The following is a 279,428-nucleotide window of genomic DNA, read 5'->3' as shown; positions in this document are numbered from 1 at the left end:
TGGATTAGGGTTAGGCTTAGAGTGTGTGTACTGGGCGTGGGGGTGATGGTCACTGTGGCCATCTTAATGCTTGTCACTTAGCAGATTTCAGCTCATATAGGGCCTGTACTTGAGAAATACCCGCAAGTCAATTAGCAGAATTGGATAGAGAACAGTGCATTCAGTAGAAGGTTGCAACAACTCAGCTCTCTTTGATTGTATAGGTTCCTCTGATGTCACCATAATGACCACAGCCACTGGAACTTACACAGGGAGGGAAGATGAGTTATAAATAGGGAAGATGCTTGGGAATTACACCTGGGACAAACCATAAGCAACTCCCCTGCCAACCCTGCAAATTAAATTGAGTGCTGTAGAATTCTTGGATAGCTTCAAGTTCAATGATTTCAGTGTTTCCAGAGCATCATTTTAGTCCTGCTCGAGATTTTGCTCCAGGAATTATAAACTGACCTTTGTAAAAAGTTTTTCAGGAGTAAGATCCTGAGACATTTTAGATATTTGACGCTCGTAAAGAAATCATGCTCCAGGAGCCAGAATGTAAGGGCCTCAGTGCTCAGGGCCTGTGGCTCCTTGGAGCTCATGGACTCTGGTGCCATGCCTCTCTCTGGCACCCCATGCGGGGGCTGGAGTGAGGGCTGTAAAGTGCACTGTGGAAGCCCTCTGCAGAGGGATGTGTCCCCTCCTGCTGCCCAGTTCTTTCTGGACCTGCTGGGGTCCAGGTCTTACTAGTGGGAGGAAGGGGCCTGTTGCCAGTGATTGGAATTACTTACTTGAGTTGTTAGGTTGAATTATAAAGGAAGGTTTATTTTGGTTTATACTTATGCTTTCTCGAATGCCAGGATTTATTATTTCATTTGAAGCTATTTACTTATTGGTCAGAATCGAATTTGAAATTGAAAATGTAATTTTACTATTGAAATATGTTGAGGTTTGGAGACAGTTTCTTACTACCCTTAAGATATTTGCTGTTTGTAGTACAGAAATTGCTGCCCAATTCATTGTGCTTCAAAAAATGGAACTATACTGCTCTACAAGTTGATAGTTTATCATTAAATTTTAAGAAGTAAGACCTCTAAAAATAATAAGCGTATCTTTTCTGATCTGCCATGTTCCTCCCTACAGAACTGAATTCTCTGAAGGCCAAAGGACAACAATAATGAAATGCTTAACACATGATGAGAGAGTTAAGGTGTGAGCCTTGCTTAGGCACATCTTCAGAACTGTCTGTTAAATTAAGCAAAACTCATTGATAAAAAATAAAATGGGCTAGAAAATATATCCTTAAAAACTAATTGTGGGGTTGATTGCTTTTTTGAAGAGAACTTCTTACATTCAGGTGAACGTGGAGAGTGGAAGTTAATTGGATTATTTTGCAAATGAATCAGTATTCACTGGACTTTGCTACATGCTGTTAACGCTACATGCTGTTAACGTATTCCAGATGTTTAGCAAGAAATATGCCAACAGTAGAAAGCTGTCTGCGTTCTTCTTTGAAGCCCCTGCTAACTGTGGGTTTTATGGGGGCAGAAAGTAGTGATGCTCAGCAGGGCCTGGCCAGTGTTAGATGCGCAACAAAGAATTGAAGTCTGATCTTCATTCACACCTTGTGTGGCCCTGTCTTGGAGATACTGTGTGTGTCAGCTCATCTGGTTCTTAAAGCCATCCCACGTCTGCTCTCTCTGATCACCCTGTGTGCCTGGGAGGAAACAGATGCAGGCCGTGGCTGGGATGTGAGGAGCAGAGAAGGGTCAGCCTTTCCATTTTTATTTCAGAAAAAAACACAGTGGAGGAAAACGGAAAGGATTCTATACCCCACCCTGATCTAGCAATTTTTTATGCTTTGCCGTGTTTGCTTTATCTCTTTTTTCTAAATATTTATTGTCACTGAATCATCTGAAAGTAGCTACCTCCCAATCCCTTCAGTAATTCTGGGCCTATGGGTCATGGGATCAGGATGGAGATGTCTCCGCACAACCACAGTGTCATTCTCACACCTGAGAAATGGGCACTCGGTTCACATACTAGCTAATTTTCTGTTCATTTTCCAATCTCCTGACTTGTCTCAGGAATGTCTTCTGTGGCGTTTTCCCCAACCAGATCCAGGCAGGGTCCTGAGATGGCACAGGGTGTCCTGCGCCCTGGATGAGGCGTAGATGGGTTCCCTGGGTGGCACTGGGGGTCATAGCCCCTGTGTCTTCTCAGGTTTCCCTCTTGCCCTCCACAAGGTTGACTTTTGCAGGCTGTGTGTCACACCTGGATTTTTCCGATTCTTCACTTACGATGTCATCCACCTTTGTTGTCCTTGTGTACTCTGAACTGAAGGAATGGGGGAGAGGCCAAGTCAGGCTGCAGGTCTGGGAGATGCCTTCGCAGGGGCCAATGAGTGCTTCACGTTGCGCCATCGGGGACACCCAGTCAGGTCCTGTTACTTGGGTCAGTCCTGCCAGCCACGCTTCTGGGGCCACAGTTCCCAGTGTCCTGCCATGGGAAACTCAGCCAGGCCCTTCCTGTCCCATTTCTGATGGGGACGCAGCCTCTGGCCATTTCATCCTTCCTCACAGGCACATGGGCAAGCCCTGCTCCTCTGTGCCAATGCTTTAAGCAGACTTTGTAGAGAGTTCAGTGCATGGAAAGGGTTTGAAATTGCTAATGGAAATAGGAATTTTGCTGACAAGTAACATTTCTTTACCCTAAAGTAAGTGCCTTTCTTACTGTAGAGACAGGAATGGCTAGAGGCAGTTGGTTTCCCCCAATCTTTTGTTAAAGGCAGCCTGGCGACAAAGAATCAGAAACCACAAGGGAGGTGTCTTAGTCAGCCACCACAGCAGAACGTCATAGACGGAGTGGTTTAAGCAGCAGGCATTTATTTCTCACTGTCCTGGGGGCTGAAGCCAAAAGCCAAGGTGCCAGTCGATGTGGCTTGGGGTGCAGGCCGGCTGCCTCCTGGCGGTGGAAGCCCTCTTCTAGCACCTCTTGCACGGACGCTAATCGCATCCGGGCCCATCCTTACACATCTGACCATGTTGCCCAGATGCTCCGTCTTGGGGCATGGCTTAGGGCGCCAACACAGGAATTTGAGGTGGGCACAGTTCAGTCCAGACCAAGGGGCTGCAGCTTCTGCCACTTGTTTATTAACCTGTTCCTTGTCTCTAGAATTGGGAGAATAGTTGCCAAATGAAAATGTCCCCAGAGCTTGTGGTCACTCTGTTTTACATGCTTGGGAAACTGGCCCTTTCTTCGGCTATTTAACTCCATGTCTTTAAATACAGTTACATTAATTTTCTAACACTGCATAACAACTTGCCTCAAAATTAGTGGCTTAAAAGGACACTGGCTTACTAGTCCCAGTTCCATGGGTTGGAAGTCTAGCACAGTGTGGCTGCTCTTCTGCCCAAGGCCTCAGAGGCTGAAATCCACGTGCTGGGCTGAGGCTCTCATCTGGGACTCGGGTCATCTTCTGAGCTCACTCACCCACCTCCTGTGGTTGTTGGACTGAGGTTCTGCTTTGTTGCAGGCCATCAGTTAGGGGCTGCCCTCAGCTCCTAGAGGCCCCACAGTTCCTCTTCCAAGGACTGTGGGTAGTTGACAGCAAGTTGCTTTCTGCCGGGCCGGTAGGACTTGCCCCTCTGTCCTGCTCTTCTCCTGTGAGCTGGAGAAAACTCTGCTTTGAATGACCGTGCTATTTGGCTTACACTGTTTTAAGGTCAGCTGATTTGGAACCCTAATTACATCCTCAAAAATCCCTTTGCAGCAGTACCTAGGGTTAGTAAGGTGGGAGACTGAAGTATGCCAGGACCCAGAATCTCATGGCCATCTCAGGATTCTGTCTGCCATAGTCCTGCTGCCCCCAAATTCATATCCTCCCAAATGCCAAATACACCTGTCCCTCTTCTGAGGTTCCCCAGGGTCTTGTCCCACGGTAGCACCAGCTCAGAGTCCCAGACTTGCCTGAACCACAGAGTTCTGGAATCGCATCCTCTGGATCACCTGCTTGGTGCAGTCCACTGGCTGCTACTCCTGGACACTTGTGAACCAAGTGAGACAGATCGCCTTCCCAGCACCCCACCCTCACCCCCCAGCAAGACAGGTGTAGATTACCAGTTGAGAATGGAGGAGTGGACATAGCAGGGAGTCATAGGCCCAAAGCAGTTCTGAAATCCGGTGGGGATGCCCCATTGGGATTCTTGATTAGGTTTTGAGCTCAGGGTGAGCCCGCTTGTTCTGTGCTTCGCCCTCTGGGCTCTTGTTTCTATCCTGAGTTGGCCTTTTTCATGAAGGGGGTTGCATGTCTGCAGCAGAGCCAACTCATCAGTTGGCTGCTACTGGAAGAGTCCTGGGGTCCTGCAGCCCCTTTCCACAACATGTTTTTCATCTCCAGGGGTTGGATCTGGGAGTTAAAATGGGTATGATTATATAATGATCTGTTTTACGGTTGAGTTCTAATCTCACCTTCCCTCTTTCCTGACATTATCTGACATTACTGTCTCCTGTTCCAAATTCTCAAGGATCGTGTCTGAGCTCGTGCCCTCCTTGGCCCTCTGTCCTCGTCCCCCTGTCCCGTGTGGATGCCTCGTCCTCCAGGCCAGCCGGCCGCAAAGTGATCCTCTTGCACTTCGGGGGCCCCTTGCCCCGTCGGTGGGGTGCCTGCTGCTCTGACCCCCTCCCTCCGGGTCCAAGGTCAGATGTTCCTCCGCACCGGCTCTCCTCTGGTCACTGTCTAAAGCAGCCCCTCCACCTGTTTCCTCTGCTTCGCTGCCTTCCTCTGCTTTCTTCACGGTGCTCATCACTCTTTGCTGATGAGTTTGTCATGTCTCGTCACCAGCTGGAATGGGAGCTCCCTGAGCACAAGGCCTGTGATAACATGTGAGCACACTTGTTGTCTCCATAGGCATGCCTGGGATGAGTATTTGAGCACCTTTCCTGAGACGTCGGAAAACACCATGGCTTCCATCCATACTTGGTTGATAGTTTGGCTGGATGTAGAATTCCACATGAAAGTCTCTTTTCCTCAGAACTTGGGAAGAATTACTTCTTTTGCTGGTAGGATTCACTGTTGCTGATGAAAAGTCTGGTGCTGAGTCCCACTCCACTGTGAGCTCCTTTCCTCCCAGAACCTGTAGGACCCTTTCTTGTACCCTTGATGTCTTTCGCTTCCAGGACTTGGTTAGATGTGGGGATTTTCCCTCACTGTGTCAGGCACTCAGGCCTTTGTGATCTGATGGTTCTTCCAGCTGGGGAAATACTTGAATAATTTTTCCCAAATCATGAAATACTACCTACAAATGAGCATAGAGAAAGATACAATGAACACCTGTGTACTTATTACCCAGCTTAAGAAATAAAATATTAAAGTATATTTGAAATCTCCTTATCTCGGTTTTCTGTTTTTTCTAAAACACCTGTTGGTTGGATGTTGGATCTTTTCCATTTCTTATCTTAATCTACTCTTTGAGAAGATTTTCTCTACTTTATCATATAACCTTTTTATTGAAATTTTAATAGCTCCAGTCACATGGCTGGCATTATAGTATAGGGAGATGGGCAGTAACATAAATAGGTGTATTATAAATTCGAGGGTAATATCTTAAATTTGTGGTGTGTGCACACTGGGCATGTAATTGTCAACAAGATGGTCCCTAAAGGCGTTGCTGGATAGATGACATTTGATAAAAGGCTTGATGGAGGTAGTAGGGTAGTTCCCGTGTATCCACCTGAGAGACGATGTTCCAGCTACAGTAGGTGCAAGGGCCATGAGGTGGGAGTACATCTAGAATGTTCTAGAACTAGCAAGGAATCCACCATGGCCAGAGTGGAGTGAGAGGGGTGGCTTGGGGCCTCAGTGGCCACTGGAAGGCTCAGGCTTTCCCTGGGCCCTTGGAGAGTTTTATACCACAAAGCCACCTGCTCAGACTCGGAATTCCTGGGAGCTGCATCGGGATGAGTGTGGCTTGGTGTGCCTGAACACAGTCCAGTAGGGTAAGTGTGAGGGGTATAGTTGTCCTTACCTCTTACACATGGGTGCCAAGTAAGTGAGAAGCCGCAGATGGGATGAGCCGGTGTGGACAGGAAATCCAGACTACACACTTGGAGATGCCAGCTTTCCAAGTGGATCACAGGTGGTTAGTCTGAATTTGGGGTCAGGGAGCATTGAGTGGCCTAAACATGGAAGTGAGAGGCCAGTGGGATGTGACTGAAAGTGGGTGGGCTGGGCTCAAGGGACAGGCGCCTGGAAGCCCACCCTGGGGACTGTATCTCAGATCACTGACTTCCAAATGTATATAAACCCTTAATTTAAGAAGTGAAGATTGGGAGTAAATTCAGCAAGGGACATGGTCATCAGTCTGCCATATCAGTGAATTCCTAGTCACTCATTTAACACATTAGGCATCCTGTTGTCCTCAGAACACCCAGTGATGGGAAGAGCAGCTGTGGGTGGTGGCCTGTGGCATCCCTGAGTGGGGAAGCAAGGACAAGCCTGGGGAGGCAGTCCTCAGCTTTTTCCAGGGCTGAGACCTTGGTGACCTAGGGGTGGGGGTAGGGTGTCAGGTCCAAGTTAGGGGAGATGATGGAGCAGGGACTTCACTGTCCTTTGAGTCATGAACACTTTTCAGAGTCTGAATTCAAAGCAGTTTTTTGTTATTCATTATATTTTTAAAAAGCTTTTGTGAAGTACGTAGCCACATAGAAACACATCTAAAGTTTCACTTTCTTTCATTATCTTAACCTGACTTCAATGTCCCAGCAAGGCACATTTATGATACGGTTCTGTTCGTCTTGAGATGGCAGTGAATTCTGGGTATTTGGCCCATGTGTGGAGTGTCCATTCCTGCAGGCCTTGCCTGAGGACCTGGTGATTCTGTCCTCGAGTGCACGAGCCCCATCATGTGCCAGAGCCCTGCTGGGGAGCTGGACCATGCAGGGAATGGGTTAGCTGGGTGCCACAGGGAGACTAGTGAGGCACCGGATTCCTGGGAGGCAGGATGGTGGAGTCAGGGAGGCCATAAAGAAGAAGCTGCAGTGACCAGACACCAGAAAGTAGGGCTCTTCCTGAAGCACGTACTATGTGCCAACACAGGTGCTCTAGTTGGGGGAGAGAGGAAAAGGAAGGCCCATCAGATGGGACAGCAGGTGTGGAGACACATAAGCATCCAAAATCGGAGCAGGCTGGTTTGGGAGGAGAGGGCACTGGGCATGGGGCAGAGTTCAGCATTTGGGTGATTTTCTTGTGGAAATGGATGAAGACAGAAATCTCTCTGGTTGATTGGGCAGCTCTGGGCTGGGTGCTCTGCCAGACATCATGGCCAGCAGTGAGGGAGCAGCCTGAGCCCTGCTGTGGGGGTTCACAGTGCCACGGGGGGGCAGGCTGGGCACAGCACCCAGAAGAGGCTGACAGTGTGGGGACAGGATAGCAGCGGCGTTAGATTTGGTGCTGTGATCACCCGACCAGAGGGCTCAGGGAGCCAGCCTGATACCCTGAGGATGGAGGGCCGGGCTGGTGGGAATGGTGCGTACACAGCCAGAGGCAGGCGAGGTCAAGGGGCATGGACATGCCCTGATGTGGACACTGATCGTGGGTGGAGTCCTGATGTGGATGGGGCTTATGGGACGGGAGCATGGCAGGAGGGCATGGCTGGATCCTTTCAAGGCTTTCATGCGGGAAGGACATGTCTGATTTGCTTTTCTATGTGTTGCTCAGACTTGTCCACGAGATTGAATTTGTGGTGAGAGTGGGCATAGGGAGGCCCATCCTGGGTTCTTCTGCCATCTGTATGGGAGCCATGGTGTGTCCAGGGGATGGCCGTGGGCATGGAAGGCGGACAGAGGGCATGGCATTCAGGAAGAAACGGGCAGGACTGGGGTGAGGGAGGAGAGGAAAGTATGACCCCCGCACAGGCAGCTGGTGCTTGGATGTGGTTAGGGGTGGGAGGGGAAGCAGGTTGACAGTTTCTTAAAAAGTTGTCAAGCAGCCTCATGTGGCCCCCTGGTCGGTGTTTACTCCAGAGCATCTGTCCACACGACGCTGTGGCCATGAGTCCCTGACACCCCCACAGGAAACAGCCCAGGTCTCTGTCTGCTGCTGAGCAGGCCAACAACAGGGCAGTGGACGCTGCTCAGAATAAGAACGAGCTGTGGGTGCTGCGTGAGCGAGCCCCAGAAGAGGACAAGTGAGGGGAGCCGAGTCATATGACGCCACGGACACAGCCCCCGGAACACATGGCCTCAGTGCAGTTCCCGGGCAGATCGGGGTCTCTGGGGTGAGGGTCAGTATCTCCACTGGGCTGGTCCTTTCCCAGGCGAACGTCGAAGCTGAATCGTCTCTCTAAAATACGTGTAGTTTATGTTTTGTCAAGTATTTCTCAGTAAAGCTGTTTGGTGAAGGTTAAAGTATTATGATCAACTTTGTGTTAATGATTTTTTTTAGAAGATTGTATTTATTTATTTGACAGAGAAAGAGACAGCAAGAGAGGAAACACAGGCAGGGGGAGCGGGAGAGAGAGAAGGAGGCTTCCCGCTGAGCAGGGAGCCCAGTGCGGGACTCAGTCCCAGGACCCAGGATGATGACCTGGGCCAAAGGCAGACGCTTAGCAACAGAGCCCACCGGGCACCCCAGGTACTGATGATTCTGATTAAGTTTTCCTGGAAACAGAGCAGGAGACTTGAAGGTTCTCGTGAGACGTGGTGGGGGAAACGAAGCACACGCGCTGGCTGTGGATTTATGGGAGGAGGCAGGTATTCTGGGGACCCCAGGCAGGCGGGCCTGAGGGGGGTCTGGGCTGCCGCTGGAACAGAGGGAAGGGCAGGTGGGTCTGGCCCCGAGGAATGTGCTTCCGGGGAGGCCCACCAGTAGGGGCACTGCTGTCACGCTGCATCCCTGGGCCAGGGTGCACAGCTCATCGGTGGCTGGGGAGCCCAAGCTGTGCGTGTGTTGGCGTGGGAAGACAGCTGGGGTAGCTTTGTGGTTCTGAAAGCCCCATGGCATTGCATCATCCGTTGTCTGAGGGCGGCTTTCCATTTTCCAGTAAAAATGAGGGTGTGTATGTACATGTTCCAAGTATTAAAGGACATACCCACAGAGGGAAATACACAATTACATTAAGGACAGCAATTCGTTTGGGGGGACTGGGGTTGTAGGGATTTTCCTTAGTGTTATTCTTTACTTTCCAAATCATGTTGAGTAAAGGTGCATATTACATCCACACTGCAAAAAGCCCGGTGTATTTACCTAACAGACAGACCAGGCTGACAGAGGTGCTGGTGCACCACGGGAATGGAGGGCTGGGGAAGCATCCCCCAATGGGCGCTCACAGGAGTCAGAGGGAGGGCGTGACCCAGCCGGGCTCTTGCGGCTGAGGGGCCAGGCTAGGGGCACTGTGCACAGGAGTGCACAGGGAGCCTGGGCCTTTTTGCACAGGATGACTGCCTGCAAGACTGCGGTGGGCCTGAAATTTGTGGCGGAGAGACATGCCACCCCGCCCTTCTGGAAGGCTCCAGCACTGGTGCAGTGCATGATGGAGCCAGCCCCCCTGCCTTAACCACAGCAGGGAGCCACGTGGGAGGGGTCGGCCTGGCCACAGTCAGGGCAGTGACCGGAGATCCTGCAGATAGTTTATGTTGGTAATGTCCTCATCACCGGGATCTCACTGAGAGCAGTCTGTCGGGGTGGGGGGCCAGCAGACACAAGGGAGGTGTTCACCAGTGAGGCCCAGCTGTGGCAGACCCTCATTGGGATTTTTTTTTTAAGATTTTATTTATTTATTTGACAGCGAGAGATAACAAGCAGGCAGAGAGAGAGGAAGGGAAGCAGGCTCCCTGCCGAGCAGAGAGCCCGACGCGGGACTCAATCCCAGGACCCCGAGATCATGACCTGAGCCGAAGGCAGCAGCTTAACCCACTGAGCCACCAAGGCGCCCCCCTTATTGGGATTTTAACTTGCATTTCCAGGGTTACTAATGAAGCTGAATGTTTGAAAATACACTTATTTGGATTTTCTCTTCTGTAAAGTGCCTGTGGTTCCTTTTATTGCTTGGAGCAGGAGTTGGCAAATGTTTTTGAGCAAATAATGTAGCTTTCTGGGCCATATGGTGTCAAAACTCCTCCATCCCAAAGCAGGGACAGGCAGGACACAGGTGTGTGAGTGTGGTGGGTCCCGCTCAGTCTCTCTTCCCAGAGCAGCCTCGTGGAGCCCTGTCTGGACCATCGTCTCAGGTGTGACTATTTCCACTCTTGTGTTTTGTGATTATCTGAGGTACTTATTTTTAACGTAATTGATTTTATTAGTTGTTCCCTTTGTGGTTAGTGCTTTTTGATTCTGTAATCTTTTCCTCCCCTGAGGTCAGGAGGATTATTTGCCCTAGTATCTTCCAAAGGTTTAAATTTTGCTCTCACGTTTGGTCTTCGTCCACCTGGAACTGATTATTTAGGGATAAGGGTAGGGGAGATGCCTGGTATAAAGTAGGAGTTTGTTTTTATTTTGTTTTTCCAATTTCACCTCCAGGAATGTTTGTTGTAGTTTTTTAAAATTTTAGAATGCGCTTTTTTTAAAAAAAATTTATTTATTTATTTATTTGACAGAGATCACAAGTAGGAAGAGAGGCAGGCAGAGAGAGAGGAGGAAGCAGGCTCCCTGCTGAGCAGAGAGCCCGATGCGGCACTCGATCCCAGGACCCTGAGATCATGACCTGAGCCGAAGGCAGCGGCTTAACCCACTGAGCCACCCAGGTGCCCCTAGAATGCGCTTTTTAATGGAGGTAACAGTTTACACACACTGAAGTTCACCGCAGCTTTCATGCTGTGTGGTTGGTGTCTTTTGGTGCATCTGTGACCACACCCCACTCCTGACCCAGAACGCTGCCATCTCCTCAGACTTCCAGCCACCAGTCCCTGCCACAGGCCATCCCATGGGGTCCCAGATCTGCCTTTTCTAGAACTGTGTGTCCAGTGGGACATGCACCATGAAGTTCTTGTGCCTGGCTTCTGTCCTTTGTTCATTTTGGTTGCTGAGCAGTACCCACTTGTGGATGGACCACTTTCTGTTCCCACCACCGCTAACAAGCACTGTGGCTTTTTTCCATTGTGGGACTGCTATGAAGAAAGCTGCCTTGAACATTCAAGCGTAACCCTTTGAGTGTATATTTGTGTTTGTGTCTATTTTATTTATTTTTAGAGTGGTGAAGCTCAGGCAGAGGGAGTGAGAATTTAAGCAGGCTCCATGTCCAGTGTGGAGCCCGATGTGATGAAGCTTGATCTCACGACCCCGAGATCACGACCTGAGCCTCTATCGAGAATCAGACGCTCAACTGACAGAGCCACCGCGCAGCCCTATGTCCCTTTTAAACAGAGAACCTTTATTAGCTTCTAAATTTGCTAAGAGGTTTTTTTTTTTTAAATCATGAATGGATAATGAATCTTTTTTTTTTTTTTTAATTTTATTTATTTATTTATTTATTTGTCAGAGAGAGAGGGAGAGAGAGCGAGCACAGGCCGACAGAGAGGCAGGCAGAGGCAGAGGGAGAAGCAGGCTCCCTGCCGAGCAAGGAGCCCGATGTGGGACTCGATCCCAAGACGCTGGGATCATGACCTGAGCCGAAGGCAGCTGCTTAACCAACTGAGCCACCCAGGCGTCCCAATGGATAATGAATCTTACCAGATGATTTCTGTGCATCTTTGGAAAGATCTTATCATTTTTCTCCTTTTGTCTTTTGTCAGGTTACTTTTTTACTTCATAGTAAGCCCCGTTGTATTGTAGGGACAACCCTCATCTGTCAAGCATGCCCCTCCTGCTCAGACATTCCTGGGTCAGGTGACTCCGTGTGCTCACAGCTTTGACACTGATGGCCACCAGTGAGTTCAGTCTATGATTTTCCTTCAGTTCTGGTCTGATGTGTGTGTTGCCTTCATAAAATGAGTTGGAAAATACCGCCTTTTTGATTCTCAGAGTGGATTTGTCTGAGGAGATTGGTTTTGGCTCTTTGAATACTTGGTAGAATCCTCCAGACGGTGGGCCTGGGGTTTTCCTGATGACCATGTCCACTTCCTTAATCGTTACAGAACTTCTGGGTTTTCTGTTTCTACTTACCTCAATTCTGGTGAGTTATTTTTCTGGGAATATAAATTTTCAGCTTTATCAGCATAAAATTGTTCATAATTCATACTAATAGCTTAATTCTATTATTGCTCAATGTATCTTTCTGAAGGAGGGACTCATTGACCCAGTCCCCCCACCAGTGCCCCTACTTCCCCTACTCTGGTCTTATTGATAGCATTTATCACCTGTTAACATACGAAGTAATTTACCCGTGTATTGCGTTCATTACTTATTGTCTCTCTTCCTCCAGTAGGGTGTAGGCTCCAGGGAGCCTTTTTTGTGTGTCTTTCTCCTTCACGTAGGTCTAAGACCTTAGCTCAGGTGTCTGTTACCGTGTGTCTAGCAACAATACAACTTAAATAAAATAAAATCCACCGGAAGTTTCCTCATTCACACTCAACCAGATGTCAGGGGCTCAGCAGCCACCCTGCTGGGCGGAGGGGATTTCTCAGGAGTCCCACCAACCCAGAGCATTCTGGTCAGCCTGGTCCAGAGCCCGGCCCTGTGTTCTGTCTTTGTTCTCTTGTCAGTGCCTTAGACACACCTGTTAGTCTTCCTAACCAGCCAACTAACTCTCTTCCTCCTTCCCCTCCCTCCCTCTTTTCCTTTTTCTGTAGAAGTTAATTGAGCTTCAAAGATTAATTAATAAAAACTGCAGCATGGAAGTCTTGAAGAGTAAAAAATCACATAAACTGCATATAATGTGAACATCATTTCAGTATTACTAGGCCCACCGTTCCAAGGTTATATTTAGCCACGTTGTCAACCACCAGGGCCCAGTGCTTTCTCAGGTGCGTCCCGGCTTCAGAAGGGAGCAGGCATGGCACCTCCAGCCCTGCCTGTCCACCATCCCACCTGGAGGGTGGAGAGACCTCGGGGGAGGAGGGAGAGGCCCATGGGGGTCCCAGAGGAGTCTCAGATGGAGCCCCCACATGGCACCATGGCCAACAGCCTGACCCCCCTGGGGCCTCCAGGCTGGAGTGCAGACCTTACCCCCACAGATCTGAGAGCGACCTGTTGGCTCCCTCTCACCCAGAGTGGGAGCCCAGATCCTCCCAGAGGACTCACACAGCCCTCTCCGGGCCCCGACCTCAGCCCTTTGCTGGTTGGTGTCTGTTCCTGTCTCCACCCAGAACTCCGTGACCCCTGCTGGGGCCCAGAACCTAGCATGCAGCCTGTGTGCTCACCTTATGGGATATGAGGAGGGATATAAGGGTGCAAAACACACAGAAATCACAGACACTAAGTACAACTGTGCACTAGTCTCTGGGGCCTCCCAATGGGTCACCCCTGAGATCTCCCCCCTCCTCTGGCCTCATGTCACGTGACAGAGCCCCCTGCCTACCCCCACGCCTCCTGGGTGCTTTCCCAGCCCAACAGCCCCTGGGTCTTGGTGCCACCAGACTGCCACGGACATCTGCCCATGTCTTTGTGGCCGCTTCTGGTTCTTCACTGTCATCAATTCTTGTTTTCCATTTGGTTATTTGAAACAAGTAAATGGGCAAAGCCGAGGCTGCAGGTCCAGCAGCAGATGTGGGCTCCGTGTGGACAGTGTATGTGGGTGACGCCCCTATGTTGTGTGTCTCCACAGGCTTCAAAATGTAGCAGAGCGTCCCAGGCTGCCATGTACAGGTAAATGCAGTTTGAACGTGGATTTTTCTCTTCTTTCAGTGCATGTGAATTGCTTAAATTCACCTTGGAGTAGACTGTGTGAGTGTGCTACAGCCACAGAAAAAGTCGTCTCCTATAACTTCTCTAAAATGTAGTCTCTAACAGTTCTAGGGGCAGTTAGGGAGCAACCACTCACATATACCCAAACCGTCCCTTAATTAACCCTTCTGGTCAACTCTGTTCTGTTGTTTACTACATGGGACTCACCCAAGAATTCTGGAAAGAACATCATTACAGGACTTTGTGTGTTCTGTGTGAATGAGCTGATGTGAAATAACAGGGCTGTTTCTGTGCCAGAAAATGGACAGAGAGCAAGGGACAGAAGGGAGGCGCCGACGTGAAGACCCACAGGGCAGAGTGAAGCCGCTGGCGAGGACCTACAGCCTCAGAGCCGCAGCCTGAGCGCCCAATGCAAAGGCAGGAGGAGGGGACTGAAGACATCTAGAAGAGGTGAGGTGCGGTCTCCCCTGGCCTCCAGGCAGCCTTTCAGCAGCCTGTGTTGTGGCATGGGGAGGAACAACAGCTGTGAAAAGCCCACTGTTCACATTCACTGCTGACCTCTCCTGGGAGAGTCTCTAAGATGCACCCATCGAGGCATCTCAGGGTCTGCAGGCAGGTGTGTGTGCAAATGGTACAGGACTGACAGTCTTGTAGCACTTTCCTCCTCTGGCTCATGCCCACCTGGTGTCCAGTGTCCAGGGCTACACAGGGGCTGCCAAGCATGGGAGGCCTATGGGCAGGACGTCCGCCTGATGGCAACAGTGGACATGTCCCCTCTGAGTGCAGCTCCTCGTGGGCCTGAGGACAGGAGGGTAGTTGGCCTTGGGGCCCAGCTTGGGCAGAGCTGGTAGTTGGGCTGCCAGTTGGGAGACTCTTAGGGCTCTCTTATCTCCTAATGTGGGTGGTCAGCAGGTAGAGGGTCCCTTTTCCAGGCTGTCAGGGCTGTCCCCTTAGCCAGGCACTGTCAGGCAGCCTGCCCCTCTTGTCTTCCCTTGTCTCTTGCGACCTCCCTCCCTCAGGGGTCACCTCCTTTGGGGTTTCCTGTAGGTGAGACTCGTGTGTGCTCTTTTAGCAGGAGTCTCGTGAGGGGTGCTGTGTCCTTCATGGCTGACTCCAGGAGGCACAGCTATCTGTCTCTCATCTGATGCCCACCTGGGTATGAGCTGGTCACTCGGGAAGTGATGACTACACAGTGTTTCTACCTGGAGGCCTTGCTGTCTGTGCCTGAGAAGTGTTTGGTGGAGGCAGGGGGGAGGGGTCTTTGAGACTCTTTGAATCTTCCCTTCCTCAACAAAGCCTCCATTGGTGATTCCTGAGGAAACTGTCGCTGCGGTTTCTGTGGTGGCGGGTGACTTCTACTTCCATGTGATCAGCTCACCTTCTGGAAGGAAGAACGTCTCATGAACTTCATTTGGTGTTATTCTGTTGATAATGATCTGATTCATTCTGTTCGCCTGATGAGAGTGACTCCTTATCTTGAAGCCCCAGTTGTTCCCAGTGTGGCCGATGGTGCCCTTGGAGCCGGGGCCAGGTCCACTTGGGCCCAGTTCTGTTACATTCCCAGCCCGGCCTTATGTGAGCCATGTGCCTGTGCCCCCATGAACCTCACAGCAGACGGCGGTGTGTCCAAAATGGGACCTGGGCCACTTATGTGAGCCATGTGCCTGTGCCCCCATGAACCTCACGGCAGACGGCGGTGTGTCCAAAATGGGACCTGGGCCACTTATGTGAGCCATGTGCCTGTGCCCCCATGAACCTCACGGCAGACGGCGGTGTGTCCAAAATGGGACCTGGGCCACCAAGGAGCACTTACTCCCAGGCCCTTCCAGTGGACAGAACTGGGAGGTAGGTGTGCGAGTCCACACGCATAGGCACACACACGTCTTCATCTCCGTACCTACTGCTCACTAAGCATGAGCTCACACTGACCCCATTCCTCAAAGGGGCCAGAGGCCCCGTCTATGCCAGAGTGACCTGGGACTTTGCTTTGGCTTTACAAGTTTTCATGTTTCCCTTGAACTGGGGCCGTGCTAATCTGCTCTGTATCATTCTAACTTTAGTATATGTGCGGCCAAAGCGAGCCCTGTTTTGTCTTTTGTTTGGCAGCTCAGTTAACTTGGTGTTTGGGAAGAAATGTCATTGCTGAGCATGTTACAGTGGGATAGGAATATTTGTGTGTCCCGTGTCCTTAGTGGCTGGCATATAAACTGCTCGATAGAAGGTTGAGGACATGAGAACAGTGCTGAGCTGGGGCCAGCATGGGGCCTCACGCAAGATTTCCATGTCAACAGGCAGGCCCCTGTTTTCTGCTCTGCTTTGCTTGGGTTTCCTTCTCTCCTTTTATTTCCTACTCCACAAGGTGGTTTTGGGTTCCCCGAGGGCCAGCTACTTGACTGGGCCTCAGTGCACACACTTGCCAAGACCAGAGTACAAATCCACATCAGTTGAGAGCGAGTCCATCTTCCCCAGCTGAGGCTAGTTGGCCTGTAGAAACCCCTGTGAGAATGTTCCCCCAAGCTCCGTTTCATCTTTACTAGATTCCTCGTAACATCAGTGAGCCCCGGCCCACAGACACAGCTGGCTGCGAGGGAGGTGGGAAGGGCCCTCTCCCATGGGGACCGCGTGTCTTTTGAAGGGAGGAGAGATGTGGGTGAACAGCCAGAAGTATCTGCTTTTGTCTCATGTTCCACGCAAGTCCTGGAGCAGGACTGCGGTGTAGACACACTCCATTCTGTAGGTGATGCTAGCCTGGCAGGCCAGCCGATGGCAGTCACTTACTCTGGTAGTTTGTTGGTTCCAACAGTGCATCTCCAGAGTGCTGCTTCCTCCAGGGCCTTCACCTACTCATCCAGCCGCAAAGACCCAGCCGGGCCCCCGGCCACACTCACTGTGCAGGCACAGCCAGCACTTGCCCTTAGGCCTCACACAGAGGGAAGTGGGTCTCAAGTCCTCTGCACAGTTTGCTTGCTTTTCCCTTTTCACGAACAGCACTGAGCCATGAGTGCCCTCGCCTGGTGGCCTGGGAGCCATGTGCACAGTGTGGCCAGCCAGCCTCAGAGATGCCCTTGACTCCGATGTGTCTGTTTCTGGTCTTCATGCAGAGCTCTGTTAGTGACGCTCACTTGGAGAACATTCACTCCGTGAGTATCCACCGGAGCAGCATTCCGTGTTGGGTTCCTACTGCTGCTCTAACAAAGGACCAGCAGCACGAGTGCGTCATCTGACAGTCCCAAAGGTCAGAAGTCAAGGTGCCCACAGGCCTGACTCCTTCTGGCTCCAGGCGAGAATCGTGCTTTGTCTTTGTCAGCTTCTGGGGCACCTGCACCTTTGACTGCACCTTCAAGCCTGCACCCTAGTATCTCCCAGTCTCTCTGCCTCCGACCCTCCCACCTCCCTATTTCAGGGCTCTGTGATGACATGGGGTCTATGGGGTCATCTGGGACCATTTCCCGTATGAGGTGACATACAGGTTTGGGGGTAAGATGTGGACATCCCCAAGAGCTGCTGTAACTCCTAGCATAGCTCAGGCGATGCAGTGACAAAACCAACCCTGTGGTCTAGGGAGAGACAGGTGATCTGGGGGCAGAGCCAGGTACAGTGGTGTACCTCCCCCACCCTGAGACAGAGACATCACGTCAGCACTTTGGCACACAGATGTTTGGGCTTTGATGATGTGTGTGCAACACTGATGTCCTGTGGGACAGTGACGGGGATCGGCAGGTGGCCTTAGGAACCCCCAGTTCTGGGACTGGGTTGTGCTGGGCCAAGAGGCTACTGAGGCCCCAGGAAGGGTGAGGTCCAGGGGCTGGTTGGATTTCCCTTGAACAGGGCAGAGAGTAGGGGAGGAGGATCTGGAGCACCTGCTGGCTAAGTAAAATTTCTTTTGTAGCCAATTCTCAGTGGCAGTTTTCTGTCATTTGCCATTTTAAACAATTGCAGCAAACATCTTTTGAACTTGTCCCGTTATGAAGATAAATCTCTAGAAATGAGACGGCAGCCCTTCTGACCGTCTGCTTCCCTGGGACTGGTCAGGACTGAATGTCAACTGAATATTGGAAATACTGCCTTCTGATGCTGGAATGACATGTGGTATCACCTGCATTTGGACGTGTCCGTGGGCTGAGCACCTTTGCTTTTGCTTATTAGCTATTTCTGTGTGTCCACACTGAGGCCTCGTCAAGGGACTTTGCTTCTCACTCAGGTTGGGCCAGAGTCCTTCAGGGTCACTGACATCCCTCAGGGTCATTCTTCCCCGAGCTTGCCAGAGGAGCCAGAGGCTCTAGCAGTGACCCCGCAGCCTCCTGTCCCTGCCCCAGCACAGGTGGCCTGCTCCCCCAGCCTCTCTTCCTGCGGCTCCATGCATCTCCCGACTCACACCCCCCACATGGCTCCCTAGATGGCCTTAGCTCAGTCCCAAGCAGGAGAGGGTTGGGAGAGCCCTGGGGGGGGGCAGTGTCGCAGTGGTTAAGGGGAAGTGGTCACACATTTGCAGAGTGCTGCCTATTGGGACAGTCCCAGTTCTCTGTGAGAAGACCTACAGCACTCCCTTCTATAGACGGGAAGCCGGGCCACACAGTTTCTATGGTGAGGACCTGGCCCTCCATCACGCTGAGCCCTTCTGTGCTGGAACTTGATTTACATTGGGCCTGAAACTTTGATGGAGCACATGGGAGTATTTTGGGGGCATCTGGAGGGCGCAGTCAGTTGGGCATCCGACTCTTGGTTTTGGCTCACATTGTGATCTCAGGGTCATGAGATCAAGCCCTGCATCAGGCTCCTTGCTCAGTGGGAAGTCTGCTGAAGATTTTCTCTCTCCCTCTGCCCCTCCCCCCATTCATGCTGTCTTTCTCCCTCTCTCTCTAAAAATAAATCTGGGGGGAAAAAAAAGAAAGAAAGAAACAAACAAACAAACAAACAAATGGGACTATTTCAAATATTAGTTAATAAGTGGTTTTCTCTTGCAGAAGCCAAAGATGTTGACCAGAAAGATTAAGCTCTGGGACATAAACGCCCACATCACCTGCCGCCTATGCAGCGGATATCTCATCGACGCGACTACGGTGACCGAGTGTCTGCACACGTGTATGTGGGGAATATTCTAGAACATGGTCTTTGGCAGCCTTTGGGGGGGAATGTGACCAAGGTCTGTATACATGTATCTGGGGCATATTCTAGAACATGGTCTTTGACAGCCGTTGTGGGATGTGACTGTCTGCATACTCGTAGGCAGAATGTCTTAGAATGTGGCCTTTGACAGCTTCTAGCCTTGGGGTTTCTTGATCCTTGGGCTTGCTCTCCTTCCTTCCTTCCTTCCTTTCTTTTTTTCTTTCTTTCCTTCCTTCTCTTCTCTTCTCTTTTCCTTTTCTTTCTTTTCTTTTCTCTTCTTTCTTTCACCAAAACCTTTTAGTTCAAGCACAAAGCAAGACACAGAAGCAGGAATAAAGATTATCTTAAACCAAAAAAATTAGTTCAAATTTAAAAAAATATATTATGGGTAGTTTCAGTAGAAATATCATTTAAGAAAGCAAAAAAATAGGAAAAATTCAGTTATCTCCATGTAATAGCAAAACCAGTGTAACTGTGTTATGACAGTATTCATTTTTAGTGGACAGAAGTGCTTACTTTTAAAAATTTCCAAATGAATTCCTTAAACTTTCTGAACAGGGAAATGTGGTTTGGCTTCTCGAGGCTGATGGGCTTGTGTTGTGCTATTTAGAAGACTCTTAGCTTGTGCTGGACTTGGTTGTTTTAAGCCCCATCTTGAGTGAACATTTAGCAGGTGCAGTTTACCCAAAGCTAGCCTCCATGACGGTGGCTGAGGGGGCTAGGCAGGAACCCCCTGTGGAGACAGGGTCTTTGCTGTAAGACCAGTGCCTGGAATGCAGGTGACTTTGGATCCTGTATTTTCTGCTTTAGAAAATAAAATATTTGCCAGTTTTGATAGAACTTTTATTTTAAAGGTAATTATAGCTTTAAATTGTTATTCTCTGTTGAATTTTCTCGAATTTCATTGTACACAGAAAAATCTCGTGATTTTTCTTTAGACAAACATGAAAATTTTAAGTGTTAGCCCCTCTGGTGAGAATATTGGGATGAGACCCTGACGTGCATTCTAGTGATGTCTCCACTCTTGACCTCTGGGCACCCCCTCTCACTCAGGTTCCTTGTCCCTCCCACCCTTACCCCTCAGACCTGCTGAGTGAGCATATGAGACTTCACCGTGGTTGGTGAGACCCAAGAGGCAGGTGTCCCATCGAAGCAGCGACATGCGCGGTGGTGAGTGGGTCTGCGCATGGCCCATGTGCGAGCCGAGCCCAAGGAGGCGCCGGCATTCTGCTCTTACTTTCTGACATGCATGTGCTTTCGCAAACAGTCTGTCGGAGTTGCCTGGTCAAGTACTTGGAAGAGAACAACACCTGCCCCACGTGTAGGATCGTGATCCACCAGAGTCACCCACTGCAGTACATTGGGTAAGTGCCTCCAGGGTCCCCGGGCACAGCTTCTGGCCTCGTTCCCTGTCAGGGCCTTGCCCTGGCCTGTGTGCTTGGCCACCCTGCCAGCCAAGTCAGACCGGCGAGCACCGGGGCCGCTCCCACAAGTTTCTAGGAGTATTTGCTCAAATTGAATAATCTGAGGAACCTCAGGACCCACGTGGATTTCACTGGTTTTACACTGAACTGGCGAAGTTTGCTCTAAAGTGGGTAGCAGCCCTTGGCCTGCCTTTCTGTTACGGAACAAGTGGTTCTAGGCCACTTGCTTGTGGCCTGCATCTTGCTTCTCACAACTGGTGGCCCTCCTTGTTGGCCACGGCCACCTTCTTGGGTAAGGGGGGGCGTCTGGGTTGGCTTATGGCTCTTATGTGGAGTTTTAAATGGCTTCCAGGTTTGAGGGGCTGTCCTAAAGGAAATGAAAGCACTCCCCTACCACGGGGGAGCAGCAAAGGTAGGTCTGGAGATCTGTTCTGAACCACTCATAAGGATGTGCACAGGAGAGGTTTAAAACGTGTGAGCAGCTGGCATCGGCGCAGCAAGAGGCCACTCCCAGATCAAGAGGTAGAAATCACCAGGCCCAGAAGACCCCGCCCAACAGCCCACTGTCCCCGGACAACATACCTTAGTCCCCTTTGTCCAGCTTACTACAAGGGGGACCAGTGGTGTGTTTGTGCGCCTTGCCCTTGACCCATCCTGTTCTCCAGACCAGTTAGTTAATGTGGGACCCTGTGGCCGGGGCACATTGTGGTATCCACAGCGGGCGCTCAGTGCTGCTCTAGGGTTTGCCGTATAGGTATCTCTTCTTTGCCATCCCTCAGGACAGGGTGTTGGAATATAGAGCTCTCGTACCTTCCCATGCTCTCCTGGGCTGTTGTGGACTGCATTCTTGCCGTGTGGTATGCTCTTGGCCCTGATTATCAGTGAGCACCAGCCTGCTCTCAAATGTTACCTGGCCATTCGGGTTTCTGGGAAGTGTCTCTTCATATTTCATTTCATTTTTTCTACTGGGTTCTTTGTTTTATTTGTTCTGCTTTAAAGAAATCTTTTATATATTCTGGGCACAAATTGTTGGCAGCGTATATGTATGTGATTCCTGTCTTGGGGGGGTGTAGCTTTGTAGAGCACATGGGGGCTTTCCTGATGTGAACTGTAGAAGGCAGGTGGTGGTAGGAGCTTCATGCCAGTGGAAAGCTGTAGAGACTCTGGCCCTCCCTCCCAGAGTTCCAGGGCCCCTCTCCTATGCTCTGGGATAGGCAGGGTGTTCTGGAGAACAGAAACACTTTAGCAGTCCCGGACTGTGGTGTTCTAGGAATAGCCTAACCTGTAACACAAGGAAGGGGGCCAGTGGAGTGGAGCTAGCCGGGTGCACAGGCCAGGGCCTGCCTCCTCTCTGCGTAGTGACGATGTGGTAACCAGGGCCAGGGGGTTGAGGTGCAGAGCTAGGGGGAGATGCACAGCCCTGAGGCCTGCCGTGGGCTCTGCGCTCCAGAGTGGCTCTTTCCTGCTAATCTTGTCCCTTACTCCTTGCCCTCTGTGCTGTCTGGAACCATACTGTTTTACCCTTCCTAATGCCAGCTGTGCTGTTGGCTCAGAGCCTTCTTCCTGACACCTTTGTCCTACACACTTGGCCCAGCTTCTGCTCTGATTCTGCTACACTTTGACCGTGAGGTTGCCCCAAAGGAAGGGCCTTCACGTTTGGGCTGCTGCTGAGTGGGAAGAGGGCACTTAGGGTGGGGCAACAGGGCCTGGTGGCCCCATACTGGGCCCCAGGCAGTGGCTCAGGCCTTAGGAGGTAAGATGATGCCATGGGGTGCTGGCCGCAGACAGGTATTGAGTCTGAGCTTCTAGGGTCTGGAGAATCTATGAGGCAGCTCTGCCCTTCCAGGCTTCAACTTCAAGCCAAGGATCTTGGCCATGTGGGCCATGTCAAGAGAGAGGAGTTAAGAGGGTGTGTGGCCTGTAGGGTAGAGTGTGAACATGAACCCTGCAAAGGAATTGGCTCTGTTTCAAGGGTTTGCCACAGCAAGAGCCTGAATGTAGCCGACACCAGGAAGAAGACCTTGTGCTGTTGTGCCTCCTGGCACCCTCCCCGAGGAGAATCTGCCGAGCCCTCCACTCAGCGCTATGGGCCTCTGGCCATGCAGGCAGGGCCTAGCCCAGTCCTTTGGAGGACCCAGGGTAGAGCTCTTTGGCAGGTTCCGTCCAGCATCCTCTCCTGAGGGATCGGGTGAGCTTTCCGCGAAGCCAGTGAGGGTGGAGTCAGCGAGCAAGGGAGTCATGTGTGCTGCAGGCCAGTGGTGGTTCTGAATGCTTATCCATGTGCATGTGCCTGTCACCCATACACACACGTGAATGTGAGCGTTGGGACGTGAAATGCATTTCTTAGTGTGCAGCACGATCAGAAGGGTTGAGAAACCCTGCATCTGTCTGCCATGGGCTGAGTTGTCAGCCTGTACGACACCAGTCGTAGAACTTTAGAGTTGTTGGAAGCAGTGAGCAGTGGTCTCTGCAGGACCCAGTCCCCCAGCATTTCTGGCAGAATTGTGAGCCTGGTGAGCAGCTGCCGTGTGCCCAGTCCTGTCCTAGCTCTCTCAGCTAAATGTCTGATCTGTGGAGCAGAGCTGTTTGTCAGTTGGTTACAAGGTACCTATCTGTATTCTTAAGGTTTTCATTTTAATGGACGATATTTGAAAAACAGTTACTTCAATGTATTAATTTATGTTCAAAAATAACAAACTGGAGTAGTGTATTTCAGATACTGTGCTCATGTAACCTTTTCAGAAAACCTTCATAGGTAGATCATAAAGACCACTAGAGGGGCCTGATCTTAGCACCTTTTCTCTGCATTTTTGAGAACATTAAAGAAAACTTCCTGTCTAGTGGAGACGCCAGGAAGCACCAGTGGACAAGGCAGGTGTGCGGCTGGACAGACCACACCAGGCCACAGCTCTGTGTTGGCTCCGCATTCGGCAGGCAGAGGGCACTCATCCCCTAGAGGATCTTTGTGCCACCGCTGCTTGAAATGTTCTTAAGCTTCTAGAACCTGAATTAAATGATGCATTAATTCAGATCATATATAACTTCTGCTAGCACATTTTTAAAAGTGCAAACTAGAAGCAAAATTCAACCAAGATTTAGAATTTGCGATTGTGAATTTTGCTGTTGTAAAGGAAAAATGTGCCCAGGTGTTTTGGCTGACCTGACCTGTTGTATTCTTTTTGCCAGTCATGACAGAACCATGCAGGACATTGTTTACAAACTGGTTCCAGGCCTTCAGGAAGGTGAGTGTCAGAGTGTCTCTCTCAGACTGTGGAGTCTGTAGCACGGCCTCTGGGAGGCTTTCCTCATGGGGGTCCTGGACCTGGAGGGAGGCCCCTTCTGTGGCAGCAGCACCGCCTGTCTTGTCCCCACACTGAACTCACGAGTACCGTGGTGCTGGTTTCTTCCACTGTCCTCCTCGCCGGCTCCTGAGTTCAGAGGGGCCGAGCTGAGCATGCAGCCTCGCTGGGGCAGCCTCCCTAATCGCAGACACACCACCAGTAGCCGGGGTGTCGATAAAGTTTACCTGCATCTGAAGTCCAATCTCATTAAGAATTAAAAAGAAATACTATGTAGTATAAGTATGCTGAAAGTGGAAATAGCCGTTCTTTTTTTAAACTTTCCTGCAGTCCTGAACACAGAGAGTGTTGCTGCCCCTCTTTGTGGGAGTAATGAGGGGGCGATGGGGAGGGACATTGGCCTCAGGGTCCCACTCGGGATCCGAGGGTGCTGTGCTTGCTGATGAAACTCTGTACGCTGTCTTTCAGAGATAAAATATGGTAGGGATTCCTTTTTGCTGTTTTCTCCTTGTAATGTTTCAAAGGAGGGTTGTAATTGAATATACAGCTCACTGTGTAAGCTTAGAAGATACAGCTTTTCCAACATAACAGTGCTGTTAGTCTTTTCTTCACCATTCACAAGGTCATTTATATAAGAAGAGTTTAAGATTCCTGAGTAAAATGTAGATGGAGACAGTCATCTTTTGATACCCTGAAGTTTTTAGTCCTAAAGCAAAGAATACATCAAAATAAAATACCAGTACCTTAAAAAATTATCACAGAGTATTTTAAACACAAAAGCATGCAGAAGCACGTATCAAATCCCATGTGTTTATTACCCGGCATCCACAGTTTCCCAGCTCACAGCGAGTCCTGTTTCATCGACTGCTCCCACCCATCTTCTGCCAGAAGATAAGATTCTTCTTAATATATGTAACCACAAAACCTTTATCAATCTAAGAAAATAATTGTAACCCCTTGGTATCAAAAAGCCAGTCAGTGCCAGCATTTCTAACCGCCTTGAGAACACCACATTTTCCGAGTTTGTTTTAGCTTATTTCAGTCAGGATCCAGGTTAGGTCGCCCCCAGGCCGACTGCTCTGCGCCCTCCCGGCCTCTCCTGTCTCCAAGTCTGGACTTACCGAGGACACCCCGGTTCCTGAAACGGTGGCCTCTGCAGGCCTGACCTGATTCTGGCTCGTGTTTCTGGCAAGTCCCACTCCGGTGGTTATTCTGCCTGAACAGGTGCGTTTGGCCTATGTGTCCTGTTGCTGCAGCCACCCTGCACGCAGAGCGTCAGTCTGGGACTCGTTAGGAGCAGTCTGATCTTCCTCTTTTGATCTACCTCTTCCGGGCCCGACCAGGCCATGTACCGTGAGCAGAGCCGTGCATCACTGCAGGGTTCCTGAGGCCCATTCACATCAACAGGCAGAACTGAGTTTGTCTTTCCTTTGTATACAGCCAGCCGGGCCTTCAAGCCCCTCCAGCCACCGTCAGTGAATGGAAATGCATGCACGTGTTCACAGCATGTAGGGGTCCTTGTCCTTTCTGAAGCCCAGGTGCTCCCATCCGTGGCCTCTGACAGCACCCCAGGAGACTGGGGTGGCTCTGCTTGGCCGGCAGGCGGGTTCTGGGCTCCTCTTGGTGACTTCCTGTCCTCTCCCCACGGAGTCCGGGTGCCGTCCATGGGTGAGATGCCCGGCGACACGGTTATAACGGAGGTCTCGTTGGTGGAGACCATGTGCAAGTGCGATAATGCCGGCTGACTGAGCCAGTCGCCCTCTCTCCCCCTTGGGCCGGGGTCTCTCTTCTGGCAGACCAGATGCTCGGCTTCTCTGGCCCTCAGACTTGCAGCCCCATGTTGCTCTTCACAAGAACAGCACAGCTTTGAAACCCTCGACATTGTGGCCACCGTCACGCTGCAGGCTGTCTGCAGCCCCTTTGTTATGTCAGCTGTGCCCACAGCTGCACAACTGATTCCTCAGGTGGAGGCCCCATTCTGGAGGCTGCACATGCTGCTGCCCGGGCCTCGGAGCTGCGCCTCTTCGGGTTCCACCCCCGCTGCCGTCGTCTTGCCAGCTGTTTCTCTGTTCCCCGTAGACAAGGTCTTTGGTGGAGAATTTGTTTTTCAGTTGTCTTTTGTTTCCTTTTTTAATAATTTTTGAAAATCTGCCTTTGAAGAGGCCACATTTGCTCCTTCTGCCTGCGTGCCACAGAGGCACTCACCAGGATGTGGGGCTCTGCCCGTCTGATGATGGCTGTGGGGGTCCTTTCACTCCTGAACTACTCCTGACAGATACTTAGGACGTTCCCATGGTTGGCTTTAACTGAAGGGAGGGGGTTTGCTGATCACCCTTTTGCATACTTTTATGGCAGTGGGTGAATATATTGGGCTTTATTCTGGAAGTAGAATCACTAGGCCAAGGGTTCTGCATTTTTATTTCTTTCTCTTGCCTCTTGGCCCTGCCTGGAGTAGGTATCGGCAAGCTGCAGGCCAGATCTGGCTTGCTGCCTGTCTTCACAGCGCTCATGAGCCAAGAATGTTTTTTACTTTTGTAAGGTTGGGAAAAGTCAAAAGAATAACATTTGTGATGTGAAAGTTACATTAATTGAAATTCCATTGTCTGTTAAGTAGTGTTACTGGAGCACGGCATGCTTACTCCTCTTTGTATCATTTGTGCTAGCATCGCACCCCGAGCAGGCACTGGTGGCAGACTGGGTGCCGGGGTTGGGGGGAGGCCTCGCCGTTTCGTGCACAATGGATCCAGAAACACAGGCATAGCTCGCCAGCTTTTCGAGAGCCGTGTGCCACTCTCTTGTCCGCACCTACCCATCATGTCAGAACCCGAAGGAAGGAAAGTCTGGGCTCCAGATGCTGCCTGTTTAAGCCACAGGGATGCGTCAGTGGAGCTGTCCTCGAGAGCCAGTGGTGCCATGCTGAGCCACCGTGCTGGGGTAAAGGAGCAGAACCAGACTGAATACGCAGGAAGGAAAAAAAAAAATCTAAAATAGAGTAGCTCATCACAGCAGAATTTCTTCACAAAAATAAAAAGTGAAGATACGGCTGCAGTTGGAGTAGGTTTCTGACTGGCTGGTGTGTTAGCCAAACAGGGGAGCCATTTACCCTCAGTCCAGTCTTGTTTGACACCAGCAGCCAGAGGACAGACTGGCTTTGGAGGGAGCTTCTGGGAGCTGCGTCAGTCGTCGCAGAGGAAGCCAAGCTGGTGGTTCTGAGTGTCCAGTCTGCTCAGCCGTTTGCATGGGGAGCTTGCAGTGACCAGAGAAAACGTCTGAGTGGTGCGCACGGAGCAGCTGCCACCGGGAATCTTCAAGGGGTTGAGAAACTTCCAGTCCAGTACAACCAGAAGTGGCATTTGCTCAGATGTGTTCCAGCCAGCAGGGGCGGGAACATGTGTGGGGTGGGAAGATGCTCAGTTGGATGGACGAACTGCACCTGTGAAAATGGAAGGTGTCTAGGGGACGTCGTATTCGCCAACAGGAATACTGCTGAGATGACTCTTTCCTATGTCACTGGACCTGTGGTGTCCGCGGTAGATTTCGTTCACTTCCAGATGTCACTATCCCCTGGCGTTGGAGGTCCTGTCCAAAGCGGAGGTTGAACCTCCCGACTTTCCCTCCCACTCAGCCCTTTAAGGCTTCAGGCTGGCAAAGTGTGTGTGTGGTGGGGTTTGGAGCTGTGGGGAGAGGAAATTTTCAGAATGGAAAGAATCACCTTTAACGTTGAAGGACTTCAGAAAGTACCTTTTTCCAAAGATTCGACAATGCTCCTAATGAAGTCAGGCAGTGTGACTTGGGCGCAGACTCCCTGCAGTAAGGCGCTGCCCTCTGGACATGGTGCTGTCAGAAGCGAGAGGAGGCAGGAGATCTCCAAGCCCATGTGGACTGGGAGCAGCCTTGCTTTCTGAGCTCTGGCTACAGGCCCAGGACCTTGACCTCAGTCCACATGTCAGAGTCCACTGACTGTGCTCCTTCCATCCACCCTCCAGGAGGAGCAATGAGCCCTCAGTGTGATGGCGCCACAAGGGACAACACCAGGAGAAAAGGCCCCCCAGGGTTCTGGGAGTACCCCCTCACTGATGCATGAGCCCAAAAGGTCGTGTGCTTGTCGACTGATGCCAGCATTTCTGTGTGAAGAGATTTTCAAAAATGAAAATTTGTAAAATCTCATTTGAGATGAACATGCATAATCAGTTTTGATGATAAGGAACACTAACTTTTAACCCCGATTAAATCCCCCCTAAAAGAAGTCCGTTTCTCTTGTTAGCAGCCTGTGATACAAAAAAAGTCCTCAATTATAGTTTTAACCATATTTTGAAGTTTCATGACTGCTGGTTTCCAGTTCCTCACATGAAGAGCTTGGAAGTCACCACTCTGTCCTAACAAATAAGCTGAACAGACTGAGAAATCAGCCACTTTTCTTAGATTGTAAGAAGGGTGGACACAGGGGAAACTGCTGCCCCAAGATTGAAGAAACTGGATATGGGGGCCCTGGCTTCCCAGGTCAGAGATTCCGGAGCAGAACCCTCCCTGGGAACTGGCACAGGGCCAGAAGCCTGTAGTTGAGGAATTGCTGGAGGCTCCATGCAGGCAAGTCAGAGAGAGAAACCTGCAGGAGGATCCAGTGTCATGAGCTTCGCCCCCAGGATCTCAACCACGGTCCCTCATTGCTTCCAGCAGGGGAAAAAGAGGAGCCATTCAGCAGCACTTCTACCACGCCTGCCCACCGGGGAAACTAGCTGAGCGAGGGGAGCTGGTTTCCCACCCACAGTGCGAGAACACAGCTGGGACACGCTGATCAAGCCCAGAGTGGAGGCCCTGGCTGAGGATCACAGAGCCCTTCCCCTTCCCCACTCCCACCATGTCACTGAAGGCCTCTCCCTGGCACATTGCAGCTGGCTCACCAGAAAACATGACAGGGCTCACTGAAAGACAGAAGCGGAGTTTCAGGACACAGAACAAGCACGAGAACCAGGCATGGCAGGGATGTGGGAATTGTCAGACTGGAATTGAAAACAAATGCAACAAATATGCTAAAGGCTCCAATGGGTAACATGGACCAGGATAAGCTGGGCAGTGTAAGCAGAAGGACGGAAACCCTAAGGAAGACCCAAAAAGAAATGCCAGACATAAAACCACAGTAGCAGAAATGAAGAAAGCCTCGGGCCAATTAGTAGCATGACTTGTGTAGGGTTCTATCAACAGAAGCTAACCAAAATCAGAGTCTCCAAGGATGAGCGACTGCCGCAGAGGTGTACTGCACATGGGACGGGAACACAAGAAGCAGAGGAGAGAGAGAAGGAACAGCAGAAACACGTGAGCTGATCATGACTGAGATTTTCCCCAAACTAACATCGGACACCAAATCCCGGACCCCAGACGCTCAGAGAACACCAGTCAGGATCAGTGCCAGGAACGTGAGACCTATGCATATCATTTTCCAGCTACAGAGTAATCAGACTAAATGAGGCAGAGGGAGAAACAACTTCTTACAGAGGAGCAAAGGTAGAAATCCACCTGACTTCTCCAAAGCCACGCCAGCAAGGAGGCTGGAAAGTAGTGTTTGGTGTTGAGAGAAGAAACCACTGGCCAGAGTTGTGTGTCCTGCAGAAGGCAAGGAGAAATAGCTTCTCTGGGAGCCAGAGGTCTCAGGAACTTGTCGGACCGCATAAGAAGTTCTTCTGAGACGAGGAGGTGCCAGCGGTTGGAAACTTTGACCCGCATGAAGGAAGGAAGAGCATCAGAGAAGGGATCGTGAAGGTAAAGTGGACCTTTTTTCTTCATCTGACAGATGACAGTTTATTGAAAATAAGAGCCAGAATGTACTCATTATACTTACGTAAAACATTTGCCTTCTCCCCGGTTCCAGACCTGCCTATGTCATACCTCGGCATTGCTGCGTAGCTCACACAGCCCCAGTGTCCACTGCGTCCGACGACGGGATGCTTGCCAGCCCCTGGGCTAGTGCTCCACATGGGGTGTTCGGTCCGAGTGGTGCACGTGGATGTCCTCGTCTCAGGCCGGATCCGGGGGCAGGGGGAGCGGGTTTCAACCTGTGAAGTCGGCCATGGGACCCCATACGTGCCCACGTCATTGAGGAGGCCTTGAGAGCGGCAGGGAAGGACACGGACTTGGGCCCAATATGGCCTTGCGTTTATCACTGCCCTGGATTCTCCTAGATCCTAGTTATACCAGGATCTGTAATTTTTATAAAATTTTATAAAACTATTTTATAAATTTATTTTTATTTATAAAATTATTTTATAAAATGTATTATTTTATAAATTGTAAAATTGTAATTTTTATAAAAAACAAGATCATGCTACACAGTCTTTTCCATGACGGCCTACTGTGCTTGTTCCACACCAATAATAGGACCTTGAGGCGCCTGGTGGCTCATTCAGTTGCGTGTCAGACTCATGACTTCTGCTCAGGTCATGATCTCAGGGTTGTGGGATCAAACCCTGCACCAGGCTCTGTGCTCAGTGGAGAGCCTACTTAAAATTCTTTCCCTTTCCCTCTTTCTCTGCCCCTCCCCTCACTCACCCATGTGCTTGCTCGCTCTCACGCTCACTCTCTCCCTAAAATAAATAACTAAATCTTAAAAAAAATATGTGACTTATATCTTTTTTTTTTTAAGTAGGCTCCACACCCAGCATGGAGCCCAATGTGGGGTTTGAACTCACAACCCCAAGATCAAGACCTGAGCTGAGATCAAGAGTCGGTCACTTAACCAACTGACGCACCCAGATGCCCCCAATCTGTATCATTTTTAGTGGCTACACAGTATTCTACTAAGCAGAAGGCCTTATCCCAGGGTAGCAGATACATTAGGTTTTTCTCACATGTTGACTGTCCGTGTGGATGGCATCTCGGACGGAGTGTTGAGAAGGATTCTGAGGCTTTCTTGGCCTCGCCCTTCTGGCTGGCCCAGCCCCCGTTCAGACTTGTTTCTGGCCCTTCGGTGTTGTAAATAAGGCCCCAGGGACTGTGTGCCTCCCCCTCTCCTTATGCACTAGGGTGGTTACTCTTTAGGACGGATTACCGGCAGAATTTTGGGGGCCAGTGGTTAAGTTTTTAAATAGTTTTAAATAGCAAGTTACCTTGCTGAAAATTTACCCCAAGGGACATTTGTGTGCTGATCTGTTCCTGACATGGAGTATTAATTTCAATATTCCCTTCACTCTGAGAGGGGAAAAATTTTGAATGACAATTAAAACAAGGTATTGGAAGCAGTGTCATTTGCGCCTTAGGCGAGAACTCTTGCGCTCTGAACGGCGGGACGGCGCTGTACTTGGAGAAGCTGGTGGGAGTGGCCTCACGCTGTAAGCCCTGCTCGTCACACCTTTATTGCTGAGCTAGCTTGGATATGTCTATTTCATTTCTTTCTGAGCTAATCCCAAATTTTCCAGACCAGTCTTCTGGTTTGGCACTTTGCCGTATATGGTTCCAGCACCCCATGTTTCCCTCTAGGCAGTAGAGCCGTCCCTTTAGTTCTGAGGGGCGGCCACTTTGTGCCTGAGCCTTTTGTCCCCCTGCACCCATGTGCTTCTGCGGGATCGGTCATGCGGAGCATCGGTGCAGGTCCAGGTTGTGACCAAGATGTATTCCTGGCCCCATAGAGCTCATGCTATAGGGGAGGACACAGGTGCAGGTAAAAAGTGCAACAGAGTGTTACAGGGTTAAGTATACAGAAGTGTTTTTCATAAAGTGATTTATAGGCTATTAGTTTGAGCAGCTTGGGTTTAAAGTTTCTTTGCTGCCTGCCGTGGGGCCCCGAATAATGATTAATTGCTTTGATGTCTGGGTGTATGGTTTACAGTCCTTTTCTGCTCAGAGTTGGCCTTTCAGCCTGCTGCCCCTGCCCTCTCCTTGCCTGGCCGCCACTCTGCACGGGGGGCTTCCTCTGGTGCAGCCGGCAGTGACTGGCCTGCCAACCTCCGGGAGTGGGGGTGCTGGCTGACATCACTTCTGAGGAGGGGACTGGAAGGCAGTGTGGTGGCAAGGCTCCTGCCTCCAAAGGAACCTTCCTGTGGGTTGAGGGGCAGCTCCACTGCCTCCCCAGGATTCTGTGAGCCGTGATGGCATGCCACAGACACCAGGGGCCACTCTTTACCCTGTGCTGGCACCCCCGGGGTGGCCCTCTGTAGCCGGGAGAGGACACTGCACGTCAGCAGCACTCAGATGTGGGCAGTACCAGAAAGCCTGAGTCTGTCACTGAGCCGCCCAACGGTCCGCGGGTCCTTTATGCTGGCCACTGAGGAGTCCCAGAACATTGAGCAGACGCCCTGTGCTGAGAATGGCAGTCTGGGGTCTGAGGGTGGGGAGTGGCCTGCAGCTTGCGGTCAGGGGTCTGTGCGTCCCCATGCCCTAGTGCTGGCAGTTTCAGCCTGGTGCCCAGTGCGTCCTCCAGTCAGGGCTCCATGGCTCTGAGGTTCAGAGGATGACAGTCCAGAGTTGTCTTCTCGTTAGTGGCAGCCATCAAAACCCTCCAGATCCAGATCTGTTGTTTGCTTCACATGACATTTGTGAACAGAATTTTCATGTGATTCACTGCCTTCTTAAGATTAAGAGTATGTATTCATTTTCAATAGCGGAAATGAGGAAACAGAGGGAATTCTACCACAAGTTAGGCATGGAAGTGCCTGGAGATATCAAGGGGGAGACCTGTTCTGCAAAACAGCACCTAGATCCCCATCGGAACGGTGAGTGGGTTCCGGTGTGCCTGCAGCCAAGGCGGGGCTTTGGTATGAACCTCTTAGGATGCCCTGTGCCCGCTCCACAGTTTGTGGTACAACCTGGGAGTTTCTGGGGCCCAGCTGAGAAACGGGAGACAGAGGGTCCCCCACGAGTACCTGGAGGTGGGGTGCTGTGCAGGTGGGCCTCCTGAGACTTCCCTTCAGTTTGTCCTGCTTCAGTGCAAAATTAGTGATATTTTCAAGTTGGTACAAATTAAAACAAATTATTCAAGTATTTCATGCCAGGGTGTTTTTCTAGTGACCCACAGGGGTTCCTGAGAAGTTTCTAGACTACCCTGTGTATGTTTAACAATGTTAGAAGAAAGGAAAGGTCCTGTCTGTCCCCGAGGAAAGGCATGGTCTGCATGCTGCACCCCTGTAGAGGCAGAGGGAGGCAGTTGTGGGCTGTTTGGGAAGCCAGGGGTCTTGTCCCGGCCACTTACTTGTAGAAGCAGTGTTGAAACGATAAAGATTGTAGGGGCCCTGTGCTACCTAGTCGGTAGTTGGTATATTAAGCATTGAGTAGTATTGGGTGCGAGGGTTTCTCTGCCCCTTTCACTGCCCCCACCAGCCTTTGCCTGCTATGTCCTTATACACACACTTGAAGGGACACCGTGTTTTAACAGGTGCCCTGTCCAGCTCTCCCCAATTTCATATCCTTTTGAAGGTGCAGCTATCTTATTTGAATGAATTTTTATAGCATTTTGAGTATAGTGTACAGTTTAAAAAAAATAATGGTTTGACATTCTGGGTTTCGTAATATAATATCTCCTGTTATTGCTGAAAGGTGAAACCAAAGCAGATGACAGTTCGAACAAAGAAGCAGCAGAAGAGAAGCAGGAAGAGGACAATGACTACCACAGAAGTGACGAGCAGGTGGGTGCTGCCACTGTGTGTGCACTGTGGTGGGCTTCAGAAAACCCTAACTACCCCACGGGGTGTTTCCTCCAATTACAGAGAAAAGGTCAAGTAGCCAAGAAAGTCCTCACGTTCAAATGTCAACATGTTTCCTTAGATTTTCCTTCTTTATCTTTTCTTTTTAATTGCCAAAGTGATAAATGCTCACTATAAAACATTTTAAATATAAAACAATTGAAGTCCACCATCTGCACACTACTGCCCAGGTGGGATAATCCCATGTCAAGCGTTCTGTGCACCTGCACATACAGTATCAAGAGCTGCAGTCCTGCCTGTGTTAGAGGAAAGGAAACAATGCAGCATTGAGGGATCTGTGCATCCGCCACACAAAAAGGAGAAGGAAATAGTCACAGAGATGCTGTAAAAGCTTGTGATCCAATCTCATACCCATGGTACTGGGCCTTTCCATAGGATACCCTGCCTGGAAAGCTCTCACAGTCATCATACCGAAATTAGAATCATCTCGTTAAGACAGGTTGTCTTCCTGTGAAAGACAGGAAAGTGCACAGTCTCAGCTGTTACTCAGCATGGCTCAGAGGACTCCAGGCACTCACTGAGACAGACCGAGATGTGTGTGACACAGCAGAACGCTGTCCCTCTCACGTCACCCCATTGTCTCACATAACCTAAGACTGTCAGTGGGGGCAGTGGTAGAACTTGTCGCTTGTCAGGGGATGAAATCATCTCAGTCTCAGCAGGTGTGGGGGGGCCTCATCACAGGACTGAGAAAAACTTAAGAATATTCTTATAAGAAATTGTGTGAGGCTAAATGAAGCCACTGAAACGTTATGGAAAAACATAAGAAAAAAACCTGAATAATCAGGTGTTAGGTTATTTTAGAAAGATTTATTTATGTACTGGAGAGAGAGCACCTGCAGGGGTGCAGGGAAGGCCAGAGGGACAGGGAGAAGCTCAGGCAGACTCCCCTCCGTGCTTCTCACAACCGGAGCCGAAACCAAGAGTCGGATGCTCAGTGACCGAGCCACCAGCCCCAATAATTATTTAGATTTAACAAAAGGTAGTATGGGTTTGTGTGGGCTTTTTGCTCATACTATTGGGTTTATCCCATCTTCCTGTTTTGTGGAGTCTGTGTTTCTTCTGGAGGGACCGAGCATCCCTCTTCACGTCTTTTCAGAGAGGTTGTGTGCATAATGAATTCTGAGTCCCTCCGTGTTTCCCATATGGGGCTGCATGATACTGTGGCTGGGTGTCAGATTCTGAATTAGGAATAACTTTGAAGACAAACACTTCCTTCTTCTGTCACTCAGATGACTTGACTGAATTGTGCACTTTTCACACTAAGCATGAGCAAAAGAAAAAAAAACAGCTAAGGGAAGTGCGAGCCCCCAAGTCTGAGACGCTAGCAGGCTGGAGTCCTCAGGCCCAACGCTGACACTCGATCCTCCTCAGGGTTTACTGCTCTTGAACTGTGGCTGGGCTACAGTCCTAGGTATTTGTTCACAGAGAATCCTAATGCCTGGCGTGATTCTGAATTTATTCTTTATAGAGCACCTGTGGTGTTTCCATCCACTGGAAGTGTTGCTCAGACACCTTGATGGCTCAGTGCCCTAACCCTCTCGCTGCCCTCTCTGCCCTCTGCCTTTGTCCCTGTTCCCACCCTTGTCCAGAGCACATTTCTCCCTGCCCGTGGGACAGGACAGCGCCCACTCTGGGCTGCTCCCAGGTGTGCCTGAGGAAAGCACAGATTCTGGTGCACTGGTGAGTCACTAGAGTAAACATAAGAAAATTAGAATATACACCTACTTTTAGGAAGAATTTGGCCCTCCTATAAGGCCCACATTCTGCCTGCTTTTGAGCAAATGGGCTGTTCATCCCCAGAGGTGCCGTTGACCTGTGGGGTCCCTGCACAAACAGCCATAGGAGGGTTGTGAGAGCTTCGAACCGTTGGGCAGCATGGCCACAGCCCCATTCCCTGCTCATTTGGGAAGCACGCGCTGAGCCCAGTATGGCTGGGTGTGATGTCCAGGCCCCAGAGAGGAGGAGCCAGAGCCAGTCTGGAGATGCCTGGGTGCATCCCCTGGGGGATGCTGGGTGCAGTGTGTACCTGTGCTGTACCGGTGGCCAAGGGGGTGGCCTCAGCCCTGTGGGACAGTGGAGGAGGGAGGCTGGGCACCACCCCACACGCCCTGAGCACCCACCCTGTCTGGGCCCTACCCTGCTCCCAGCTGGTGAGCAGGCCCTACCCTGCTCCCAGCTGGTGGTGGTCAGCGCAGGGGTGTCAAGAGGGAGGCAGGGTGGGGTGGAGCTGGACCTTGCAGCAGGGCTGGCTGAGGAGGGAGGAGTCAGTGAGTGTGGAACCCTCAGCAGAGCAGAAGACTCGGGGAGGCCAGGGCTCCCCAGATGGGAAGGCAACCAGGCAGCATCTGTGGCTCGGGCAGTGGGGTGGCTCGGGACATGTGAGAAAGGGAGCCTGTGGGACACTCTAGTCAGCTGGGGAGGAGGACACAGGGCTTGGGGCTCCTGTGCCCAGTGAACAGAGAACTGTGTGCTGGGCCGGGTCACTAGGTTTGTGTGTATATCTGTGTGTATAGCCGTAAACCGTAGGAAACAGAACGTGTGTCTTTCTACAGCTGACTTCTTTCAGGTGCAATTATATTTCTGAGAATTTGGGGATGCATGATGTTGTCACATAGTGTTGGTATGTACTCTGTGCACAGGCCATGGTATGCAGGGCGACACTGTGTCATTGCTCACTGACCTTTCTGTCCGGTGTCCTGGTCCCTCTGGTGCTCTGACAGCACTCTGTCGTCCTCACTGCTGTCTTCATGTGTGTACCAGTGGTGTTGAGCGTCTTTTCAAATGTCTCCTGGTTCTCTTGGGGCCTCCACTTTTTATCAAATTACTTATTCTGTCATGGACTGTGTGTACTGGGCAGTCTGACATGCCTCCTCGAGTTGTCTGGGGCCTGCTTGCCCCCGCTGCTTGCCCCCGGTCATTGTGCTCAGCCTTGAGGCTCTGGCATGGACTCATCAGTATTCAGAACTTCGCAGTCTCAAAGTAATGAAATTCATTAGTGTTTCTTTCCGTTATCTCAGGAAATTTCCCCACCCCAAGGTCATAAATAAGTTCTCATAAATGTTTTCTTGTAAAATGTTTTAAAGTTTTACTTTTTCCAGTGAAGTTATAAGCCACCAGCAGGTGATTTGAGTGCAGCTGGAGAGGAGGTTAAGTCTCTTTTCCTCCAGGTTGACTAGCTGGCTCATCAGCATTGGCTAATAGGCCCTCCTCACCTGTCTGATAAGAGCCTTCCATCCGTGCTGGGGTCAGTTGTGTTCTGTGCCACTGCTCCTGTCTCCCCTTGTGTCTAAACCCCAAGGAATTTACTGAGTTGCAATTATTTAATTATTTTACCTGTGAAGTTGTGGCTTCTGATGGGGCATATACCCCTTATTTTTCTTTCTCAAAATTATCTTGACTAATCACGCCCCTTCGCTCTTCCAAATAAAAACTAGAAAGCAGCAAGCCACACTTGCTGAACAATCCGGATAGAACTAGGGGGGCCCGCCAGCCTGCCTGCTCACCTGCCCACGGCTCCTCTCATCTCCCTCCCAGACCAGGGTCCCCTCTCCTCGTCTGTTTCATTTCATCCTCACTCTTGAGTGGTCACTTCTCTGCTTCCTGCTGCGCTTTCCAGGCACAGTGGCTGCATCTGGAGGCCCACCTACTGCGCCTTCCTGGCCATTTCCCCACATCCATCCGTGCCGGTGTAGGTTTCCTTCATGTCTCTTGTTTTGGCGTCTTTGCTTCCTAAATTTGAGAGTTTTTGTGCTCCATCATTTTGATCCTTAGTTGTTACTTAAATTTTGCCTTTCCCTTGTTCTCCCTTCTTCCTTCAGAATTTCTGTTACGTGTGTGTTAGACCCCCTCAGTCTCTTATCCCCTCACCCTTTCTTTGTTTTCTTATTTTAATGGATATCTTGCTCTCTACTTCTTTTAGGTAATCTCCTCAAGTTGATCTTTCATGAAATTGGTCTGTGTTCTGCTGAGACTCATCTGTGGTTCAGCCACCCACTGAGTTTTTACCGGTTGTATTTGGTTATTTTTTTTATACCTGCCTGTTTTTTATTCAGAGTGTATTATGTTTTTAATTCCTTCTTTCTATCTCTAGTAATTTTAGACATATGTATTTCAGTTAATTCCTCCATTCTTTTTTTTTTTCTTTTGAGAGAGATCGTGCAGGCAAGGGGGGAGGGGCAGAGGGAGAGCAGAATCTCAAGCAGGCTCCACGGCCAGTGCAGAGCCTGACACAGGGCTCAGTGTCACGACACTGAGATCATGACCTGAGCTGAAATCAAGAGTTGGCTGCTCAGCCATCTAAGCCACCCAGGCACTCCTCCTTTGTTAATTCTTTTATCAGAATTTTGGGGGGTCTGACAGTGCCATTTTTTGTGGCTGCTACTGGAAAAGGATTCGTTCGTGAGTGCTGTATTGAGTGGGCCTTCTCAGCAGTCCTGCGTGGCCTGGGGGTCCTTCCTTTTGCATCTGCCGGGTACCCCCTCGTCCCAGAATCCCTTTTACTTAGTTACATTGCAGTCCCTTGTCACACGCCCTGTACTGTGACCCCACTGAACTGTTGATTGTCTAAGAGGTAACTGTGAACTTTCAAACTTTGTGCCTTTGCTTATGGTTTTTTTCCTGAGCCCAGAGTCCTTTCTTCTCTAGTGACTTTGCCATCCTGTGTCAAGGCCAGGCATCCTACTGCTTCCTTACAAAGCTTTCCTGGGCACATTCATGCAGAGTCAGGCGTGCCTGTCCCTGCTGGCCGCATGTTCTTCCTCATCGCGCCAGCAGAGCGCTCTGCATAGCCCATGGGATGGGGCTCGGGGAGAAGCTCAAGACGGGGCTGCAGTCTGTGTCCATTTCCCTCTGAGACCAGCGCTGTGTGAACAATGAATAAATAATTCTCAGATTCACTTTGAAGTACTATGTTCATAAAACAGAATTAAAAGTGTTAGATTATATTTCACAAAACGGTAAACAGATTTTAAGATAATGTGTATATAACAATTAAAGTAAAGCCCTCTTCCACAGTGTTGAGGCCAAAACAGATTTCTGATTTCACAAAGCCAGTGTTGTCACATTTACTGGAATGAGTAACTTCTCCAAGAGCCTCTGAGCCACATAGCATGCGCCCCGCCGCCCCCCCCCCTCGCCCCAGGAGGCCTGCCAGCCTGTCTTTCTCTCCCAGGTGAGCATCTGTCTGGAGTGCAACAGCAGCAAACTGCGGGGCTTGAAACGGAAGTGGATCCGCTGCTCGGCCCAAGCAACAGTCCTGCACTTGAAGAAGTTCATCGCCAAAAAACTTAACCTTTCGTCTTTCAACGAGGTAATAGTTATACCGCAAACAGAAAGTGTAGCAAATCTTGCCTCATTTGTGGAACTGATACTTCTAAAGGTCTTCGGGGTTTTTTGTTTTTACATCTTTGGAGATTTTAAATCAGAAAAAAAAAATCTTGGTTTGTTTTGCGGGCTCCCAGATAGTGTGATGGGACACAGTGTGGCCAGACGAGGGCATGGGGAGCCCCCTAACAGAAGAGACAGCAGTGGGGATGGCAGGGAGAGGCTGAGATGTATGAAAGGCCTTGCTCTCGAAGAGAAACACCGTTCTGTAATTTCACAAATGGGTTATTGGCTGGGTAGGGGGTGAAACGGTTGGGAAGGTTAATAAGGTAAAATACTTCCAGGTATTTTGTGGTAAATGACGGGAATTGAATGAAAGTCCACACCTCTGGTATGCACAGGGGTTGATGGCTGGCAGCTCTAGTGAGTACCTTGGCTCAGATTCTCGGGGAGCCTTCCTGAGGCAGCAGCACTTATACTAAGCCATATTTTGCTTATGGGACAGATGTGGATTTGAGGAACCAGAAGGCAGATCATACTTGGCTAAATGGTGACCCCCACCAAAAGATATGTCCATTTCCTAACCCCCAACACATGTGAACATGACTTTATTAGAAAAAAGGTCTTCGTCAGTGTGTCAAGAATCTTGAGATGAAGAGATCATCCTAGATCATCCAGCTGGGCCCTAAATTCAGTGGCAAAGGTCGCTATAAGAGGAGAGCAGACACAAATTGCCTCAGTCAATTTTAAAAGGTAGATATCTTACAAACTGTCTTCTCTGACTACAGCAGCATTAAGTTAGAAATCGGTAACAAGGAAAACTGGAAAGTTCGCAAAACTATGGAAATTAAACAGCACACTTTTTAAAAGAGATTTTATTTATTTATTTGAGAGAAAGAAAGAACACGAGCGGGGGAGCAGCAGAGGGAGAGGGAGAAGCAGACTCCCCATCAAGCAGGGAGCCCCCCAGGATCCAGGACCCCAAGATCATGACCTGAGCCAAAGGGAAACACTTTGCCAACTATACCACCCATGCGCCCCTAATCAACACACTTAAACAACTAATGGATCCAAGAGAAGTTGGAAAATACTTAGAGAAATATGAAAGTGAAAACACAACTTACCAAAATCTGTGCAAAGCAGTGCGAAGGGGGAAATTGATGCTATCAATACTTACATTAAAAACAAGAAAGATCTCATCTACAACCTAAATTTACAACTTGAAAAACTGGAAAAAGAACAAACTAAACACAAATCTAGCAGAAAGAAAGAAATACTAAAGATTAAAGCAGAAATAAATGGAATAGAAAACAGAAAAACAATAGAGAAATTCAGCAGTTCTTTGAAAAGGTCAATAAAGTTGACAGGGCGCCTAGGTGGCTCAGTTGGTTAAGCCTCCGACTCTTGATTTCGGCTTGGGGTATGATCTCCGGGTCGTGGAACTGAACCCCGGATTAGGCTCTGTGCTTAGCACAGAGTCTGCTTGTCCCTTGCCCCCACCCCTCTATGTTTTCTCTCTCTCTCTCAAATAAATAAATAAAATCTTTTAAAAATATATGGTTTTTAAAGATTTTATTTATTTGAGAGAGAGAGAATGAGAAGGGGGAGGATCAGAGGGAGAAGCAGACTCCCTGCCAAGCAGGGAGCCCGATGCAGGACTCAATCCTGGGACTCCAGGATCATGAACTGAGCCGAAGGCAGTCCCTTAACCAACTGAGCCACCCAGGTGCCCCTAAAAACCATATTTTTTAAAAAAATTTTTTTTACAAACTTTGGACTAATGGATTAAGAACAAAGACAAATTATTAAAATCTAAAATGAAAGCAGAGGCATTATTACCAATTCTACAGAAATAAAAGGGATTGTCAGAGAACACTGTGAACCATTATATGCCAGCAAATAGAATAACCTAGATAAGTAGACAAATTCCTGGAAACACAGAACCTACCAAGACTGCATCACAGAGATGCAGAAAGTCTGAACAGACCTACGACTGATAAGGAGACTGAACCAGTAATCAGAAATGCCCAAGAGAGCAAAGCCCAGGACCGGGTGGCTTCTTAGGTGACTTCTACCACTTAAAGAAGAATTAACACCAATCCTTCCCCAACTTTTCCCAAAAACTGAAGGGGAGAGAAACTTCCCAGCTCATTCTATGGGGCCAGCCTTACCCTGCTATCAAAGTCGGACAGAGACACTGTAGGAAAAGAAAACTAGAGACCAACATCCATGATGAGCACAGATGCAAAAATCCTCCATGAAATACTAGCAAACAAGATTCAGCAGCATGTTACAAGAACTATATACCATGACTAAGTGGGTATTTCTGAAATGGAACTGTGGTTCAACATACAAAAACTGATCAAGGTAATGTGTCCCAGCAACAGGATGGAGAGGGGAACTACATGATCATTTCAACTGATGTAGGTCTGCAAAGCATTTGACAAAATTCAATACCCTTTCATGATTTAAAAAAAAAAAAAAAAATAGGAATGGAAGACACATGAAAATAAAAGCCATATATGAAAACCCACTACAAGCATCAGACTCCCTGGTGAAAGACTTAACAGTGTTTCCTTTAAGATCAGGAACAAGGTAGGGATGCTGCTTTCACCACTTCTATCCAACATGGGACTGGATGTTCTAGCCAGAGCAGTTAGGGAGGAAGAATATATAAAACACATCCAAATTGAAAAGGAAGAATTAAAATCATTTCTGTATGCAGATGATATGATCTTACATGTAGAAAATCCCAAAGATTACACACACACATTAGAACTAATAAATTAATTCAGCAAGGTGGCAAGACACAAAATCAACACAAAAATCAGCTGGATTTCTGTACATTAGCCATGAATAATCTGAAAAGGAAATTATAAAAGAAAATTGAATTTACAGTAGCATCAAAAAGAATAAAATACTTAGGAATTAACCCAGGAAGTGAAAGACTTATACACTAAAAACTACAAAAATTGCTGCAAGGAATTAAAGAAGGCATAAATAAATGGAAACATATCCCAAGTGGATGGATTGGAAGACTTGATGTTGTTAAAATGTTAATACTACCTAAACAGTCTATAGTTAGAGCAATCCCTATCAAAATCCCAACGATCTTTTTGCAAAAATTTAAAAACCCATCCTAAATTTCATTAAATCTTGGTGGACCCTGAGTACCCAAAACAATCCTGAAAAAGAACATAACTGGAGGAACCACGCTTCCTAATTTCAAAACTTTTACTATAAAGCTACATTAGTAAAAAAGTGTGATATTGACATAAAGACAGACATCTAGATCAATGGAATTGAATAGAGTCCAGAAATGAACCCTTATGTATGTGGTCAAGTGATGTTCAACAAAGGTACCAGGACCACTTAGTGGGGAAAGGATAGTCATTTCAACAAATGATGCTAGAAAAACATCACCATGCAAAAGAATGGTGTTGGATCCCTACCTCACACCATATGCAAAAGTTAACTTAAAGTAGATCAAGGACCTAAATGTCAGACCTAAAACAGTAAAGCTCTTAGAAGAACACATAGGACAAAACCTTTTTAAAATCCATGACAGTGGATTTGGCAATGATTTCTTAGATGGGACAGTAAAGGCATAGTCACAAAATTTAAAAAATAGACAAATTGGACTTTCTGAAAATGAAAAAATTTTATACAGAATGTGAGAAATTATTTGCAAGCCATACCTCTAATAATGGATTACTATCCTGAATATACAGAGAACTCTTAAAACATAGCATAAAAGAAATCGTACAACCTGATTTTAAAATGGGCAAAGGGCTTAGACATTTCTCCAAAGAAGATACAGCCAATAGCCATGAAAGGGTGCCCAGTGTCACTGTCAGGGAAAATACAAATCAAAACTACAGTGAGAACTACCTCATACTTATTAGGATGGCTACTGTAAAAAAAATAAGTGAATAACAAGAAAGTAAAAGATGGTGAGGATATGGGGAAACGGGACCCTGTGCACCATTCGGTGGGGAGGTGATGGAGTGTAAAATGGTGCAGCCACTGTGGAAAACAGTGTGGACGGTCCTCAAAAAATTAAACGTACAATCACTGTATCATCCAGCAATTCCACATCTGGGTGTGTTCCCCAGAGAATGGAAAGCGGGGTCTTAATGAGATGCTGGTGGCACCACCGTGATCATGGCAGCGTTATGCACCACAGCTGAGGCGGGGAGGCACCCTAGTGTCTGCGGACAGATGGGTGGACAGACGGTCAGATGGATGCATAGATGATTGACAGATGGAAGGATGGATAGACAGACAAATGGATGGACGGATGGGTGGATGGATAGAGAGAAGGATGGATGGATGAATGGGTCGATGGATGGATGATGGATGATGGACAGACGGATGGATAGAGGGACAGATGATGGATGGATAAGAGGATAGACAGGATAGGCTAATGGAGAGATAGAAGGATGGTTGGATGGATGAGCAGATAAACAAAATGGACATACAATCCACACAGTGGAACATTCTCCAGCCTTAAACAGGAAGGACATTCTGACACCTGCCCCCTCCGGGATGGACCCCAAGGACACTGTGCTCAGTGACATGAGCAACCATAAAGGAATGACACTATGTGACCCCACTTCTATGAGTCCCCGGAGGAGTCAGATCATAGAGACAGAGTGTGCATGGTGGATGTCGGGCTGGGGGACAGGGAGAGATGGGGAGCTAGTGTTTCTTGGGGGCAGTTTGGGAAGAGGAGAAAGTTCTGGAGGTAGAGGGTGGGGCTGTTCGCAACATTTTGAACGATAAAATGGTAAATTTTATGTGTATTTTACCACATTAAAAAAAAAAAAAAGGAATGAACTCTTGATACACACAAAGAGAGGCGGAAGGCAGTCTGAGGCCTGGAGCTAGTGCAAAGCTGTGCAGACGGAGCAGAGCTGGAGGGATGTGGCCTACTGGCTTCAGGTGGGACTCTGAGAGGTTCAGTCTGTCGTTTTCAACTCCCCAGCAGTGGGGTTTCGGGGCAGCCGTGGAGACTGATACTGAGATAGCCAAAATGATTTGCTGGTCTCTCCGGTGGGGCTGCAAGTGGGGAGCAAGTTCAGGCTGTGCTCCTGGGTGGATGACCTCTGGGGACAGGCTGCTGTGGCCACTGCCCCCCGCACAGTGGAAAGTGAACTAAGAGGTGAGTGTCAGGGCCCCTGGTTAAGGTTGGGGTCCTTGGCATGTGGAGCCATTTGGAGCCCAGGGTCATGATGAGGTCATCCAGAGGGTCGGCATGTAGAAGGGTCCTATCTGGGGGAGGTGGGGTTCAGAGCCACCCGCGGCCTCCCCAAGTGTTCTCCCCAGCCCGGCCCTCCTGCAAACGCAAGAGCCTTCTTCCCCTTGCCCTGAGGGAGCAGTTTAAAAGACCATCTGAGTCAGCATCATTTGTCATCAGGGAAACAAATTCAAACAATGAGACACCACTCCACACCTGTCAGAATGGCCAAAATCCAGAACTCTGACCACCACATGCTGGCAAGGGTGTGGAGCAACAGGGACTCCTGTCCACGGCTGGTGGAGACAATTTAGCTGTTTCTTACAAAACTAAATACACCCTCACCATGTGGCCCAGCAGTCCCACTCCATGGGGTCCCCCCGAATTAACTGAAACCTTACGTCCACACGAAAACCTGCACGCCATTGTTTACAGCAGCTTTCTTCACAATCGCCAAAACCTGAGAGCCACCAAGACGTCCTTCATGTGTGAGTGGGTGAATTAGCTGTGCTCCACGCAGACCTATGACTCATGTTCATGAGAAACGAGCGCCCAAGCCGTGAAGAGACATGGAGGAACCTTAAATGCACGTCACTAAGGAAAGACGCAGCAGGACTCCAGCTGTGGGATATCCCGGGAAAGGCAGAACCAGGGGGACAGTGACAAGACCTGCAGTGGTCGGGGGCTGAGGAGAGGAGGGCAAACGGGGAGCACGTGGCATGTGGGGGCCTGTCCTGATGCCCTCGTCCAGACCCATAGAACGTCCCCTGCCAGGGGGGACCCCGATGTCATCTGTGAACTCTGGGTGATGGTATCGTGTCTGTGGAGGCTGGTCCACCGTAAGGGGCATCCACTCCGGTGTGGATGTGGCTCACGGGGGACTAAGGTGCATGGGACATCTCTCTCTGCTCCCCTTGGTGCTCTCACCCTCAAACTGCTCTAAAAATAGTCTTTTTTTAAAAAAAAGGAAAGGGACGACTGGGTGGCTCAGTCATTAAGCATCTGCCTTTAGCTCAGGTAATGATCCCAGGGTCCTGGGATTAAATCCCACATCAGGCTCTCTACTCAGTGGGGAGTCTGCCTTTCCCTCTCTTTCTCTCTCTCTCCTTCTCCCTCTCTCCCTCTTGCCCTCCCCACCACCCGCATGCTTCTCTCAAATAAATAAATACGATCTTATTTAAAAAAAAAAAAAAGAAGAAGGAAAAAGACCATCTGAAGAGCCCATTTACTTTTTCCACTGAGATAAGAGGGACAGACTTGGCCAGGAGACTGACACAGTGTGGTAACCACAGCTGAGGGCCCTGGAGGGGCCATGATGAGTGGGGACTCCCCCAGGCACCAGGTGCTACTGGCCCTCAGGTGGGTTGGGGTGGGGCCTTCTGAGCAGTCCCCACCTGTGCCACCTGGAGACAGGACACGATCCCCCACAGGCGACTGACATCATGTGGCCCAACTGGCATAGCCAGCGTGGCCCAAGGGGCAGATGTGCCGAGCGCTGTGCCCTTGGCACCCTGACTGAAGCCTTCTTCTCCCACCAGCTGGACATTTTATGCAACGAGGAAATCCTGGGCAAGGACCACACACTCAAATTTGTGGTTGTCACAAGGTGGAGATTCAAGGTGAGACTTTGGAAAAGTTGGGTTGTTGGTTGCAAATGGCAACTACTTTTCTGTGCATATTTTTCAACTAAGAGCTTAGAAGTAACTGTCACGGCATTGTGAAAGACAGTCATTGTGCTGCCATCCATGCTGCAGCTGCACGGGGTCTTGGACAAGCACCATCCCCTGACCACCCTGTGGTGGGCTGCTGCATTCAGAGGGTGCGGGGGACCCTCGCTGATGCAGGAAGCAGATGGCAGGACCCCAACTTGAGGGGCATGACAGCTAGTGGGGGTGACAGCTAGTGGGACCAGGTGGGGCAGCAGGTGTGCACGGGTCCCAGGTCTCCTGGACCCCAGGAAGGGGGGCTGTCCGTGTGGCTGGTGGCTGACTCTCTGACTTTGTCTTACAGAAGGCGCCGCTCCTGCTCCACTACAGACCCAAGATGGACCTGCTCTGAGCCTGGCCCTGGGCCGGCTCCGCTGCCCTCCGTGCCACCTGCGGGTGTCGTGGGGACCAGACTTCTGAATAGAGAGTATTTATAACTTTTGTATGAGAGAATTCACACTCAGCAAGACACTACCAGCACCACGGTTACAAGACGACAAAACACTTCACAGTCTCAGCGGCAGAAGGGGCGCCTCTCACAGACCAGATGGTAAACACGGTGGCCAGGCGACCTGTGCTTGCTTCCCGGGCCTTGGAAATCCGGTCATTTCCGTTGCGTTTATGAATTAGGGTTCATGCGAAGCCTCAAAAATTCTTGTACATTTACTGAACCCTTCCTAAGTTATTGAAAAATCTCTCTCCATGGTGAATGACAATATTTATGTTGCCTTTAGCTTCCTGAAGACTCAGAAGGTATATAAAGGGTTAATTTAAAACCATTCCATTAATTCTATGAGTTTGCCGTGGTATTTCATCGTCCACCATGTTAGGAACCGTGACAAGCCCATAGCTCCCCTGCCTGGCCTGGGGCTCTGGGTTCTGAGGCCCCAGGGTGACAGGGGGCTCCACCTGCTGCTACCCAAACACGGGCACTCCCCACAGGGTAGACCAGAGGTGGCTTGGCCAGCTTAGTGCTGGCTTGCAGAGCCGTTCTTGTTCTCAGACGGGACTGGTGTTCAGTAGGGCTCTGACCCTTCAGGGACTTAAGTTCCCCACTTAATTCTTTCCCGGGTTCATCATGCTGAAGAGAGAGGTGGTGGCATTGTGTGGGGTCTCCCTGAGACGGTGCCGTCAGTCGGAGGAGGGCTGGCACCCAGGGCATGCAGACTGAGGTTCCCGCCATGTCCACCCCACGCTGCCCCGTGGACAGGGATGTTGGGGGGGTACCCTCCAGCGAGCTTCGGAGGAGCCTGCTGGCTGCTCTTTAAGTTCCTTGGTGACCTGAAATGCCAGTCACAGGCAGCACACATTTTGTCTACCCCTTTCTCCTCCCAAGTGTTAACATTTTTGTGGGATTAGTGAATAAACTCTGACGGCACATAAGTATTTGTCCCTTTTAAACAGTAACTGGGAACATGGAAAGGCAGCAGGAGAAAGCAGCCGTTTTCCGGGGTCGTGATAGTGTTCTGGGGTTCTGTGGCCATCCTTGTGCTCTCCATCTGCCCGCACCGTCCGTTTGTCTGTGAGCTCTGGGTTCCTCCCCCTTGTCCTCAGTCACCCCCCAGGCAGCCGCAGCCACCCACCTCCTTTGTTCATGGAATGTGTCACCGTCCTGTCTGGAATTTCTTCTCACATTTGCTTTGAACGTTATGGTGGGGTTTTTTCTGTTTCCTTTTCTGTTATATATGTGAGACCTAATCTTGGTGACAAGAAAACCATTCAAATTAATTCAGTCCAAGTGATTCTAACATAAGGCCTTTTAGAAGCCTCGAAGCAGGTTCTGTTAGGAATTGGTCACCAGTCACCCCTCCCTGAAGCCCCTTCACCCCCGGTGCTGTTTGCCGTGTTCAGTTCGCTAGCTTGCTGTCCGTCCGAAACACGTCTGCGGGTCGCTCCACGAGGGTCACTGAGTAGGTGTGTATGAGTGCATATGACCTGTCTACCTCAACATACACATTGTTGCTGAAGCCACACTAACCACAGTGTGGTCTGGGCTCTGGCGTTGGAACTCGGCTGTTTTCCTGGGCGGCGGTGGAGGGGAGGGTCCCACAGTGTAAGCATCCAAATTCAAACGATATCAACTCACAGTTCAGGTCAGACTGAGTGTCGCTGTCAGAATCTCCTAATAGATATTTGTGACTTTGTAGCTATCTTTGGAATCACTTGAATTTGCTATGGTGCTAAGTGGATGTATTTCGATACACAGGTGGAGGTGGTCAGGGCCAGCGCTCACACCGACGGCTGGCTGCTGACCCACCCGTGACCCCCTTTTGTAATCGTGTTACCCTGACAAAACCTCAGCTGCAGACCTACTATTTTTCTAAGATTCCTCATGCAGACTGTCTTCACTGCAGGGCGTCCCCAGGGACCCACAGCCCTCGGCAGCCGGGAGCCCAGAGCCCGTGTCCTGGGGCGACTTCTGTGGTCCCCTCCCCACTGGCACGCTTTCATTTCACCTCAAAAGGCTGAGTTTCATTTTTTCCAGCATGCAAGCCAGGATCAGTTTCTTTTGTAACAGACGGAGTTCCTGTGAAGTGGTCTTCACGACTGTTGACGCTGGTAATAACACACGTGCTGTTCAGTCACCTTCCTGCGTCACTGTCACCGGCAGTGGGACCCGCTCCCCAGCACACGGGCTCACTACGTGCAGTTCTCATGAAGATAGAAAATTCAGATAGAATATATAATATTGAATTTAAGATTTGGGGGGTTAAAAAAAAAGAAAACTTAACTTTATAAAATTATTTATTCTATTTTAAGCCTTCTATCATATTTTCCCATCCAATTGTTTGGTTTCCGTGGTCCAGCTTTATTTACAGGCATATAAAATGAAATTGTGACATGTTTTGCAAGCTTCTTCTTTTTACTTTGAGTAGCTTTTAATTTGTATGTTTTTGTTTCGTATAGATGAAGAGCAACATTCATGCTTTTGTGCGATAGGTTCCAAGATTCATTTATTAGATATCTGTTTAAATTGTAATGTCACATCTCTTCTGCTAAATCGAAAGGGAATGTCGGTGGAATTTCAAAATATGTGCATTCAGCTATTTGGTTTTTCCTTCTCACTGTTGTTCCAAGAACGCTGTTCGGGGATGGTTTGTGTGTGTGCCCCGTGCGAAAACACCTGTCCACAACATCTGAGGGCGCATGACCCGGCAGGCAGCTGCCAAGCGCTGTGTGGCCGCCCCAGGTCCCCCGTCTTCAGACCCTGCATGCTCACAGCCCTGGATATGCCACCACGTATCGACCATATGTGGGATGGTGCTACTCCCCCTCTGGCCCCAGCCCTCCGGGTCCTGCGGCCTCTGATGCTTCCTTGTGGTAAAGTCTTTAGAAATTCGTTTCATTTTTTCCTCAAAGCTCACAGGCGGGCATTTTAGAGCTTTTTAAAATGTGTCATTGAATCGATTGTTCTAGGAACGAGCCCGCTGATTTCTACTTTATACGTGAATATTAGATACGCTCTCAAGATGTTGAAAATAAACAGCGCAGGTAGCCAAATCAGAAAATACCCAGTTTCTCTGTTTCCTCAGGAAATAATTAACACTCCAGCATATCACGTGTGACCTTTGCGTGATAAGCCAGTGGGTTTCTCTGCCTTGGTATTTCAACAGACTACAGAAGTTGGGATAAGTAGATTAGAAAACCATTATTCACACTAACCATAATTTTGCAAAGGTTCTGTCCCTGCCAGGCAGGGACCCAGGTGGCGCAGCCGGCCACCAGCCCACCGAGGAGGCTCTGCCTGCACACCCCACCCCCCCCCACCCTCCACCTGCATCGCGTGTGGGTCACCACATCCATGAGCGCATCTGAAGGATGGACTGACGTTTGAGTGTCCCCTAAAATGTGTGTAGCATTAGTGTAAATGTCTATTCCGACAGTTTAATTGGGTCTAAGGAAACCATTTTTCCCCAAATGATGAAGGGTCCAGGGGTGTGAGCCACCGTTAGCCTGATCGTCACACGTGTTACGGTTTACTGAGATGACAATGCAGATACATATTTTTGACTGTTTAATTTGAAAGTTTACATTTTTTATGCTTTGTGTTGGTGTGTAATTTTTGTACTATTGGTGGCTAGTTTTTGTCTAAAATCTTTTTTGGAATATTGCTTAAATGTTTTGATTTTATGATAGTGAAGCTTGTACTCAGTGTTTTGCCAATTAATATTATATGCTTGTAATAAAAGCAAAAGAAAAACTTACCTAAAATTCTTTCAGACTGGAAATTTATAATCTAAAATTACTTGGCTTTTGGTTTTATGGGGGTTGTGTGGGGCTTTTTTGTAGATAATGTAAAATATTTGTATGAGCATATGGTGGATGGTCTGTTGTCTACTACAGTATGATGAAAACACCACAGGCGTTGGTAGTGTCTGAAGGACACACCCCTCACACCATTCTCTGCTTCACCCTGTCCTGAACCCACACAGCTTAACTCCCTTATCCCGCTTCACGTGGCCCCTGTAGCTGCACAACTCCTGTGGGACTGGCCTGGGGTTCGGTACCACAGGTTTGGCGGGAATGTGTATACCGTCTGCGTTCATCTGTCTGCTTGGAGTGAGAACTCACTTTGGTGGAGAGCGCCATGTGCCAATGAAAATACTGTTAAAAAAAGAACCTGCTAGTCCCTGTGGTGGGTGGGCTGACAATATTTTACTTCCCTGTTAGGGTGTCAGTCGGAGTTCCCAGAGGAGCAGAAGCTGCAAAGACACATGTACAGGGATCTGTGTCTGTTGTCGTGAGCGCTCTAAGAGCACACACGGGTTGTGTTTTCCCAGAATGTCAGCTTTATTCAGTTGTAAAGCAAGGCTAAAGCAGGTTTAGGGTCCCAAACTCAATAACGTTTCATTGCATATGTCATTTTGGCTTCATATATCACACAAACCAAAGTGCTTGAGAAAATCACACAACAAACAAGATACAAGGGGATAAGTTGTTAATAAACCAAATGCAAAGTCAGCCTGTGAGCGAGCAGTTGAGATGAGGATCAAGTATTCGTTGTGTCCGGGCCGTGGTGGGTGGTGGCAGGGTGGGGCGGGGGCTCTCCCTGTTCAGAGATCAATTGGACAGAACTTGGTGGCAGTTGCCTTCTGATCCAGTCAGACGTGAAAGCATCATCATCTGGAGAGTCAACGTTTGCTGCAAAGGTCCTGCCTTTTAAAGGAGTTGAATCGATGGTGGGCCTTTGCCAGGTTCTCCTGGTTCTCCTGGTTATCAGTTCTTGGTGCTGTTGGCCTGTGCTGGTCTCGACGGTCCCTGCTTCTGGAGCGTCGCATCTCTGCTCGACAGGACTGACTCCATGTGCTGTCTGCATGCATGTTCAAGGAGTTTGCTCTGTGGAGGCCATATGTCCGCTGCAAACTGGGGAGGGCCTGTGCAGTGCTGTGAAGGGCAGGAGAGGACCATGTCTCAGCTCAGGGGTCAGGCGGGAGGCGGTCCCTCTTCCTCCACCTTTCTCTCCAGACAGGCCTTCCAGGGCTTGTGTGACGCCCACCGGTTTTGGGGAGGGCTCAGCCCGCCAAACCAGATGCTCTTCTCGTCCAGAAACACCTTCAGAGTCACTTCGAACGCCACTTGAACGCCAAGGCCCGTTCAAGCAGATGCGTGAAATTACCACGAGAGAGAGAATGGCGTGGGCACTATGCCCAAAACTTTGTTTTTTAAAGGTTATGTAATTGACAGCCATCTTGAAAATCTGAGAAAACTGGAGCTGAAAAACAGAATATGATGACCAAAATTATATTCCCTCATGGGTTTCAGATCAGTTAACATGAAAGAAAAGTTTAGTCTTAAGAAATGGACTTTGCCAGGCCACCAGGGGGCTCTATTGGTGAAGCATCTGCCTTCAACTCTGGTCATGATCCTGGGGTCCTGGGATGGAGCCCCACATCGGTCTTCCTGCTCAGCGGGGCGCCTGCTTCTCCCTCTCCTCCCTGCTCATGCTCTCTCTTACTATCTTGCTATCTCTGTCTCTCCCAAATAAGTAAAATCTTAAAAAAAAAAAAAAAAAAGAAGAAGAAGAAGAAGGGAGGGAGGGAAAAAGAAACATTCTGCCTGTTCTGCTTGGCTTTCTTTCGGTAAGTGGTCTAGAATGTCAGGTTACCAGATGTTCACCTGGATCCCGGAGTTGGCAGCCGGGAGCAGCAGGAGGGGAGGGGGCATCTTCCGGCTTAGGCCCCCCCCTTGCTGGTCCAAGTCTCCACTGGCACCAGGTGAGGCTGGTGGGACCCAGGGCTCTGCAATCCTCCTGGGCTCCTCCTAAGACCAGGGAGCCCTCCCTGTAGGCCTCGAGGGAATGTGTGTGCCTGTCTGCTCCTCTCCCCTGAGGTCTTACTGGCAGTTTTGCTCCTTCAGTGTGAATGCATGTGCGTGAAAATGTGAGTCCCGTTTTTTTGTTTGTTTTTTAAATATTTTGTTTGTTTATTTATTTGACAGACAGAGATCACAAGTAGGCAGAGAGGCAGGCAGAGATAGAGGAAGGGAAGCAGGCTCCCCACTGAGCAGAGAGCCCGATGCGGGGCTTGAACCCAGGACCCTGGGATCATGACCTGAGCCGAAGGCAGAGGCTTTAACCCACTGAGCCACCCAGGCACCCCTGTGAGTCCCGTTTTAACTGGAAGAACTATTACGAATGTGATTGTGCAGCCCTAAAATGTAACAGGAGCACATGGCACAGCTTGAATGTCTTCCTTAGATTTTTGGTTCTTAAGGATAAAACCCCCAGTGAGTGCAACAAGAACCCCCTAAGGGGCAGCTGTGGCCAGATCGTGGGGTGTGGGGCAGGGGCTGCCTCACTGTCCCCGCTGCATTGTAATGCACCCTTTGCCTGAAACAATGAAATCATATGTCCATCTCCCAGTTATGCCTGTGCTGACCCAGTAAGTCTCCTGTAGGGCATACGGTTCACTCCCTCCATCAAAAACCAACAGTGGAGGGCACCTGGCTGGCTCAGCAGGTAAGAGCCTGCAACTCTCAGCCTTAGGGTCATAAATTCAAGCCCCACGTTGGGCCTGGAGCCTACTTAAAAGAAAAAGACCACTGGTTACATTTTGTACCTTCTCTTATTTACCTGGCAGTGAGATGCTTTCCCAGGTCCTGAGGAAAGGGACAGGCTGTCTTAATCACGTGCGGACTCTGCAGTAGGACCCTTGTCAGCTTCATTTTTATTAAGCTTGATTTATTTTGGTATGAAAATTAACAATGTGTTACATTTATTCCTACTGTTTTTCAAGTGTATTGGGGTACTATGAAAACAAATTTTCTGCTTTAAGAACATTTTTTTAAAGATTTTATTTATATCAAAAAAAGATTTTATTCATTTCAAAAAAATATTTTATTCATTTGAAAGAGAGCATGAGCAGGGAGAAGGGCAGAAGGAGAAGCAGACTCCCCACTGAGCAGGTAGCCTGATGTAGGACTCAATCCTGGGACCCTAAGAACATTTTTAGTCAAGGGGCGTCTGGGGTCAGTGAAGCGCCCAAATCTTCGTTTCAGATCAGATCGTAATCTCAGGGTCGTGGGATCGAGCCCAGCGTCAGACTCCCTGCTCAACACAGGGTCTGCTTCTCCCTCTCCCTCTGCTCCTCGCCTCGTGTTCTCTCACTCTCGCTGTCTCTCAAGTAAATTAACAAAATCTTTTTTTTTTTTTTAAGTCTGAGACTTTAATGGGTTTATTTATTTATTTTGGAGAGAGAGCGTGCACTTGAGTTGGGGAGGTGGGCAGAGGGAGAGAGACACTCCAGAGACTCCCACTGAGCGTGGACCCCGACGTGGGGCTCCATCTGAGGACCCTGAGACTATGACTTGAGCTGAAACCAAGAGTCGGACACTTCCCCAACTGCGCCACCCAGGCGCTCTGACAGGGATATTCTTTTCTTTTCTTTTTTTAAGATTTTATTTATTTATTTGACAGAAACACAGTGAGAGAGAGAGAACACAAGCATGGGGAGTAGGAGAGGAAGAAGTAGGCTTCCTGCCGAGCTGGGAGCCGGATGCGGAGCTGGATCCCAGGACCCTGGGATGAGGACCTGAGCCGAAGGCAGACATTTAATGATGGAGCAACCCAGATGCCCCCCTGATGGGGATATTCTTAACGTCTGCTTTTAAGCATAAGGGTTGTGGGGTTTTGATAAACACCTTCTCCTAAGTGGAGAAATTTCCTTCCATGACAGCTTACTTAATATTTTAATCAGGAATATATGTTAATTATTTATTTTATTTTTTAAAATTAAAAATTTTATTTTATTTTATTTTTAAGATTTTATTTATTTATTTGACAGAGAGAGATCACAAGTATGCAGAGAGGCAGGCAGAAGGAGAAGGGGAAGCAGGCTCCCCGCTGAGCAGAGAGCCTGATACCGGTCTTGATCCTAGGACCCTGAGACCATGACCTGAGCTGAAGCAGAGGCTTAACCTACTGAGACACCCAGGCGCCCCTAAAATTAAAATTTTTAAATTACCCTTTTGGTTTTGGAGTTCTTACACATGAATTCGTGCAACCACTACAGTAAGGACACAGAGTGGCTCCTCAGCCGAAAAGACTCCTTCTTAGTGCCAATCTTTTGTTGCTGAGCACCTGCCCTACTAATGGCCTGACCTTCAGCACCACCCTGCCTTCTCGAGAGCATGGTAAGCACATACCCTGAGCTCCACAGCACTGCCTAGGTCCGTACTCCACCTTCCCTATGCTCTGGGCAAACCACAGTTACCAGATCCGCTGCGCACGCAGACCTTCTGTGCTTGCAGTATTCACTGACTGTGAACAGAGCAGCTGTGAACATTCCCACACGGGTTTGCACGGGGATCATGAGACTTTGTTCTCTGAAAGTAGAATTGCTGGGTCATCTGCTGAGCGTGCACTTCACCTGGTAAGCTGCTCTCATCTGCATTTCTGACCTCGAGGTGTGAGAGTCCCAGCTGCTCCACTGCCGGTATCCCCCTGAGTGTAGCCCGGTTACTGTCATGCAGGAGGGTCTCACTGTGGTTTGAGTCTGCCTTTCCCTGGTGGCCGCGGATGTTGAGCATCTCGGTGGCTAGTTGGCCATTATATCATCTATAATGTGCCTTTTACGCACTTTCTAATTGAAGATTTTTTTTTCCCCTCATTGTTGAGTTTTGACAGTTCTTTATATACCCTGGATACAAGTCCTAAGTTGGATATGTGGTTTGTATTTCTCCCAGTTTTTAGCTAGTGTTTTCATTCTCTTGACACTGTCTTTGGCAGGGCAAATGTTTTTAATTTTCATGAGGTCCAATTTATTGCTATTTTTTCCTTTATGGATTATTTCATGGATTATGCTTTTACTGTCATTTCTAAAACTCTGCTAGATCCCAGGTCATGAATATATTTTTCTGTTTTCTTGCAAACATTTTATACTTTTTTTAAAAAAGATTTATTTATTTGACAGACAGAGATCACAAGTAGGCAGAGAGGCAGGCCAGGGGTCGGGGGTAGTCAGGCTCCCCGCTGAGCGGAGAGCCCGATGCAGGGCTCCATCCCAGGACCCCGGGACCATGACCTGAGGCAAAGAGTTTTTAACCCACTGAGCCACCCAGGTGCCCCAATATTTTATAATTTTATGCTTATTTACATGTGATCCATTTTGAGTTAGCTGTAAGACATAAGGTGTATGTCACAGTTCAATGTTTTGCATACAGATGACTAATCACTGCATTACCATTTGCCAAAAAGTTTGTCCTTTCCCCACTGAATTGATTTTGCAACTTGTCAAAGATCAACTGATCATATGTATTTGGGTCTATTCCTGGTCTCTATTCTGATCATTCACCTGTATGTCTTGTCCCCACCAACGCCACACTGTCTTGACTCTTGTTGCTTTAGGGAAAGCATTGAAATTGGGTAATCTGATTCCTCCAGTTTTGTTCTTCTTTATTTAAAGTTACTTGAGCTGTCCTGACTCCATTACCCTTTCATATAAATTTTAGAATCATTATATCTATGAAAATGTCCCCCTGGGATTTTTGGAATTATGTTAATTCTACAGATCACTCTGGGGGAGATTTATATCCCATATTTACTCATCCCAACATGAGTTTATCACTCATTTATGAGGTCTTCTTAAATTTTTTATCAGCATTTTATAGTTTTCAGCATATGGATTCTGTACACGGTTTGGTTAGCTGTATACCTAAATTTTTCAGTCTGCCTTTTTATCTATCACTCACCCTTCCTCCCTTCCTTCCTTCTTTCCCTAACATTTTTAAAATTTTAATTCAAATAATTATGTATAATGTATTACTGGTTTCAGAGGTACAGGTCAGTGATTCATTAGCCTTATATAACACTCAGTGCTCACTATGTCACGTGCCTTCCATAATGTCCATCACTCAGTTACCCCAACCCTCCACCTCCTTCCCCTCCAGCAACCCTCAGTTTGTTCCGTATGACTAAAAGTCTCTTATGGTTTGTCTCCCTCTCTGGTTTCATCTTCTTTCATTTTTCCTCTCTTCCCCTATGATCCTCTGTTTTGTTTCCTAAATTCCACATATGAGTGAGATCGTATGATAGTTGTCTTTCTCGGGTCAACTTATCTGGCTTAGCATGATACCATCTAGTTCCATCCACATTGTTGCAAATGGCAAAATTTCATTTTTATAGCTGCATAATATTCCTGTGTGTGTGTGTGTGTGTGTTTACAACATCTTTTTTTTAAGATTTTATTTATTTATTTGACAGAGAGAGATCACAAGTAGGGGGGGTGGAGCAGGCTCCCTGCTGAGCAGAGAACGTGATACAGGGCTCGATCCCAGGACCCTGAGATCATGACCTGAGCCAAAGGCAGAGGCCCAACCCACTGAACCCTACCACGTCTTCTTTATCCATTCATTTGTCGATGGACACCTGGGCTCTTTCTATAGTTGGGCTATGGTGGACATTACTGTTGTAAACACTGGGGTGCACATGCCCCTTCAGATCACTACATCTGTATCTTGGGGGGAAAATTCATTAGCGCAATCACTGGGTCATAGTGTAGCTCTATTTTCAACTTTTTGAGGATACTTCATACTGTTTTCCAGACTGGATTCACCAACTTGCATTCCCACCAACAGTGGAGGAGGGTCCCCCCTTTTCCACATCCTTTCCAACATCTGTCATTTCCTGACTTGTTAATTTTAGCCATTCTCACTGGTGTGAGGTGGTATCTCACTGTGGTTTTGATTTGTATTTCCCTGATGCCAAGTGATGTTGAGCATTTTTTCAGGTGTCTTTTGCCATTTGTATGTCTTCTATGGAAAAATGTCTGTTCATGTCTTCTGCCCATTTCTTGGGATAATTTGTTCTTTGGGTGTTGAGTCTGATAAGCTCTTTAAAGATTTTGGATACTAGCCCTTTACCTAGTAAAACATTTGCAAATATCTTCTCCCATTCTGCCAGTTGTCTTTTGGTTTTGTCCACTGTGTCCTTTGCTGTGCAAAAGCTTTTCAATTTGATGAAGTCCCAATAATTCATTTTTGCTTTTGCTTTCCCTTGCCTTTGGAGACATGTCTAGCAAGACCTTGATGCCTGTATTGTCTGCAAGGATTTTGATGGATTCCTGTCTCACATTGAGGTCTTTCATCCATTTTGAGTCTATTTGTGCATGTGGTGTAAGGAAATGGTCCAGCTTCATTCTTCTGCATGTGGCTGTCCAATTTCCCCAACACTATTTGTTGAAGAGACTATCTTTTTCCCACTGGACATTCTTTCCTGCTTTGTCAAAGATTCGTTGACAGTAGAATTGAGGGTCCATTTCTTGGTTCTCTATTCTGTTCCATTGATCTGTGTGACTGTTTTTGTGCCAGTACCATACTGTCTCGATGATCACAGCTTTGTAATAGGGCTTGAAGTCCAGAATTGTGATGTTCCCAGTTTTGGTTTTGTTTTTCAACATTCCTTTGGCTATCCAGGGTCTTTTCTGGTTCCATACAAATTTTAGGATTATTTGTTCCAGCTCTGTGAAGAATGTTGATGGTATTTTGATAAGAATTGTGTTGAATGTGTAAATTGCTCTAGGTAGCAGACTTTTTTTTAAAGATTATTTATTTATTTATTTGACAGACAGAGATCACAAGTAGGCAGAGAGGCAGCTCTCTGCTGGGCAGAGAGCCCAATGTGGGGCTCAATCCCAGGACTCTGGGATCATGACCTGAGCTGAAGGCAGAGGCTTTAACCCACTGAGCCACGCAGCTGCTCCAGTAGCAGACATTTTAACAATATTTGTTCTTCCAATCCATGAGCATGGAACCTTTTTCCATTTCTTTGTGTCTTCCTCAGTTTCTTTCAAGAGTGTTCCATAGTTTTCAGAGTGCAGATCCTTTGCCTCTTTGGTTAGGTTTATTCCTAGGTATCTTATGGTTTTGGGTGCAATTCTAAGTTGGATCAACTCCTTAATCTGTCTTTCTTCTGTCTCATTGTTAATGTATAGAAATGCAACTGACTTCTGTGCATTGATTTTACATCCTGCTACTTTCCTAAATTCCTGTATGAGTTCTAGCAATTTTGGAGTGGAGTCTTTTGGGTTTTCCACATAGAGTATTATGTCATCTGTGAAGAGTGGGTTTGACTTCTTCTTTGCTGATATGGATGCCTTTTCTTTCTTTTAGTTGTCTGATTGCTGAGGCTAGGACTTTTAGTACTATGTTGAACAGCAGGAGTGATAGTGGACAGCCCTGCCATGTTCCTGACCTTAGGGGAAAAGCTCTTAGTTTTTCCCCCATTGAGAATGATATTCGCTGTGGGATTTTCATAGATGGCTTTGATGGTTTTGAGGTATGTTCCCTTTATCCCTACACTGTGAAGAGTTTTAATCAAGAAAGGTTGATGTACTTTGTCAAATACTTTTTCGGCATCTGTTGAGAGGACCATATGGCTCTTGTTCTTTCTTTTATTAATGTATTGTATCACTTTGATTGCTTTGCGACTGTTGAACCAAACTTTCAGCCCAGGAATAAATCCCACTTGGTCATGGTGAATAATCTTTTTAATGTACCATTGGATCCTATTGGCTAGTATTTTAGTGAGGATTTTTGCTTCCGTGTTCTTCAGGGATATTGATCTATAATTCATTTTGGTGGGGTCTTTGGTTTTGGGATCAAGGGAATGCTGGCCTCATAGAGTTTGAATGTTTTCCTTCCATTTCTATTTTTTAATAGCTTTACAAGAATGGGTATTAATTCTTCTTTAAATGTTTGTTAGAATTCCCCTGGGAAGCCATTCTACTCTGGACTCTTGTGTTTTGGGAGATTTTTGATGACTGCTTCAATTTCCTTACTGGTTATGGATCTCTTCAGGTTTTCTATTTCTTCCTGGTTCAGTTTTGGTAGTTTATGTCTCTAGGAATCCATCTAATTCTTCCAGGTTGTCTAATTTGTTGGCATCTGGTTGCTCATAATATGTTCTTAGAATTGTTTGTATTTCTTCAGTGTTGGTTGTGATCTCTCCTCTCTCATTCATGATTTTTAAAATTTGGGTCCTTTCTGTTTTCTTTTTTATAAGTCTGACCAGGAGTTTATCGATCTTATTGATTCTTTCAAAGAACCAGCTCCTAGCTTCATTGATCTGTTCTATTGTTCTTGTGGTTTCTATTCCATTTATTTCTGCTCTGATTTTATTTTATTTAAATTTATTTATTTATTTATTTGACAGAGAGAGAGAGATGACAAGTAGGCAGAGAGGCAGGCAGAGAGAGAGAGAGGAGGAAGCAGGCTCCCTGCTGAGCAGAGAGCCCGATGCGGGACTCGATCCCAGGACCCTGAGATCATGACCTGAGCCGAAGGCAGTGGCTTAACCCACTGAGCCACCCAGGCGTCCCTCTGCTCTGATTTTATTATATCTCTTCTCTTTCTGGATTTAGGCTTTATTTGATACTCTTTCTCCAGCTCCTTTAGGTGTAGGGTTAAGCTGTGTATTTGAGACCTTTCTTGTTTCTTGAGAAAGGCTTGTATTGCTATATACTTTCCTCTTAGAACTGCCTCTGTTGTATCCCAAAGGTTTTGAACAGTTGTTTTCATTTTCATTTAATTCCATGAATTTTTAAAATTCTTTAATTTCCTGGTTGACCTATTCAATCTTTGTAGGATGCTCTTTAGTCTCCATGTGTTTGAGTTCTTTCCAACTTTCCTCTTGTGATCAATTTCCAGTTTCAAAGCTTTCTTTCTTTCATTCATTCCTTCTTTTCTTTCTAGGAGGCTATTGTGTTCAATTTCAGTTTCCAATTTTGTATTGTTTTATATAGTACTAAGATGGATTTTTGTGTGTTATCCTGTGACCACACATTTAACATGGGATAAAATATGTTGTGGTTGTTTTAGAATAACCCGCGATTTTCTACATAGACAATCATATAGTCTGTGTCTCCCTTTCCAATCTACATTATTTTTACTTCTTTTACTTGCCCTTTGCACTGGCTGGGATTTCCAACATTGAATAGGTGTGGTGAGAGAGGATGTTTTTACCTTGTTTCTGATCTTAGGGGGAAAGCATTCAGCATTTCACTATTAAGTATTACACAGTTACATAAGTCTATACACTAAAACTCATAAAACTGTACACTAAAAGAAAAAAGTTTCAGTGTATAAGTTTTTTACAAAAAAATTTAAATACAGTAAGTACCAGTAATGAACAATTGACTTTTGAAATAAAAGACACAATGCTATGTACACTAGTACCAAAAAAAAAAAAATGAAATACAGGTATAAATCTAACAAAATATGTAGAAGATCTACATGAGGAAACTATAAAACTCTGATGAAAGAAATCAAAGAAGCTCTAATTAAATGGAGAGATAGTCCATGTTCTTGAATAGGAAGACTCAGGGCACCTGGTGTCTCAGTCATTGAGTGTCTGCCTTCAGCTCAAGTCATGGTCTTGGGTTCCTGAGATTGACCCACATCAGGCTCCCTCCTCAACAGAGTCTGCTTCTTCCTCTCCCTCTGCCCTTCCCTGGTTGTATTCTCTCTTGCTCAGTCTCTCGCTCAAATAAATAAAATATATATTTTTTAAAGTCAACAATAAGAAAACAAACAACTCTGTTAAAAAATGGGCAAAAGATCTGAACAGACACCTCACCAAAGAAGATATTCAGATAGCAAATAGTATATGAAAAGATGCTCAAAATCGCCTCAGTAGAGGATTGCAAATTAAAACAATAAACATCTATCTGAATGACCAAAACCTGGAATACTGACAACTTCAAGTACTGATGTGGGCATGGAGCTGTACGGACCCTCCGCACTGCTACAGGAATGGAAGCTGCTGCAGCCACTTTGGAAGACAGTACAGTGGTTTTTTCCAGAACTAAACACACTCAACACATGATCCAGCAGTCCCACTTCTTGGTATTTACCCAAATGTGTTGAAAACTTACATCCAGGGGTGCCTGGCTGGCTCAGTTGACAGAGCATGCAACTCTTGATCACAGGGTCGTAAGTTCAAGGCTCACATTGGGTGTAAAGCTTATTTGGAAGAGAAAAAGATGGCTCAGTTGGTGAAGCATCTGTCTTCGCGCGAAGTCATGATCTCAAGGTCCTGGGATCGAGCCCCACATTGCGATCCTTGCCATCTCCCTCTCCCTCAGCCTGCCATTCTCCCTGCTTGTGCCCTCTCTGTCTCTGTGTGTCAAATAAATAAATAAAATCTTAAAAAGAAAAAGGAAGAAAATCTACCTCCACACAAAGTTTTCACAAACGTTTATAACAGCTTTATTTGTAATTACCAAACCCTGAAAACAACGAAGCTGTTTTTCAGTAGGTGAATGGATCTGGAAGGAGGGGATGAATCTGTGGATCACAGGCAGTATAAAATCCTGAAACCATGACGTACTCTGTGGATCCATGTCTCTGCACGTTCATCAAAACACACAGAATGTACGACACAAAAAATTAAATCTAACGGAAACTATTAAGACTTTAGTTAACAACAGTACATCAATGTTGGTTCACAATTGTAAAAAATGTATCACTCTTATGCAAGATGCTAACTATGAGGGAAACAAGGGGGGGATGTATGAGAATGCTCTGTACTTTCCACTCAGTTTTTCTATAAACCTATACCTGCTCAGAAGAATAAATTCTATTAACCATTAAAAAAAAAAAAAAGACAACTTTTGGGCGCCTGGAATACTGGCTCAGTCAGTTAAGCATTTCTTAAGTTTTTTTCCTGCTAGGGGCTCTTGGCCATGTTTGCACTCAATATTTATTTGTTTGCTTGTTTCTCTGCACTGTGTCTGGTTGGTTGCCTTGCTGGTTCTTTCCATTTTGCTTGTGCTAGGACAGCCCCATCCAGAATACATTTCCAGCTTAGCTATAGCACAGTGAGGTTTCACACTCTTCCCTCCATTTCTGCAAATGACTTGCTCTTTCTTCCACATCGGATTGTTGTGGGGCTTTGGTGACCCCGCATGCCTCTGTGGCCTGCGAGTCTGGAAGTGGCTGGGCGAGTCCAGGGGGGCCAGGTCAGTCACCTGCACTTGGCTGAGATGGCACGCTGAGTCAGGCACACTGGCAGTGTTTACCCCACCCAGCAGGCCTGGGGCAGCAAAGCATCAAATCATCCCCAGGAGGACAGAGCTCTGGACCCCTCCTTCCCATTAGGGATCCGCCCGCTCTTCCCTGTTTCCCTGTCACCCGTCTCCATGCAGCAGCTCCCCCCTTGCCTGTGCAGGAACAGTGAGAATACTCAGAAGGAAGCCTGGGACTGTCCAGCCCCGGTTTTTCCACTCTGCAGGCAGGTGAGCTGGTTAGGGGTTGAATCTGCACTTCCTTCTCTTCTGTGTCTTTCATTAGCTGCTGGTTTTAATGGTGTTTGAATTGGATTCTGCCTTTTCCAGATTAATTTTGTAAGTAAACTTATAATTTTAGAAGTTTTAAATTTCTAAAAAAAAGTTACGGTGCAACTGGGTGTATCAGTTGGTAAAGTGTCTACTTTGGGTTCAGATCATGATCCCAGGACCCTGGGATCGAGCCCCACTTCAGGCTCCCTGCTCAGTGGGCAGCCTGCTTCTCCCTCTCCCTTTGTCTGCCGCTCCCTCTCGTTGTGCGCTTGCTCTCTCTCTCTGTGTCAAATAAATAAATAAAATATTTAAAATAAAATAAAATAAATTTTACAAAAAGTTATGAAGGTAGTGCAGTATCCCCATATTCTTGCACTCGATTTCTCCTATTACTAACATCTTTCATAAGAATGGTGGGTACATTTGCCACAGTGGATGAACCAACATGGATATATTTTTAACTAAAGTCCATTCTTTTTTCTTTTTCAAGATTTTTATTTATTTATTTGACAGACAGAGATCACAAGTAGGCAGAGAGGCAGGCAGAGAGAGAGGGGGAAGCAGGCTCCCTGCTGAGCAGAGAGGCCGATGTGGGGCTCGATCTCAGGACCCTGGGATCATGACCTAAGCCGAAGGCAGAGGCTTTAACCCACTGAGCCACACAGGCACCCCTAAAGTCCATTCTTTATTCAGATCGCCCTAGATTTTACTTGGTGTCCTTTCTCTGTTCCAAGATCTCATTGAGGATACCATATTTTTTAGGTGTCATGTCTCCTTAGGCTCCTCTTGGCTATGACGTTTTCTCAGACATTCCTTGTTTTTTATGGCCTTGACATTTTTAAGGAGTGCTCTGTCAGTTAATTTGTAGAACATCCTTTAACTGCAGTTAGTCTGATGTTCTCATGGTTAGCCTTCTCATCACATCTCCTCGAGGGCACTCTCAACATGATGGATCACTGTACTGTTGCCCTTGACCTGGGAGTGGTGTTCCCATAGGCCTTCTCCACCATCAGCTGCTGTTTTCACCCCGTCTCCATACTGTGTTCTTCGGAGGGAAGTCACCATGTGCAGCCCACACTCCGAATGAGAGTTTGTTCCATCTCCTTGAAGGAAGTGTCTACCTAATGTGGTTGGAATCCCACATGGCAGACTTAGCTCTCCTCCCCATGGTGTTTACTCATTCTCTTATATCTGTATGGACTAAGGAATCTTTATTCTGTAGTTGTTATAACCCAACATTCTCTTACTTGTTGTTCAAAATGTTCAGCCTTCAGTCACTGCGAGCTTGATCAGCTGCTGCTGTGTCCCTTTGACATGCCATTGTGGGTTCATGTCTGCTAATTAGCATTTCCTTGCTACCAGGCTTGTTTTGGATATTTCCAGCCCCAATCATAGGTGAATTTCTCCTAGTGAGGAATTCTTATTATCTACTTAACTTTATTTCTGCCCCATGTATAAAGAGTCAACCGCAGGAGAACCCATGCAGAGAGTCAATGGTACATCTTGGCTGGGAAGTTGCAGCTGGGCCCAGGCTTGGGTGGATGAGGTGGGAGCCAGGAGGTGTAATGGGCTGTGCCCCGCTCCTTGAGGTGGTCAGGGCCTAGTGAACATGTGTGGACAGAAGTTCTGACTGATGGACTCCTTTGAGAGAATCAAAGTTTTGGCCAACTGGACACAGAGCACGAGGCCTTCCTCTCTTGGCTGCTGCACTAAAGGTTTGTTCTGAAAACAAATCAAAGGTCAGCGCTTGTGTTGGCCTTGAAGTAACACGTTAACGTTTGCCTTTCTGAGAACTGTCTTTGCATAGGAAACTTCAGAGAGTTGGCAATTAGTAGAAGCAGGAGCTGTGCCCCTGGGATTGCCCTCTCTGCCCACCAGCTTCTCAGTTCTTGGTCTCCTGCTGCCAGAAGACAGCACCCACAGCTTCTACTATACCGTCCCCCAATCCCGTCCCTCCCTCCAGGCCTCTCCCTGGCCAGGCCAGACCACTTCCCTCTCTCCCGGCAAAGCCCTTTCTTGCCCCTGGGCAGCATAAATCCCTGGGGACTCACTCAATTGAGGTGCCAGAAAGCGCTGTTTTACAAAAATCAACTCAACCTCGAAGGCTGGAAGAAATCACACTGGGCACCACTGGGAACGATGAGCAGCCCTGGGCAGGGCCCAGCAGCAGGGAGGAGCGGCCAGCTGCACCTCCAGGAAAAGCACCTTGAACAGTGCTGGACTCTCGGTACAGTGCTGGACTCTCGGTGCGTGCGGGCTGAGCCCACTCTCCTGATGAAGGATCTTCCCTGAGCCTCAGGCTGCAGAGCGAAGCCCGCCAGCCAGCACTGGCCACTGGAGCACCTTACTCCCAGGCTCTGCTCTCAGGTGTGGGCCTCTGCTTGGCAAGCTGGGGCCACCTGGGCCTCGCCCTCACGGGCTGCAGCCTGGCCCTGCCTGGTCTGCGGGCCGAGCGGGGACAGCGGGAAGGATGAGCCCACCCCGCCTGGCTTCGGCTCCCTAGGCGAGGGGCAGAAACACTGCTGTCGCGGCCGAGGATGCGCCGCTCGTGGCAGCCCGGACGTGTCCCCTGTCTAGGGTCTGTCCAGTGTCCCCTGTCCGGTGGGCGGCCTCCCAGTTTCCAGTCAGCGCCCAGCTCAGAACCAGCGGCTGCCTCCTCGCCGGGGGCTCACGGGACCCAGGCCGTCCACTCCTTGCCCCAACTTAGCCTGCGGAGGACACCGGGACGACTCCGGAAAGACTTGGGGAAGAAACTGCGAATGCTCCGGAAAGGCCGTGCGGGAACTGAGCCCCAAGACCGTCCCGGGACTTGTCGCGTTTAGCGCGGTGGCGTCTCCCCGGTTCTGATTGGCCAGGTTCCTGACATGTGACCATCTCGGAGCCAATTGCGGAGGGCCGATCTGCACGCGCTTATTGGCTCAGGCCGGCCAGGTGGGCGAGAACAGAGCCCAGGCGTGCGGGGGCGCGGCCACGCTCCGCAGGCGGGGCTTTGGCTCCCCTAACTGTTGGTCTCTGCGCACACCTCAAGTGGCTCTAGGCCGGGGGACTGTCCTGAGGCCCTTCCACGCGTAAGACCACGCAGACGTGTGGTCGACACTGGCCTCGCATTGAGACAGCTCGGGCGCCTACCACCAGCCCAACACGAGCCTACCCCCAAAGATCGGCTGCAATCCCGCCCCCAACCCAGACCCACCCCCGCCGCAGCCCCCCAATCCCGACCCCAGCCCAGCCCTACCCCCCGCCCCTGCCCCTCAATCCCGCCCTCAGCCCGTCCCTCAATCCCGCCCAGCCCAGCCCCACCCCCGCCGCAGTCCCTCAATCCCACCCCCGCCGCTGTCCCTCAATCCCGCCCCCAGCCCAGCCCCACCCCCACCCCATTCCCGGTCCCGCCTCTGGGACCCGCCCAAGCTAAGCTGTTAACCACCCAGCCCCCCGCCCCTCCGCGACAGGACCCCTCCTTTCCCTAGACCTGAGGGGACCTGCTGAGACAGAGTGGAGACGGTTCCAAACTGTGTGGACAGGTGGCCCGGACTCAGGGTTCTCTAAGCCCCGCTGGCCGCGACCGTGGCCAGCAGGACTTGTCTAGCCGCGGATTAGCAGAAATAGACAAAACGGTCCTTAATTGCCAGACCTTTAAAATTGTGTACTGACAGCCTGGATAGTTAAGTGGCTTGTGAGTCAAGCAGTTCCTTGAAGAGGAGAGGAAGTAGGAAATCTCTGGCTGCTGGCAGGGAGCAGGGAGAGGAAGTCATCAGAGCCAGGAGCTGGCCGGAGCTGCGTGTGGGCAGAGCCAGAGCAGGAGAACGTCTCTGCAGAGTGCAACCTATCCACGTGTGCTCTGCTTTGTCAAGAGTTAAACATCCAGAAGGAAAGGAGACTCTGCTAAGAGTCAGTGTGGATCTAGAACTGGCTTCTGGAGCAAGGCCATGGTCAGCTGCTGTTCTGGTCACTGTTCTGAAGGGCCCAGGGCACCTCCTGCCTCAGGGCCCTGGGCATGGCTGTTCCTCTGTCTGCAGTGCTCTCCCATGGGAGTCCCACAGAGCTCCCTCTTCCTCTCCCGAGGGCTTCTCTGTACCTCCTCAGAGGCGAAATACTGGTCCTCACCATCCTTTCTGCCCCCTTAATCCATTCAATTTCCTCCACAGAAGAAATCACCACTTGATTTATGTTTTTGTTTATCATCTGTCTCCTGCCACTGGAAAAATCACTTCCAGGAGGGAGGGACCTCAGTTATCCCTGGTGCATAAAGCTGAGGTTGGCCCATCATAGGGACTGAGTAAACATCAGCTGAGCAAGTGCTTTACCTGGAGTCCTTAGACTCCATCACTTGAGGTTGCTGGGAGGGGCTGGCCAGAGGGAAGGTGTGCCACGTCACCCAGCAGATCCAGGTTGCTGCTCAGGACTGAGCCTCATCCCCGCCAGGCTGGGGTGGTGGGGGGAGTGGAAGCTGAATGGTGGGTGCCGTTTTCAGTGCCCTCCTACGAGTGGCCATCCTGTGGTGGGAATGCAAAGCTGAAAGCCGCAGAGTTGTCTGAAAAGACTTCTGTCAGTGCTGTGGATCCAGGGAGGAAGGACAGACAGCTGCTCCTTCCTCAGGAGCCAAAAGGCACACGGGGCGGTACACGGGGCTGGGGGCCATCATCTCCCCAGAGGCAGGTCTTCATATACCCCCTCTGCTGACATCACCCGTCCCTGAGGCAGAAGCAAAGGCCTGCCGCTCTGGAGCTACCCACAGAGCACAGCTGTGTGGTGAGGGGTGCAGAAGGCAGGGGTAGGGGGTGAGGGCACTCTTTCTACTTGCCAAGACTGGGCAGGTTTTACTGAAAGTATTTCTGGCCAATAGTATGAGGAGAATCACAGAAGACAGATGACCCAGACTTGCTCCCTCGAGAGAGGCCGGGTCGGGGGGGAGGCAGAGGCCACACGCGTCCTTTCTGGGGTTACAAGCAGAACCGTGGTTATGGTGCCTTGGGGTAGGCTTGGGGGATGGAAAGGACATGGGTGGGGGCCCAGGAGAGAGAGAGCCAGGCCGTTCTCTGGGCCGGGTCAGGGTGCCCAGGGTTCCATGGGCACCTCACCCAGCCTGGCCCAGAGAGGCAGGCTTCCCTGGTGGGGTGTGGGACCCAGAGCCCCCGCAGGGCACAGAGGCCTCCCTAAGGACACAGGGAGGCGACAGCCACCACAGGACAGACTAGAGGCTGTGAAGGAGTTTAGGGTGGTGGGGGTTGGCCAAAAGTGTGCCCAGCACAGTAGGAGCTGGACCCTCAAGGGCCTGGCATATCTGTGGGGAAGGCAAGGACTGTCAAGGGGTCTGTGAAGGTGGGAGATTCATGGAGGGAGGGGGCAGGGAAGAGGAAGGAAGGAACCCAAAGGGGTGGGTCTGCCTCTTAGATGGGTACCCTAGGGCTGCCTTAGAGAGCAGGGGGTGATCTGGGTCAGGGTGGTGGTGAGACCCTGCTGTTGTCCCAGTGACAGGGCAAGGTGCTTCCTATCTGGCAGGACGTGGAAGTAGATCTGTCCAGCAGGGTCCAGCCCCTCCAGTGGGGACCCCACGCTGCCTAGGCAGGATCAGGAGTCGGGAGAGAAGGGCCACACGGAATGAAATCACTGTGGTGTTTTATTGGCTGTGATTCCATCCAGAGACTACACACGCGACGGCCCCCGACATGCAGGAGGAGGCGCAGGCGCAAAGACAGAAGAACGGACGACACCCACAGTCTACGCTAAGCTCAGCTGCTCCGGGCGCCCCATGCGCTGGGAACGGGATGCGGGGTTTCTACGAGACAACGCCCTGTCTGCTCAGAGCTGGCTTTTCCAAGTGTGAAAACAGGCATTTAAAAAAGACGTGGGACCAGGAGGAGTCAAGGAGGACGCCGGAGGCGCGGGGGCGCAGCGGGGCGGCGCGGGGGCGCGGGCACACGCTCTCCCGTCGCAGAGCAGGGGCGCGCGGTTAGTATTGCGGTCTATTGATATGGCTTCTCTAAAGAGCGACGGGGGCCGTGCCCCGGGCCCGCAACACGTGGACACCATGAATTAGTGATCGGGACAGGAAGGGGCCCGAGCACCGAGGCAACGGGCTCTGTCACGATGAAACTCCCCAAACACGTAAGACCTCATTTACCTGAGATTCAACAGATCGTGATGCAAAGGAAAACAAGGATGAAGGAACAAGGAAGGTTCGGGAGGCCCTCGGTGGTACCCGTCAGACTCCGCCTCCACCGATCGTAAGGCCTCCTGGCAGGCCCCACCTCGGGGGGCCTGCACCCTGCGGAAGAGGCCAGGGGCGGCCTTTGTCTCCACACTCCTCTCCAGATGCACGCACTCCTGCGAGGGCTCTGCGTCTCCTCCCAGCGCGGGGGGTGGGGGAGGACGGCGGGGTGCAGAGGGAGGCGGCAGGGGATTCCCCCCATTCAGAGCAGCCTCCAGGGGTTAGATCAGAGGGGGCAGCCAGGGAGGCGGGTGGCCGGGCCCTCGGACTCCGAACTCCGGGGCAGAGTTACAGGGGTGTGTGAGGGTCAGCGTGTATTCCGCACTGGGCGGGGAGGGCAGGTGGGGGGTGGGTCTGAGAAATTTCCCCCTAGGCCTATTGCTTTGTTTCCCTCAGTTTAGAAGAGAATCGTGTCCTGGTATTTCTAAGAAGCAAAGCCTTCCAGAGGAGGGGCCGAGAAGGGAGAGTGAAGGACAGGGAGAGACAGATGGACAATGAATGTGAAGGGGGGCCGGTGGAGGTGGGCAACCTTCAGCAGGAAGATTAGAGATCCTGCAGCCCAGGTGTAACCGCAGGGATGGGGGTCTTCCCACCCCTGTCCCAAGTGTGAGGCTGCTCGCCCCTCCCAGCTCCTCTCCCAGCCTGCACGCCCGCCTTCCCCCCACTATGGCTGTGCTCCTGAGTTTGGGACCGGACAAGCGCCCACCAACGCATGGACTGCGCACCCAGGGTTGGTCGAGATGCTGGCCCTTTCGGTGGCCCTGGCCTTGGGCACTGCGAGGTGGATGTGAAGGGCGGGAGCAGTAAGGGACTTCACAGGCTCTGGGGGAGGGTCCAACCCAGAGGAGCACGTGGGCTGGTCCCGGGGGCAGGGGGGTGTGGCCCCTGCAGCACAGACCGCAGGGGTCCAGGGGAGGGGCAGTCGGCCCTCCCCCCGGGGGCGGTGGTGATGGCGGTGCTGGGAGAGGGTGGGAGTGAGAGGCGCGTAGGCTCCCGAGGTGTGAGGGGGATAGGGGCTGACAAATCTAGGACTATGGCTTATATTGGCGTTGGGGGGCTGCACTCTGCTCCCGACATCCCTTCAGGGGCCTCCGGAGGGCACGGGCAGGGGCTAAGTGGGAGGTCGGGGCGATGGGGTTGGGGGCTCCGGGCGCGGGCAGGCTGCCGTCCAGCGCAGGGTCGCTACTTCTTGAACATGTCCTGCAGTGGCCCGGGCAGGTACTTGATAACCGTGTCCAGGATGCTCTCGTCCTCCTCCTCTGGCTCGTCCCCACAGCCCGGGGGGATGGCCTTCTTGGGCCTTGTCAGGCTACCCTCTGAATTGGCCTCCATGGCGGCCTGGGCCTCCGCCTCGCGCTCCTCCTTCTTCTTGATACCGTACTGGGTGGGGAGGAGAGGGGGGCAGCCGGGTCAGCAGGTGTCCCAGCCCCCCACGGAGTGTGCGGCGACAGAGGAAGCCGGGCTTGGGCGGGGGGGGGGGGCTTGTTGTGGCGCTGTGGCGGAAGCAGGGGGGCGGTCCCTATCGGTGCCCCTGCCCCACCCCCAGCCCCAGCCCTCCCCGCTGCCATCCTGCCTCGCCTTCCCGGGAGGCAGGGGCTGTGGTCCAGGAGCTGGCTGGTAAAGAGCCCACTGCTCCGTGGCTGGCAGGCCCACTCAGCCTAGGTCCCCAGTCAGGTGAGGGGTGCTCACACCTCAGGCCTGGCCCATCTCCCCATATGGCCTGGATAGCCAGCAGACTGTGCACAGTGGCAGCTCTGGAGCCCCACCCAGGCTTGTGCTCAGCCAACACTCCTGGGCACCCCTGGGCCCCCATTTCCAGTTTCCCCTCCGTAGTGGGTAGAATGGTGTCTCCCCAAAGTTCATGTCACCTGGAACCTTAGAATGCAGCCTTATTTGGAAATAGGGCCTTTCAGATGTTTTTAAGGTAAGGAGATCTTCCTGGGCCCTAAATTCAGGGAAAGTTTCCTTGTGGAAGAAAAACAAGGACAGAGAAAGCCATAGGAAAGTGGAGAAAGGCTGATTACAAGCCAAGGACCCTGAGCACTGCCCGGAGCAGCCACAGGAGATGAGGAAGGGTTCTCCCCTGCAGGTTTCAGAAGGAGGGAGCCCTGCCCACATCCTGATTGTGGACTTCTGGCCTCTAGAACTGAGACAGTAAGTTTCAAAGAGACCAATACATGTTCCGTACCCCCAGGCCCACCACTAGCCCTGCAGGAACCAGCACTGTACCATCCTAGCCCCACAGGATTGAGGAAGATGAGCCTCTGGTCACCAAGAGGGCTGGTGGGAACTGGGTGGGGTCATGCTGGACTCACGTCTCTCTGATGGGCCAAGCTTGGGACCCACTCAAGCTGGAAAGAGGGTACCCCTTAGGCAGGTCTGAGGTTCTGAGTCACACATGAGCACACAGGAGCTGAAGCATTAATATGGGTAAAGAGGGACAACTGGGGACAGTGTATGGGGGCAGGGTTTATCCACAGACTCCAGATTTCTACCGGGAAGCACACAGGCATGATCACCGGCCTTGGGGAGAAGGTGTTTCTGCCCAGGGGGTGGACTGACCCCACTGCTCACTCATCTTTCTTTGCCAGCCCATCTTCTGCTTTGGGGCTGGTGGGGAGGAGGGAAGTGCCGACTCTCCAAGAAGGACCTTCCCTCTGCTTCCAGATTTCAGGGGAACTGGCTGTGTCCTAACCCCAGCCTGCTGAAGACACGGACGGCAACCTCTGCCTCTGTCTGCTCCCTGAGCCTGCTGGTGGCTTCAGGCATGGGGGAATCGATGGCCACCTTCAGCAGAGGTCAGAGGAGGAAGCCATGCTCTCTGGCTCCCTGTGACCACAGCACAGCCCAGGGCCTCACTGGGCGCCTGCCAGACAGAGAGAGGAATGCGGGGCTGTTGGGGACACCCAGAGAACACCTTGGGCAGTGGGCACATGGACCAGAGGGCCCTTCCTACTGAGCCCTGATGTCAGGTCAGACAAAGGCACAGAGTGTGACAAACTGGCCAGACACTAGGCACTCCCTTGCACAAGGAGCTCATGCCCTCTCCCTGGGTCACCACTCTGGGACAAAGTCCTGGTGGAGGGAGTGGCCCCTAGGCTTGGAAGGGGAAGGAAGGACATGTGGCTTGGAGGCCTGTGGGGTGGAACGTGGGCAGGGGAGAGAGACACTGCCAGAAACTAGGTCAGACCAGAGCTTCCCTCCAGCCAGGAACACAGACTCCAGCAGACTTCTCCAGCCAGACGGCTATGCACGCGGCAGGAACATTCATGTGCTGGGGGGGTCAGTCTTGGGGCCGGGCCCAGGAGCCTGCACTCACGCTCACCACCTGTGCTCAGGGGACACGCATGCTATGGCAAGAGCACACAGTGCAGCTGAGCAGAGGAATCTCCCTGTCTGGAGAGGCAGGCTCTGGCCCAGCACTGTGTTTGCATTGTCCCCTCTGGTGCCCCCAAAGGAGACCCTGGACCCCAGCCCAGTCACTCCAGTAAAACTCAAAGTCATTCCAAGGATTAGGTCCCCGGGCTCCGCCTAAAGGTCACCATGTTAGGGGAGGGACTCCTGAGCTGGGCTCCAGTGGGACCTGGCTGGGAGCTGCTCCAGACACAAATGTCCAGCTACAGACAGTCCAGGTACCCGCTGGAGGTGCCCAGCCTCCACACCAACTACGGAGATGGCAGGGTCCCACCGCACACCCAGTGGCTGGGAGGAGCCTGGTGCTAATTAAGTGAGCATCTGTAACATTCCCAAACAACAGACAATCGGCAATCACATATTTGCTTGTTACTTTCACCACAAACCTCAGACTAAGCCTTGAGTGATCCCAAGGGGATGTGGGGGACCCGGTGGTCTGGGATCCACCAGCATGGTGCTGGGAGGAGGGTGGTTGTGGCTCAAAGCTGAGGGTCTCCAAACCTGGTGGTGGGCATGCAAACCAGGTGAGTATGCAAATCAGGAAATGCATATGCAAACCAGGCAACACATAGGCAAATAAGCACAGGTGAGTCAGTCTCATAGGTTCATGGCGATGGGGTCGGGAGAAGGAAGCTCTGCCCACCAGCCCTAAAGTGAGACATCCTAAAAGGCTGCTTCTGCTTTCCTTGGATGAGGTCGCCAAGGGACCTGGGTGCCCCAGAGGATACGTGACCCTGGCCCCTATGTCCACCACTGATGGCCCCTCCCACCCATCTGGGGGCCACCCTGGACTGAGCAGCTCCTTTTCTGACCAGCCCCCGGGAAGCCTAGGGGTACATGGCGCCAGGGGAGGACTGGAGGAAGCCACGTCTGGTGCCTGGGGGGTCAGAGAGCGTAACCTGGGGGAGCCACAGGGTTCAGGGATGCCCACCTGTGGGGAAGAGGAAAAAAGTGATTACATGGGCCAGTGGAAGAGGGCTCTGCAGAGAACCCAGGGGCCTTGAGTGGCAGACCTCTCAGGGGCAGGACCTGGGGGCTGGGTGACTCAATGGTGCTATAGGTACAGTGGGGAACAGGGGATCCCCCCACGCAGGCAGGTGCCCTGCCCTCACTCACTCAGCAAGGGGGTCAGCTCCAGCCCTGCACCCCACACCATCAGCACACAGCCTCCACTCGGACTCTGAGCTTCCTCCATTTTCACAGGGCCCTGGAGCTCATAGGAGGGGCCACATTCTGGAGGTTGGAATGGTGGCACTGGGACAGCCTGGGCCTTCTGGAGCTCCAGCATCCAAAACATGTCAGACCCCTTCCTGAGTTGCCTCTGACCCATGTATGGAGGGACTGACCATCGTCCCCATCTGCCCAGCACCAGCACTACCCCCTACCCAGTTCCTGGCCAGGTGACCACGGTCTCATTTATCTCTGTAGCCACACAGGAAAGGCTCCTGCCTTGCAGACGGAGTTTGTGGTGTCCAGGTGGACCCCAACAGGTGTCCCCACACCCATGCCTTCCCTGCAGGTGGACCCTCTGGGGACAGTCCCACTCATCCTATCTAATCCCACAATAGCTGGAAGAATGATTAGGCTGGCAGGTAAGGTCAGAGCCCCTGGTGCTCTGACCCCTGCCCCTGGGTTCAGCCGATGCCACCGTGCCCCACTGGGCCCATGGGAACAGAACCCAGATGTGCACGGGAAAGAGTCCTCCACTGGGCAGGGGCGAGACCCAGCCTCCAGGGGTGGCAGAGAAGCTGAAGGCACCCAGCCAAGGGGATCCCGGATAGGGGTGCTCATGTGGGGAGAGAGGGGGTCCTGAGGCTCTTCCAAGGGGTGTGGCTCTCCACAGAGCCACCCCAAGCCTGGGGTCTGGAGGACGGAGTCCATCCTTGGGAGAGCTCCCTGAGTGTTGCTTGTCCATGGAGCAGCGGGACACCTGCTGCTCTCATGGAGGAGGCACCTCCCACTTCCCCCAGGCCTCTTTCTATGACAGTTCCCACCAGATCCCCACAAGGAGGAAGAGGACCCTGAGCTCATGCTCACTCGAGTACCCACTGCCTCACTCACTCTCTGGCAGGGCACCTATTGGGCTGGGCTCTGTTTTAGCTGACAGGTACAGAGCCAGACACAAACAGCCAAAGCTGCCACCAGCCATGTGGGGGTGGGCAATGGACAGCAAACAAGTGAAAAATAGGAGTGGGTCAGATCAAAGTAGGTTTGGGGAGCAAAAGAAAGCAGGAGTGGGGGAGGATTGTGTGGAGGGTGGAGTGGGGAGGGAGGAGCCTCGGGAGACATCCAGGGAGAAGCAACCAAGCAAAGGCCCTGGGGCACTGGCAACATGGACCCAAGGAGGCCCAGGCGCAATGGGCGCAAGTCAGCACAAGCCTGGGGCTGGGGCCCGGGATGAAACAGGAGCCCAGGGGCAGTCTGAAGTGAGGAGGGACAGAAGGGGTTTCCATGTTAAAGATAAAATGAGTTGGAGCCTATTGAGCTCATGATCTCTCACCAACAGTGAGAGTCCCTGCAGGCCAGGCAGGGGCTCAGGGGAAGGGGTTCACTTGGCATCTGCCTCCTGATGGGGGAGACGCCCCCACTGCACACCCCAGGGCTCCAAGCCCTGTCCAAACACTGTGACGTCTTTGTGAGGCTCAAGGGCAGATCCCCCAGAACCCATCACCGAGTGCACAAATGGACAGAGAGACAGACAGGCTTCAGAGCACAGCTGCTCCAGCCTTCTCTGCCTGGGCATCTATCTGTCTCTGTCTCTTGATTCCTCCCCTTCTGCAGCATCCCCCTGTTCCTGACCCCTACAGGGATGACCCCTCCCAGCCTGGGCTGCCTGACCCAGAAGGCAGCAGGTGCTTGTCAGGGGTTCTCACAGCAAAACCAGCTGGAGCTCTCTGGGGCTCCCCAGAAGAGGTATCCCGAGTGGTGGGATGTTGAGGTCTGCGGTCCCCCACCCCTGTCAATGTGGGGGCCCCGTGTAGCCTAGAGATGTGCAGCCCGGCTATGCCACCCCACCTTGGGAGGCCTGGCTCCTACCTCATGGGTGGGGATGGCCCTCCCTGGGTACACTGAGGCAGCACTCGGCAGGTGGGAAGATACCAGGGTCTGGGCTCTAGACCCAACAGCCTGGGCATCCCAGATGGTCCAGGGCCAGGGACCACAGACATCTCCTGAGAAGACCCAGTCCCTCAGGTTTTATCTACAGCGTCTGGGAATGCCTCTCTCAGAACCCAGAGCCAGGGTCATCGGGGTGAAGGGCAGGAAGGAACCAGCAAGGCAACACCCCCCACCGAGTCTCCTACCCAGGCACCTGGACCCAGCGACTGCCAGGCTGTAGGCAGCTCTCATGGAGGTGGGAGCTTGGGGACAGGGTGGCCTTGAAGACCTTGGGTGGACTCCCAGGTCCCCAGGGGAAGGCCCCATCTCCTCACCCGGCCCCCAGCCTGGCTCCCCCAGGTTGGGTTGGATCAGCTCCCCCAGCACGTGCCCTCTCTCCCACACTTCCAACCCAGCTGCTGGGTGGGCCACAGAGGGTGGGCTGTGGACATGCCCTTGGGGGCACGGACCCCCTGTGCTCCAGCACTGTGCTGAGTGTGTGACCTGCTGCCAGCTCAGCCTCGCTTGCACCCTCCCCCCTGGGCCTCGATTGCCCCGTCTGTGCCTGGCACAATGCTTTCACTCATTGCCGCACTTGCTGGGGAAGGTAGCCCCGATGATCCCCAGAAAAAAGACTGTGGTTGCCAGCCCAAGGCCCCCAGGCCAGACCTCAGTCTACAGGCCCGTTTCCCCCAACGCTCTGTTGCGAACCTCAGAAGCTATGAGGACCCTCTGCGGCTGCTCAGGTGCGTTCCCCTAATCCTGATGACTGCCCCACCCAGGGCCTGCCTGAGAGCCCCCTTCCCTGGGCAGCCCGGCACCTACCCACTCTGGGTGGGGGTGTCTCCCTAGAGGCCTGGGGAGGGGGTTTGAGGGGACAGCTCCAGGAGGAGCCAGATAGGAGGCTTTCTCCTGCAGAAACCACCGTTGGGCCCAGAGAGTCTGGGAGACCCTGCCATGAGGAGGGGACCCAGGCCCACTGTGGAGAGCAGGAAAGACTTGATGTCCCACAGGGTGAGCCCTAACTCTGGCGGGCCTGTGTGGCAGACATGGGCTCCTGGGGGTGTGCAGACCTTTCTGCCCTGCTCCCGTCCCCTTGCACTACCTCTCGGAGCTTGGGAGTGGACCAAGCAAAGGTCTGTTTCAAGGAACCAGGCCAAGGAGTAGGTGGAGAGAGGCCTGGTCCAGGGGGGTGAGGTGTGGGGTGCCCTGTCCAGAGTCCCATCATCCCTGTGCCCCGCGCCCACCTTGTCTCGGATGCCCTGGCGCATGGCCTCACGCTCGGCCTCCATCTTGGCATACTTGGCCTTGCGCTCCTCCTCCTCCTGGCGCAGGGCCTCCTGGCGCTCCTCCTCCTTCTTGGCTGCGTCTGGGTCCTTCTCCTCATCGCCTCCAAGCATCTTCCCCATGTCCTTTGTGGCCCCTGGGGACAGAGAGTGGTGAGTCAGGCCAGCTTCCCCTGTCAGCTGCTGCTGCCTACCGAGGGTCCAGGCCCCAGGCTCGGGTCCCTTCCATCTCTGCTCCTTCCCTCCTGGTGCTGGCCGTTGCCGGTTCTGGGGGATTCCACCCAGAGGGAAGCCTGGCCTGTGCGCGTTGGGGGAGGAAGGAGGTCTGTGCCGGCAGGGAAGTGTGATTACATGTGTGTGTCTGCCCGTCTATGTGTGGCCGTGTCTGTGTGGCCGGGGCTGGCATGTCTGCTCCGGGTCTTGTGTCCAGAAGCTCGGCCTCCAGAAGGTGGTGGAAGGCTGGTCTGAAGGCATGAACACCTGGCTGGGGAGCAGCCCGGGGCCGAGGTGTCCAGAGGCTCACGGGCAGGGGCTCGGCTGGAGGCTGTATGTCGGAGCACCAAGGCCCTAATTTCTCTGCCGCACCAGCCACCACTTTTCTCATGAGCTCCTGATTCACAGGCAACAACAAACATCCCCGGACGCCCTCTGGGACTCGGCCCACAGGACAGAGACATGTAATTACCGCTCCAGCTCAGCGGGCACGGCGGCGAGCCCGGCCCTTCCATGGCTCCTGGGAGCAGAGCCGTCCCACATTGAAGGCATTGTCGGGAGCGGGGAGGGGGGGGTGTTAGTGGGGGGGACTTCAGCCAGGGGCGGTCAGCTCCTTGGGGCGCCCCTGCTTGGTCAATAGGAGCGAGGCAGTGTCCCCATCACGCCTGCATGCTTCCTCCGCACACCCTTCTGTTGGCCTCTGGCCTCCAACCCCGTGATGACCCACAGCTGCACAGGCAGCTGCGCCCATGCCTTGGCCATAAACCGTGAGGTGGAAATGCACAGAACCCCCTCAGTCAAGTCCATGCAGGTGGGCACGAATGTCACTGCCCCCCTCCAGAAGGGTCCCCTCCCAACTCCGTACTGCCCCCTTCTCCCTAAATTCAGTAACTCTGGGTTCTGAGTCCCCACCTCCACATCTTGGCTCTCCCAGACGGTCATCCTCCTCGGCTCCTGCATAGGTCTGTGCAGTCCTGAGCCTGGAGACACTCCCTTTCCGACTGCTCTCTGGGCATACACTGTCCCCACCAGTTACTAAGGACTGAGCCCAACCATGTGAGCAGAGGAAGTCGTTTGCAAGACCACTCACTGTCGATGGCAAGAGAACAATTCTTGGGGGGACGCCTGGGCAGCTTAGTTGTTAAGCGTCTGCCTTCGGCTTGGGTTCTGATCCTAGGTCCTGGAATGGAGTCCCACCTCAGGCTTCCTGCTCAGCAGGAGTCTGCTTCTCCCTCTGCCTGCCGCTGCCCCTGCTAGTGCGATCTCTCTCTCTTTCTCTATTAAATAAATAAATGAACAAACAAATAAATAAATAATCTTTAAAAAGAGAGAGAAAGAAAAAGAACAACTCTTTGGTTGAGTGTTCTGGGCTGAGAACTAGACGTTCATCAGGCCGGGCCATGCCCACCCGCTGTGGGCCTTCCTAGCTGCTAGAAACTCCCACAGCGTCTTGAGTGTGGGGTGCCAAGGCCACCATGTCACTGTGAGGTCAGGGAGCCCTCCTGTACTGGGCATTTGGCACAGATCCGGACTAACAGAAAACTAAAACCTCAGGGTCTGTTTTCAGAAGCACCTGCCCAGTTTGATAAAGCCGATATGAAGCCAGTGATTCAAGGAAAAGCAGGTCATAGAGGAGAGTCACTTCTACACTCTGCTAGTAGTTGCCCAGAGAAGCAAGCAGGATCTCTCTGCCTCCTGCGTGGCAGTCGTCTCTGGCAAGTGTGGAGGAGGCAGGAGCGAACCCCACAGTCCAGGGAGCAGCTACAGTTTTCCGAACAGTGCCAAGTCCCACTTTTCTGTAACCCTCCCTCTTGAACTCGCTAATTCACACTAAAGTGAGAGTGACCAACTGCTCTTCCTCCCTCCTGAGAGAGTCTGGTGTACTCAAGCAGAATGGGGGGAGATGCCTGGGGGGCTCAGTCAGTCAAGCATCTGACTCTTGGTTTCAGCTCAGGTCATGATCTCAGCACGGAGTCTCCTTGAGATGCCTTCCCCCTCCTGTTCCCCTGCCCCCGTCTTTCCTCTACTCACACACTCTGAAATAAACAAACAAATAAAATCCTCTTTAAAAAAATACCCAAAGCTGAGCTGGTGACCTGGTGTCCCCCCTCTCCCTCCTGGGAAGGAAGGTGTGGGACAGCTGGGGGAGGGCGGGGGGTGGGGTGCGCTTGCTTCTCCAACACAGCACATGAGCTATAGAGCTAGTGATGAAAAAGGCATCTACTGAGCGCCAGCTGTGTGCTGAGCTCTGCCACGTTAGGGTGGGCCTGGCAGTGGGGGGCGGGTGTTGTCCAGGGCCCTTCTGGCTCTGAGTTTCAGGGACTCCTCAGGGTTCCTGGTGTCCTCGTCTGGCCCTCAGTTGAGCTCTGGGCTGGTCCATTTGGCCTGAGGCTTAGAGAAAGTCAAGGGAGGGCCTGGCCCATCGGATGGAGGGGCAGCTCTGGGGGGCTGTTTGGCCTCCCCAAGGCCAGGGGTGAGGGGACCCGAGGTCACTCCACAGTGGAATGGATTTGTGCCACACCAGCTGGCTGCAAAGCCCTCATTGCCGGCATGGCACCCGGCCTGGGGGCGTCCACAGGGCCATTTGGGGAGCTTCCCTGGCCCCCAGCCTCCCCTGCGTGGTCTCCACTGCTGCGCAGAACATGCCTCCGGAAGACCCAGCGGGCTGGGAATTAGAAGAGTGCCCAGCACCAGAGCAGAAACTGCAGCAAGCTTGGTCCCAGCATAGGAGCTGGCAGGGAGGGGCAGGGTGCCTGTCCCCTTAGCGGCCCACTGCCCTCACAGATGAAAAAACAGACACGGAGCCATTCTCCCCCAACTCCAAGGTCCAGGTCTCTGACTGCAAAAGGGAGATGGACTCTGTGCTGGGGGTCCCACAGCCAGGCCCCATGCTGTCTCCGTGGGGGCAGGAGCGCAGGGAGGGGGACCCCCTCAGCCTAACCCAGATAGGCTTTTCTGGGGCCACTCATGCGCACTGGTCACCCCTATAAGAGTGGTCACTACCATGGATGCGTTCACTTGTGGTACGTTACACATACTTCAAATTATGTGTATTTAAGTAACATATAAGTTACTGTTGACTTTTAAAACTTCATCTGGAAATGGTTTTAGATTTACAGATGTCACACAGGTACAAGGGCTCCTACATGCCCCTGGCCAGCGTCTTCTAAGGTTTGCTATGATACATTCACCACAGCTAATGAAATCGTCACAGGGGCAACACTGGGAAGCAACCTACAGACTATTTAATGTCACTGCTGTCCCCACGAATGCCCTTTCCCACTCCAGGATACCATATGATATTTACATTAAAGTCAATTTTTTAAAAGTGGAAAGTACCTTTTACCTTGAAATAAATCTATGGGAAAATTACAAAATTTAGTGGAAAACTAAACTATTCTAAATAAATACAGATATTTGTCATGTTCGTGGCTGGGGAGATTGCATAATGAGTCTCAGTCACAGCCCCAAGAGTTAAAAAGGAAATTCTGTGAAATGTGACAAGCTAAGAGTTTTGCATACAGAAAAGCTAAAGATGCCCTAAAGGCCAGGACAGACACCAGGAAAAGAACCAGGAAGAAAATGGCCCGAGCACACAGCCCTTGTGAGCTGCGCTGTGATACAGAAATCGGGATCAGAGAGGACAGCCCATCCACCGCCCCACAAACACACCCACCCAGGACTTGGACACATGACCGGTGACGGAGGCGGGGCCTCAGAAGCCTGGAGAAAGAACCAGCTTTCCCTAAACGGGGCTGGGGTAAGTTTTTGGTGAGGAAGCATGACCCAGGACTCTAAGGTGACACCACAAATTCTAAGGTGACACCACACATTACAGATCTGAATATGAACCCAAAATAAAAATGAGGAAAGAGAAAACAGTCCTCAATTGGCCAGGTTTGTGTCCCCACAGGAACCATTATTGAAATGATATTTAAATTTGTTTGCTTGCTTTTTCTTGTCAGTCTCTGCCAACAGAAAGTCAGCTCGACGAGAGCAGGGACCGCTTGTGGCTGTGACCCCTCAACCTAGAGCTGTGTCTAGCATGTCTGCGTGCTCAATAGATATGGGGCAAATAACAAACTAAAATTGTAAAGGAAATGTATCATGCACTCAGCCACAGATAAAATCTCAGCAAACTCTACTGCTCACGTCCTAGTCTGTGATGAAATACTCAAACACTGTTCTCTTGGCTCAGCAGTGAGAAAGGAAGCTCGCTTTCACCGATCCCACTCACCTTTGCACTAAAGGACCTAGTTCCTGCACTAAGGCAAGAAAAGAAAGAGAAGGCATGAAGGTTGATAGGGAAGAAGTTGCCCTTATTAATAAACGACATGGCTGTCCAAAAAACCTCTGCTAGAACCAATACATGATCTTAGCATGGTCACCAGATACAAGATTAAGAAGCAATAAATGGATTTTGTTATATACGAATAGCCAACAACTGGAAAATGAAATTTTAAAAGAATCCCATTAAAAATACTGACAAAAACATAAAATATCTATGCCTCTGTTCTTAATAGATGTGCAAGTCTGCTTTACCTAAAGGCACAGAACTGTTGAGAGGAATTAAAGAAGACCAGAGTGAATGGAGGGGTGTACCACGTTCGAGGACACAGGGCTGCTGGGACGTCAGCCTTCCCTGGGCTGGTCTGTATGTGCAATGCAATCCCAAGGAAATGCAAGCAAGCTTTTTCAAACAAATTTGCCAGCTGATTCTAAATTCATGTGGAAACGGAAGAAGACCTAGAATAGACAAAACATCTTTGCAAAAGGTGAACAGCTCTAGACAACTTACATGCTTGACTTCAAGACTTCCTATAATCAAGACAGTGCGGTATGGACAACAGAGTGGGCATACGGGTCGATGGGATGGAACAGAGCCCAGAGATGGACCCACCCATATATGTTCAGCTGATTTTTTTTTTTACAAAGATGCAAAAATAACTCAATGAGGAAAGGACAGTTTTCTCACAGGGAGCACAACAACAAGTAGATAACCCCAAGCAAATAAGTATATGAGTAAATTTCTTCCCTTACCTCACTCGTTACACAAAGCTCCACCATAGACCTAACTGTAAAAGCTAAAATTACAAAAATTCTAGAAGAAGGCATAAGGGAAGAGTCTCTGTGAACAAGCCTGACTTACACAGAGATCTTTTACGTAGGTGACGAAAAAGCTTGAACTTAAAGGAGATATTAATCAGCTGGGCTCCATTGATAATAAAACCACATCCCCTGAGGTCTCGCCACCCCCACCCCTGTGGGATAGGCAGGACATGGGTCTCAGCTGCCACTGGGTCCCTCTGCCCTGCCTCTGGCTGCAGGGATGGTGTGAGGACACAGGTGGCCTCGCACCCTCTGTAGGAGAGGGCCTTGGAGTTCCACTGAATGTCCTAAGAAAATAAAAGGAGTGTCATGAAGATACCAAGTCCTCTCCCTGCCCCCCGCCCACCTCCTTTGTTGGTGACACGGTCACTCTGCTAAAGAACTCCCAGCATCCGGGGAAAACCTACCACAGCTCATCACGGAATACGGCAGAAGGGCTAGACGAGGTATTTGTAGCTACCGAATTCTTTGTCAGCACCATCCAGTCAATAACAGGCTGGGACACAAATGGGACAATGTTCTACCCACGGTAATTACAGAGACGGCAAGTGATCAGGAATATATTTAACAGAGACAGCAAACCTCTCCTAAGTGTCAGGCTCTGCGGACTGCGGATTCCTGAAGGCTAGGCTTATGGCAACGAGGCTGCTTGACACTGCCAAGCTGCTGCCCTCCTGCGTATTCTGGGGACCCCCTGCCAAAACACCAACTCTTCCTTCTTCCTTTGTTTGGGTTTGGACCAAATCATGATTCCTCTGCCAGTTGAGCTGTCTGACCCGCGTGCCGCAGGGAAAATGCCCGCTCCTCCCCGGGAGTCCCAGGAACAGAGAGCTGCGGATGGCACCGGGGTCACTGGGAGTGCTGGGGATGCACGCCCTCTCTCCCTCTGGGGACAGGCCAGCGGTCACAGCATCCCAGAGGTTTGTGCAAATAATGTGACAGTTCTCAGCGCATTGAGAGCACCCGAGCCTGGAGCCTCGACCTTGCCACCCTCTCCCTCCACAACGCTACTATTAAAACAAACACTTCACCCTGTAGAACACACGTCCACAGGCTGTTTCGGCAGCAGCCTCAGCAAATGTCTCAGCAAATGTCTCGGGCACACAGGCATGTGGCCACGCTGTCCCCAGGTCAGGGAGCCCCAGGTGGTCATGAGCGTGAGGGACCACCGTGCACTCTGAGAGCCGGGTGCCGGCAAATGAATGTCAAGCTGCCTTGTTTGGAAAGCCCGCAGAGGAAGGCCTACAGACGAACACACCTGTGTCTCTCGATTCTTTAAAGACAGAAAATAATCAGCAGGTTACAAACCAGGTTCACACCAAACCTAAACCTTGAACAAAATAGCACGAGTCCTTTTCAGATTCACAGAATGTTTACAAAAAGCAACCAAATGTTGTTCTACGCCACAGTGAGACCTCACTTTGCACCCATGACTACTGAAAAATAATAATAATAACAGTTTAAAAGAAACAGAAGGGTGCCTGGGTGGCTCGGTCAGTCAAGCTTTTGACCCTTACTTGGTCTTGATCCGGTCACCATCTCAGGGTTGTGGGATCAAGCCCCATGTTGGGCTCTACCCCTCCCCCCTCATGCTCTTTGTCGCGAAAATAAATAAATCTTTAAAAAAAAAAAAAAAAGTAGGAAACAAGCCTTGGCAAGGATGTGTGGAAACTGGAAGCCCGTGTGTAGACCAGTGCAGTCGCCGAGGGTGACAGGTCCTCAGAACCAAACACAGAATCACCATGTGTTCTCCCAGGCACGTGCCCAAAAGAACAGAAGATAACACGAGTCACAATAACCAGCTGTCCATGGATGGACAGACGCACAGCCACATGTGGCCCGGCCACACGAGGGGACAACACTCAGCCTTTGATAGGAAGGACATTCTGACACGCCACCACCGGGATGAACCCTCGAAGTACCATGGGGGTGGAACTTGCCAGACACAAGGGGACCAGTACAGTGGGGCCACACCTAGGAGGTCCCCCAAGTAGGCCAAATCACAGCGACATAAAGGGGACGGTGAGAGTCGGGAGCTAGGGTAGGGGCATGGGCAGCCAGCATTTGATGAGCACTGTCTGGGAAACGAGGACGTTCTGGAGGTGGACGGTGGGGACGGTTGCTGAACAATGTGCCACGGACCGGGCACTTAAAAACGGTCGGAGTTTCACATTTTATTCTATGAATATTTTACGACAATAAAAAAGAGAAGCATAAATTTAAAACAACACATCATCTTATGTCTGGAAAAACCCTGCCAAGCTGCACAGATAACCTCAATGCGTTAGCAAAGAAGGATTAAGGCCACATCTCAAGGCCGGCCGCCCGTAGGCGGCCTGGGGAACAACCCCACCTCCCGGACCACTGTAAAGCTCCCTAACGACGAATGAGTTAGGAAATAGGAGTGAAACCGGGATTACTCCAAGTCTGGGAAGCAGAGCCAGGAGGCCTTGACCCAGCAAAACCTGGGGGCAGGGCAGCCAATGATGTAGATCCCAAACACCTGTGTCCTCAATACAGCAGGAGCACAAAGCAAATCACATCTCGGCTTGGAGCCTTCATGGAGAGAACCTAGGAGAGCAGGAGGTGGGAGGGGCTGAGGAGGATGGGCGGGCTGGATCCAAGGTGTGGGTCTGCAGCTGCTCGGCTCAGGGCAAAAAGACGGAAAGCATAAAGACATCCAGAATTAGGAAAAACACAGGGGAAATCGCTGCAGATTGAGAGGACATTAATATGACCAAATAACAGATTATATCCTAATACGTTCAAAAACGTGAATGAAGCAGATTTTCTAAAAAATGTCAAAAACAGAGAACTGTGTCTAAGAATTCACAGATGGATTCTTTCAAACATTCAAGAAAGATAATTCCAATGATATTTAAAATGTTCTTGGAAAGGAGAAAAAAGAAGGAAATTCCCCAGGTTATTTTTGTGAAATCCCATAAGAGTCATGCCAAAAATTGGCATGGGAGGGAGCAGTGGGCCAGCTCCCCCTTGCAACAGTGGGAAATGCTAAACCAGAGGCGGGCTTAGGGAAGGGAAGCTGGCCTTTCTCGCAGAATTCTACAGGAAAACAGAATCTGTTCTCTGTGGGGTCCATTGTAGGCAAGTAAAGTCAGTTCTATATTAGAAAACTGGGAGGCTCCTGATGCTGTCCGTGCCACAGCTGTTACAGCAGCTCTGAGGCCCCACGGGTAGCCTGGCACCTGACGTTGCCTTCCTCTCCCACGGATGGACAGACGGATGGACTGACACTGGGCAGCCGGCCCTGTCCCTCCACCCTCGAGGCTAGGGGCCAGCAGGGCACACTGATGCTCTCCTCCAGGAGGAGGCCCTGTGGCTTCTGAGAGCCCTGGCCTGCCTGTCCATCGCCACCTGACCCAGGCCCATCCTACCTCCGACAAGGGTGAGGCTGTGGGGACCTCAGGCGGGCGGTTCCCATGTGCCCTCACCGCATCGTCACTGCAGACAGGTGTCCTCACGAACACAACCCATTTTTAAAACAGCTTTCTGGAGGCATAATTGTAATCCCTCCCACCAAACCACCCCAGACAACTGCTGACCTACTTTCTGTTCTTACAGATTCATGTGTGTTCTCCAGAATTTGGTATAAATGGAATCACAGAACAGGTAGTACCTGGGGAGGCAGGGTATGCTTCCATCCCTGAGCATAGTACCTGGGAGAGCCACCCGCGCCATCATGCGTGCCAACAGCTTGTCACTTCTTACCATAGGCGGGGGGGAGGCGTCATACGGATGGACATGATCGGCATCTCCCTTCCCCTGTTGAGGGACATCTGGGTTGCTTCCAGTTTGGGTCTTTGGTGACTGAATTGCTCTGCCCATGTGTGGATGTGCTCTTCCTGTTCCCCTGGGCAGAGGCCTGGCAGGGAACTGCTGAGCTGTATGGGGCTCCTTAGGAAACCGCCACACCGTTTTCCAAAGTGGTTGCACCATATTAAAGCCCCAGCAGCGCCAAGCAAGGGTTTGCACTTCTCCGTGACCTTGCCCACATGCACTGTTGTCTTTGTTCATGGCTTCAACTGTCCAGGGGGCTGTGACGTGTCTCTGTATGTGCTTAGTTGCTATTTTTACATCTTTCTTGCTGGAATAGCTATGCAAAGCTTTTGCACACTTTCAAAAATTAACTTTTTATTTTGAATCTTCAGAAATTTTTTGAAGAAAGTACAGAGAGTTCCCACACACCCAGCACCCAGTTTGCCCTGTTAACACGTTACAGTAATGTGATATATCTGTCACACTTAATGAGCCACGTTGATAATGATATTACTAACTGAAGTCCGTGCTGCACTCAGACTTCCTTAGTTTCTACCTGATGTCCCTTCTGCTCCAGCGTCCAGGACACACATGACATCTCCTTAGGCTCCTCTTGGCTGACAGTTTCCCAGGCTTTCCTTGCATTTGATAACCTCGACAGCTCTGAGGACCTCGGGAATTTTCTGTCTCACAATTAGGATTGGTCTGATGTTCTTCTTCTTCTTCTTTTTTTTTTTTTAAGATTTTTATTTATTTGACAGACAGATCACACGTAGGCACAGAGGCAGGCAGAGAGAGAGAGGAGGAAGCAGGCTCCTCTCTGAGCAGAGATCCCGATGTGGGGCTCGATCCCAGGACCCTGAGATCATGACCTGAGCCGAAGGCAGAGGCTTTAACCCACTGAGCCACCCGGGTGCCCCTGTATGATGTTCTTCTTAAGACTGGACTGAGGTTCTGGGGTTGGGGAGGAGGACCCCAGTGCTGGGTGCCTGTCTCAACACATCATGTCTAGGGCAGCTGGAAGCAGCATGACTCCTCACCTCTACGCTGACCCTGACTTCCCAGCCTGGCCCACTTGCAATGTAAGCACTAATGTCCATGGCCTTGAACTTCTGCCTGTCTCTTAATTGGGTTGCTGGTCTTCTTACTGGACAGCAAGAGTTCTTTATAGATTTTGGATACAAGTTTGACTTTATCTTAAAGAGGTAGTTTTGGGTTTTCTTTTCTCCCCATTCCCCTCTAAACACAGCTTTAGTGAATCCCAGAAATTTTGATTTTTTTCATTTCCATTCAGTTTACAATCCTTTTTTTAAAAGATTTTATCTATTCATTTGTCAGAGAGAGAGAGAGAGTGCGTGCGTGTACATGCCGAAGCAGGGAGAGCGACAGAGGCAGAGGGAGAAGCAGGCTCCCCACTGAGCCGGGAGCCTGATTCAGGGCTCGATCCCAGGACCCCTGATCATGACCAGAGCCAAAGGCAGACATTCTACCAACAGAGCCCCTCCGTTTAAAATACTTTTCTAATTTCCCTTTAGATTGCTTCTCAGACCCATGGGTTGTTTAGAAGTGGGGTGTTTCATTTCCAAGTATTTTGGGGGGACTTTCCAGATATCTTTCTGTTACCTGTTTCTTGTTCCACCTGCTGCGGTCAGAGAACTGACGGCGTGACTGAAATCTTCCACATTCACTATGACTTGTTTTATGGCCCTATACACGGTCCAGGCTCGTACCTGCTCTGTGTGTCTGAGGAGGATGCATATTCCAGCCTCGCTGGGACTGTCCTCCGAAATCCATCAGCTTGGGACCGCGGATGGTGCTGTTCAGTCCCATACGTCCTTGCCACTCTTCTATCTGTTCCAGCAACTACTGAGTATCCCCACCTCGACCTGGGAATTTGTCTGTTTGCCATGTAAACTACCTGTCTGTTTTCACGAACGCACCTTGAAGCTCAAATTCGGGGTAGAAACGGTTGAGACTGTTAGGCCCTCCTGATCCGTCGGCATCTCTGTCACAGGAGAGGAACTTCTTCATCCCTGGTAAGAGTCTCTGCTCTGAAATCGACTTTGTATGACATTAACAATGTGCACTCCAGCATTCTTTTGATCAAGATTAGCATGGCTTATCTCGTCCATCTTTTTATTTTTTACACCTTTATATTTAAAGTGAGTTTCTTTTAGGTAGCATAAAGTTGGGTCTTGACTTTCTACCCAATTTGACCATCTCTGCCCCTTAACGAGAGAGCTCCAATAGCCAGAGCCGAAAAGGCCAGGGATGCCGGCGCACCTGCGTGTCAGCACCGGAAAAACAGACAGCCGGGCTGTGGGGGAAGAACCCTCACACTAAGGGTGGATCTGGCCCTGCCCAATGAAGCCCCAAAATCAGACAGGAAAGAATCCGAGTATCTAAGCCGCCTGACCACATCTGGAAAAAAGCTTACGAATATATTTAGGAAAACAAAAATATCCAGCACCCAACAGTGTGAAACTCAGAATGTCTGGCACCCAGTGAAAAAGTACCAGACGCACCAGGAGGAGGGAAGCCCCAGCCCACGACGAGGAAACCCCACCCCCAAGCCCTGCCCAGCCTATGGGAACACGCAGCAGAGACACCCAGACGCCGCAGAGTTAAATGACAAAGCTATGAGCACAGAAAGGGTTAGTAAATAACAGGACGTTCACCTCGGATGTACAGATCATAAATATGGCAACTACAAGTTATCAAAAATTGCACTGAGTAAATGAAAGATTAATTAAAATTAAAATTAAAAATTAATTTAAAACGAGAGCATTTTATCTGGTCAACCTGCACTAGCTGAGGAAATCCCAGGTGGGGAGCATTACTGAGACTTGTCAGGGACACAGATCTGTGGGGTCTCTGCAGAGAGCAGGCGGGGATGGTGTGTTAGAAGGGTTTCGGCTCTGCACACTTTTCTACTGTCTGTACTCCCCTCAGCAAGGATGCAACAGTCTTCCAAGAGGTCACCCCTCCTGCAATCCCAGCACCCACACATCCCTCTCTGTCTGCCAGGCTCCCCTGAAGACCGGTCTCCTGCTGGGAGTTACAGCTGCCAGGCACCTGTCCCTGCCAGCCACAGCATCCGACTTCATGTTTACTGATCGGTCCCCAGACTCAAGTGTGTGCTTCATCAAGACAGATCCCATCTGCGGGTCCGGTTCATGGGAGGAAGGCAGTAAATCCGACGGTAGATCCCGTGATGACGGGTCAGTGTCGGTCAAGTTGACAGCCGGGAACCAAGCTCACACCAGGCGACCTGACACCAGGCTGATTCTGATCACCCAGGGCCGCGTGCCCAGGTCCACACACGTGCCCATGTGGGGATGGGGCACTGAGGCTGGTTAAACGTGATGATGGAACACCCCTCTCTGCACCTCCAGAAACGGGAGTAAAGACATTTACAAGTATAACCACACGAGGTCTGACAGCAGAGGAGATGAGAGATTGAGGTCCGACAGGGGGGATGGCCGACACGGCAGCGCCCTGAGCAGAGGGAGCCACTGGGATGCAGATCTGCCCACGGAGCCGGAGGTCCCTGTGGGATCACAAAGCGGCGGGGCACAGACTGGGCTGGGGTGTGAACGGAGGATCTGGGCTCCCTGCTCCGGAGTCCACTGCCCAAGCCGCAGGGGGGAATCAAGGAATCATGTCCCTGGGGAAGCCAAACCAGGCCCCACAGATGCAGGCACCAGGGACAAGAGGTGACAGTCCAGCTACAAAGCAGGTTCAGTGGACTTCTGCTTCCGGAAAGAGAAGATCCCCCAGGCCCCCATCCACTGCCCTGCTGCAGACCCTGATGTCCCGCCACACACGGTCCACTTCTAGAGAAGTGGAACTACACATCTGCACAAGACCTAAAGAACCCAATACGTGGGGACCCCAAGGTATCCCATCATACACACATGTGTGTCCCACAGGGCAGCCCAGGGTTCCCTGCAGCACATGAGACAGGCAGACAGGCATTCGTAGCACACTCGGAAAGACAAACGCACAGCCAAGAAAAGCCTCCACCGTGAAGGCAGCTCCCAAATCAGAGGCTGGAGGGCCCCAGAGAGGAGAGACAGGACCAAGGACCAGGGCACTCTTTAAACAGGGTAGTTTAGAACACACAAAAGAGCTCTTGGAGGTTAAAAATATAAATGTAGAGAGAAAAAATTCAGTTGAAGAGTTAGGAAATAAAATTGAGGAGACATCCCAGAGAGTAGAACAAGAGACACAGAGATGAAAGACAGGAGAGAGCACAGAAGAAGGCAGAGAACCCACGCAGGAGAGTCCCCGAGGCAGGGAGGATGAGCCCTCGGTGGGGCGGCCATGGGGCAACAGAGACCAAGGTCCAGGGGAGGTGAAGAACTCATAGTGGGCCTGAGAATCCCAAAACATCGGGATGCCAGGGTTGGAGAGAAAAACCGTACAAGCCTCCCAAGAGAAGAGATAAAAGCAGGTCACATAAAGGGCACTGGGAATAAGAATAGCATCGATGATTCAACAGCAACTTGAGAATCTGGAGACGACAGGAAAATAACTTCACAATTCGAGGGGCAAAACTCTTTGAATCTAAAATGTTATTTGCAACCAACCACGCGTGAAGGCACAAGACAGAGACTCCCTGTCTGCACTGTCTCAGAAAGCTCCCAAGGACCCAGCCGGGGTCCAGTGACTGCCTGGGCAGCAACCAGGGCCTGTGGGAGCAAGTGGGAGGTGCCAGGGTCCTGGGGCAGCTGTTCCAGAGGAAACACAGCAACCAGTCCATCTGGGACTGTTGACTGCACCCAAGTGTTGTGGGGAGGGCTGCTTTGCTGGCGTGGAAAGCCTGAGAAACAGTCCACAGAAAATTAGGCAAACGGAAAATGAGCCCTATATTAGCAATGAGGCAGACCAAAGACTTTCTAAGAAAGAAGTGTATTTGCGCTGCCTGGCCTGGCTCTTCAGGGGCACTGTTTACGTGCTCACGATGGTACCAGCCCCGCGGCTGATATGGCCACATAAGGAGCACGGGGCAGGAGGTCTGCGAGAGCTCAGTGCCCGCCCCTAACCACCCCCCCTCACCCCCACCCCATCCAATAATGTCTGAGCTGATCCCAGTGAGCACACAACGAGGAGCAGAGAGGGAGGTATGCACGCAGGGACAGCACCCGTGGGCTGAATCCGTATTATCCCGTTCATTCGGGATGAGATTACACCCTCACCCCACACCTCTGTCAGGAGGATGGGGGAGCCCTGGAACTATCTGCAGACGGTGCCTTGAACTCAGAGTGAAGTCCAGGCCGACCCTGCAGCCCTCCAGCTGAAGGAACAGGTTTCACCCCCCCTTCCAGGGGCAAGAGAGTGACACCACACCAGTGTTTCCCACTGAACCCCACTTGAAACCAATCACCTCGCCAGGTTAGTACCCTGCTGGGGTTAACCTGCTGACCCCCTTGAATGAGTTCTAATAACCAACAGCATAAAGGACTTTGCAGAGTCTTAAAATTAGAAATAGATCTGAAGGCATCCCTCCTTGAAAAATTACTTTTAAGTAAAGTAATGAGCGATTCAACAGGTGCCATCTCAAATTTCCCTACCACTTTTTCATATTCTTCTGTGTTATTTCAATTCCCCACAAGAAGCACACACTTTCATGTTAAAAAATAAATACGTATAACTATCTCTTACAAAGTTGAATGCAAAGATCAAAATATCCTTTCTATATTAACAGGACCTACTGCAACCCTAGTCCCCTGGATCCACATCCCAAGGCCCAAAGGTGGGCATAGACATAGGGAGGGCCCAGGAGGGCCCAGAACTCCAGGAACAGCATGGGTGAGGGCTGCCGGCACACCGTATCATTCTGGCCCACAGTAATTAGAGCTTAAGTAACATTTTGGAAGCGCCCATCGTTTCCAAAACTAGCAGCAGGTTTTTAAAAAGAAAACTTAGTCCATCCATTAAGATAAAATAAGTTAAACAACATGAAAGCATTTTAGGAAGGTGTGAGTGAAGCTGGCAGAGGTCTGATCCGTGACCACCATGGCGCCTACCTGCTGTGGCACGTCCCCCTCACCGGATGCCCACCCCCTTGCCCCAGAGAGGAGGGGCGAGCTTGGACTCTCCTAGCCAACCTGGTCAAGGAACGAATGAGCTTTCAGTGAGAAATGAAGCCTGCCATGGGCCACGGGGCCACTGCATCTCCTGCCCTCAGCCCACTGCTCAAGGTCAAAACTCAGTTAAAAGACAGTTGGCTTTCTGCACGGTCCTTGCTGGCCCAGAGCTGAGCATCTCCTGAGTGTTGGGTGCAAAGCCTGGGTACCCCCCACCAAGCCCTTAGGAAGAGAGGCACCAGACACTGGGGGCCCTGTCTCACCCTGCTGCCACGGAGCTCAGGGCCTGGGCCTAATGGCTGGAGAGTGACCCATAGATGCTGCCTGCTAGCCTCCAACCGGAGCAGCTGCACTGAACGCACGCCCATGATGGTCTGCGAGGCCCCTCGGGCTTCTGTGCGTGCTTGGAAGGACCCAGATCTCCTCTTCTCTGCCCGTCCATGCCTTCTGTGGTTTTGTAAGCCTTTATTAGCTGCCTGGAGATTTTCCTCCTGCCATGAACGAAGTCCCCCTCTCCTCAGTCTTAGTAACCACCAGAGGCTCCATGCCTCCTAGGGGTGGGGGTGCGGTACCCAGGGCCCAGGGCCTGTGGAGCCAGGTGCCAGACGAGAGCGTCTGGTCTTGGGAGCCCAAAGGAGACAAGAGCGAGATGAAAACACCCCGTAGTGAGCCCACACAGAGCCACACCTGGGGATAGATGGCATGGCCACCCAGCTCCAGGAGGGCTGTCATTGTCATGGATCCATCCTTCCATTCAGCCGCTCTGCCACTCACGGCCACCCACTCACCGGTGTTGCCGTGATGCAGGACACCACAGCCGTGGGCCCTGGGGTCACTGCCCTCGACCCCTCACCTGCTCCCAGGGAAAAGGGCCAGGGACGGCCCCACACCACCTGGCCCTGAGCCTCAGGGACCCCTCATGATGTCTCTGCCTTGATAGGGACCCCAAGTACAGGGGGTCTGATGGGCAGGACATCTACTTGGACAGACAGGACAGGGGAACTGACACCAACACAGGTCTTGGGCAAAGAGGGCTGTTCTCTCTCACCCCTGTGGGCCAGGCACAAAGCCTGGGGTGGTCATCTACATTTCCAGAACCCTCCTTCTGAAGGAAAGCTAAATTGCAGGACGGTCCCAGTAGTCTTGAGGAGCCTTGAGGGCCCCAGGACAGCTGTGTGCTGAAGGTACACAAGCACCACCCCACGTCTTCTGATAAAGGAGCTTCTGCTTGTCCCTGATGCCTCCTCCCACCACAAGCACACAGCACTGCTCTTCCGGCCTCTCCCAGGAGCCCCCAGGTCCGTGGGCCTTGCTGGGCAACTCTCAGACCACGGTGGGGCCAGAGTGAAGGCAGAGGCCTGGGGCCAAGACAGCCTGGGGGGCATACAGTGGACAGCACCTTGCCCTGATGAAGCTCTCCTCCCCGCATTGGAAACAAAGCTCTGAACGGGCTTGGTCCTTTCTGCCAGGACCCACTGCCACATCCTGCGGTGGGGTCAGGAAGAGCCAATGGCGCCAGAAGTCACAGACATGGATACCAGCCCGCCTATAGGTTCTGTCAGAGCTGCTCTTAGCCAGCTGACTGGCCTGGGCCCCAACCTCCTGAGTCCCAGTCTTCACTGGCACCCAGCACCCAGCATCCAGCATGCAACTCGTCAACACCCAGACACAGCACTCGATACGCAGCACTGAGCACTGGCACCCAGTACCCAGCATGCAGCTCACTCAACACCCAGACCCAGCACTTGACACACAGCACTGAGCACTGGCACTCAGCACGCAGCATCTAGTTCATAGCACCCCAACACTGAGCATGTAGCATTGTCAGCACACAGACCCAACACCCTAAGCACCTAGCACTCAGAACCAACACTCAACACCCAGAATCCAGATCTCAGTATCCTCAGCACCTAGCATACACACCATCAGAACTCAGTACATAGCACTTAGCATCTATCACTCAACACACATTACCCAGTACTGTCATCACCTAGCACCCAGCACCCAGCAGCACTCAGAACCCTAGGCCCTCTGCTGGACCCTAAGCAGCTTGGATGCCAGAGTTCACAGTCAGGTCCATGGGACCAAAAGGAACCTACTGGTGGAACAGGGACTCTCCCCCAACCCTGCCAGGCTGCCCCTAAGAAAAGGAAGCCAGAGCTCCTGACTGATCCCTGCAAAGGCAGAGAAACCATGTTCTCCTCTGTTTGGGAAATGAGAAAAATGAGAGCAATCCTAGAAAAGAGAGATTTGGGGGCGCCTGGGTGGCTCAGTTGGTTAAGGATCTAACTCTTGATTTCAGCTCAGGTCATGATCTCATGGGTTGTGGGCTCTGTACTCAGCGGGCATCTGCTTCTCCCTCTCCCTCTGTTCATCCCCCAGCTCATATTCGCTCTCTCTCTCTCTCTCTCAAATAAATCTTTAAAAAGAAGAAGAAAATCTTCTTAAAAAAAAAAAAAAAGAAGGGCACCTGGGTGGCTCAGTGGGTTAAGCCTCTGCCTTCGGCTCAGGTCATGATCTCAGGGTCCTGGGATTGAGCCCCGCATTGGGTTCTCTCCTCAGCAGGGAGCCTGCTTCCTCCTCTCTCTCTGCCTGCCTCTCTACCTACTTGTGATCTCTCTGTCAAATAAATAAATAAAATCTTAAAAAAAAAAGAAAGAAAAAGGGAAAGAAAGAAAGGGTGCCTGGGTGGCTCAGCTGGTTAAGCATCTGCCTTCGGCTCAGGTCATGATACCAGGGTCCCAGGATTGAGCCCCGTATTGGCCTCCTTGCTCGACATGGAGTCTGCTTCTGCCTCTGACTGACCCTCCCCACTCTTGTGTTCTCTCTCTCTCAAATACATAAATAAAATCTTTTTTTCAAAAAATGAAAAGAAATTTTATTTAAAAAGATTCACACGAAGCCCAAGACCAGGCAGGCCAGGAGGAAGGACTGAGCCGTGCCCCTCCGAAGCCTTCTACTCCCCCTCCTGCAGACAGAACCAAGGCTCTGGCAGCCCCCACCAGCAGCAGGAGTCTCAGAACGACCCTGTGCCTGATCTGTTATGACCTGGGCTTGGGTTTACCCTGCAGATCTCTGCAGATCTCTGAAGCTTGTTGGCGTGATGGTCCACCAGGACTTATTCTGCCAGGACGCTCATTCTGCCAATTTAATGCCCCAGTATTAAGTGTGCAATGTCCCCAACCCAACCAAGTAGTCCCTGGGGTTAGTGAAGGTCACTGTGAGCCCTGTCACACAGGAGCCCTTAACACAAATGTTTTAATCCCAACGAGAATCTCTTGCCAACCAACAAGGCAGAAAACAAACGACTTTATTGGCCAAAGTGCGATATATCTGTTCTATTTCCACACTGGGGCTAAAGCTTTCTGACTGAACTGTGGCTCAATCAACTAGGGGTCCGGTCTCCTGAGGGAAGGCCTGTCCTTCCTTGTTTTAGGGAGAAAAGGCAGTTTCTATGATGCATCTTTCCAACCTCCGAGAGCCATGGGGTATGTGCCGTCTCTCCTGAGCCCAGGGAAGTGAGCCGGTGCCCATTCTGAGCACATGGTGTTTTCTCACGGACTCTTTGCTGTCCGCCTGTGGAGAAGCCCGGCTCTCAAGGGTGAACAGGGGAAGGAGGAGGCACCCCTGCCCTCGGAGGGTTCCTGGTCTGCGGGTCTTGCATCTGAAAACCAAGATTTCCCACGATGACGTGAGTCCTGTACTATGAGCTGCACCCACTTTGTTTGGAGGGCGATGTGACCGCCTTGGCCTCAACTTCCATGACACACAAGTGGAAATCCTCAGTGCCATCCCGTAAACACATTTGCTAAACTGAAGGAGGGGTTGTCCCTTGGGCCCTCACCTTCCCCCTGCCCTGTGCCTGTGACGCCGGAACAGTGGCAAGCACTTTGCTGTGGTGAGAAGCAGCCTGAGCATGAAAGCCCAGGGAAGCTCGTGGGGCAACAGGGGCACAGCGAGAGCTAAAGCCATGTCCTGGGTAGCACCACGGGACAGCTGAGCCACCTCCAAGTCAAGCCCCTCTCTGTTTCTCTAATTTGAGCCAAAAGCATCTTCCCTAGTGCAGAATTCTGGTGCTTCCCCTCCCAGTCTGCTCCTTCTGCAACCCAGCCCAGTCCGTGGGCCCACCAACCCCCCAGAGAACCTGGCTGCACCTGGGAGTGTCCCAGCTGGACAGTCTCAGGTCCAAAGGAGGCTCCAGACAAGCAGAGCTAACTCCAAAACAGACAGATAGGGTGGGGAGCCAGTGAGACCTGGGTTTGGGACAGGATGGGGTTGCCTGGCCTCATCATCAGTGTAGAGGACCATGGAGGACACCGGGGGGTCCAGACAGGACCACCTGGGATCTCAGGCTCTCTCTGCAGTTCTGACCAGAGGGCCTAGAGGGCAAGGTACGGAGGGTCTGGAAAGAGCTCCCTCTGATCTACAAAGACCTCAGGATCCCTGACGCTACGTCCCCAGAGCAGCTGCAGACACAGAACTCAGCCGGGAGTCAGAGACCCAGTTGCGGGAGAAGGGGCTTGGGATGCTCAAGAGAAGCAGGTGCCAGAAGAGGAAGGAGCCCCACCCCTCCGCCACAAAATGCCCATTGTTGGGGGAGGGTACCAGCGCTGAGGGAGATGCTTCTCTGCCCAGGGCTTCCAGCTGCAACCCCAGCCCACCCCATCTTGTGTGAACAACGAGGTGGATACTGCCTTCTCTCCCAGTATCTGACCCTGGCAACCTTGACACCTCTGGGGACTGATCCCAAGAAGTACCCAGCAGAGAGCACATCCCCTACCACCCCCGGGGTGCAGAGGGTCCCCAACCACAGCAGCCCCGGACACTCTCCCTGGGCCATGTGTCCATGAAATGCTCTTTGTCCATCCGTGTAGGTCTGGGAAAGTGATCCATCTCCCTCCCCTAAGCCCGTAGTCTGGCTCAGCGCAGCTTCTGTCCCTGCTCAGACATGCCCGCCTTGGGATGGTGGCTGTTCACCCCCTCCATCCTCCCCAGACACCAGGCACAAGCCTAACTGGCCCCCTCCTCCCCAAGAGAGGATAGCCTTCCCACTCCCAGGATGCCCCAGGCGAACTCACCACAAGACGCATGACACAATGACAAGGTGTCAAGGAGCTGCTGGCCTGTGTTTGGTCAGAAGACCCCCCCTTCCCGCTGTGGGTTCGGTCACGGTTGTCCTGTAATGTCCTCCTTCCCATCTCCTGCTGCCTTCCACACCTGGCCCAGCACTGCAGCCCTGGGGCCTTTTCACATGCTGGGTCCCAGGGTCATCTGTCTGCCCTTGAATCCCACCTCAGATGCCCCCTCCTCCGGGAAGCCCTCCCCTGCCCCCACACCACCCAGAGGCCCCAAGCATGCTTTAGACAAGGCACATGTCATACCAAGGCAGACTGACAGGATAACCGGCCACGAACCAGTTGTTAGGGTCCAAAGAGCCACACTCCCCCTGCTTTGGCCTGACAAGAGTCTATACCAGCCGCCCAGTCGCCGGCCCTGACAGCTGCCCACGCCCTCGTCCTTTGGCTCCAGGGCTGCTTGCCACTTCCAGGCCTTGGGGGCAAACCGTTTTTTCAAATGGCGCCCCTGAGTACCCTGAACCCCAGATGTGCGCACGTGGCCCCCGTTCAAGGTCACCTTGCTGCCATCCCCAGGCCACCACTCGAGCGGCTTCCACAGACGGTGCCAGTGCTCTCTCTTCTTCGAGGGACTGAGCATTACATCTGGGCTGGATCTTGGGGTGGCCCAAGGATGGGAAGGCCTCCAGGATATTCCCTCAGTGAGAACAAACTTGTCAACAATGGGACACTTTCTTCAATAATTTGGCCCCAGGAGAATTGTTGTCAGCCAGCCCGGTGTGCCCACGGCCCCCACCGCTCTCTGGTGCAGAACAGTGTCCAAAGGGATCACGGCTGACTGAGAAGGAACCAAAGATACCCCCTAGTCATCCCACAGAGAACTCGGGCCCTAAGGGCAGACACGCCTGGGGCCCCACACAGTCCCTCCCAGGCTGCATCTTGAGAGAGAGACGGCAAATGTGCAAAGCCCTCCCATGTCCACTCCAGGGGCCCAGGGACTGGAGTGTCTGGGCAGATCCTACCATCGCAGGAAGAGGAGACCTGGGAGCCATCTGTCCCTTCCTTTGTGGCCCATGGCTGCCTACCTGCTCTGTGAGGCCACCAGTTAGTGCTGGCAGCCTTGCTACGGCGTTGAGTCCCTCTCCCACCTGCCAGGCCCCCTCCTGGCCTGCTGGGTCCTGTCCTCCCTCACTGCCCAGGGCAGCCCCTTGTCACTACAGCAACTGCTAGCCACCTCCCTCCCTCCTCCTTCCCTTTCTTCCAGTGGCAGGTACCCAGAGGTCTGTGCCTTGCTCCCAGGCGGCCTCATGGTCCCCAGACCCCATGGAGGAGACAGCCCTCATCCCAGGTCACACGGCAGCCACAGTGGCAGACAGCCAGAAGCCTGCTGACCAGGCGTAGGTTCAAGAGGGGTTGGGCCACCGGGACTGGGCAGCACTAGCCATTGCCAGAGGCTTATAGGAAAGGCCTGGGCTCACCTGGGATTTCACCGCTGTCCAAACAGCATCTGAACTCCTTCAGGACTGGCATCCCCTGAATTTCAGGATCTCACTCAGTCCATCATACCCTGAACCCCAGAGTGGACCAGGCAGGCCCTATGGAAACAGCCATGGGCTTCTGGCAGGGGCTGGGGGCTGGGAGGTGGACCATAAGACATATGCTCAGGACAACACAGCAGCCCAGCGAGCTAGGGACAGTCTCTAATGGCCATGACTCATCTAGGCTCCAATGAGTCCTGTCCCCAGTAGGGCTGAGTGAGGCCTGCACCCACGGGGCTCCCTCCAGGCCCTCACCTCTTTCCTCCCTCCTGCTGCACAGGAGAGCTCTGTGTTTCCAGTCGGGACTCTATTTCTCATACATCTGTCTCTGTCTCTGTCTTTCTGTCTCAGTGTCTTTCTCTGCCATGCACCCTACACTTCAGTCTCCTGTCCTGTCTCCTTGTGTTCCTCAGTCTTGGTCTCAGGACCCAGTCTTCTTCTCCCGGCTGTTCTGTTCCGATCCTCCATCCTCCACAGATTTTCCAACAGCCTGTGCCCCACTGTCCCTCTCCCTTAGGCCTGTCCCTCCCCACGTCTGTCCTATGTGTTCGGGGCACCTTCTCTCCTTCTCTCCAACCCCACACCTTCTCTCTATTTCTCTGGTCCATCTCTCTGGGTCTGGGTCCGGGTCTGACTCAGTTCCTCTGTCTGTACCCACTCATCCTAAGAGGCCAATATGACGCCTGTCCAGTGGGAGAGAAAACACAGGAGAAAAACACAAGGGCTTGCCCTGGAGCTCTGAGGTAGGGCCCAGCCCCCGCCTCGGGGGGATGACAAATCCTGGGGGGCAGCCCCTGGCAGAGGCCCTGCGGGCACCTGCTGCAGGGGGCTGTTCCGAGGTGCCTTGGCCGGCTGCCCCCCCTGCAGCTCCCCCGTGGCCTCAAGAAGCCCGCCCTGTCGCCGCCACAGGAGAAACTTTGGGCTGACATGGAACAAAGGGAATCCAGGCTGGCAATTACCCAGCTAATTTCAGCCATGTAGACAGCCAAATCAGATATTTCAGGTTTCTTACAAACCCACCTCAGGGCCTGAATTAGCCACCTAATTAATTATCTGTAACAGCCGGGGACTGGCTGGGTGGGAACATGAATTGCTCCCGGTGCCAGGATGCTTGTCCCTGAATCATGTCCTGGTGACGTAATCATTATAATTAGACCCAACCTGCAGCCTATCCTTGACCACAGCATCTCAGGATATGTGGCCCTGGGCCAGGCCCAAATGTCTTTCCATTTAATTTGTGGCAGCAGAAATGCAGCCATTCTGCAAGAGACAAGCCCACCCACAGGGCCCCTGTCCTGGGTTTGGGGGCCCCGGCCCCACCATCGTACCCTCCAGCCCGCCCTCCATCACGGCGCAACAGTCTCCTCTGCTCCCCACCTCTGGCAGCCAGGTCCCGATTCCTCCTGCCCTGCAGCAGCCCCATGAGGATGGCCTTGTCACACAGCACCTGACTCACGCTATGCTGTACCCAGCACCAGGTCAGGGTGTGGCCCATGGAGGTCACCAAAGGAAAATATCCTGAATGGCAGAGTCAGGGGCTGGCCACAGGTTCCCCTCCCAGGGAGTTCTGGGGAGCTGTTGTTGCAAGCAGGGGGGCTGGAGCACACAGGATGGGTCCCCTGGGCCCCAGCTGGCCAAACTGCTCTCCCAGGATGCACCTATCCGAGTGTGGACTTCAGCCCAGCGCCTGCCCACCTCCTAGGCCAGTGTGTTTGGCCTCAGTGATGGCAAGTGCACCAAAGAGGCACAGGATTCTCTTCAGGTAGGAGTCAGCAGGGTCAGAAGGGCGGTCCCCTATACACACACACACACACACACACTCCTAGCACGGTCTCTGCAGAAGTGGGCCAGGGACACACCAGCTATCTTAGCCTCTGCTCTTGTCCCCCTGCTCAGCCAACCCTGGTTCCCTATGCATAGGTGAAACCCATGGGGTCCTTGCTGGACACCACAGGTCCAGGTCTGGCCTCCACCCCCCTCTGCAGCCTCCCCACAGCTGCTTGCCACACCCTGCCAATCAGGTTGGCCCTTGGTGCCCACGAAACCCACCCTGGCCTATTCTCCCAAAAGCGATGATGCTGCTCCCTAATCCTTGACCCCAGCCTTAGCACTGTCTGGTGGGCTCTGCCCTGACCACGGCATGCCAGTGTGTGCCCTCCCCAACCCCTGTGATGGCCAAAGCAATTTGGGAGGCACTGGCTTTGGTCCCTTTCTTGCCCTCCGGCTCTGTCCTGACGGGGGGGCGGGCAGGTGTATTTCCGGGGATGTGTGGTGAAGGCATGTGTGAAGTCTGAAGGTGACCATGTGCTGAACATGCCCCTGTGCAACTGGAGCTCCGATGTAGGGTCCAGCCCCAGCCCCGTGCCTTGGGCCCCCACGCCCTCAACTTCCTACCTCCCAGGGCCTGTTTCATCACGAACTCCATGACGATGGCTTTGATTCCTCAGTGGCTCCTCCAAGGGTCGGAACTCACATGCAAGTGTGGCCAGGAGTTCTCTGCCTGGGGGAAAGGAAGTGGTCACAGGTCACCCTGACCAGGCCTGGGGGTGGTCTTTTTCCTCATCCGGACCTGACGTCTCTGAGCATGGGTCTGTGGTCTGAAGAGAGCATCCTTTGTCCATTCCCCCCTCCCAAGGCTAGACCCCGACACTGACAGGGACACCTGAGAGGGTCTGGGAGGGTCTCTGTGGAGGAGGGTTTCCACCCTACATGCTGACCATGGCAGGTAGGTCCTGAGACCCCAGCTGGACCTGAAAAGTGGTCTCCCCTGGCCCATGGTTTTCTGAAAACAGCTTATGGTGGCTACTGCAGGGATGGGGACTGGAGAGCGCGGCTCAGAAGGAGCCAGGCTGTGCAGGGCTGGGGCAGAGCCATAGGATGTTTCAAGGTGACTAGCTCTTCTGCCGCCTTGTGGGCCCTGGGCCACAGGGGCATGGGGCATCCGTCTAAGGGACAGGAAGGGTGTGGTGGGCTGAGGTCTGAGTGGATGCGACTTGGGAGAGGCCTCCTTGGCTTCTGACAGAGTCTCAGGGGCCGGCAGACCAGGCTCTACCCAAGGGAAATTCCAGGGCCCACTGCTGCTGCCCTGCGCAGAGACTGGGGTGCAGAGACTGCAGGGAACCCAGCCTTCAGGGAACAAATGAAAATGGGAGGTCAGACCCCTCCCACCTGCATCTGCATGTGTGGGGCATTCCAGGGTCCAGGTCAGCTGAACTCTGGTAGGGCAGCGCGGCCTGTAGGTTCAGCGACTGCAAGGTTCCTCCCTCCCCACTTGTGGGGTCTCTCCAGGCAGGGAAGCCCAGGGCTCTGGGACCCAGTGTTTGACGATGTTTTCCTCTGCAGACGAAGGAGACCAGCGTTTGCGGGGCCTGGGGAAGGCCGGCCGGGTGGGAGTGCCCCCGCCTCACCGCAAAGCGCTGGCGCGCAGGGGCGCCCTTGCCGCAAAGCAGATTCTCTTCCAAACTTCTCCCCTGGCTCCTGAGGGCGTGGGGAACTCAGGGCCCAGCCACAGGGAAGCTCGGGGTGCTCCTGGAACTCCCCTCAGGCTTCCCACTGCCTCTCCGTGCGGGCTGGGGCTCCCACTGCCGCCGCACTCCTCGGCTTAGCGGGTGGGCGAGTGCCCCGGCTCTGCTGAGCGGCCCTCAGGCGGGAGGGCGCCAGGAGAGAGAGACAGAGGACCGGGGAGGGGAAGGGGAAACGCGCAAGGCAGAAGCGACAAGGAGGGAGGGCGCGGGCCGGGACAGTGGGGCCCGCTTCAGCACCGCGCCAGAGGACAGCGCCCCGCGGGGACCGGGGAGGGGCGGGCTGGGCAGGGGGCGGCCTGGAGTGGGGTACGCGCGGGAGCGTGGGTTACCTTCCCCGGGCCGGGGTGCTGGCGGGCGGCGGGCAGTCAGTGGCGGAGCGCGCTCGGGCTGGCCGGGTCCATGTGGCGCCCCGGGAACTGCGGCGGCGGCTGAAGGGCACCGCGAGGAGGGCGCGTCACATGGAGGCGCACCCCGCCCCCCGCCCGCGTCCGAGCGTGACGACGAGGGCGGGGCCGCAGCAGCGAGGCGGGCGCCCGCGGGGTCCGGGGGCGGGGGCGACGGAGCCGCGCCCCCCTCTCCTCTCCCAAGCGCTGCCCCCTCGCCAGATGCGGTGAGGTCTCAGAGCCTCGCCTGCAACCCCCGCCCGCCCAGCGGCTTAGAATCCCCGATACGGCCCCCCCACCACCATCCGACCTCCTCGGTGTGGACCTGGCCGGGAGTCGCCCTCCTGCAGACAGGGTCCCGCACCCTCACGTCCCCGCCAGTGCGGGGCATCTCGCGAGCGCAGGTGGGACCCAAACGTGCGCAACCCTCAAAAGCTCTTTCTCTTCCGGAGAGGCCTGGCGGTTGGGGGTCGCGGCTCCCCTCCCCACTCCACTCCTCCGGGGCGCGCGGAGGAAGGGGCTCTCGCCGCGTCAGCAACAGTGAACCGGACCCGGACGAGTGCCCCTGAGAGCTACCCGCGACCCCGACCCCGCCGCGTTCCGGCCCCTCCGAATCCCAGGGCGGGAGAAGGGAGCCCCCAGACTCTGAAAACCCACCACCCCTGGCCGAGAGAGAACGGCAGACCTGCCCGGACCTATTTTTCAGTGTAATAGCGTCCGAGAAAGGGAGGACGCCACCCTGAGTTTCATCTCAGCTGGACGCAGGCGGGAGACCCCCGCCCCCTCGGGCGGCCAGCGCGGCTGCGGTGGGGGAGGAGACCCGCGCAGAGCGCGGCTGGCGCCGGCAGCGCAGAGCGGGCGGCCCCTCGCAGGGCAGGGACGCGTGAAGGTCACTGCAGACAAGGGCCGCTCCGCCCCGGCTATCCCCGCAGCCCCGCCCCCGCCGCGGTCGCCCCCTCCCCCGGGCCTCCGGGATTTCCCGGCGGTAGAAGCCGCACTGCGGGGATAGCCGGGTCGCCGCAAGGTCGGACGTTAAGCCTCCAGTCCCGCCACCCCTCCCGGAAGTTGGGAGACCCCCGCTCGCAGCCAGGGCAGGCGAGAACTGCGGCGGGTGCTGTGGGGAGGGGTCGGGTCTCAAAAAGCAGCGGGGCTGAAATGTTGCTCCGGCTGCTGGCCCAGGGCTGACCTCTGGGTTGGTGGGCAGATAACGCTGGTGGCCACTGCATTAACTTGCCACCGACCCCTCCCGACTGAGTCTCGAGGACTTGCTGGACCTGAGGTGGAAGGGGCGGCCCCTGGAGCTGCTTCTGCCCCAACCCCAGGGAGACCACACCCCCTGGTCCTCTCCGCCCCTCCCCTCAGCACCCCCGGGAAGCTCAGACTCAACTCTGGAAGAGTTGCAGGCCTAGCACCCTGCAGGGCACCCTGCTACCAGCTCCCACCCCTCGCTAACCATCTCCAGGCCCTACTGTGCCTGGCAGTGACCTGGTAGGGGCCCAAGGGGAGGGTATGGAGGAAGTCAGCCCTTCCTCACATGACCCTGGGAGTGAAGGGTCAGACTCCACTCAGCGGCCACTTTGGTTAGCAAGATTCCTAGTGACCCTGGAAGAGGCCACGTCCCAAAACATAGCCCTCAGGACATGCTCAGCCTCTCCGGATCCCGAGGCCCTGGGTACATTCTCACCTTCTCCTGCCTACAGGTCCTGTCACTCAGATCTGGGCCAGGAGGTAGGGGAGGGTGGGGGTTGCTGCCCAAAGGGGGAGACTGGGGAGAGGACATAAGACTCAAGCCAGGGCTGCAGGACTAACTGCCCTGGCTGCCCGTCCAGAATGTGAGAGTTCCCGTTACATCTCATCTCTCCCCTGACCCTTCTTGAGAGGTGGCTTATAGCTCCAGGCCTTAAGCAGGTCTGGGGACAGGCATTCAGGGATCTGCTGTCCCCAGGTGCATGAGAGTCTCAAGGGTGTGCCTTGAGCCCCCGCTCAGGATCTGCCCAGCCTGGCCTTTCCAGTGTCCTCAAAACCTGAATGTGGATGCTAGAGGGAGAGAAGTCCCTTCTGCCCTCTGGAGCATCTTCCCTCCACCCCTGCCACCAGATGGACCTGGAGGGTGAACCACAGCTGACCTCCTGTGACCCCAGAGGTGACCTCCGTGGAATCCACAGCAGGCCCCACAACCAGTGGCCCCTGGTACCCTCATGAGCCACCTGCAGGAGACCCCCGTTGACCTCAGTACAGCCAGGTTGAGCAGGGTCCTGCGTGTGCCGTGACAGGGCAGTGAGGCTCATAGGACAGAGGAGCACAGAGGTCTTCATCTCAGTGGGCGCTCCACAGCCCCACTGACTCCATGATCGGGGCCTAGCTGAGCTCCACACACAGCCCTGAGCCAGGGGCCCACACATGTTGTCTGGCCCTCCCAGTCTGTCCCCGTCCTCCCTGTGGGGTCACCACCTGTCTCTGTCATTCCTCCTCCTACACCTCCCACCACACGGTGATCCTCCTCATGTCTCCCAGGTGCCCAGGCCCTGACCTGGGGGTGCATGGCTCAATTAGGACTCAGGCCCCCCTGGAGGAAATAGTCTGGGATCAGAGGGACTGGTGCCCCACTCCAGGAGAGGGAGGATGGGCAGCTTCGAGGCCCAAGAAGGGCCAGCTCTGGGCAGGTGGTGAGGACGTGAGACGAACCGACTGCAAATGCCGCCTCTTGCCTGATCTGGTCCTGTGGTAGGATTTGTGGCCCTGTGAGGGCCCAGAAGAGGCCTTGCCTCGAGGCAGGAGCTTAGCAGGAAATTTCCAGATAGCCAAGGAAGACCCGGAGTGAGTTCAGAAGGCACCTGAACGTGGGCGCCATCCATGATGGGCTCAGGGCACAGAGGAGGTGAATAGTGGTGCCACTGGGGGCGGGGTGGATTTCGAGGAACCAGCAGGAGGGGAAGGGTATCCCACTACAAGGCGAGCATTTGGGACATGTGTGTTTGGCCACAGCCAAGACCTGGCGGTGGGACCCTGGCCAGCTGGCCCCCCAGGTAAACAGCCCTGAGGCCAGCCCTCTGCAAGCTCAGGAAATGCATTGCCCTCCAGATGGGCCCTTCAAGGCCAGAATGCCTGATCCAAAGCAAGTTTGTGCCAAAGGCCACAGGATGCTGGGTTTGGACCCCCTGCCATTCAGAGTCCCCTTTGTAGCCCCCACTGAGTTCACTCCAGATGGCAGAAGAGAGGAGCCGGGCACCCTGCCCCAGCCCTCCCCAGGAGCCCCTCTGCTCCCTCCAGGGAGGCCTGCACCTGCCAGGACCATCTGTCCCATGGAGGGCCGGCCATGGCTCCTGCACCCCAGGGCACCAGCCTGCTCAGGCTCAGAGAGGGCCCTGAAAGCGCCTTCAGGAATTGCTGGCATTGTTCCATTTGGGGTTGGGGTCTGGCAGGGCAGTGAGGCTCATAGGACAGAGGAGCACAGAGGTCTTCATCTCAGTGGGCGCTCCACAGCCCCACTGACTCCATGATCGGGGCCTAGCTGAGCTCCACACACAGCCCTGAGCCAGAGGCCCACACATGCTGTCTGGCCCTCCCAGTCTGTCCCCGTCAGGAGTGGCTGGGAGGGATTTTGGCACACATGGGTGCCCAGAAACCTCATATGCAAGCTTAATGATGTAACCCACTGAACCCTTCAGTCTCCATGCTGCTGTCTTCCTGCCGGATTTCATTACTACTTAAAAGGTAATGACACAGGAAATGCAGAAGCAAAGTGAGACCACGGTTGTCTTTCATCAGAGCTAGGTTAAACCATGGCTCTGAGAGCAGGGACCCTGTGTCCCTGCCTAGTCCCATGACCCTTCGCTTGCCACCATAGGCAAGAGACACCTAGCCTCTAGGACCAGCTAGCTGGCCATGGGGTCAGCACATGGAGCTTGTCCCTTTGGGCTCCTGGGAACGAAGCTGGAGGTGCTGACCAGCCTGGGGCGCCAGCTCATTCCTCAGACCCCTGTCCCCTCCTGTGCTGGGGCACATGTGCCTGGTCAGGGTCTTGGGATGAAATGCACTCTCTTCCCAACCACCTGATTCTGCAGAGGCCCTGCCCCCATCCCCAACAGAAAAGGAGGCCCCTAGGTCCCACCGGGACCCCCGTGGACCCGCTTTCCTGAGGAGCTGGTTCAGGATCTGGGCTCAGAGCACAGTGATGACTCCAGCATCATCTGCCTCAGATTCCAGACTATCGGGCGCAGTCCACCTTCCCTCGCAGGGCCCCCTCCCCAGCTCCATGCCCATCTCGCCATCAGCCAGCGCCTTCGTCTCCCAGGCTCCAGTCTCAGCCATCACAGCCACCTTGCACACAGCTCCGGGAGGAGGCAGAAACGGTGGAGTCCCTGAGTCATCCGCAGGATATCCTATCAGAACAGGGAGACAGGCCTTCCAAGGGGCTCGGAGAAGAGGGCAGTGTGGGGCCCAAAGGAAAATCAGCAGAGGTGGTAAGGGGCCCCCCGCCTCCCACCACGGGCTGCTTCGCTGTAGCAGCCCTCCTGAGCTCCGACACAAAACCCCTAGTGTGGGCTTGGAGACAGAATGTAGCCTCTCACTGGCAGCTGGGGGGCAGGGGACACCCACTGGCTCACTCGGGGAAGAAGGTGCAGGGCTTAGCTGGACCTTCCTGCCTCCTGGGCCTCAACCTTCTGGCTGGGAAGGTTGGGTGAGTTGCTCTGTGCCTGCGTGACTGCCCTTCAGCCTGACTGTGGGGCGGCTCCTTCTCAGCGGGAGTCTGAGGTCTCTGTGGCCTTTCCTGTGCGCATCAAGGGCGCCAAGCTGGAGAGAGGGGTCTGCAGCCTGCAGTCCGCCTCTGTGGGAACACTCACACCACAGCAAGCCCCACAGCCAGTCTTTCCTCCCTGTGTCTCTACTCTGTCGACACACCCCTGCTTCAAGGGCTCCTGCGTGATCTGGGGTTGGACGGGGAGCCCCTTGCAGTGGACAGTCGGGCCTGCACCCACCCAGGAAAGTGGGGCCCTCTCAGGGTCCCAGACCTGCAGCACCCTCGGATTCACCCCCAAGGGGGCGATGGACCAGGACTGCCCCCCAGTGGCAGAGTTCAAGACACCCTATGTTCCTCCGTCCACCCCTAGGGCCAGCCTGAGACAGGGGTTCCCTCCCGCTCTGCCCACCTTCACCCCCTTTGCGCTGCCTTTCTTTCCCGGCACTGTTCTGGGGCACTTGCTGTGAGTTAGGCAGGCAGAGGTTAGGCAGGCAGAGGCTGCTGCTGGCCCAGCTTCTCCAGGAAGAGCAGATGCCCGAGACACAGCAGTCGCGGGTAGAAGGACCATGCATGTTTCATCACACAGCCAAGTGACGGACACTGTTGACAGAGGGCGGGGGCGGGGGAAGCAGGAGGATTGGAGACTGGGAGGGGGTAATGGAGACCATGGGGATGGAGACCAGAGACTGGACGGGGGAGCCAGAGCCTCGGGGTGGGGGTTTGGGAACCGGGGGATACAGAAACGGGGGAATGGACACTGGGGAGATGGAGACGGGAGACTGAGGGCACAGAGACCGGGGGATGGGGATGGGGGAGGACATAAACCAGGGACCGGGGGTGGGGGAAGGTGGGAACGGAGATGGGGTGGGGGATGGAGACCAGGGTCTTGAGACTTGGGGGGATGGGAACTGGGGAGTACGGAGACCTGCGGGGATGGAGACGGGAGGTTCATTAGCCCCTCCCGGGGACATCTGGGCTTCAGGTAGAATGATCCAGTGTCCCCCAAACTGGAGGAACTGCATTCCATGCCGAACGAAAACAAATCCCGAGACCACCACGGAGGAGGGTCTACATTGTGCCCGTGGGGACAACACACCACCTGTCCAGCCCCAGGGATGGATGTAGAAGCTGTGACCCCACCCAGGGCTCTAGAGAGGGAGACCACCCCCAACCTCACCGCACTGGCCCTAAAGCGAGGTCTTCTGTGGGAATCCTAGAGGACCCAGTGCTCCCTCTCCAGAATGAGGAGGACTTCCGCCCTGGGGAGGGAGGCACTAGCAGGACTGCCTCCTGAAGAAGATAGGACAATGAGCATGGAAGTCATCCCAAGCCACAGGAAGCAGGCAGAAACTTCCTCTAGAGATGAAACGTCCCTCTCGGCTGCCCAGGGACCAGTGCTCCAGGCCAGCACAGGGCACGGGATGGGTCGCTGGGACCCCAGGAAAGAGGCAACCAGGTCACACTGCAGACAGTACCTTGCCCTAGCCAACAGGCCGCGGGAAGCCTTGGAGCCAGCCCTGCTGCTGGCGGGGGTGGGGGGGGCACTCAGACCTACTGCCCGGGGCCTGGAGTCCTTGCCTCAGTCTGCCCAGGGCCTGAGCGTCTGGAACCACCTCCTACCTGTCGCCGAGGACTGTGTCCAGGAAGAAGATCCAATCCAGGCCCTGCCCCAGGTGGCTAGTGGAGGCAATCCTAAATCAGGGCCTGGGGCCAGAGAAGGTGACCTCCAGTGGCCCCTTAGTGGCCCTGGCTGTGCCGCTTCCTCTCTAAACTCTGCACACCACCAATTCATAGCCTCTCCCCAAGGTGAGACTAGAGGCCCCCAGCCCGCCTCACCCTCACCCACTTGTAACATCGCCACTGGTGCGTCACAATCTTCCCCCCTTGAGCCAGACTCTCCCCAAACAGCTCCTGCCACACATCTTTGCCCCCTTCTCTCCAGCTCCTGGGAAGGGGTGAGCAGTGCCCAAAAGGTCAGAGGCTGGGTGGCAGCCATACCATCTGCCTGTCCTCAAAGACACCTGGACAGGGCTGGCCAGGAGCTGGGTGTGGTGGGGACGCAGACCCTGGCTCAGCTTCCAGCCAGGACAACTCACAGCAGAGCTCTGTCTTGTAGGACAGGTGTCCCCTTTGCACGGACCCATCAGCCCCTGGCCAGCACTGGCCTCATGCCCCCCAGCAGCTTTGGTTCAAGTGGGGGACGAGAACTGGAAGGCCAGACTCCCACGCTGAGCTCAGCCCTTGTGGGCAGCTGAGGGGCAGTCATCTGCTCTGCCAGTCCCCACCCCCACCCTGTGGCCTCAACATCCCTAAGGCCCCTTGCCAGCCCACACAGATTCCCCAGGGCAAACAGCACAGGGGCTGTGGCTGGAGGACTGTCCACTAGGGTGGACCCACCTGGACGTGGGTGTGAATGCCTCCTGGGTATGAGCGCTGGCTGTGGAGTCAGGCAGAACCAGGGTTGAGGGTACAGCTCAGGGCCAGTGGACCCAGCCAAGGGACCAAGCTTGAAGAACCCACTATGGTCAAGGGCACAGGAGGCAGGCCTGTTGAGGCCAGAGGTGTGGAGCAGCCACCCTGGAGGAAAGAGGCCAAGAGCAGTAGGGCTGTGGGAGCAGCGGTCTGGCCACAGCTGGACGCGCCCATCCCCAACACTACTCTCCCCACCAGACAGGGCTCAGGACAGCCCTCAGCCCCAGGGCACAGCTTGCTGAGAGCTGGGTGGAGGGCTTCCTGGGAAAAGTCCTTGGGACCATGGCGGGCAAGGGTGGACAGTCCCTCTGCTTCTGAGACCCGTGTGTGGGCTGCACCTGAGCTGGAGAAGAGTTGGGCATGGCCCATGCTCTCTGCTTTGATGGTGCCCCAAGGCCCTGCGTGTGCTAAGGCTGCAGCCGAGCCGGGGGGCTGGGCACCCGGGTCCTCCTGCTGGCCAAGGGTCACTGGCACAGGTGTGACGCATGCCTTCCCGTCCTTCCCAGGCCTTCTCTGGCAGTGAATGCTCACTAGCCTGGCTCTGCCGGCCAGCTGCTTCTCTGGGAGGGCTCACATCACCCAGGCCAACCCCATCCCTGCAGGGCATGACCAGGACCCAACGTCTTAAGCCTCAAGGAAGGGCCTCTGCCCTGCCCTCATGCCAGTGCCCAGCGAGCGGATGGCACACGGTCGCAGGTGTGAGCCATTGTGCGCCCTGACAGGAAGCCCCTGTCCAAACTGGCAGGGTAAGAAGGCCTGTGGAGGCTGGCAGCTCCTCAGTGGGGACAGAGAATTCCATGAGACGCAGAGCCGAACAGCCCAACTCCCCCAATAAGAGGACAGAGAAAGGTGTTAAGACAGTGGATATCATCAGCCCTGATGACACGTGTACGATGTGGATCTGCCCCCAAATGTCCCCTCCCTGCATGGAGGCCCCTGCCCCAGGCGCCACCAGGGAGCTGGGTCTGGACAACTGGGCTTGATTCCTCCCAGAGATAGCCCTGCCTCTCAACGTCCAAGGAAACTGGGTCTGACCTGGGGACACCCCTGTTCCACCCGGACTGTTTGCCATCAACAACTGGGCGAGGCTGCTATGCGCCGGCGGACGCTCTCAGTGCTTCTGTGCGGCTGGGTTGAGCTGAGCTATGGCCACACCTCTGGCCACCTCCGGGGGTCCCCATGCCAGCCCCTCCATCCCACCCTGTCCCAGCCAGCAGAATGAAGTCTCCTGCTGTTCCAGCTGTGGGGAGGGGTCTTCCTCCCGGAGGGACCCCACCCAGCAGGAGTGGGAGGGCAGGTGCCAGGCAGCAGGATTCGCTTGGGACGAGACCCTGTCCAGGCCACCCTCACTGCCCAGGACAGGCTCCCAGCCGAGTGAGAAGGCCACAGGGCTCAGCTGGATGCCAGCACCAGACCTGAGGGTGCATGCCTTCTTTCTGCCCTTCTGGTGGCCAAGGTACACCCCTTCCGGCCGGCCTGCCCCACCAGCTGCCCTGTCACAGCTCAGCCAGCCGCCGTCACCAAGACCAGGAGGCCCGGCCCAGGTTGTTCCTGGCAGGACCCATGGCACTTTCAGAGTCTGCCCACATCTGCTAGGGGTCCGAGCTAGCTTTAGTGATGGAACAGAGGGTCCCTCTTGGCCCAGAATTCTCAGTCCCACAGTCCGGGGTGGGGTGCATCTCCCAGAACCCCCTGCAAATTTGGGGACATAGGCCTGAGGTCCCAGTGGTCACCCTACAGGCTGCAGGGAATGGGGTGGGGTCCCAGAAGTCTCTGAGGGAGGCCCTAGAGTAAGTAGACTTGGCTTCATGGCACCTGGGCCAGGAAGGGCAGGCTTAGCAGGGACACCCCCGTCACTCCAGTGCCCTGTATGTCCTGATGGATCTGCCCTGGGGGGACCCAGACCAGGGCCTTTATTTCAGGGGCCCCAGGCAGAATGACCACGCAGGAGGCCAGGGCAGCTGAGCTGGACCCTACCCCTGTGAAAGGCCCCAGACTCAGGCCATAGGCCCTGGCAGGAATGGGAGCTCAGTCATTATTTTCTGAGTATTTATTTCCCACAAATGGGCATCTGCCAGAAATGAGGCAGAAATAGAATTCAAGCCTGTTTTCTTTTCCTTTTTTCTTTTTCTTTTCTTTTTTTTTTAAGATTTTATTTATTTGACAGAGAGAAATCACAAGTAGGCAGAGAGGCAAGCAGAGAGAGAGAGGGGAGAAAGCAGGTTCCCTGCGGAGCAGAGAGCCCGACGTGGGGCTCGATCCCAGAACCCTAGGATCATGACCTGAGCCGAAGGCAGAGGCATTAACCACTGAGCCACCCAGGCGCCCCGTTTCTTTTTCTTTTTTAACTTAAAAAAAATATTTTATTTATTTGACAAGAGAGAGAGACCACAAGTAGACAGAGAGGCAGGCAGAGAGGGCGGGGGTAAGCGGGCTCCCCGCTGAGCAGAGAGCCCAACGTGGGGTTCAAACCCAGGACCCTGAGATCATGACCCGAGCCAAAGGCAGAGGTTTAACCCACTGAGCCACCCAGATGCCCCTTTTTCCTTTTCCCTTTTTTTTTTTTTTTGTAAGATTTTATTTATTTATTTGTCAAAGAGAGAGAGACACACACACAGAGAGCGCACAAGCAGGCAGAGAGGCAGGCAGAGGCGGAGAGAGAAGCCGGCTCCCTGCCGAGCAAGGAGCCCGATGTGGGACTCGATCCTGGGACCCTGGGATCATGACCTGAGCTGAAGGTAGCGGCCTAACCAACTGAGCCACCCAGGCATCCCAGATCCTTTTTCCTTTTTAAACATTTTATTTTTTCAAAGTCATCTCTACCCCAAATGTGGGATTCAAACTCACAACCCTGAGATGAAAAGTCACACGCTGCACCAACTGAGCCGACCAGGCCCTCCTCAAGGCTGTTTCTGCACTGGAGCCAAGAACACAGGCCACAGTGCCCAAGCGTGTACCCAGCCTTGGAAGGGGCCCCTTTGGCAGGGAGACACAGGACACTTCTCAGACCCACCCTGTAGGGGAACCAAAGACCACGCCCAAGGAGCCTCAGGAAACACACAGTAGGAGTTAGCAGGAACGAGGACAGGACGAGTCACTAGGCATGAAGACAAATCCACAAACACCGCAGTCAGGACCCCAGACATGGGGCTGAAAGGCTGCTGGGTGCAGGGTGATGCCTGCAGTCTCGGAGCAGGCAGGGAGGGGGGTGTGGGGGCATACTGTGTGGGCTACACATCCAGCAGAGCGATGTCCCTCCATGGCCCCAAGGACACCAGTCCTTGGGGGTGGGGGCACCCTCTGCAGATCTGGGGTGGGTGTGGCGTCCTGGGTTTATAGATGGGGGTAGCCTGGGGAGGCAGCTCCTATGCCGGGCCCCTTCTCTGGGTCTATTTCCAGACTGGGAACCCTATGGCCCCCATCAGACTCGTCCCCCACCCCCACCCCAGGGCCCATGAGGGTCTACTTATCACTATGTAGTGATAAGTGTCCTTATCACTACAGGCCCACGGTCAGGGGACAGGCCTGGGCACTGGAGCAGCCCCCACACTGGGTCCGTGGCCTGTAGGCTAAGAGCTCTGTGGGCCAGGCAGGTGGAAACCTCTGGAATATCACTCTTAGACAGTAAGTTAGGGCCGCTGCCAAGGGCAGAACCTAAGGGGGTGTGTGAGCTGCTGCAGCCCCCCAAGAGGGCGGCATAGGCTGGGGAGGGGCTCCTGGAGGGCCTGGCCCCGGCACTGGATCCAGAGTGGCTTAGATGTGAAATCTCTACATCTATTTAGGCCGCTCGTTATTTGTTAAAAAAGCTAGACACTAAAAATAGCCTCGAATGCATAACACACACAGGGAGCCTGCCCGCACCAGCCTGAGTCACTCAGCGCACCCTGGGAACCCATCACCTCTGCACCCGAACAGCGCCGAGGCCCAGACGCACCTTGTCCCTGGCCTTCTGTCCAGATTGAGAGTTGTGGGGGTGCCAGGGAATGCGGAGGGGGCCAAGCCTGAGGGCCAGAAGGCAGGCAGGGTCCCAGCCCCCCATCTGGTCCTGCTGCCACAAGACCCACCATGGGACCGCAGGGCAAAAGGCCGGAGCCTCTCCCTCCTCTAAGCCCCAGACCTCGCACGCCGCACAACCACAGGTCTGGTGAGTCTCAGGCCAATGTGGTCCCTGGTGGGGAAGGTGGGGTCTGGGTGTCCAGTCAGAGCATCCAACTCTAGGTGCAGCCTCTATGGGGTGGGGGCATTGGTACTGGGCTCGCAGCAGCTGGACACAAGCCCTCCACTGTTTACAGGCAGACACTCAGACCTCCCTGACCCCTCATTTAAGTCCATACCAACGGCTGCATCCTACCCACACAACAGGCCGATGGATGGAGGCTGCCTCTCCAGTCCATGGAGTCTTCCTTCTCTCTGGCATCACACCGGACTCCGAAAAGAGGGACCAGACACAAGCTCCCGGAGGCCTGCAGCACCAGCTGGACTGAGGGGCAGCTGTGGCCCAGGCAGCCCAGGGCAGGAGCAGGACGACCCCAGGAGCTCATAAAGCCACTTCTGACCAAAGAAAGCTCTGTGCTGACAGATGCTCCAAGCCCGCACATGCAGCGACCACATGGGACCAGACACCTGGTGCTTCCTCAACAGGCTTCTCATAAAGGAAAGCTCTTGTTTTGAATTTCAGCATCTGAAAGGCCCATGTCTGCCCCACTCTGTGGAGGAGGGGCCCAGCGGAACGTGGACATGGGCCAGCATCATTCTGCTCTGGCCACGTGCAGTGACCGTGGGGCCTGTCCAGAGCTCAGGGTGAGGCTGCCCGGAAGCCCCAAGGCCTGAATCTGCTGCTCGCTGGCTGGGGTTTCTGTGCTCCTCTCCATGGTCGGGGCCAAGATCACCCCAGAGAAGGTCACACGGCGCCAAAACAAACGTCATCAGAAAATAGTTTAATTCTGTACAGGTGGCGGCCAGGCTGACCACACATAGCGGGTGTCACGCACGGGCTTGTGGGGGGCGGGGGGGAGAGAGCTGAGCGGCACACTCTACCGCAAGCAGAGGCGCCCTCGAGGCAATGGCCACGGGACAAAACGAAATGAATCACAAACCGTGACAGTTATGAGGGTAGCGTAATCAACATTTCCTTTGGGACCAAAAAAGAAAAGGAAATTCAGAGGCTTTGGAATGCTTTTTCTTCTCATGCCGGGGAACGGCGTCTGTTCCAGTCCACTGACGACGGTGGGCACAGCAAGCCGGGGTGGCCACACCAGCCCATGCCGTGACAGCCACGGACAGGACCTTGGAGGTTGAGCTCAGCAGCTTCTGGCTCCGTGAGCCACACGCACAGCCTCGACCACAATGGCCTCAGAAGAGGGGCCGGGAGCCCTGGCTCTCGAACTCAGCCCACGCGTCATTCAGCTCCATGAAGATCATCTTGGCGTACTGCTCGTAGGGCTGCCCTGCGGCCTGGGGGCCAGACCAATGGGGAGGAGGCCTTAGGCCTGCTGCCAGCACCCCGATCCTCCCACCCCCGATCCTGCCCCCACACCCCGGCCCAGTGCTCACCTTGTCTGGATGGACCACCAGCACAGCCCGGCGGTAATGTTTCTTCACCTGCCCTGGGCTCACCAGGTCAGCCATGCCCACAGGTGTCCAGCGGCTCTCACCATCCCACAGCACGGTGTGCAGGGTGGACAGCAGTGCACGGATATTCCTCTCCTTACCCTCTGTCCACTCCAGGAGCTGCAGGGTGCACAGGTGCTACAGAGAGATCGGGGCAACCGCCCCCTCTGCCCCCCAAGCTGCTCCACACACCAGCCACCACACAGAGCAAGGCTCTGACTGTGAGACGCTCAGCCTGGACATGGACGTGACTGCCCCCCCCCGGCAAGGTTCACACCACTCCCTGGGCCCGGCCACACACCACACAGGACCAGACGGCCCTGCAGAGCTGCAAGGCAAAGCCATCCTGTGGATGGGGCACCCCGACCCCTTGGCAGTGCCATATCTCAGACCAGCCCAGACAGCAGATGGCCCTCATCACCCCTGCGCCGTCTGGTGTTCCATCTGGTCAGGTCTTCAGAGAAGCAAGGCCCTTAATCACCCCAAAACATGTCCAAAAACGCAGGTTAAATGTCAACGGAAGCTGCTGCTGTCTCTGCAAGCATGTTGACCACAATCCTTTCATGTCTGAGAGTCAGGAGCCTCCCTCAGTGGCTGCTGGCTGGCTCAGGGTGCAGGCCAATCCTGCCCGCAAGACCCCCCTCCCTGCAGACCTGGGGTGGCCAGCCCCCCTCACCTTCAGCTTGAGCGGGTCGGTGTCCCGCGCCTGCTCCTGCCTCCGCATCTCGGCCATGGTCCTCGGCCCCTTCCTGTCAGCCTTGGAGGAGAAGCCTTGGTCGGACAGCAGATCCTCAAAGTCACTCTCGGACACTCTTGGCTTCTGACCTATGGACGAATGGAGGCTTGGCCAGCAGACACGCTCCAGGGGTCCCGCCCATGGGTGCAGGCTGGGTGAGGCCCACCCGGAGGATGGGGTGCTGTAGGGACACCTCAGAGGAAAGGCTGTTCAGAAACGGGCGGCCTATCTCTGTGCGGCACACACCACAGCTCACAGCCTGCAAAGACTGTTTGGAGGTCAATGACGCTTTGGGATTGAAGGACAGCCATGCCTGTCACCTCCTGGGGTTAACGCAGGTGTGCCGTCCCCATGGCAGACAGGGCTGTGGGCTCCTGGAGAGTGTGGGTCTGGTGGCCATGGCCAGGCCCCAGCATCTTCCAGCCCACAGGAGCCCCCGCCGCTGAGGGAACAGACCTGGGCCCTGTGAACACTCTCCCCTAGGTTGGGCCTCGAGGTGGAGAACAGGGCAGAACACTAACTACTTCCTAGGAACCATGAAGAAGTCACCCACAGGACACGAGGACTTACCGAAGCTGGGGGCGCGGACCCCCCTCTCCTCTCGGCTGCCGATCACACTCAGGTTGGCGGCATAGTTAGGCCTCGGCTGTGCACTGGCTTTTAGGGGTGGCTTGGCCTGGGGGGGGCGTGGGGTGCCCGGGGCTGGGGGCCGACTTGTCTGCTGCCAGGAGCTGCTGCCCGTGGGAGGGGGGACCGTTTTGGGCCCGAAACCCCCAGGGGCAAATCCAGCAGGTGCGCCTGGGGAGACAGGTCACAACAGGGTGAGTGTCCAAATGCGTGATGGCTGCCGCGTCCTGGAGAAGTTGCTAGGGACAGGGGCACTGCCGTCTCCAGGACTTCGTGTCCACGGGGCTGGGGACAGCGGAGACACTCAGAGACAAGCGCTGGGCCTGCCTCCCCACTCGCCCTCAGAAGGCACGGCTGCTTCTTGGAACAGACGCCCAGCAAGCTCCACAACCTGCACCAGGCCCCCGGGTCCTGGCTCCATGGCCGACCTGCAGCAGCAGACACAGCCACACTAGCGTGCATGCGTACGCAGCAACCATATGCAGAGATGCGTGTAAGCGAGGTCAGACACTCCTCTGTGCTCCTCCCCGGGGCCATCATTCTGAGATTGCTCCAGAGTTGGGATCAGAGCACAGGCTTTGCAGCTGGTGCTTCTCACGCAGGACCTGCTCCTTCTCACCGTGAGCAGCTTTTTTGGGCAGAGATGCAACATGGTGTGTTCACTCCCTGACCCCCGGGAGGGCTTCATGGCTGCTCCCGTTTTGGGCATCGTGAAGCCACTATCAACACGGTGTGCAAAATTTTGCTGTGTCTCTGGGATAAATGGTCGTTGCACTTTTGTGGGAAACCAGCGAGCCATCTCAGACCCCCACCAGCACCTGGGGCCACACTGCTTCCACCGTGGCCACATCTGGGGCGGCCCCAGTCAGGTGGCCCCGTGCTGGGCACCTAGCACCCCCTCCCACATTCTAAGCTGACGGCTCTGGTTGTTGTGGTGCTCACGTACCCGAGGCGTCTGTCAGAGAGCGGACACTTGGCTCAAAAATGTGTTTTCTGCATCCACAGCTTGTCCTCCCCACCCCTTAGCACACTCCAGGATGACGACATGCCCCGCGTCATTCCCTCCGCTGTGGTCTGTGGTGATAAGCAAACCATGCCTGGGTTCCAGAGACAACCTCCTCCATGCTCTCCTCCTCTAGGAGCTGAGGTGTCTCCCGTTCACGTTTCAATCCAGGACTCATGCCGAGCCGCCTGCTGAGAGGCGTGAGGGTTAGCGTGATGTCACTTGTGTGTCGCAGTGGCTTTTCCCCTCCGTCAAAAATCCACTGGCCTTGCATGTGTGGGTCCACTCGTGGGTCCCAGGTTGATTCGGCTCTGATACCAGGCGGTGCTGGGTTCAGCAGCTACAGCTTAAGCCTGAAGCTGGGCGTGGGGTGGGTGACACTCCCATGCTCCTTTCCGTTACAGAAATACTCCAGCCACTCGTGGTCCTGACATCCCAAGTAAATGTCCCTATGAGCTGGTCTGCATCCTCGGCTGCCCGCATCAGCTCCGCACCCGCAGCCCCAGCACACAAGCCCATCTTGCTTGCTGTGAACAGCCTTCCCTGGGCTGTTGACAGGAGCGCCAAGTGCTCTTGCCAGGCCCAAGAGGGGCTGACCCTGTTCCCCGGTCACAGAATGTTCCTGGAATAAACCTTCCTTTGCTGCGGTGCACAACTGTGTGAGGACAGTTCCCTCTGCCAGTTGTTTTGTTCAGTCTCTGTCTACATTCATGAGGGACACAGCCCTGCAGGGTTTTTTTTGCACAGACTCTGGTTTTGGTCATCAGGGTATCACAAGCTTCCTAAAATCAACTGGAAAACATTTCTTCCTCTTTCTATTTCCTGGAACACACTGGAGAATCAGTATGAATTCTTGAAACATTTGGTAAAATTCTCCAGGGAAACCGTCCACGTAGCACCGGAGATTCCCTTTTGGGAGACTTCCAAGTGTGAATTCGTTTCCCTCCCAGCTACAGGGATATTCCCACAATGTGCTCAGCGCTCGCGGGTTCTCCTGGGGACCGGCTCCGAGGACGCGACCAATGTCACTGCCTATGGCCCTCGTACCCTCGCCATCCTCAAGGTCTGCAGGGATGTTCCTGTGTCCTTGCTTGATCATCCTTTCACTCTGTCCCTCGTAGAGCTTTGTCTGTGATTTTACTGATTTTTGAGCTCTCCTGATATTTTCAAAAAATCAGATTCTGTTTCATTAGTTTTCTACTTCACAGATTTTGGCTCTTTATTATTTCCTTCCATCTGTTAGGGCTTATTCTGTTATCTTTTCAGACACCCCGAGGCTGACAAGAAGGCTGCAAACACCCGCTCAGTGTCCATGTTTGCCTAGTTTAGTGCACCCTCCTGTTTCCTAAATAACTCACTTACTCCTCAGCACTGAAGCACATAAAGACTGACAGTTATCCTGCCGTCCCTGGTTTCCAGTCCATGTGGTCGGGGGATCTCTGCAGTCTTGAAGAAGGCACGGGGTGCCTGGGAGTGGGTGTGGTCCGCGCTCACTGGCCGGGACCACTATACGATGCAGGGCCCTGCCAGCAGGGGCGCCCCTAGCAACTCCATCACTGTGCCATCCTCACATCCGACCCCTCGTCCAGCGGCCTGATCATTCAAGGAGTCTCACATCTATAACCTAAGTCTGACTTTGTCTATTTCTCCTTTCCTTCCATCAGTTTTCATCAGGATCGCCTGTTTCCTGAGGGCATGTGAGGCCTGGGGCTGTGGTGCAGCCCTGAGGGCCAGGCTCCAGCCCAAGGATGGGTCACACAGGACCTAAAAGGTCTGACCCCCGAAGCAGGAGGCTCTGGGCAGCCCACCCAGTGTGAGCGGCCAGAGAGACTGCACAGGCACAAAAGGCCAAGGGCAAACCCACACTCCCAGGAATCCCTCAGAGACATGGTGCAACGTGAAGCGCCAGTAGCTACTCCAAGAAGGAAAGCCACAGGGCTCAACCAGATAGACTCGGGGCGAGCACCGACGCAGCAGACAGGCAGGGGAGGGGAGGCGATCCTGCAGGCCCAATGCGCATCTCAAGAGGGGAACAAGAGAGTACAAGGTGCCAGGAGTCTTCCGAGCACCAAGGAACATCGTCTCCAAACCAAACTGAAGGCTGACTAGGCACCGTGAGGGGCAGCAGGGAGCGGCCATGAAGCTCCGATGGGAGGAGAGCTCTGTGGCCTGAGGCCCAACACCCTGAGTAATGAGCCTTCCCAGCAGACATCTTTCCAGCCTGGAGTTCCACCTGCTAGTTGACTGCCAAGGAATAAGGAACCTGCTTGGGGACTCTTGGTCTCGATACTCAATGCCTCACATGCATCTGGAGATAACAGAGGGACCCTGAGGACATGTCCCCAGGAGATTCAAGGCCACAGGCAGCAGGCACAGGCACTGGGTGCGGGTGGTTCGTCCATCCCTCCATGACTCCAAGTGCCTGTGTCCCACATGTGTCTCATGCCTCCCGGTGTTAGCTTGGCTCACAAGCCCCTATGAGGGGAGCAGTGCCCCTGCCTGACTGCACCCTCCTGCCAGGGGCCGGTACTCTGGGCCCCACACGTCACCTTGGAGGCCAGAACTGAGGTCACCGAGGTCTGCAAACGGGTCCAGGCTCTGAGACTTGGTCCAGCCCGCTGGGGGCCCAGGGGCAGCAGGCTGGCCTCCTGGAGAGAAGAAGGGACCTGGAGAAGGGCACAGGGCATGAGAAGGTGCACCCCTAGAACACTCCTGAGGCCACGCTCCGTTACTGTCTGCACCCCACCAACCCCAGATACAGCTGTACATGCAGCCAGAGCTGCCTCCTCACAGAAGCTAGCCTCCACGTCACGTGGCTCTGATCCTCAAGTTCCACTTCCCAGAACCCATGTCAAGTGTGAGCAGGCTTTATGCTGTTCCTCACAAGGGCGTAAGCTAGTCAGTATTCTAACTGTGAGACACGGTGGGGTCTGAACGAGTTACCACTGTGCACCCCATGACGGAACATTATACAGTTGTTACAAGTAATTGCTGTTCCTACATAGAGAGTTCTTACAAATCAATTAAAAATTAGTTGAATTTCAAGGATGCCTGCCTGGTGGCTCAATTTTTAAGCATCTCCCTTCCACTCAGGTCATGATCCCTGGGGTCCTGGGATCAAGCCCCATATTGGGCTCCCTGCTCGGCAGGAAGCCTGCTTCTCCCTCTCTCACCTCCCCCTGCTTGTGCTCCCTCTCTCTGTGTCTCTCTCTGTCAAATAAATGAATAAAATCTTTTAAAAAAAGAAGCTGAATTTCAGAGATGCCTGAGTGCCATAGCTGGTTGAGTGTGACTCTTGGTTTTGGCTCAGGTCATGATCTCAGGGTCATGAGATTGAGCCCCAAGTCAGGATTCTTTCTCCCTCTGCCCCTCCTGTTCATGCCCTCTCTCCCTCTCTCTAAATAAGTAACATTTTAAAAGGCTAAATTCCCTCTGTAAAAAAAGAAATACAAATAACTTAAAACATGCAAAATAATAGCTGACTTCCTTCCTAATGAAAAAACACAAATCAAGAGACAGTATCTCCAAAGTCCCCATCTGGCCCTGGGGAGAGCCTCAGGCTCAGGGTTGCTCCTGGGCAAACACAGCAGTGAATGGTACTAGGAGGGGACACGGGTCACAGGCCTGCCCCAGCAGCTCACAACTGGAGCATTCCTGAGAGGACAGGGCATGGCCCCACGATGCCAGCCATGGCACAGACTCCCAGGGGCCTCCAGGAGGCAGAGGAGCCACGGGACACAGGACAACACCACGGAGTACTATGGGGACTCTCTGTATCACCTCCCACTGAGGCCTCCTGGCTCACACACTCCTCTGGGAGTGGGCTCCCACCTGAGAACCAGCCTCCATGGGGCTGGGCTCATACCTTCTGCAGTGGTCGAGGGGGTCGGCGCCTCGGCCCAGGCCTCCCAGCCTCCCAGCAGATCTGGGTGGCTGGTCGAGGCTGTCATCTTGCCGGGCTCCACCGGTAGGTCCCCTGGAAAGACAGCAGTGCTACCCGGGGTAACCCCTGGTGGGGGCAGGCAGCAACAGTCTCCTCTGTCCCCCTTCATGTGTGAGCAGGGCTGGGCTCACACCCCACCAGGGTCCCGAGAGAGCTGCTCTGGGCTTGGCCCACACCAACCCACTTTCTTTTTCCTTGGAGACCCACGGACGTGTCACGTGGTCCCTGAACTAACCAAGTGCACAAGGAGGTCAGCAGCCAGAGCCGCCATTCACAGAGCAACAAGTGTCCATACATCTTCAAAGATCCCCCTCCACCCTGTGGCCAGCCGCATGGACTCACAGCTAGGTGCTGGTGCCCCCAGACCTGCCTTTTACCCTCCGCTGAAGCCCCACATGGGGAGGACAGCTGCAGGCTGGTCACCTTGCCAGGGGAGGAGGAACCCAGAACACCCCTTCATTGGCCCAGGGCCCACAGGAGGTGACCATGCCACCCACCTCGGCAGGCCCCAACTTCAGCGCTTACCCAGGTGCAGGAAGTCAGCGCTACAGGCTGGGGGTGGGGCGCTGTGGGTGGACGGGAAGGAAGCGGGGGCCGTGGCAGGAGATTCCGAATTAAGAAGTTCACCGAAGAGGTCAGGCTTGGAGCAGGGCTGGATGCCTGAACCAGATGGCAGTAGGAGAGGATCAAATGGGTCGGCTGCAGAAAAATACCCAGAAAGTGGGCGGATGGGAGGCTCTGTGTGGTGCCTTGGGCCCCAGGTATCAGCCTCAAGGTCAAGCGGGTCCCAGCCAGAGCAACGGCCCCTCAGACCCAGGCTGAGGCCACACCGTCTGCTCCAAGGCGGCGCTGGATGCCAGAAGAGCCTCACCCTAGACTCTCCCAGGAGAGGCAGCCTGTGAGAGGGAGGGAGAGGGAGTGCCACAGGGGCCCTGGGAGTCTGCCTGCAGAGCAGCCGGCTCCTCCAGCAGGTGGCTGAGGGGCCAGGTGCTGACCCCCACCCCCCCCCCGTCCACTGTCAGGAGCCCCTCCTAGGGAACCCTGACAGCATGGCCAAAGGACGAAAACCCTCTCCTCTATTTCCCCACCAGACAGAGTAACGTACCAGCTGTAGCCTGTCCTTCCTGGGGTGGGCTCTGTGCGCTCAAGGAAGGGGCTGGGCTTGCAAAGAGCAGGGGGGCCTCTCCACCCAGCAAATCGCCTGAGGGGACTTCTGGAGCCGTGTCAGGGGCCCCCAGGAGGCAGCTGAGCAGGTCCGCGGTACTGGGGGCTGCCCCGCAGGCCTGCGAGGGAGGTGCCAACCCCGCCTCGGAGTTCAGCCCCAGGAGATCGACACTGTCCTCCTGTAGTGTGGGCTCCTGCGGCGTGGCCGGTGTGACCGCGTCAAAAATCAACTCTCGCTCTTGCACCCTCACTGCCGGGCCCGGCATGTCCTCCTCAGCTGCGTCCCTGCTCTCTGCTGAGAGCGTTGCTGCTTCCTCATCAGAAGGCTCACTGCCCGCTGCATCCTCGGCCGGGGCTGATGCACTCTCCTTGGCAAAGCGACCTTCGGGGCCCATCTCGGGGTCCTTCTCCTCTGAGAAAAGAAGCACAGTAGACAGGACGGCAGGGTGAGGCCTTGCCGGAAGCCACAAAGCAGAGGGTCTGGAAACAGCTGACCCCAGGGAAAGCGCTCAGGCCTGAGGGGAGAAGATGTCGCCTGCATAGCAGGCTGGATCCGATGGCTTAGGGGCACAGGGTCCCTGGAGGGGGCCTGCACCCACCGTGCCAATCTAGCGTGTGGAGGAAGCGGCTGCTGTCCGTGCTGCTGCTCTGCGGTGAATCGGACTCTGTGGGCTCGACATCCAGAGAGCCAGCATCAGCGTCATACTGGGCGGTGGAGCCAGGCTGCCTGGGGAGCTCTGGCTTCCCTGCCAGGGAGAAAACCACGTCAAGGACCCAGCCCACAATGCCACCACCGCCTGCTGTGGCCAGCCAGGTGGCTTCAGGGCCAAGGCCCCAGGTTGCCAAGCGTCTCATGGAGTAGCCAGGCCACACGGCTGAAGCCCTGGGGAACCTGCACTGACCACCAGACAGGGTGCAGTCCGTGAGCAGCTCCCAGTTCACCCAGACATTGCCCCATGCCACTCTTGTGGACATAGACACTTCCCAAGGAAGAGACCGTAAGATGAGCAAACCGAGAACATGAAGACGACCATGACGTCGTCAGGAAGTGAGATCACACGCCTTGCCCGCTGATGGACAAGTGTAGCCCTTCTAAATGCTTTCAAAACAGCCAACCCGGTGAGCGACCACCTGCCCCACTGTGCCCTGCGGGTCCAAACAAAGCCTTGACTTCTTCCAGGTACACTGAAAACAGCAAGCAATTCCAGCCTGACCCACGATGACCCCAAAGGTCAGCTGCCGCCCAGCATCCTGGGGTCTGGGAGCAGCCGCAGAGGCATGAACCCGGGAAGTGCGAGTACATTGGGCATGAAAGCTGGTGTCGGAGAAGGTCCCAAGCTGGGGCTCTGGGCCACCTTCTGCCCATGCACAGCCAGACCCCAGGATGGGGATGATCCCAGCCCCTAAGAGTCTCCAGTGGCAGCAGCACTACCACCTACATGTCTGGAACACAAGAATCTCACCAAATTTAGAGAGAATGTCTTGCTGCTCCTCCCGGCTGGAAAACAGGATTTTGGGGTTCAGTCCCCTCATGCTGGTGCTCTCCCAGGGTGGAGCCTCCCGGCTGGGCCTGTCTCTGGGCTCCACCTCCACCTCCAGGTTCACTTGGAATAAATCCGGGTATTTCTCCTGAATGTCACACGCATCCAGGTCATACCTACAAGGGGAGGCCAGACGCCAGTTAGGAAGGACTTTTCACGGTCAGTCAGCCAGCCCACGTTAACCAGAAAGTGAGCATGGAGTGGCACATGTGCTTGCCAGGGCAGGGGCGCCGGCAAGACACGGCCTCTCTGCTGTGGGAGTGTGGGCGGCCCTCACCCCGAGCCCCGTGATCCAGATCAGGCGCTCAGGGACCTTACATGTGCATTTCCATCAAACAACACTGTCCACCCTGCCAAAAATCCCCAACTGTTCACAGGTGCCCGTAAAACCACCTCTGGGGAGGGTGGCAGGGCAACAGGAGGCAGGGCACGCGGCTGGCGGGAGAGGAGAGACAAGTTACGCCAAGACTGGGTGTAGGGGCATCACTGCAGGGTCACCATCAGATCACTGAATTTGATTCGGGGGGCTCCAAAGCTCTAGGGAGTCCAGCATTTCCCCCGTGTTCCCTCAGGTCATCTCGGACAATGTGCTCACAGACCATGCTGCTGAGGCCCATTCCTCAGCAAGGCAGCAGGCTCCCAGCCTCCATGTTCTTTTAAGTCACCTGACGTCTTTGGGCATTACTTATTTCAAAAGGGGCAGTAGGTTCCTTAGTGACCCAAGTTGTGGAGGGAGCCGCCCTTGGTCCTCTGTGACATCTGCAAGCCCAAAACGAAACACAGCCACCAGGCAGTGGGGCTACGGACATGGAGGCAGACTGGGTGGTCAGTCTGGGTGGAAAAGCCTGGCAGACTTCACGTCTTACTTCCAGGGACTCAAAGAAATAAAATAAGTGAGCAGGCATAACCCTAATGTGGAACGTCACTGGTTTCAATCCTTCCCACTCCTTCAGAGACAAAACCACCTTTGTGTGAGGGGAGGACACCTAACAGGGCAGCTACGTGGGCAACAACAGCCCGAAGCCGAGCTCCTCTTGTTGAGGCAACAAGGGCAGGAGCAGAGGTCCTTGGGCTCTCAGGCCACGGTGCACTCCCTCTCTCCATCGGGCACCCACAAGGAGATGACGTGGGTCACTGCACCACTAGGCAGGAGCGGCTCCCAGGGAAACCGCAGGGGTAAGACCCAAGGCAGCGATGTCAGTCAAGGGGGAGTCCAGCAGCCAGCAGGTGCCAGGAGAGGCCTAGAACCCCATCCACAAGGAAGGAGCGAGGCAGGGTTCCACACAAAGGAGCACATGACCTCTGTAGGCTCAGCTCTGGGGGCCACAGGGCCTTGGGGGCAGCTCTGGGCACCACGCTGACGAACCCCCATCCCCCCACCCCGCCTCATCCCTGAGGAGGGCCTCTGGGGCTCAGCCTACCCAGCTCACCCCACAGGCCAGTGAGGGAACAATGAGGGTCTGTGAGCAGGGCCACTACCCCGACAACCCCGCCCCACACAGCAGGAGGCCGTAAGGCCCAGGCCTTACTAGATGGCCCCAGGGGCCAACATGCTTGGCTCAGAAACAAAAATGCTTCATGTGTCATGAATTCAATTCTGCCCACTTGAACACACTGGTGACCCTCCCTCAGTGACAGGAGAGCTCATTGAGGATGGACCCATTAACACTGTTCCAAGTTCTTTTTTCAAGCTGTCCTATTCCCACCGCCTCTCCGCAAAATGGTTCCCACTGCCTCTCTGCCCACAGGAGACATGCACTTTCCTCCATCCATCAGGCAATGCAACAACTTTCTCCTAATTTAAGTAATCCATCTTTGGAAGCACCACACAGGCAGTAACACATGGGCCTGAGAGCACAACTCAGTCAAGTTCTGTGCTTGCAACTGGGACGTTTGCAGGAGAAATGCCCTTTCCAGCCCCCACAGAAGTCCCCATGTCAGAGGCAGCCACTCCCTGGTCCTCTGGCATCCAGAGGGTCAGAGCTGAATCCTCCCAGGACTGCAGGGGTGAGTCCTAACACTCCCTTTATTCACTGGGCAGAGAGGGGCCCAGGTCTGGAGAGTGTGGGACCTGGGCAGCCATAAGCAGTGGTTCCCAGAGCTCCTCCCCAGCTCTCCTTTCACCCCTGGAAGGATGCTTCCAGGGGCAAAAGGTGGGTGGTAGGTGTGCATGCGTGTGAGATGAAGGGGAGAATGGCCAGCTGGAATCAAAATGCCCCTGGGGCATCTGGGGCTTACTGTCAGTTAAGTGTCTGACTTGGTTTCGGCTTAGGTTATGATCTCAGGGTCATGAGATCGAGCCCTGCACTGGGCTCATGCTAGGTAGGGAGTCTGCCTGGGATTCTCTCTCCCACTTGCACGTGCTCTCTCTCTGTCCCAAATGCCCACTGTGCCAACCTGTCCTACTACCTGAGCCCCTGTGCCTCAAATATAAGGTGTGCATACCCACCACGGACTAGGAGTGAGGTGTCTGAGGCCCTTATGCGGGACTCTAACAAGGTAACGAATCTGGGAACACAAGAAACTAAAGAGCCTTGGGTGAGTCAAGGGGATTATCCCCAACTGTGTGTATTTTGGCTTTTATCTCTAACCCCAGACGATGGACTTCCCCAATCACCTCCGACCTCAGTGCCTAGCAGAGCACTCCCACGTCCTAGGTGCTCTCTGCGTCAAAGAGCAACGAACACCCATTCAGCTGTTCATTCCATATCCAGTGTGTCATTGGCTACATTCTAACAAGAAATGCACCAGGTCAGTCCCCAGGTCCCCGAGGTGCACAGTGGCAGCTGCCACAGCCCACTGGAGGCGTCACCTGCTGGACAGTAAACACGCTCAGAGGTGTAGAGAGACCCAGGACTGGAGTACAGTGTGGCATCCCAGCCATGCAGGAACCACATTGCCCGCCAGCGTCCAGCGCACGGCACTCATTTCTACGGGGTGCACGGCAGGCGGGCACTGTGCCCCTGACCCTCCTGACCTCTCTCACGTGTGACATCCACATACTTGGCAAATTTCACAGTCGTTGCATTCCGAGGCACAAAGCCTGTGTGGAACTGGACCTGGAACATCTTCATGGACGCCACCTGCAGAGAGGGTGCAGACAAGAGATGCCCGAGCTGGGGAGGGCACATCATGTGCTCACACCGCACACACACACTTCCCAGCTGACAGGCTCAGAGCCGTAACTCAGCAGGCCCCACGCAGACAGCATCCTGCAGCACGGGGAACTCCGGGTGTTTTGGGCTAAAATCCCCTCTGCCTTGTACCACACAAGGCACTTCTCACTGAACACTGGGCCCAAGAACCCTCAGCGAGAACCCATGGACTGACAGCCTAGGGTGGCCTGAGTGCCCATGTACCTTGGCCTGCAGTCTTCCTCCCAGAGTGGACCTGGCGTGGTAGATTATAATAAGCACGTCTCCTTGCACAGTTATGCCCAGAGGGATGACTGCTTTGCCATCCTCAATTTTGAAATCCCTGAAAAGAGGAAGAATGAAGAAAGGTTCACTTAAGTCACACACACAGCTTTCCAGAGAGCAGTGGTCCTGGAAGGCTGCGGCTCTCTGGCAAGAACCTCGAGCTCCCCTAACGCACCAACACTGAGATCCACACGCTCTCATTTTGCTAGGCTTCCTGCCAAATTATTCTGAGAGGGGGTGTGACTCTGGGAATGGACTCTTAAGAAGCTACTCCTCAGCACACCAGTCAGGGAACCTCTCACACCTGTCGCCCACCGGCTGGGACAGGATCATGGAGCCTGTTCCTGCTCCGCACCTTGACCTCAGATAGGGCCTCAGCACCTTTCCACAGCTCGGCCAGACTTTCTCCTTACAAGTCTCCCGGAGGAGGGAAAGTGAATGAATCTGAAGGCCATGGAATACAGAGGCCCCAAGCTTGGAGCTCACCTCATCTTGTCATACTCCTGAGATGTGGTGGTCACACGCTCGTCCCCCACATAGACCTCGCAGAAGGGCCGGCAGCCATTCCTCTGCTTGCTGAACAGTGGCACGGGCGTCATGACCACGGCTTTCACCAAGATCGGCTTGCTGTGGGGTGTGATGGGCTCCTCTGCCACCATGTCACACATGTACTCGATGTACCTGCAGGGACCAGAGGCACTCCATGTCACCCGCCTGCCATGTCCCCGAAGCTCCAGTTAGCGCCCCACACCCGGTTTCTGACATGAGTACTCAATGCACCAAACAGCTCAGTGCACCTGGTTTCCACAGACTCGAGTTCTCAGTGACACACAGCTCACCGCACCTGGTTTCCACAGACGAGAGTACTCAGTGTGACATGCAGCTCACCACACCTGGTTTCCACAGGCACGAGTACTCAGTGAGACAGTCGGCTAACCGCACCTGGTTTCCATAGACACGAGTACTCAGTGCATCTGGTTCCCAACAGATATGGGTACTCAGTGTGACTAACTTTCCTTGGAGCAGTGTGCTATAGTTTCATTGCACAATTTATGATGTAATTTTCATTTGGTTTAAAACGTCTTTAAGCTTCCCTTGAAACTTCTTCTTTGACTCATGGGCAATACAGTACACTAATTTTGAAAAATTTAGAAAATTTTCCAACTACCAGTTATTAATTTCTTTTTAAAAATATTATAAAGCAGGGGCACCTGGGTGGCTCAGTTGGTTGGGCAGCTGCCTTCGGCTCAGGTCATGGTCCCGGAGTCCCGGGATTAAGTTCCGCATCAGGCTCCCGGCTCCATGGGGAGTCTGCTTCTCCCTCTGACCCTCTCCTCTCTCATGCTGTCACTGTCTCTCTCTCTCAAATAAATAAAATCTTAAAAAATATATATTATAAAGCAATCTCCACGGCCCACATGGGGCTCATACTCACCATCCGACGATGCTCCTGACTGATCTAGCCAGGTGCCCTTGTTTGTTACCAATCCTGGTGTAGCTTTATTATAAACACACCTCGTGGGACTGCTATCCTCCCGTGACTGCAGCTTAATGGCCCAGAATATGATCCTTCTTACTGAATGGTCTATGAGCGCTCAAGAGGAACGTGTCTGTTTTGGTTGTTGGGTGGAAGGGCCTTCAGATGTCATCCAGATGGCTGCCCAGAACTGACCATCCAAGTTCTTGTTTTATTCACTGCCAAGGCAGGAATATTGATGCCTACACTATAACTGTGACTGCCCATTACTCCTTCCAATTCTGTTTTCTGCTCTAAAAATCTGGAATCTGCTCTCACGTCTGTCACTGCTCCAGCTCACCTGGTTGGTTTTCTCGGCACCTGTGGGGTGCATACAACAGGCATCTGTCTCGAAGAGACAGGGAAGGGAGTGGCTTCCAAACAAGAGGCAAGGGTGGCCACTGCTGAGCATGGGTCTCACATGGCATCGCGCTAGGAGACTTGCTCGGGGAGCTCTCCCCCATATAACAGGCTACCTGCACTCCTCTCACTCACGCCACAAAGCCAGGATGCCCACACCCCATCCACGCCCATGCAACCCACCAACACGCTGAGTGAGCACAGAAGTGCACCAGAGAGGAAGCAGCAGACTTTCTCAGCGAGGTTAACCCTGCAACAAAGCCTGGCCACCTGACCTGCAGAGGCAGAGAAGTACGTGTGGGCTCTCGGAGCCACTAAGTCTGCAGTGACCAGTCACGGGGCACCTGTGCCCCCACCCTCCATCTTCCTCCGTCTGCAAGGGACACAGGGCTCCTCCCAACAGGTCATCGCTGGGTGCTGCTGCTCTCTTGTCCAGTCTGACGATCCCCCTCCTAACAGGCATGTCTAGAGCTCGACTGTGGAGGCCAGGTTCTCCTGTTTTCTGTTTCTCATTTCTTCTTCTTTGGTCTCTTCCTCAAATAAGTGAGCACTTTTTACGACTCCGCTGATTTCCCCTGCTGACTTACTAACTCTCATACTCAGAATCTTTACTGGTTGCCTGGGTTCAGACAACGCCTCTGATGTCTCTTCATGGGGAGTCTCCATAAGGGGGTCTCTATGTGGGGTCTCCGGCAGATGAAGTCCGGTGCGTCTGAGTGGGTCTTCTGCCTGTTTGTTGAGGGTTTCACCTTGTTTTGTGTCCTCTGAACTTTGGAGGTTTGGCATCTTGTTAATTTTGGGACTTCCTCAGCAACCTTGTCTGCTCATGTTGCCCTCCCCCTGGTTCTGCCTCCTGCAAAGGCCCGGCAGGCCTGGCTGCCCAGCCCCCTTCCCATGACCCCTCTCTGAGCTTCAATCAGGTGATGCCTCCGGCCCTGCCCTCAAGAGGCTGAGACCCTTCCCTCCCTGGAGTGCAGCCTCCACTAACCCTGCCCTTTTCCCCATCTGGTGTCTGTGTGCGAGACTCACAGTTCCCGCCTTTGCTGAAGTGACCACAGGCTCCTGCATCTTGCCCACCTTCTTCATTGGCGCCTTCCACACATTCACCAGTCACCTTACATATCCCATCAGATACACTGGGTCTTGTCCTGAAGCCACTCGGATTCCTGTCTGTCCCACAAGGGAACACTGTGGGTGTCCCTCTGGTGGCCAGCTAGGATTCAGGAGGGCACAGACTCCCCCGAAGGTGTTCTGCACACAGGCCCCAAAATCTGCCCACCCCCAGCACCGTCAGTGACGACTTGGCCGAGGGTGATGTCATAGACGGCCCTCTAGAGCCGGGCGCACGGTACCTCTTGTGGGATGGCCAGATGCCCGGCGGGCAGCGCTTCATACTGAACATGTACACAGCAGCCTCCGCGGTGGTGAAGAGCCGGCAGAAGCACAGGAAGGAGCAGACAGCGACAGCAGACGCGGCTCTCCCGTCCTAGGACAGACAGCACAGGCCAGGCTTGCACAGCCGCGGCGTCCCAGTCACATGCCTCCCTAGACAAGGGCCACAGGGGCTTCCCCCATATCAGAACATACAGGGAACTTACGAAAACCACACCTGACGGGGGGTGGGGAACTCAGAGTCCAGAAGGAACCTAGGTCCCTCACCGTGCAGGTGGGAAACTGGAAATAAGGCTTGTCCTCAGCCACAGTGAGGAGGGCAGAGATGGGGGTCCCATGAAGCAGAGTGGCCTCAGTACCAGGCTGCTGAGGCTCCCGTGGGTGCTGCCTTGCAGGGAGAAGAGAGGATAACCCGTGGGGACCCCTCGTGTGCTGTAGAGGAGGAAGGGGACTGCCTATGCAGGCAGTCTTCCCCAAAAAGCGGCAGGGACCCACAGAAGGTGTGGGTCCCACAAGGCACAGGCAGCCACTGCTCCCTTCAGGGTCTGTGACCTTGAAATGACAGGGGCCATGCCAGGGCAGCTAGGCCTGGGGTCACCGGTTGCAGACACCAGGGCAGAACCTGCTCCTCACAGGACCTGCCACGAGTCCACGGGCTGGCCCAGCATGTCCCAAACAGACCCCGGCCCTCCAGAAGTCAGCAGGCCGCATTCAGTGGCCTCTCCGAGAGCAGTCACTGCAGGTGTCCCAAGTCCTGCCAGGGTTCTCCCCTACTATCAGACAAGGCCTCTAATTGTGCAGAGGACCCCAGCTGCCCCACCGGCCTCCCTCCTCGGTGCCCTGGATCTCACTTCTCTCGCCCCCTCAGCCAATCGTGATTTTCCCCAAAGCATGGGTTATTTCCTCTGATTTATGTGTTCTCAAGCACCACACCCCCAAGGTGAAAGGCAGGGATGGGGCAGCCTCACACTCACCATGCAGTGCACAACGCAGACGTTCTTGTGGTCTTGCCGGAGCCACGAATGCATGTTCCTGCAAACGCTGTACAGGCTGCGAAGGTTTGGGGCCCGCCTGGCCGCCCAGCCACACTCGGAGACCTGCAGGCAGAGGGCCTGGCTCTGCCTGGGCTCCCCGCACCAGCTAGGGGTGCAGACATAGGGTAGGGGGGGAGCCCCACCATGGGCACGGACTCTGGACAGATGCCACCAGGGCCCCTGCTCCTGAGCTCTATTGCTCCATTATGTGTACCAAGCTACACAAACCTGGCAGAAAAACTGGAGAGTCTGCCCTTTCCCATGCTTGGCTCACTCTAAATACCATGAAAGTGTCTGCATCCCCTGTGGTCATTCATTAAGAAAACCATGTGGCCTCCCACAGCCTCACTGGTAAGGACCAACAAGGCCCCCTAGATTGGGGCAATTTTAGGGGACATAACAAAGCCCGTATGACTGGAATCGTACAGAGAAAGCCCCTGTCCCCACCGTCTCCTGCCATGTCCCCATGTTGCCACACTCAAGCCCCCCACACCAGAACCCTGGGCTCCGCCTGCTGCCACTGCTGCTGCTGGGGAATGCCACACGTGAGTCTGAAGGCCGATGAAGAAAACTGCATGGAGTGAGAAGCAAATGTCCAGGCCACCCACCCGGTTATGAAACTTAGCGGACCGGTACGTTCTCGGGGACAGGTTGTAAACTGCATAGTGTCCTGGGTGCTTGGAGTCCAGAAACAACCGTACGTCTTCTATGTTATTCTTTATAGCTGACTCCACGCCTTCCGCTGGGAATGACATCACTGAAAGAGAAAAGCCTGTGTCAGCCGCAGGCAGGACAGCTGGCCACTGGGGCCCCTGCTCCTCACCTCCCCACAGCTGCTGACTGATCAGTCCAATGGCTGCCAGGAATGGACGGAACACAGACCTCGCCACCCCACCCACCCCTTGGGATCTCCAGACAGTGCCTCTGGGATGGGGAGCTTGGCTGGACAGCTTGAGGCACAACAGGGTCTCCTAGTATCTGGATTCTGGTTTGGGTGTTTGGAGACCCAAGTTTTAAATGTGCTCTGCATCATGCCCCTCACAATCTCCAAGTTCCAGAAAGTTCCAGAGCAGGGGAGAAGGTGGGTCAATGCTGGGACTATCCACGGCAGGGCCTGGGGATACACTGGACAGAGGAACAAGTGCCCCAGGCCCCATCTTGGGTAAGTGAGTGGCTGCCCAACGGGCACCCTCTCCTTCCCCACCACTCACACCCTGCCTCCCATGAGCCATTGTTAGGGAAGAAGCAGAAGCGTGTCCCTATAGTTAACAGAGGCAAACATACCAGCAATTCTGGATGTGATGTAAGAGATGTCCAAGTCTCCCTTTGCATAACTGGAATTAACAAGAAGAGCCTTGGTTATTACAGGAAATTTCTAGAGTTAGGTCATGAAACTCTAACCAGAGGGAGTCCTGCAGGGGCTCAGGCTGCGGCTCGCGGGAACATCGTGTGTCCAAGTGTGCACCTGTCAGTGTCAGGCCTGTGTGTTCAGAGTAGAGGTGGACAAGAAGTTAGAAACTGCAAGTGATGGACAGGCCAAGACCCAGTGCAAACTGACTGCCAGTCTCCTCTAAAGTCATATGGCAGTGGGAGCTGGTAACAAAAATACAAGACAGCACATCATGTCTGGCAAAAACAGAGCTCCAAGAGACAGAGAAGGCATCAGAACCAGACATGGCAGGGGCGTTGCCAGGATAGGACCAGGAACTAAAGAAGCTATGATTAACATGTAAGGGCTCTAACTGACAAAGTGAATGGCGGACAAGAACAGAGGGGCAGTGTGAACAGAGATAAAGGTTCCAAGAAAGGATTAAAAAGAAATGCTAGAGATAAAATAAACTGTGGCAGAATCGCTTCTCAGCCCTTTGGCTAAGACCAAGTGAAAAACTGTGGCAGAAATAAAGAATGCCTCTGAGGGGCTGATTAGCCCAAAGGTAGCAGAGGAAATATCTCCGAGTTGGAAGATCTAGCCAAAGAATCCTTGAAAAATGAAAAGCAAAGAGAATAAAGACCGACAAAATCCAGAACAGAGTCTCCAGGATGGGGGACAGCCACAAAGGTGCATCATGCATGCGATGGAACACAAGACTCAGAGAAGAGAAGAAACGGCAGAAATATGTGAGCTGAGAATGACTGAGAATTTCCCCAAACTAACGTCAGACACCAAAGCCCAGACCCCGGACGCTCCAAGAACACCATGCAGGAGCAATCTGTTCAGAAACCACACCAGCAAGAGAGTAAAACACGTAGTGTGGAGAGAAAAAAACCCACCAGAAAAACCTAGAATCCTACACGCTGTGAATTACCCTCCCAAAGTGAGGAGCAATAAAGACTCTGTCAGGCAAACACTGAGGGCATGTGTTACCAGTAGACCTGCCTTGAAGATTCCTTAAAAGAAGTTTCCCTGAGAGAAGGAAAACACTTTGGTCGGGAAACTTAGATCTACATAAAGAATGGAAGAACGTCAAAGAGGAAGACCGGGTAAAAAAAAACTTTCACTTTTCTTGTTCTTAGCTGATTTAATAGATGCCAGTTTGCTCTGAATAACAATGTCCTCGGGGCATCTGGCAAGCAGGCCATGTACGCACACTGCTGAAGGCCGGCAACGAGCGCCCGCGGTGGCAAGGAGGATTGCAGCTGGTGCTGCGGGGAGAGCAGAGCTGGAGCAGCTGGAAGTATGGGCTACGAACTCTGAAGCAGTCAGCAAAAGAAGTTTAAAAAAAGAAATGTAACAGGAAAGAAGAGTCCGGAGCTCCGGTGAAAGGCTCAATCATGATCACAGGAGGCTGGGCAGAGCGTAGGAAGCGGGGACAGACATGCCAGGCACCCACCCAGTGACATGTGTCTATGGTCTGCATGCGCCCATTACAAGACTCAGCTCTCCAGCATCTACAAACACTACCAAAGCTGAGCATCTTCTCATAGTTCGTTCACAATCTGTCCCGTTAGCGGCTTCTGTGCCCGCTTCTGGTCTCTGAACCCACCGCACCTAATAGACACCATCCCTCAAGTACACGTACTCCCAATCGGGGTTGTACCTTTCTGGAAACTTGCAAGAAGTGTGTTTTGATGGATAGAGGGTTTTCTAAATTATGCTCACTAACCAACTGTTCCCATGGCTGCTGTAGTTTTATCACACGTAAAAAAATCTTCTGCCCCTATTTTAACTTTCTCCAAAAAACTGCTGTTGGTGAGATGGTAGGGTGGCTTAGTCGGTTGGGGTCTGCATTCGGCTCCGGACATGATCCCACGGTCATGGGATCGAGTTCCGAATCAGACTCCCTGCTCTGCGGGGAGCCTGCTTCTCCCTCTGCCTGCCGCTCCCCACTGCTTGTGAGCTCTCTCTCTGTTTCTCTCTCTCTCTCTCGACAAATAAATAAAATCTTTTAAAAAAATTGCTGTTGACAATGAGATCTTTTAACTAATTGGATATATGTTCTTGGTCGTTACTGGATGAAGACTCAAGTTTTCCTTCCCCACACAGACACCCATGGTCACAGCACTGCTCATTAACCAGACTCCTAGGTTTCATTGGTTTTATACGAGTCCCACATAACCAACCACTTCACCTACATGGGGACAGCGCTCATGTTTGAGGAAAAGTGACACACAATGGGTTCACCCCATTCTTATTTTTTTAATACACTCCTGGCAATTCTGGGTAACTTACATACAAACCTTAAGATCAAAATCTGTAAAAATACCAGTTATTTTTATTTATATTAATAAATTTACAGACTGAGTAACACCACCTTCAAAAATTTATTCCCCAAACATAAACATGGTGTATTTCTCCACTCGCTTAGGTCTAATGTTACAGCTTTTGTCAGACTCAGCTAAGCAGTGGGGGACACCTTCTGCATGAGGCAAAGTGAGCCGCAGAGTCTGTCCCACTGGCTTCACACACAGCAGGGCCAGAGGCACCCCGAACAGCTGGCACAGACTTGCTGCCCCACACACCCGCTGCACCTCCCACCCTCTCTCTGACAGCAGCCAGCAGGCATCTAGGAGGGCAGGAAAGGAGCCCTTGGACCTGGGGATGCCTCTCTGTTGGAGGCGACAGTCAGCCCTGTGCAGACCAACTGCATTTGAAATGATCATGAAGTGGGTAATAAGCAACAGCTTCCTAAGTGACCATTCAGGCACCTTGACAAGTGGATTCCAGAATCCATTCCAAGAAACTGATGTGCAAGAACAGCCGATATTCTGGGGAGGGCGGAAGGGGGCCCAGAGAAAAGACTGGAATGCCACCCAGCTTCGGCATCAGTGGAACGGCTGCTCTTGTCAGGGAAGAATGGGACAAGAAAAATCCCCAAAGTAAGATCCAAATTGGTTAAAGACCCAAATGTACAACAATAAAACCATCAAAAATTTATTTACAACAGATTTAAGTAACTCTTCTACAACATACTTAAAATATGCTCAAACCCTGGGCTAGGCTGACAGACCTAAGGCAAGCACAGACTTGCCGACCTTTAACGGCAACACAGGGGCACCAGGGGGCTCAGTCGGATGAGGGTCTGACTGTTGCTTTCGGCTCAGGTCATAATCTCAGGGTTTCGGGATTGAGTCCTGCACTGATTGGGCTTGGTGCTCATGGGGAGTCAGCCTGAGGTTCTCTCTCTCCCTGTCCTTCCCAGCCTCCCACTCCCTCATACATGCTCGCTAATAAAATGGAAAGCACCCACTGGAGGACAAAACAAACAAGAGGAGCAACAGACAAAGAGAAAGTTTTGGCCAATATTTACTTTTTTCACAAAAAGAATTAGTACATGGAACACACAATACAGAATGATGTTGGTAAAACAAAAACAAAATCTCAGAAAAAGAGCGAAGGATTAGAAGAGGGAGGCCAGAAGGAGAGAAACACCTGTGGCCAGAGGTGCACGTCCACGGGCCCTGGCCTCTCTACCTGCCTGGGTGGGTTGGGGGTGGGGAATGAGAGTAGAGTCAGGGACTCAGGGCACCTGGTCCTTCTGGGTCTAGGATGTGTCCACACGCAAGAAACAACGCAAGACCACACCCACAGGCTCGGGCTCAGGCCCCCGAGACCCATGCTTCCAGGTCACAGGCTCGCACACATAGGCCACCTGGGCAGGCCTCCTCCGTGGACAGGCCTCCCAGGACACTGGGCCCACACACCCCACCGTGAGGGCTCTGCCCACACCAGAGAGGGCTCTTCAGTGGCCCTGGCTAACAGTGACCAAGGCCATCCTCCAATGGACCCTCTCACGGCATGTTAGAGCCTTGGGGTTGGCCCCAGACCCTCTTGAGGGCCTGGAGCTCACCACACAGGCCTGCATCTGGAGGGCTCCTTCCGTGATCGCAGCCAGCAGGTCCGACAAGGGGCAGAGGTGTGCCTGCCATCCACACCACGGCTGCCGGGCACTCGGCAGTTACGGGCAAGAACATCATGGCTGAGACAAGGGCTAGGACCGGTGCCTTCTGCCTTTTCCTGTCCACAGCTCTGCTTCTGCTTGTGGGCTGGCGAAACAAAGCACCAGCGAGGTTTCTGGGTAGACCTCCTGCGAACCTGAGTCCATCGGTCCCTAAGATGTTTCCCCTCCAGTCTGGGTGCTTCTGACTCTCAGACACTCTCTCTGAGTCACACTTTAAGTGTGAACCCTGGATAAAAGACGGGTACAGGCCTAACCATGTACTCGCAGAGAAGCCTGCTTGACAGGCTGGTTCTCGGCTATGGCCCAGAGATTTCGGGAGGCCCTCACTGTTCCCAGAACTGCTGAGAGGGGACCCCTGGGCCCAGACTACTTGTACCAAGGTGTGGTCTATGCTCAGACCTGCTTTCCCCCAAGAGTCTGGAGCCTGGTGCATGCCAGGCAGAGGATGCCTGGGCCCAGCCGAATGCAGGCCATGGAGCTGGGTCTCTGGAGGATTTCCAGATGGACAACAACACGTCATCTATGCTATAGTGGTTCGGGTTGGAATCACAGGAGTCCCATGTGACTCCAGAGTTGGGAGGAGTCAGAAAGCTGTGCCAGGCACCCCCGGACTCTGCCCCACACATCTTTTCCCAGCGCTCTGAGGAAAACTCTGTGCCAAGTCCTGGGTGTCCTTCAGCAAACCTCCAACCCAGGGGGTGATCTTGGGACCCTGAAACAGACCCTTTTTCTCTTGTTCAAGAAACCTTTGATATTGACAACGCCAGGCAATGCCTTGGTCTACCCTTGTCTACGCTTTGATCTCGACGGGACCCGAGGATGATGCCAAGTGTCGTCCCTGCCCCAAGGTGCATCTGCTGGGGTCTGCAGGCCACCACGCCCAAGTCACCCACAGGATTCTGCTTGCATGGCCTGCCTGACGTGCACTGTCAGGGTTATTTCCTCACGTTAACATCCAGTGTAAGACAGGTGCACAAATCTAGAATGAGTCAGGACATCGGCTCCGTCTGGGAGCACACCACCATTGTCTCTACCCTTCACGAAAGAAAACTTCATATTCCTTTGTTGGTCGAAACTGCGTTCAAGAGCTCAGACAGATGCCCAGCATCCAGCCCTCCCTCCAGCCCCACGGGGGCTCCAGCACCTCAGCCACACAGGAGGCCATGGGCAATGTCCGTGTGGCTGCGGCCTGGCATTTGCTCTCCCTCCAAGTCTCACTGAGAAACCGTGAAATGCTGGGCCTGCCTGATGAACCCAGTAGGAAGGAGGTCTGCCCCAGTCCATGTGTGTTTCTGACAGCAGGGCTGAGTAGCTTCCTGCACATCCCACAGTCCCCTGCTCGTCATCCCCAGGGAGCTGCAACTCCCGAGCCCTCCAGTCCCAGGATGCCACCCTGATACCCCGTCAACACCCCTCGCTAGAACGAGAGGCAAGATGCGCTGTAATCGGCACACAGTGCAGGGGACAGCAGCCTGGCTCATGACACAGCACCACCAAGTGAGGCCTCCTGTCATCAGAAGCGCCACTGAAAAGCACATGCAGAAGGCAGCTAAGTCCGACAGTTGCTGGCAGCTCCTCCTATCCAGGTTCCCAGCCCAACCCTTCTGCCTCCGTAACCAGAACACAAGCCACACCCGTCCGATGACTTGAGATTCCAGGGACCAGACACTGGAGAGCCCACACCAGAAGTGCAGACTTGTCCTGCCACCTCGGACATCACAGAGGGTCACAGAGGTGTGAACGGATGCCCTGTCTGGTGAGACATCTAGCCAAATCTTTTCTCATTCCACAAGGTCATGTCAGCTACGAGAGCACCGTGCTACACAGCCCAACACAGCACAAGACTCACACACGTGCATGCCCACAAACACACACACACCATAGGCAAGGGTGCACACGCTCATGCCACGTGTGCATGACTTCACCTACGTTGTCAGCAGTGTGCACACAACACAATGACCATCGCACAAAATAAAGGAACAAGGGTAACAAGGCCAAGCCATCCCCACACTATCAAAGAGGTGACCCCACAGGAACACACCACCTGACCCCTGGGCTGAGATGCATGGCCCAGCACCCACAGACCTCCGAAACTGTCGGCACAGCAAGGAGGTGCCTCCTCAGGCGGGGACATCCCTGAGCTGGAGACCTGTGCCCACAAGGGCTCGGCAGCACCCAGCCTGCTACTCCCGTGGAGCTCCCGAGACAGAGCCGAGGGGCCACAGGTTAGCATCCAGCATGACAGGACAGCCTCTGGCCAGGCACACATGTAGTCCCCGGAACAACCCCGCTCATAAGGAGACCCTGTTCACCCACACACTCTATCCAGCCCCAGTAAGTCAGCACTGTAACTAAGCGGGGCTGCACTGTGAGGCATCCCCGGGCCCCCCCACTGCCCCGCTCGCTCCACACCACGGAGCAGAAACCACACAAACGTTGAGGTGTGCTGTCACAGTGCAACGGGGACACGGAGGCAGAGGCGGCTCACTGTCTCCATGGAAAACGCCCCCCCAAGGGGGACAGGGTCACAGTCCCAAATGTGAGGCACTCCCATGGGCCCCCGTGCCAGCCATGGCAGCGGTGCAATGAGCGGCTGCCATCACCACATAGTGTAGAGCCCATCCCCTGGGTCTATGGACCCAGCAGTAGAGCCTGTGCAGACGGTGCATCCCAGGCTCACCAACTGCCTTAGGGCCGGGTCCTACCAGGTCTGGAGTCGGGACAGAACCCCAAGGACAGCAAATCCCCACTACAGAGAGCCCACCCGCTGCGCCCTCACTTACTTGGCAACGGACTGGATGACCTTGGAGGAGGTGTCCTTGATGTTTGTGAAGAGGCGCTCAGTGCCCCCCCGCAGGATGTCCAGGAGCCCACCATAGGGCTGGTCATACTCGGCAAGCGCCAGGCCTGGAAGCAGAGACAAGTCCCCAACTGGGGCATGGCCTAGGCCCGGCTATGATGCCGCTCCCACAGGGATGCGAGCTGAGAAGCAGGACCAGCAAGGAGCCCCGCCTCCTGGCAACCCCAACCATCAGCACACCATGTCCAGAAGCAGGCATAAGACCAGCAACCGGGCCATCTGTTCGCTTGAGGGCAGAACCTGGGCAACGTGAAGAAGAGCTGGACCCTCTGGGCACACACAGCCCTCCATTCCCACCTCTGTGACGTACCCCCAACCCACTTGTAGCATGTACTGGACTCCAGCTGGAAGGCCCCCATCACACTAACTCACGCTGAGGGAACCAACAAAAGGGAGGGAGCCTCCAGCTCAGAGGCAGGGGCACAAGTCAGGGGACATGGAAGCCACAGACACTTGGAGGAGGGAAGGGTGGGGAAGAACATGCTGGGAGAACACAGAGCAGGCCATGCAGCCAGGAGGCCTGCTCGGCTCCAAGCCAGCCCCAGGAAGGCCACACGGCTGGCCCTTGGGAACACCTGGGGCAGAAATCGATCATTTGCAGAGGCAGGGCGGCCAGGATGGAGCCAGACTGCAAACAGGCACCTGCAGACATAGCTGCCAGGCCGTGAACAGAGTAGCTACAGATGCAGGGTCCCCAAGGTTGTCAAAGGGGGTTCTGGTGGAAGAAGTTGGCTTGAAAGGAGATCAGCATGACCAGGCCGCATGTGGACTTTGAGGGTCATCTGCCAGGATCTCCACCCTCTATCCCCAGCAGCCTATGACTGACGTGGCAGCACTAGCTTCCAGATAGCCTGGTCCCCACTGAGACAAGGTGCCGGCAGCTCTCAGACTGTGGGGTCTGCCCCCGAGATGTGGCCAACATGGCCCACGTTTACACTGGCCCTTCACCACGCAGTCTGCGCCCAGCCCTGGCCAGGCACCAGCACCCCTCCGTGTGCAGCAAACAGGTGTGGGGCAGGCTCTTATCTTGGTGCCCTGAGAACCTCCCTCCATGGCAGCTGAGGCAGTCCCACACATGGGACGTTCAGGGAGGCGTCCAGGGCCCACAGGACACGGACACAGAGTGTCCAGGGCATGGGAGAGCTGAAGGAGCCAGGACATGGCTTCCACAGCCCAAACACTGAGAGCTGGGGGACGAGCACTGGGGCACATCCTGGCACAGCCTTCCAGAACTTTTCCAGGCATGGCCACACAGAGCTCAGGTCAAGGAGAGCATGGCTCATTCACCAAACGTGAGCAGAGTTGTAAGGAAAACAACTGGCCCTGCCTCTCCCTCTCCTAACACCAGAGCTGTGTCTATGCCTCCCAGCCAAAGCCCCCACTCGGAGCCCTCCGGCCCCCTCCAGCCCCACGGCTCCCACCATGGCTGCCCTATTCCCCACATACTCTCCTCCTAATGGGCTTGCCCTCCTGCTCGCTACCTTCGAGGTGTGCCCTCATCCACCTGGGCCATGGGCCACACCAACAAGTGACTGACAAAGGGGCCACAGGCCTCCACAGGGCTGGAAACTGAGCCAGCCACACAATGGGTGGTGATGCCTGTGTGGCTGCCCGCAGCTGTCCTTCCATGCTGCAGAGAACCAGTGCTGTCCTGACGGCAAAGAGAGAGGACGCTCACATTCTTCCCCAGCTCCCTGGACCGTCAGTGTGCCAGTTCCACTGAGTTCTGGCAGTCTGAAACAATCCAAGCCTGAAGAGAATCCTGGGGACCCCAAACGTGTAGCCCATCTCCTGCTGTCAGGCCAAAAGCCCTGAGAGAGCAGGATCTGGGTGCCCTATGTATAGTAGGGATGCGGTCACCCCAGAGGCCAAATGGTGGGCACGAGGCAGGGGTTACTCACCTCCACTGTATCCACCACTGCTGGAGCCCCCAGGAAGGGTTGGCCCTCGGGATGGGACAGCATTTCCATAGCCTCCATTCTGCTCGAGGAGCTGCAGTGATTCAAAGTGCAAACAGTCAACCTCCCCAGATGCAGCAAACCTCATGGATGGGGGCACCTGTGAGCCCCAGGCGCGTCTGCTACCACGTCCACCCAACTCTCCCTGATGTGCTGAACAGCCAAGGGGAGAACCTCCCAACTCTGAGCAGCACACTTGAACCAAAGACCACACAGACAAGGGGGCTGCACACACGCCTCGGAACACGGAGGGAGCGGCTGAAGAGTCTGCCCCACTCTGCAGGTGCTCCCCGCTTGCCCACCACAGGCCCGGCTCGCGGTGACATGGGATGGCAGACCCTTGGGATGACACACCTGTGGCCTCCATCAGCAGTGTGGCTGCCACAGAAGGAGGGTGGGGGGCTGCGTCTGTCACAAGCAGAGCCCAATGCCAGTGCTGGCTGGGGCTTCGACCCCAAGCCCGCTGGATGCTCGGAGCCCCTGGCAAGGTGCACAGCCCAACCATGTGACCCCAAAGCCCCACTGGGGGCGATCCTCAGCTCCCCTGAGCTTCCACACTTATTCACAAGTACTTGGCAGCACACTTCAGAATTTCTGGTGGGGTTTTACAAGATATTACCAAGATCAAGCTTTACTACAGCAAGCTCAAGAAATAAGATATATTTGCCATCACTTCTCCTGAGTGTGACAAAATGTCTTTCTCTGTGACCTGGTAGGTTGTCGATGCTGATCCCCTACAGACCCCCTACAAACCATGCACACGCCCACCAAGTGTGAGGCAGCCCACACCTGTTAGACGGGCCAGGTCTTCTCCTCGCCGAATCTCTATCTGCTTCACCAATCTCTGGAAGAAACAGAACATCCCCTACCAGGACCCTCCACTTCCCATGACACCTTGTAAACCCTAATGAACGCTGCTCAGTATTGCTGAGGCAGTGTCATGAAGAATGTGCAGATGCTACATGGTTTTTCAAAATCCTGTTTCCACACCCCCTACTTAATGACATGGTACACCTCTGCCTACAGCCCTCCTCCTGGGTTTCAGACTCTGCTCCTGTTCTCGGTCTCAGGGGAGCTGTGTCTGTTGCACTGTGGCAGGCTGCCTTATCATGGGGAAGACTGGCTCATTGCATGACCAGGCCCGCATGGCCCGGCCCGCATGGCCCAGAGAAGAACTCTCCAAAAGGGGTTCAATGTTTGCACAAGCAGATCCCAGGTTCCAGAAGCACTGACATCAGAAGATGTGCAGCGGCCCACCCACCAGGGGCTGTGTCTGTCCAGCAGCACCTCTGTCCACCCTGTGGTGAGGTCCCAGGGGTGCACATGGAGGCCAGCTCGCCTACCGATCAGACAGCTCCCCACACCACCAGCCAACCCTCTGCCAACTCTTGGGGGAGCACACATCTCCACCTCCTGCCTGGGCCCCCAGGCCTGGGAACAAGCCCAAGAGATACAGGCTGAGCATCAACCCCCAGCATCCCACAGTTTGCTGCCCCCATCCCTGTGACCCCACAGAGCAGCCCACCTCTCTTCAGGTACGAAGCTCCCTCAGGGAACTCAGATCACCCCAGGCTGCGAAAGCTCCCCAACACTCGTGAGCCCGATCAGGAGCCATGTCTCCTGCCCCAGAGCAGACAGGGCCACTCACAAGACCATCCGGACCACAGCATCACAGGCCACACCTGGCAAGGCCCCTACCTCAGTGATGGGAGACTTGGGGTTGACGTTCCTGGCTGCCGCAATCTCCTGCAGCTGGTTGACCAGTTCTGTGATGGAGAGCCGCTCCTCGGGGTTGACCTTCAGCGTGGCACCTAGGGCACAGGCAAGGGGGCTCGGGCCAGGGCTGGGGACAGCAGTGTTTGCTCTCCCCGAGGACACGGACTCTGGAAGCCCCTTCGTTCACTAACACCAGATTTCATGAGTGAGCGAACTAGAACACAGACCAAAGCCCCAAAATGGCACAAAGTTACCAGAATGGACCATTCAAAGCACCGAGAATTCACAAGGGGGATGAGCCCGGGGAAAAGCCCCCATCAGGGGGCCACGACACAGCCGCGAGAGACAGGGGACAGACAGGACTGAGAAGTGACAGAAGGTGTGTCCCTCAAGGTCCCTGCCTGTGGGACTTACGGATGAGGTCGTGGAATACGGAATACCGGGTGTCATTAGGGGGAATTGAGAACTTCCCGTTGACTATTCGAAGTTTTGCTCCATCCTCAAAAGGATGCTGCCGGAAGCACAGCAAATACAAGATGCAGCCCAGGGCCTGTGGGGAGAGCGGAGGTGAGGGGTGTGCAGGTGGTGGGGGTGGAGGGGGGCAGGGTGGAGGGGAGGGGTGCACAAGTGGTGGGGGTGGGGGTGTTGAGGAGGGGTACAGCCTGTTCTGGGGTCTGGATCCACAGCCCAGGACAGTCAAGACCCAGCTGACCTGTGGAAGATGGAGCCACACCCTGATCTGAGTTACGGGTGGCCGCAGCCCCCTTTCCACCCTCCTCAGGCGGGAACTACCAAGTTCTGAGTCATGAACAAACAACCACGTCTTATTTTCGCATCGAAACCTAAAGTCCTCCACGCCAGCCTCTGGGGCTGACAGGGCAGCTGTGGGAAGGACTGGCCGAACAAGTGCACGAGCTACAGCAGCAGGAACACAGGAAGCAAATGTGCAGGGCCGTGGGGCTGTCCCTTCCTCCTGCTGCTTCTCCCTGGAGCAACAGATGACAGGGAGGCGGCGGACCAATGGGGCAGCGCGGCCCCCACACACATCCTGCTCTCACTGAGAACAAGCCACGCTCTGAAGCACAGGAGAGGCCAAGCCCTCAGCACCCACACCGTTTCCCTGTCCAGCTCCGTGTGCACACGGGTGAGTCCTCTAGTCCAGACATGCCGAGGGCACCTGTCTGGGATCAAGACCGTTTGGAAAGAAGACACCATGGGCTGGCGCTATCATGAGAAACAGCTCTCACACACATCCTACCGACTCCCATGCTTCAAGGGCTCTCTGCACCACTCGGTGCAGATGCTCACATCCACAGCAGGGCCCGAACTCTGAGCCCTCAGGGGCAGCCTGGGCCTGAGGTGCTGCTGTCCCTGGTCTTAGAGAGGTAAGGCGGGGCAGCCCCAGGCCACTCAGGGCAGCACTCCCCAAGTTCTGCACCCTGATGCTGGACCCCAGGAGGGACACAGTCAGGCATAATGCCCCTGCCATGAAGGTACTGCCACAGGGTTTCAGAAAGGTGAAGGGAGCAGGGTCACCTAGGCATCAGGGCCTGGCACTGACTCTGACCAGTGCCCGACCGGCCTAGCACTCCGACTGGGATGGCCAGTTCAGTGGCATGAACGGCCACTCCAAAGAGGCTCTGGCCAGGACAGCAGATGTCCTTGCATCCGGAGGGTTCAAGTCCCAGCCTGCAAGCAGCAGATCTGCCACAGGAGCAATGTCCCAGACACAGCATCCCAGAGGGCCCTGTGGGATGCCGCTGAACGCGGACATCCCTCAACTTTACTCAGTGCGTTTCTGCTGACGGCACTCACAAGTGACTCTTATGAAAGCAATGGGAGAAAAAAACGAAGGAAGGGGGCTGCGGCCACCCGTAACTCAGATCCGGCGGGAACACAAGCAGAACAGCAGGCTGGACTCTGTGCCTGAGGGCCCCCTGCGCACCCACAGGCAGGGTGGCCCGGGCACCACCACAGCGCAGCCTCACCCAGATGTCCTGCTTCTCGCCAATTGGGAAGTTCGAGTACAAGTCCACCATCTCCGGCGTCCTATACATGGGTGTGGTGTTCCTGGTGATCTGAAACAGACACATACACTTCAGAGAAAAGGCCATACGCGAGGACGGCTCCTTACTCTGCATGGCTGCTGTGACGCCTTCCAGAACACACTGCAGGATGTCCGTGAACGACACTCCTGACACACCACTGTGCTCCACTGCAACGGCTGGCCGCTTGCCTCCCTCCTCACCCCCGCTGCCGCCTGCTCTGTGGCCTGCTCTGTGGCGCCTTGGTGCTCGCTGGAGCGGCCACACCAAGCCCTCACTGTGGGTGTCCCAGCTGCCTGGCCCGTGGGGAGTCTGGTCCAGGGCCGTGGGTTGGGTCACATATGTCTGCGAGAGGATGTGCTATTCCAAAAGAAGCTTTCTGACACGTTCTTATGGAAGCACTTTCTCTCACGGGAGAGAGAACTAAACCAAATCTACCCAGTTGGCCAGGTGTTTACATCAGGAACATTGAGATCCGAGTACACAGGGTGGGACGTGGGATGAATGAGAGGGAGGCTGGCGGCACAGCACAGCGGAGGCCCACACATCCGGCGAGGACAGGGTCTCAGTGCACAGTATGCACAAACACCAACCACAAGGCCGCAGACTCCAAGACCTCCGCAGATACACGGAAAGGACGATAAACTGCTTCCCGCCCTCAGGTCTGCTCCTCAAGAGCAAGGCCCTGCAGAGGCTGGCCTCAGGTGGGTTGAAGGCGCTTGAGCCCCGTGGCCAATATGGGGCCATGCGCATGGCCTGTAACTCCTGCAACTCCTCAGGGATAAACGAGAACATGATCAAAGCAGCTGAGGGCCTCGAGCAGGCCATTCCTGAAAACCACGCTCCTGCACTCAGGAAGGATTCACTCAGAACACCACGAGGCAGGCGAAGCTGGGGGCACCGTCCAGTCTAGATGAGGGGTGACAGGGGCAACCACACAGGACACGTCACCCAGGGGCACACTTACAGTTCTGCGCTGGTATGCGTGTCCGATAAGCTTCCGTTAAAACCCCGATTTCAACATCTGGATTTAGTCATAGACCCAGCCACTGTGCATCTGGGCTCACCTCCAGAGACACCCACATGAGAACCCACACAGGGGCTGCTCAGTGTGCTGCTGTCTCTAAGTCTGCAGAGAGCAGGACATCAGACACAGCCTGACGGTGAGCACAAGGTTCTGGCCAAAGGGCACAGGGTCTCACTGTCGAGGGACACAGGTGCACGGACCCAGGAGAGACCATGAAGGAGAAAGAGCAGACAGAAGCCAGAAGAGCATGTGGGGTGCACAAGGGGACCAGGGACCTGGGGATGCACACCCATGTGCTCATCCCTGCAGGAGGACAAAGAGGGAAGTGTGTGGGCGATGGGGGAGCACCCTGCTCTCAGCTCAGTTCTACAAACCTGTGACTGCTCAAAAGGTCAACTCTATCAGTTAAAAAAAAGAAAAATTGAAAAAGACACACCCAAATGTATTTCAAATGAGTAACAAAAGCACTTGGAAGGAGAGAGACCGAATCCAAAGCCCTTGGTCTGGGGTGCAGACTGGGGGGAGGGGGCATGCAAGAAGCACACATGGAGCCGGCATTCTCGCCAGGATACGTGTGTTCTCTAGCAACACTGGGACTCTCGCACGTGCGGCAGAATGACAAGTGGATGCATAAGGGATGATGCTGGGCCACTCACTGGGAAAGAGGGACACACAGATGTGGGGTGGGGCAGGGAGCCCACCGGACAGGCCAGAGTGGAGGTGCTGACTCAGAGGCGTGACTTCTAACAGAAAGACACATGTGTAGGTCTGCACACACGTGCCCACACACCTGGAGCTTGGTCTGTGACACCATCTCCCGCTCCAAGGTGACAGCCCTCCTCTGAGGAACACAGATGCCCAGGCTAGACGGGATCAGCACCTGCTGAGATCAGAATATCCTGCTGCTCCAGAAAGTAGACAAGGGCTCCAAAATGATGGGAGAGTGTCAAAGAACACAGGGCCAAGTGTGAAGCAAATCTGGGGCACTTTGGCACCAAAATAACTTAGGATTCCCCATGAACCATGGAAAAAACGGGAGCCCCAAGTCCCTACAAACGGTCAGCACATGAGGGGCGGGGGCTCCTGCTATAGCAGGGTGGGGTGTGTAGCCGCTGCAGCACACAGTGGGGTCAGGAGGGGACAAAGGCTGAGACTTATAGCAAGCAGACACCCCTGCCCCGCGGATGGAAGATGGAAGGAACCACCACCCAAAATAGGGGTGCATGAGACTTGGGGGTTGGTCGCACACTTCTGAGGGTCTACTCACGTCCGTGAATGGGGCAGGACTCAGAGCGTGTGAGGTGGTTACTAAACCAACCCCCCACCACACGGGACCAAGGGACCCCTTCCACGTCTCTGAGTCACTGTGCCCTGCCAAGCGGCTTGAGAACAGTCACACATTTGCACTTTGCTGGGAACAACTGTCTTATAAATATTGTCACACAGAAGAGGGAACGTGCTGCTTTGGGGTGATTGGACCCATCTCCCAACTGAGTAATGAAGCGTGAGAGGACAGACCCCCTTCCTTTGATGAGCACAGTCCATCTAGGAACCTGTGCCCTGACCCCTGACAACCTAGTCTGAGCCCAAAGTAGACAATGGTGGACTCCAGGAGAAGCAACAGCTGCTCTGTGCAGATCTGACCCCAGGCGAGCTTCTGGTAGGACAGGTCCTGACGGGCCGAGTGGGTGGCATGCTGGCTCAAGGCCTCTGCCTCAGGCTCTTTCCCAGTAGGCTTGCCTTGATGTCCCCGCAGTGCGGCCTCAGCACCTCCCCAGCCCCATCAGTCCTTGTAGCTCCTGGTGTCCTATGTTCTGTCCGCGTGTGCAGTTTCTGTGAGCTGCTCGTCACAGCAGAAGCCGCCACGAGTGTGCAGTGCCAGGGCTTCTGAATGAGGGCACACCATGGAGCCCTCCCACCCCTTCCTGCAGCCACGCGTGCTCAGGGCACACTCACCAATCCCCTCTGGGGTCTCCTGCAGGAGCCCCGGAGGTTTAACTTTAACCAATATGTATTTTTTTAGGTAGCTGGATTTGGGATGGTGACAAGGTTCTTTGAACGGATGGTGGCATCAGCCGAGCAATCATGAATATGCCTCATGCCACTGGAACACAACTTAACAAAGGTTAAGACCACAAGTTCTACACCACATGTCTTTTACCGCAATACGAAAAAAATACAGTTAAAAAAAGAAAAGCTGTGGGGTGCCTGGGTGGCTCAGTGGGTTAAGCCTCTGCCTTCGGCTCGGGTCATGATCTCAGGGTCCTGGGATCGAGCCCCGCATCGGGCCCTCTGCTCAGCAGGGAGCCTGCTTCCTCCTCTCTCTCTGCCTGCCTCTCTGCCTGTGATCTCTGTCAAATAAATAAATACAAATCTTAAAAAAAAAAAAAAAAAGCCATAAGAAGCACTTTTGGGATGAGATAAGTGATGGAGACATGAGATAACCCTCAAATTCGGTGTTTCCCAGTCCAAAGACAGGCCTGGGAGGTGAACACCAGGGTGTGACGCGCCTGTCTTCACAGGGCACAGCGTCACAGGAAGGAGATGCAGGTGGAGCAGACCAGGACGCAGGCCATGCCTCCCCCAGCTCCCCCCACTCACCTCATCCTCTACAAGGGCCCGCCGCTGGGCGCTCCAGCTGTAGTCAGGGTAATGCGATATAGTCGTGGCACTGCCAAAGTCACAGAGCTTGATGGTCCCTTGGTTACTGAGCAACAAATTTTCCACCTGCAGAATCCCAGAAGACATTCCTTATGAACTTGGGCTGCAGAGACCCTGGCTTGGGGGTTGCTGGAGAGACGGGACGGGGCTCCCCAGAGCAGAGTGAGGAGCCTTCCACAAACAGGAAAACACAGCTTTGTAACTTCTTTCTGATCCAAATCAGTATGTGTACCTTTTAAAAACACATAACTCAGAAAAATAAAAGGAAAAAAGTTAAAATCAACCGCAAATCAAAGATAACTCCAATCAATAATATACACAAAAAAGTTTAAAACAGTTAGAACATCAAAAATTAACATGCCATTTTAAAATCACTTAACCATGAATGTGCCTCATGCCGCTAGAACACAACTTAACAAAGGTTAAGACCACAAGTTCTACACCACATGTCTTTTATCGCAATACGAAAAAAATACAGTTAAAAAAAAAAGCTGTGGGGTGCCTGGGTGGCTCAGTGGGTTAAGCCTCTGCCTTCGGCTCAGGTCATGATCCCAGGGTCCTGGGATTGAGCCCCACCTTGGGCTCTCCCCTCAGCAGGGAGCCTGCTTCCCCCTTCTCTCTGCCTGCTTCTCTGCCTACTTGTGATCTCTGTCTGTCAAATAAATAAGTAAATAAATCTTAAAAAAAAAAAAATTAAAATCACTCAACATATCAAGAACCCAGGAAGAAATCAAACAAAAGATACACAAAACACCTCTACTCAGAAAATTATAATTGAGATAAACTCTTCAAGTCTAAAAGCGACAAGGAACTGGACCATATTCTTAACATGACAGGCACAGATCCGCTGTGGTTGCCCCAAGGCAGGCCCCAGTCTATGGGCCAGGATCATCTCTGGCCACTACCGGCTTCTGCATGGCCTGCACACCTAGGTGGTTGAGGAAACTTCCCTTCTGTGACATGGGTGCTTCCGCAGCATGACCTGCATGGCCGTGCCAGCCTGCTCCTGCAGCCTGGTGTACTATCCAGCAGGGCCAGCATGCAAAGTTGACATGTTTCAAGTCGGGCCTTTTATAGGAAAAGCCTGTCAAGCTCACACTCTGGGAGACAGTCAAGGAAATTTCAATCAGATTCTGGAAAGGTTTTGGGGTGGAACCTGACAAACTAATTCAAAAATTCACATGGAGATACAAATAGCCCAAAAGAGCCATGTGGCCCCCAAGAAGCTCCATTAAAGAAGACAGAGGAGCACAGGGAGCAGGACTGACAGCCCCATAGGACATCCACTGGGCGCCAGGCCCACGTGAGGTCACACAGGCACAGGACAGCCATCCAGGCAAGGTCCTGGACGGCCACCTACAATGGACCAAGGAAGACCTGCCCTGACACGCAATGGTGAACTCCAGGTGTCTCCAGGACAACATGCCTGGGGGGTGTCAACTCCTCAGCAAGTCACAGAAGCTCCCCATGAAACAAGGAGCACTCCATCAAAGACACCTGCCACTCAGGGCAATGATGCCAGCTATGGTGTGACCACACGGGGCTCCAAGAAACCCAACAGGAAATGACACCTCAGGGGAAAATCAGGCAAATTCTTCCACAAATTTTTCCTCCCCAAAGAGGAAATCCAAACCTCAACACCCTTGAATAGATGCTCACTAATGGAAGGAAAATCCAGCTGAAGTCCATAAGCCACACCCACACCGTGTGCCAACACCAAGGGTCGTCAGCAAAGCACAGGCACAGGGGCCTCGATGCGCTGCCAGAGGCAACATCCCATGAGGGTGCAAGCACCTTCCATAGCCAGAGCACAGACAAGAGCAACTCAGGAAGCAGGTGTCAAGCAAGTGAGCCGGCTCTCAGAACACACGCACCGAGCGAGGGCCTCACCAGATGGCCAGACCTTGGAGCCATAAGGCTGAGCCAACAGCCAGACGCCAGTGCTACACTGTGGCCTGCAGTGTTGGACGGAGCCATGCAAAGGAGCAAGACAGGAAGAAAGACATGTGCCCCATGGCTTCTGCCATCCCCCATGTCACACCTGCCCCTCTGTAGAGCAGCATGCGACGACTCCCACGGACAAGCCACGGAGACTGTGGGCCTCTGGCGAACACACAGCACTGAGAAGACAAGGGATGTCCGAGGCAGGCCAGCTTCAATACAGAGTCTTTATTAGTTTTACCCTCCTGGAGTTCCCGCCCACCAGCACATGCATTAATATGCAAACCAGGAGTCTTCACGCCACATGAAAATCCACCAGCCATCCAGTCGAATGAGGAAGGCCCCTCCAGGCAGCAGGGAAGGGATGGCTGGCATGTGGGCCTGCAGCCACCTCGGCACCTTCAGGACAGTCATTCCTGACCCCAATCTTCTATAAAGGGTTGGGGGGGCACCTGTGAACCTCTCAGGTTCAAGGAACAAAAGGAGAAGTTCAGGGTTGTCTAAAGTTCAAGTCTAAACAAAAATGCTGCCCCACACACAGGGTGCCAGTGCCTCCCTGGATGCACGGGAAGAGCCCCCCTGGCCAGAGCCAAGGAGGAGAGGGCGCCATTCCAGGCCCACTAAGTGAGAGACACATCACACCTGAAGAAAAATCTGGGAGAGCTGGCCACAGACCAGACAAGAGATGATACTAAGGGATCGTAAGGTTCTTCAGCAAATACAACCTGGTCCCTCAAGATGTGGGCAGAGTTAGGATGGGAGCTGCGTGGATGCCCGGCAAGCTTCCCCAAGCCTGGACTTCACCAAAGACACAACAGGGGAAATAAAAAGAAGGCCAGAGAAGGCCCCTGCAGCACATACAATGTGGAAAGACCTCAGAAGAACAGAGGAACTCCTGCTACTCAAAAACTACCTGATGGACAACAAACAAGAAAGAAAAAAGGAAAAAACATGCTGCCTGAAGAAAGTACTGACTCCATACACAGAAAAAAACCACTCCATTTCATTAACAGTCTGGAAAAGGGAAAATCATGGCACATTGCCACTCCCCACAGCGGGCACCCTGCTGGGGCTTCTCAGAAGCACGGTTCCCCAAGGGAAAGCAACCTATGAGCGCAGGGCGGGATCCTGCAGAGCCTTTGCCTGGGGATGGATCGTTGAGGGGCAAGGGCATGGACAACCCAGAGGGGAAGCAATTCTCCTCCTGACTCAAGCAGGTGGAAGGAAAGGAGCCTCGGCCATGAGCACCCCAGAGTCAGCTGGAGGGCAGGTAGGTGAGGTGACGGGCACAGGAGGCACGAAGCCCCAGGCCCAGGACACTGCAAAGCTGACACAGAAAGAGGGCTCAACCCTGCTTCAATGGAGAAGCTTCCAGAAACCTGTTCTAAAACTACTATATCCCTCTTCTCTGGAAAAGCCATCACAGACTGCCAGCCAGCTGGACACCCTGACCAGGGGCAGGGGTGCAGGCCTGCAGGACGGGCAGGACACAGTACCTTGAGGTCTCTATGGATGATGGGTGGCTTCTGTCTGTGCATGTGCTGTACCGCTCTGCATGTCTGGTAGAAGATCTTCAGAACAGTATCGCACGAAAGCGGCCCTCTAGATTCCATTTTCTTTAAAAATTCCACCAGCTGCCCTGGAAGACACAATCAGATTCACATCACCACAGAGCTAGAAACGCTGCCCCCAGCCTGGCAGCAAGCTGGGCGGCCCCCCTGCCACCCCTCCAGCCCGCTGCAGCCACCCCTGGAGCCCTGAGGCCGAAGCCACACATCCAGAAAACCCCACAGAGGGACCACCACCAGGATACAACGAAGTTCCAGAGCCTCCTCCCTGAGAACGACACCCACACAGCATATGAGCGCCAGCTAACAGTGCAAGTGGTGTTCATGGCGGACCTTGGGCCTTGCGCGGTCAGGCACAACATGATAGATCCGAGCACACAGATCCTGGACACAGACACCCTCTCAGAGCGCTATCTTTCCAAGCCCATGAGCGGTAAACCTCGGTCACCACACATCCCTCACTGAAGGTGCAGACTGTCTGCGGACAGAGTGTGGCCTGGCAAGTGTGCTGGGGGCTCAGACCTGCCCAAGGGGCTGGGGGCCACGGACCCTGCCCTCCCTCAGGGCTGTCACCTGGGGGCTGCTTCCCTGCAGCTGCTTTTCCTTGTCACTCTAGCCCAGGGAACTGCCATCCTCAGACCCAGAGCAGGGAAGCCAGGAGACTTCAGTACGGGGCCCGCTAACTCTGCCACAGGCAGGGTGATGGCTTCCTCTGTGACCACGTGCCACCTCTCCACTGGGAACACCACGTTAATGCCCCTAGTGCCTGCCTCTACGAGCTGCCTACACACCACATGTCTCAGTACTCTAACCCTAACCCTACAGCCCTGTTCCTACCTCTGGCCCCCTGCCCAGAGCCTCTTTCCAGAGCCCACCCTCTCCTGAGTCTGCACTGCTCCCTCCTGGCTCCAGGCCCCAGCTCCTTCTGTCTGCTGGGCACATTGCACCACGGGGACCCATCCCCTCCATGCAGAACGAAGGTTGTTACCACCCATACAGGTCTCATCTCCTGCCACTCCCCCCCAACAGACTCCCCTCCAGCCACAGGCCCCAAGACCTTTGCACATGCCGTACTCTCAGACAGAATGTTTTTCCTCTCTCCCTGCCTTCAGCTCCTGGCTCATACATCAGCTTCGAGGGAGCCATCTCTGCTCAGCCTAGAAATGTGCACACCCTTTCCCCAGACTCTTCTCTGTGACACATGGGACTACCCAGCCCACTTGGATTTTGCTTGGGGTCTGTCTGCTTTGTCTGGGTGAGGCACTGAAGCCCCATGCCTGCATGCAGCCATGCCAAGGAATGCAGCTTCCAAACGTGAAGTGGATTCTAACTGTTCTGCAGATGGCAGAGTGGTGGCTCAGGACCCGCACACTCCTCCCCAGTGACCTATCTGCCGTGGAGTCTTCACTCTGATGGTCCATCCAACTCTGCCCACCAGCCCACCTGTCCCTCACTCCACCAGATCAAGCCATTGTCACCCTCTCCCAGCCATGCCTACATCCCACCCTTGCAACCCACGCTCAGGCGGGACAGGTGCCCTCAGGAAATAACAACCTGCTCCTCCCCCTGATGCAGGCAAGGCACAGGCCCCACAAGGCATTGCTGACGGGTCCAGAGCAGGGGTGACACACGGACGGCCATGCTGCCTGGGGTAATGGGAATGAACCAGGCCATGGCAGGGGCATCACAATACCAGTGCTTCAGTGGCCTCTGGTGTCCACTGAGAATTAAGAGCGAGCTTTTTAAAAGTAACAACCCTAACAGTGGCAGTGCTCCTGGAGAGGGCATGGTGGAGGGCAAGATTGGGGGGTAAGGGCCAGGGAAGGGTGGGGGACTGTGTGCACACATCCAGGCCCTCCTTCAGTGGGACTGGCATCTAGATCCCTCCCTAAGATTCCCTCCACCCTCTACCCCCATGCCCCGCAGCCCTCAGCACCTGCCCTGCAAGCACCCCGAGCATCTTGTGCTGCTTCCAGACAAGCAATTCCAGGCCAGCGCCAGCCTGAGGGGTGTGCTTGGTGGGTCTGCTCCACACAGAGCACCATGCCGCCCCACAGTGCAAGTGCTGTGAGCTACCACTGCTAGGCCCCAACCCTGGGGCCCCGGTGAACCCAAAGCCTTCGAAAACCCAGAATGAAAGCAATCCAGAAGCCATGCTAAGTGCCCCGCAGGGGAATGGATGGCATGATAAATGAACCAGAGACCTGAGCTGTGGAAAGTGGGGCGAGGCACGTACAGCACCAGCAGCAGAGCCCCCGGGGCAGATGGGAAGCCATGTGCAGCCTCACACGTGCTGCCCAATACATGCCGCAGGGGCCCCTACATGGCACCCCCGCCAACAGGCCCCTGACAGCCCTGTCCACAGGCTCGCCGGGCTCACAGGCCGGACATGCGGCAGTTCCGTGCGCCAGCATTTGTGGTCAAGGACAAGTACACGTCATGAAGGGGGTGCTGGTGGAACATCTTGTGGTGGGGACCTAAGGGACCCTGCGGAGCCCTGAAGAGAGAACAGGTAAACGTGCGGGCATGAGAAGATGCCTCAGGTGGCAGGCCTTTCTCAGAAAGGAAGCCCCACTTGGAAGAGCACCTCACTCCCCTGTGCTTAGACAAGGATCCCTACCACCGAGGGATTCCTTGCCCTGGCTTTGCCACTGCCAGCCACCCACCTCATGCTCAACACTTCTGCCCCCTGCCTGCTTAGGCATGACTCCTCCTGGGTGCCTGGGCTCATGGCCCCCACCCTCTCCTTCTGTGAGTGCACCTCCCGCCCACGCAGCTCTTGGCTGGGTGGCTGTGGGCCGTAGGCTTCCTCTCTCCCAGCACTCATTCCTGGTGACTGAGGGCCACATGCACTCTCCTCATCACCCAATGGCTCCTGCCTCTGGCTCCAGGCCCTCCTGGCAAAGCCTCTGTACCCGCCCCATGCTTCTCTGACAACGTGCCCTCTAGTCACCCACAGAGACTATGAGCTCCAGCAGGGCAGACGCTCCCCATGTGGGTAAGCCCTAATCCTCGGGGAAGCAGATGGACCAAGCCCCTACCACAGGGACCAGGTACGTTCCACGCCTCTGCTCTCTTGGTACCATCCACAGATATTCACACGACTACTCTGCCCCTGGAACTCTCTGGAAGGCCCCTGGGTCCCTCCGACCCCTAAGAACACAGGGAATGCCTGATGCCACTGGGTTGTGTACCCTCAAGGGCCACAGCAGCAAGCCCGCCCTCGCTACTACAGCTGAGCACTCGAACCCGTGACACTGCTGCGGTTCTGACCCTAACAAAATGTTACCTTTGCAGAGCTCGGTGAGCAGCAGGAACTCAGCCTGCCCAGTGTCTGACTCCTCTTTCCCTACGGACGCTGCAGAACAAAACTGGACAATATTGGGATGGCCAGAAAGTTTTTTCTGCACGTGTCTTGTTAAAGGAGAATGCGTAAGTCTGCACATTTAAAAACAAATATACATACGATATTAAGACACTAGAGTCAAAACGTTGAATGAAATTACCTTACAATCCCAGCACATTGGGGCAGAAAGATGGAGAGTCAGTGGGGGCGACTAGAAAGGCAGGTGGTGGGGTGGGGGTGGGGGGGGAGATGGGATGAAGACCTCCGCCATGCTGGCAGCACACACCTGACCACGGGCCAGGCAGGACAGCAGACAGAGGGTACGGGCAGCATGTGGGAGGCCACGAGCACTGAAGGAATCCACCCAGTCTCTGCAAGGCGAGGACCCGTGGCTCAGGCAGCCAGCGGGCTCACGGTGACAGAGCTTCGAGAGAGAAAAGAGAACACATTCTGACAGCAGAGGCCAAGACCCCCGCAGAGGGAGAACGTGTGCCAGAGTGGAGAACCAGCAAGAAAAGCCCCACACGTCCAGCGTCCGTGCTCAGGGTGGGGTGGGTGGCCAGAAGGGACATGGGAGGCCCAGAGGAACCAGGCCTCGCAAGGGCCCTGACGATCGCCGGAGTGCAGCTGGTGACCGGGCGCCATGGGCCACGTCAGGTTCCTTATGGAGCAGAGGGCAGGGAATCAGTCCCTCTGTGGGCACAGAGACCAAGAGGTCTCTGTGCCCAAAGCTACTGAGCCTCCTGCTATTACCCTGGGAGTGAGGAGCAAGGCAGAAAACTCCCGTCTATTGAGAACACCCCACAGACAGGTCCAGTGAAAGCAGAAGGCCAATTTTAGTACACCCCGAAGGGCACCAGAGCAGCCTTGCAGCAGCCAGCACCCACAGCTTGAAGCAGGCCTCCCTAGGTGCCCGCGTGTGCGTGCAGTCCCAGGAAAAGGATACCATGAAACACACTTCCTGGATGATGGCTCTGTTCTTTTCCTCTTCATTAGACAGTAATCTCTGTATCAGGAAATAACAAACAAGAAGAGATTAAGGAGTGTTTATCTTTCTAGTTTACACCCAAGAGAAGAAACACAGTGCCGCCTACAAGCACAACCAGCTTACCCATATTTAATATCTGGCCTGTGTAAAAACCTGACAGAAGGTTAGAGACCCCTGAACATGGTCCTTTACGACCCAAGGACACAACAAAAACTAAAAATAGGAGGCTTTTCTCCAAATAGGCTAGAGCAAAGTGAAATAACCAAGGAAAATGGGAGAAGACATTCACAGAGATGTGGGCCTACGCTCCCAATCTCCAAAGTCAGTCACGCCTCAACAGCAGCCCACAAACCCCACATACACCCCTCAACCCTGTGAGGCCTGCTGTGCACCCCAGGGGGCTCCCCCACCCCATAATCCCTGTGTTCACACAAGCTATGCACACATATTTTACACCAGTGGCTTTCAAAACCCTGCTATCTGTGGACCTCTCATTTTGGCACTTGGCCTTGAGGTCACCCTGTGCCCAAAGTTGGAAGCCACAGCTCTGAGTCCTCTAGAGCTGCTGACGGCTTCCCCTCAGAAGGAACAAATGGACAGACTGTAAAAAAGAAACGTATACTACATAATGGGAATAAATCTCTGGAAAAAGTGCCACTTAGAGATTTCCTTAAAGTGATCCAAAAACCCACATAAATGTCATCCTTTATTACCTTTAAGGCATACTCTCTGCCACTTCCCAGGTCTTGAGCTTCATATACAAATGCAAACCCTCCTGAAAATTAGAAAGACAGACATATCAGTTCAGTGCCATGACTTTATTTGATAGTAAGCTTTACAAATATCTTCATTAAGTAGTGAAACACAAACTGGACTTGTGGCAGGCAATTTTGTTTTCCACAAACATAATGGCCCTAATTGATATGATCCTGTCTTTTAAATATCCTGCTTCAGAGACAAGAAGGAAACCAATGTAGGAACAGAGATCAATGAGGCAAAGAATGGAGAAAATCAGTAATACCAGAGCCTCTGAAAGCCAAAATTCTCTGAAAACAAGAAAATGAAACTGATAAATTCTAGACAGACTGATCACAGAGGGAGCAAGAGCAAGAAAGAGAAGAGAGGACAAATTACCAGCATCCAGAATAAAAGAAGCTAGCAGTGCCCAAAGCCCCCCAAAACTTTCAAGTACATCTAGTACCCTACATAAATATAAAGAATTCTTCACAAATTCCTTTTTTAATATTTTACTTATTTATTTGACAGAGAGACAACCAGAGAGGGAACACAGGCAGGAGCAGAGGGGAGAGGGAGAAGTAGGCTCTCTGCTGAGCAGGGAGCCCCATGTGGGACTCGATCCCAGAACCCTGGGATCATGACCTGAGCCAAAGGCAGCTGCCTAAACTGAACTACACAGGCTCCCCCTTCACAAATTCTTAATTCTGAGTACAATAAAATGTCGGCATAACAAACCCAACAATATATACAAAACATCATACATCATGACTGAATAGAGCTGGTTAAATATTTGAAAATAATGTAATTCTCTTGTTTTCAGAATTAACTTGCTTAGCTTTTACTAGTTTTGCACGGTGGAAAATTACATCTTGAAACGAAGACCTCTCAGTAGAATAGGAACATGAGGCCGCTCGCTAACGTGACAACAGGTGTCTACAAGAGACTCACCGTCAGCCTCATGCCAGTGGTAGAAGACTCCATGCTTCTCCTCACAGCAAGAACAGGGTGAGGACAGATGCTCTCACCACTGCCACTCAATATCGCACTGGAAGCCTGGCCACTGCCATCAGGCAAGAAGAGAGATAAAAGGCATCCAGATGGAAAAGGAAGAAGTGAAAATGGTTTTCTTTGCACACAAAATGATTGTGTTGATAATATTGTGACATCTATCCCCCCAAAAAGCTACTATAACTAATAAAAGAGTTTAGGGTAATCATGGGTTATATGCACAATTCAAAAATCAACTGTATTTCAGGGGTGCCTGGATGGCTCAGTTGGTTGAGTGTCTGACTCCTGATTTCCACTCAGGTCATGACCTCAGGGTCGTGAGATCAAGCTCCACATAGTGCTCTGCATGGAGCCTGCTTAAGATTCTCTCTCCCTCTGCCTCTGCACCATCCTCCCCCCTCCACTCCCAGGCAGGACCATGCGCACGCTCTCAAAACAATTATATTTCTATATGCCCTAGAGATTTCTTAGACTTAAGAATGGAAGTATGATCCACAAATGAGAACAATGACAAGCAGACTTCATCAAAATAAAGAACTTCTGGTTTTTTAGATACACCATTTGAGAGAGTGAGAAGTCAGATGCTTAACAGACTGAGTCACACAGGTGGCCTAGCTGCACTTTCAATCACAGGCCCAATAAAGGACTCTATCTAGAAAATATAAAGAAAATCCAAAACGGAGTAACAAAATTTTGAATGGGTGAACTATGTAAAAAGTTCACCAAAGATACATGAGTGGTGAGTTAGCACATGAAAAGATGCTCAACGTCATCACCCATTAGGGAAACACACACTTTAGGGAAACACACCTGTGTGCGTCTAATTAGAAGGCCTCAGTGTTTTAAACAGATCATACTCAGTGTTACTAGGATGTGGGTCCACCCACATCCTAGTAGTGAGGCTTCTACCCTGCTTGTGGGAACACAGCTTGGTAATTTCTTCCATGGGTAAAGGTAAGCTAGCTCAACAGCCCTGTCTGTCATCATGCCGCTGGGCATTTACCTACGAAAAATGGAGGCCACACCCACACAATGACTTGTACACACAGGGTCCCAGCAGCTTCATGTGTAACTGCCCGAACCATGTCCCCATTAGCAGTGAACAGACAAACCAACCATCCCTCCATAGAACACGACCCAGGAATAACCAGGACGGACTACTGTTCCCACAGCAACATGGAGGCAGAGGGGACACATGATCTCCCTTACAGGAACTGTACACAGTACTAACTCATCTGCAGCAACAAAAAGCACATCGGGACTGCCCAGGGGAGGAGGGTGCAGGAAGGAAAGGGCTGTAATGGGGAAGGACAGACACTGTGGAGGTGAGGGATGTGTTCACTGCCTTGGGTACAGCGATGGGCACACAGGTGTATACGTAATGGACACATTTAATGTGTCTGACACCTACATGTGCACATCGTGTCTCTTTTTTATCTCAACAGACCTGCTAAAAAAAATAAAACAAGTCCATATAAGAAAACAGATGAAAGGAAATAAGTGAAAATCTGTGTAACAAAAATAGAAAACAGATGGATTCACTGGTGAATTCTCTGAAACATTTAAGAAAGAACCAGCACAGCAATCTTGCACAAAGTCCTTCCTAAGTGACAGGAGAAAATAGATGCCAACCCATCATGTGAGGCCACAGACACAATCACAGATAACGAGAAAGCACTCGTTAACACAGATGTCAGAACCATCAGGAAAATACCAGCAGAGCGAGTCTGGCAAGACCCAGCAAGAACAACATTCTATGACCAACAGTGGTTTGACACCAAAAAACAGTTCCTGTGGCAAAGGACACAACGGACAGGGAAGGCAGACTCTTCAGACACATGGAACTCATCTGTCACTCAACAGACACACGGAAAGCATCTGTCAACATGCAAAAACACTCGTGACTTTTTTTTTTTTAAGGTTTTATTTTATGAATTTATTTGACAGAAAGTGTAAGAGCACAAGCCGGGAGACAGAGGGAGAGGAACCAGTCTCCCTGATGATCAAGGAGCCTGATGTGGGACCCTGGGATCATGACCTGAGCTGAAGCAGACGCTTCACCGACTGAGCCACCTAGGCACCCCTAACTTTTCAAAATAGTAACATGAAACATTCTCGGCAAAGAGAGGGAATGTCTTCAATCTGACAAGCGGCAACTACACAACCCTGCAGCTAACGGGAGCCCTAATGGTGCTTTCTGATCTCGGGACCAAGGCAAGTCTGTCTGTGGAGCACTGTGATACCTCCCACTGCGGACTGTCACCAGCACCAGAAAGCTAGACAGGCAGACAAACAGCATAAAGATCAGAAAGAAAGAGCTAAATCTGTTATTTATAGACAACATGACTATAGGCAGACAGTTCCAAGGGCTTGACCAAAAACCTCTAAAACCAAAGAGGAGCCTCAGCAAGACTACAAGGTTCTCGGGATGCTCCCCCTAGCCTATTCACAGGGCCTTCCCCTGGAGCCCTGCAACCCCATCTGGGGCACCCTGGCCCTGGTCACTGGCCACACACACACACACACACTCAGGCTCTGCTCTCTACTCCTCCCTGGGGGCCTTCTCTGACTCACCCCGCTCCAACCACCTACAGCCAATTTAGTTCCCTCTTCCTAATGCTTTCTGACTCCTGATGCTGTGCCACATGTTCCATTTGGAGATTTGTTTACTGCTCTCCCACTGGCACCCAGAACAGCATCTGACACACTGTGGGCAATCACAGATCAGGACAACAAAACCCTAAGTGAAAAGCATCTTCCAATGTTGAAACACATTACCTTTGGAACATTCAGTGTCCCGGCAGCAGCGTTACGTACCACCATTGGACACACGCTTGTAGAGAAAGTAAAGACAACAAACAGGAAGTCCACGGTGGTGGTGCCTCTGAGGAGAGGGAGACACAGTCAGGGTGCCGAAGGTCAACAGAGCCACTCACAGCATCTGTGATGGTTAATTACTTTGTAAAAGGTCTGGAATCAAAAATGATCTTTGAAAAATCAACGTCCATTAATTCTGGATAGTAAGAACATAGATATTTGTTCTATTCCTCTACTTTTCTTTGTTTTTGAAATTTTTCCTAAAAGAGAATTCCCAATTTCAGGACCTGTTCTGTAGCTGCATTAACCAAGACTGTGTGGTGCTGGGGAGGAACAAACTCAAAGATCCCAATGCAACAAAACTGGAAAGTCCCAAAACAGTCACGTAAATGTGCCAAGTGATGGTTCACAATGGCACAAAATCAACTTGGTGGAAGCATGTGCAATGACCAGTGCAAAAAACCCTATCAAAAGCCTGGGTGGCTCAGTGGGTTAAAGCCTCTGCCTTCAGCTCAGGTCACGATCCCAGGGTCCTGGGATCGAGCCCCACATCGGGCTCTCTGCTCAGCAGGGAGCCTGCTTCCTCCTCCTCTCTCTGCCTGCCTCTCTGTCTACTTATGATCTCTGTCTGTCAAATACATAAATAAAGTCTTTAAAAAAAAAAGCAAATTTGATCTAAACTTTATGCTTTCTATGACAATCAATTCAAGAAGGTACAAATGTAAATGCAGGGAACTCCTAAACAAAACGTAGGAGAAAAACCCTCCCGATCCAGAGCTGGGCATAAGGGCTCCCAGATGTGACAGTAAAAGCAGAAGTCACATGAGGAAGAGCTGATAATGTGACCTCATCAAATTAAAACTGTGGGTCTGCAGACGACCCTGTTTAAGATGAAAAGACAAGCTGCTGACAAAGAGAAAATTCTTGCAAACCACATGTCTGATGGAGAACTTCTCACTCTCAAAACTCAGTATAATTGAAAACTCAATTCTAAAATAGGCAAACAACATAACAGGCAGAGTCATACTGCCCACAAAGGTGTGTGGTCAGCCTCCAGAGATGTACAGACTGAAGCCACAATACAGGATCCCTACACACCTGCTAGAAAGATCAAATAAAAATGCCTGCTTCCTCCTTTCTCTCTGACTGCCTCTCTGCCTACTTGTGATCTGTTTGTCAAATAAATAAAAACAAAACCTTTTAAAAAATAATAAAATAAAAAATAAAAACACTTCACAAAATGCTGGCAAGGACCAGGGACACTGGGTCACTCTTGGTTAAGAGCTCAGCTGCGTGGGCACAGACCCCCAAGCTGAGGTCTCTCAGTGTGACTGTATGAGCACATGGGGGGTTTAGGGAGGCAGTTACAGAAATCAGGTCTTCATAGTGGGGCTCTGACTCAATAGGACTACGGTCTCTCTCCCCTCTGGGACAGAGACAACACCACCTGCCAGCTGCAGGGAGAGGCCTCACCAGGAACCACCACTGCCGGCAACTGGCTCTGGGATGAGGAGCCTCCAGGGCGGAAAAAGAAATTCCTGTTGTTTATGCCCCAGTCTGTGGCATTTTTTATGGGAGCCTGAGAGGCCCAAGACACTCAGCCACTGCTGGTAAGAAATGGGAGATGGCACAGCCACTCTGAAGAATAGACTGGTGGTTTCCTAGAACTAAACCTGCAGTCCTGGGCACCGATCCCAGAAAAGTAAGAAATGACACTCACACAAACCTTGCCCACAAGTGCTTATGGCAACTGTAGTTCTAATAGCCTAAAACATCTGGAAACAACCCACATGTCACTCCATGAATGATCACATAAACTGGGGTCCATCCATACCATTGGTGACGCTCGTCACCAATAAACACATTATGGACACAACCACCTAGTTGGAACTCCAGAGTGAAAAAAGCCAATTCCAAAAGGATATACAAATGTCAAAACTGGAGAGAGAGACCAAATCAGTGGTTTCCAGGGTTAAGAATGTCGGCATGGCTGTGAAGGGGCAGGAGGGGTCCTTGTGGAGATGAAACTTCCGTGTCTTGATGACTTCAAGTCAAGATGCTGACTCTAGCTTCTCAAGATGTTACCGATGAGGGAACTGGGCAAAGTATACCAGTGTTATTTCTTAAAACTACAAGTAAATATCTATAATTATCTCAAAATCAAAGTTTATTTATTTATTTATTTATTTAAAAGATTTTATTTTATTTATTTGATAGAGAGAGATCACAAGCAGGCAAAGAGAGAGAGAGGAGGAAGCAGGCTCCCCGCGGAGCAGAGAGCCCGATGCGGGACTCAATCCCAGGACCCTGAGATCATGACCTGAGCCGAAGGCAGCGGCTTAACCCACTGAGCCACCCAGGCGCCCTCAAAATCAAAGTTTAAATAAAAACAATAATACTGCTGGGCCTGGGGCTCAGTCAGTCAAGCCTCTGCCTTCGGCTCATGGCCCCAGGATCCTGGGGTCAAGTCCTGTGTCTGGCTCCCTGCTCCACGGGGAGTCTGCTTCTCCTTCACCCTCTGCTGCTCCCCATGCTTGCTCTTGCTCTCTATCAAACAAACCCTCAACAGAAACAGTATTACTGCTGACATATAAAGAAATGACAGGGGAGGCACTGCTAAGACCCCATGCACATTCTGGAATTTGGACACAGGCAGACACCTGAGCTGGCCAGATCGGCCTCCCGCTCCCCAGGGCAGCCTGGCCGGGGACAGCAGTGACCCCCATCTACGGCTTTCTTCCTCCTCCTCACACACCTGCATCTGTGTGTATCATATAAAAATACGTGACTTGTATCTGCGATAAGAAACTCCTACAACTCCAACCCAATTCAAAACAGGAAAGACCCGAAAGGGCATTTTGCACACAAAACAAGACACATAACTGTCTCATAAGCAGGAGAAACAGCGTCCCGCGTAGTATCATCAGGCACGTGGAAATCCCACGCCAGAGAGCAACCCCCATGCACACACAAGAGCAGAGAGAATCAGGATGACTGACAATACTGATGCAGGTGCCAACTGAGGACAGGAGCCCTTGCAAGGCTGCCAGGAGCGCAAACCAGTGCCACCTGGGGCACACAAAGAGACCTGTGTCCAACCCAGACCCCAAAATACCACTCCTGGGTATTTTACCTGAGACAAAACACATGGCAACAAAAAATACTGTGGAAGAATGTTCTTGGCAGCTTGACTCATCATGGTCCAAACTGGAAACACCCAAGTATCCAACAACAAGCGAGTGGACAGACAAGCCACTACAAGGGAGGGAACAAACTTCAGAACCGGACAGAGCACTCGAGGTGCGGGGCTGTGTGTAGGATACTCTGGGAGAGGGAAACTCCTAGCTGGGGGGGCTGGTGGCGGGGAAGGGGGCTGGGAGGAATGGGAGGGTTTGTGGGGTCACTCAACAGTTCTCTAACTCGAGGACTGGTTGGGTAAATGGTGTAAACCCTTATCAGAGCATCTAAACTCTGTACATTTTACTGTATGTCAATAACTCACTTTAAATTGTTTTTACTTAAAAGAAAAACAGGCAGGGGCAACTGAGTGGCTCAGTGGGTTAAAGCCTCTGCCTTCAGCTCAGGTCATGATCCCAGGATCCTGGGAACGAGCCCCACGTAGGGCTCTCTGCTCGGGGAGCCTGCTTCCCTTCCTCTCTCTCCGCCTGCCTCTCTGCCTACTTGTGATCTCTGTCTGTCACATAAATAAATTTTACTGTATGTCAATAACTCACTTTAAATTGTTTTTACTTAAAAGAAAAACAGGCAGGGGCAACTGAGTGGCTCAGTGGGTTAAAGCCTCTGCCTTCGGCTCGGGTCATGATCCCAGGATCCTGGGAACGAGCCCCACGTAGGGCTCTCTGCTCGGGGAGCCTGCTTCCCTTCCTCTCTCTCCGCCTGCCTCTCTGCCTACTTGTGATCTCTGTCTGTCACATAAATAAATAAAATCTTTAAAAAAAAAAAAAAAGAAAAGAAAAACAGGCATAGGACATCCATGTATGATTCTAAACAGTGGTCTGAATAAGCTAATAAGCACAGAAAATGCTCAAATTCATGAGTCAGAGAAACGCAAATCAACACAAGCCCACACAGTGTTTGCCCATTGCAGCAAGGATGGTGTGGGGACAGTGGGATCTGGTAGGGCTCTACACAAGGTCAAGGACTCGGGGGGGGTGCAGGGCAGGGGACAGTGAGCACCAAGAAACGTGGCTCAGCAGCACAAGGAGAAATCCAGGAGATATTACTTTATGCTATCAATCGACAGTCTTTCTTAGGAACAGGCACCCCATTACCTCCACCTCCAATTTTCACGTGATCTCCACAGACCTTTCAGGGATATGTGCCCATGCAACAGCAGGAGGTCACAGAGAGGAACAGACTGGGCCAATGGAAAGAGAGAGGGCAGCCTTTCCCTTGCCCCACAACAGTGACCTCCCCACAGGGTGACTTCCTCCCACAATAATCTCCCCACCATGGTGACCTCGCCATGATGTCCCACTCCGGGCACCTGCATACCACCCGCACCTGCAGTCAACTGAGGCACAGACCAAAAAGGCGCGGGAACCCTGGCACGCAGCTCCCATCTTGCCCCCCAGCAATGCCCACCTCCGGTGGCTCCCCAACAGGTGCACTGCCACCTGCTTCTTCCACCGTGACATCCTCTGGACACTTCTCCCTGCAAGACACACTCCACAGGCGGACCTGTGCCATATGGGTGACCGAAGATGCCCCACCAGTCCCAACTCCCCTGCTCACTGTCTGGTGGCCCTGGCAAGCTGCTGACCGTCCTTACGGATGACAGAACACAGGAAGCACCAGGGACTCCGCCCGCCAGACAACTTCATAAATGTTGTGCTGGTGACCATGACTATTCCACACTAGGTGTTAGTTATGACAAGTTAAAGGGCTGATGGTACAGTCGCCAAGGTGCGAGTGAAGAGAATGGGGTTAGGAGAATTGAGAGAGAGCAATTAACCTGACACAAGATTGAACCACACCAGTCTGAATACTAGAACCAGTTTCCCAAGGCGCAGGTGCTTCCTGCAAAGACCTTGGTTATCTGCGCTCTAGGGTATCTGTAGAAAAGATCCACTCAGCACCCCTCCCTGGGTGAAGCAGCCACGGCAGTTGAGGGAAAAGACACTTGAACAAGATCACCAACCCACAGGCCTCAGGGTTCAGGCATGCTTCCTAAGTTGGAAGAGTCGTGTGCTAGAATGTCAGTGAGCGATGACCACCCCATCTTTTCAAATCAGCTTTAAACATGCTATGCTGTGTATCCCTGTAGAGGACGTCCTGACTCAACCTCCAACCCTCTCCTTCCATCACACCAACCCCAATGGTTTCTGAAACCTCTAGCCAAGAGTCCTACTGTACAACCTAGCAACAGCCAGCCAGTACCAAACAGCCCCTGTGCCCTCCCCAATCCTGACACTTAACACAGACAAGGCAAAAGCCCTCTAAAAGCAGGGATCAGGAGGCAGAGGGGTGGAGGGTTAGGACAACAGGCAGCCCAGAGTTAGTGTGGCACATGCCCTCACAGCTTCTCAAGCCAGTACAGGCCCCAGACAGAACACAAGGGACCCACATTCATCCAAGGCCATTGATAACACACATGGCACATGGTGTCCCTGCAAACACACACAACTAGTTACACACACGTTATGGGACAGCTCTGTGGACTTGTTTCTTTTTCTGAAGAGCTGCCCCCACACCACCTCGTCCACATCGTTAGCAGTGCAGCCAAAGTCAGACAGTCACTGGAGAGGTGGACTCACCTCGCGGGGGAAAAACCCAGCAGAGCGATCACCTCTGTCACCTCTCTGGATAGTAGGAAGCAAGCAAGAATGTGCAAAATCCAAAACAAGAGAACTTAAAGAATGTATTCTAGAATCTGCTTGGACTCAGCCCCTCTGACATTGGGGTTACTCCCAGTAACCTGATTTTTTTTTTTAAATGAACACTTAAGCCAATTTTCAAAAGATTAGGAAGCTATCTGGCTCCACAGTTCTGCCCCACAAACCACTTCATGATACAAATGCAAATTCCAAAAAGCTATGAAAACAATGTGTTTTTTCCTAAGCCCTTTCACAGCAAAATCTGATCCATCCTAAATTCATCTGGGGCAACACCTGACACGAAATAAGGTGGGGCTATTTAAAGTCTTAATTATCCCACAATGAGGATACTCATTTAATTATGGATATACGATTAGATTATTAAAGGCTTTCCCAACTCTTGTAGGAATATCATAGGATATACAGGATGTCTATTATCTTTCCAAAACCTGGAAAACTGTGAAGTTGTCAACATCTCTCTCCACCCCAGAGTTTAGGGTTTGGAACCTTCCCCACATTTATACAACACAGCATGAATTCCCCCAGCCTAGGTTCCAGAGCTGCTGTTTTTCCTGACACTTCATATGGCTTTCTAACCATTTCAGTTCAGGAGGAGGGTTCACAAGCTTTAAAGCTACAAGGTTCCTGTTATGTTTCTAAAGACCAAGACCTTGCTGGGTATTTTTATCTCCTGACGTGCCTAGATAGCAAAGGGAGTGGGTACTATTGCACAACCCTATCAGCTAGTCCCATTTCCTCATTCTTCATCCTGGGTTTTAAGTGACTGGTAAGCTTCCGGCTCCACAGGACCCACCTCCCATCTTTAATTCTCGTCCTCCGGCCTGGCCCCGCCCCCGCCCTGGTAGGAGCATTCTGAATGCTCTGACCTCATTTTGGCCTGCTGGAACCCTGGCCACTGCCTGTCCTGCCCCAAGGATCCCCCAGTATTGCACTGTCCTTCTGTCATTGGAGTGTGTCTAATTTTAAATTCCGGAAGGCAAAAATCACCTACTGTCCCTATGAATCTCTTAAAAAACCAAGATAGTTGCCTGGTATTTTCAGAATAAAGGAACTGATCCGAGGGAACCTTCATTGTAACAGATACCACACTCCTTAATGTTAGCAGAGATTCTGGCCCCCCACCTCTGCAAGAAAAGCCTGAGGTTTTCCTACCAAATCACATCCAAAATCTGTTCATTTTTTACCCAAGTGGAGAAAAAGCATATGATAATGCTGCAGCCAGAACATCCCTTCAGGCCTTTAGGAATTAGGACATCAGAAGGGTCCACTAGTTTCCTGCCTCAGACTGAGCAGACATGGCAGTAGGTCGGGGATCGGGAAAGCCTAAGCCTGCAGTCCTGAGAGCTACCCCAGACAGGTCTGTGGTCCCACCTTGCACCACTCCAGCGCCCCATGCTAATGCAGGGAAATACCGTTCTGCTCCAGCACCAGCCTCAGAGCCAACTGTGTTCAGTCAGTAAGCATCAAGCTAGCAAAATGTGACATACCCCTGTGGGCACCACCGACAAAATGTAAGGAAAATCCAGAGGAGAGAATGGGATCACACCGACCATGGCAATAGACTCTGTGTGAGGAAGAGAAAGGACATCAGGAAGCTGGAGACAGCACGTAGAAACAAAGATGACTAAAAATGACCAGGAAATTCCTCCATGACTGGCGAGTCCAACCTGCAAGGCTGTGCACAGGTCACGACTGTTGGCATGCCCTAACCTAAGTCACAAAGATCAGGGCAAGGGAAACAGGTGGCGACAGGAGGAAGCTAGGCTATAGGTCACAGCACGGTCTACCCCAACGTCCAAGGACAACCACCCTCCCCAAGGGGCGCACGCACCCGCGCTCCGGACCCTGAGAACTGAGGACAGTCAGCGCGATGTCCGGAGACGCACTGCTGTCCCGCCAGCTCCACAAGGGCCATGACTCACCCCCACCCAGCGCACTGCTCAGCCTTATGGGTCCCCTTCCTTCCAGTCCCGCCGTGGCCTCTCACCTGCCTACCACGACCTCCCCCCATCGCCACGGCCTCTCCTCCCGCCACAGGTCGGCCCGCACCTGCCACGACTGCCACACCTCCCGCAAGGAAGTGCCCAGCCCCGCACCCCGCCTCGCTCACCCACGGCAGTCACGCCGGGTCGGCCTCACCTGCGCCCGCCGCGGCGACCCTCCCCCACCCCCGCCCAGCGGGACCGCGCCGCACCCGGCCCGGTCCGACCCCGCCCCTCCCCGTCGGTCCCGCGCCCGGCCGCCCCTCGATGGCCCCCGCGCCCCCGGTCCGGGCCTCACCCTCGGCCAGGACCCGCCGCACCCGCAGCCGCAGCTCGCCCAGCTCCACCGTCTGCCCCACGAAGTCCGTCTGGTCGCGGCCGGCAGCGCCGCCCAAAGAGCCCGGGCCTGCCAGGAAGTCCAGCGCAGACTGCAGCAGCGACATGGCCGCGGCCCCGCAGCGGGCGCTGGAGCAGGGAGCTCAGGGTCCAGCCGCGTCCGGGTTCGCTCAGCAACCGCCGGCCCCGAGCTGCACCATCTTCCGCCCCGACGCCGTGACGTAGCCGCGGGGGCGCGCCGCAGCCGGGAAAACGCCGCGCCTCAGTTCCGCCGAGCCGGGAGGGTGCGCGTGCGCGGGCTCCCGGTCGCGGATTGCGCCTGCGCGCCGCCGCCGGCCTCGTGATGAACTTCCGGCCGCCGAGCTGCTGGCGCCCCGCGGGTCCGAGCGTGGACGTCTGGGCAAGCGGTGGGGCTCCGGGCCCAGCGTATAGCCGCTCCCCGCGCGGCCGTGTCTGCGGAGGCCACTTGTCAGGGTGCTCGGACCTGCGGGAGCGGCGCGGTGAGCCGCTCTGGAGGAGCGTGCCGTGCGGCCGCCCAGCCGGAGACATCCCCGCGACTTGTTGAGTAAGGTCGGTAGCGCCGGGCGCGCCGCGGGAAGGGCTTGTGCTCCTGGCGAGTTGGTTCCTGCCAAAGGCCTGAAAAGCTTAAGTTAAGTTAAAGGAACCCCAGGTTTCCAGCTTGTGTAGAAAAGTCAGACTGGCCGCATCGGCCCCAGAATCACGGGCGTCCCCGCTGCCCGGCAGGTGCGCCTCAGCGAGACGCGGGTCTGCCTGGTTCGCGCTGGCATCCCCAGGATTCGTCCTCAGACTGAAACCGGGTCTGAAAGCCCCAACCAGCGCCTTAGTTCCCTGGAATTTCACGTTATTAAGGAGCTTTTGGATAAACGTGTGTTACTACTGTCCTTACGGTAACAGTAGCCTCGTTTGAACCGTGCTAGTTTAGGACAGCCTTTCACGGGTACCTCGGAGTTAAGAAGGCACGATGCCCCTGCCCCCACCCTGCTGCCTTTTTCGGGGGCAAGAAAGCGTGCTTAGCAGTGTCCCGACTTGGCCGGCGCCAGCAAGCGCGGCCGTTGGATGCTCCCCGGGTCGTGGCGTCTCCAAGCAGTGCTCTCATATGGGGTCGGTGAGGATGGGGGCTCAGGAGAGAGGCCAAGCTACAGACCGATCTTTGACGTCCTCAGCATGTGCACGGCAGCTGACTGTCTCAAGCTGAAGAGAAAAGACAGAAACAGACAGAAGTCTATTAGAACATTCTAACTGGTGTTAGACAAGCGTGTGGAGAGGGAGCAGCCAGGGACACAGGGAGAAAACCAAGGGAGCATCGTGGCAGGAGCCAGGGAGCAATGCTCCCCACTCCCAGAGGCAAGAAGCTCTGTAAGAGTGAAGTAGAGGAAGAAAGAAAAGATGTACCTTGGGTTTAGCAACAAGGAGATTGTCTTGTGACCGATCAAGACTAGTCTCATTGGAGTGGTTAGGGGAGAAGAAGCATAAAGAAATGAAGAGTTGGAGGTGACTCGAGAGGCTTGGCTGTGGAGAAGTGTGGGAGCTAGAAGGGTGGTGTGGGGTTGAGGTGCTTCAAGATAGGAGGTTTTTGAGCAGCTTGAAGCTGATGAGAGGGAGTCCGTGCAGAGAGAAAGTTTGTGGTTACAGCAGAAAGAGGAACAGTGACTAAAAGTCCCCGGAAGATAGGAGGGGAATGACATCCATAGTGAGAATAACATTCACTTTGGGCACAAGGCAAACACTTTTCATACCAAAGGGAGGGAGGGAAGATAGGTTGCAGTTGCAGGTAACCTTGTGTGTTTATTGGAATGAAAGGGAAGGAATTCTCTAATACCTTCTATTTTCACTATGAATGAGTGAAACAAAACATCTACTGAAAACAAGAAGGGGGGTAAGAAAGCTAAGGTTTAAGCAGTGTGGAAAAGATACAAAATAACTGATGTAGAAAACTTAATGCATAACTCAGTAGAAAGCATGGTAGAGTGTGGGTTCCTTTGAATTTGGAGGCCATGAGTTTATCCTCTTGATCTAAGATCAGGTAGAAAGAGTTTTAAATAGTGTAATTACTTTGGAGACCAGAGTTTACTCAGATGTTTTTATTTCATAAATATTTACATCCTGGCACCGCAGAGACCATGTTAGCTCAATCTCCACACCACACTTTTCTTCCAACTTCTTAGACCTCTGTTAGACATCTCATTTGTATACATGTTTAAAACTGAATTTATGGTCTTCATCTGAAAGCCTCTTCCTCTGTAGATTCCACAGCAAAGAATACTGCCAGAAATTAAGAGGGTCATTTCCTAAGGATGAAACAGTACATTAATCAAACAGTTGTAACAATTCTAGTTTTGCACCTAATAATAAAGCTTTAAAATACATGAAGCAAAACCAGATTTTTAAAAAATCAAAACCCAATTATAAATGGGTGTTGTAGATTGTAGTTGGAGATTTCAATAACCCTTTCACAGTATATGGTAGAACAAGCACTGAGAAGTTCACCAAAGATCTAATTGAATGATTCTATCAACCAGCTTGACCTAATGGACATTTATGGAACACTTTACCCAATACCAGCAAAATATACGTTTTCAAGTATGTAAAGAACATTTACCAAGATGGATCATTTTATGGGCTATGAAACAAATATGTTCTCTGACCACAGTGCAATTAAGTTAAAAATCCGTGATAAGTGTCTGGAAAATTTAAATATTTGGAAACTGAATGACTCACTTGTAAATTACCAATGGGCCAAAGGAGAAATCAGAAGGAAAATTAAATTTTGAAGTGAATGAAAGTAAACATGCAACATTTTAAAATTTGTGGGATGTAGCCAAAACAATACTAGAAGATAGTTTCAAACCAATAATTTCAGCCATTCATCTTAAGAAACAAGAAAAACAAGAGCAGATGAAACCCAAAGTGAGTACAAAAAGGGAAATAATAAGTGTCGGAGTGGAAAACAAAAACAAAATCTGTGACAACAAAAGCTGATTCTTTGAGAAGACCAGTAAAATACAGAAATCCCTGGCCATATTGAACGAGAAAAAAAGAAAAAAGAAAAGAAAGACAAATTAACAGTATCATGAATAAGAGTGATGATGTCAGTGCTGAAAGGATAATAAGAGAAAGAGAACCTGAACATTTTATGCCAACAAATTCAGCAGCTTAGACTAAAGGAACAGATTCCTTGGAAGACACTACCATGGCTCTGTCACTCAAGGAAAAAAGCAATAGATAACTTGAATAGCTTCATATCTATTAAAGCATTGAATTTATAGTTAAAAACTAGAAATATTTTAATTCTGCATAAACTGAAAATCAAAGGAAGGAGGTATTAACCAACCCAGCCCACTCTATAAGGACAACACAATTCTGACACTGAAATTTGACAAAGACGTTACAAGAAGAGAAAAAGACTAATTTAATCTCTTGTGGACATAGATACAAAAAATATTTTTAAAACATGTTTTAGAAAGTTAAATCCAACACCGCAGGAAGGATAGTACAGTGTGACAAAGTGAGGTTTATCCCAGGAGCCCAAAGTTGGCTTTGCATTTGAAGATTGATCATTGTAATTTACACTATTAACAGAGTGAAAAAGAAAACCAAATGGATCATCTTATTAGACAAAAAACATGATGAGACCCAAAATCCATTCCTAATTAAAAAAAGAAAAATAACTGCCAGCAAACTGGGAATGAAATGAAGCTTCGCCAGCATATTAAGGGCATTTATGGCGCTCCTGGGGGCTCAGTTATCCAACTCTTGATTTCAGTTCAGGGTGATCTCAGATTCAGGTTTATGATGTCAAGGTCATAAAGTCGGGCCATATCTGGCTCTGCACGGAGCATGGAGCCTGCTTGAGATTCTCTCCCTCTCCCTTTGCCCCTCCCTGCCATGTGCATGCTCATTCTCTCTCTCCCTCAAAAAATAAATAAAATAATTTGGGGCACCTGGGGGCCTCAGTTGGTTGGGCAACTGTCTTTGGCTCAGGTCATGATCCTGGAGTCTCAGAATCAAGTTCCACGTTGGGCTCCCTGCTCAGTGGGGAGTCTGCTTCTCCCTCTGACCTCTCCCCTCTCACACAAACTTTCTCTCTCTCTCATTTCTTTCTCTCAAGTAAAAAATAAAAATTTTTTTTTCACTATTAATTTTTTTTTCCAATTTATTTATTTTCAGAAAAACAGTATTCATTATTTTTTCACCACACCCAGTGCTCCATGCAAGCTGTGCCCTCTATAATACCCACCACCTGGTACCCCAACCTCCCACCCCCCCGCCACTTCAAACCCCTCAGATTGTTTTTCAGAGTCCATAGTCTCTCATGGTTCATCTCCCCTTCCAATTTACCCAAAAGCACATACCCTCCCCAATGTCCATAACCCTACCCCCCTTCTCCCAACCCCCCTCCCCCCAGCAACCCACAGTTTGTTTCGTGAGATTAAGAGTCACTTATAGTTTGTCTCCCTCCCTATCCCATCTTGTTTCATTGATTCTTCTCCTGCCCACTTAAGCCCCCATGTTGCATTACCACTCCCTCATATCAGGGAGATCATATGATAGTTGTCTTTCTCCGCTTGACTTATTTCGCTAAGCATGATACGCTCTAGTTCCATCCATGTTGTCGCAAATGGCAAGATTTCGTTTCTTTTGATGGCTGCATAGTATTCCATTGTATATATATACCACATCTTCTTGATCCATTCATCTGTTGATGGACATCTAGGTTCTTTCCATAGTTTGGCTATTGTGGACATTGCTGCTATAAACATTCGGGTGCACGTGCCCCTTTGAATCACTACGTTTGTATCTTTAGGGTAAATTCCCAGTAGTGCAATTGCTGGGTCATAGGGCAGTTCTATTTTCAACATTTTGAGGAACCTCCATGCTGTTTTCCAGAGTGGTTGCACCAACTTGCATTCCCACCAACAGTGTAGGAGGGTTCCCCTTTCTCCGCATCCTCGCCAGCATCTGTCATTTCCTGACTTGTTGATTTTAGCCATTCTGACTGGTGTGAGGTGATATCTCATTGTGGTTTTGATTTGTATTTCCCTGATGCCGAGTGATACGGAGCACTTTTTCATGTGTCTGTTGGCCATCTGGATGTCTTCTTTGCAGAAACGTCTGTTCATGTCCTCTGCCCATTTCTTGATTGGATTATTTGTTCTTTGGGTGTTGAGTTTGCTAAGTTCTTTATAGATTTTGGACACTAGTCCTTTATCTGATATGTCGTTTGCAAATATCTTCTCCCATTCTGTCAGTTGTCTTTTGGTTTTGTTAACTGTTTCCTTTGCTGTGCAAAAGCTTTTGATTTTGATGAAATCCCAAAAGTTCATTTTTGCCTTTGCTTCCCTTGCCTTTGGCGATGTTCCTAGGAAGATGTTGCTGCGGCTGAGGTCGAAGAGGTTGCTGCCTGTGTTCTCCTCAAGGATTTTGATGGATTCCTTTCTCACATTGAGGTCCTTAATCCATTTTGAATCTATTTTTGTGTGTGGTGTAAGGAAATGGTCCAATTTCATTTTTCTGCACGTGGCTGTCCAATTTTCCCAACACCATTTATTGAAGAGGCTGTCTTTTTTCCATTGGACATTCTTTCCTGCTTTGTCGAAGATTAGTTGACCATAGAGTTGAGGGTCTATTTCTGGGCTCTCTATTCTGTTCCATTGGTCTATGTGTCTGTTTTTGTGCCAAAAATAAAATTTTTTTTTTAATTTATTTGACAGAGAGAGATCACAAGTAGGCAGAGAGGCAGGCAGAGAGAGAGAGGAGGAAGCAGGCTCCCCGCTGAGCAGAGAGCCGGATGCGGGACTCGATCCCAGGACCCTGAGATCATGACCTGAGCCGAAGGCAGCGGCTCAACCCATTGAGCCACCCAGGCGCCCAAAAATAAAATAATGGTATATATGAAAAGGCTATAGCTGACATATGGAATAATAAAAAACTGGATCAGTAACAAGCCAGAGTTGTCAGGTCTTACCTCTTCTGCTCATCATTGTAGAAGAAATTCTAGCCAGTGTAATGAGGCAAGAAAAAAAATCCCCCAGATTGAAAATAACAAGTAAAATTGTTTATGAAGATGACATAATTCTTTATATTACTTTCCCAGTCTTGGTACCATTGATATTTGGGGCCAGATAATTCCTTGTTGAACTAAAGGGGTGGCATTGTCGTCTAGTGTGTTGTTGAACGTTAAGCAGCACCTGTACCTCTTATCCCCAGGATACTATTAACATATGTCATTTGTCACAACCAGAAATCTCTTCAGACGTTGCCAAATATCCCTAAAGGGACATTACCACCCTCAGTTGACACTCACTGCTCTATGTAAAAAACAAAACAAAAAACCACAACACACACACAAATGGGATCTGCAGAAAGAGCTACTAGTACTAGTAAGTGAATTTAGCAAGATTGAAGAGTATGAGTTCCATATGCAAAAAATAAGTCCCATTATTTCTCGATAACCAGCGAGGTAGTAGAAGTTGAAATGAAGGGGAGATGCCATTTACAACAGCATCAAAAAATATTAAGTGCTTGGGATAAATCTGAAAAAAAGATATGCAAGATTTATACACTGAAAACTAAAAAATGTGGCTGGGAGAAATTAAAGACATTTATAAATGGAGAGAATACACCATATTCATAAATTGGGAGATTCGGTCAGACTGATTCTTGTCAAATTGATCTATAGGTCCAGTGCAGTTCCTGGCAAAATCCAAGCAGACTTTTTGTAAAAATGGACACACTGATTCTAAAATTAATTTGGAACTGCAGAGGAAGTAGAATCCTCCAAATGAGTTTGAACAAGGGCAGGTTATATGACTTACATTGCCTAATTAACCACAGTGCTAGTTATAAAACCACAGTAATCAAAGTAGTATGGTACTGATTAAAGGTAAGTAAATCTGCAGCAGAATAGTCAGAAATTGGCTCACAAGTACATACAAGGTCAGTTGATTTTTGACAAAGGAGTAAAAGTAATTGAAGAAAAGATAGGTAGTCTTTTCAAAAAAATGATGCTGGAAAAATTGGATATCCTTGTGTTTAAAAATGTTGATTCATACCTTGTATTATATACCAAAAAATTATAAATCTAAATGGGAAACCTGAAACCATAAAACTTAGGAAAAGTGACATATTTTGGTATGACACTAAAGCACAACCAATAAAAGAAACAGTTAGCCTGGATTTAATCAAAATGTACTTCAGAGTACATTGAAATGGGTAAACTGGTACATCTATAAAATGGATTATTACTTAGCAGTAAAAAGAAATGAGCTGCAAAACCATGAAAAGACGTGGAAGAACCTTGAATGTGTATTACTTAGTGAAAGAAGTCAGTTTGAAAAGGCCACATACTGTATGATTCCAATTACATGACATTCTGGGAAAGGACAAACTCTGGGGATGGTAAAAAGATGAATGGTTGCCAGGGGTTTCTGGGGAGGGTGGGGTAAGTAGGGGGAACACTGGATTTTTAGGGCAGTTAAATTTCTGGATGATAGTGTAATGGTGGATACAAGTCATGTATGTGTCAGAACCTCTGTATTTGTCAGAACCTGTAGAACTCTAATGTAAACTATAGACTTAATGATGTTATCAGTATGGCTCATCAGTTGCACCACTAATGTGAGATGTTAATGGGAAATTGGAGGGGGAGTGCTGAAAAGATACATGGAAACTCTACTTTTGCTCAGTTTCCCTCCTAAAACTTTTAGGAGGCTTTAAAAAATAGCCCATGAGGGAGGGGTGCCTGGGTGCCTCAGTCAGTAGAGTCTAAGACTCTTGATCCCCTTGTTGTGAGTTCAAGCCCCACATTGGGTATGGGGGCCTACTAGAAGTACATAAATCGGGACACCTGGGTGGCTCAGTCGGTTAAATGGCTGCCTTCAGCCCAGGTCATGATCCCAGAGTCCTGGGATCAAGTCCTGCATCAGGCTTCCTGCTCAGTGGAGAGCCTGCTTCTCCCTCTCCCTCTCTCTGCCACTCTGCCTACTTGTGCTCTCTATCTCTTGGTCAAATAAATAAATATTTTTTTAAAAATACATAAATTTATTTTAAAATAGCCTATAATTTTTTTTAAAGATTTAATTTATTTGACAGAGATCACAAGTAGGCAGAGAGGCAGGCAGGGAGAGAGGGGGAAACAGGCTCCCTGCTGAGCAGAGAGCCTGATGGTGGGGCTTGATCCCAGGAACCTGAGGTCAAGACCTGGGCCGAAGGCAGAGGCTTAACCCACTAAGCCACCCAGGTGCCCCAATATTTTTTGTTATTTTTATTATAGCTGTCCTGGAGGATAATTATCTCATCACTTTTATTTACTTTTCTCTAATGTAATCTAGTGATGCTGTGCATCTTTTCACGTGCTTGTTGGCCAATAATACATCTTTTTTGAAGAAATGTATATTCATATCCTTTGCCTATTTTTTGAATTGGGTTGTCTTTTTACCATTGAACTGTAAGGGTTCTTCATATATTTTGGATGCTAAACTTTTCTCAGATAATATGATATGCAAATATTTTCTCTCATTCTGTGGATCATTTTTTCAGTTTATTAATAGTGTCCTTTGAGGCAAAAAAAATTCAAATCTTGATGAACTCCATTTCCTGTTTTTGTTATTATTTGTGCTTTTGGTGTCATATTTAAGGGTCCTTTGCCAAATGCAAGGCCATGAAGATTTCCTCTCGGTGTTTTAGCTCTTACATTTAGGTCTTTGATCCATTTTTAATTAATTTCTGTATATGATATGAGGTAGGATCCAAATTCATTCTTATTTTTTTTAAGATTTTATTTATTATTTATTTGACAGACAGAGATCACAACTAGGCAGAGAGGCAGGCAGAGAGAGAGGAAGGGAAGCAGGCTCGCGGCCAAGCAGAGAGCCTGATGCAGGGCTCCATCCCAAGCAGAGAGCCTGATGCAGGGCTCCATCCCAGGACCCTGGGATCATGACCTGGGCCGAAGGCAGAGGCTTTAACCCATTGAGCCACCCAGGCACCCCCACGTTCATTCTTTTACATGTGAATATCCAGTTGTCTCATCACTTTTTGTGGAAAAGACTGTTTTTCCCCATTGAGTAGTTTTGGAAGGCAGCTATGCTCACCACTATACCACCAACGCTGCACCCCATTGAGTAGTTTTGGCAGTCTTATCAAAAACTAGTTGACCATGAATATAGTGGTCTGTTTCTGAATTCTCAGTTCTCCTCTGTTGATCCATATGGCCTGTACTGGCACTACACTTTTGATTACCATAGCTTTATAGTAAGTTTTGAAATGAAGAAGTGGTAGTTGTCCAGCTTTATTCTTCTTTCTCAAGATTGTTTTGGGTATTCTGTAAATAGTCAAAGGTTCCTTAAATTCCATATGAATTTTAGGGTCAGCTTATTCTGCATAGAAGGCAGTTGGAATTTTGGTAGAGATTGCATTCAATCTGTCCGTCAGTTTGGGAAGTATTGCCATTGTAATGATATTAAGTCCTTCCATTGGATGTTTTTCCATTTACATCAGTCTTTTTCAATCTCTTTCAACAATGTTTTGCACTTCCTTTGTTAATTTGTTAATATTTTTAATGTTCTTATAAATGTGATTGTTTTCAGAAGTTTTTCTCAGATCAGTGTTCGCTAGTGTATACAAATGCAGTTGATTTTTCTATATTGATCTCGTTTCCTGCAGCCTTAGTGAACTCATTTATTAGATGTAAGTTTTCTTGTGTGGATTCCTTAGGATTGTCTTTGTGTAAAATCACACCCCCCTGCAAATAGAGATAGTTTCACTTCCTTTCCAGTATAATATGCCTTATATTTTATTTTCTTGCCTGAGTGCTTTGGGTATAACCTTAACAGTATGGTGTTGAATGGTGTTGCTGATCTGGGGCAGGGGTGGGGAGGTGGTCTGTCTTTCACTACTGAGTGTGATGTTAGCTGTGAGACTTTTGTGGATACCATCTATCAGATTGACAGAGCTGACTTCCATTCTTAGTTTGTTGAATGTTTTTATCATGAAGAAGATAATCCAAAGTATTGGATTTTGTCAGATGCAGATGCATCTGTTGAGATGATTGTGTAGTTTTGTTTTTTTGTTCCTTTGGTGTGGTATATTACAGTCACTAATTTTTTATTTTAAACCAACCTTATATTCTTGGAATAAATCCCACTTGGTCATGGTATACAGCCCTTTTTATACATTGCTGGATTCCATTTGTTAACATTTTATTGAGGATCTTTGTGTCTATTTTTAACATGTTCTGATTATTTAAAAATAATATTTGAGAAAGTTTAAATAAAAAACATCTAAAAAAATATAGCAGATATGTTTCCCAAAATTAGTCAGTGCCTAAAAAACACATGTAACTTTTTGTCTTATTTTTTGGCATGAATATTTTCACTCTCCTTGCTCACCCCCTTTCCCCTAGTCTCTCCCTTTTGAGAAATAAAGTGTTAAGAGTTCAGTGCTGGCCGTCATGGCATAAGCCACCTTTCTCTCTTGCTGATGACAGGTAAAAGCTCGGGATAAAATACTGAAAACAATGCAAAGCCGATAGATTGGGAAGGGTAGTTGAAACTTGGAGCAGTGACCCACGTAAGTTTGTGTTTTCCATTTTTTAAAATCTCTTTTTCCCACGGCTTTGACCATAGGCCAGGTATCTACTGTGAGGCTGTGCTGTGAGTTGCACAGACAGCAAAAACCCTTAAGAGAAAGCCCCCCTCTTTCTGCCTAGAAGAACTGAGGAAAGGGGCCCCTGTAAGCAGACGCATGTGAGGGAAAGGCAAAAGAACTAGAATACTCAGAACAGTTTTGAAAAAGAACAAAGTTGGAGGACTTGCTCTGTCAGATATCAAGACTTACTAATGAAGCTGTAGTCAAGACTGATACCGGCAAAGGAATAGGTACATAATAACCTACTTGGACAGAATAGATGCTCCCAAGATAGACCTGCACAGATACAAGTTTTGACCCAAATGTAAAGGCAGTTGAGTGGAGAAAGGATAGTCTTTCAGCAGGTGGTATTGGAATGATCAAACGTCCATCTGCAAAAAAGGAAAGCTCAAATACACCTTGCATGTTATATACAAATTATATAATAATAATAATAAGTAATTTATAAAAATTACAAAATAGGTAAAAATCTATCATCCACTGAAAGTAAAACCTAAAACTTTAAAACTTCTAGAAGAAAACAGGATGTCTTTGTCATCTTGAATTAAGCAAAGCCTTGTTAGATATGACACTGAAAGAATGGTCTGTGAAAGAAAAGTTGAGGGACTCCAGGGTGGCTCAGTCGGTGAAGCGTCTGCCTTTGGCTCAGGTCACAATCCCGGGGGTCCTGGGATGGAGTCCTGCATCAGGCTCCCTGCTCAGCGGGGAGTCTGCTTTTCCCTTTCCCTCTCTTTGCTGCTCCCCCTGCTTGTGTGCTCTCTCTCTCTGACAAATAAAATCTTTAAAAAAAAGAGAAAAGTTGAGTTGAACTACATCAAAATTTAACCCTTCTGTGCTCTACACTACAAGAGAATGAAAGACAAGCCACAGACTGCAAGCAAATATTTGCAAATTACATACCTAACAAAGGACTTCTAACCAGAATATATAAAGAAATCTCAAAACTCAATAACGACACAAAGAACTCCCCCCAGAGTAAACCAAAAGATTCTAACAGACACTTTGCTACGAAAGGTACACAGACAAAACGCACATGAAAATACCCAATTAGTCAGTAGGGAAATGTTACACAAGATACATTCCACATCTATTAGCATAGCTACAGTTAAAAGGTAACTTTAAAAATCCTCCCAAACCAAGTGCTGGGGAGGTTGAGGAGCAGCTGTAGTTTCCAGACACTGCCAGTAGGAACACAGTGGCACAGCTCCTTGGGTGAGTGGTTTGGCAGTTTCTCGCAAAGTGAAACATGCATTTGCCCAGCAGATGCATTTTAAGGTATTTACCCAAGGGAAATAAAAACACGTTTCCACAAATACTTGGGAGCAGATATGTATAGTGGCTTTATTTAAAACCACCAAGAACTAGAAACAAGCCACGTTTTCCAGGTAGTGAGTGGATAAACAAAGGGGTCCATCCATACAGTAGAATTAAGTACATGGCAGTAAAAAATTTATTATTGCTACTCCCAAAACACAGGTGACTCTTGGGCGTGTCATGCTGACTGAAAGAAGCCAGGCTCAGAAGGGCCCATGGGTTATGAACCCATTTATGGGACATTCTGGAAAGGGCAAACTGATGGTAACAGAAAACATAAATGGTGGCCATTTGGGGTGGTGGAAGGCTTGAGCACAGACGGTGTGCTCAGGGACTTCTGAACCACATTGTGACTGTGGTCATGCTTACACACCTGTGTGCACGTGTCAAACATTTATAGACCTGTACACCAGGAGGAGTGATCATTATGTAAGCTTTAAAAAGTGAACAAAGTGAGGGGCACCTGGGTGGCTCAGTGGGCTAAGCCTCTGCCTTCAGCTCAGGTCATGATCTTAGGGTCCTGGGATCGAGCCCCACATTGGGCTCTCTGCTCAGCAGGGAGTCTGCTTCCCCCTCTCTCTGCCTGTCTCTCTGCCTACTTGTGATCTCTGTCTGTCAAATAAATAAATAAAATCTTAAAAAAAAGAAAAGTGAACAAAGTGAGAAGTTCTGGATACATCTGAAAGCTAAAGTCCCCTTCCCACCAGAGCTCCCACGCCACCCTGCCGAGGTCATCATGTTACCATCATGAAGTTGGCGAGTGCCGGCCTCGCTTGGTCCTGTATCCTTACTGTGCACGTTTGTATAATCACAGGAGGACAGATGGTCACTGTGTTTTAAACATTATGTAAGTGGTATAATTGTATGTGTATTTTCTTTGCAACATGATTTATTTCTCTTAACATTGTATTTCTGAGTTTTATACATGCCCGCATCTGTTTCTTTTATCTTTACTTCCTGTCTAAGTAGCGGGGCTGCCCTCACAAGACCCCACAGGCCCAGCCTTCAGCGACAGGCTGCTAAGTCTCCCGGTTCTGGAGGCTGAAGTCTGAGCACGCTGTGGCGGCCCGCAGACCTTCTCATGATGGCCTCACTCAGGGCCTCTCCTCTCTCCTCACCCCTGCCTGTGGTCCCTCTCCTCATGCCATCCCACTCTGGGGGTTAGGGCTTCCGTGGAGGTGTTTGGGGAACACAAACATTCAGTTGTTAGCACTTTCTAATAGTTCATTTAGTGTTTAATAATAGAGCGTTTTTGACATCTGTTTAAATAAACTACACCAGTGCACATCCCATGGGTCTCTATTTCTGTGTCTGCATGCCTGAGGCTGCACCTAGAAATGGAGGCCCCCCTTATAGGGTGTGCATGCCTCACTTCGTTAATGATTATTGTCTCTGTACGCGTGTGGCACCCTTTACATCCTGCCCAAGTCTGTGTCCCCACGACCTCATCACTCGTGATGGACTTTCGCAGACCTTAGTGGTACCTCATTGTTTTCACTAGCATTTCCCTAGTCGCTGACAAAGCCGAGTATCTTACATGTTTGATTTTCCTGCCCACAAATTGCCCATAAGCCTCCTTTATCTGTTTCTGGCGGTGGGGCTCATTTTCATTGTGTCCTGTCCTTGCGAGGGCTGGCACTCTGTTTTAATCCGAGTCTCTGTGACTTGGACCTATAGAACATCCCACATTTAGTCCACAGCCATACTGCCCTGAACGCGCCCAGTCTCAGCTGATCTCGGAAGCCAAGCAGGGTCAAGCCCGGTTAGTACTTGGATGCAAGAACATCCCACGGTTAGGATGAAAGTGTCTAACAGCGCAGGGTCTGGTGTTGGGGTCAGGGGTTTCAGGCTGGTGACACAATGTGTGGAGTGCCTACCTTGTATCTATGTGCTTTCTCTCATTTCTCCCATTTCTAGAGGAGAGGCAGGCACTGAGCGTGACTCCCAGGTGACAGTGCTCTTCCTGAGGCTGGAAGTACAGGGGCTTCCTGAGAGAGGACCAGTGGCACAGTAGGTCCTCCCAGCCACCACTAAGGCCTGGTCGGGAAGGGCGTCCTGCTCTCAGGCACCAATGCGCCCTGTGTTGCAGCTGAAGCCAGCAGGGGTGGGCCTCATTAGCACTCGGGCCTGCTCAGATCTGTGCTTCTTTCCCAGGCCCCACCATGTCCGGGCCCCAGACCCCAGAACCGGCCCTCGGGATACAGGGAGATGCCCCCACGGGCGCAAGGGACGAGGACGCTGCTGACGGGATCCAGCACTCACACCGCATGCTCAGCTTCAGTGATGCTCTCCTGTCCATCATCGCCACTGTGATGGTCTGTGGGCCTCCCAGACCCCCCTCTCACATTGGGACCCCGGCCACCCCCTCTCGAGAGGCCTTCTGGTAGACCTTGGCCCAGCATAGACCCTGCCCTGTCTCAGCAGTGTTCTGGGGTCCCCTGGCCACCCAAACAGCTGGATGGGTGGGGGGAGCAGGCCAGCACTGGCCCAAGTCCCTGACACCCTGACATCCAAGGAATGGTCTGTGCACAGCCCAAGAAATGTCCCTCGTTCTTTTTGTGTCTTTGCTCTCATAGATCCTGCCTGTGACCCACACGGAGATCTCCCCAGAACAGGTACTTGGGGAACCACAGTCTGCAGTATCCCGGGTGAGGGTGCCAGAGACTCACTCCATCCACGAGCCCAGTTTTAGACCCCCCAGGCTGTGCCTGGCTGGGAGCATTGGGGCAAGGTTGTCTTCTGCTCCCTCGGCCACCCTCATCGGTCGCAGTCCTGGCCTGCAGATGGGGGCAGTGCTCTCAAAGTGAGCCTTCAGGGTGGGCTGAGGACAGTGCAGAAGCCCGTCTGGCTGTGGGTCTGGAAGCCGGTTCCCAGTGCCCGCGGAGTGTCCGTCATGGTGGGCGTTGAGGGGCTGAGGGCAGCTTGCAGCTGCAGGGCAGGAGCCTCCTCGGTGCACAGGGACATTTGGGTTTTGTCATGGAAGTGAGTGGGAAACTTTTCTAAAGCAGAGTTTCTGTATGTTTTGACAGAATATTTCTGTTTTCTAAGTTAAGTCATGACACTAGGCACCTCAAAAGCTGGACATGACTTCGGGAGACTCTTGAAAGTCCCTGGGCATGCCTGTGTGAGCGTGCCTCGCCCAGCCCCTCTGAACAGGGGTGTAGTTTGGGCCCAGAGGAGTGAGGGTGCGAGGGGCTAGGTCTGCAGGGCCCACCGGCACAGCTGCCATCTGGGCTTCAGCTCCAGCGAGCACGCTCAGCCTGGACACACTGGGAATCACAGGAACTGCTCAGAATTTGCCTTCTGTATCTCTGCCAAAAGGGCTGTACCTCTGGTGGGGTTTTGAAGAGAATTCAATAACAATGCCGGTGTAGCCGGGGAGTGGCCATGGGAGTGTGGCAGGCCTGGTGCCACTCTGCTCCTTAGCCGCCCTCCTCAGAGGAGGACTGGTACCCACTGGGGCCCTGGTGCTTGCCTAGCTGTGTCTGCGCCAGAATCTTCTCTGGGGAGGGGTTGGGCCTAGGCCAGGTCAGAATGGGGTATGGGTGAGGGGCACCTGGGGGGCTCAGTTGGACGTCTGACTCTTGGTTTCAGCTCAGGTTCTGATCTCCCGGATGGTCAGCTCGAGCCCCACATCGGGCTCTGAGCCCAGTGGGGAGTTGGCTACAGATTCTCCCTCTTCTGCCCTTCCCCAGTCCACACGTGCTCTACCTCTAAAATAAATAAAATGTTTTAACAAAGAAAAAAGGTGGGTGTGGATGTGTGACCGGAGATGCCAGGAGGTGACACAGGAAGATGTTTGCAGTGAGCCCCACTTGTCTGCAGCTGGGGCCCCTCATTTGGAGAGCAGTACTTGTGAAATCTTGTGTGTGTTGGCGGGTGCATGGAGAAGCTCTGAGCCAGAAAGTTGTGCAGCGATCTGGGACGCCTTCATAGAGGACAGTGCTGGAAGGCATCAGCCAGCGGGCAGTCCTCCCAACTTGAAGGGAAAGACTAGTCAAGGCCCAGAAAATCTAGCAATTCAGAAACTCTGAATCCTCAGTGCAGTACTGGTGTGTTGGGTGAGACACCCACCGGTTGCAGGTAAAGAACCAGTGAAAATGGTAAAGCAATCAGTTTTCCACTTGGAGTTTTTGCTGATAAAGTCCAAGCTTTTTCCGTCCGAGTGCCTTCCCACCTAGGGGAGGCACCGCCACAACCTCACCAGGCTTCGGAGCTCCGTCAGATTCAGGTGTCTGGCAGCTCAGGTGGCTCCCTGCTCTGGATGAGGGGGTCTGTGCCTCAGGAGTCGGCATTTCAGCAGGAAGCTGCACACGAGATCCCTGAACAGGCACCTATGGGACTTGGGGCATCGGTGTTTTGGGGCAAGGGGCAGGGAGCTGGGGAGGCTGCCCTGAAGAGGAGCCTCAGGAGGGGCTGGGCTCCAAGCTGAGCCAAGAACCCTGGACGGGGCCACCGGCGGCCATGGAGTGAAGCGGTTTCTGACAGTGACGCTCTTCTGTCCACCAGTTTGACAAAAGTATACAGAAACTTCTGGCAACCAGGATTGCTGTTTATCTGATGACGTTTCTCATCGTGACTGTGGCCTGGGCGGCACACACAAGGTACGGAACGAGGCTGGGGGCTTTTTCCAGGCTGAGGTCCACGTGTTGGGGCTCACTCGGTGTGTGTGCCCTGTGGCTGCAAGCCTCTGCCTCTCCGCCGTCCTGTGACACAGGGTCACCCACTCCCACGGGCGCAGATGCCAGGCCTCAAGATGGGGCAGGACTCTGGCGAGGAGTAGGAGGCTGTGTTGTGAGCAGAGCAGCTTTTAGGGACTTAGGCCTACTTCCATGCCAAGAGAGGTTCCTGGGGATCCACCAGAGCTGCGGGGGAGCAGAGAGCCCCAGGCGGGGCGGCGGGCAGGCAGGCTCTCAGAAGAGCGTTGGGGCAGGACGTGCACTGATGCCCTCAGTTAGCTCTCTGCCCACGCGGAGGCAACACTTACAGGTGGGGGTGCCGGATGCACAGGGAAACCGGGCGCCCCTCAGACACAGGCACTCGCATTGACAGTGTCTGGCCGCGTACATTACAAACTTGTTTTCAGCAAGAGGACCGTTTCTGGCAGGGACAAGTGGCCCTCCGTAAGGGCTTAGGGGAGGGCTTTTCTCTTCCACCTCGCTTGTCCATGGATAGTGAGGAGGGCCACAGCCACCCTCTGCCTGGTGCCGCTGGTGGCCCTGCCAGCACCTGATGTAGCTGAGCCCCTGTCACTCCAATGGCATGGACAGAGCCACACAGCACCTCGTGTGTGTGCTGAGCCATCCACGGTCACACTTGGGGGTGCAGTACCCAGAGCGGCACAGATTGACCTGGGGCCCTCACGGCTATGCTCCATGGGTCGCCAGTGGGGCTGCTGTCCCAAGGGGATGTAGCCCTGAGTACTGGCCCCCTTGAGCTTCTTTGGCCCCTGGCTGGATCTGGGTGGGGATGGGGGTACTGAGGCCCACTGAGCCCTGCCCAGGAGAAGGTCCTGTCCTCAGAGGGGTCAGAGTCCTGAGGGGTCTCCATGGAGGGGCTGGGGGAGTTCCTCAGTCGCTCGTAGTCCCTGGCCCTGTATTTAGTTTTCTGTCTCACCTCCCTGCCTCCATATCCAGCCACCTCCCTGTTCGATAGGGTGTTTCAGCGTGCTTAGTGTATGGCAACCCCAGAAGGACTTCCTTTTTTAAGAATGGTCTTCGGACACAAGACCTGAAGAACGGGTTTCCTGGGGGTTTGACTTCTCCTCAGGGTTCCAGTCTCCCAGCGTTGCCAGGGGATGTCCCAGAGCCCTTGGGGCTCCTCCCAAGGGCACACCCTCCCTCCACAGCCCCCTCTGTAGGTTCCGCACACGCACCCCAGCTCTCTTGGAAACCACACACCCCAAGTTACAAGAGCCCATGCGAATGGGAGCAGCGCATTTTCTAGGGACTTAGGGTTTCCTGTTTGTATTTTCAGTGTCTTCCAAAGTTTGTACAGTAGGTAGTATTCTAAATTTGGTTAAAGATGACATATGTGGGGCGCCTGGGGGGCTCAGTCCGTTAAGCACTCAGCTCTTGAGTTGGGCTCAGGTCACAGTCTCAGGGTCCTGAGATCAAGCCCCACATCCCGCTCCACCCTGGGCAAGGAGCCTGCTTGAGATTCTTTGTCTCCCTCTCCCTCTGCCCCTCCCTCCAAAATGACATCTTTTACTGATACTTTAATCAACAAATGCTGGGCCCTGTGTAGATGCTGTTAGAGCCCCTTTACTGACAGCATGCCTTCCTCATTTTCTTACACGGTTTAGACTGTTCCAGGTTGTTGGGAAAATAGATGACACGCTTGCTTTGCTTAACCTGGTGAGTCCTTTCATTTCTTGAGAAATGATTATGTTTGTAGGCCTGTCCTCCAAGGAAGGCAAGCAGGGTCTTGACCTTTCTGGTGCCTGTGGGGTATGGAACCTGGAACCCACCAGCACCCACTCCTGGGCTCCTCATACGTCCTCCCTGGGGACACCCCTGAGAAGATGAGGCCCCTCCCCTCCTTGTCGGGTGGTGAGGGTGTGAGCTTCCTGGGGGTCTAGGAGGTAGACTATGACAGCCTGCAGGTGGGGCACTGCCAAAGATTGCCCTGGGCAGGAGGTCCTGGAGCCATCTGCCTGTCTTCCCCTCCTGCCCTTCCTCCTCCTTTCTAGGCCTGCATGATGACCATCACCTTCCTACCGTTCACTGTGAGTACCTGCATTTCCTCCCTGGGGCCAGCCTGCCCTCCCCTGGGCAAGAGGACTCAAGACCCAGGATGCCTCCGCCTTGGAAACACTCAGACTGGTGGGGTGGTCTAGGGCCCAAGCGCCATGCTATGAAGAGGAGAAAAGCCCCAAGAGAGCTGGCAGCAGTCTTGGCTGCTTTGGGGGTGGGCATACCTCGGGTTCCAAGGCTGGTTGAAGGAGGGGAAAGCCTTCCCAGAAGGGGCCTGCAATGGCAGAGATGCCAGCTTGGCCTCTTAAGGGCCTGACGAGGGGCATCCTTTCCATGCTTAACGACACTCCTGCTCCTGCCTGGCCTGCATCCCTCTGCCGTGAGCCATCCTGGGCCCCTCCCTGGCAGCTCCTTCACATCTGCCCTGACTCTCAGTTCTGATAGAACTGTGGTCTGGGTGTGCAGGGCTGTGTGTCACAGAGAATTCTTCATGAATTTGATGACGTTTCAACTAGAAAGGCTGGAAGCATTCTGTGGAATTGCTGTGGTCGCAAGGGACACCCTCCGGGTCTTAGCCCAGTGTGTGCACCTGGCCGGGAGCAGGGGACTCGTGGGGTTGCGGGGACCTGCCAAACCTGGTTGTGTCTTGTCTTGTGTTTTTGGCTGCAGTTTTCCTTAATGGTGACCTTCCCTGAGGTGCCTCTAGGCATCTTCTTGTTCTGTATGTGTGTGATCACCATCGGGGCCGTGCAGGTAGGACCCCCCCAGCCTGCCTTCCCCCCCACACGCTTGTCATCCTGGTACACACATCTTCCACACGTGTGGATGTGGCGTGTCAGCCATAGCAAGGGTTGTGCTTGTGGGGCATGCTGTAGGGTGACTGCCCGGGCCCTCTGCCATGCTGTGGCAGAAGATCCAGAGATTGCTAGAGCCTGGGCTTCCTGTGCTGGCTGCAGAGGGTCAGAGCCCTGCGGTGTCTGGTGGGGCAAGACTCTCTGGGACCCCCATGTGGCCCTGGGAGCGGAGCAGAGCAGAGGCTCCTGTCCCCTGTGCATCCCCTAGGTCATCGCGTGCTGAGCCTCACACACATGCGGCTTCTGTCCGTGGATGTGGGTGGCTGGGGATTACTGACCAAAGGCCTCTGCCTATGCCCTGCAGCCTCCCTTTCCCACAGGCGCTGATCGTTGTGTATGCGTTCCACTTCCCCCACCTCCTGAACCCCCAGATAGAGAGCTCCACCCACAGGGCTCTCTACCGGCAGCATATCCTGGGCATCGTCCTTAGGGGCCCAGCGCTGTGCTTCGTGGCCGCCGGCTTCTCCTTGTTCTTCTACCCCTTGGTGAGTGAGGGGAGCAGGGGATGGGGTGACTGTCTTATGGAGGAGATGCCCCCAGGAGGATGAGCTGGGGGGGTACAGCTGTGCAGAAGTCTCGGGGATCACTGGCACATGGCCTCGCACCCAGGGTGCCAGGGAGCACAGCTGGAGGGAAACTCTCCCCACAGGGACCTGCCATGAAGGTGAACAGGCACCACAGAGCCAGGTCTGCATGAAGAGACACGCCATCCAGTGGGGGTAGCCAGTGGGCCGTGACCACCCACGTTTTCCCCAAGTGGGCGAATCCTTAGGACGGGAAGAGAGAGAGAGACGGATGCCCAGAGTCTGGGCTGTGCTTGTTCTCTGGGCGAGTAAGGGGTCCCTATGAAGCCACCATGCAGCCAGCACTAGAGGGCCTCTGGGTGGAGGGGTCCCAGCAGCCTTGCTGTGACAGCAGGAAGGAGGCGCAGTAGGGAGCACTTGCCAAAAGGCCCTAAAGATCCACATGGAGGGTGTGGGCTGCCCAGAGAGTGTGCAGGAAGGAAGGGAGGAAGCCCCCCCTGCCCAGGGAATGGCCTGCTCTCAGGAACACCCAGCTGAGGTCCGAGGTCAGGATGCCTCCTGCAGACAGCCCGGACTTGGTCTGTGCTGCCTCTGTGCAGGGATGCCAGAACTTGGAGCTGTGTCAGCCAGGTCATAGAAGTCAAGGTCAGCTTTTAGCCCTTTTAGCCGTTAGCTAATGGAATAGGGGTGTTCTAGAACACTCTGGCCATCTAGGAATGCAGAGAAGTACAAACCAGCAGCCATCCCAGTGGGTTTCGGGGGCTGTAGGCATGGCTCCTGCCTGGATCCGAGCCCTCACCAAGTACAGGGAAGCGTTGGGTCCAGAGCATCATACCTGGGAACAAATGGTTGATGATGTTTTAAATATCATCATGTAGTAAACATTCCAGGAGATTCCAAGTTTGAAACAGATAGGCTAGCCAAGGCCGAGCATCATTTCCTCGAGGATGGAGCTGCGTGCTGGGGGCTGAGCGGCTAAGGTGTCAGAGGTCAGGCCCGAGCAGGTGGAGCATGCCAGGTGGAAGGCAGGCTCGGGCTGCTGCTTCGTTTCTTCTGAGCATGTTGGAGGTGCAGGGGCGCTGGCGGGAGGGATGCTGCAGGGGTGCTCGGGGTCATGCAGGGCGTCCTTGGCTGTGGCCTCTAGCACGGTAGCTCCCAGTGCACAGGGCAGGGCCAGAAGGGGGCCGGGAATAAGGGGCATATGGTCTAAGGCCACATACATGTCCATACTCAGGGTGGCCCACAGCAGGCATCGGTTAGACAAGGTCAGGCCTTGAGGAAACCCAAGGGTCACTGCTTGGAGGATGGGAGGGACAGCTGGGGTCTGCGGTGGGTGGCCTGGGTGAGCTGAACAAAGGGCCAGGTAGGCTGGGTGCGTGGGCAGTTGTCCGGTGTGTCCTGGGGGATAGCAGGTGCCACAGCACTGGGGCTATGGGGAACTGGACAGTGACCACACCCTGGTGGGATGACAGCAGTGGGGGAGGGGACACCTGAGCCACCAGACTGGGGGAGGGGAGGGCTGAGAGGGCCCAAGTGGTCAGTAGGTCCAGGGCCTCAGGAGGATGGGGTCACTCAGGCCCTGACCCTCAGTGACAGAGCAGTCAGCGATCTGTCCAGCCCCACTCACCTGTCCATCAGCCTTCCTCCCTCCTTCCCTGCAATGCTGCTCTGACCCCTTGCACCCACCCCCTCACCTCCTTGCCTGGAGCCCACCACCGCCTGGGAGACAGCATGTCCAAGTTTCCTGAGCCCCGGGCTGGTCCCTTGGAGCCTCCTTGGCAACCCTGTGGCCTCCATCCTCACAAGCATTCCCTCAGCCAGATGCCTTGCTGGGTCCACCTCTGAGGTCCAGCCCCTTCTCACCACCCTGGATAGGTCATCCTGTCCTCCCTATGGACTGCCTTCCTCTCACGAGGATGCCCACAGGGCCCAGGGCCTTGCCTGCTGGCATCTGTGTAGTGCCTCTTGTGTCATGTTCCCCCACCCCCACCAGACTCCCGTTCCTCCCCCGATCCTGCAGTGGATGGCACCTCCCTCCTGCCTCCCAGCCGCCCTCAGGGTGTCTTGAATTCTGCGTGGGATGTGGTCTCTTGGAGTGTGGAAACCGGGTTAGAGACAGAGGTAGGGTGCATCTGAAGTGTCCCACAGTCTCCCTGATGGCAGCATGTGCATCGTCGTCTCCCCATGTCAGGTCACCTTGAAGAAACGGGTGTGCAGGACAGAGAGGGTGGGAGCCCCTCATTGAGGGCAGGCATGGGATGGGGCAGGGATGGCAGGAGAAGGGCCTTCCCTGCAGGGCTGCCGGCTGGGTGGTATGGGGCCTGAAGGACTCCTGCTGCCAGGGCCCAGGACTGGATTTGCTGGGCCACCTCTGGACCTGACCCTGCACCCTTCCTGGAGTAACATGGCATACATACAACGTAAACTTCATACCCCTGCATCCACTGCCACCTGCCCAGTCCAGAACCCCAGCCCGCAGCCACCACTCCACCTACTTCTAGACTGCTCCTATGGCCACAACAGAAACACAGCACCCCTGAGCAGTCTGCACCCCCCACCATGCCCTGCTCCCCCAGAACCCCCATCTACTTCCTGTCTCTAGAGCTTTGCCAATTCTGGGTAATTCACGTAAATGGAATCATAAAACATGAGGCTCTTACATCTGGCTTTTCTCAGAAGAATGTTTTCCAATTTGTTCCCATGGTAGCAGGTGTCAGATACCCACCCTCTCACTGAAGGTCACAGGAAGGACCCAGCTTGCTTACCGGTTGATCCGTCCATGGACTCGGGTGCCTCCCTGTCTCCACCGTGGTGCACAGGGCTCCCTCGGCCCATGTCCTCGCCATAGCTTGTCGGCGTCTGCTCCTCCAGGAGCAGCTGTCCTGTGGGCTGTGACGCGGGGTCACCCATGGTTCTGACCCGAATCTCCCTGATCCCTGGTGATGCTCAGCGTCCTGCTCTGTATGGCTCGGCCACTGCACAGGTCCTTCGGAGAGCTGTCCGCTCAGCTCCTCTGCCCGCCTGGGGTTGGGGGTTCATGCCTTTGCTCTGGAGCTGGAGCTCTCCACCTGCCCTGGGTGCCAGCCCCTCATCAGTGGTGCGGTCTGCTGGTACTTTCCCACGTTCTGGGAGCTGCCTTTTCCTTCTGGAAATACTCTGAAGCACAAAAGGTTTCCAGCTTGATGAGATAGGATTCATCTGTGTTTTCTTCTGTTGCTCATGCTGCCATCCCTTTGGGGCGGATGGTGTCTGCCGTGTGGTGTGTCTCACGCAGTCGTACCTGCTGATGGCGACGGTCATCTTCCTCCCCTACGTCAGCAAGGTTTCCAGCTGGTGCAAGGGCAGGCTTGTGGGTAGGTCCTCGGCACTGCTCCCCAAGGCCTGTGAGCATGGGAAGGGCCCAGGCAGCCATAATGGCCAGGTGTCCCTGCAGAGTCTCCTCCCCTGGCCAGCTCCTCCTTCCTGGCACACCCACAGGTCCCCAGGAGCCCCCAGCTCACAGCATGGAGTTCTTCACTTTTGACCTGCACGAACCTCTCAGCAAGGAGCGGGTGGAGGCCTTCAGTGATGGGGTCTATGCCATCGTCGCCACACTCCTCATTCTGGACATCTGGTAAGAACCCAGGCCTGAGGGAGGGGCTGCATGGCCTTCCTGTCATCATCCAACCCCACAGAGGCAGGGGCTGAGGTCTCCTGATGCTAGCCCTCTGCTTGAGGAGGAGTCCCACCCCAGACCGAGCTCCGGAGAGCTCAGGCTCTGCTGTGCTAGGGGCGGGGGGCACACAGGACTCCTCCTGTCGCTTCTCCCTTCCCCAGGCTGGGTCGATGGGTGTGGTTGGGCCTCCCCAACCTGTGCTTTCCTTCTCCTTTAGGCCTCGCCCCCAGACCAATCCTCCCCTCTTCTCCCCATTCCCCACGCAAGTCTCCCCCCAACCCCTCATTCCCCTGCCAGCTCCCCCAATCCCTGTCTCCCCTAGCCCCCTCCCCCAGGGCTCCCCCTTCGAGGGCTTCCCACCTCCCTTCTCCTGCGTCCTCCCTCCTGCTCCGTTTTGCCTTCACTGGGTGCTCTGTTGCCCCATCTAATCTACCGTTTCCCTCTGTCAAAGTTCTCATTTTAGTTAATGCATTTTTAAGTGTTTCATCTGCTTTTTTTTTTCTTATTTTCCATTCTTTTTTAGAGCCTCTTGTTCCTTTGGTCCTATTTCAAAACATTCTTATTTTGTTGGACAGGTTACACCATCTTGATTTTACATTTTATATCTGAAGGCCTAAAGTATTAGTTCTCCTAATTCTCTTGATAGCTTTTTCCTACTGTAATTTGTGAGTTTTTAAAATTGGGGTCCAAGTGCTCATTGGTGTCAACATCTAAGCCTTGACCCAAGGTTGCAGGATGGTGTGGCTTTGCTTCCACCGGTGGGGCCCAGCCAGCCCCCCCTGGTGAGCAGCTGCAAGGAGCAGAGGACAGGCCCCCCTCTTGCCCCCGAGCCATAGCCCCCACCTTCAGACTTCTGCAGCTCCACCCCCCAGACACATGTGCAGCCCCCCATTGTGAGTGTAGAGGCATCTCCGGGTGCTTCCCCCCAGCCTGGGAATAGGACAGGCTCTTGGGGCCACCCACAAGGGGGAGAATCTGAGATGTGCCTTAGAGTTGCTCCTTCCAGCTGCGCTCAGCCCAGTGATCTGAGAACCACAGAGGCTGCCCCCACCCCCAGATCAGGGGGACCACCACCCAAGCTGCCCAGCAGGTGCCGGGGTGTGGACCGGGCTCCATGGGAGCCCCATGGAGGCTGGGGGGCTGTGGGCTCGGGCTGGGAGCCGCAGCCCCAACCTGACCGCCCATGGCGGGGCCAGGACCAATGCTGTGTGTTGGCCGCCCTCAGCGAGGACAACGTGCCGGACCCCAGGGACGTGAAGGAGAAGTTCCACGGGAGCCTGGTGGCAGCACTGAGCGTGTACGGGCCACACTTCCTGGCCTACTTCGGTTCCTTTGCCACGGTGGGCCTGCTCTGGTTTGCCCACCACTCGCTCTTCCTGCACATCCGCAAGGCCACGCAGTCCATGGGGCTGCTCAACACACTGTCACTGGCCTTCGTGGGCGGCCTCCCACTGGCCTACCAGCAGACCTCAGCCTTCGCGCGACAGCCGCACGACGAGCTGGAGAGCGTGCGCGTCAGCTGCGCCATCATCTTCCTTGCCAGCATCTTCCAGTTCGCCATCTGGACCACGGCCCTGCTGCACGAGGGGGAGACGCTGCAGCCCTCGGCCCGCTTCGGGGGCCAGGAGCACGCGTTCATGTTTGCCAAGCTTGCACTGTACCCCTGTGCCAGCCTGCTGGCCTTCGCGTCCACCTGCTTCCTCAGCCGGTTCAGCACGGCCATCTTCCACCTCATGCAGATTGCCGTGCCCTTCGCCTTCCTGCTGCTGCGCCTCCTCGTCCGCCTGGGCCTGGCCCTTCTGTGTGCCATGCGGGGCCTCGCCCAGCCAGGAACCCAGGCTGAGGAGGACGCACATGCCCCACTCCTCCCTGCTGCCTGCTAGCTCCTGGCTGCCCCCACCTGCACTCAGCCTGCTTTTGGTTTGTATCTTCAACCTTCTCTAGAGCCTTTGGTAGGTTTCTGCTTGTGCAGACAGTGCAACAGGAGATTGTGTCCCGGTCTCTGTCCTAGGCCCACATTCTTGCTCTTTGTGAAGCTAAACCACCAGGGTGCTCGCGCTCTTGCTGGGAGCCCACGGTGCCAGCCCTGAGTGGGGCGTGGGTCCCCAGGCACAAAGGACATGTCAGCAGCACAGCAATGGCCACACTGTATTGTCCTGGATATAAATTATGCTTACATTCAGGTAGTGACAAGGTACACAAGGGCCTGGGTGCAAGCCCACACCACCCCTCTGGGCGCACAGACGCACTTAAATACAAAGGACAGACAACTACAGACCAGAACGAGAGCCAAGGCCTGCAAAGCGGACACAAGTGATGTCACCAGGGACGTCAAGGCAGACACACGTGTGTGTGCTGGAGGCACGTGATAGGGATGGCCCACCACAAATGGCCACTACAGTGCATTTGTGTGGATTTGGCAGAAGCTCGGGACATGGGGCTGGTGGGGCAGAGCTCGGTCACATGGCGCTGGCAGCAAAGAGCCAGGATGAGTGGAGAAACAGGATTCCTGGGCCTTTCTTTGGGGCCCCTGGAGCCTCCCAGACTGATCCTGGGGCATGTCTGAACCCAGGGTAGGGGAGGCCCAGGCACCTGGTCAGCTGGACGGGCGCTGGGAAAGGCATGTTGATCGATGACAAACAGGTGATTAAAGCTGGCTCCTCCCCACCGTCACACTTTGTAAACTTCCTCTGGGCCTCCCCCCACCCCGGTTTGCTTTTGGTCCCTTCTGCATACTCTGCCCCAGCCCATGAGGGCCTAGCTTCCCTCCTGCTGCATCTCCAGGATATCAGCCAAGCCCACCTGGCCTTAGGGCCCTCCGCCCCCAACGTGCAGCCCAAGCAGCTCCTCCACAGTGGCAGGGCTGGGAGAGAAGGCACCTTCCCCAAGACAAGTGTTAGGTGTCCCCACCCAGCCCTCAGTGGGAAGGTAGGCCGCAGGCCCTGGTGGTTGGGGCATTCGGGGTCTGTACTGGGCCCACTCTGTTAGGAGCATACGGGGGGATGGCCTAAGATTCGGTGCTGCTCACAGATGGTGGGGAGACGCAAAATGAGAAATGCCTTCCACCCAGGATGGTAGCCTGGACCCCATGGGCGGGACAACTGGCCAGCCAAAGCCCTGCACCCAGCCTGTCACTGGATCGGAGGCCGGGGGGAAACAGCTGCTACCCCACGCAGCTTCCACGTGCATAGGGGTGAGGAGGAGATGCCCCCAGTCAAAGCCATAGGCAAGTCCATCCACCACTGGCTGGCGCCCGCTGCTGCTGAACAGGCAAGCTGCTGCAGGGTCCCTCTACTTGGAGTCCCCTTCAGGGATGGGCACCCCATCTGCTCGGGCATCCTTGGGGGTTCCCGCCTTCCTGGGCTTCTGCTTGGTTTTCCTGAGCATGTGGACCTGTCCCACAACAGGTCAGGTCAAAGTGCTGGAAAATACTGTAGGCACGGTCTCAGCCCACTTTACAGAAAGGGGGTGGGTTTCAGCCTGTGGGCCCCTCCCCTCCCTGTACCCAGGGGGCCACTGGGAAATAACGGTGCACCACCCAGCCAGCCCTCAGGGCCCTCCCAGCTCACTGCACATGGTACCTTGGGGCCCGCAGCTGAGATGATCATGTGCCCAGGAGCCTGGACCCAGGGCTCACCATCCACCTGCACAGGTGTGGCTTTAAGGAGGGTGACGCGGAAGTAGGAGCCCTGGGCAATGCGGATGCCAGAGCGCAGCCCGCCCTGGACCTGGCCCTGGTAGTGGAGAGAAGGCGGTGGGGCTCAGCAGGCCACGGTCCCACGCCTGGGCCCGCCCCGGCTGTCCACACTCACCATATGCATGACGCCTGTCACCCCCACCACCTCTAGCAGCCCGTCATCCATGCGTGGCTTCTCGAACCTTGAGTCACTGTCGGAGCCCCACAGATCGGCCCCCGAGCCCCAGCTGCACCGAGGGAGGGGCGCACAGGTGAGTGGGCAGGCTGGACGAGGGCCTCAAGCCCCACCAGAGGAGCCCTTGGAGCCCCTTGGAGCCCCACCCACTGGCACCTGGGGATGTTGATGAAGATGAGACCCTCAATGCTTGGCAACTCCACTTCCTGCTGCTCCACCTGCAGCCGGATCTCCTTGTGTAAGCCACGGGAGTGGCTGATCTTCTGCAGCCCAACCCGCACGTACACGCCTTTATTGTGGAACCTGCGGAGGAGGTGTATGCCTACAGTCAAGGTGGAGCCCTTGCCCTACCTATGACGCCCCCCTCCACAGCCCCAGGTTCTGCCCCATCCACCAAGTCCTGCTGGTGAATCCCAGGAAGTATGCTGTCACCAGGGGGCAGCCCTGTGATCTAGAGCAGTCCCAAGCCCCCATCCTTGATGTTCTGGCACCTGCTTGTGAACTTGCCAGGCTCCTCCTCCCGTGCCTGGTGGAAGTCCAGGCTCAGCTCTGCATCAATGCCTATCCCGCAGTAGTTACTCATCTGCACAATCTGGAGATAAGACACATTCTCCCATGACCCTGGTCAGTTTTCACCACGTGCTCCCCACATCCCCAAAGCTGGGTCCAGCCTCCTCATCTCCAACCCAACCCTCCCCTATTGTCAAAACGGCTTCCATCCTGTGACTGACGTGTACTCAGGGGGAGGCAACTATCTGAGCCAGCCAGCCTGGGATGTCCCCAGCAAGCCGCTGCTGACAATGCCTCAGCTTCCCTGTAAATGGGGCGGCCCTGGTGCCTACACCAGGTGGTGGCTGGGATCCACATGAAACCCCGGACAGAAGCAGAGTGTTGCCTGTGGGGGGCCCGACAGGTGCCACCCTGGTACCTTGGGGGGCTCAACGTCCGCCACGCTGTCCTCTGCAGCACCAGCCTCGTGAGCATCCAGCAGAATGGTCCAGCGGTCCATGAGCACCGCGTCAGCCTCATCCACCGACACCAGCACGGAGAATGGGTCCTCCCCACTATAGCCCGCCCCCCAGCGGAGTACCCGGCCGAGGTCATTCCCTGGGATGGGGGCAAGAAAAGATGGACTCTCTATACCCACCCCCCTCCCACCCTCCCAGGCCTGTCCCCCGATCTGCTGGCCGACCCCACCTGTGCCCAGTGGCAGGATGGCCACGGAAGGCTCCGGGCACGCCAGACGGTGCCGCATCTCCTCCAGGGCGGCGAGCACCCAGCCCACAGTGCCGTCCCCACCACACACCAGCACCCGGAAGCAGGGCACCTGAGAGAACACGTGGAACCTGGCAAGAGGCAAACAGGAAGCACTCGGTGCACGCAGGCCAACAGGAGCACCCAAGCCAACGCAGAACAGCCTGGATGGTTCCATTCCCTCAGGCCTCTCCACAGCCATGTGCAAGCACCCCTCCAAAGGCTCGTGAGGCTGTGAGCAGTGTGGCAGGGACCCCTACACTCACCCAGGAAGAGGCCCCCCGTTGGTCAGTTCAAAGACCTGGTGAGGGTTCAGCAGCTTCCGGAAACTACAGAGCAGGTCACGGCCCTTGAGGCCTCCACTCTTGGGGTTCACAAACACGAGGAGGGGGCAGGAGTCTGGGGGCAGCTTCGTGTGCTGACAGATGGGGGGATGCTGGGTTAGTGCAGGTTCTCAAAGCCACCCCATGGGGGCAGTGACAAGTGCTCCAACCCTGAGCCCACACAGCCTGAGCCCACCTGCAGCTAGTCCCCCGCCCAAGGAAGGCACACATGTGCCCCAGGAGGAGATGAAGCTGGCTGGCCTGGAGCTCTGAGCATACAGGCCACCATCACCCACCGTGACCCTTGTGGCCAGACCGTGCCCACTGCCTGATCCACACAGCCAAGGCTGGACACCCACATGGGAGTCCACATGCCCCTCCTACAGCTCTCCGGGCCCCTGCCCACCCCCAGCACAGCCAGCAGGAGCAGCCAGGCTCACGGAGGGACCCCTGCCTCCCATGGGCAGAAGTCCATCTCCCAACAAACACCCCCCAAAACATGGGGCCCAGAGAAAGCAGGTAGGGGGCTGAGGTCCCAGCAAGTGAGGGTGGTGGGGGGCACCAGCATCCATTGGTGGGAGATGCTGGGTAACAGGCACGACTCAGCAACACCTCAAAGCCAAGGACACACTCAGGGTGATGTGTGACCCGTGGGGCAGAGCTGCCTGCAGTCCTCCCACACCCGCTCACCCCACAGCAGGGTGCTACCAGGAGAAAGTACACGTCGGCACCGCCCACCAGGCTCTGCCTGTCAGGGACCCCAATCTGCAGGGGCCGCATCCTCATCAGGACAGAACGGTGACGCCTGGCTCAGGTGGGAGGGGGCAGCCAGGCCCAGGAGTTGCCCCCCCAGTCCCCAACAGTGACCTCACCTACTCTTAATTCTGCTGTACCCAGACAGGGCTCGGGGGTCAGGGCTGGAGCAGCCACCAACACCTCAGGGGAAACCTTGGGGGCCAGCAGGGGTGAGGACCAGAGGCTGCTGGCAAAGGCATGGAGCATAGGGCATGACCTGGGGCTCCAGCCCCTCACCCTGCTCCAACCCATATAGTGTCCACCCCGGACCTGGGCTTATCCCACTTCACTCTTCCAGATGTGGTCCAAAGTCAGGGAGCCCCACCTCCGGGCCAGAGGTGGCCCAGGCCTCCCAAGCAGGGGTCCCAGTGACCCTCAAAAAGGCAAGGGCCTCCCAGGATGTGTGCATACACACAGTCCCTAGGAGGCAGCCATGGCAGGATGGGAACTGCAGCTTGCAGTCCTCCGCCCATCAGCCATGGTACAGGCCCGTTGCCCCCAGATCTCAGATTCCTCCCAGGCTGTGAACCGTGTGTTAGACAAACCAGTGTCCCTGATGGCGCCCACTCACCAGCACGTCTGGCAGCACCAGGGCGGTGAGCGGCCGGCCGTGCACAGCTGTGTCCTTGACCAGCATGTAGAGCCGCTCGGCCTCCGCGAAGCAGGCCACGTCCAGCACCACGGCACCTGCAGCACGGGGACTGTGAGCTCAGACTGTGGCCTCCCTCATCCTGCTGCCAGAAGGGACCCTGGGTCTGGCCATCCAATGGCAGCCATGTGATGTAGGACCACCAGCCCCATGGAGCCTTTGAGGGTGACCAAGCTCTGAGACAGGACACAGAGATGGACAAAAGAGGGCAGCGTGGCAGAGCACACCCTCACCCCAGGGCCTGGGAGGAACACCCCCACAAGAATGCCTCCATTCTGATAACTGCTGGGGACCCCCAGAAGGCATTTGGGGCTCATGGGAATAGCCTCCTACTTCTGGGCAGATTTGCAATCTCCCAAGAAAAGAAAGATGCAAACCCAAGGGCAGAACAGGTTTTTGAGAAAAGTCCTCGGCAACTCAATCACATTTTAGCAAAAGCATGATAGCCGGGGAGCCAGGGAAAAAACCACAAATGGGTCCCTCCCACAGGGTTCCCGCAGACAAAGGTCAGGTCATAAACAAAATGGAAACGCTGAATACGAAGGTAAGAAGGGCAGGCCTTTCCACGTAACTCCAGAGCCCAATCTGACCATACCCTACAGCAGCGGCTCACCTTGGGAGGAGTAGACGTGGCTCACGGACACCAGGCCAGCTGCGAAGATAGGCTGCGGTCAGGGGAGGTGCGAGGTCCCCAGGCCCTGCCCAGACTTGGAGGCCAACCCTGCTGCTCCTGTTTGCAGGTGGTTCCCACAACCCAGGAGGGGCAGCTCCCCCAGAATGTCCCTCCCCAGCTCAGAGCAAAAGGCAGAGGCTGGACCTCTGGGGTCTCAGAAGCCCCTTGGAGGAGGTGAGCACTGTGGGCCCTGGAGGCGAGAAAAGAGACCCAACGAGTGGGAACCAGCCTGGCAAATGCTCAGATACCTTGTGGAGGGAGAGGAGGAGAGGAGAACCAGCCCCCACAGTCTGCTCTCAGAACCCTTCCCCTCCCCCCCTGCTCCCCGGTCAGCCCAGGCAGTCACACCTTTGGTGGCCACAGCCTCATCCAGCAGGCTGCCATACTCTTGGGCAGACAGCCCGAAAGGCAGGCCAGCAACATACAAGGAGACACGGGGGGCCACAGCTCTGCTCTCAGCCACGTAGAATCGTGTCTGGGTCATCTGTCGCAGGGATGTCTGTGGGGAGGTAGGACCCAGAGCAGAGCACTCAGGGAGGGCACCACGGTTCCCAGTCCCTCCACCCTCCATCCAGAAAGACTTCCCAGGCTGAACCACACCGGGACAAGACAGAAAAGGAAACACAGGCTTCCTCCCTCGGGACAAGCCCCTCAACTTTCCTCAGGGAGCCCCGGGGAGTGGGGTCTGGGGCTCAAAACGCCACCTTCGAGAGAACAGGGACATGAGCAAGCAGACAGACCCGCCAGGCCCAGGAGGGCTGGCACTGGCACGTAGGGCCCTAGGGACAGGCTCCCTCGCTGGGAGGCAGCAGCCATGGCCAAAGGCGGGTGACTGTGTGGGGACCAGCATTCACACCAAAATGACCTGCCGGATGTCACGAAGCCGGTTGAGCAAGGGCTCCTCATCCTCCAGCACCGTCCGCTGGACTGCAAGAATGACAGGCAAGGCCCGTGGGTACCAGGTGCTACTCCCACATCTGCAAGCAGCTGCCCCGAAGACCTCAGGGAACCCCGGGGCAGATCGGGGACCCTCGATCACAGGCTACCGCTCACCTTGCCTGCTGCCCATGAGCACCTCCTCCAGCTGGAAGCTCTCCGGACCCTCAGCCTGTGAGGGGCAGAGGTCACACCATCAGGCCTGGAGTTCCAGCTCCTCCAGGTCTTCCACCAGGCCAGCCAGGACCACAGTGGCATACACACCTGACGGCCGAGCAGCAGGAGAGCCTCCAGCACCACGGTCCGGGCTGTGCTCCGTGGGGTCACACGGATGGACACGTAGGCCACACCCACCCTGCAGAGAACAATCTCAGGAGCTCAAGTAACATGCCCCCACCCACCCCAGCTCCCGCCGGCAGACCCTGGGCCAGGGGCCTGGGTCTCACTTGAGCCAGGCAGGGTAGATCTTCAGGTCTTCCTGGGTGTGGGGCAGAGCACGGAGGATCCAGGCCTCGGGGGCGGACTCTCGGGATCCCGGGCCTCTGCTGCCCTCCTCCTCTGCACTCCCTCCGGCCCGGGTCCTGCCCCGGGTCCCCATGTCCACAGTGTGGACAGATGGGGGGAGGGCCTGCAGCTCGAAGTCACAAGGGTCCTCCGTGACATAGTAAGCCCGAAGCGCTGCCTCCTGCGGGGGAAGGGGGGGGTGGAGGGGGGCAGATGTAGACACCAGCCAGGGCCACGCCAGATGCCACAAAGCTCCCCAAGAAGGCGCCCTGCAGGGGCTCCCTCTTACTAGCATCTCCTGACTCCTGGCCTGGCGGGGGACAGTGATAACACGAAAGTGGTTTCTCTGCAGAGCATCGTTGCCATCAAAGATCTTCAGGGTCTGTTTGCCTGGGCCGGAGAGAAGTAAATGTCTGTCCACGGAGTGGGGTCCAGGCTGGGGACAGGACAGGGGATAGGGTGAGGGATGAGGAGGGGACCAGGCTGCGGGCCACAATGGCTAGGAGGCACTTACTGGAGTCCGGGGCCGGCACCTCTCTGCCCAGACCAGCGGGGGCGCTTCCATCTGCACCATCGTCCCCCTCACCTGCTGGAGGGGCACAGCTGACCTCCTACCCAGGCCAACCCCCAGCCCACACACCCAGCCCCAGCACAGCCCCTCACTCACCTTGCTCTGGGGCCGCGCTCTCAGAGATGCGGAAACAGTGCATCTTACTGAAGTTTCGGGACAGCAGGCGCACACACACCGGCGGGAGGACCATGGTGCGCAAGCGCCCAAACGTGCACTCTGGGGCAAGCGCCGCAGAGCAGACCGAGTGCGCCTGCAGATGGGAGCATGGGCCGGCTGTCAGCCACTCTGCAGTGGCCCACGCTGGGTTGATGGCCCCTGACCAGGCCATGGCAGGGCGCACAGGCAGGTGGTGCTATCCTCAGACCAGAAGGATCCCTGACTCTGTACAATGGGGACCATCCCCAGCCCCAACACACTGCGATGCAGACGGGTGAGCACGGAAGGACGCGCCACACCTGCTCTCGGGACCTCCAACCTACTTTCCAAAGGGATAATATATCCACTCTTCCCCACCCCCCAGGACTATGACACCCCGCCCCCAGGAACTGCCCATCCCCTCCCTGCCCACCAGGAACTCCACCATCCCACTCCGCCCCTCAGGACACCCCCACCCCACAAAGCCCCACCTGCATGCCGCACCCCCTCCCCCACAAAGCCCCACCTGCGCACCCCCCCCCCACTGGCCAGCACAGCGCAAAGCCCCACCTGCACACCACACCACTCGCAGCGCACGCCTGCCAGCACGTCCGAGGAGCCGCATGTCTTCCTGCAGACCTCGCAGCGCGCACCAGAGGGCAGGTTCCCCTCCCGCCAGTGGTGGTGGTGCGCGTCCTGTGGAGGGGGCCGTCCTGGCTCAGCCAGCCCCCAGCAACACCACCCTTCCCCGCCCCCGGCCCCCCCCACCCCCAGGCTCAGGCCTCTGGCCCTGTGCACTCACGTGGTCCCGGTGCCCATCCCAGTGGCACTGGCGGCAGTCGCTGCAGGCGAAGGGCACACAGTCGGGGTGAACGTGCAGCTCACACACTGGGGGGCGGGCAGGGTTAAGGGCCTCTCGCCTCTCCCCACAGCCTTGCCCCCTTCTCTTGGGCAGCGCTGCCAAGGCCAGTTCCCTGCACATCCCAGCCATACTTCCTGGACCCTTCCTCGAGCGCACAGCAGGTGCCCCTCCCCTCAGGGGACAGGAGCCGGCTACCCATTGCTCCCTGTCTTCTGGCCCCCTGCACCTCCTTCCCCATGAGGGCAGCTTGAGAGTCCACAAACACATCCCCCCTCATGGGCGCCCAGGGCACCACCCCGCCTCCTGCCCGGCTGCCTGGCCACAGCAGGGTGTGGGCCCCCTGGGCAGCAGAGACCAGGACCCTGGTGAGGGCGCAGACCACAGAGCAGCCAGGCGGGCTGGGCAGTACCTTCACAGCGGAGCGCAGGGGCCTCCAGGGCCTTGCGGCACACGGCGCAGAACTTGCGCTTGTAGAAGCCCCGAGGGCCGAAGCAGTGGGCCACAGGGACCTGCAGGGAGCAGAGCTCCCCCTCAGCCTGGGGCCTACCTGACAGCACCCAGCCAGCGCCAGCAGGCCTCATCCTCTGCAGCCCAGACAGCCCTGCGGTGCCCCCCAAATCCTTCCCTGCCCCTCTGTGCCCCTGGGGGCCCTGCTGGAACTGCCCACTCTCTTCCGAGTCCCCCAGGCTGGGCTGTCCTTCCTGCAGAGAGCCCCCTGCTGGTTCTTCCCCAGCCTGATTCAGCTGTGCGGGTCCAGGAAGCCTGGGCGCTGGCTGCTTCCTCCAGGCCTCGTCCATGCCCCTGTGATACATCCGGGGCAAGCTGGATGAAACACTCATTAGCAGAGGCCCACCAACAGGCAGGAGCAGGAGTGCTGGGTGTCAGAGACCCCAGAGGAGGAGGGATCAGAATCAGCAGGAGGTGAGGCCTGGCTACTGGCCTGGGAGGGGCTCACACACAGGGACTTGGGACATGGTCAGCATCCTGGAGACCCAAGGCAGCACATAGGAGCACTCCTGCACCATCCACCCAGACAGACTGACTCAGCCCAGCACCTGCCACGAGAGCTCACTCCCCCAAGCCCCCCACCCCACCCCACCCCCGCCCCATCCCACCATACGCACTCGGACCAGGCTGGGCGCCACACCCGTACAGGGTGTCTTCACGTGCTTCAGGCACTTCTCGTGGGACATGAAGTTGCACACTATGGAATGAGAGCAGCATGAGTTGGCCCCTGTCCGACCCAAGCATCAGGAGACCCCAGGCTTTGGCATGCAGAAGGGAGGCCATGGCCAACAGGAGCACCAGGGGCCACAGCCAGCTGCCCACATTCTGCGGGGGCAGTGCACCTCTCACAGTGGGCCCACTCTGCCAGAGCTGAGGGGGAGTCAGCGTGGGGTGAATCCCTGCATCCTCCACCCCACTCTGACCCAGCAGTGAGTGATGGGGAAAGCGACCCTCGCCATCCCCACTATCGTGGGGGCAGAGGGAGGACATGGCCACAGTATCCCCCCACAGAAGCACCATGGACACCCTGATCCACTGCGCCACCCCACCTCTCATCCCCAGAGAGCCCAGAGTGGGGATGCTACTGTGTCCCAGGGTCTTGAGAGTGGCCCCTGCCCCTTGCACAAGGGGGCCCACTCCTATCTGTTGGCCCTGAGGTGCTGGCAGGTAAGTGGACATCTCCCCCAAGACCAGCAGCACGAAGAACATCCTTCCCCTTCTCCCCCACAACTCTGAAGACCCTCTGACCACCCTTCCCATGTGCTGTGTGCCTGTTGAAACCAGAGCCAGTCTGTGATGGTCCAGGACCTCCCAAGGCTGGCAGGGTAGAGGGTGGCTAGCCCAGGGATGGCCGCACCTGCCCCCACCCAGAGGGCCAGCGCCAGAGGTTCTAAAGGCAGAACCCAGAGGTTCTAAAGGCAGTGAGTACTCCGACATAGGCTGTGTTTCCGAGGGCCTCCTGTCCTGGGGTGCAGGCCACTAAGAAGGGAGGCCTGGAGAGTCCAGCCACACTGAGGGCCAGAGACAGACAAGATTGGGGGGAGGGGTGCAAGAGGCCTAGGGAGGGGCAGGGGACCTGGGCTGGGCCCCTCTGGGGTGGGATGGGTTGGACAAGGCAGCTGGAGGCTGGGAAGTGGGCAGGCAGCAAAAGGACTCACTCTCCAACATGGCGCTTGGTGAAAAGTATGAGCAAGGGGCCTTGAGGCAGCCCCATCTTACCCACTGAAGCCCTACCTACCCGTCCCTAGGAGGAAGACACAGACTGGTCCTCCACAGGCTAGCAAGGACAGCCCTGAGGCCTTGCTTTTGAAAAAACTACAGTAGGCTGGGTCAGATAGAGTAAGTGGGGAGGCACAGAGGAAGGGTGGGCACTCTGGCTAGCTTCCCCTCCAAGGCACCCAGACTAGCTCTGTCCCGGAAGGCAGCAGCTGCAGGCAGGTGGCGCCCAGCTCCTCTGGCCCACGGAGATAGTGCCTGATCACCCCACATCCCACATCCTGGGTACTCCCTGGCAGGGAAGGAGGCTCTTCCTCCCACACGCTTGTCAGGCCCCTCTGCCGGCCAAGATTATGAGCCCCTTCTCCAGAGGTGGGGAGCACGTCCACACAGCTGCCCAGGGATGGCCTCCACGTCATCCCCCAAGCCCAGCCCCTTTCCATGAGCTGCTTTGCCCTTTAGACCCAGAGCCCCACCTGCAGGAGGTCATAGCACTGAGGAGGACCTGGAGTCTAGCCTTAGACTTGGAGCCCTGCCTTCACCACCCCTCACCTGTGCAGGGGTCCTGGGTTCAACCTCAGACCTAAAGCTGACTCAGCCTGCACAAGCACTGCTCCCCCCTCAGGTGAGACAGTTGGCATGGGACAAGATAAGACAGTGCAGTGTTTCTGAGGATCTAGAGGTGACCTGCCCCATGCCAGCTGTCCAGACCACCTGGTGCTGCCCTAAGGAGTCAGCTCAACCATGCCATTTTCTTGGGCAGAAGGCATCCCGCCTGAGAGACCCAGCCTCCTCCATCCAGACCTGGTTAAGATTTCTCTGTAAACTTTGGTGTTAAGTGGTCCCTTTGTCCCCAGAGCCAAAAGCCTGTCTCCATGAGTGGAGCAAAGGGTCCCCACATGCCTGGGCAGCTGCGGTCCTCAGGGCCTACCCACCTGTTCTGCCAGAGGAAGCAGGACTACGAGAGCAGACCTGGGAAGCTTGTGCCCTCGCTATCCAATGAGCCAGCAGAGGGAGGGCCTCCTAGCCCAGGCAGCCAGCTTGGCATCTAGGTGCCAGCCCTGTTGGGGCATGCCGCACTTGGCCCTTGTGGGTAGCAGTGTGCACGCAGGGCAAGAAAAGGCCCAGCACTAGGGCACAGGATCCTACCAGCGGCCCGAACCAGCCCTGCCTGACCACAGTGCTGCCTCCTTGCTGCCCCAGTTATGGGGAGTGAGGACCCTAGAGTAAGTGAGGAGTCCCACCTGCTTAGGGGACCCTGAACTCATCCCCCGGTCACTGCACCTGCTCCACAACGCCCACCATACTTTTCCCTCACTGAATCCCAAGCCCTGTGAAGGAGCCCAGGGAGTTTTTTCCTGAGGCCCACAGGCCTGGGGGAAGACACCTGGTGCCCCCAACCTTCTAGAAGAGCCAGTGCTTATCGCCTCTCCGGAGAGGGTCTGAGGCCAGCACACTCCTGCCCCGGGGGTTAAGCGGCTCTGTCCTGAGGAGCCCACTGCTGGGAATGCATAAGTCAGAGGAGCCCATTCTGGGCCAGGGGCTGGGGTCTGTGGGATCGCGGGCGCTCACCGTCGCAGAGGAAGCCGGCCAACCCCCAGATGAAGTCGGAGCAGAGGTGGCAGAAGGTGGGCTTAGTGAGCGTCACCTTCCGGAAGCTGTGGCCAGACGCGGCGGGGCCTGGGGTCCTGGCGCCCGCCCGCTCCGGGCCAGACCCCGACCCTGGCCCCGGCCCTGGTCCCGGGCGCGCGCGGCCTCTGCCGCCTAGCTCGGGGCTGGAGGCCGGGCTGCCCGGGCGCGGCGAGCTACTGCCGAGCCAGGCACGGGCCCGGGGCTCGGCCGCCGCCGCCATCCCTGCCCGGGCGGCCCGACCCCCGCGGCTGGCGAGGGCCGGGTCGGCGCCGCGGGTGAGAGGGGGTACCGCCTCCCCGCCGACCCCGCCGTCCCCGCCGTCCGCGCCGGGCTTCCGACTGCGCCCGCCGCCACTGCGCAGGCGCATGCTCGGGGGCGGGGGCCATGGAGCTGGGGGGCGGGGCCTGGGCTGGGGCGGTGGGCCCTCTGGGGCGGGGCCTGGGGCGGCGGGGCGGGGCCTAGGTTGATACCTACTGGAGGTGGAAAACCTGCGGGCGGGCCTGCGGACCCTGGGTCCGAGCCGCGGCCTAATGAGGGACTGCTTGGGGAGGCCTGGACGGCAGGGGGATGGGCCTGGCCTTCGGCCGACAGGCTGCGCCCGGAATCGGGACCGGGTTCCCCGCACGCAGCCTCCCGACGACTCCGGCACGGGGCGTTTGTACCTGCGGCGCCCAGACCCGCGCCTGCGCAGACGGACACCTCCCACGCGACAGTGGATCCCGCGGGTGGTTCGCGGTTGCACTGGGAGGCCCTGCGAGCGCAGAGCACATCCCAGGGGCCCGAGGGTGGGGTCGGGAACCAAGGCCCGCCTCCCCTGCATGCCCCAACCAGCCGTGTATGACAGCCGGGTGCGCTGCGTTTTCGCAAGCGTGGGCCCTGCCTTACCCCAGTACCCTCAGGCCCGGCCCCTGTCCTCACCACAGATGGGGACGTCATGAGGGTCTCGCTCAGCAATAGTCAGGGCCTGCATTTCCCCCTCCCCACGCCAATGTTGCTGTCCCGCTGTTAACTGATGATGCTCCCTCCCAACTGCTCTCTCTCGGGAAGCTGGAGGGGCCAGCATCCCTCCCTCCAGGTCATGGCCTAGTGTTCCCATCAGGGCCTGACCTGTCCAATGTCGCCCCCCTCCTCCTCGACCCCGTCCCCCCAGGAAAACCCGCCACCACCGCACTCCTGGGGGAGGCAGTGAGTTCTGCCAGCCAGCCCTGCAGAGATGTCTGGCTTTAGGAAGGGACAACCACAGCGCACACAGCTTTGTTTTGTCCAGGCAGTGCTGGGGATGTGTGGGGGATGTGCCCACAAAGGTCACCCTGACCCCATTGCCTGCCAGAAATCACTCCAGGGTCCCTCCTTCTGTGGGCCTGAGGGCAGATTGCCGTGCATGTGGCCAAAATGGGCATCATGGGCCAAGGGTGTTCCTGGGGGACCCAGAAGGGACAAGCAGGGCTGGCTGCTGTAGGGGTGGGAGAAGGGTAAAGTCCCAGGGTCCCAGAGGAGGAGAAAAACCAGGTGGGGCATGCAACCAGGGGAGAATAATGTCCAGAGTTGGGGTGGGGGGCGATGACCAAAAGGCCAGGAAGGCAATGCCCTGGAAGTGTGTTGGGCCTGCTGGGAGGGCCTGAGGGAGTGAGAGACAGGGAGGGTTGCAGTGCCTTGTTTTGCTGAGGGGGATTCTAGGTATGGACAGCAGAGGGAGAGAGACAAGCTGTTTCTGCGGGAGACAGGGTCCTGAGAAGGCGGGAGGACTTGCACCGTCATTCCCAGGACGGTTCTTCACTGTCTGGAAACCACTCACTGCGCACCCAGAGCATTGATTGGGCTGGCATGTCTGCCCTTCTGGAACTGAGTTCTGGGACTGACAGACAACAAACTGAAAAATAAAGAAGCAAGCCACTTAATGTCTTAGTGCCAGGCATGGATGGAGGGAGCCAGGCTGGAGTTCCCAAGAGGAGCTGGGCTGTGGGCAGCAGGAAAACATCCAAGCATAGGGAAACAGAGGGTGCAAAGGCGCTGGGGCCACTCCTTTCTCCTTGTCTTCTCAGCACCCTCATTCTGGCTTCAACCTACCCAGCTACCTGAACCTGCCCTCAGCCAGGCCGCAAGTCACAGGTGAGGACCAGGCCTCAGGACCAATGTGCCTCCTGGCCCTGGGAGGGTTATAATCTAGCCATGGTGCCTGAGAAGGGGCAGGTTTCTATGGAAGACCACTTGGCACCATACAAACTATAGCTGACTTCTTAGGAAACGGGACCAAGGACATATCTCTCCATGTGTAAGAAAGTGGGGAGCAGGGGGAAACACCTGGAAAAGATTTACCACATGTCCATTTCTGCAGATACCTAACTCTGCTCTCTGATGCAGTGTGCCAACGGAAATGGCAGACACACTGCTGTCAAACCTTCCGCGAACTTCTCAGGACCCCTACTAGAATAGCTAGCAGCTTCTAGCTGAGGGTTGAAAACATCTGTGCCTGGAGCATGGCGCTGCTCGAGGATCTGGGTGGCCCACTCCATGTCCATGTTCCCACAGAGAGCTTTGGGTCTACAGGCCGTGCCCCTCCCCTTCTCTCCCCTCAAAGTCTCAGTAAGCTCAGGTGCCCCAACACAACACAAGCCAGCCACAGGCTGGGGGCCTTGAACAACGTGTACTTCTCAAAGTTCTGGAGGCCACAAGTCTGAGGTCGGGGTGGCTCTCAGTCACGTTCTGGTGGGGGACTCCTCTTCATTTGCAGATGGGCCTTCTCGCTTGGCTCCTCACACAGCAGCAGAGAGACAGAGAGAACAAGCTATCTGGTGTCCCTTTTCACAAGGGCAATAACCCCATCCTGTGCTCTTGACCCCCAAAGGCCCCACATCCAAACACCATCCACAGGGGTAGAGTTTCAATACATGAATCAGTGACAGAATCCTCGCCTGTTGTCCAAGCCTCTCAGCTCATGGTACTCGGTTACAAGGAGCCTGGCAGACTCACACGGAAACCAGCCAGCTAGGCATTGTTCACTGGGGACCTCTGACGCCCATGCTCTGCTCTGAGTGCCGTGGGTGGGTCCCTTTGCTCCTGGAGCACGCTCAGTGCACATTAGCAGCCGCACCACGGCTTCTCTCTGCTGTGGACATGCTTGTGTGCTGGAGCCAGACTTCGGTTGTTAGGAAACATGCTTCCAGGAGCTCTGGTCCGTGTGTGCACACATCCACTGGAGAACCCTTGCCGGGCCATAGGACATGCTGTGACCACCTCTAGAAGATAATCCCAAAGAAAAATAGACCCACACACAAAAATAAAAATGTGTATGTCCACTGGCAACATAGGAAATTTCCTTCCGTGCACTCGTGTGACAACTAATGGTCTCAGAGTTGCAGCCTTTCTGGGAGGTTGTGGTGTGGTTTCCACTTCTGTCCCTTGGAGGCAAGGCAGTCACCAGACCCTTATTGCAGATCCACCTGCCACCCGCAGCTCAGCTCGTAAGGCCCCATTTGTTCGTGACTCCATCATTTTTCTAGTGAGCATCTTGTCTTTATTGATTTGTAGTTTTCAGGCTCTAGAGATTATTATTTTGTCAACAACAGTCCATTCTCGCCGTCCATGGCTGCTGCACTCTGGAGCCATGAACACACAGCCTGGGCTCCTGGGGGAAGGTAGGGTTGGCTTCCTGGAAGCCACTGGTCACAACAGAACCGTGTGTCATGCAGCTTCTGTCTGCAGTCACCTTACCGACTCTGCTGTTGGCTCATCAAGGAACCAGTGGCCAGCATCGCCATGCCTCAAGCCTGAACAAAACCCGCCCCACCCACGGTTTCCTCTGTGGGCCCACCGCAGCTCTGGCATGTGGACCCCTGGGTGGGACTCCAGCACCACGTGGGGGTTGGGGGGCGCATTTTCAGCCATGGAGTCCCAGCCAAAAAGCACGAAAATGCGGGACATGGGGTACTAGACAGACAACAGACAGGAAGGACACTGGTTTCCAGGATGAGCCGAACCGAGAAGGTAGGGCGCTGCCTCCTCCTGTCTCCGCCGGGGACATCGGGTCCCGCTCTGTCCTCGCTGCTCTGGCCACATCCCCGAATGACCATGGACACTGTGAGCTTACAAAGGGTTTAGCGAGCAGGTGAATTCGCAATTCCAGGATCCATGAATACTGAAGTTTCCTGGGTCAGCACGGCCTCCTCCACACCAGGAGGGTCCTGTCACTCTCCTGTGGCTCTGGGTGAACAGGCCTTCTTAAGGCTTCATCTCATCCAACTGATCAGTTTTTCCTTGCTGGGGAGGACCTTTGCATCCTGTTCAAGAGCCTGTAGGCCCTGAAGCCACAGAGATGCTGCTGGGTTCACAGTTCCATCTCCCAAGGCTGCCAGGCCTATCTTGGCAGTGTGGGTGATGCAGCATCCCATCTCGGCAACCCACAGCCTCTCTCTTTAAGAAAGAATGCAAGTCATCATAGAATTAGATACAAATGTATTCAAAAGGAGAAAGGAAATCATAATATTCTTAAAAACTGACCAATACCAGAAACACCACAAAATCCAGAAAATACCATAATTTTTATTCATAACTGCATGATACGCCACTAGGATAAATTTTTCATCTACATTTTTTTATTGTCTCTTTTTTTTTTTAAGATTTTATTTATTTATTTGACAGACGGAGATCACAAGTAGGCAGAGAAGCAGGCAGAGAGAGAGGAGGAAGCAGGCTCCCTGATGAACAGAGAGCCTGATGTGGGGCTCGATCCCAGGATCCTGAGACCATGACCCGAGCTGAAGGCAGAGGCTTTAACCCACTGAGCCCTTTATTGGTCCCTTATTGTCTCTTCTTATAACAATTTTTTCAATATTATTTTCAGGGAGAAAAGAGAAGAAGAACTTAGCGTCTCTAACAAGGTTGATTGAAAACAACCTTTCATGGCTTCAACCCTTCATGGCTACTAGTTCACCAAAGTCCTCGCTTGGGCTCTCATTACTCATAACTCCTATCTAGCTAAGACTGCCGTCAGATTTGGAGAGAACTTTGACAAATTCGTTAGATTTTGGAAAGTCCAACTGGACTGGAAAGTCTGGGGCACTTCATTTTCTCGTGCTGTGACTAATCTCAAATGCCCTTACGGATCTCATGAACCCTCTTACGTCATGTCCTTGTCACATTGGCTCTCAGGGTTCTCCATTATCTTGCTGATGTCAGCATTTCCTGTTAAATCGGCAGAATGTTTAATCCTGTTCCAAAAGTTCATGTGATTCACTCCTTTTGGTTAGTTGCCACGGCTGTTCCTGGAAGCTGTCCTCTGTGCCAGGGTGTCTGGCATTAAGTTCGCAAAGAAGTGACCAGGAACAATGTGCATACAGTCCAGTAAACCCAAGCTGATGTTTCCACCACTCAGCTTCCCCTTGGGCAGATCCAGAAAAGGCTTCCCCACCTCCCCAGAACCACCCAGAAGAGGGGAAGTGTGACAGAGGGAGCCTGAGGCAGCGTGGGAACTGCTGTGGTCCTAGCATCTTCCTTTAGCGAAGTTGACAAAGCCATCTGATCATATGACTAAGGCCCCGTGGGAATCCATGTCCATCTTTGGCCAGGGCCACAGAGTCTCTTCTCCACTGGGTTCGACAGCCCTGATCCAAGAGCAGAAGGCCTTGCATGTGCTCAAGGTGCGGGCAGGACATGCTCCCTTTAGAGGCCTCCTGCTGGCTTTCTCTACCTTCTGGAGCTCTGTTCTTTGCAGTCCGGTGCTCATGACCCTTTCTTCCACCATCAAAGCACAGCATCTTTAAACTGTGTACCCAGGATTTAAAAAAAAAAAAAGATTTTGCTTATTTGGGGGTGCCTGCGTGGCTCAGTGGGTTAAGCCTCTGCCTTCGGCTCAGGTTATGGTCTCAGGGTCCTGGGATAGAGCCCCACATCAGGCTCCCTGCTCAGCAGGGAGCCTGCTTCTTCCTCTCTCTCTCCGCCTGCCTCTCTGCCTGCTTGTGATCTCTCTTTCTGTGTCAAATAAATAAATAAAATCTTATTTAAAAAAAGGTTTTGTTTATTTGAGGGAGTGAACATGAGCTGGGTCAGAGGGAGAAGCAGACTCCCCACCGAGCAGGGAACCTCCGACATGGGGTTCAATTCCGGGACCCGGAGTTCATGATCTGAGGCCAAGGTAGACGCTTCACCGACTGAGCCACCCAGGCCCCCTATTCCTGGGATTTGTTTTAATCAGATAGGCTAAGGTGACAGAAATGCAAACACCTGCCTTTGGAAGAATAATTTATTACTTACATTTCTCAAGAGAATCAGGTACCCCAAACCATGCAGGGCCACAGGGGGAAGCACCAGTTGGAGTCAGAAAGCAGAAGGGGAGCAAAGGGAATGGAGCCCAGAGCCTTTATTGAGGTTTTCATAGGAAGGAAAGGGTGAGCAGCAGGCACAGGGAGTAAGTTTAGGATCGGGCAGTTTGAATAATTTTGGCAGGCGTGGGCTATAGTGCTGTCCCTAGTGTCCAGTATCTGGCCTTGGCATGATCTGGGGCAAAGTGGGTGTTGGCCTGGCATGTAAGAGAAATGAAGGGTGGCTTCGGGGTGTGGGCTCTCTCTAGGAACCGTGTAGCCCTTGGAGGAGCACTCTCTCCGGGACCAAGGCCCCAGATGTCAGAGCATCAAGAAGGAAGAAAATAGGCAAATACAGGTAGGGGAGGGGAAAAAAACAAAAAAAAAAAAGAGGGGAGAAGATACAGTCCTGATTTTGTTTAAGAGGGAAAAAAGATCCTGCCCTAAGAGAAGAAACAAGGGGAAGGGATGCTGCTGGGTTGGAGCCATCCCAGGGAGGCTCCTGCAGACCCTTCCCTCCTAGTTTCCTCCTATCCACCACTAGTTGCTCCTAATGTTTCCAGGTGAAAGAACACACAAGATCAGGCCTGTATCTTCTCCGCTGATAGGAGGAAACTATCCATGTAAACAGCACCACCAGCCACCATGTGTGACCAGCCCCACTGGAGTCCTACTGCCAGGACATCCCCAAACATGGACAGCACTTTAGCCAAACTTCATACAGGTGCCTGAGCAGTGGGTACTCTGGGCAACAATGGCCCATCTTCACACTGATGACACACTGTCAGACCACTGCGTAAGAACTGTCCCCTTCAGAGTAGAGAACACTGGGACTCTCTTGACTCACAGATGCCAAAAATGTAACTTGAAATCACACATGCGTCCAGATACAGGAAAACCACAATACGAGCTGTGACCAAGACATCCTTACCTTTTGGAGTTAGAAACATTACCAACACCGTAACCAAGACACATGTCACTTGAAACTGCGATGTTTCTGAGAGGTTCCACAGAACCAGTTTCACTGAGGGACATAATGATCCTGTTAAACAATTCCTTGTCATATCCCATTTCAATGAATGGACCCCAAGATGAGTGCTTATCTTGCCCCAGGCCTCAAGCTCCCCTAATTAAGGGCCCTTTGCCCAACTCTCACCTACACCAACCTGAAAAGATTTCTCTGTCCTTCCCTGTCCTTAAGGGGAGATGTGTTCAGCCTCTGTGTAATGCAAACTTGCCATGAGGCTCTCTGCTGAACTCTCCCCACTTCTGGTGTTCCTGTGTGGCTGTGGCCCAAGTGCCCAGCCTTCTGTCTCCTTGTATCCGTGAATATGAACTTCTTTCTTCATTGCAATCATCTCCCTGTGTGTGTGTCTTACTGTACCTGGTCTGAACAAAGCCTCAGTATACAGTACACCTCTCTTTTGAGGTCTTTATGCAGCCACTCCCTTGTCAAGTCTCCCTCTGCCTCCCCCTACAAGGACGCAAAGATGACATACAGGCCCCGTTGGGATCATCCGGGATTGTCTCCCCATCTCAAGATCCTTCACTTAATCTCATCTGCAAGTCCCTTCACCATGAAAGGTCACACTCAGAGGTCCTGGGATGAGGCCCAGTGTCTGGCTGTGGGCCAGCCAATCACACTACAATTATTCTGCTCACAACTTCTGTGCTATTGTCATGCGTTTCAATTCCCTGGGGTATTTAAGTCCCAGAAGACATTCTGTTCTGGTTTTAGAAAGCATTCTTCATTAGGTTTATATACAACACACTGTTCCTGAAGCTCTGGGCTGTGGGGGTCATTCTGCTTCGAGGGCCCCAGTTACCATCTCCTCAGGTGAGGGCCAGTGGCAACCAGTGTCTCCAGAGTTCATTTCTCCGCAAAGTCTTTATCTGAACTTTTCTTTTGAAGTAAACTTCTTGCTGGGTTCAGAATTCTAGCTCCCCAGTTGTGTGTTTCCAGGAGTGAGTTTCCTCTCACTGTGTACTAGTTTCTGTTGCTTCTTTTGAAAAGTCATTGAGCTCTGAAAATGCTTCCTTGGCCTTTGGCTTCAGCCCTTCACAGCCATGTGCCTGGGCAGCGGTCTTTGTGCCTCCTCCCCCCCCACCCCCGCTTGCAGGCCCCCCCAGATCCGTGGCTGGGGATCTTCCAGTAGTGCTAGCCAGCCCCACGCTCTTACCTCTGCAGACACTGCTCTGTCGCCAGCATGAGGGGCTGGTCTGTCGGTGGCCTCCAGGGAGGGGTTCTGGGGCTTCCCACAGGACGGCGGCAGGAGCCAGCTCACAGTGTGGGGACAGGTCCAACTGTGGAAGCCACGGTGTTTGCCACGCGTGCGCCTGCATGTGGAGTGTAAGGATGAGCACAGCCAGGCCGGGCCACCCAGCTGTCAGCAAGGTCCACTCGGTTTCTCCCAGCCGGCCTGCGCCCTGACCGCACCTGCTCCTTGTCACTTCCCTGAGCCAAGCCCACCCTGCACGGGCTCTCCTTTGACTCTCCCACCCCCTGCATCCCATCCACTGGAGATCCTAGCGCTCATCTTCCGAACGTGTCCCCGTCTGACCACCTGTGCACACCATCCAGCCATCGCAGGTCAGAGCCATCAAGTGGCTGCCTGACCCGTGCATTCAGCTACTTCCCGGACGGTCTCCGGAGCAACCCTCTGAAGCGCGAATCAGAAAAGAGCTCGCGAATCAGAAAAGGCCCCGGGACGGCGCAGCGCTCCTGCGGGACGCGTCGGCGCACAGCCGAACTTCAGCAGAGAAGGCCCCAGTGCTGGAAGGGGCCGCGACCCACGTTGCGCAGGCTAGAGCCCAGCGGGGACCACCCCCAATCCCCGCCCCCTCGCCAGCCCCGCCTCTCGCCAGGCCCGCCCCGCCCAGGTTCCGAGAACACGCCGCGGCAGTCACGTGGCGTGCGACCCGGAGGTGGAACGGTTCGGCGCCTCGCAGCCCTCGGCTCTCGGAGCACAGACAACCCTCCGGGCCTGCGGCGACCGTGCGCCCCCGCGCCCACCCGACCATGCGGGCACCGCGCTCCCGCACCCCCCTGCTCACGCTGCTGGCCGCGCTGCTGGCCACGCCCAGGGCCCTGGCAGAGGCCCCGCACCTCGTGCTGGTGGACGCGGCCCGCGCTCTGCGGCCCCTGCGGCCCTTCTGGAGGAGCACCGGCTTCTGGTGAGCGCTCCGTGCGAGGAAACCGAGGCCCGAGAGGCCCATCTTGCCTCCATCCCACCGCGCGCTCCTCCTGAACCCGGGACACGCTCTGGGTCCCCCTGGTTGCATTGGAGAGACCCTTTCCCTCTCGTGCTCAGGGCCCACCTTAGGCGATCTGATGGGGGGACAGCTGCCCGGGCGGTAACCCGTCGCTGGCTGGTTTACTCCTTACCCTCAGGGTCCCCCGTCAGTCAGACCCAGAGTTTTCTCTGTCCGCGAGCTCCAGGCAGTGTTTTGGGTGCCAAGAAGGGTTTTCTGAGTGGGTGCCAGAGGCCTCTGGACAGGCCCTGAGTTTGCCTGCCGGCCACCTGGGGCAGGCAGAGCGCAGGAGAGGCAGCAGACCAGGACCCTCCTGAGGGGGCAGCCACAGTGATGTCACACATCCCTGCGAGGGGACCTGTCTCCCACCCTGCTATGTCTCAGACCTGCCTCTGTCTCCCACCTCCCTATGGCTCCCACCCCCTCTGTGGCCTGCTTCTGGCTGAGAGCACCTGACTGAAGGGGAAGGAGCAGGGTACTGGGATGTGGTCCTCTCCCCTCAGGGAGCCCCTGCTTTCCATAACATGAGACTTCCTGACATTCCTGGTGTGGGGGTCATTTTATTACATCAGGGACAGTAACATTCACTGGCAGGCACTTTCTGTCCAGCTGCTGGAGACGGGTGTCCTGGGCAAGCCTGGGCCTGTCCATGGGACTCATGCCACATCCCCCTTTTTCTGTCCCCAGCCCCCCACTGCCTCACAGCCAGGCTGACCAGTATGACCTCAGCTGGGACCAGCAGCTTAACTTGGCCTATGTGGGTGCTGTCCCTCATGGTGGCATTGAGCAGGTCCGGACCCACTGGCTGCTGGAGCTCATCACAGCCAGGTGAGTGATGGGGGCAGCTGGCAGAGCCCCCTTTATGGAGGTGAAGACTGAGGCCAAGAGGAGGACTCTGGGGGCTGTGGTGGGTGCTGGGTGGCTCCTGGGTTGGGCACAGCTGGCAGCCTGCTGGACATCACTTAGAGGCTCGGGGGTCAGGTGGGTGTCCCACTGCACCAGCTTTGTGGCTGGCCCAGCGACCATGCACCCACAGACTTTGTGTGGTGCGCTGGCCAGTCAGGCTTTGCAGGAAGACTGCCCAGGGGCTGGGCTGAAGTTGTGTTGGTCACACCCCCTCCCCTTTGGCCCTGCAGGGCTCCACCCAGCCAAGGCGTGGCACGTAAGGAACACTTGGGTGTGTGTTTGGAAGATTTCGAGAGATATAGAGACCTTCTTGCCCCTGGCCAGAGCTGCCACCTCTCACCCAGTGGAGTGGGACTGGGACTGGGCGGGGCAAGGGACCGGTATCCTGTTGGCACCTTGGAGGCGTCATGATTGCCTCGGGGACCTTGTTCAAATAAGACCGTGACACCCAGCGTCAAATCAACCCTGCAGGGCCCTGGATGCTCAGCCTGTAGCCCGGGCTGGCACTGGGGCGGTTTGTTTAAAGGGAGTCGCTCTTGGATGTTTAAGTGTCAGGGGCCTCTGTGTGTTCCCTCCAGGGCAGAGGGGCACAGCATCAGTCTTGGAGGAGTTGTGGCAACTGATGTCGGTGACCAATGGTGTGCGCATATCTGAGGAGGACTCCTGGGGCAGAATGGAGGCTCTGCTAGAGGGCGGAGTCCATGGCCACTGGCACCCTGTGGCCGGCTCGGGCCCTCTGCACAGCACTATGCACGCTGTGGAAGAGCTGCCCGTCCTCAGTCAGGTCACCCTGGTCCTCCCCAAGGAAGCCGCCTCTCCTCAGGGTGTCCCGCACCAAGGGGCTGCAGCAGGCTAGGAGCAGCATGACACCCAGGGCTGCATAGTCTCGGCGCAGGTCCCGTAGCGTGGCCACACCGGCTGCATCCAGGAAGAGCAGGGGTGCACAGTCGATGACCACAGCGTGGAAGCCAGCTGCCGTGGACACCAGGGCCGCCGTGCTGGTCCCTGGGCCCAGGTCCATGCCCTCACTGACCCTGGCCTCCAGGCCCCGCTCCTTCTTCCTGGTGGCCGCACGCCCCGCGTCCAGCCCCGTGAGGCTGGAGAGGGACCGCAGAAAGAAGTCCTTGTTAGCATAGTAGAGAGGCCCTGCAAAGCGGAATATCCTCACCCCAGGCTCGGGGACCAGGCCCTCAAACTCCGCTGTGTCCTCGTAGAAGCCGGAGTCCCCAATCTGAGCGAGCAGGGCGGCGCGCGGGCGCTGGGTACGGCCAGCCAGGCTGAGCAGGGACAGGAGGATGCCGGCCAGCAGCCCCACCTCGACGCTGACCAGCGCACAGCTGGCCGCGGTGGCCACCCAGACCAGCGCGTCGGCTGGGCTGAGCCGCCACAGCTGCGGGACGTCCCTGACCTTGCGCAGGGCACCACGCAGGCTGACGACGATGACACAGGCCAGCACGCACCGCTGCAGGTCCCGGAAGAGCGGCGCCAGCGCCAGCAGCACCAGCAGCACCACTGCGGCACTGACCACGCTGGACAGCTGCGTGCGGCAGCCAGTGGCCGTCTTCACCAGGGTCTTAGACAGTGCGGCGCTGGTGACGTAGCAGTGGAAGAAGGCGGGCAGCACGTTGCAGCAGCCCACGGCCAGCAGCTCCTGGTTGGCTCTCACGGAGTAGCCGTGGCTCCGGGCAAACATCTCCGCCAGAGAGATGGAGAAGGCGGAGCCCACAAGAGCCAGTGGCACTGCGTCCAGCACTACGCGCCACATCAGCCCCGGGTCTGGCACCCGGGGGGCCACAAAGCCCGTGGGGATGTCACCAGCCACGCTGGAGCCGAAGCGTTCATGGAGCTGCCCAAAATGGGACACCATCGTGGCCGCCACGATGACCACTAGCTCCGTGGGCAGGGGCACCTTCAGGCGGCGCTGGCAGCGCTCAGAGAGCTCCTTGCCGGCCAGCAGCACGGCCAGGCATGTGGCACTGGTGACTACGTCGCACAGGTTGGCCTGCCCAGCACCGCGTACCAGGCTCAGCCACGTGCTGACCACCATGCCCAGCCCTTGGTGCCGTGGGATCCGCACGCCTAGCAGGTGCTTCAGCTGGGAGGTCAGGATCGTCACCGAGGCCCCCATGGCAAAGCCATCAAGCAGCGGCTGAGACAGGTAGGCAGACACGAAGCCTAGCCGGAGCATGCCCAGGAGTACCTGCGGACAGGGTGGAGTGAGTGTGGTGGAAGCCCAGAGCCCCTCACCCCTTCACTGCCGTTGCCTGTCTCCTGAGCAGACTGTGTGTGGAGTCCCCCACATGTGCGTCTGCACACGAGCACAGCAGACGCTGGAGGAGCACACGCAGCCTCGTGTGCTCATTGCTGGTCCTCTTCCGTGTGCAGGCTCCGGGCAGCGGCAAGCAGCTCCTTTCCCCTGTCCTGCGTGGGGCACTGCCCCCGTCCCGGGAGACCTGGGGCCCCTGGCAGGGTGTGACATTGGGGGTGGACAGGATAGGCCTGGTCCAGGAGAGCTGAGGGCATGGGGAAGCTGCGGGAAGAGAGGCAGTCCCTTGGGGTCCCACTGGGGACAGGAAACCCAGGGGGCTATGTGAGCCAGTCAGGCCAGTCCGCCGCTCTAGCCGACCCTTCCTGTCTAGGCCATAGCGCGCCAGACAGGGTCCCTATTCCTGGGCATCCTCAGAGCCTTGGGTGCCCCCATCCTGGGGTGCCATCCCATGCCCACCTCTGTTAGCTCTGTCCTGTCCTTGCTGGTTAAACCCACTGTCCTCCGAGGCCCCGACTCTACACTGCCCTGGGCTTGGCCCTCCGAGTAGGTGGTAAGCTCCCGAGGGGCTTGCACCTCGCTCTGCAGAACCCCCACCTGGGTGGCCCCTTACCTGGTAGATGCCGGCCACCAGCGTAAGGGCAGTGGCGACGCGGATGGCGTAGCAGTCCTGGTCACAGTCTTGCGGCCTGAGCCCCGCCACAGCAGCCGAGGTGTTGATGGTGCTGCTGTTGTCCCCAGGCCCGGTCCCCTCCTGGGCAGGCCCGAAGCCAGCCAGCAGGAGCTCGCGGTCCACCACCTGGCCCACCATGAGGCAGAGCAAGCTGAAGATGCCCACGGAGACGTGGTGCGAGGTGCCCATGAGGAAATAGATGAGGTTTGCGAAGAAGGACGTGTACAGGCTGTAGATGGGCTGCAGCCCTGCCAACAGCGAGTAGGCGATGGCCTGGGGCACCAGGATGATGCCAATGACCAGCCCGGACATAACATCACCCACCAGGGCCTCCCGCGGGTGGTACTGGCGCAGCCAGCGGGTGGCGGGGAGCAGGTCCTGCACCAGCGTCCAGGCCCTCTGCGTGCTGCACGTGCAGCTGCGCCACAGCCTGGCTTTGAGCATCTCACGCAGGCCCAGGGACCCTGGGGACCGCCGGCGCACCAGCACTGGCCCCGTGCCCTGCGGCGCGCCCTCAGCAGACACTTCCATCCTGGCCCGCCACACTCCTCAGGGGAACCTGCAACGGACGCGTGTGTCACTGCTGGGGTCAGAGGGCAGCACAGAGCCCCAGACCTATGCATGGCCAAACCCAGCTCCCCTGCTTCCCATCCACTTCCGTGGGCAGGCAGTGGCCCCTCTGTCACCCATCCAAACCACCATGGTCCCCTTTGGCGGCCCTTCCATCACCTCTGTACCATGGACTCGGAGGAGGGAGACCTCCCGAGGCCCTGTTAAACCTTGGAGATCCTGGGACCCCAAGTCTGGCCACCCCAGTCTCTGTGCCAGAATTCCTGGGATGGCTTTGGGAGGGTGATCTCAGTGGGGGCCAGGGGGTAGGGAGTTGGGGTGACTGGTCTCTGTCCTCTGCCTCATCCCCCAGAATTGTGGGGTCTCCTTGCCCAGGGTGTGATAATACTCTTCAGACCACACAGGTGTACCGTGAACAAAAGTGTGGGACTGTCCCTTGTGTCCCAAGGACAGTGGGCCTTCCAGGGCCGGGCCTGCTCTTGCCTTCCCACCCCTGGCCCACAACACAGGGCCTGGCATCTCCCCGGGGTGTGGAGGACCGTATGGCGGGAGGTTCGGGGAGCCAGAGCCCCCTGAACTCCAGAGGGACGCTGAGTGGGTTTCCTTCCTGGGAAGACCTCAGTACACGGCCCCCAGAGTTCGGGTGTGTGGGAGGGGACTGCTTCAGTGGTATCTGCCTTGTGCCTGCGGGTCCACAAAGGAGACCCGAAACCGGTCCCACACTTCCCTTCCCCCAGGGAGCTGGCTGCTTTGGTCGCCTCAGGGATTTTACAGTCCCACAACAGGGCCCTGGATGGTCTTACCTGAGGAGCCCCTCACGGGCTTGGGGGACTGGAGGGTAGCGAGGCAGCTGGCCTGTGGGTCCTCTGGGGCTGGAGTGAGCCGGCCAGCTGGCCCTCCAGAGCCCTCTGGCTTCTGTTGGCCAGTGGGGGTGGGGGGGTGGGAGGGGTGTGGGCAGCAGGGTTCGAGTGCCGAGCTGGAGCCAGGAGCCCAGCCTGGCAGATGTCGTGCCCGCCGGGGGCAGTGCTCTGTGGTGACCATCTGACTGCCTGGGCAGCTGGACTTGCAGTTAAATTATTTACCCCCCAAATTGCTGAGTCATGGGTTTCCCCCAGACCGGTGTTACCTGTCGGCTAATCCAGGGACTTGCACTGTAATCAGAGGTTCACAAACAATTGTAGGGGGCCTCCTGATAAGCTCCCAGCCTCCCCGCGCTGGCCCAGGTGCGGGACAGGGTGGGCGAGGGTGCCTAGTGTCTGGGGCAGGGTGCTTGGATGCTGGGGTCCTTGGGGGAGGCGGAAGTCCCCCGGGACACAGGCCACAAGGGACCCTTCAGCTCTGGGGCCTTTTACTGTCCTCGCCACAACTACCCAGGGGTAGGCGAGGAGGGGGAGGGACCCTGGGAGGGGTCTTTATCCTGTCCCTGGTCACCCTTCCTGTTGTAAGGAGGGACAGATCTAGTCCGAGCCGGAGCGCTGGCCAGGGTGGCCCTGGGCAGCTGTATCCTCAGCCTCTGTTCCATGTCCTTGTGTGGAAGGCGGGTGTCAGGTTTTTGTGCATGCACACGTGTGGATTGCTGGAGGGCCAGCAGGCACCAAGATACACTACCCAGGAGGGGTGCCCTCTTGCTGGGAGGGGGTGGGGTGGTTTGAGCACCTGCATGACTGACAGGAGCCCGGCATGGGCCGGGGCTGGGGGGAAGGCACGTGATGGCTTTAGATGGTTACTCTCGTGCCTCAGAAACCGTACGAGGGAAAAAAAAAAAAAAAGAAACCGTATGAGGACTGTTGCGGTCTCAGGTTCCCCACCTTTATACCGAATAACTGAGGTGAAATTCCATCACTGGGATCTTGAAGGATTATGTGTGCAAAGGGGCCCATCCCACTGGGCTGCCCTGGCCCCATAGCCGCTAGTGCTCTCCTGTCCCTCCAGGACACACCTAGGGTCTCCCTCTCCCCCCACCCTGGACGTCCAGCTCAGGACCCACGTGACCTCTGGTGGGTAGCTGTTTGCCCAGAGCAGGAGAGCCTCAGGCCCTTTCCTGGGGTCATCAGGCACACCTTGGGGTGCAGAGGGGAGGGTAGCTTTCTGAGGGGGGCATCTACCTTATCTCCTGCCCCAGTACTGGCAGGGGGCCAGTGAGAGAACTCCCTGGGGTTGTGTGATGGGAAGGACTCCTTGGTTCCCAGAGCAGTGGCAGCCAGGGTTAGCGTGTGCGCGCTGGGCGAGGGGGCCTGGGTGCTGCTGGAGGAGAGGGGTTCCTCGGGGTGGGGACCTAGCATGGGAAGTTAGGGGACCTGAGTTAGGAAGGGGAGGGGCAGGGGTTTCTGGAGGCTCTGGGTGGGAAAGCACCAGGGGTGAGATGCAGGGCAGGCGAAGCTGCTTCTGGGAGGGGCTCAGTGGGCAGTGGGCCCACCCACAGCCTCCACCCTGTCAGCTGCAGCAGGGAGCCAGCCTTGCCCACCCACCTCCCCCTGCTGGCCGGGATTGGGCTCACATTCTGCTGGGGCTGGGTGTCTAAATCAGGTGAAGGAGTAGCAGTTGAGGTCACATCTGACCTTTGAGAGGTTTGCAGGACCCCCTCCCCCTGCTCGCAACGTGCCCTTTCCAGCTTCTCTGCATTGAGGCTGGTGATGGGCACCTGTGGTCTGGTACCTATTCCGCACACAGGTACCTATTCCTGGGCGCTTGCTTGTCAGAGGGGCTCCTGAAGCCCACACCCCCTCACTCCGCCAGCCCACGGAGCTGCAGACTTCCCCCGGACAGGGGCCTTGGGGTTCGCCCTCCTGGAACCCCCCTCTGGGGGTGTCTGCCCAGCCCTAAGCCACATGGTTATTTCCTTAGTATTTGTCTTTAAATCTCGGTTTTAAATCGTCAAGTACGCTTATTTGGAAAGGAGACGTTGCATCCCGACTCTGAGTGCAAAGGGGCCAGGTCTGCGGCGCGTTTTGCTTCCACGGCTCCGAGGACCAGACCCGCGTTTCCCCCGGTGCTGGCTGGGAAGATGGAGAGCACCGGCCTCTCCCGCCAGCCGGCCCTGAGCCCGACACCCTCCTAGCCCCACGCTCAGACTGAGGCTGCGAGCTCCCTCAGGGGGCGGGTCCATTAGCCCGCTGCGCGCCCCTACACCTCTCCGGCTCTGAGCGCGCACGGCCCCACCCTCCTGCTCCGGGAGCGCGCGCCCCACGTCTTCGCCCACGTCCCCTCCGTGCGCGACCCTCACCGCATAGCACGCGCGGCCGAGGCCGGTCCGCTCCCACCCGAGCACTCACCGGGCGGGTCGCCGCACTTTCCTCTGGCGCAGGCGCTCAGGCCCCCCGCAGTGGTTGGGGGTGCTGCTCAGTGCAGCCCGACCTCCGCCGGCCGCGTGAATGAGCCCTTTGTGCAGCCGCGGCAGCCGTGGCCCACGTGCCAGGAGCCGGAGGCCTCCCGTCCAGGTGCGGACCCGGCCGCAGAATGCAGGCTGGTCAGTGGAGACCCAGGCCTGTGTGCACTTCACCTCACCGCTCAGCCGCCTCCCTGATTGAGGTCTCAGCTCCTCACTCTGAAGGGGCCAGGCAGAGGGGGGACCCAGACACCCACGGTGGAGCCCAAGGACTGCTCCCTGGGGTTCCTTGGCTGGGGGTCACTCTGAGGTGGGTTTTTTGGCCCTGGGGACGGGTGTTTTGGCCCTCAGGGTATCCTTAGCTGTGAGGGCTGGCCGGGCCAGGGTACGCTCCTACCCACCCAGGGTGATAGGCTGGGGATGCCTCTTTGTTGTGGCTCCCCCGTGGTACCTCATTGGCCCAGGACACCACACATGGCAGCACATGTCTGAGACCTGCTGGGCGCCCAGTGTGTGCAGGCTGGGGTCATTGCCTCCATGGGCTAGAGGGAGAGCCTGGAGCCCCTGCACATGTCCTAACTTTCCCTTTGGTCACCCCATCACCTCTGCCCACCCACCCCCCACAGCAGTGGGACTTTGGAACCGTCTGCTGTGCACATTTAATTTTTACCCAACTGCTTGTTAGTTTTCTTTGCTACCAGTCCTGACCTTTGGATGGGAGGGGAACAGGTGAGGGAGGTGAGCCCCACTGCCCAGAGGCTTGTCCTGCTGGGCCTCAGGAGTGGGAGGACGCAGCCCTGCACAGAAGGGCCAGCCAGGGAAAGCAGAGTACCGGGCCTGGGAGGAGCAGGAGGCCCACATGTGTGGTGGCTTGCCCTGGTCCCAGTGTGGGCTTTGAAGCCCCGGCCCAGACTCAGCCTTGACCCTGTACAAAGCAAGGTGTGGGAGAGAGAAGAATGTAGAGGAGAGGTGTTGACTTATCCATGTCCTCACTGTGCCTAGGGAGATGACTGTGGGCCAGACTGGTGTGGGATGGAGAGGTGGACAGATGAAGGCTGCCCAGGACCCGATTTTCCGTGACCTCACCCTTCTTCTCCCCAGTGGCCACAAGAGGGCGCACTGCAGGCCCTCCCACCCACAGCCGCCTTCTTTCCTGGGACAGACCGTGAAGGGACCAGGCATGTTCTTAGGGGGAGCCCTGAGAGGCCTGCCGGACCACCTGCCTATGCTCCTCCCGAGGCAGTGCCCCTCAGCTTGGGCCACATACCCCTGCATGACTCCTTCCGCCCTGGCGCCTTGCTTGTGCCTGACTGCAAGGCCACCAGTTTCCTCCCTCAGCCCTCAATGCCGGGTCCACCCTCAGAGACCACCTGTACCCCTACTGGCCGAGCTGCTCAGGTGAAGTGTGAGGGGCTGTGTGAGACCCGCTCCACCCATCCGCAGGTTGTCCCTTCTACCTTGTAAGCCCATCTGCTCCAGCTCCTTTCTGCTGCCTTGTGGCCACCACCCAGTACTGGTGCTGCACTGCTCTCCGGGGACCTTTCCAAACATCATGGCAAAAGGGAAAACTATGGGGCCAGTTGTTAGATCTGCGGTTGTCGGGGGCTGGGAGGAGGAGGGCAGACAGGGGGAGCACGGGTCATGTGGGGGCCGGGAAGCAACTCTAAGTGATACTGTGGTGGTGGGCGCCTGCCCTGATGCCCTCATCCAGATCCACAGAACATGCGCCCCCAGGGAGCACCCTGATGTCATCTGTGGACTCTGGGTGATGGTGGTGTGTCTGTGGAGGCTGGTCCACCATAAGAGATATACCACTAGGTGCGGACATGGTTCACAGGGAAGGCTAAGCCCACATGCAAGCAGAGGGAAAATGGGAAGTCTCTCTGCCTCCCTCTCAGTTTTGCTATAAACCTAAAACTGTTGAAAAAAAGTTTTCAGGGGCACCTGAGTGGCTCAGCGGGTTAAACCCTCTGCCTTCAGCTCAGGTCATGATCTCAGGGTCCTGGGATTGAGCCCCGCATCGGGCTCTCTGCTCATCAGGGAACCTGCTTCCCCCTCTCTCTCTGCCTGCTTCTCTGCCTACTTGTGATCTCTGTCAAATAAATAAAATATTTTTAAAAAAAGTTTTCAAAACAAAGTCATGGCAGTTTTCTCTCTGGATCTCTGACAGGGCTCCCCATTTCACTCTGAGTCAGGGGACCATCCTCACCTTGGGAACAAGGCCTTCTGTGACCCTGTCACAGCCTGCACCCTATTGTGTCCCAGATCCACTCCATGTTTTCTGTTCGATCACTACGAGTTTGCTCCAACCTCAGGGCCATTGCACATGCTGCCCTGGCTGTTCCCCCAGGAACCCTACTTGATAGGTCTTAGAAGTGACCTCAGAGAGGCCCTCCCTGCCTGATCCTTTGCTCCCTGGCCCTTCCCCTTCAGGGTACATCTGATGTTCTCTTAAAGATTCAAATAGTTGCCTGATGATTTCTGTCTCCTCCCAGAATGTGAACCTGGAAGAATTTGGGCCACAGTCTGGGATGAATGAAGTAGGGTGGGGAGGCTGCCCTTCTCCCTTTTCTGACTGTGGGAGGGAAGAGGAATACTCTTGAGACAAATCTGGAGCCCTGGCCTCCAGGAGATGCCAAGAAGCAGGGTGTGGCGTCCCCCAGATCCTGCCCTGTTTCATGGCTCCCCACTCCACAGTCAGCTGTCTGTAGGGTGACTTGTTCTCCTGTACTCCATTCTATTTTACCCTTCCCAAAAGGCCTGCCTGCCTCATGCCACACCTGAGCCCAAAGCTGTTCTGAGCTCCTGAAGGCTTGGGGGTAGGCTTCCAGTACAGGCACACTGGTTCATACTAGGCTGTGAATGACTGCTAGGCTGCCATCATTGGTGTTTTCCAAGGGGTGGGACTGACTGAGGAGTCTGGCTCTGAGACCTGTGTGGCACCTTGCAGGCTCCCTACATGGTTGAATGTGGCGACAGTTTCAGCCCGGGTCCCACTGTCCTCTGGCCTGACATTCACTGTTTTTCCACAGGGGATCAGCTGGGCAAGGTCTGAGCTATAACTTCACCCATCTGGATCGGTACCTGGATCTTCTCAGGGAGAACCAGCTCCTCCCAGGTAAGCAACAGCCCCGCCCTCGGCACTCTAGTCCTGTCCCCTCCCCATGACCTGACCCCTCTGAGTCTTCGCTGGTTATATGCAGAGGATTGGCCTCTGTATGGGCAGCTGGGGCCCCTGGCCGGACAGCCACCTTCTGTGTTGCAGGCTTTGAGCTGATGGGCAGCCCCTCCAAACGCTTCACCAACTTCGAGGACAAGAAGCAGGTGTTTGAGTGGAAGGAGCTGGTCTCTCTCGTGGCCAGGAGATACATTGGTGGGCAGGGCACAGGCCCAGGAGGGAGAGGGTGGGCGTTCCTGGTCAGGCTCTCCCATAGCACCTGGGCCACCTCCTTGGTCTTCTCTCTCATGAGCCCTGAGCCAGGGTCTCCTGATGGGGAAGGAGGCCAGGCAGGGTGGAGTGGGCTCATATGGGTTTGGATAGCCTTGTCATAGCCAAGTGTCCAGCTGTAGGCAGACTTCCTGTGAGTTGGGATAGGCTTGGCATTCCCCACGCAGGGCAGGGGGAAGCATGTGTGACAGTGGGGACACTCTGCAGGTCGGTATGGACTCTCACATGTTTCCAAGTGGAATTTCGAGACATGGAATGAGCCAGACCACCACGACTTTGACAACGTGTCCATGACCGTGCAAGGTGGGTGGTGGCTCTGAGGTCCTGTGAGTGGAGAAGGGGCGGGAGCAGCCCCTCAGGCACCAGGGGATGGACTCAAGTTCCCTCTGGCCCAGGCTTCCTGAACTACTATGACGCCTGCTCCGAGGGTCTGCGGGCTGCCAGCCCCGCTCTGCGCCTTGGCGGCCCCGGGGACTCCTTCCACCCCTGGCCTCGATCCCCGCTCTGCTGGGGCCTCCTGGGGCACTGTCAAAACGGCACCAACTTCTTCACGGGGGAGTCGGGTGTGCGGCTGGACTACATCTCCCTCCACAAAAAGGTACAGTACCGCCCCCGCCCTTCTGCTAGCCAGGAACCCCTGGTCTTCAGCCCAGTGGTCCTGAGGCTGATTCCCGCAGGGTGCCGGCAGCTCCATCTACATCCTGGAGCAGGAGAAGGCCACGGTGCAACAGATAAAACAGCTCTTTCCCAAGTTTGCTGACATCCCCATTTACAACGATGAGGCGGACCCGCTGGTGGGCTGGTCCCTGCCGCAGCCTTGGAGGGCTGACGTGACCTATGCGGCCATGGTGGTGAAGGTAGGCCAGCCCCCAGGACCTACCCCCTGGGCCACGTTCCTTTGGGGGAACCGGGGTTTGGGCGCCTGGAAGAGCACTGCCACCTGGATGCCCGCAGGTCATCGCGCAGCACCAGAACCTGCTGCTGGCCAACACCAGCTCGGCCATGCGCTATGCGCTCCTGAGCAACGACAACGCCTTCTTGAGTTACCACCCGCACTACTTCACGCAGCGCACGCTCACTGCGCGTTTCCAGGTCAACAACACGCGGCCGCCGCACGTGCAGCTCCTGCGCAAGCCGGTGCTCACCGCCATGGCGCTGCTGGCCCTGCTGGGTATCACCCCTTCCTTTACCCGGCGCCAGCCCAGACTGGGGACAGAGGAGGCCACCGGGGGCACCCTGGGTGGGGCCAGGACCCAGGCCTCATTAGGGCCCTAGTGGCTTGTGCAAAGGCCCTCAGGCAGGGGAAGCACCGATGTATGTGCCCTGCCGGGGATGGGGGAGGATGGGGGAGTTTCCTGCCCCTCACCACCCTGCTTCCCCAGCTCAGTGGGTCACTGTGGCCCTCCTGGGGCTGGACCCCTACTGGCGGGCAATGAATGGTGGGAAGCCAGGCCCTGGAGGGCAGCCCTGGGAGGCCGGGACTTCTGCCTAGCGACCACCCCACCCTGGCCCTGTAGACCGCGAGCAGCTCTGGGCTGAGGTATCGCAAGCCGGGACCGTGCTGGACAGCAACCACACGGTGGGCGTGCTAGCCAGCGCCCACAGACCCAGTGGCCCCCTTGATGCCTGGCGCGCCACGGTGCTGATCTATGCAAGTGACGACACGCGCACCCACGCCAACCGCAGCGTCGCCTTGACCCTGCGCCTGAGCGGGGTGCCCCCAGGCCCAGGTGAGCTGAGGTCCTGGGCGAGGAGGCGAGGATCTGGTGGGCGGGCCCTGTGGGGCGTGGCTCCAGCATCTGGCTCCGCAGGGCTTGTCTATGTCACGCTGTACTTGGACAACGAGCTCTGCAGCCCATATGGCGAGTGGCAGCGTCTCGGCCAGCCGGTCTTCCCCTCCACAGAAGAGTTCCGGCGCATGCGCGCAGCTGAGGTCCGCGGGCAGGGCGCAGGATGGGGCAGGGCGGCTGTTGCGATCCCAAGGCCCAGAGTACCACCAGTTCCTGTCCCCAGGACCCGGTGGCTGTGGCGCCACAGCTCTTCCCTGCCAGCGGCCGCCTGACCCTTCGCCCGGAGCTCCAGCTGCCCTCGCTCCTGCTGGTGCACGTGTGCGCGCGCCCCGAGAAGCCACCAGGCCAGGCAAGTAGCCTCTTCCTGCCCCGCCTCGCAGGCCTCTCCAACCCCCCAGTCACGGAGCCTCTCTCCCTGCAGGTGACCCGGCTCCGTGCTCTGCCTTTGACCAGTGGGCAGGTGCTTTTGGTCTGGTCGGATGAGCACGTGGGCTCCAAGTGCGTGAGTGCATTCACTCCCACTCCCCTAATACCCACCCTGTAGGAGCTGCTTGTCCCTGTCTATGCCCAGTTTCTTGAGGTTGCAGTGCCCACGTGGTCACTCCACTCTGGTTCTCCAACTGGTCCCTACCTCTGCCTGTCATACCACTGCTCCTGCTGTTCTCACAGACACAGAAATGGCCAAGACATCCCATCCTGCTTGATTGGGGTGGGGGCCCTGCAGGGAACATTGGCAGGTGGCATCTGGGTTCCAGTCCCCTCTCTTCATCAATGTGGCCTGTCCTCATTGCAGGAGGAGGGCCAGGGACCCGGGGAGGGGTCAGAGAAGGGGCTGTGAGTCTGCCTTATACTCCACTGTACCAGGACGCCAGCCCTGGTTCTGACTGGTCCCCTCAGGTGCCTGTGGACCTATGAGATCCAGTTCTCCACGGATGGTGAGATGTATGCCCCTGTCAGCAGCAAGCCGTCGACCTTCAACCTCTTTGTGTTCAGCCCAGGTGTGCCTGTGGCCCTGTGTCCTGGCCTCAGCTGCCCCACTTCTGGGCCTTGGCACAGTGTCCCGTGGGGTGGGCTCCAGGGAGCTCTGGGAGTTTGGGGCGGGTCCTGGGGGCTATCACTCAAGAGTACACGGATGTGTTTGTGCCCTCAGACACCGCTGTCACCTCTGGCTTCTACCGGGTTCGAGCTGTGGACTACTGGGCCCGACCAGGCCCTTTCTCAAACCCTGTGCACTACGTGGAAGTCCCTGCCCTATGAAGCCCTCCCCACCCGGTGACTGTGAACCTGTGCTGACTCCGCAGCCTGGGGGGCCGGGAGCTGAGATGTGTTGGACCACCAGGGGCCCATCCATCGGCTCTATCTGTTCTCTCCTGTCCTCTTGCTCATCCCCTTAAAGTGCCTTTCCACTGGTCAGTCTTGGGGTTACCCTTTGTGGCCAGGCCCAGGGTATACTTGGAACCTGGCTAGAGCAGGGCCTTGCCCAAGTCCCTCCTCTTCAGAGTGTTCTCCCACCGAGGGAGCTAGGACAGAGCGCTGGCCAGGCACGCGGAGACTGAGATCTGGCTGCCATTAGGATGGCTCTCCTGTTTCCCTGGGGCCTTTGGCCTCATTGCTGGGTGCAGTGGGCTCCATTGCTGTCCCATGCCCATTCTGCTGAGCGAGAGGGGGCTGCCGGGGTCAGCTTGGATCCCAGATGAGGACCTACTCCTTGAGGCCCAGGCAGGCTGACCCCTGCACTCCACCTGGTGGGAGGTAGGGTGGGGCTTCCAGGTTGTCAGACCCCAACCACGGCCAGCAGGAAAAAAGGCCCACAATGTCAGCTGCAAGCTGTGCCTGCTCCTGGGGCCATCCTGGTTCCATATCTGAGCCCAGAAGGAGACAGATGGCATGTTGAGATGAAGAACACTGGGGGCTCTTCACAGATATGTGACAGTGGGCAGGGATGCTGCACGGGGAAGTGTGGGACCCAGGATCCCTCTGCCTCCTACCTCCTACCCCAGGGCCACAGAGCAGATGAGGAAGCACTCACTGGTCCACACAGAGAAGTATGGAGAGGCCACCTGGTGAGGAGCAGAGACCTTCAGCCCAGGGGTGCAGCAAGTCTGGGGTGCCCTGTGAGCAAGAGTTGAGGTGTGAGGCCCTGATCCCACTCTCCTCCTCTACTGCCCTCTGGGGCTACCTGGGCTTTGGTCGGGGGAGGCGATGTGGGTCTGAAAGGGCGGATCGAAGACCAGGCCTGCTCAGCCTCCCTGGCTTCCCCCAACCTGCCAGCTGCCCATCCACATGAAAAACTCAAGGACTCACCAAGGTCTCACCAAGTGCCTTATTGCGAGTAGGAGAAGTCACCTTGATCACTCTTCATCTGAACCCCACAGTCAGCCCCTGTTCCTTTTCCTCTTTGCCGGTGTGGGTACCATGGAGCTCAGTGCCAGGGGGGCCCAGCCCTTATGTTCCCTGCTGACCGCCATTAGTTTACAGGGAGCAGAGGGGGTGCCGGGTGGGTCACTGGCTTCCTGGTGTGTTCCTCTTGCCCTGTCACGCAGCCCTGTCTCAGCCAGCTCAGGCTGTCATGACAAAGTAGATCAAACCACCGACCCCAAAGCTCCAGCTATAGAAGTGTGTTCTCTCCGAGGCCCAGAAGCCAGAAGTTTGCGATCAAGGTGTGGGCTCAGCTGGATCCTTCCAAGGCCTCTCTCCCGGGCTCGGGCTCACCCACGGCGGTCTTCTCCCCACCTTCTGTGTCCTGTTGCCCTCTCCTGGGGATGCCAGTCCTGTGGGAGTACTGCCCACTCTCAGGACCTCATTTTCCTCACCTTACAGGCTCCTTCTCCAAATACAATCCTGTGCGGAGGCACTGGAAGTTAGAACTTCAACACAAGAATTTGCGGGGGTGGGGGGGGGTTACAGTTCAGCTCCTAATAAGTACGGACTCCATTTCTCCATGGTGGTGGGGATCCATCATTCCAGCAGTAAAGCAGCCTCTTCCCTACCTGCTGGTTCTGTGGTCGTTGGGACTCTGACAGTGGAAGGGGCTGTTTCAGCTTCCCGGAGGGGGCCTGGGTTCCATGGTGGACTAGGTCTTTCTGTGGATGCCAAGACCTTCCAACCCGCTGAGCAGAGGTCCCTCAGGCCGTGAGGCTTCTCCCCTCTCTGCCCAATGTGTTCTGGCATTTGGCAAAGCTGCAGCTCCCGCCCGGTTTGCCCCTTGGCCATGAATTCCTGGCATAGGGGCACAGCTGTTGTCCTGGTGGGAGGATGGGTCCCCCTCTAGAGGCGAGTGTGGCTCTGGGATGGTCAGCAGGGAGTCAGGATGACAGAGATGCATCCGTGCTTTGGCCCTAGACCTTCAGGGGCTAAGGCACCGTCTCCACCATGCTTGTGATGTCCACATCATCAGCTTGTCACCAGATTGCTGGTGCGTCCCCATTCTCTGACCATGCGGATGGCTTAGCCTTGGTCTTTGCTGATTTGTGGCTGGGCTTTCTGGGAGTTGGGGTGTACAGGTGATTGGCCCGCACACAGCCTCTGCCCCTGCTGCTGTACCTCTCTGTACCTGGTCTCCGGGAGTTGTCAGATGTAAGGGATGCCCCACACGTCCATGGAGGTGTTTCTGTGGGATAGCACTCTCATTCTGTGCTTCTCTGCACACCTTAGCCTCAAGCTTCCTGTCCCGGTCTTCGGGGTCAACGGCCAGCTGGTCACCTTCCTAGATACTACCTTTGGTAGAACCACGCTTTGGCTTGGTGTGCCCTCAGCTTGGGCCACTGAGAGACACTGGTCTATGTACACATTTGCCCCAAGCCGTGTCTGCACGCTTCTCATTTCCTAGCAGCCAGCGTCCTTGTGAAGCCAGGATTGGTTGGGGGAGAGGAGAGCTGGACCCCTGTGTTCGTACAGCTCACTTCCCGCAGCAGCTGGACGCCGTCCCCATTATTTACTGTTGAGGGCAGAACACTGCACGTACATGCTTCTCGCTGGGCACGTGGGTCAGTCAGCTTAGAGCTTATCAAGAGCTCCGTGGCCAGCCCAGAGCCGTTGTTGAGTGGATGAGGGATTTGAGTGGAGGAGGAAATAGCCCTACTCTGGGAGGCTAGGAGTCTGGGCCGGAGATGTTCCTCCTGTTGGCACGTCCCAGAGGCATCTCTGTTGCAGCTGTGTCAGGCACCGTGGGCCCGACCGGCCGTCCTCCCGGATAGCATGATGTTACTTTACAGGACATTCCAATCTTTCCATCAGATCCCAAGAACTTCCCTGAAAGCTCCTGGCCTTTGACAGCTTATCTTCCAGCCTGTGGTCAACATGGGCTGGACTAAGGCACCCCAGGCACTCATCAACTTGCACACACCCAGTCCAGTCAGCGTAATGTCCTCAAGGAAACAAGAGCCCCGGGACCCTACTAAGCCTGGGAGAAGGGGGTGGGAGTATGCTGATGTCCCCGTCACATGAAGGCCACTGCTCCAGATACTGCTCTTCAGTGAGGGTGGAGAAGGAGGCGTTTGCCAGGTCAGCTGCATGTCAGGAGACACACCGTGTGGTTTTGTTTAGGAAACATACTGTCACCTGTGTTAGCCATGGCCAGAGGGGGCAAGGTGACCACCTGTCCTGCTGACAGCACAGAAAGGACCCTGAGTCTGCCCCCGGCAGCTTCCCAGAGTCTGATACGGGAACAGGTCTCTGAGGCTTCCCTGGAAACACGGTGGTTTGGGCCCAGGGACTTCCGTGCTGGCCCTCCCTGCACAGGGAACCAATGTGGGACATGTCACCCCATCTCTGCTTTCGGGGGACTACAGAAACTCTGGCAGGAGGGGTCTGCAAAGCCCTTGGCTCAGGCTCTGTCAGACCTCTCCAAGCTCCTGGGGGCGACTGATGGCTTCCAAGCATTAGCATTGGTTCAGGGCCATCCAGTAATCCCAGAGGTTGGAGGGCCCCCTTACATACTTGGGGACACTAACAGTAACTGGATTCTGAGTTCTTTTTTTCAGGGGATGCAACCTCTCTCCACCATCAAAGGCTCTGGGCCTAGACATAAGGCCTCAAAGCCTTGCGGTGATGGGTTGTGTCGAGAACAGGCCACCATGCCCTCTTGTTTGCAGAAGAGCCCTGAGGGCCCCCCCACTTCGGAAACACCCATGTGTGTGTCACCTGTGTGTTCTTGAAACTTACATTCTGAGTCATGAGCCAGTCCAGGCTAGAAGGGCATTTTGGGAGCCTCAGGCCGCTGCGGGTCTCTGGAGCATGCAGGTCCCTCGGTGTGTTGAGAAGTAGCTGCAGCTCAGAGTCAGGTCCCTCTGGGGGTTTAGGCTGCCTAGCCCAGCAGCTGTGTGGCCCACACCACGCAGGGACTGAGGTATGCTCCCTCTTCCTGGAAGCTATATCAGGGTCCAACCTCTGTTGGGTTCTGAAGGCAGAGGGGTGACCCAGGCACAGATGTGGTCACAGGGAGGTGTGACGGCCCCAGCTAGAGGACCCAGTGGCCCTGCTCTCCCGCCCATCCTGCCTGAGGCCTTCTCAGGTATCAGGGTGTCCCTCTCCTTGAGAGTGGCCATTTTTTAGCAAATGAACACTTCAACTGCTCCAGCTTTTTGTGGGACTGTGTGCCCGCCCTGTGGCCAGAGAGACCCCAGCCCCACGGGCCCTCAACTCACTTTCCTTTCTTCCCTTTCTTGGGAGATGGAGAGGTCTGTCGATAAAGGCTCTGCTGTTGCCATAGCAACCAGCCCCTGCGCTCCACCCACTGCTGCACCGCCCCCTGGGGAATTTGAGTCCCGGTGATGCCACTTCCCATCCACAGGGTCTGATCGGAGTCACCTGATGCCAGGAGCCCTTGTGGAAGGTCTGTGTCCTGGGGCCACCATGGGTGTTGTTGGCCCCACCAGTCAGGGCCCTCGCATTGAGGACACACATGCTCTGGCTCAGCTTTGATGCAGGATAGTCACAGAGGGGGTCAGGGACCAGAGAGCCCAAGGGAGGTGCCTGCTGGGACCAGGCCAGCAGGCATGGGTGGTACCCTTCACAGGTGTGAGGGAGGATGAGAGGGATGCCCCATAGACCTCTGGCCTTGCCTTGGACTCCTTCCAAATTGTGCATAGACCAAACCCAAGTGGAATCCAAAGTCAGAGAAGCCAGGTGCCACCAAACACCTGGGCATGACCTGGCCTCCAGAATGGGGAGGGGATGGCCATGGGCCTGGTGAGGGAGGGAGAGTGTGGGGGTAGAGAAGGGAGGGAAGGAGTCGGGCCCTATTCAGGGCCCCAGCAGGGTTGGGGGGGTGTGTGCTGCTGATGAGGGCCGTTCTGGGCCTGGTGCCCTTGCCCACAGCCTGGAGTGGGCACCAGGTCCACTGGGGCAGGAGGGGACGTGGATGGGGTTCAGCCCTTGGCATGATGGAACTTCATGAACGCAGACCCTTTCCAGACTGAGAGAGGCCCTGGATGCCACTGCCAGGGATCATGCAAGCCCCTCTCCCTGCCAACACTTTGAATCAACGTGCAAGGCAACACCACCTGCCCAGCCCCCTGGGGTGCAGCCCAAGTGCCCCGATACCAGGCCAAAAATCTTCCTGCACCCTCCTGGTCAAGGGTCTCCCCAGGGGTGGCAGCGGAGATGGGCTGCCTGTAGGATGCTGTAAGCGGCCCCTCCCTGCCCAAGCCAGGGTGAGCTGCAGACACCCCAACTCCGCAGCAGGAGGGCCCGAAGCCCCACTGCCCTCCACACGTGGCCGAGCCCCTCCTCCTGGAGCCTTGGGGCCAGCCTGTGGAGTGGCCATTCCTCCAGGGGAGAGCTTGTGTAGCAGATACCATGTGGGAGGAGGCTGTGGATGCCAGCCCCGTGCCCAGTGCCTCTCCCCAGCTCCAGGCCGCTGCCTTTGGGGAGAGCTACAGAGAACCCCAACCGGGACCACCCTGGGCCAGTGAGAGTGGTGAGTGGGCTTCTCCATCAGGGACACTCGTCCACTATCAGCCCTGGTCAGGATGGCTGGGCCTCAGGCAGAGATCCCCTCAGGGATTCAGGTATTGAGGCTCAGTCTCAGAGTACTGGTCAGCCCCTGCAGAGCTTGCCCCACTCGTGAGATCCGGCCACAGAGCCAGACCGCAGGCCAGCACCTGTGGGGACAGCTGACCCTAGGAAGGGGCCAAGGCTTATCCTGGGGGCTGCTCTTGTGAGCTCACCTCTCAGAGGGCTGCCCACCCTACTGTGTCTGTGGCCGAGAGTCACAGGGAGCACCCCAACTGTCCCTCAAAGGCAGGAAGAAGTGGGTCAAGATCCCTCCAGATCGTAGTTCTAGAGCAGATCCAGGGATGAGGCTAGCCCTGTGCTCTTTTAAGGGAAAGCTCCCATGAGGATCTCAAGTTGAAATGACAGGTCACAGGAGGGAAAGTGCAACCAAAAAGGTTTGTGCATAAAAAATCCAAATCAATCTACAACCCCAACTCAGGTGTTCATGCACTCTACTCAACAGACACCGAGGGAGGGTCTGTGTGCCTGGACACCTGTCGACTCAGCACCTCCCCGGACGTCCACTGCTGTCTTTCTGACACATCAACCCCATTTGTCTTTTTAAAAATAATACCTTTATTGAGTACAATAACCTGCACTATTTAAAGGATACAACTTGACGAGTTTTGACATGTTTGCATCCGTGAGCACAATCTAGATCGTGCACATCACTGACCCCCACAGCTCACCTGCCCTGGGACCCTGCCCTGCCCCCAGCAGCCCCAGATCTGCTTTCTGTTACTACAGCTCCCCTGGCTTTTCTAGAATGTTACACAGATGCCATCACACAATGTGCAATCTTAGGACTTTTCGTGTTTCTCTCACTTAGTCTAACTATCTGGAGATTCATCTGTGTTGTTGTGAGTGTCTGTTGCTAACGCATTGTATGGATGCGGATCTGTCTGGTGACCCACTCACTTGTCAGGCATTTGGGTAGTTTCCAGTTTGGGGCTCTTACAAATAAAGCTGCCGTGAACATTTGTGCACAGAGATCTGTGTGGACATGTGCCTTCTTTTCTGGTGGGTAAATACCTAGCGGTGGAAGACCATATCATAGGACCAGAGTCGATGTGTGCTTCACTCTGAAAAAACTTGCTAAACTATTTTCCAAGGCAGTTGTACACACTGGCAGTGTATGAGAGCCCTGTTTGCTGTACACACTCATGTGACCCTCTTCATATTGACCATGCATCTCGCTGAGCTTGCTAAGACAATTAGTTCTAGTGGCTTTGCTTTTACAGATCACATAGATTTTCTACATAGATGATTGTGTCATTTATAAATCAAGACCATTTTACTTCTTTCCAGTCTTCACTCCAGCATAATGTTGAATCGCAGTGAAAAGAGCAAACCCAATGCCCAGTCCCGGTTTAAGGGGAAGCTTTAGTCTCAGTCTTTAGCCATCAAGTATGATGCCACCCATAAGGCTCGTCAGCTTGGAGAAGCCTTTTCTATGCCTAGTTTGCTGAGACTTTTTTAAAACCAGGAATAGGTGTTGGGTTCTGTCCAATGCTTTTTCTGCCTCTGTTGAGATAATCTGTACGATTTTTCTTTCTGTTAATACATTAAGTTACAGGGACCCCTGGCTGGCTCCGTTGGTTTAAGAATCCAACTCTTGGTTTCAACTCAGGTTGTGATCTCGGGGTTATGAGATTGAGCCCCCACATCGGGCTCTGTGTTTCGGGTTCTCTCTCTCTCTTCCTTTTCCCCTTCCCCTGCGTTCTCTCTCTCTCTCAAATAAATAAGTAAATATAATATTAAAAATACATAGTAAGTTACATGAATTGATTTTCAAATGTTAAACCAACTCTTGCATCCCTGGGATAAACCCTAGCTGATCATGATATATATTTATATTGTTTTTATATTGTTTATATTGTTGCTGGCTTCATGGAATGAGTTGGGAGACATTCCCTTCTCTTCCCTTTTCTGGTAGTATTTGTGAAGAATGGGATTTATTTCCTCCCTAAATGTTTTCTTAGTCATCTCTACACCCCGTGTGGGGCTCGAACGCACCACCCTGAGATTAAGAGTCACATGCTTCACCGAGTGAGCCAGCCAGGTGCCCCCAACTAAATGCTTTATAGAATTCTCAGTGAAGTCCTCTGGGGATGATGTTCTCTTCATGGAAAGATTTTTAATGAAAAGTTCACATCATTTAATAGGCATATTCAGGCTCTCTCTCTCTCTCTCTCTGAGTGTGCTCTGGCAGTTTGCAATTTCCAGTGAATTTGTACATTTCATCTAATGTGTCAGATTTGTTGGCATAAAATTATTCATAACCTTTCCTATTAATATTTTCACATGTGTAAAATTTGTAATTGTGTGGCCTTGCTCCTTCCACTAATCAATCCCTCTTTGATTCTGGATCGATCTTCTTAAAGAAACAGGTTTGGGGTCATTATTTTTCCCTGTGTTTATTTTTTTAAAATTTCAGTGATTTCTAATGTACCCATTATTATTTTTCTTCTCTGTCTACTTTGGGTTTCATTGGTTCTCATCCTTTCTAGCTTCTTTACCTGGAAGCTAAGATCATTGGTTTGAGACCTTTCTTAAATAGGTGTTCAGTGCTGCCAGTTTCTCTAAGGACTGCTTTAACTGTATTCCAAATAAAGATTGTTATTTTTTTTTAACATGTTGTCTTTTCACTTCCATTCAGTTCAAAATAATTTTTAATTTTCTTTTTGTTTTTTTTCTTCAATCATAGAACATTAAGAAGTAGATTATTTGGTTTGCAAGTATTTGAGAATTTTCCAGATAGTTTTCTGTTAACAATCTCTAATATAATTGTAATATGGTCAGAGAACATTGTTTTGATGACTTGAATTATTTTGCATATGTTGAGACTTGGGCCCAGAAGATGAAAGACTGTTCTATAAATATGTTATTTATTTAGGCCAAGTTAGTTGGCAGTCTTCTTTCTTTTTTTCTGTTCTTTTTAAATTTTTTACTAATTTAATTTTTATTAAATTAATTAAATTATAAATAAATAAATTTAATATTAATATTTATAATTTTATCTTATATATTTATATTGTATCTATTATATTATAATAATATTTATATTATATATTTTTTGTTATATATATTTTATATTTATATTTATATTTATTTCTTTGACAGAGAGATACAGAGAGGGCACAAATAAGCAGAGCAGCAGGGAGAGGGAGAGGGAGAAGTAGGCTCCCCACTGAGCAGGGAGCCCGATGAGGGGCTCGATCCCAGGATCCTGGGACTGTGACCTGAGCTGAAGGCTGACGCTTCACGGACTGAGCCTCCCAGGAGTCCAAACAACCTCTGCTTTTTAACTGGGATATTTACACTTTATGTTTAGAGCGATTATGGATGTGGTTGGACTTACTCTACCATCAAGCTATTAATTTTTTATTTGCCTGGTCTGTTATTTCCCCTCTTTTTCTTGTTTCTTTCTTTTTTATTTACATTAATTATCCCATCTGTCTGCTTTGTTGCCTTACTAGATGTAATGCTTTCTTAGGTGATTTTAAAGATTTTATTTATTTATTTTTTATTTGATATAGAGAGAGAGATCACGAGTAGGCAGAGAGGTAGGGAGAGAGAGGGGTAAGCAGGCTCCCCCCTGAGCAGAAAGCCTGATGAAGGGCTTGACCCCAGGACTCCGAGATCATGACCTGAGCCACCCAGGTGCCCCATTCTTAGGCAATTTTAGGCATTTCTTTCAGATTTATATAGGCAATGTCTCCTGTCCAGTAATATGATGACATCTTTATATAGTAAAAGAGCCCTGCCACACTGCATAGTCACTTTCCCCTCCCAGTCTTTGTGCTCTTATGGTCATACATCTTACTTTTTCATATGATATGAGCCCCTACAGTACACTTCTGTTATTTTTTGTTTTAAATAGCTGATTGTCGGGCCACCTGGGTGGCTCAGTTGTTAAGTATCTCCCTTCAGCTCAGGTCTTGATCCCAGCGTCCTGGGATGGAGCCCCACATCGGGCTGCTTGCTCAGCGGGAAGACTGCTTCTCCCTCTCTTACTCCCCCTGCTTGTGTTCCCTCTCTCGCTGTGCCTCTCTCTCTGATGAATGAATAAATAAATAAAATCTTTAAAAATTTTTAAAAAAATAGCTGATTGTCAGGGCTCCTGGTTGGCAGGCTCTCAAGGTTGTTAGTTCAATCCCCACATTGGGTGTGGACCCTAAAAAAATTTTAAAAATAAATGGCTGACTGTCTTTTAAAGAGATTTAAATAATAAGAAAAACATCTCTTATTGTTACTCATGCAGCTACTGTCTGTGTGCCCTTTATTCTCCCCCCTTCTTATTTGTATGTATGTATGGGTGTGTGTGTGTGTGTGTGTATGTGTGTGTGGTTTCAGGTTTCCATCGGGTGCCCAGAGGATGCCCTTTAACAGTTCTTGTAGTATAGATTTCCTCATGATTAATTCTTCAATCTCCTTATGTCTGAAAAAGTCCTAATTTTATCTTTGTTTCCAAATGACATTTTTACTCATAAAGAATGCAGGTTGGCAGGTTTTCTTTTCGCAGTATTGTAAAGCGATTGCTCCACTCTCTGGCATGCATTGTTTTTATCCATCAGGACATCAACAGAACATCCTTTCCTTTGCTCCTGTAAACAAATTTTTCCCCAGGATACTTTTTTTTTTTTTTTTAAGATTTATGGATTTGAGAGAGAGAGTATAGGAAGAGGGGCAGAGAAAGATGGAGAGAGAATTCCAAGCAGACTCCCCACTGAGCACATAGCCTGCATGGGGCTCGATCCCACAACCCTGACGTCATGACCCAAGCGAAACCAAGAATTGGACGGTTTGAACGACTGAGCCACCCAGATGCCCCATCTCTTAGATACTTTTAAGCTATTCTCCTTATCACTGTTCTTCAGCATTTTGAGGATAATGTACATGCTTTAGTGTAGTTTTTCCGTGCTTCTTCTGCTTAAGTTCTGTTGAACTTTTGGCAATTATGGGTTTATGGTTTTTATTACATTTATAAAAATTCTGGCCATTTTCTTAAGATACTTTTCTTTCTCACCTCCATGTCTTATCCTCTGGGGACTCCAATTCACCTATAATTTACTGTGTGGGGTTGTCCAATGGCTCACTAATACTGTTCATTTTTCTTTTCTGTCATTTTTGTCTCTGCGTTTCATTTGGATAGTCTTTATTGCTATGACTTCAAGTTCACAATTTTTTCTTGTGCAATATTCTATCAATCACATTCAATGTAATTCTTTATCTCAGATGTTTTAAATTTCATTCCTAGAAGCTCAATTTGAGGCTTTAAAAAATCTTCCATGTCTCTACTTATCATATTCAATCTTTTCTCTAGCATCTTGAACTCATGGACTGTAGTCACAGTAGGTGTGCCTACTAACTCTTACCCTTGTCACATCTGAGTTAATTTTGATTTATCCGCCCCCCATATGGGTTATAATTTACTGCCTTTCTTCATGCCTAATGATTTTTGGTTGTAAAACATTTGTATTCTACATTTTGGGGGTGCTGGATGGCTTTCCATTTCTGTAAACATCTTTATATTTCTTTCTGGGATGTAGTTAAGTTACTTGGAACTTGTGTGACCCTTTTGGGTCTTGTTCTTTTTTAAAAAATTAACATATAATGTATTATTTGTTTCAGGGCTACAGGTGTGTGATTCATCAGTCTTACACAACTCCCATGGCCCACCATAGCACATACCCTCCCCAATATCCATCCCCCAGCTACCCCATCTCTCCCACCCCCTCCCCTTCAACAGCCCTCAGTTTGTTTCCTGAGATTAAGAGTCTCTTATGGTTCGTCTCCCTCTCTGGTTTCGTCTTGTTTCATTTTCCCCTCCCTTCTTGGGTCTTGTTCTTAAGCTGTGTTGGGCTGGACTGGAACTACATGCAGCCTAAGGTTAATTTTTCCCTGCTACTGAGGCAAAACTCTTCTTTCTACTCTAACCGATGCCCCTTAACTTAGGGGTTCTCAACCCTGGCTGTCCAATGCAGGCACTGTTCCCACACTCTGTGGGCTAACCTTTCTGGGTGGCTCTTTCCCTAAGTTGGGGGTAGCAGCTTGTAACCAGCTGATACCCCTGTAGGTCCCTGGGGTCCCCTGTCTGCATAGCTACCTCCTCTCCAGGATTCTGCCCCATGAACTCTGGCCACCTTGCCCTCGTGGGACTCCCTGCTCTACCTCTAACCCAAGGGAGAACCCTGGGGTCTGCCTGGATCCCCACTGCCTCCACTGGCCCTGGAGACTGTCTCCAGGCAGGGAGTAGGGATGGCCATTTGTTTCCCTTCTCTCAAGGATCACTGTCCTTTGCTGTGTAATTTTCTGTGTTTTGAGTGCTGTTTTTCACATATATTTATCGTTGCCCCCCTTTTTCTTTTTCCTGCTTCAGGCGAGAGCATGTGAACCTGGTCCCTGTTCCTTCAGCTGGAGCAGAAGCCTGCACATCAGCTGGTTTCTATTCCTGCCGCATTTTCCACCACCTGGCGCATTTCTCAGTCAGGACACCTTCTACTAAGATGCCATCTCTTAGTGGGGATGTGGGCCTTGTCCTGCTGGCAGAACCCCACATCTCTGCCCCACTGACAGAATCTGGCACAGGGCTGGGGGCACCTTGTCGTGGTGGAAGGAGAATATGAAGAGCAACATATTTGGGGGGGCTCACCTGTGCCAGGCATGTGAGAGACAGGAACTCTTGCAACCTCCATGACAATTCTGTGGGTCAGACAGTGGATGGGGGTACTGAGACAGAGAGGTGAGCCAAGTGCGCTAAGTCTTAGTGATAAAGGGGCAAGATTAGAACCAGTTTGGTATTTCAGGTCAGTTGTCATGAAGGGACAGGCGGAGCTTGCCAGTGGGAGGGCTTCCTGGAGGAAGTGGCCTGGGCTGGGCATTCAGGCAGACCTGCCTCCCACCTGGGGAGCCCCAAAAGGTGCGCCTGGGGGCCGAGAAGTGGCGAGGCAGGGGAGGGAAGCTGGGTGCCCTTTGGTGGGGGCTTACCTCCTTAGGTGCTTCCGCCAGGGGACAGCTTGTCCTGGAACAGGGAAGGGGGCCAGCAGCACTGGGTGCCCCAGTGCCGCTCCTTGGGACCCTACCCAGTACTCACCGGGTGGGCCACGCCTCCTCGCCCCCGCCTCCGACCCTGCCTGGGGCTGCTTATAGGCCCATGACCCCTCCCCACTGCCCACCTAGCCCCACGCTGCACTGGACGGCCTCACATGCTGCCCACATCCTTATTTCTGACCACCCCCCAAACTTGAGAACCGCCTTTTCACACAGCTGCCTTTGGCGGCCTACACACCTGTTGGAGGGTTTCACGCTCCAGTTGTGTCTCCTCACAAACCTGTTCCTGAAGTCTGGGGCAGCCTTCGAGCTAGCCAAGACCCACTCCACCCACTTGCCCAATTTGTCCCAGAGCACCTGTCCATGACCCCCAAGGCCAGCTCCCCCTGACCCTCCCTTCCCAGGAGGGCCCTGAATCAGCTCTCCTTGCTTCCTCCCCATCGGCAAGGCCTGAATCAAGTACGGGAGGGCTACTCAGGTCTGCCCTTTGGGCCCTCACTCAGGGTACAGACAGGACAAGGCTGGGCTGGGCTCGCCTCTACCCATCCACGAAGTGCCTACACTGGTCTGGAGACAGGATTTGGGACCCTGCCTTCTCACTTGCTTGGGAAGGGTGGGCAGTCTGGGCCTTGATAGGCCCCAAACCCTGACTGTTGACACTCCCTCACCCAGCTCTCCTCTGTCTTGGGAATGTTAGTCTGCAAGGCCTCTGCAGTTTCAGTCTTCCCTGGAAGGTTTCCTGGAAGAGGGGACTCCTGAGCAGAGAGGAGTCAGGGTTCCTGATGGAGCAGCATGGCGAGAGGGGACCGAAAGGCTCCTGCATGGGGGCAGGTGTGTATGTGTGTGTGTTGGGGGTATTATTTGGCCAGAGTTTGTGGGAGAAGGGGATGTGGTTAGGACCCAGGCATCCAGGGCCTCAAGGCTTGTGGGGTTTATGGTGAAGGCATTATGGAACCACAGCAAGATCACAATTTTATTTATTTTATTTTATTTTTTAAATTTTATTTATTTATTTGACAGAGAGAGAGAGATCACAAGTAGGCGGGGGTGGGAGGAGCAGGCTCCCTGAGCAGAGAGCCTGATGTGAGGCTCAATCCCAGGACCCTGAGATCATGACCTGAGCCAAAGGCAGAGGCTTAATCCACTGAGCCACCCAGGCGCCCCCACAATTTTATTTTAAAATGATGATTGTCCGTTCCAGTGAAGCGACAGTGGAGGGGAAGCTGAGGAGAGCCTGGCCCCCTCCTCATATCAGAAAGGATGGGGAGGTGGCCCTGGAGGGTGAAGGCGGGGAGGCATCTGAATGGGCAGATGCTGAGCAGGCCAGGGCTGGGGCGGGGGGTGGGGGCAGTGTGCAGAAAGGACACAGTAAAGCAGGCCTCCAAAGCACAGTTTCAGTCTGCATGTTCAGTCTCTGCTGACTGCCCATGGGGAAATCTTGGGCGAATTACCTGCCTTCTCTGTGCTTCTGCTCCCTCACCTGTGTCAGGTGACAGCAAGACACCTGCCTGCCTCTGAGGATTAAAGAAGTCGTGATGTGTGTTGGTCTCTATTACTCTTGTTAGTGTCCTTGGGGTTACCATCATAGTGGCAGGCCTGAAGCCCCAGGTGAGCATACCTGCCTTGGTCAGGGATGCCACCATGACCCTGGGCACGGGGCAGAACCTCTGTTCCCCACTTCACCAGAGACCTGTTCCCCTCTGCCAGAACCACTTGGGACGGGAGCTGGGTCTTGGATCTCTTCACTGCTCCCAGGGGCTTCCCGGGGACTTGGGCCTCGAGGGAGCCCTGCGGCCATCCCGTCCGCCCGTCCTGGGCAACCTGGGATGGCCTACCTGCAGTCGGGGCTGGCCCGAGGTCAGGCAACCGTGGGCTCGACCAGGGCCAGCGCTGGGGGTACCAGGAGTGCTCAGGCACGGTGGCTGCAGGTATGGGGTGGGCGCCGCGGCACCCAGGAGCGCGCGGGACAGGGTGGGGAGCTGCGGGGCGGGGTGGGGGCCGGGTGGCGGTGGGCCTGGCTGGGGTGGCAGAGACTAACCGGGCAGGGGCGGGGGGGGGGCGTGGCGTGGCGGGGGTGGGGTGGGGGCGGGACGAGGGCGGGGAGGGGGTGGCTGGGCCGGGTAGGGCGGACTGGGACTGGGGGCCGGGCCCGGCCGGGGGCGGGGCCGCGCCCCAGGGAGCCGCCCCGCCCGCAGGCCGCCCGCACCGCGAGGGTTAAGGCCCAGAGCCCTGCGGGCGGGGCGGGCGCACGCGGATTGGGGGAAAGTTTGGGCGCGGGGCGGGAGCGGGGCGGGCGCGGGGCGAGCCGGGGCGAGCCGATTGGAGGGAAGTTGTGTCGGGGCGGGGCGCGCGGCGGGCTCGGCGCTCGCTCCGGGAGAGTTGACAAAGCCCCGCAGGGAAGGACGCCTCGCGGCGCGGCGCCCCGGGCCCCTCGCCCCGCCGCCCCGGGACCCCGGCCCCGGCCTCCAGCCCCTGGACTCGACCCCTCCGCCCGCGCTGCCTCCGGACACCCGCCTCGGCGCCGGTCCTGGCCCGAGCCGCCCGCGCCCAGGTAGCGCCGCCCCGTCCCGAGGCCGGGCCCGGGGGCGCGGGGCGCCGGGGTGCGGCGCCCGGGGCGGCGATGACCGCGCAGCGCGTCCCGCGGGCCCGGCCCTGAGCCCCGCTGCCTGCCTGCCCCGCCGAGGTGAGACCCTCCGCGCGCCCGCGACCCCCGGGGGGCCGACTGGGAGGGCCTGCCGGGGAGGATCGGGGTCCGGGGTCCGGGATCTGGCCGGGGGCTGGGAGGGTCCGGGTTCCGGAATACAATATGCGAGGCCGCCGGGCACCGCACGCGCCGCCGCCGACCCTGCCTGGCCAGTGGTCCTGTCCGCGCCCCGCCCCCGCCCCTGCACCCCACGTGGGCCCCCCCAAGCGCAAATTTGTCCGCTAATGGCGCAGGCGATTATGTGCGCGGCCGCCGGTGTTGTGTGTCCCGCGGGCAGGGCCCGAGTTACAAGCGCCAGGAATCCAGACGGTGTTTAGAGACGGGGGGCGGCGGGGGAGGCCGGTAATTAGTGTAAACCCTTTGTCTGCCTTTGATACCCGCGGTGCTCCCCGCCGCCGCTTCCTCCGCCCGGAGCGCTGGCAGGGAGGGCGGGGAGGCCCGCACCCAGACCCTCGCATCCCGGGACTGCGGTGCTGGCGGCCCCGGGGCCCTAGTCTAGAGGGTGGCGACTCCTACTCTGTACGCCAGTGACCGACCCTCAATACCTCCAGGTCCGGACGGGCCAAGATGACGCCCAGCCCCACGTTGTTGCTGCTGCTGCCGCCGCTGCTGCTGGGGGCCCTCCCGCCGGCCGCCGCCGCCCGAGGTGAGTCCTGGCGCCCAGCCCGGCGCCCCGGCCTGCGCCAGCGCCGCCCCTTTCCCTCCCGGGCCTGAACCCTGCCACAGTGCCCGGCTGGCGCGCGTGCCTGCGCCCCGCCCCTACTGGCCTGGAGCTTGGTGGGTCTTCTCACCCTCTGGGCCCCCAGGCTCAGCCAGAAGGTACATCCCCCTTTGCCCGTGGGGTGCCCCAGCTCACCCCCAGCTCACTCTTGGGACTCTATGCTCACTGAGGGGGCACACCTCACCCACAAGGCCCCTCTCACCCAAAGATCACCCCGGCTCACCTGTGGGACCCCACACTTGCTGGTAGAGTGGACTCTGGCCCCAGTGCCTCTCAGGACACATGCGTGTCTGTATGTGTACCTGAGGTTGAGGGCAGTTGGTTACCCTGAGGATTTTTGTGGGGTAGGTTGTTTGGCACAATGAATCCAGTTAGGCCCCTATGAGGACCCAATTAGAACCAGAGACCCCCATGGTGGCCAGGGTGTGGTTTGGGGACAGTGGGGACATTGTTAGTGTTTGGGACTCATGACCCAGCCCTGAGACCTGAGCTGGCCCATCCCTGGGAAGATATAGGGTGGGGGGCTGGGGGATTGAGTGTCTGGAACATGGAGTTGCTGCATGGTGTAGGGGTGGGGGCTCGTCTCCAGGCAGACCCAGAGGACCACCTGCTTCAGGCCACATACTGTGTGTGGGTGTGTTCCATTCCAGGACTCAGATGCACGCTCACACACCTGATGTCCCAGTGGGCAGGCCTGCAATGTCTCCCGAGGGACGCTTGCCCCTGTACCCAGCCCCAGCAAGGTACAGCCTTGGCTGACGGGTGATGGGACATACGTGTTCACGGACTTCCGCCCGCCATCTTCTGCACTGGCCTCTTCTCGGCTAGGCGGGCCCTTTGGCCGGGCCAGCCCTTTGGGTGTGTTGACCACTCAGGAACGTCCCTGCCCTGTCCACCAGTCCTCTGAGGCTTCGCACCCCTCCCCCCCGCCACCCAGCGGGTACACCGAGCCCAGCCCGGCCTTATATGGGCACGTTCGGGAGTTGGGTGGCAGGCGGCAGCCCAGGTGGGCCTAATGCCACAGTACCCCCCCCCTGCCGCCTGCCCGGCTAGGGACTGGCCTGGTGGCCTGGTGGGGGCTGCCCAGGCGTGGCTGGGCCTGGCAGTGTCCTGGGCACGGCAGGCACTCAGGTCATATGCAGCAAGGCCCCCCCGCCCGCCAGTGGCTGGCAGCCTGGATTCTGATCCCTCTTTCATCTGCTTGGACTCCCCTCGATCCCACACCTGCCTGTCCTCTGGCTGCTCAGCCAGGAGCTCTGGAGGCCGCTGGCCTGGCCTGGTCATTGGCTGGATCCTGAAGCAGAGTGGCGGATGGCGGCAATGGCGGCGGGCAGCAGGGCCTGCCTCAGTGCCAGGGGGCCCTGGAGGGGCCACACCCAGCTCTCTTTCCCTCAGCCTTGGCCTTGGGACTGCGCCTTGTCTCCAGCCTTGGCCCTCAGGCCGGGTGTGCACTGCCCTGGCACCCACTCTCCAAGGGCAAGGTCCTGTGTGGCTTTGGGGGTGGGGTATGAGGCCCCTGTTCCTGAACAGTGCTGGCTTCCCCTCCAGCCTGGCCTTGAGGGGCACGGTAACTCTGGGCGCGCCCCCAGAGGGCCAGGCTGTTTGCCGAGAGCCGTCTTCCCTGTGCGTCACGCTCTCCACAGTCAGCCCGTCTCTACACTAGATCATGTTTTCAAAGTTCTTCTTACTGAAAGTTTCACAATCAGGGTGGGTTTGTCTTCAACAGCTTTTTCCAAATTGGAGGGAAGATAGGATTTGGGTTTCTCACAGTGGGAACTCGAGCAGCTCCGATGACCTTGCCTTTCCCAGAGAGCTCTAGAAGAACTTGTGGAAGGGCTTGTCGGGTTTGAGCTTTTCCACAGGGGAAGCAGTGGACAGGTCTCTGGACAGCCAGCCCTCGAAGTCACCTTCCTGTCCCCTGGACAGTGCTGGTGTGCCCTGGGAGGGCCGAGCGCTGCCCCCGGGGCCTGGCGCTGGCTGCTGGATGCCTCACGCCTCGGGCATAGTGACTTCTTGCTGTCTGGGCTGTGTTGGGAAGGGCCTACCAGTGTGTGTGAGGGCGTGCGGAGGACGCGCGGCCGTCAGGAGGGCTGTCGTCGTGTGCGTGTGCGCTGGCTGACCTTGCTTGGCCTCTGGCCAGGCCGCAGGGGCCTCCCCCAACCCTACCAGGCAGCCCCAGCTGAGGTGGATGTGCGGGAGCTGGGCCCAGGCGCTGTGAGGTGGGGATGCAGGCCAGCCGCCCCATTTATGTCTCGGGCCCCACTCCTGGAAGAGAAAATAAATCACTGTCCCCTCTGGGGGGAGGAGGGAGCCATGAACAAAGTCGCCTTTGGCTGGGTCTGGAAACTCCTACCGCAGGCTCCTTCTTCATTGTGCGGGAATCAATGGGCCTTCAACCCCCGCCCAGTGCCATGGGGAAATGTTGGTTTTTCCCAGCAGTGGCCTCAGCCTCCGGCCTGGGGTTTGGACACTGCTAAGAGTGCTAGCGGAGGCAGGCGGTGGTCCTGGTGGGCCGGGAGTCTCGCTGCTGGCCGCGTTGCTGCTGGTGGCGGGCCTTCTGTGCCATCCCAGTGGCCGTAGCCCTGGCATGCCCAGGACACAGCCTCTGGCCCATGCTGCCACCCCACCCTGCCTGCCATCTGTCTTTCTAGTGGTGGTCACTGTGTGCTCCTGGTCAAGCCTGTGGGTGTTCAGTGTGGCTACTCTTGGAGCCCGAGGGCAGTGGGGGCCACTGTCCTGGGCTAGTTCAGGCTGGGTCTGCAGCCAGACGGTCCACAGTCGAGGAAGTCTGGGGGAGGGAATTGGGGGCATAGGGAGAGACGTGGGTAGCACAGCCCGGAAGGAGGTATGGGTACTGGTCAGGTGAGGGGAGAATGGCCTCTGGGTGGGGGAAGAGCGTGGGCAGAGGTGGGCGGGTCACACTGACCAAGGTGGACATCTTGGGGCCGCAGACGCCCTGGTGTAGCTGGATGGGGGCCAGGAGTGGGAATAGGCCAGGACTGGGCTGAGAGGCTGGTTGGCTGGGGTGCAGGGCAAAGGGGTTGGGCACGTCCTGGGTGATAGCTTCCTGTCCCCAGTGAATTGCTGGGCCAGGGCCTTGAGGCTGGTGGGCCTGGGTCCCTTTGTCCCACAGGAACTGGCCTCGTTGGGGAGAACCAGCATGAGTCAGGGGCTCCCAGGTCTGTCCCTGGAATGCAGGGGGCAGTGTGGCAGGGAGGTGCTCCAGCCTGGGGCCTGCTGATGCCCAGGGCTTCCCTTTGTGGCAGGAAATAATGGCTTTCTTTCCCAGTTTGTTAGAGATTGACACAAGTCCTGCACTATGAAGAGATAAAGGGGCCTGGGGCAGCGGGTGGTGGAGAGGGAGCTGTGCCCAGCTCTGGCCTGGGACTGCCCTGGGTGGTGATCTCCTCTGACCCCACCATACTGAGCCTCAGGACACTGAGGGTGTCAGTGGTGCCACTGGCTGGCCCTGGCACTCTGTAGCAGCCTGCCCGGTCCAGTGGGGACCGTGGGCTTCACTGTGGAGCCTGGCAGCGGGTGCTGTGTGCCCTGTAGCCTGTGGAGATCTCAGGGATCCCAGTGTGCCACAGCCTCGTACCTATAGTCTGTCAGCAAGAAGCTGGCTGTGGGATGTTGGCTGGGACCCTGGGGTAGGTGAAGCTGGTGTGGGTGGGAGTGCGGGGCTCTGTGGCCTGGGGCTTGGGCCGTCCGGCGCTTGAGTCCTCACAGTGAGGAGCAGCACTAATGCCAACCTCTGACCTGGGGTTCCAGGCTCAGGAAACACCGTGTCACATGGGTTCAAGCCCATGGCGGGCAGGACCCTGGCTGCGCTGGTCCTCTTGTCCTGTTACCCTGTCCCCTGGGTCCAGCACCAGCTTGTGAGGGAGACCCAGGGGACCAGGTCCTTCTTCGCTCTGGGGCTGGGGCTGGGTCCCTCTAGGGAGGTGGTGATGCTAAACCAGTTCTAGGTGCATGATGTTTTTCTGAGGTTGGGGAGGGGGGCAGGGGTCAGCTTGGAGTCTGTGGACTTGGCAGGCTCTGGATGCAGCCACCGGGGTATGCCAGTGAGCCCTCCAGACTGGTCCTGGGGCCGTGGGGTAGGTGCCGTTAGCTGTTGGCCGTTCCTGTGGGGACCCCCTCCCCAGGGCAGCAGCCTGTCAGGGAATGCTCTGTGGCCCCCATGTGTGTCTTGGGAGTGGCAATGAGGAGGAGCCCTGGTCAGGTCTGGGCTGGAGGTCTGCCTCCAGGGCTTCCAGGGCCGGGGACAGACCTGGAGGGTTCCCCCACCAGCCTGTTGCCTTCCATGGTGCTGCTCCCCGGGCGGTGTGTCGGGTCAGACACCTCGAACAGCTTGCTGACTCAGTGGGTCAGGCTGTCCCTTTGTTGCACCCAGACGGCCTGGCTTCTGGGGCAACAGCCTGCCCTGTGGGTCCTACCAGTTCCATGGGTAGATCCCATGGGTTCAGCCCCCAGGGGCCGCCCGGGGCCTGCTGGTGATTGGGAGCCCATGTGTGTGCACGCATGTACCAGAGTGGCTCAGAACCAGGGTGGAGGCTGAGCCCTGCCTCTCACGGCTGTCCTCGGGTGGTCTTCATCTGGGCCCCCTCTTTTTAGCCGCCCAGCCCTTGTCTTCTTGGGGAGGGCACTGGCCCTGCGTGGTGTTCACCCACCAAAGGGACCAGCATAGGGACCCCCACTCTGCCGGAGAGTGTCCCCCTGCCTCTGCTGGTTCAGAGCGTACAGCCAAGCTAGACGGGACCTACCTCGCTTCCCTGCCCCCCGTCAGGCCCTGTCACAGAGTCCTTTGAGTCCTCTTTTCCAGACCACTTGACTTCTCCAGGAAGAGAGGGCTCCAGTGGCTCCAGCTGGCCATCCAAAGTCCCTTCCCAGCCAGTCCCAACAAGGTCAGCCTGATGGCTCCCCAACCAGCCAGAGGGTTCCTTCTAGGCTGGCCATTTCCAGGGCTTCTCAGGGCTGATTGGGAATGGAGTGAGCTCTGATGTACTGACCAGCTGATTCCTGCAGCCCCTCACTTCCACCCGTGTCCGTGGCCCCTGTGTGGGCAGTGTGGACTGGCACTTGGGGCCCCCGGGAGGGCTGGTGTCTGGCCCAGTTCCTCATGAAGGCCGCTTGGGGTCAGCAGGTCATGAATGCCTTGAGCGGCGGAGAGAGGGAGAGGCTGGCATGGGCAATGCCCCCCACAGCCAGGCCCAAGACAGACCTAAACAGGATGGGGGCTTGGGTGTGGTTCAGATGGAGCTGCCAGAGCAGGCCACCCCAAGAGGGGCACTGCAGCCCCCTAGGGGGATTGGGGAGGGTGTTGGGGAGAGATACCAGGAAGGGATGGGCAGCATAGAGGCCGTGAGGGTTAGGGAGGTGTGGGGGGCTGCACTTCAGGTGGCCCCCGAAGGTGTGTGGAAACTGCATGGGCTAGACTGCCACTGGGGTCCTGTCCCTAGCCCTCCAACATGTGTCACCCCTCCATCCGTCCCAGCTCCCCTGCTCCTTCAGCCCTCCTGGGCTCCGCTGGGATAGGAGGAGCATCAGCTGAGGTTATAGTGTTTTAACCCTTGAGCAACTGTCCTCACGGCAGGTGGGGCAAGGGGGTCTCTGGTGTGGGGAGTTTGCCTCTACTATTGGTGTATGACTGTGTATGTGCGTGTGCCTGGGAGCCTGTCTGTGGGTAGGGTGTGTGCATCTGTGGGGCAGCCCATGTGTCTGAGAACAGTGTCTGAGGGATAGCCTGTGTCTGGGGATTATATCTGGGGGACAGCCTGTGTGTCTGGGGACTGTCTGGGGGACAGCCTGTGTGTCTGGGGGACAGTGTCTGGGGGATAGCCTATGTGTCTGGGGGATAGCCTATGTGTCTGGGGACAGCGTCTGGAGATGGCGTGATGAGGTGGATGTATGGCACCTGAGTTCTGGGTGGTGGCTGGGAAGCCTAGAAGTGTAGGCTGGATATATGGGGTCTTCCTGGTTGCTGCCCCCTGACCCCTCCCCACACCCCCATTCTAGTATGTTGTCACAGCTGTGGGGATGGGGTAGGGCAGGAAGGAGAGAGGGAGGAGAAGGGGGTGTGGTGGTCCTCTCTCTGCCTACGGCATTGATGTTCAGCCCCCTTGAGGGGTGAGACCCAGCCCCAGCCTCCATTTACCCCCTCCACCTGGCCATCCACATCCTGCCCATGCCCCCCAAAATTCCTCAAGGCTGTGGCTTGGGGCGCATGGAAGGTCAAGGGCTTCCTGGAGGTCGTGCTTGTGGGGAAGGTGCCTGTGCTGAAGGATCCAGAGACTGCCCTACAGCTGGTGGGAAACTGCCCCCGCTCCGCCCCCTGCACACCCTCCAGCTGCCCATCTGCCTCAGGTCTTGCCTCAGTTTGCCTCTGGCTGGGTGGGTCGGGCACCTGACCAGGTGGAACAATGGGGGCTTGTGTTTCCTGAGCTAAATATAGAGCCGTGGCAGTCACACTGGCGGCCAAAATCCCCAGGAATCTGGTGGGGGGGCTCCCTCCGGTGAGCCTGCTGGGGTCTTTGCAGAGGCAGGGGGTGGCGGGGGCAGGGAAGGCCCGGCTCAGGGGGAGGGGAAGGGGGCTGTTTGCTTTAGGATAAGGCTGGCTCCGGCTGGGGCCTCTGGCTGCCTGCCTGTCCCCCTGTCCTGCATGCAGGCCAGCCCTCAAGGCCACACCTCCGTTCCGTCTGGCAGTCACTGGGCTCTGTCCTCCTCTCTGCAGTGGCTGAGGGGGCATGTGGCCTCTGTGGTCCAGTAGATGCCCCTGACCCGCACTCCTCATACCCCACTGCCTGGTACAGGTAGGGGGCAGGGCTGCAGGTGCCCCTCCTGGCCCTGGAAGCGCTGTCTGTTGGGTCCTCTCTCTGCCACTGACGCAGGCTTCTTCCAGGATGGGGCCAGGACAGGAAAGCCTGGGGAGAGAGGGATACCGTCTTAGCCCCCGACGCTTGCCAGGCAGTGTTTGGGCCTGTGTGGACAGCCAGGTGTCAGCCTGGGGGCAGGCTGAGGGGGTCCCCTTTCTGTCCTACAGTCTGGGGTGCCCCTTTGAATAGTGGGATTGCAAGCAGTGACAAGTGTTGGACAGGGCCTGCCTGGGAGTAAGGCTGGGACCCTGGGCACGCTGGGGGGCCTCAGGAGACCCCCGCAACTGTCTCACTGTGACTTGGTGGGTGTCTGGGGGGCCCCATATGCAACTGAGAAATTTGGGAGAGGTAGATCTCAGCAGCTGCTTGCTGGGGTCCTGGGGGCCTGGAGGGGGCTGGCTGAGAGTGCAGGGATGGCCTGGGGCCCATGTTAGGAGCCCCATGGCAGGAGTGGGGGGAACCTTAGCAGAGGCAGAAGCATTCCTGGGGGTGTGCTTCGTGGGGTAGGTGGGAGGGTAGGTGGGGCTGGGTAGGGCCCTCCCCAACCTCAAGCTCCCTTTTCACCAGTGGGCATAGAGGGCACAGAGGGAAGGGCCTGGTGTTGCTGTGCTCCTGCTGTGCCCCCTAACCCTCCATTCCCTTAGCAAAGCCGGGCCCCTCTCTGCCTAGACCCTGGGCTGTCAGCTCTCTCCATTCGAATGGGGGCCAACACCCCCTGCCCTCACCACCAGCAGACCAGTGGTGTAGGGCTACACTTCGCACAGGTCCCCTGGGGCTGGGAGATGGTGCACAGGAAGCTGCTACGAGCCTCTGGAAAGCCCAGGGACGCGCTCTGGGTCCTGGAGGGGAAGGCTGGCAACACAGCCAGCTGGTACTTAAACACCATAGAAACACCAGCTGGTTCTTGAGAACACATGCTGCCCGCAGGCCCCATAGCTGTGCATCTCAGGGCGGCTGCTGGCCGGCTCCTCTGGGAGGCCAGGACACAGGATTCAGGCCGTCCAGGCCCTAGTGGCCACGGTGTGGAGTGAGCACCCCTGGCCAACAGCCAGAGAGCGGGATCCTGGGAGCTAGACCCCGGAAGGGCAGCGGGGTGCCCAGAGCCATCTGCTCTGGTCTGGGTGTATGGTCAGCAGGGCAAGTGTAAGGGCTCAGCGCCCCCTGAGGTCGCCCCAAGGTGCAGGAGCCTTGGGGCTTGGCCAGAAGGCGACCCCACCTCTCTGGGACGCCGGCAGTGTCCTCTGCAGCCAGCTAGCCGTGCCTGCTGGCTCTGCACCCAGGAGGCACCGAGGCTGGCCGTGAGCTGGGACAGGGCTGGGAGTGGGTTTCTTCCCGCTGGTGACTTGGGCTTCTTCTATTGGGGGACAGTGGGCAGGGGGCTGCCAGCCAGACAGGAACCCTGCTGCTTGCCCTTGGACCCCAGGGACTCAGGGTCATGCCGCCTTATCATGCCACTCTGCCCAGCCTCCTGCCAAGGTGCCGCTGGCATCAGGGAGGCCCTTGGCCAGGCACACATAGCCGGGCACTGACCGGACCATGAGACACATCTGTTTGTGCTACACGGACTTGGTGCTGTGTGCCTTGCCTGTGGGGAGTACATGGGGGTCCATCCTGGCTCGCCTGTGGACGCACAGCCTGGGTGAGCCGCTCTGGCCCCTCTGTATCCTGGCTCCTCCGTGACATGATGTGACAGCACATCCGGGGAGCTCAGATCCCAGCAGTGGCAGGATCCAGGAGACTGCTGACCCCTGCGGGCTGGGGCCAGGGCCCAGGGCTTCAGACCCCCACTGCCTGGGCTGGTCAGGCAGGCAGCTGACGGGGGCTCCCGCACGCAGGCCTGCCTGCACTCCTAACCACTGGCCACCTGCCCCTCCCTGACTGAGCCCTCTGTCCCACCCACAGGCCCCCCGAGGATGGCAGACAAGGTGGTTCCAAGGCAGGTGGCCCGGCTGGGCCGCACTGTGCGGCTGCAGTGCCCCGTGGAGGGAGACCCGCCGCCACTGACCATGTGGACCAAGGACGGCCGCACCATTCATGGCGGCTGGAGCCGCTTCCGGGTGCTGCCCCAGGGCCTGAAGGTGAAGGAGGTGGAGCGGGAGGACGCCGGCGCCTATGTGTGCAAGGCCACCAACGGCTTCGGCAGCCTCAGTGTCAACTACACCCTCATCGTGATGGGTCAGTGATGCCCACGCTGGGGCCATGCCGTGTGAGCCCAAGTCCACGTGAGCCCGGGAAGCAGACCTTCCCTGTGCGGCCCCACCCCACCCCAGTGCTGCTACCAGGAGGAGACCCACCTGCCCGCCTCCTCCAAGCCCAGGACAGGGGCCTGACCTCTGGGGCCACCACCCCCAGCCTGGGCCCTCCTCCTCAGGCCTGTGCCACGGGGTCCCCAGAACTTCCGCTGACGGGGAGACCCAGGCTGGCTAGGGGGTGGCAGGAGTGGGCATGGGAGAGCCCCAGGGTGGTGGTCTTGTGAAGGGCCTGGCTGGGAGGCCAGGCCTTGGCGTCGGCTCTGACTTTGAGGCTCAGATTTCAGAGTTCAGAGGGGCCGCCAAGGGCCTTGTGTTCTCTTCTGCCTCTGGGGCTCTGGTGTGGGGGCTGGCGGGGTCCCCAGAGACACACCCATGACTCGCTGGTACCGGGAGGGCTCCTGGGCTGGGGGCCTGGAGGTGGGGCTCTCTGGCAGCCATGGCACCCCATCTCGCAAAGGGGGCGAGCTTGACACGGCCCGACATCATGTGCGGCCCCCTCCCTGGGTCCCTGACTGGGTGGAGGAGGCTGTGACAGGAAGGGCATTCCTTGGCCTTCCCCACCCCCGATGGGCCCCCTGCTCTGGATCGTGGAATGGGAACACGGCTGGTGTCCCCCCCACTGTCCTCTGAGAGGGGAGGGTGACGAGGCGGTATGTGAGCCATGTCAGCTCTCCAAGGCTTCGGCCCCCTTGATGTGGGCTAGGGTTACCGCAGCTGCCGGGCGGGCCCGGCCCCCTCCTCCCACTGGGCCTGCAGACCCCCCGGAGCCGGGGGGGCTCTGTTGGGGTCACCTGCACCCAGGCAGCAGGCTGGGCGGGCAGCTCTTGCCCAGCTGTCTCTGGGATTCTGAGAGGTGGGTGTGCCCTGGGGGCGCGCATGTGTGTTTGCAGAGCTCTCCCAGCTGGGCCAGAGGCCAGAGCCTGGGAACCAGCCTGGGGTCGGGAGGGACAGTGTTGGGGCCCCCCTCATTGCTGTCCTCTCTGCAGATGATACTGGCGCAGGAAGGGAGCGTTTGGGGCACGACGGTGCCTCCGGGGGCCAGGAGGATGCAGCCAGCAAGCAGTGGGGTGAGAGGGGGTGGGCATCGCCGTCCTCCCTGGGCATGGGTGGGGGTGGCCTCCCAGTGTCCTGCTCACCCGTGTGCTGGCCATTCCGCAGCGCGGCCCCGCTTCACGCAGCCCTCCAAGATGAGGCGTCGCGTGATCGCTCGGCCCGTGGGCAGCTCTGTGCGGCTCAAGTGTGTGGCCAGTGGGCACCCACGGCCCGACATCATGTGGATGAAGGACGACCAGGCCCTGACAGGCCTGGAGGCCGGGGAGCACAGGAAGAAGAAGTGGACACTGAGCCTGAAGAACCTGCGTCCCGAGGACAGTGGCAGGTACACGTGCCGTGTGTCCAACCGCGCAGGTGCCATCAATGCAACCTACAAGGTGGACGTGATCCGTGAGTGCAGGGGGCTGGGGTTGGGGCGGGGGTGGGGTGGGAGCGACCCAAGGTGGTGCCGATGACCCGCTGTGTCTCCTTGCAGAGCGGACGCGCTCCAAGCCTGTCCTCACTGGCACACATCCTGTGAACACGACCGTGGACTTCGGGGGCACCACATCTTTCCAGTGCAAAGTGCGCAGCGATGTGAAGCCGGTGATCCAGTGGCTAAAGCGTGTGGAGTATGGCGCCGAGGGCCGCTACAACTCCACCATCGATGTGGGCGGCCAGAAGTTCGTGGTGTTGCCCACAGGGGATGTGTGGTCGAGGCCCGACGGCTCCTACCTCAACAAGTTGCTCATTGCGCGCGCACGCCAGGATGATGCCGGCATGTACATCTGCCTGGGGGCCAACACCATGGGCTACAGTTTCCGCAGCGCCTTCCTGACGGTGCTCCCAGGTGCGCCCCCTCCCTGCTCCCACCCCGGCTACGCGAGGCGCCACATGAGGCCACGGGCTGGCCAGTCGCGGGCTGTCCTGGGACCCGTGGCGACATTGCTCTCCCCACCCCCATCCTTGGCCTCTCTTGCAGACCCCAAGCCACCAGGGCCCCCCGTGGCCCCCTCATCCTCGACCACCAGCTTGCCGTGGCCTGTGGTCATCGGCATCCCGGCTGGCGCCGTCTTCATCCTTGGCACCGTGCTCCTGTGGCTCTGCCAGGCCAAGAAGAAGCCGTGCACACCCGGGCCCACCCCACCTCTGCCTGCACACCGCCCACCCGTGGCCGCCCGCGACCGGGCCGGGGACAAGGACCGTCCCATGCCCCCCAGCCTCGGCCCTGCCCCTGGTGTGGGGCTTTGCGAGGAGCTCGGGCCTCCGGCGGCACCCCAGCATCTGCTGAGCCCGGGCCCATCTGCCGGGCCCAGACTTTATCCCAAACTCTACACGGACGTGCACACGCACATGCACACACACACGCACTCGCACACGCACTCGCACGTGGAGGGCAAGGTCCACCAGCACATCCACTACCAGTGCTAGCCAGTGCCACGGGTTGGGGCCCCACCCACCGGCCCTGCGGAGCCCAGGGTGAGGCGGCGGGCCCATGTGGGGCAGGTGGCTGCGCAGAGAGCTGGGGCCTAGGCAGGAGGCACAGTCAGCACCCTGGGGCGCCCTGGGTGACACACACATACCTCTGGACACACACACACATATACATACACACAGACACACACACAGACACACACACACACATACACCCCTCAGACTAAGACACCTGGGAAGGTCTGTGCCGGCAACTTTGCAGTGTGCATGTAGCAATGGGCTAGTTGATGAAGGAACCCCTTGCCCCATGAGGAGGGTTCCACAGGGGCCACGGTCAAGCCACCCCTCCCCGCGCCTGGCAGGGGGTCTGAGAGGACCCTGGCCAAATCCCCAAGCCCTGCCCTGTGCCGGCTGCCATGTCCCTACCCAGGTCTCCACCAGCGGCTGGCTGTGTTTGCCAGTACCTGTCTGGGCATTCCCCAGGCTCCCGGGCCAGGAGGTCAGGCAGAGCAGTCTTGGCCCCTGCCCTGAGAGGCTGGAGCCCCCTGGGGGTGACCCTGCCCTCGCCAGAGCGAAGGGCCCTTGATATTTATATTTAAGAAAAGAAAATAATAATATTAATAATGCTGGAAGGAAGGTGTACCACAGAGCCTGCCTGACCTCAGGCCCGGGATGCACCTGGCCTGCTGGCCAACTGGATGGCCGCCTCAGGGCCGGGCACCATTGCCCCACTGCCTGTGGCAGCCCCAGACCTCTGTAATTTTATATAGAGTTTGAGCTGAAGCTTCGTATATTTAATTTATTTTGTTAAACAAGAAAATGTGCATCCTCTTCCATTAAGCTGATGTTTTTGCCTTTGGCTTGTGCGTGTGTGCATGTGTGTGCGGGCCTGGGTCTGTGTACGGGCATGTTTGTGGGCCTGGTCTGTGAACAGGCATGTGTGCCCATGTGTGCTTATGTCTGTGTACAGCTGTGTGCGTGGCCATGCCTGTGGGCCTGTGTGCCAGGCGCAGGCTCCAGGAGTCCTGTAGTTGGCTAGGGTTCTGGGATGACACCTTGGGGTCCCGGGGCCCCGTCAGCTGCCCTGAACTGGACTCAGGTGGCCGTGTTTGGAGCATTGACTGACTCACACCCCTACCAGCAGCTTCCTAGCTAGCTAGAGTCCCGCCTGGTCCAGTGGATGTCCCATCTCTTACCCGTACGGCCCTGAGGGCCCTCAGTGTAGGGCCTGTGGTTTCCCTGCCCCACACTCTGGGACTTCAGCTGGTGGCCTCGGAGGAGTGGGGCCTCGTTGTCATCCCTGTCCTGGTGCCTGCCGCCTAGAGGATGCAGTCCCGACTCTGCCAGCCACTACTGGGCCATGAACCATGGTCTCACTCCAGCTGCGGACCCTGAGGCTGGGACTCACTGCGTCTTAAGAAAAGGCACTAAGTTAAGATGATTTTAGCAAAGCCACTCGTTTGAGGTGCTTTGGGTCCCCAGAGCTTCAGAAGGTCTGGCTGAAGGAATGGGGCTTTGCTGGTGTTAGGGGCACTGGAGGGAACATGAGTAGTTTCTGCCCAGCCTTACCGGCCAGTACACTCACCACACCACCTGGTTCTGCTGGTTCCTTGCAGCCAGAGCTCCCCAAGGTCAGGGCCGAGCCTCTCCTGGCTCCCTTCTCCTCAGCCGAGGGCAGGTCTGGGAACCCTGTCCTCTGGTGTCTGGGGCTAGGCCCCATCCTCTGGCCCTCTTCCACTGGGCCCTCTGGTGTCCCTGGGATGGACCCCACTCTTTCTGCCCCAAGGAGGCAGGGGCTAGCCATGAGGGAAGGCTCACTGGGGCAATCCTGATTCCATAGGCAGTGACGGAGCCTGGGCAGGGCTGGTGGTGGCCAACTTCAGGGGACACCATGGGAAGCCAGCTGTGGCAGCTCTGCTGGGCAAGCAGGGGGAGCTGTGGGAGCTTCAGGTAGCCACAGCTGGTGACCAGCCAATGCTCTCCAGACAGGACAGGCTCTGGGGCCTGGAGCCCGGATGTGTTTCTCTCCCAGGTGGGGGCGGGATGGAAAGAGTCAGCCTTGGGTGGCAGGGAGAACTCAGGCTACAGGACAACCATAGGCCATGGAAGTGAGGTTTCCCTTGCCGCCCCCGCACCTGGGAAGGTACACCTCCTACCCCCTACATGGACCTCCAAAGGTGCCCGTGCCCTTCACAGCTGAGGTCCAGTTTCTCTGCCTGGGCCTCACATGGGAACTGCTTCTGTCTTCTGTCCCCAAGGAGTTCTGATGGTCCGTCTCTCAGGGGCAAGACAGGTCCAGCAGGGCCCTGGGTCCTGGTTCTCACTGAGACCGGCAGCCCTGGGCTCCATACCCCCTGTGCCCTTTCAGGGCTTCTGAGGGGAGGCAGGCACTGAGGGACTGGTGACTCTGTGAATACATGGGGGCCCTGCCCGGTCTCCCCGAAGCCCTATGTGTTCATTACCACACCTGGGGCTCAGGGTCCTCAGCTGCAGCCTGTCCCACAAAGACCTCAGCCTCCTGCTCTAGGGGTGACCACATGGGTCCAGACCCCTCTCATGCCCTTTTCAGGGGCCACCTGTGGCTTCCAGACCCTTCTCCCTTGGCCCCACCCTGTACTTCTGCTCTCCTGGGATGTCTCCCACTCTGTGCTGCTTCCTGCTCTGTGCTGCATGACTCCTGGGAGATTTCCGGGTCTACCTGGGTAATCCTTGACCCTGACTTCTGTCCCCTCTGTTGCAAGGTCCCATTTTGAGTCCCCCCCATATTGTAGGGACCACCCTGTGCCCCACACTCCCAGGATAGAATCTCGTTTCCTGCACACCACATGTGGGGGCAGTGGAGGGGACAGCAGTGTGGACAGACCGTGGGGTCTAGGGCATGGGGGAGGGGTGAGACGGGGGAGAGTAGACGCTAGGCCGGGTACAGGGGCTGTGAAAGATGGGGGCCCCAGGGGTCCCAGGGCTGGGCCTCCTCGAGCAGACCTCTGGTGGCTAACTAGCAGTGGAACTTCTCTTGGAGCCTGGCCTTTTTGCCCATCCCACCCTGCTCCTGAGCCCATGCCCTGTGGGTGCCGGTCCCCCCTTGGGGACTCCCAGGTCTGATGCAGAGGGATAAGACTCAGCTGATGTTAAGGGCAGAGTCCCCCACCCAGAATGGAGCCCTAGGGACAGAGAGAGGGGGTGGGGTGGTGGGCTTCCCCTGCCCCACCATGGCCCCTACTGCTTGGGCAGAAAGGTCAGCAGGCAGCTGTCAAGGCTCTGGGGACCACCAGCAAGGACACAACAGCTGGTGTCCCCAGCTTTGTGGGGTTCTCTGTGGGGCGGGGCCGGGCCCTACCCTGGGAGCTCCCAGTTTGGAGGCAGAGGAGAGGGACCCAGCTGCGTCCTCAGAGTGACCCCCAGCCATGCCAGGCTGGACAGGGACTTCTGACAGGCCACATCAGGAGACCGCTGCTGGCGTCCTTGGTGGGGGCATGGCACACGGTGGGTGGAGCTCCAGTACTGAGCCGGGCTACAAGCTTCCCCTCGATCTGTTCCCGGGTGGTGATAAGCCAGTCCCTCCAAGCCCAGAGACTTGAAAGGGCGGCTACCGCTCTGACACTTTGGGCGCGAGCCCCCCCACCACGCACCCTTCCCGGCCATCCTGGCTTCAAAGGGGAGTCTCATCCCACAGCTGTCCAGGGTGTGTGGGGGGGGGCCCAGGCTGATGAGAATGAGGGGGACGTGGGACAACCCCACCCGCACAGGACTTGGGTTGGGACAGCCTGGCAGGAGATCAGAGTCTTGTCCTAGGGTCAGGCCAGGGGACAGGGAAAGGAATGCAGGATATGGGACACATGAGAGGTGTCAGGAACATGGGACATGCAGTCAGGACACAGGATGGGGACAGCCATGGCCTGGACTCAGCACCCAGAGCTAAGAGCCCACAGGGGATGGCCAGGCTGCCCCTGCTGCTGACGCTGGGTTTTGTGGGGCTTGGAGGATCCTGGCCTTGTGGCAGGGGCTGTGGGAGGCAGGGTGTGATATGGGGACCCCCATAGGGCCACCCCTGCTTGGGGAGATAGGCCTCCTGGCTGGACTTGATGTCCCAGGAGCCCACGGCGCTTAATAGAGTCCCTGCCACATCCAGGGGACCCATGGAAGGGCTTGGCTGGGTGGAGGGGGCAAGGGTGGGACCTATTGGCCAGGGCGCCCTCTGTGCCCTGTGCTGACCCCACCGCACGTGTACCTAGCCCCACATGGCCACCCTGGCCTGGAAAGCTGGGGCTCAGATGCTCTCCTGGAGGGCTTGGGTGATGTAGAGTCCTTGGTTTTGGGGTTTACTTTTAGGCTTCATGACAGTGTCTCTGGGGAAGCATTTGGCCAGGACCATGTCGGGATGCTGATGGAAGGCCTGCTGGAGCTCGGAAACCCTTGGTGACCCAAAGGCAGGGCTAGCCTGCAGTGGCCCCGGGGCTGGTGGGATCTGTGACAGGACCCCCTCCCCATGGCCATACCTCCAGCCCCCACACTGAGCTCTGAGGGGACTTGGCTTGTGGGAGCAGAGGGCAGGGTCAGGGGGTGAAGGTGGGGTAAAGGAGGGAGCAGAAAGGGTCCACACTCCCCCTACCCGGTGAAGACGACAAGACAGGACAGGAGCCCCAGGGGAAATGTCCATCCAGCTCTAGTGGCTCTGGGCCCTAGCAGGATGGCCACAGGCCCCACACAGAGCCCTCACACTGTCCGTCCCCCTTACAGATAGGCCTGGTCCCTGTGGCATGAGTATGCAGCCCAGTGGGGGCTTCTGGACCAGCCCCTCACCATGACCCCTGGCACCGTCCCTGAGGCATCCACTCCCCAGCCTGGGACGGGCCCAGGGGCAGCTCTGGTTTCCAGCACTGACAGCCCAGTCTTGCCTGCTTGACCCTGTGAAGGTGTGTGCTGGCCCTTTGGAGATTCAGCCCTGTCCTGTCAGCAACCCCAGCCACCACCACCCCCGCCCTGTGTAGCTCTCCACAGCCCCTGCTTTGGCTCAGGGGTCCCTCCAGGCTGGCACTCTGCCCCAGACACTCTGGTCCCTGGACTGCAGCTGTCTGTGCTGGGACCATCAGGGACCCCAGCCCCCCACAGGCCCACGGACTTCAGTGATACCAGGTGGGAGCTGGAACACCTCCCTGGGCCTGAGGGATCCTGAGGTGCAGAGCCCACCTCCCCTGCCCCCTGGGGCTTCTCCTGTGGGGATGACGCTGGGGACAGCAACCCTCAGCGGTGCTGTCTGGCCTCCCGAACCCACTCGTCTGCTAAGGGGGCCTGGGGCCCTGTGCGGTGGGCTCAGGGGCTCCCCACATATACTTCTATGGGCAGCAGCTGGGTGCAGACCCTGTGGCTGCTGAGGCCCAGTCAGCTGCTAGTGCCCTAGCTGTGTGGCTCCGTGGGAGGGAGCCACTGACCCAGACCTCCTGTGCCCCCGCCCTGGGAATTCCACTCAGCCCGGGTGTGGTGGAGGTCGGGGGAGGGGTGGAGACTCAACACAGACTCAGCCTCGGCCTGGGGCAGGGCAAGGAGCAGGCATGCGGGGTGGGGGGTGGGAGGGGGAGGTGGTGGCTCTGCACACGTCTGCCTCTCGGGGTCCCGACTGTTTCTGTTCAGGGGGCCTTGGGTCTGGAGTTTGTCTGGGATGACAAGGCAGTGCGCCTGGGTCGGGTCCAATGACCAGCACGGCGGCTAGGGGCTTCCTAGGAGTGGCAGCCCAGCAGCCAGGGTCACACGCTGCCCCTTACTTCCTGACCTCGGGCCCCGTCCGTCTGGGCCTGCAGCCTGGAGTTTTACTCACTCCTCCCGCCGCGCCAAGGCCTCTGTCCCAAGCTGGAGGGGGCATGTGCTCGTCCAGAGGCTGTGCCGACCCCTGTCCACACCACCTTCACAGGCCAGGGAGGCCAAGGGCGCAAGTGTGTGAGGACGCCACCAGCTGTCCCATAGCCAAGTCTTGGCGGGAGGAGCAAGTGGCCTCCTGAGCACCTCAAGGGTGAGCCATGCCCTGTGTGTGAGGGGGGTGATGCCTCAGGGAAGGGTCCAGATTGGGGCCAGATGTCTCTCCCCATGCACCCCCTCCAGGGGTGGAGGAGGACACACAGAGGGTCTGCAGTAGCCTCAGGTGAGGGAGTGGTGGGGCCTAAGGCTGCCCTGCCCCCCACCACAGCTGTATACCCCACCCCCACTCCCTGTGACAGCCAACAGCTGCTGGGCATCTGGCCTGTGGCCGGCAGGTGGTGACAGCTGCCAACAGCTGGCTGGAGGGAGGGTCAGGCAGGCCTTATCCTGAGGGGAGGGAGGGAGTGGAGCAGTGGGTGGTGGGTTTTCCCCAGGGAGTCCCGGGGAAGGCCAAGCTCCTGTGTTCCTAAAGAGCCCTGCCCTGGTCCTGGAAGGACCCTCACTAAGAGGACAGTGGGGAGCCAGCAGGGGTGTCTTTGCCCTGCTGCCAGGGCTGAGGATCCATCTGCCTCTTGAGGAGCCAGGGGTCTGGGGGCTCCCTGAAGGGAGGGGCAAGGACCACAGAACCAGGGAGGTGAGAGGAATGGAAGAGGCTGGGCCTTGCAGTGTCCACCCTGAAGGGAGGAGGAGCAGGTGGGCTCCCGTGGCGACTAAGAGTGGGAGCCCGCTTGTGGCGCTGGGCTCCTCTCGGGTCTCCTGGTAAGGGATGGGGGAAGCGCGTTGTACCCAGACTTCCCGGAAAACCACGAGCCTCAGTGGGTGCCTGGAGATATGTGAGACTCTCCCCTGGGACCATCATCCTCACGGCTCCAGGCCCTCCCAGAATCATCCCAGTAGCCCCCCAGGAACCACCCCCTGAGCTGGGGACAGAACCAGAGCTGCCCCCTGCCTAGCAGGGAACCCCTCTGGGTCATGCCCTGGGCACCTGGTTGGCGGGCCACCTTTCTTTAGGCAGGACCCTGTGAACAAGGGCCCATGAGCTCAGGGTGGTCATGACCCTCTGCCCTCTCTGAGCCCCCTCTGGGAGCCAGCATCTGGCCTTGTCTGGCTCTGACGCTCTGACGGGTGGGCAGGACGGTGGGGGTGCTGGGGTCCCAACCCTACCCACTCCTGGCCCGGGCTGTAGGGAGCCATGACCCCCGCCTCCCCCACCTGTGTGCCCTGGGCAGCGCCGCTCACGACATCGTGTGCCTGGCCGCTACCCCAGGGCTCTGACTCAGCCCTGGGCATGAGGGGCCCAGTTTGGCTGGTGGGCGGGACGGGCCAGGCTCTGCAGAGGCAAATTCCTTCTTCCTTCATAGCTTTTTCCTCTATATTTTCCACTTTCTTCTAAAAGCTGTTCTCCACTGTTCCTTCCTGGAGCCCCTCCAAGACAATCGGCACCCGGCACCTCGGGGCGGCAACAGAGCTCCTTTGACTATAGTGGTGGAGCTAAACCCAGTGGCACAGGGCGGGGGATGGTGCCTAAGGCCTCTGCAGGCTGTGCACAGCGGGGGGGGGGGCGGGGGGTCATGCTAGACCCCCGGCCTGGGCTGCTGCTCCTGCCCCCCTTCCCAGCTGGGAGCCCGGTGTCTCTGGCTGGAGCACAGATGCGGCCCCGCTTGGGTGGGGGTGGCCTTGGGGCGCATTCCCATCTCTGTCCATGTCCTGAGTGTGGGTGTCTAGTCAGCGCAGCCTTGTTGAGGCGTTTTGCCACCATAAGACCGCGGGCCCACCTGGGAGATGGGATGGTGGGTGCCCTTGGTTGCCTGTGCCCTCTGCCAAATGTCCCCATTCTGGCGCCCACTGCTGCACACAGTGGTACTCACTAAATGCGTGGCAGGAGAAGTATCTTTGGGCCCAGAACGTTGGGGTGTGTGCTGGCAGACAGAGGGTGTCCACCTCCTGCCTACCCTCTGGTGACCCAGGAGGCCTGCCCTGGACAGACGACAGGGCCCCTTCCTTCCGGTCCATCAGGGTGGATGGGTGGTGGGAGGCATCACAAGCCATGGGGGACCTAGGCACAGAGGGGCTGGGGCTGGACAGCCATGAGCCATGGCCTGGTGACAGGAAGTATCTGCCCAGGCGAAGGCATGGAAAGGCCCACAGAGACGTCGTGGCTGATGTCCCTGCATGGACAGTGGCCACTGGAGGGGATTGCGGGCTGCTTAGCCTGGGGCAGGCTCCTGGGTGCCTGTGCTCCCTGAGCCCTTGCAAGCCGGCGGCCGGAGGCTCGCCCACGGGGCCCAGGGAGGGCAGCGGCCGGCAGGGAGCAGGCCCAGAAGGAGGCACAATCCTCCCTTTGTTCCTGCGGCTGCCTGGAGCCCGGAGGCCAAGAGGAAATGAGGGTGAGCCAGCCAGCAGCCCTCACCCGCCCCACAGGCCCGACTGCCAGGGCCCAGTGGACGCCAGGGCTGGGCTCCACAAGGAGCTGGAGGGACCGCCCACCCCACCGCCCTCGGGCCTGGCCCAGTGGGGTGTCTGTGGGGGGCCTGGGAGCCTGGTCTCTCCACCCTCGCCGGCCCCAGTTCTTGGCAACCCAAGCCCGGCCAACCAGCTCTGAGTGCACTCTCCTCCTCCTCTTCCCTCCTGGCCCACCCCAGGCACAGGTAGCTGGTGTGGCTCAGGGTGGAGAAGGCAAGGGTCCCTTCAGGGGTGAGCAGAGGGGTCTGCTGTCTATCCCAGCTCAGCCAGGCTTGTTCCCTTGCCCATGGAATGGGGTGACCCCAGCACCAAGGGGCTGAACCTCTGGCAGATACTGGCCCCCTCAGGGGCCGTCTGGGGCCAATGATGGATGGGCACGTGGGCACATGTGGGTCCGTGGGCTTGGAATATGTATGCATGTGTACTGGTGTGCGTGGGGCTTCAGCCCTGGGTGTCCCCTCGCTCAGCAGCCCCCTTCACACCACCCCTGCTGGCGGCTTCTCCCCAGGGGTCTCAGTAGAGCTGTGAGGATGTCTGGTGTCTGTCCTGAGATGTGTTTTAGCCTTTGCCTGCATCTGTGCAGAGGCTGAAAGGTGACCCAGAGCCCCCCTGTGGCGCCGTGATCCTTCTTATCTGTCCTGGGAAGGGCAGACTCTGCCCAGCAGGGCCCAGCTTTGATCCTGAAATCACCACCATGCTGGAAAGCCTGGCACGCTGGGGGCCTCAATAGGGGCTGGCCAGGAACTGGACCCCTGGCCAGTGGCCCCACCCTGGGGCAGGCCCCACAGCCCTGGCACCCACCCTCAGGCCTCAGGGTGGGTACTGGGCCCCCCAGGATGGCCTGGGGTGTCTGAAGTCCACCCAGAAGTGGGCAGGCACTGGGGGGCTGGAAGGCCTGTCCCAGGGCAGGGCAGGGGAGAGTGCAGGATACCCTGCTCAGGGAGGGCAGGGAGCGGAAACATCCCCCACTCCGGCTGCAATTCCCTCCATCCAACATCAGACTTGAACACACACCCAGGGCTGCTTCTCCCAAAACAGCAGTACCAAGGCTCGGGGTTCCCTGTGCACCAGAGGGAGAATCTTCAGGGCAAGGAGGAGGGGCTCTGAGGCCTGGGTCCCTGTGGATGTGTGTTGGAGGGCCTGGGCTGAGGTGCTGACAGCTGCTGGCAAGCCTGGAGCTCAGACTACGTGGCTTGCCTCCCCCATGACCAAGAAGGTGCCAGGCTCAGCCTGGCCTCGCCCTGGCTCTCCCAACTATGGGGTCACTCAACATCCCCCCGGTCTCCTACTGGCCTCGGGAGCTTGCCCAGATGGATGGGGGTCCCAGGGCTGGGGTCCTGGCCCACTGCCCCTCCCCTGGCCTCCTGCAGCAGAGGGGACACAGGCCCAAACCATGCTCATGGCAGCTGGAGCTGTGTCTCCACGGCTGGGCTGACCTCCTGGGGTCTTCAGCTCCCCTGCCTTTTGCTCAGGCGCCCAGAGCTTGTCCAGGAGGCTGTCAGAGCTGAACTATGTTCCTGGCCTACCCCTCTGTCCCAGTCTGATGCCCCCCCACCCAGCGATGACCCCCCCCCTCCCCAATGATGCCCTGTCCACGGCTGGGACAGGAGGGCGAGATACTGCACACTCAGGGAAAAGGAGCACGTCCTCCATTTCGGCAGAACTGCCCCCCACTGCGGATGCTCCCACAGGATGTCCCCAGTTACCTCTTGAGGTGGGGAGTGGCAGACGTCTGGTGGGATCGGATGGTATACAGCAATACACCATGAAACAGGATTTAAAAAACCTCACCAATTCGGGGCACCTGGGGGGCTCAGTGGGTTAAACTTCTGCCTTCAGCTCAGGTCATGATCTCAAGAGTCCTGGGATCAAGCCCTGCATCGGGCTCTGTGTTCAGCAGGGAGCCTGCTTCCCTCTCTCTCTCTGCCTGTCTCTCTGCCTACTTGTGGTCTCTCTCTCTGTGAAATGAATAAATAAAATCTTAAAAAAAAAAAAAAAAAAAACCCACCTCGCCAAGTGGGACCTGGCAGGCCCAGGCTGCAGAGTGTGGGACTCTGGATCTCAGGCTGCGAGTTCAAGTCCCATGTTGGGTGTAGAGATTACTGTAAAAAAAATAAAGTCTTTTAAAAAAAATATATTGCCAAAAGAGTGTGTACCAGGCTGGAATGGTGAGCAGTGACAGCCACAGGCTGCCCCAGTGGGAGATGCTGTCACCAGGGGTCATCTGTGGTCACGTGTCCTGGCATGCAACCCTCGGCCCCTGAGTCAGGGGGTGGAGAGCAACCGGCCAGCTCTGAATCTGGGCCTGGAGGGGGGTCACTGGGTCCGGCAGGGAATCCTCAGCTCAGGTGGGTGTCTCATGGTCACTGGCCTCCCCAACTCACCTCCAGGTGGCTCGTCCTGCTTTGAGGGCCAGATTGCGGTTCGTTCATGTCCTCGTGGGAGGCAGGGAAGTGGCTGGAGGTGTCCCTGTGGCAGGGACCTGCCTCTGTACCCCACACTTCGCACAAGGGACCACAGGGACCAGCATGTGAGTCTGTGGCTGGGGTTGGGGCTCCTGTCCAGGCATATGGGAGCCGAGTCCCCTAGCAGAGTGTCAGGGACAGCAGACTGGGCAACCCGCCCGCCCAACTCCTCCCTTGGGACCAGAGTTCCATAAGTGAGCATTGGTGTGGACAGCCTGGTGGGGGACCGGGAGTGGCTGGGGTCAAGGCAGAGCCCACCGTGTGTCCCAGGGAAGAGTCTCCCAGAGCCCGGGCAGTGCTGGCCACTGAACTTTCCAAGGGCCACCTCATCTGCTAGATCCACAAACACGCTCAGAGCGCCATGGGACCCCTGCCCCCCAGAGGCTCTCGGAGCTGCCAAGCGGGCAGCAGCTGTGCTGAGCAAACACCACGGATCGGCAGTTCTCCCCAGGGGAAGGAGCTGCAGGGGCCCAGCCCCTCGGCCTTGGGGCTATCCTCCTAGCGGGAGGACCCCAGTGCTGGCCCTCAGCACCTGGTGGAGGGGAGCAGCAAGCAGCTCCCTGGCTCAGTCGTGAGGCTCTGATAGCCACAGCCCAGGGGTCCAGGGTCACAGCCTTGGGGGTGTCCTTGGAGGCAATGGCATCTGTCAGGAGCTGTAGGGCAGCTGGCCTGGCTGCCTGGGGTCAAGCTTCCTGTGCTTGGGGTCCGTGCCTGGCTGAGGGCCGGGGCCCCGGGCCCAGGGCCACTCAGGGTTTGAGCCCTGGCTTCGGCTGCTGGGTGAGCACGAGGGCGCTGCATGGGGCAGGCCCGCAGACCTTGGTGGGTGTCTCAGAGCCCTGGCTGGCCGGGTGTGTTGGTGGGGGCTACAGGCGGGGGCTGCAGGCGGGACCACCCTGGCGGGGCGCGGGGCATGGCCGATGTGGTCCCTGAGCCAGGGCGCCGGCCTCATGTGCAGGGGCGTCGGGTTGTCTCCGTGCGGCGAGCAAGCAGGAACGGTTCTGGGCTCACGTTACACTTTCCACTGGAAAAACAGCCCCATTCTCAACATTGGCTCCGAGGTTTTTAAAAAACTGCACATATATCCAGTTTCCAGACGAGCGCTCCCCAAGTGAACTGGGTTGTTCCTGCCGGGCTTGCCGAGGACGGGCGCCTGGCCCAGCTGCAGCGACAGGCTGGGGCCGAGGGGGGCCGGCAGAGGGCCAGGCAGGCAGTGCTGGTCTGCTGCTATGGGGTAGCCTGGCCGAGGGGCCTGGATGGACACAGGGCCCCGGCCCAGGGTCAGGGAACAGGAGGCTGAGGCATAGTGGCCATCTCTCTGTCATGTTGGGCCACGGCCAGATGCACCCCGGAGCTGCTGACTCCTGCACGCGACTCCACGTCCTGTATGTGCAACACGCTCTGCTGCCTCTGGATGCACAGCCCAGATGGGGCCCTGCAGCTGGAAGGCAGGGACCAGGTGCAAACCCAGTCTTCTGTGCTGTAGGGTCCCAAGGTAGTGGCTGGCTCTGGGGCTGTGTCACCTGGAGTCACAGCTGCATGTGTGGAGGGGACTCGTTGTGCACGGATGTGAGTGTGCACCACACACACGTATGTGTCTGAGTGTGCACGTATAGGGGTACCTTTCTTCCCTCACACTCAGGGATCAGGGCAGGGCTCGGGTCCCTGGCACCTCCAGAACACGGAGACCAGGTCTCCAGGGAGGATTCAGGGGTCCAGGCTCCTCTGACCTGTTGGCCCCCAGGGTGGGGTGGCCATGCTGGGCCCTAGAGGGCAGGCTCTTAGCTGGCCTCAGCATCTCCAGGGGTGGCAGCATGGGGGGCATGAGTCTGCTACCCCATCCCCAAGTATCCCCACGCCAGGCGGCCCCAGGCTGGGAGTGAAGGCCCCGAGACTCCCTCCAGCTGGTCTGTTTTCCTTGGAAGGCACGGAACATTCTTGGTGCGGCGTGGCTGACATGCAGGAGGACAGAAGTGCCCACTGGGTAAACCCAGACCCCTACCCCAGCAGTGTTCCCAGCATCACAGAAGGCTCTTTCTGAGGCCAGAAACATCTGGAAACTCTTCCAAGGACCGGATTCAAGCTTTTTGCACTTGGAAGCCAGGCAGCCCAGAGGAGGGTGGGGACGCAGGCGGCCTGGAGGCTGGGGCCACCCCTGCTGCCTGTGCTGCCTGTGTGAGGAGATGGGGCATCTTGGCTCCTGGGGGAGGTGCTTCTGAGGCAGGAGTTGGACATGGTTTGGGAAGGTGCTGGCCCATTTCACAGACGGGGCCAGAGGCCCGTCACTTAGCCCTGGTGGGGAGCTGATGTTCCTTCTTTTTAAACCCGGTCTTGGCCCATGTCTCCTGTGAAGGGGGTGATCCTACAGAGGATCCTAGAAGCATCGGTGACCGCAGTCCCTCCCCAAAGGTGGGAGGCCACTCGAGGAGGTCACAGTGACTCTGCCCCAAGGTCGTTTGCCAAGAAACATCCATGCTTCCCCTCGCGGGGGACACGACTCTTCTCAGTTTATGCCCAGTAAGTGTGCACAGCAGGAAGAAAACAAGCCTCAGAGGCCAGGAGGCCCCCCTCGCCACCCCCCACCAGTGCTCCGTCCAGGCTCCCAAACTACCCACCCCGGGGCTTGGCTCTGAAAAGTCCTGAGGCAAATTGTTTTTCTGCCAAACTTCAGTTTAAGATGTAGAAAGGCAGACACCAGAAGCAGGAAAAGTGAAAACAGAAAGGAGGCTTTCCTTGGAGAAGGATGGTCTCAAAGGGGTGCAGGAGGCAGCCACCTGCCTGGGGGACTCAAAGCAGGAGATCCTCTGGCACTCAGGAGGGCTCTCACCTGGGACGTCCTGCTCATTCCACCACACCTGAGACCCAAGTCAGGACCTGTCACCCAGGGCCAGGAACAGGACCAGCTGCCCACGATGACCGTGGCCCTCCCTTCCCAGCCCCAGTACTATTCCCCTCCCTCTCTCCCTCCCTCCACCCCTGCACACACGCGCGCACACATGTACCTACATGGATCCCTCCATCCACCCAGGTGTGGCGCTGCCCTGCTCACAGGGTCTTTGCAGCCTGTGAGGTTGGGGAGGACGGAGTCCTGGGGGTCCACGGGTGGGACGGGGTTTGCTGAGAGGGTCCTGTAGGCCTGTGCCATGTCTTGATGCCAAGGGCAATGGAGAGCCTTACCCCAGAGGGCCAGCCAAGGTAGGGAGCCAGAGCTCTGTCCTCATTCCGCACTCGGTGGGGTTTGGAGTGGTGCTGTGCCTCAGTTTCCCCAATTCTGCCGCCACGAGGCTGCCCTTGCAATCCCCACGTCCTGCTGAGTCCAGTGCCCTTCATCATGTCTGGATCCTCAGAGGACGCTGGGTCAGTCATCCCTTCTGCCAGGGCTGGAGCCACCCCAGTGAGGCAAAGCCTGGTTGCCCGCACCCACCCATCCCCCCACTGCGGAGAGCTGGGGAGGGTGGCCCCCTGTCTTTGCTCCTGGATCTGGTGGCCTTGTGCCCACTTACTCCCAGCACAGCTCTGCACTGTCTGTCCCCTGTGTTCTCACTGACTGCCCCCCACCCTGTGTTCTGTGCAGGGTGCCCCCTATTCCCCCAGGCCCCAGCCTGAGCTGCTCTCCCCAGAGTCCAGGTTGCACCTCCGTGTCTCCATGTGGCAAAATAACATTTCCTGAAAATGAGTTTATGAGATTCCCTGAAGGTTGTAACTGTCATTACCAAATTCTTTCTGCCCCTCCTGTGCTTCTGCAGCTGGTGATTTCCTGTCTTCTCTGAGCTGCTTCTGCCCCTTTCTGTGCAGCCCTGCACCTGTCTTTGGAGGACACAGACAGCCTGCAGGGGCCAGAGTGACACACGAGGGGCCCGAGGTCAGATGCAGAGTGATCCCCACTATGCTGGATGCAGCCCTACCCTCCCCCCTCCTCCACCGACTCCTGCTGGCCTGTGCCTGCGGCTTCTGGGGGCCTCACCCCATCCACATGTCAGCAAGAGCCGGAGACTCCGGAGAGGGGCCCAGGGCTGCTGTGGGGTCTGTAGACACCAACCCCTCTGCCCACTCCCTAGGCAGTGCCCGCTGCTGACTCTGTTGGGTGCCAGGGAGGGGCGCATGTCTGTAGGGTATAGAGCTGAACCTGGAGAGCTCCCCCTGCAGCCCCAGGAGGCCTGAGGAGGGGAACCTGAGACCAGCACCCTCAGGATGTGGCCACAGCTGCCTGATTTACCCTGAGCTGCATACGGTAAGCCCTGCTGTGGCCACCCAGCATGTCTGTGAGGCAGGGGACAGCATCCCTGAGCATGCTCTGTATTCCTCAGGCCGGGCAGGCTCTTCGAAAGCAATTTTCCAACTAGTGTTGGTGTTGACTGCATACAGTTATTTCCTCGTTGGGAAAATGAGGAACACCCCTGCAGCCCTGCCCCCACCCCTGCAGGAAACCACCGAGGCACCTGGGATCCGCCAGCCCGGTCCAGCACCTCCCACCCACTCTGTGCCACCCTGAGCGTGCTGGACCTGCCGTCCCACTCCTGGGCTCTGGAAGGCAGCAAGGTGCATCCAGACCCTGCCTCCATGCCCATCCGACTCCCAGGCTGTGAGTGCGGCCAGCCACGTGTCCACAAGCCCGGCGGGCAGAGCAGGGGCCCCCAGAGGCATGTGGGCCCTGCAGCCCTCTCCCCAAGGTTCTCTTTGAAAGACGGAGGCAGCTTCACCCAGATTTCTGATCACTCTGGGACACGTTGGAAAAGTCTTAGGGCACCTGGGGGCTCAGTCAGTGAAACATCTGACCCTTGGTTTCACCTCAGGTCATGATCTTGGGATCTGAGATCAAGCCCCACGTCAGGCTCTGTGCTCTGTGGGGAATCTGCTTGAGATTCTCTCTCTCCCTCTGCCCCCCCTTACCACTTGCACACACTCGCTTGCTCTCTTAAATAAATAAATCTTAAAAGAAAAACAAAAACAGAAGCAAAAGACCTGTGCCATGGAGATCAGAGTATCCTCGACTGGGGCTCCCAGGGGCCCAGGAGGACAACGGACTCCTGCAACCCGTTGTCTGGACAGGAGTTGCTCACTCTGGCAGGGGTGTTGTCTGGACAGGAGTTGCTCACTCTGGCTCTCCTAAAGCCAGGGTCTGCACAAGGGGCCAGGATGTCCCCCCCAGAAAGAACCTTCCTGCGTCTCAGCTACATACCTGGAAACCCACTGAGAAAAAGGGACACTCATGTAGCTGTCCTCCCACACCCGCACACACGTTTGCAAACACACGTTGTCAGTGAGGGCTGCTGGGCTCGTGGCTCGTGTGTGTGGCCTGCAGCGCCCTGGGAGGACATGGGTGCAGGTCACCATCTAGAACACCTGCTTTGGCCACAAGGAAGCATCCGATGAGGCTGGAGGAGAATCATTCCCCTTGAGAAGCACGCCCATGGTTGTGGCTCGAGAACGTGGAGTGAGAGCATATGGTGTTAGCATGTGCAGCTCACACAGTAACGGCAAGGAAGGGCACCGTGTGACTCTGCTGTATGTGTGAGAGTTGAGGAGAAGGGCTCGGCTCGGCTTGGAGAGCCTGGGGACACCCCCAGGGGGAACAGCCCGGCATCCTGGCCTCTGAGCACCTGTCTTGTGGGATAGCCCCATCTCTCTCCCAGGGTGACCCGTGATTCCTGGGACACAGCGTCCCTGGCTGTGCAGATGTCTGCGGGGGCAGCCATCCCACTTGGGGCCTCCACATTCCAGCTGGAAGGCTTCCAGAATCTGCGGTCTGGAGACGGGGTGCACATAGGGAGTCAGGGACACATGCCCCCTACCACCATGCAAGTCCCCAGTCCATGGTTCCCTTAAGTGGAACACAAAATTGGTGCAGACTTGGATTTACCACCTAAGAATTTTAGGAATTTCCTCCCCTCTGAAAAGAAAACGCCTTCCAAACCTCCCTCCATGTTACGATTGTGGGGGTGTGAAAGACTTCTGCGCTCCTGAGGGTCCACTTTGATGACCTGCATGGCCGACTCCCACTCTGTGGGGTGTCTGGGACAGGGCGTGAGGCCGGGAGGTGGCATAACCCAGTCCTGCTTCCTCTGTGCTAAGCCCTTCCTGAGCTCGGGGACTCCTCTCTCTTCCTGTTGGTCCCAGGGGCTTTCCGCTTCTTCTTCTGGTAAAAGTCTGGCTGCTGGCGGGTGGGAGGTCATAGGGGGGCCCAGTCCGTGGTTCCCAGTGGTTAGAGTTGGGAAATACTGCTGGTTGGACACCGTATCTTTCACTTCAGAAAAACACATCCAGCAACTGTAAGTTAATATCCAATTCGACCTTTCATCCGTGGAAATTTTATGGCTAAAAACGAAATTTTGACAGATGGTCTCTGCTTTGTCTTTGAGACAGCAGACGCCCAGAGGAGAAAGACCTAGGTAGGTATCCTTGGAAGCCCAGAGGCTTAGGCAGGCTGCTGGCCCCTCCTGAGAAGTGTCAGGGCACTGCTGAGCTGCTGAGCCTGGCGGGGGGGGGGGGGGGGGGCGTGGGCACTGGTGCCGAGTCATCCTCTGTGCAAGGGGCTGCGACATCTGCGAGCTTGTGGGGACTGGTCCCTGATGCAGGACCTGAGAACCCACAGGGGAAATGTTTTTATCTAAGGAAAAGAGGGACTGCAATCCAGCCAGGCTTATATCAAGAATGGAACCGAAAGACTTGCTCGGTCCCAGGGAGTGGGGAATTGGTGGGACCTGAGATGCTGGTTCTCTTCAAAGGTATCTTTCTGGGCAGATTTGACTTCATAAGCACAGAAATCTGTGCTGTGATTTTAAAGAGAATTCGACTGAAAGCAGTCCCAACACACCAGGGGTTTAGGGAAACTGCCTCTTCTAGAGGTGCGCCCACGGTGGGGAGGGGGCGTCTCCCAGAGGCCCCAGAGCACCAGCCTCTTCCCTTCTCTGTAGTGAGCAGGTCTCTTCAGCTCAAAGCAGAGCCCACAGCTGGAGCTAGCTGCCTTGCCTCTGAGAGCCCACCAGACCGCCAGGCAATCCCACTGGCCTCACCCCCCACACTGCCGCTCCTGCCCTCTGATCTGCCTCTGCCTCCGGGTTACCTGCCAGGCTTTTCTGGGCGAGTGGCTTAGGACTCTCGTGATTCACAACTCACAACTCACTGGCGTCCTGGGCCAAGGCCCCTGCGCTGCTGGGCCTCCTGACTGCCCTTTCCCAGCCCCGTGGCCTCAGCACCCCATCGGTGCGCTCCCCCAAGGCTCTGCTCCCACAGGTGTGGGCGTGCTCACCCCCCCCACGTGCGTGTGTGCGTGTGTGTGTGTGTGTGTGTGTGCATGGCAGGCTTCAGAAGCTGATGGTGTGAGCCCAGCTTTACTAAAACCAAAACAAATGGTCCGACAAGCAGGGCGTCTGAAAGATGAGACATAGTCTGGAGGGTGCTGCACCAGGGCAAGGACAGAGGAAGCCCGTGGGCTGGGTGGTGGGGGAGAGTAGGGTGGGGGTGGGGGGGTGGGTGGAAGGTGAGAGCAGTATAGGGGTGGGGGGCTGGGTGGTAGGGGAGAGCAGGGTGGGGACTGGGGGCTGGGTGGTTAGGGAGAGTAGGGTAGGGGTGGGGAGAGGGCAGGGCCATTTCCAGGCACCTGCTAGCTGGCCTGAGGAAACATGCACCCCTCCCAGTGTTGGGGCTTGAATAGGTGTCATGTAATTAAGACCAGAGGAGAAACAGAATAAAACCACGGTAGCAGATAAGCTGTCAAGTACTTACTCAGCCCGAAGGGCAGCAGCCTGCCAGGCGGGTGAGGAGTATGAGGCTATTCGAATGCAATCACTTGTAAAGGTGGGGCATGGGGCTGGGGCTACCGAAACTGTGTGTGTGTGTGTATGGAGGAGATTTGCCCTGCCTGTAAAGACGAGAACTTGGGGACGCCTGCGTGGCTCAGTTGGTTAAGCGGCTGCCTTCGGCTCAGGTCATGATCCCAGCATCCTGGGATCGAGTCCCACATCGGGCTCCTTGCTTGACAGGGAGCCTGCTTCTCCCTCTGCCTCTTCCTGCCACTCTGTCTGCCTGTGCTCGCTCTTGCTCCTCTCTCTCTGACAAATAAATAAATAAAATCTTTAAAAAAAAAAAAAAAGACGAGAGCTTGGTCTAGAGAAGGGCCTGAGGCCCAGCTGGCACTTTCAGATGTGCTGCTTTCTGGGCACATTACAAACACTGGTGCCCGACGGCCTCCTTGGGGGGCTGTGTGATAGACCCCCCACCCCCGCCCTGCAGCACAATCTGGTTGACATCCCCCAAGTCCAAGTGGACCTGCGTAGCAGCTGGCGAGGGGGCAAAGCGAGCCTTGGGGTCTAAGCTGCCCAGCCTGCTCATCTTGGTGACTTTCTTTGGCAGGGCCACTTGGAGCAGCCCCAGCCCGAGCCCCAGAGCAGGGGACCTGCTGGGCCTCACCCATCCCGGGCCGAAAGCAGACGGCTTGGTGAGCGCTCCGAGCTCACGCCTGGCACTGTGGGCCAGGGCTATCGTCTGTCTGGAGTGCTGCTGCCTGGATGTCCCACACAGATCACACTGGAGCAGCAGATGTGCTGAGAGGCTGGTAAACAGCCTGGGACATCATAGCATCGGCCCCAGCAGACACATCGGCGGCGCCTCCCCGGCCATGAGGAAACTCATTGTGGAGAGTGACAGCCCCGAAGATGTGAGCAGCTAAACCCAAAGTGCAGCTCTGGCTCTGGGTCATGCGGGGAGCTGTGCCAGGAGCGTGAGGGCCTGGCAGGTGAGCAGGCGACATGTGGCCCCAGCGGCCCTGCGGTAGGGAGCTCTGGGCCGTCTTCAAGCCAGGCTCCCGGCAGGACCAGGGCAGTCAGATCTCCCTGGCCTTCCCAACAGTGGCCCAGGCTTGGACCCCGGCAGACTGGTGCTGTGTGGCATGCAGAGCAGAACCCCGGGGAGTGGGAGCTGGGATACCGGTGCCTTGTGACTGGCCATCGTCTCACGCTGGAAACCACCATGCACACGTTATAGAACATTTGCAAAGAAGGATACTTGCCAAGACTGGGGATTCTAGAA

General features: G+C 55.0%; 8 protein-coding genes and 1 non-coding gene across 25 annotated transcripts in view; 4 read left to right on the top strand and 5 right to left on the bottom strand.

The window, feature by feature from the left end:
• PCGF3 (polycomb group ring finger 3) overlaps positions 1–49,756 on the top strand; it is a 52,672-nt gene extending 2,916 nt beyond the window's left edge. The window contains exons 1-11 of one of the 3 annotated variants that reach the window (XM_044268002.1): positions 12,837–12,876; positions 13,677–13,717; positions 14,054–14,206; positions 18,721–18,838; positions 20,130–20,226; positions 23,473–23,528; positions 32,177–32,287; positions 33,108–33,196; positions 38,448–38,585; positions 45,377–45,457; positions 45,849–49,756. In XM_044268002.1, the coding sequence (XP_044123937.1) occupies positions 18,730–18,838; positions 20,130–20,226; positions 23,473–23,528; positions 32,177–32,287; positions 33,108–33,196; positions 38,448–38,585; positions 45,377–45,457; positions 45,849–45,896 (729 nt within the window). In that variant the 5' untranslated portion in view covers positions 12,837–12,876; positions 13,677–13,717; positions 14,054–14,206; positions 18,721–18,729 and the 3' untranslated portion in view covers positions 45,897–49,756. Of the gene's footprint in view, positions 1–12,836; positions 12,877–13,676; positions 13,718–14,053; positions 14,207–18,720; positions 18,839–20,129; positions 20,227–23,472; positions 23,529–32,176; positions 32,288–33,107; positions 33,197–38,447; positions 38,586–45,376; positions 45,458–45,848 lie in introns of those variants that run through there. The other 2 variants (XM_044268001.1, XM_044268000.1) reach the window with 2 other exon arrangements.
• Positions 15,734–15,838, bottom strand: LOC122890768. Its single transcript, XR_006381191.1, has one exon. It is a non-coding gene; the product is annotated as a U6 spliceosomal RNA (small nuclear RNA).
• Positions 49,757–67,915: 18,159 nt separating the features above from the next.
• CPLX1 (complexin 1) lies at positions 67,916–102,055 on the bottom strand. Its single transcript, XM_044267999.1, has 4 exons — positions 101,978–102,055; positions 100,519–100,624; positions 76,282–76,457; positions 67,916–69,904 (listed from the first exon to the last, which is right to left on the bottom strand). The coding sequence occupies exons 2-4, from the start codon at positions 100,547–100,549 to the stop codon at positions 69,707–69,709; spliced, it is 405 nt and encodes a 134-aa protein (XP_044123934.1). The 5' UTR covers positions 100,550–100,624; positions 101,978–102,055; the 3' UTR covers positions 67,916–69,706.
• Positions 102,056–114,166: 12,111 nt separating this feature from the next.
• Positions 114,167–170,044, bottom strand: GAK (cyclin G associated kinase). Of its 10 annotated transcripts, none has more exons than XM_044267988.1 (28): positions 169,800–170,044; positions 157,812–157,873; positions 157,057–157,116; positions 156,054–156,168; positions 152,693–152,835; positions 149,196–149,321; positions 145,511–145,600; positions 143,937–144,072; positions 143,505–143,617; positions 141,750–141,840; positions 139,772–139,895; positions 132,874–132,923; positions 132,198–132,346; positions 131,530–131,652; positions 130,516–130,649; positions 127,774–127,968; positions 127,228–127,345; positions 126,872–126,951; positions 123,791–123,984; positions 122,927–123,073; positions 122,269–122,739; positions 121,689–121,862; positions 121,086–121,229; positions 119,770–119,886; positions 116,161–116,388; positions 115,531–115,679; positions 114,798–114,974; positions 114,167–114,698 (listed from the first exon to the last, which is right to left on the bottom strand). In XM_044267988.1, the coding sequence occupies exons 1-28, from the start codon at positions 169,942–169,944 to the stop codon at positions 114,597–114,599; spliced, it is 3,957 nt and encodes a 1,318-aa protein (XP_044123923.1). In that variant the 5' UTR covers positions 169,945–170,044; the 3' UTR covers positions 114,167–114,596. The 10 variants fall into 10 exon arrangements, with proteins under 10 accessions (XP_044123923.1, XP_044123924.1, XP_044123925.1 ...); XM_044267989.1 differs by having other exon boundaries at positions 119,770–119,868; XM_044267990.1 differs by having other exon boundaries at positions 121,086–121,196.
• Positions 170,045–170,188: 144 nt separating this feature from the next.
• Positions 170,189–196,220, top strand: TMEM175 (transmembrane protein 175). 3 transcript variants are annotated; one of them, XM_044267986.1, is made up of 12 exons: positions 170,189–170,407; positions 183,737–183,829; positions 183,974–184,134; positions 184,396–184,434; positions 186,329–186,423; positions 188,124–188,175; positions 188,511–188,546; positions 189,184–189,267; positions 189,689–189,853; positions 193,167–193,245; positions 193,370–193,505; positions 194,773–196,220. In XM_044267986.1, the coding sequence occupies exons 3-12, from the start codon at positions 183,982–183,984 to the stop codon at positions 195,428–195,430; spliced, it is 1,497 nt and encodes a 498-aa protein (XP_044123921.1). In that variant the 5' UTR covers positions 170,189–170,407; positions 183,737–183,829; positions 183,974–183,981; the 3' UTR covers positions 195,431–196,220. The 3 variants fall into 3 exon arrangements, with proteins under 3 accessions (XP_044123921.1, XP_044123920.1, XP_044123922.1); XM_044267985.1 differs by lacking the exon at positions 183,737–183,829; XM_044267987.1 differs by lacking the exons at positions 183,737–183,829; positions 189,689–189,853.
• Positions 195,677–208,262, bottom strand: DGKQ (diacylglycerol kinase theta). Of its 2 annotated transcripts, none has more exons than XM_044267983.1 (23): positions 207,917–208,262; positions 205,246–205,325; positions 204,531–204,630; positions 204,062–204,147; positions 203,830–203,955; positions 203,221–203,374; positions 203,068–203,142; positions 202,843–202,943; positions 202,496–202,734; positions 202,314–202,404; positions 202,167–202,221; positions 201,979–202,040; positions 201,462–201,612; positions 201,054–201,092; positions 200,363–200,478; positions 198,940–199,091; positions 198,617–198,765; positions 198,348–198,526; positions 197,911–198,011; positions 197,576–197,722; positions 197,360–197,471; positions 197,129–197,281; positions 195,677–196,940 (listed from the first exon to the last, which is right to left on the bottom strand). In XM_044267983.1, exons 1-23 carry the CDS (start codon positions 208,194–208,196, stop codon positions 196,839–196,841), a joined length of 2,850 nt encoding a protein of 949 aa, XP_044123918.1. In that variant the 5' UTR covers positions 208,197–208,262; the 3' UTR covers positions 195,677–196,838. The 2 variants fall into 2 exon arrangements, with proteins under 2 accessions (XP_044123918.1, XP_044123919.1); XM_044267984.1 differs by having other exon boundaries at positions 203,068–203,139.
• An 8,934-nt stretch (positions 208,263–217,196) lies between these two features.
• Positions 217,197–231,911, top strand: IDUA (alpha-L-iduronidase). 3 transcript variants are annotated; one of them, XM_044267980.1, is made up of 14 exons: positions 217,198–217,446; positions 218,212–218,352; positions 228,297–228,382; positions 228,530–228,637; positions 228,920–229,015; positions 229,108–229,310; positions 229,390–229,569; positions 229,667–229,883; positions 230,230–230,442; positions 230,524–230,645; positions 230,726–230,851; positions 230,924–231,000; positions 231,400–231,500; positions 231,653–231,911. In XM_044267980.1, the coding sequence occupies exons 1-14, from the start codon at positions 217,292–217,294 to the stop codon at positions 231,757–231,759; spliced, it is 1,932 nt and encodes a 643-aa protein (XP_044123915.1). In that variant the 5' UTR covers positions 217,198–217,291; the 3' UTR covers positions 231,760–231,911. The 3 variants fall into 3 exon arrangements, with proteins under 3 accessions (XP_044123916.1, XP_044123915.1, XP_044123917.1); XM_044267981.1 differs by lacking the exon at positions 231,653–231,911 and having other exon boundaries at positions 217,197–217,446; positions 230,924–231,004; positions 231,400–231,494; XM_044267982.1 differs by lacking the exons at positions 217,198–217,446; positions 218,212–218,352 and adding an exon at positions 219,968–220,588.
• Positions 219,116–221,909, bottom strand: SLC26A1 (solute carrier family 26 member 1). The gene is made up of 2 exons (XM_044267979.1): positions 221,310–221,909; positions 219,116–220,630 (listed from the first exon to the last, which is right to left on the bottom strand). Exons 1-2 carry the CDS (start codon positions 221,898–221,900, stop codon positions 219,116–219,118), a joined length of 2,106 nt encoding a protein of 701 aa, XP_044123914.1. The 5' UTR covers positions 221,901–221,909.
• Positions 231,912–247,152: 15,241 nt separating the features above from the next.
• FGFRL1 (fibroblast growth factor receptor like 1) lies at positions 247,153–260,400 on the top strand. Its single transcript, XM_044267977.1, has 7 exons — positions 247,153–247,234; positions 247,807–247,901; positions 256,751–257,023; positions 258,087–258,167; positions 258,259–258,543; positions 258,629–258,982; positions 259,115–260,400. The coding sequence occupies exons 2-7, from the start codon at positions 247,823–247,825 to the stop codon at positions 259,561–259,563; spliced, it is 1,521 nt and encodes a 506-aa protein (XP_044123912.1). The 5' UTR covers positions 247,153–247,234; positions 247,807–247,822; the 3' UTR covers positions 259,564–260,400.
• The last annotated feature ends 19,028 nt before the right edge of the window (positions 260,401–279,428 follow it).

This window comes from Neovison vison, chromosome 11, assembly GCF_020171115.1.
Source record: "Neovison vison isolate M4711 chromosome 11, ASM_NN_V1, whole genome shotgun sequence".
Lineage (NCBI taxonomy): Eukaryota > Metazoa > Chordata > Mammalia > Carnivora > Mustelidae > Neogale > Neogale vison.
This window is presented reverse-complemented; position numbering and strand designations above follow the sequence as displayed.

Excerpts from the sequence above, each read along its gene's own strand:
- CPLX1 (XM_044267999.1), bottom strand. The coding sequence starts at position 100,549 with ATGGAGTTCGTGATGAAACAGGCCCTGGGAG. Across the intron at positions 76,458-100,518 it reads GATGAAACAGGCCCTGGGAG|GGGCCACAAAGGACATGGGG; the intron begins GTAGGAAGTTGA and ends CTCTGTCCCCAG. Across the intron at positions 69,905-76,281 it reads GCCAGGGCATCCGAGACAAG|TACGGTATCAAGAAGAAGGA; the intron begins GTGGGCGCGGGG and ends CTCCCCACCCAG.
- GAK (XM_044267988.1), bottom strand. The coding sequence starts at position 169,944 with ATGTCGCTGCTGCAGTCTGCGCTGGACTTCCTGGCAGGCCCGGGCTCT. Across the intron at positions 157,117-157,811 it reads GCAGAGAGTATGCCTTAAAG|AGATTACTGTCTAATGAAGA; the intron begins GTAATAAAGGAT and ends TTCCTGATACAG. Across the intron at positions 121,230-121,688 it reads CGCTGACTTCCTGCACCTGG|GGGTTACCCCGGGTAGCACT; the intron begins GTAAGCGCTGAA and ends TGCCCCCACCAG.
- TMEM175 (XM_044267985.1), top strand. The coding sequence starts at position 183,982 with ATGTCCGGGCCCCAGACCCCAGAACCGGCCCTCGGGATACAGGGAGAT. Across the intron at positions 189,854-193,166 it reads CCTTGTTCTTCTACCCCTTG|TCGTACCTGCTGATGGCGAC; the intron begins GTGAGTGAGGGG and ends TGTCTCACGCAG. Across the intron at positions 193,506-194,772 it reads CTCCTCATTCTGGACATCTG|CGAGGACAACGTGCCGGACC; the intron begins GTAAGAACCCAG and ends GGCCGCCCTCAG.
- DGKQ (XM_044267983.1), bottom strand. The coding sequence starts at position 208,196 with ATGGCGGCGGCGGCCGAGCCCCGGGCCCGTGCCTGGCTCGGCAGTAGC. Across the intron at positions 204,148-204,530 it reads CCCTGCGCTCCGCTGTGAAG|TGTGTGAGCTGCACGTTCAC; the intron begins GTACTGCCCAGC and ends CCCGCCCCCCAG. Across the intron at positions 198,766-198,939 it reads AACGGGGGGCCTCTTCCTGG|GTTCCACGTGTTCTCTCAGG; the intron begins GTGAGTGTAGGG and ends GCCTCTTGCCAG.
- IDUA (XM_044267980.1), top strand. The coding sequence starts at position 217,292 with ATGCGGGCACCGCGCTCCCGCACCCCCCTGCTCACGCTGCTGGCCGCG. Across the intron at positions 217,447-218,211 it reads TGGAGGAGCACCGGCTTCTG|CCCCCCACTGCCTCACAGCC; the intron begins GTGAGCGCTCCG and ends TTCTGTCCCCAG. Across the intron at positions 229,884-230,229 it reads GGCGCTGCTGGCCCTGCTGG|ACCGCGAGCAGCTCTGGGCT; the intron begins GTATCACCCCTT and ends CTGGCCCTGTAG.
- SLC26A1 (XM_044267979.1), bottom strand. The coding sequence starts at position 221,900 with ATGGAAGTGTCTGCTGAGGGCGCGCCGCAGGGCACGGGGCCAGTGCTG. Across the intron at positions 220,631-221,309 it reads TGGTGGCCGGCATCTACCAG|GTACTCCTGGGCATGCTCCG; the intron begins GTAAGGGGCCAC and ends CCCTGTCCGCAG.
- FGFRL1 (XM_044267977.1), top strand. The coding sequence starts at position 247,823 with ATGACGCCCAGCCCCACGTTGTTGCTGCTGCTGCCGCCGCTGCTGCTG. Across the intron at positions 247,902-256,750 it reads GCCGGCCGCCGCCGCCCGAG|GCCCCCCGAGGATGGCAGAC; the intron begins GTGAGTCCTGGC and ends TCCCACCCACAG. Across the intron at positions 257,024-258,086 it reads CTACACCCTCATCGTGATGG|ATGATACTGGCGCAGGAAGG; the intron begins GTCAGTGATGCC and ends TCCTCTCTGCAG.